We start from the raw sequence: 288,358 nt of genomic DNA, 5'->3' as shown, positions 1-288,358 counted from the left end.
TTGTGAGAAACAGATGAGCTACATGAGTTAACATTAAAATGGATTGAACTTTTTTTTTTTTTTTTCCAGAATTTAACAAATGTAAGAGATGATCATAAATGGGTTCGATGTTGGTTGTTTAATTTCCATCTTCATAAAATCAAAACACCCGTGGATAGATTTACTAAGCACTAGTTTAGTTCATTTTTGCTCTGTGTACATAGCACAGTGTATAAAATGCTATTGTGCTATAACAGTAAAGAAGCATAACTGGAAGATAATTTGTCCTTTAATATTTGTTTATCATCTCTGTTTTGCAGACTTTCTACCCCTGGTCTTCATTCACACTGATGTATAGACATTGTCCATCCTGTGAAACCCAACTCCTCAGTCCAAATTGATTTGTTAATGTTTTTCACTTAAAAGAGAACCCCATTAATGTTTAAGCTTTGACAGCTGATATCAACATCCGTGCCATGTGTAAATGGGGGGCTGAAGTGTGTGTGTGCGTGTGTGTGTGCGTGTGTGTGTGCGTGTGGCTGAGAGAGAGAGAGAGAGATAGACAGAGAGAGAGAGAGAGAGAGAGAGAGAGAGAGAAAGAGAGAAAGAGAGAAATTGGATTGAATGGCGTGACCTCGGGATGTCATTGCACTGTTGAGGTCTTGACTGGACATCAGGCGACCTCCATTACTGTTCCTGAATGTGTGTTAAACCTGAGGCCCTCGGGGACCGGCCCCCGGGAGCCTGTTTTACTGCAAGCCTGGCCTGAGCCCGTGTTTACATTCACATGTTCCTAATGCCATATGCTAAATGGGTTAGTGTTACAGTTCAGATTTCTCAACGCTGACCACTTAGAAGCAGCTAAAAGAGGAGCAATTGTTGAAAAGTTGGCAATTTAAAGTTAAGTGATATTGAGCTGTTTATGTGTTTTGCAGAAGACTTCACACCTGATAATTATTAAGACTCAATGAAAAATTCACTGTCATACTCGGTAATCAGTATCGACATAATGCAGTGGTTTTTTTTTTGCCCCCATAATGGGTAGTTTAATGAACGCTTCATTTATCTTTTAAACGCAATATTTTCATCCTCACCATATTCTACATACAACGCCATAATCAATTCTATGGTCATTTGGGGAAACTTCAGTGGAGTCAGTGATATGACAGATAGATAATTGCTAATTAACTATGACTGCCCTCATCACAGTAGTTATATGGCATTAATATGGGGTGATGTTAAACGGCAGGTCGGAATCCTTTCCGTGTCAACGAGAACACAGCGGCTCGGCATCCGTCAGCGAGGGTGAAAAGAACCGTGTGACTCTCCTCCGGCCGTCCTGCCGGATAGATCAATGGCGCTGAAATGGAGAATGCCTCTGGTTCACAGCAGTCACGCTAATGGTTCAGAACATCATCTTAAAGGCGGCTTCCCATAAGCACCGTCCCGTTCCTCGCGTTTTTCAAACGCAGTCATAACAAACAGAGAGAAGGGGAAACAGAGGTCAATACATCCAGTCCTGAAGGTGCCTGTGGTGTGCATTACATCATACTGTTCATTAGAGGCATGTTAGATAGCACAACACCAGACCAGACAGGCTGAGTTTACCCTCACATGATACTTAGCTCTTCCTGCATACAAAGCAGCTTTTTACAGACAAAAAAAAAAAAAAATGAATCAAAGGGTCAACCCAAGCGCCCAAGTGTTGTTACTGTATCTTTGGAACATCTGTGCTTCCACCTCTTACGATAAAAGCCCATAAAAACCGGTATCACCGTGTCATAAATGATCGATGGAGTGAAAACATATTTGATCTCACCCAAAAACAAGTGTTTTCTGGTTGGATGTGGGATGTTGTGGTTGCCTTAGGGTTTCAGTATGGAGTGGAACACACACGTATCATAAGTCAGATGCAGTAGGCGCAGTATTTGTTATTAGAAGGTGGATGAGGGAGAATTTAACCATCTGAGCTCAGATAAGCTTTAGTGGGGGCCTCTCTTGGGAGCAGGAGGGTGACTGGACCCAGGGGTCATGTTTTGGGGGGGATGATGCCTAGCCCACCCACAGGCTCGGGTCACGACGCACCACACAGGGTGAGCCCTGAGGTACCTCTGTACGAAATACAAAAGGTACGAAGCCCAGTATTTTATTTAATCAATTCGCTAGTATCATCCGAAACAATTACAATTTCACATCTCCTATTTCTACAGGCATCAGTTAAACATACAAAACAGTCACTGATGATCAGAAAGTGTTTTTGATAATGTAGTGAGTGAGCTTTTTTTACAGCTTCATGAGAATAATTATAGCAGCGGTGCGCAGTGAATGGATTTCTCAGTCAAATCACTCAGATAAATAACGTAATCATCCATGACAGTTTTCTCTAAACTACCAGGGGGTTGCTTAGTTAGCCTAATTATTGCTCTTCCTTGATTATTCTCTCATAGCGTGTCGGCGGCTTTTTTTCTTTTGTCCTGGCAATGTTCGGCATCGGCGCCCTATTGATCAGAATTAGTCAGTTAATAAGCTTGAGGCTAATTCATCAGCAGGCTAGGGACTGGAACTGCACAGCCGGCCTTAATCAAGCCATCAAAGCTCTCAGTGCATGAAGAAAGTAATTAAAAGGAAGACGGCCGCGTGTTAGATAGTAACAGGACTCTGGTCCTCGCCAGGACAGAGATAGAGAACTTTCATTCTCCTCTCATTCTGACCGTGCGTATAAATCAACGCAGGCAACCCAGAGAAACAAACAGACCCTCAGAACTGAGTAAACATCCATAATAAATGTCTCCAAACTCCCTGATAGACAACCTCGAACAGTCCTCTGACAGAGTAAGGTACCTCAAAAATAAAACCCTATACAAAGTCAGGATGAAAACTAGAGGATAAAGAAATGTGCCCTTACTCTGGGGGAAAATACACTAAATATAATATGAACATAATGAAGTTCTAACCTTCAAATTTTGATGATCTAAACACAGTTATCTGTATCGTGATGCTTTGTAAATGGATTGTGTGATATTCAAAATGCAATTAATCATGTATGTTTTTTTTTTTGCCGGGACATTTGACTGAATGGGTTAATATTTTGTAGAGAATGACAGTGAAATATAATCACACAGGTGATCCAGACACTGCTCCCTGGGTGATCCGTCCGACTGTGGTTAAGAAATGACATAGATTCAGTTAATGACAGACACAGGCAGGGAAATCACCAATAATGACCACCATCATCATCCTCAATATTTCAGCTGAGCAACAAAGGAGCTACTGAAAGCTGTGTGAACAGAAGGATGACCTCATTTGGAGCGACTGGCTGATAGTTCGCACTGGTTGGATTTACTGCCCATCCCAAGAGTAATGGCCTCTTCCTCCAAACACAATAACTTCAACCTTTACTAGCGTAAAGAAAAGCGAAGAAATATAACAATGTTAGACCTGATTTAAAAAAACAAACATGCAGTAATAATTTAAAGGTTTTGTTATTTTAATTTAATTATCAGACATCAGTTTGAAGTTTGAAACAGGAGAATTAAAACAGGCACTCTGTCAGCACCCTTGAGGTACATTTTAGGTTCCTTAATATACAATCCCAGTTGCTCTCTAAAATGTAGCCATTTTCCAGTAAACACATCCCCAATTCTCCACTGGTAGTCTCTGACTGTCCCATTGTAACAACAGTGTGTTTCTGTCCAATCATAAACGATAAATGTGTTAATGAGCTCCCTAGGTGAGGTGCTCTCCGCTGAGTGATATGGTAAACCCTGATTAGGTCTGAAGCCTTGAGACCTCGTGTGTGTTTTGTGTGATGGTCAGGTAAGCAGTCCTTTTGCTCAGGTCTTATACCCCAGTGACCTATTAGGTGACGTGCTGTCCATTAGAGTGCCTGTTCAGAAAGTCATTCTCACAAACAGGCCTTAATGAAGCCTGCTTTAGTCACTCCACTCATAATCGTGACTGTTTTTGGCATTGAACTCTTTCTCCAAAGTGTAACGCAAACACCCAAATGGGATGCTAGGTCCAGGCTAGTTAGCGTGGATGTAAACCCTTAGTCCAGTGTTGTGGCGAGCGCTGACAGAGAGCATTATCATCAACAGCAGTCGTGTGGTGTGGAAGAGCCAGACAACAGTTAACCCCCTCTCTCCTCTGAGCCATCTCATTCACAACATACCCCTCATGTTAACAGCACACGTCTGCTTAGCGATTAGTCAGATCTCCAGAGGCACTCTCTATATGTCACTGTACATAGCTACCAAGTCACATCACACATTTCATATGCAAGTATATGTCTATTTTTTTGGGCATGAGTCATGTGTTACGCTAACGCCTTAGCAGTTCAGTTCTCTCAGAGTTCAGTCCCGTGCCACCCTGAGCATGGAGATGATCAGTTATTGATTGGCTCAATGTTTAAATCTAAACTGTACCTCCCACTAATCATGGGACTGACCCAATGGATTTCAATCCTCCCTCCCTGTGGGAGTACACCAAGGTCCTGTAGTAATACCAGCTTTGTCACTCAGAATGAGGAAAGGGATCAAAAGGAGAATACGGAAATAAGACTGAGAGAATGCATGTATAATTTAACCAATAATTACAACATGGGTGGGGGGGGGGGGGGGGTAGCATTAACTTTCTTTTTTTAAAAAAATATTCTTTATAAAACATAAAATACTTTGGACGAATTACTGAAAAAGAGACTTTTTTTTTTCAAGGTAAAGTTGGAATGACCGTAGAGAAAATGTAAACTGCATGGAAACAAGAGTCTTTGCGCTCGGAGAATCCTGGATACACTTACAACTGTGCCTAATCCAAAGCCACTCCATTACGGCACTCATAGATCTGTTGGTTTATCTGATAGCTGGATTACCTGATCAATATCTTATAACTACAGGACATTTATTTAAACACAGTAGTCATTAATCATGAGTCGGTGTATAAACAGAGAGGGAGATGGAAACTTGTTGATGTGTTTTCTTGCGGCTGAGGAACAAAGATCAGGGCAGCTAATCATTGTGCCATTGGGCAGGCCAGAAAAGTAGGTTTTATTCCTGTGTGGGCTTTTACAGCTCCAATCTCTGACCTCTACTAATCAATAATCTCCTTCGCAGTGCTTACCCTGTCTTCTGCTCGGCACATCTCTCTTTCTCTTTCCCTCCCTTCTTACTGTTTCTCTCTCTCTCTCTCTCTCTCTCTCTCTCTCTCTCTCTCTCTCCCTGCTTGTCTGTCTGTCTGTATAGTTCTCAGTCCTTCTCTCTCAAACACATGGATGGGTTTATCAAATGATAGGGAAAGGAGATACTACACTTTAACGAATTCAGTTAATTGAACTCAACAAATGCAGAAGCAGTGATAGCATAGAAAGCACTGTCATCTATTGTCATAGAAGAACAGATACCATCAGTGTGTAGCTGTGATAACCGCTCTGTCTAAGCCACTGAGGTACTCCTGTTTCTTTGGTTTCTTTTTATTTCTTTACTCTGGCATTATTTGGTTTTTGGTTTAATGTGTGCTGTCATGACCTTCTCACTCCTTCAGGATTGAAAACCTTGAAGTATGCAATATCTGTACAGTTTATGAAAAGAAATAAGTGATATCACTTGATAATAAAATTAGCGATTTATAGTCAGCTTTTTAAAGGACAGGCAGCTCTGTCTTGTCATCTTTTCATACTTGCCTTTATTTGTGTTTCTTTCAGCTCATCTGTCAAATGACAATACTGTTAATTTGAACACTGAGGCCAATTGTAGTTGTTTTTTTTGTTTTTTTTATGCATTTGCCCAACAACTGTCTCTCCGCATTGATTCTCAGACGATCATTGACAGAAAGGTCCCAGGGCTTAGTGAGGAATTCAACTGAATGACAGTTTAACTTTTTTATGTCCACTTGTTAATCACCACTCTAAGTAATGGCATTTGTCCCCTTACATCATCGGCAAAGTGTGCTTCCCATTTACACACGAATTACAATAGTCACTCGTTACAATACCGGCAAATAAAAGTGGATGTATTGGGCGAGGCACATGTCGGACTGACCAGAGAACTGAGTTTAAAGTGCCACATGAAAGTTTACCATTGTACTGCCATTTTCTGTGCTTCTCTAGGACTGGCTGCCAGCCTGCTAATTGTGTCCTTTTCAGCCTTTTGTTGGGCACACTTCTGGGAGAAGCGCTGAAAGACAGGGCCTAAACATTGGGTGGGGGGGCAGTACTTAGGAGGTGGTGACGTGGCCCTTAAACGAGGGTCGAGCACGTGTGCTTCACAATGCAGCCTGTAGATTAAGGGTCAAACAAAGGCAGGGTCCACTGTAATTACACTGCAAACACCTCAGCTGCCGCTGAATAGCAGACCTAACACTGCTCCATTGGCAGCTGTGCTTCAAGATCTCACTCACTATAAGCACAAGACCCAAGGAGGAGGTGCAGGCACACGCCGCACAGAGCTGCCCCCTCCATATGTCTTCCCTCCCCCTGCACAAACACGCGCACACACACATACACACACACACATACACTCACACACACACACATACACACACACATACACACACACATACACATACACACACACACACACACTCACACACACACTCACACGCACACACACACACACACACACACATACACACACTCACACACACACATACACACACACACATACACATACACACACACACACACATACACACACACATACATACACACACACACACATACATACACACACACACACATACACACACGCACACGCACACACACACACACACATACACATACACACACATACACACACACACACACACACACACACATACACACACTCACACACACACATACACACACGCACACGCACGCACACACACACACACACACACACACACACACACACGCACACACACACGCACATACACACACTCACACACACACATACACATACACACACTCACACACACACACACACACACACACACACACAATGGCATATGTGTTTAGTTGCATTCTGGGATGATACTACAAATTTAAGCACTATTTTCTACAGCATGTCCAAGATATAGGATTTATTCAGTAAAGGGTGTGACTAATGATGTTGGGATATGTTTTGGTCCAGGCTAATTGTGCCATTAGGTGGGATCAGCTTAAGTAGTCATGAAAGAGGATGGAGGAGTTTCGAAACGGTCAGAGAAATGGGGTAAGGGGGTGAAATAGGATGGAGGAGTTTCGAAACGGTCAGAGAAATGGGGTAAGGGGTGAAATAGGATGGAGGTGTTTCGAATGGTCAGAGAAATGGGGTAAGGGGGTTAGGATGCATCGGAGCTGAACATTAAGTGGCTTCTCAAATGCATCCGGTCAGGCTAAAGCTGATGAATGCAAGGGGCCTAATTTACAGTAGGTCCGGGTAATTAGTGTGATGTGGCTGTGGAATAGGACCTTCTGCAGGACATTAGCACAGAACCACAACCTCCCCAATCCACACTCAACCAGCACAACACAAAAGGCACATCTCACGCTCATCCATACAAACAGACCTGATAGGGTTCTGCAGCTAACAGATGTTATACTATACTATAACTCCACAGTATGGCTATTCACGTTGTGTGATTGGCTCTTTATATTTTCTACAGCAAACCCCTCTCTCATTTCTTTAAACTGTACAAAAGCATAATTGAAAAAAAGTTATTTTAAAACGTATTTTAATATACATTTATAAGAAATGGACATATTTCTCACATGCTTGGATCATCTAAATTATGGATCAAATACTCTGAGAAAGACAAACAAGGGTAGGTAAGTGTAGGCATCAGGTTTTTAAAATAGACTAGTCTGGATCCAGTCAGTTCCAATGTTATCTCTTTTTGTCTGTAAATCTTTAAATGATTTTACTATTTCTTCAGATTGGATTTTGACAGATTTACTATGTTTATGTACAAGCAGTAATACTACCATAGACAATTACAAAGTTAGAGACACACATTTTAAATACATGTCTGAATATTCATGGCCTCTTTGTGGGTGTGCTGTTGATGTTTCTGTTAGTTCACTTAGTTTATTTCTTTGTAATTCTTCTCTCAAACCAATACTTCACCAGAGAAAGACAAAAGAAGTCTCTCATTCATTAACATTAGTTTTAACAATGCATTAGACTATCACCCCGGACCACTCTATCTCCGACACTGTCCAAAGCCCCTCTCCTCAGGATGCGAACCAAAAACCTCGCTTTCTCAAACAGTTCTGATCACTGTTGCCCGAGGGCCCCATTAGAATAACTAGGCAATCTTAACTTGGTAGTTTAAGCTCCTCAAGAGCAGAAAGCCATTCATGTGTGGGTAATTGCCTTCAATGAATATGAAATGTTTGGCAGGCCCTTGTAAAGAACCATGGATGTTCTTTCAGTCAAAGAAAGCCTAGAGGTATTGTCCCATTTCCATCTATTTAGAGTATTGGGAAGAGCTTGAGATGGTTTGATGTTTACAGTAAACTTTGGGCCAAAGATGCTGAGTGCTATTGAAATGCTCTTCCTCTCCTTACCAAAACACATTTTCCCTCCCGACAGCCATCGGTAACCAACTTATAATTAAACAAACAAACAAATCAAGGCTTGTCAATCATAGCTGCAAAAATGACTGCACCAGCATATTGTAATTTTTTTTTTCCTCCTTTAATGTAAAGTTCCCGGTGATTACTGTGAGTAACCGTAAGTTGGAGAATGTTGTGGTTTAAGTCATGAGAAGAAATAACTGAAACCTCTAGAAAAGTCTCGGCAAGCTTGACTTTGCCAGTGAAAATGTCTTTGTTACACAGAGCTGTATGTTATTTGAGTGAGAAAAGAGAGAGCCATCATGCGGGCTCATATCTGTGAATGTAGCAGTGATTGATTATACAGGGCCATTCAGTGCTGTATTGTCATTGAGAGGGACTCGGGGGGGGGGGGGGGGGGGGGGGGGTGCATCTCTCTTGCATCATATGGCATGACCATCAGGCTCTTTGTCATGGTCCTCTGTCCTTTTGCATAAGCAAGGGGACAATCTCCAAGAAATACTTTGCTAAGTTAGAAGTCAGCAGGGTTTTGGGGTTTTTTTTGTTTGTTTGTTTTTTTCTTCTTTACAAGGGATGTTATGTTAGCCATATCAGAACTTTTTAAAACTAAACACTGTTATTCCTGCGTAGATATCTCAGGGGAAATGACGAGGTTGTTTATTTTTTAAATTTCTCTGATTTTTTTTTTTTTGTCACACTGTGTCTCTCATAGCTGGCATCCCTGAGCAGAAATGTTTACTGACAAATGACATTACAGACCGAAAACTAATTAAAGTGGGTGCCTCTCCTTAAAGCAGCACCCAGGACAGCACTAGAAACATTCGTTCAATCAGCAAATAGGACTAAAGCTTGCAAATGACGGCAATGCCATTTGCTGATGAGACACTGAATTTTTCTCAAAAAAAAAATAAAAACTTCATCCATCATGGAAGGAAGAATTCACTTCCACCAGGCAGTTTCTAGAGAATGAGAGACAATGTAGTTATATTTAAAATGGACGGTTATAGTACAATGTCTGAGCACCTCATACAGTGAAGGCAAAATTGTTTGTTCATGTTCAGGTTCAGGGGAGGCACATATGATTTCCTCTTAAGGTTAAAAAAGCAGACGCTTAACGTTAAAGGCCAGACGATGTTTCATTAGCTATTCCTGTAATGTCCATAACACGTGGAGGGTTAACAGGAAAAGCGTCTGCCCTGAGGAGTATAGTGGCTGCTCAAGGCCACGCCGAGCCACACACACAGACTGAGGGTCGCACGCGCATTCGCTAACACACTCGTGCACTCACCTCACTCACTCTCTCATTCATCTATCTACTCGGCTCTGTGTGACACAAGCTCATCAGCACTATCAGTGTACACAGCATATCTCACAGTGAAGGAGACATGGATTCATCGTGTCGGAACTTTCCATTCCACTCCTTCAAACCTGGACCACTGAATCTCCTCTCAATCACGTGATGAAATGTTTACGCCGAAAAGAAAGAAAGAAAGAAAGAAAGAAAGAAAGAAAGAACTATCATGCTAGAATTATCAAGCTATTATCATGCTTCAGTCGACGACGGAATACTATAGTAGTATTAATTTAGCTGCAACAGAACACATCGCCCATCTTGACTATAATAAGAGGGGCGGCATAAAGAGCGTGTCTCCTGCTTCGGCTTCTTGTACAAAATTCTGCGAGCTACATACAATGCTTGAACTTTTAAGTTGACATGATGTGAACTGTAATTTTGGATGTTTGTTAATAATAACTTGTATAAGGCGTTGTTGGTCATAGAGTTTGTTACGATGGTTGAGACCCTGAACCCTGCGATGATGTATGACGTGTTGAGAAACTGAGTTAAAACAACTCGGGTGTGTGACTAATCCTTCAGGAATGATTAATTATAAGTTATAAGTGACTTTATACATTTGATGACTGTGTGTGTAAACAGTTGGGAAATAGTATTTCGGCTCAACATCTGCGACCTTGTGCTTAAAAAAAGTAAACTCAACAGAGTTTTCGCTTTTCACGTGAATATGTTGTTGGAATTCCAAGGTAAGAGTAATAATGGGAGCTGTGTGATATTGAATACTGCAGTGACATCTTCTGGTAGAAAATAGTACTGCTATGAGTATGTCAAAAACGCGTGAAACCACACTTACAAATTACAAAACTGCAAATTGTTTGAGACATATTTTATATATAATTGCACCCTGATGTCAATATGGAACACGAGACTGATTCTGCAAAGAGAATAAAACGAGAGTAGAGGCTCTTAGTGGCATCACAACATTTGTAATTCATTCAAATTATGGGTTTTTCATATGTTGGTTTGCGCAGTTTGTTTGAATTACCTGAGGGCTTCAACACTGTTTCCATCTTTCATCTTTCCATCAGTATCACTCTCTCTCTCTCTGACAGACAGTATGGTACATTAATGTAACGACATACTGAACCTGAATAAACAGAACCTCACACAGGATTCCAGCTGATACTGGGCTCAAAGTTACCCAGTGAGGTTCTTTTAGCCGGTTCCCAGGACTTTTCCGTCCCTCACTCTTCTAAGATGTTCCGTGTTCTCCCTGCTGTTCCATTCTTCCTCAGCCACTTTTCTGCCCGGGATACCGGGTATTCTGGAGAGAAAGAACGCGCTTCTGTTGTGTCCTCTCTTTTTGCTTGGTCGTCTTCTCCCTTTATCGTTCCTTCGGTGCTTAGCTCATCCTGGGGTTTCTTCAGGGTGATCTGCTTCTCTCCCTGTCAGGCTTATTCTGCCTCATTTGCCTGCTGCTCTGCAGCGGAGGCGTCTTCATGCGGCTAGGCCTGGTACAGAGTATCCACACTTGTAAGGCACAGATGGATGTATAGACATTGCAAATATATATATGGATATTCATCCAAGGTGCTTAACTCAGTTGAAGTCATTTTAAAGGATAACAGTCAGTGTAAATACACAGAAAATACAATGTAAATACAGAGGACACAAATTTATGCAGCTACCACTGGCATTTCGGAAATGAGTACCATTACATGTGCTTTCATAACAAAGACGCTAACAGTCTTAGATGTTCATGAAAATGATAAAACATGAATCATTTTTTAACATTCTAATGTAGTAATATGACAATTCATTGCCAGTGTGTCCCTGAGAGACCTACTTGACCTCAAGGTTATTCCAGCACCGTGTGACCTCTGATATAGACAACAATAATGACTGTGAGTCGTTCTGGATAAGAGCTTCGGCTAAATAAACAAACCGTAATTGGATTTTCGTTTCTCCATTCATTCTCCTCATCTAGAATACTTGTTCCCAGGCATAGCCATGCCAGCATCCCTATCCCTCTGCATGGCTGTAGGCTGTAAACCTGGGCAGATTGCCAATAGCCACATCGGGAAGAAAAGTACAACGAAATATTTGTGGATCCTGAGCTAGAAAACAACAATCATTGTGCATAGTCATAAAGAATTTTGTCCTGCAGCAACAAAAATTTGTCCTTATGATGTAATAACCTTTAGCTTTTGAATACAAGTTAGATTTATAAGACTTTGTTTGACAAGTTATTTTTGAAGAATGTGTCTAAGCCCCTCTCTACTGTGAATGTTCTATCCAGCTGTATTCTCTGTTCATTAAATTTGGCCTTTGGGTTTGTCCGATTATTCTTGTCATATCTCTGCTGCATTCTCTACGGGGGAATGCAACATTTTGCATCTTGTTCTTGTAGTGGTCAGTATTATAAAATTAAAGATGAATTGTACATATTTCCTCAGTTTTATTCAAGCATTCCCTCTATGACTCCTTTTCTTATAATGAAATCCCTAGCTAGCAGTGCTCGGAAAACTAAGACCAAGCTGAGTTCTCTCCCACAGGGTGAGGGAGACTGGTATCAAATGGGTCAGTCCCATTATTAGTGGGAGGTACAGTTTAATTTGGGCCTCTGAGCCAATCAATAGATGAGCATCTCCATGCTCAGAATGGCACAGATGGAATTGTTTCAATTGCTTCTTGGGGCTACAAATTTAACCGGGACAGAAAGTGTATCTGGGGTACCTGAGTAGACATGTGTAAACAGGGGGCCCTGTGATGTTTTGCAAGAGATGGGCAGCTAAGAAGACAGGGGACCTGTAGGTTAACTTTTAACTCTTCCACACAATGCAATTGCTGTGAACTTTAAGGCTTTCTGCCTGCGTTTGTGAAAGGAATGGACTAAGGACATCCATCCACGCTAACTAGCCTGGACCTAGCATCTCATTTGGGAGTTTGCGTTACACTTTGGAGAAAGAGTTCAATGCCAAAAACAGTCACGATTATGAGTGGAGTGACTAAAGCAGGCTTCATTAAGGCCTGTTTGTGAGAATGACTTTCTGAACAGGCACTCTAATGGACAGCACGTCACCTAATAGGTCACTGGGGTATAAGACCTGAGCAAAAGGACTGCTTACCTGACCATCGCACAAAACACACACGAGGTCTCAAGGCTTCAGACCTAATCAGGGTTTACCATATCACTCAGCAGAGAGCACCTCACCTAGGGAGCTCATTAACGCATTTACACACTGTAGATACAGTGGGACAACCAGAGACTATTACCAGTGGAGAATTGGGAATGTATTTACAGAAAAATGACCACATTTTAGAGAGCAACTGGGATTGTGTACTAAGGAACCTAAAATGTACCTCAACAGGTTCATCAGGAGGTTAATTCCCCTATCATTTATGTATTTATGTATAATATAACATTATGTATAGTATAACATATATAACATTTATGTGAATGGATATCCAGTTTTTCAACGACATATCAACTCTGGGATTTTCCTTATTTTCACCAGTGCTGAACCTCCTTATCACAATTCAAACAATTGTCCTCTAAATTAGTACTGCAAATATGTGTGCAATTTAAATGAGGCCCAAACTCATTACATCTCTTTGCTGTACTCTAGTAAAGCCTGGAGTTATTGTGTTGGGAAGAAGGCCATTACTCTTGGGATGGGCAGTAAATCCAACCAGTGCGAACTATCAGCCAGTCGCTCCAAATGAGGTCATCCTTCTGTTCACACAGCTTTCAGTAGCTCCTTTGTTGCTCAGCTGAAATATTGAGGATGATGACGGTGGTCATTATTGGTGATTTCCCTGCCTGTGTCTCTCATTAACTGAATCTATGTCAGACGGGGCACTGCCTTCATCGGCTGGATTTAAACATTAGTTGGTCATGGCAAAAGCTGTCTGAGGAACGCTGTAAGTGAGGAAGCACGAGCCAGTTTGATTCTTTTTTTTAATACACATCATCAATATAACAATATTGGCTAAAATGTTTGACTTTATGGCTGAAATGATAAAATGCTGTAAATGATTGTAAGTAATGTTTGTAAATCTATCCTGTAGTCTAATTAGTGTGACATTAGGGGGAGATCGTGGGGTGAGAAATGGACAATTCTTATTTGATACTTCAGTATTATTGGTATCTATCAGGAATGTTTCGCCATTTGAAGTTTTAGGATGCGTTTGTCTAGAGGAGTCGTCTGTCTCCCCCAGTCGCTTTCACGAATTTATGTACACGATGGCAAACATGCAGAGAGTGGAAAGTTCTCTATTTCTGTCCTGGTCAGGGCCAGATTCCTGTTGCTAACTAACACACAGCTCCCCTCCTTTAATTACCTTCTTCATGCACTGAGAGCTTTGACAGTTTGATAAAGACTGCCTATTCAGTTTTAATCCCTAGACTGCTAATGCAGTAGCCTCAATGTTATAAATCAGTGAGTTTCTTAGTGAAAACAACAACATCATCAACAACAAATAGCTTGTTTAGACAGTTTTAGCAAGTGTGTTAATAAGTCATAATGTTAAATAGAAATGACTAGAAATGAGATTGCTTAGTGGTGACATTATTATAACCATGGAGAAAAAGGAAATGAAAAGAGGGTCGTCGCACCACACATTGAAAGACTGTGCTGTAACATTGAGCGGGGAATTAATCCTTCAGAAGAGAGAATTTGATGAGTTTCTGGAAGGTTCTTGCTATAACAGAGCGATCAGATTAGAGGCAAAACAAAAGCAGAGTCCACTGTAGTTCCACTGAAAGCACATAGCAGTTTTTTCATAGTTCAGGCAGAAACTGTTTACTGTAAATATATGTTAGACACACATGACTTCCTCTCATAGTTAAAAAAGCAGACGCTTCATGCTAAGGGCCAGACGATGTTTCATTAGCGATTCCTGTAATGTCCATAACATGAGGATGGTTAACAGGAAAAGCGTCTGCCCTGAGGAGTACAGCGACTGCTCAAGGACATGGTGCGCCGTGCACAGACGGATGCTCCATCACTCACACACACACAAACACACACACATGCACACAAAGGCATGTGTGTTTAGGTCCATTCTGCACCTAAATTCTGATGCATTCTGATGCATCATATTTATCTTTAAAAGCCTTTGCTAATATGAGGATACTGGACATTGTAATCAAAGCACAGCATATACTTACAATAGGTTCTTCATCTTCCTGAGGAGTGTGTGTGGACTTGCATTCAAAGTCGACATCAAAATCAACTGGACTGAATGCCCAATTTTGCGTTATTCCAAGATGTAAATAAGTATCTACTTAGATGTAGTGACAGCTTTGCATATTTGCATTACTTCATAGACTCATTTTCCCTAATTGTGTGTATGCTTTTCTAAATCAAGCACACACCTTAAGTAACTTATATGCACACTTCAAGCATTAAGTTACTGGATGTCATCACTCAAGTTCTTTAGTTTACCTGAGTTTAGCCATTTCAAAGTGAACTCAACTCCAATTCATTGTTGCCTCTCCTTAATGTATAATCTACTGTCCTGTTTGAGACGTTCGTAAAAACATGTTTTAAAAACATGAAAAAACAGCAACTTCATACATTAATAGGAGAGCTTAAGTTTCCAGAGTTTTTACTCCATACTTTTTTCGACTGAAAGGAGACTCCTGTTAGCACAAAGCTCAGTTGCATTTAAGGACCCAGAAATAAAACGCAAAAGGGACCAATATTTTTGTCTTGGCAAACAAGAAGCCTTAATGTCACCAGAAGCAACTTGTCTGTTTTGTAACGGCTGGACAATCGGTGCAGAACTGCCCCACATAGGACAGAACATCCGTCTTGGTCACAGGAAATGACTGGTCAACGAGAGTAGCAGCGGCTAAGGTTCTCCACTGACATCACCGCCACCACACTGAGACCTGACGTCGTCCTGTGGTCGGCAAACGAGAAGCGCGTCTTGATAGCTGAGCGTTCCTGTATGCTGAACTAGTGGCAGAGCGCCAAGAGAAAGGCTGGGGAGCAACCACCCATCCAGTAGAAGTTGGCCGCCTCGGCTTTGTGAGGCTCTCGACAAAGTGCTTCCTGAGAGATGTTGGCCGCATGTCAGCAAAAGTAAAAAAAAAAAAAGCCCTTAAAAAAATCTCCCCGAAGAAGCTGAAAAGGGAAGTTTTTGGCTTCGGCTGCGAAAAAGAGACAGAGGCTGGGGGAACCGAGAGGCCACATAGTGGAAGCACCTGACTATCTAAATCCAGCTGATGTTCTGGGATTAAAAGGGTGAAACATAAGTGAAGGATGGCTCCCAAACTGAAGCCCCTGCAGCTGGTACTCAGGCACCGGTGGAGGTGCGACAGGCAGAAATGCATCGCAGGTTTCAACATCAACCTGTCACCAAACTGTATCCCCTAGTCTAAAGGAAAAAAAGGCACATTCATTTGTGTGTTTTTAAAGGTAAACTCCATTAGAAAGAGTAGTAAGACATGTGAGTTGCACCTCTTTTGTAAAAGTTAGTGGGTCACATATGGGTCACATATGGGTCAAATATGAAAATATAATAAGCTCTTTCTTGACAGAGATGGAACAATGTGAGGGGAGAATGAAGCAAACATAGTCTGTAAATCTAACAGGTATCCTGGGAGCCAAGCTATTGGTATTAAAATATGAGCTGTCAGGTTTAAACTGAGGCCAAACGACAGGTCAGTCCATTAACACTGCATTAAATCTGCTCAGAAATTCTTATAATACCTTTTACATGCTTGGATTTATGTCATGCACGATGACATTCCGTCCATACGTTCAGCCTGTATACGCGTTCACATTTCTGAAAATATAACGAACGTTTTATTTAGACATTTACGGTTGTACTGTGTTCGTTGTAACCTCCTTACAAATGATTGAGGGTTATGCTTCGTTCTCCATCTCTGTAGTTTCGTTAGATAAGTTTAGTAAGATACATTTAAGTTTTACATTTAGTGAGACTTATGGAGGACATGGCCGAAAACGTTTTTCCGTCACACTGAAACGACAAAATGATCATCTAAGTCGCAGAAATAAGAGTGGGGCTACGCGCTGTTTCAAGGTGAGGTTGCCTCCTTACTTAAATGTTCCTGCATACTAGAGCAATTTTGTCAAACTGGGACAAAACTGTGCTCCCTGGGACAAAGTCTGCCTATTGGCTCATTAATAGGCCTACTTCATCACGAACAAGATAAGGGAAGTCTCGATCAAAAATGATTAACACATTTTGCCCTGAAAAGCATTTTATACGAAAATTTAAGAGGGACATGAGTGTTAATTGTGTTGTACCGTTTTGCATTGTTACAGCCGGACAGTTCAAGAACTTGTCATTACACAAAACTTCGGGGCAGTATATTTCCAAGTTTATTACTGACAAATTTTACAGTGATTTTATTTTGTTTTATGAGTATGCGTTGTTTGGATTCTTAAGTTATAACAGAAACATCGAGAAGTAAGCATATACTATCAAACTAATAATTATTTTGGGCTAAATTTCATATACACAGGACTAGATTTACAAGCAAGAAAACTTTTTTGTTTTCCTTAAAGAAACTGAACATTACATAAAAACTATTCGGTCTTTCACTGATACAGAAACTTGTCTGCGCAAAGGGAAAAGAGAATCATCTCGAGGTCGCTTTTTTTCCCTTTCATTGCAACACACATTACAAAATACTTTCATTCGCCATCACCTTGAAAGAATGCATGCCGTCATGCTCGTGACGATACTAATTTTAATTTAAGGTAATGTGCGATAAACTAGACTGCGTTTTCTGGACGCATTTCATGCGTTCATCAGTCTGTTGCATTCTGTAGCCTGCATGTTCAATTTCAGATTGCCTACGCTGAGTCTATCACAGTACTGAGAATTCATTGTGATCTTATGAAACAATTAATTGTCATATTGTTATAACGAGATAATTACTCTGAGAGCTCCAGAAAATAATTACTTGTTAAACTGGGATTCGACAAAAGAATAACAATAGAGTAAACAAGTTTTGTATTCACGCGCTCTCTCGGCTTCCATATTACAGCATGTTCAGAGTTACACTCCGGGGCATACGGTAAATCATTATTGAGCAATACTCGCAACCGTAACAAAATAAAAATAAAATAAAATAGTTGCAGCTTGCTTCTGATTGATTAGTAAATGTATCAGTCAAATGTAGCTTTCGTGACACCAACCTAGAAAAGGCGTCCGTCGGGTCAGTGTAGGTGCGTAATTATAAATAAAAGGAAAATTAAACTGGATTAAATATATTCCTCTGATCTATGGACAGACGTGTAAAAAAATTTGACCAGCAGGGGATGCTATGCTCTCTCTCATGTTAGTACAAATTCATGTAATGGGGTGGCGTTAGCGACGTCACTACAGTGTTCAGTAATAGATTTTGTGTGGATAGTGATAAATCTGAATAGACATGCAGCTTTGAGATATTGTACTGTGTCTCTCTAAAATCTATGACTTAATAAAATATAGCTTGATATCTGTCGCAACTTTGTTAAAATGACCTAATATTAAGAATACTTTGTCTCTGAATCTACTGATTTTACACACTTTATTTAACAGTGGATTGATTGTGTGTTTTCTGTTATTTTTTCCACTCTATGCTGACTCCACTCTATATTAGACAGTTGTTTCTATACTGGACAGCTCTTTGAATTTGACATGCAGAGCAGAAGTGGAGAATGGAACAAATGATCTTTGATGATGGCACTGACTTAATGAACCAAATAATACAGCACAGAACTATATCTGGCTCTGTGGCCTTTTTGTGTGTATGGAAAGCGTACATTTTTAGTCAAATGAAACAGACTGGGACAGACTTGAACTTTGTTCTGCATTCTGCATCAATGGGCAACCTTTTCAAAGAATTTTTTTTTTGTGTGTGCTTCCCTGAATGTATTAACCTTTTTGGAAATGTTGCTCCCTCCACTAATTCCACAGATTTTCTCTCATTCTGTACCTGTCTTCATCTCTGTCTGGACTATTGTCACTGTTTTTTGCCAAGTACAACATGACAATTGGTAAAGACTGACTGCATTTATTATTTTTGCATCACACCATGACCTCACTTTACTGTTGACAGAATAGAAAGATCAGAGTCACTAATCTGTGTAAAGGGATAACATAGTATCAGACTGCTTTGTATATTGCATTATATCCTCTTATCAGCTTTTAATATTTATAAAATGATATACTTGCAGTGGTGTCTATTATGAGTCAGTGAACTCAAACTTGGCTTTGCTTTTTGAGTGGAGGCTGTTGTTGTTCCAGAGATATTCTAAGACAGATTATACTGGGATTTTTATGAGTTTAAAGTCTTTCCCAGAAATTTGGTCTCATTGTGAAGTCTGGACCACTACACCAAAGTCTAAGGCTGAAACTAACATTCACAGTCACAGTATACTGATTCACAGCTAAACACACACACGCACGCACGCACGCATGCACGCACGTACACACACACACACTCACAAGCTAATACACATCGTAGCTCATGATTTTTTTGATCATACCGAAATCTGAAATACCTTTAATTTCAAAGACCAGTCCCAAAATAAGTCTTTTTGTGGCCTCGGTCATCTAAAAAATGAAGACAAATGTTGTATTTTTCTCTTGGCATCTGTTATTGATTAGGTCCTTAAAGCTTAAACTGAGAGAAAAGATGACTGGGTCCCATTGATCCCTTTGAAAGCCTGCCTGGAGTAAATCCATCAGAAAAAAATGCCCTTTACTTTGTCTTTTTCTTACCAAACCTGTCAAGACAGAGCGCGCGCGTGAGAGAGTGATCAAAGAAAACCAAGACACACTTGCTTCCATGTCCTCAATATTAAATAGAGGGGCAAAATGAAAAGTGATTGGAGCAATAACTTGTTACACGAATCCATGTAGGGAGAAAAGCCCCCACAGGTTTCACATCAAATTGATGTTTGTTTAAATTCATGACACTGCAATACACAAAATTAGGAGTTGTGATTTTACAATTAGCCTACTTTGGTGTATATACTATTAAACAATGTTATTTTGAAATGATAGTGGCACAATGGACAATAATCAACAATTTTCACAACCCAAAACTCCAAGTGTTGTTAAGTTTGCAATGTATTCATTTTAATTCTCTAGATATATGTTTGTGCACTCATGATTAATCTTTTAACTCTGGAGAGCAAATACCAGACCTTTGACAATATGTGACAATCAGTCTTTTAGCTGTCGATCACAAACTGGGTCACCAGGGGTCTCAGCTGGTAGAGAAGTTGTAGTCAGAAGTGTCACAGACTTCATGACACAGGCAATCAAGGAGTTTGGTTACATTACAACTATGCAATATCTTTATGTTCGACTATTCAATTCATTGAGTGCTTCAGTCATACCCTAACAGAGAGATCTTCAGTTCCTTGGACTAAAATGATTCCATTGACGAGCAACTCCAGAGAACTACAAGTCCCACAAACCAGCAGGAATGGATGGTGTTCTTCTGCCCCCCTCCCTTCAAATCCGCAATCTCATTCAGTGAGTGTCCGCTTCGTGGACAACAACGGTCTACCTCTGTCTACCTTGTGTGAGTATATAACTGTTTTTTGCAATTATGTACACGCGTTGGCTTTTACTTTTGCAAAAATAGGCTCAATTTCCTCGCTCCCGTACACTGACTTCTTCTGTTATCGACTTGATTATGAATTAACATAGGGTCGCTGGTCAACCGACTTGACAATTCATTGTTGGTAGCTGTAGTTTTCTGATTTATGTACGTGATACAAAGTCGTGACTTGCTTTGTGTTGAGGTTTACAACCTCATGTTTTTGTCCAAAGACTAAAGCTTATTTAATGTGCCGTTTTTACCGCTGAGAATACATTCGAACAAATTTAACAATTTCTAGTATTAAATTATCGCCCATTTTCCGTTATTCTTTGTCTGTCTCGACATGCTTCACCAATAAAAAGAAAACACACGTAGAATGAAAGGACAATCATAATGCATCAAAGGAGCATGAAATTCTACTGTTCAATGAAATACGGGCATCATGATTTCTTTGTTCTTCTATTGTTGTTTCTTTGGTTTAGGTTTCTAATGCTGGCAATGCTGGTACGGAATCAGGCGGATTTGCTTCTAGAGGATTTCTCACACTGACCAGTAACAAAGAGCTGTCTGATTTATCACAACAAGATAACAGGAGCAGAAAGAGGAAAGATCACCAGAGATGAGGTTTCTGTACTTGTATGTTGTGAAAATCACAACACTTTTCGCTCGTGCCGTCCTCGTGAACAATTACGCTATTTTGAAATGAGTTTACATCTGTACGTCTAGAAGCTTAGGTAGCGACTTGAAATGCTATTTTTGAAGATGTCGATATTGTAGGTTAAATATAGTTCGGAAAAACATAAAGACGCATGTTAATACTGGACAGTTATCTGGGACAAAAGAACAACGGTCGTGTAGTCCGGATGAGAGCTTTGAAAGGTTGTTGAGGAAACAAACAACAATGCAGATAAATCAAGCTTGTGGCTATAGTGGCCCCCACTCATTTGTTTGCGTTCACAGGACTTTGCACTAACTTAAGTGTTCAGCCCCGGAGAAGGGCATACTCTTGTCGCACTAGTTACTGGGTCTGAATTGTCATAGCAGTTATCAAGCACCCTCAGCCGCGATGACTTCATCAGACAATGACGAGACTGGGAGTGACATATCAGAGTCTTTGGAAGTGCACAAATTCCAGACTCAGTATGGAGACTCAGAGAGTTATTACAAATCCAAAAGTTTACCCATTCTTAATGGAGGCTTTCCAGCAGGTGGTGAGACTTGGGATCCAAGGCTGGTCAGCACAGCGCAAACATCAATAAACGCTGACCGTTGCTCAGTGTTAAGTGAACTACAGCAGAAAACTGACTCCAGCCAGCTGGACTCTCCCACTAGGACTGACTTCTCTCCCTCTATGTCCAGCATGGTGGGTCTAAGCAACTCCATGAAAGCTGAGGCCAACAGGGCCACTGGTAAAAAAATAGGCTTTTCTCTTACAAGGTTCATTGGCCTTCCGGCCAGGAAATACGTTAGGGTGATTCTCTCAGATTCCAGGTGTTTTCTGTTCTGTATGTGTTACCTGACTTTCATCCAGTCACTGATGGTGTCAGGATACCTTAGCAGCGTGATCACCACCATAGAGAAAAGATATAGTCTGAGAAGCTCGGAGTCTGGACTTCTGGTGAGCTGCTTTGACATAGGCAGTCTGTTGGTGGTGGTCTTCATCAGTTATTTTGGAGGACGAGGTCAAAGGCCACGTTGGTTGGCAGTAGGTGGGGTGTTCATTGCTGTAGGGGCGGCACTGTTCTCCCTACCTCATTTCATCTCACCGCCCTACCAAATCCAGGAGGTGAACTCCTCCACAGGGAATGAGGGACTGTGCCTGAATGGGAATGGCAGCGGTAGGGATGCCTTAGATGTGTCCTCCTGCCCCAGGGACCAGGAGGGAAACGAGCACTCTATCTACGTCGCCCTCTTCATCTGCGCCCAGATCCTGGTGGGCATGGGATCCACGCCAATCTACACTCTCGGACCAACCTACCTGGACGACAACGTGAAGAAGGAAAATGCATCCCTCTACCTTGGTGAGAAATTTCAGAATTGACCTTTGCTCTTGCGTTGAAATTCTTGCTGTTTCAGTGAAATATTTCAACTTAACATGTATGCTCATAAGGGGAGAGTAAGTCCCTCCTATCGGGCAGTTTTCAGAGCTGCAGTCCACTGTAAATGAGTCTGGTGCTGGCTTTGTCATACAAACGAATGCAGCCTGTATTAGACTACCGAAGCTCATCCGAAGGTCATTATTAAAGGGAACCTGGCAGAGACATATGGGCACTCCCTCCATACACTCTGCCCCCTCTCTCCGTGTGCATGTGCCTTGGCTTAATCTCCACTGGATTCCATTCCCAAAATGCTGCGACTGGAGGCTTGGGAAATTTACAGTATGAGCAAGTAGAAGCCAACCCTTGGCTGAGCGGCACATGTTAAGTAAAGTCCGAGTGGAAAGATTGCAGTTGCTGTCTATTGTGAGTTCTTAGGAGTCATGCTCCTCTACTAAGTGTATAACAACCCACTGGAAAGATCTACTGTAGGAATGTAATGTCAGTATTTTTCACTTAGACTTTGTGACGGGGTATACTTATTTAATCTTCAAAAATGGATAGGATATAAAAGCATTTTTTTTTATATAACTGCAGTCATTCACAAAGCCTTTTTTGTGGCGTGTCTTCTTTTAAGGGATATTGCATTTCTTTACTTATTAAAGTAGGTTACAATACATGGTTATAATACATGTCGCGTTAAAGCAGTTTGCAAACTCAATTAGTTTAGGTTTTTGATTGATCAGACCACACATTGAATTTAGCAAAGCCTGAGTTTGGGAGATCAGTTTATGCACAGCCTGTTTGGTAAGTGGGACAGCCAGAGTCCCTCTGTCTGGAGCACCAGTGATCCGACAGTGTCTCAGCTGCACGCGGTCCCAGGCCTGGATTGTGCTAGGACGGTCCTGGGTAGTGCTGGGATGGTGTGGGATCAAGCTGTCGGGCATTCTGGGATTGGAGTGTGCTTCAGTGAGCACATTACTGCTTTGTCCTCGAAAACGCTCTCTCATTACACGGCACACACTCCAGTGCCTTCAAAACAAAGTATTGATCCCTGAGTACAACACCTGTACTCTATGCACGTAGAAAGGGAAAATTTTTAAAACAAAACAAACAAACAAAAAAAACCCAAACCAAAATAAGCATGTTCTTTTCCTTGTTTGTGTGGTATTCTCATCAGTGCTTATTTACAGAAGAGTGATCCCAGATAGCATCAGCACAAGGTCTCGTGCCTGAGAGCTTGTGGTACTATCTGAGATCACTGGATGAAAGAAACGTGCAGGAATGAAACGGGCCCTATGTTCAGCTTTATTTTTCACACGCACACGCACACACACACACACACACACACAAACACTCATACACACACACACGAACACACATGCACACACACACGCACACACACACACACACACTCATACACATGCACACGCACACTCATACACACACACACACACACGCACACACACACACATACGCACACACGTACACTCAGACGCACACTCATACACAGGCACATACGTACTATACTGCAGGCATGTGATTGCTTGTTTGGATATGGTAGATTCTGCAGTAACAACAAGCATCTGTCCCCCTTTTGCCCTTTGGCCATTCCCACAGAGCAGGGAACAGAGATCAGTCAAAAATACAGTAGACCTTCTGTTACTGGGCAAAGTGATTGACAACTTGCAAATCAAATCAAACAGTTATAGTGAAGATGGGTTGAACACCAAACGTATGAACATCCATTATCTATATACGTACAGTGTCTGAATTGGGGGGACTTTCTGGGTTATTTCCCCTGTTCTATTAATTTAAACCCCAGCTCAATTTGTAAATGGTCTTTGGGGAGGAGTTTGAGGGGTTGAATTGCTCTGTATGTTGATTGAGTAGCCTGAAGGTACGTTTGCTCTGTCCTCTTTAGTGTTTGCTCATTTAGTGCTGCATAGACATTCTTGAAACGTTGTCTGGGAGACTGGAGTGGCATGTGTGCAATTTCTCACCACGACACGTAGACACGCAAACTCATTGTTCCTCTCTTTCTCTCTATCACTCTCTCTCTCTCTCTCTCTCTCTCTCTCTCTTTCTTCTTCCCTCTCCAACTCTTCCAGTGAATATCATCCAATTCCCCCATAGTGTATCCACACCTATGTCTTAACAGAGCTTCAGTTTTGCTGGGTATGCACGAGCTCACTCATCCAGTGTAAACATTTGTCTGTTTTTGTCTCAGAAGGAGAATCCCGTCAAACAAATGCGCTGAAGTGAGCAGAGCAATTAGTTCTGGGACCTTTGTCCCAATGCTCTCCACCCTCTGCAGTAGAGAAATCAATAGGTCATATACAAGAAAATGACACAGTGCACACTTCACCATCGGTACCATATGGATTCTACGTGATCAAAAACCAACCTATCGGATAGCATGTCTATAATTGACCTTTCCATAGGTCCAGTTATACTTGTTCTTTAGGTCAATAGTTTGGATTTCTAGCTGAATACTTAGACAGGACTTTAGTCTTTTATAGGAACAACAGTGATTTGCTCTAAATCCAATCCATTAATGAAAGAACCCACTGTTGTTTTCTCTCACTGGTCTTCCGGCCACTCGTTTTTGTTTTTTTTTTTCATTGTTGTTCAGTAGTTATAGATTGGAGTCAGCTGAGGGGGTCAGTTTTAATTGAAGTGGACTGCCTAGCACAGTCTTAGCGCGAGCACAAATACAGAATGACGTATACGCTTTCCAATGCGTTTGCCGTGTACCTGCTTTGTTAGGACTGTCTCACAGTGTATTACCAATGTTCATGCATTATTTATTTGCTTAATAGTTGCTTTCTCCCCATGCCAAGGACAATCGATCATAATGCTGTACTCCCCGCTCGTGTATAAAACAGTTTTATTTGCGGAGCAATTGTAATTGAGGAATTCTTGGGGACGAGAGCAGAACAGACTGTTTTCTATGTTGCTCTGGGGAAAAGGAGGCAGGGACTGCCGTGACAACCCTACGCTTAGGGTGAGCTCTGCTATCCTCTGTTAAATTTAGAAAGGGAACAGCTGCTGTCTGTCCATGTGTGTGTTTTTCTCTCTCTCTCTCTCTCTCTCTCTCTCTCTCTGTGCGTATATGTGCGTGTGTTTCTGTTTGGTGTGGGCGGATTGAAGGTAAAAGCCCACCTCTCCTAAATGTGTCAGTCTGTACCATGGCAACTGCAGTTCTCTTGTGCTCTCTCTCTCACTCTCCCCCCCCCTCTCTCTCCCTTCTCTCTCTCTCTTTCCTTGCATCTCTTCTCTCATCTTTTGTGCTCCGGATTTATGGAAACCCTGTGTGGCACGCAAACACAGAAGGAGAGAGAGAGAGAGAAAGAGAGAGAGAGAGTGCGAGTGACTGAGATAGAGAGTGAGAGAGCACGAGAGAGAGAGAGACATCTGCTTGCCCCCTGTGGGATCTAATATTTCCCCACATTGCCCCATCTCTGGCCGATCACGTTTCCACAGCTAGCAGAACTCTTGCCATTCTTCAGCCATGCCCAGCTACGCATGAGCACCTCTCATCTACTGTAATAAATCTTTGCGTTTCCTCTGGCTTTTTATAACCCTCTGCAACCAAACTGGTCCACAGGCTACAGTTACAAGTACAGGTTACTCAGCAGTTGACTTTCACAGGGATTTGGTTTTGGGGCTCTCACCAAGTCACTGTGTTTGCCTGGTCGATAAGAACCACGAGAATATCACTATGAGCACAGCTTTGTACCTCAGACTACACAAACATCCAGAATCGCATTTATCTCTAAGCACAGAGTGAATATCAGAGGAGATGTAGCCACAGTATCATGCTCTTTGTTTGCAGTGTTGTATTCTTCAGCGGTGGAGACTTGAGAGAAGTAATCACACTGAATCCAGCTTCTACACCGACGCCTTCCCCGTTATTGTTGGAGATCATATGCCATAAAATGACACTTTAATGTTTCATTAATTCCATAGCTTTTGAAGCCTTTAAGAAGCAGGACCATATTAGTGTTGTCGACCGTTGCGAAAGGATTCTGTGAATGCAGCAGAATTTTTATTGTTAATTTAGCTTGCACATAATTTACACTTTTCTACTTCCATGAAATGTAAGTTGTTTAGAACTGTTTGTGACTTTCATGGCATAGTGGAGCGGCATAGATGGCATGTTTCTACCTGACTGCCTCATCAGGACCAAAATAGGTATCGACTGATGTCAGATAGTGTTTGAATTGAGACCAGAGCAAGCGCCATGGCGTTAATCCACATTAGCAATTGTCTGCAGGGATTATGAACAATGTATGTCAATTTGAACAAATCACAGAGGCTTACTCAGCAAATTAACCTCATTTTGAAGTTCTTTGGTTCACCGCTAAGCGATAGCTGACTGAACTGTGTATTTATTGATTCAGTGCCCATTTCGTTAGCAGTAGGAGATGTTTAATATAAAATGTTATTGAAAAAGCAGTTAAAAACATTGAAACATTTTACAGCCATAAAACAGATGTAATACACTTATGATGTCCTGTAAAACTGAATTACCAAAAACGATTTAAACGACTTGGTCCGTGTTTCATGCTGACATGTTGATTTATGTGAATCCTTACAGTCACTCGTCACTGCATGTTGACCTTTGTGATGTAATATATGGGGGAGTGAGAAGTGTAAGTGGATTTTTTTATTTTCCATTTTGTCTGTGCTTTTAATGCAGGATTTTGTTTGAGCAGTTCACAAAAGCTTTTCATTCTTACATTTTGAGTCTTGAGAGCTTCTACCGAATGGCTGTCTTTTGAAGGGCTGCTTTGTTGAAAAAAAATTCTTTTTAAGATTCTGTGATTTTTTTTCTCTTTTATGTTTTTTTTTTTTAAAAACATTCTACTGAACTGACGATAAGGTATTCAAAGTCACCGAGGCTTGTTATCAGTCCGCAAGAGCTTAATGGACTTTTTCTCTTTTCAAAAGGAAAAAAAAAAACATTTGAAAAATACAAATTTCTCACCCCTCCCCCTATTACAAAACTTTCAACTGCACAATCTCTACCTTTCACCTTACTCTGACCTTTTTTTGTACCTAATATGTTTTTGGACACTCAGATGTCTCCAATACGTCAACTTTAGTGTGAAAGCTGTCTATTGTTCTCCTTGACCCCAGGTCTCATCTGAGGGGGAGGGGGGTGGAAACTTATGGTTGTTTTAGAAACAGCGGGATTGACGACACCACATGGGGCAGGCCGAGGAAAGGTGGAAAGCTTAAACAACGAAAGTCGGCATTTTCAGAAAAGTGGAAGGACACTGTGTCCTCCCCGTAGCTGTTTGTAAACACCTTTCAGGTATTAATGATTAAATTTTGGCTTTGCTTCTGCCCAGGTTTATTTAATCACCCCTCAGGCTCTTTGAGATTTAGACCCGACTCCATCTTGTCACGTGATCCTCCATTAACTTTCACTCCCGTACTCAGCATTGACAGGATAGAAGATCCTCTGAAACACTGAACAAATTAAACTCAGGAAAATCTTTTGGACTCAGCACAGATGTATCAACGCCAAGTAGTCTATGTGATGACAAAGAGACTGCCTCTTTGGCTGCATGCAATGTAGTTTTTCTTGGCAAGCATGTAATTTTGTATAGGTTGTTTTACTGTGAATTCTCATCACGTAGTTATGTGTACTGAGTTAACTGTGACAGTGCGTGCGGAGAGCGACTGCCTTATTTGGTACTGAGGGATTTGCAGTTTCCATCAGTAACCATGTTTACAGCAATAGGTGTTTGGCCAAAAAAAAAAGTTAAGTTCCCTTTCTTATGAGTGGCCAAAGGTTCATCTTTCATCATGCTGTATATCTTAATTAGCTTAAGCTCTGGTTGCCTTCATGGGCAGAACCCCGGTGTGGGACTCTTCAGGTCTGGGTTTTGGTCAAAGCTGTCTCTGATTGTGGAAACAACAGCTGTTGGGAGAATCTGCCCAAGTACTTGAGTGCCTTGAGTGTTGGTTTAAAGTGGGATAGAGAAGGGTTTTGTTTTGGTTCGTGCATGTCTCCTGGCTCAGAGATTTTATTTATTTATTTTATTTATTTATTTTATTTTTTTTTTACTGTTACTGTTACTGTTTCCTCCAAAACTATGAAATGGTTCTGACTCTATGCAGAAGGCAAGGATGCCTTGCATCTTGAAGTGTTGTTTGAGAAATTTCAATTAACAATTGTTAACGAGTCTGGAATTTCAACACTGCTTTCCCCTGTGTTTTGAAAGGAACTGGCATTGAGCTACAGGACATGAAATTAAGCTTCAGGAAATGCACAAATCTGCTCTTCCTGTGGTTTGGCTGGACGTTAAAAACCGAAGTCTCTTTTCCCCAAGAGAAGCAAATTACAGTGCCCTGCCTGTTGCCATGGGAGATGGAAAGCTGCAGGTGTGACGCACTCATTGACAAAAAATCCCCAGTCTTACACAAAGTAGTGAGAACTCCTTTCTGCTTCCTCTGCAACCCCCCCCCCCCCCAAGTCCATCATATGTTTAGCCTTCTCTGTAGATAAATGCAGTAAGCAGGCACTAGGCTGCCCAGATGGCTCTTTCAGAAAGAATGAGCTTGTTCTGGCCTAGGATGTTCTGTCACTCACCCAAAATAATAGGTCAGAGCAAAGGCATTTCTTAAGCCCATGCAACCACAGCCCACTCAACACCTCATCTAGGAGGAGGAAGGCAGAGTCGCTTTTAATCATTCTCCACTGAGATATTTTCTCAGTTGCATAATAAATGGCGCCGTGACCAAACTAACCGTTTGTACAGTATCTGTATCCTGTGTCCAAATTTTCTTCCACTCGCTCACTGTAAATTTATTCACAGCACCAGACAGTCTGCTGCCTAATGGATGTACTGCTGAGCTGGTATTTATATATTAATGTGCGTAGCTGTAATAGTGTAAGTGTGTAAGTGTGAAAGGACACCAGATGCGTAGAGGATGTTTATAGTGACAGCAAGAGAATCAAGCTCTTCCAAGTCTATTAAAAATGTTGCACATGTATAGTTAACCAGCTGTAATTATTGCATAATAGGAACTAATTCACACTGTCATTGGTAATGTACTGTAACTCCAAACAGTAAAATTCACATTAAATGTCTAATTGCATTGACTACAAACGAAGACCATTTAAGAACATTAGGCCGAATGTGCTCTTAGTTAATTAAGGGTAGAAACGGAGAAAAGGAACATGCTGAACACGATGATAAAATGTGAAGGCGGTTACTTGTCACACCGTATGAATATGTTTAAAGAAATCGGTTTTATGGCTCAGCTCCAAGCTGTCCAAGTCATGTACAGTCTCACGGTGTTCTTGTTGGCAGCTAATGAGGGGGCTCAGTGTACCCAGTTCAGCTCCAATGGAATAAACAGACGAAGACTTGTGCTGAGGCTTGACCTTGCGCCGACGCTGGCAGACCCTCTCAGACATTGCAATTACTGAAGAGAGACTGATAAATAGTCTACATGTAGCTCAAGGCCACAGGTCTGGGATCAGTTTTGATGTTCTCTAAATGCTCGATGTGGCAAAGAGTGGGGATAGTGGTTTGAAGCAGCTAATCCTCGTATTGCCGTTATATGCACATTGAGATTTAAGAGTAAATCACTGAAATGCTGTTTGAAGCTGGATAACTACACCTTAATTAGTTCAACAGTTGAAATTCTGTTTAGGATCCACAGGTTTCTCCTGGATATTCATAAGTTCATCCCCTATTTAGGTACCTCTTGGTTGGGGCTTTTTTTTTTTCGCTCTTCATTCTCACCTCCTTTCACTGTTTACAGCTGTGCAGTCAGATGACTCAGGATGAGAGGGGCTGAATAAAGCTTACAAGATGAAGAGGATTACAGACTTAAGGAGAGAGTGAGTGTCTAGTTTGTATGGATGCTGACCTGGTGCTTTAGCCGTCGCGGAGAGGTACAAAGGGATTAGCACATTTTTCCTGAGGCTCCTGCTTTTTAATGGCATTCCTGCGCTAAGCCAGTTAACAAGCACAGCACGCCTTTGATCAGCTGGTCACATGGAGGCGGTGAGTGCGAGGACTGTCTGGGAGGGAGACACCCAGAGGGCTCTGCACAGGCAGAACAGAAGAACCCCTCTCGCCCACCGCAGATTCACCGCTTTTTCTGGCGCTTAATGCTGCGTATCCTGGAACCGAAACTTACCGGTTGCACCTTTAAGTGAAATTCTAGCCATTGAAATACTGTAACTGAAAGGGTGGTGAAGCTTTCGTTCTGAGATGCTTTGGTTTGACTGCTGACACTGTGGCACTGTCACTGACGCGCTGTGGAAAAATGCTGTAATTGAAACACTTTTTGCTGCAAGGCTGCAGTCGGAGCCTGCTGCTGCTGGCTACTTTAATCAGATTGTGTTAAAACTGAGGGGAGTGACACAAACTGTTCTGTCGTTCCCCGCATGCTCCTTTTCTTTATGTTCACACAATCTGTATGGAAACCATGCTGAGCTGTAATATAGTCTGTTTTTCAGTTGTTTTTGTTGTAGTCCATACCCATTGTCCATCTTTTCTGTAGGGCCAACAGTTAGGACAGCTGGAGAGAATCACTTCATTGTGAGGGTACTTTAAGGAGCTCTGTGGTGCTAACGTGACTTGCTGAGAACTAATTGATGTTCATTTTAAAAGGCTACCTGCCCAGCATCACCTGCCTGTTTGTTCAGTAAAGCCTGCCTAGCATACAATTCTGTCTGTAATTCAGCCTTTGTTCCTCTCATTGTGAGGGTCCAGTCAGCTGAAACACACAATAAGATGTTAAGGGCTCCCAGTGTATTCCTTGGGCTGATTGTAATGAGAGATAGTTGGAGAAAAGGAATAATTTCACGTGAAGAAGGTCAGTAGATGTGTGATCTGCTCAAAAAGAAAACTATCTTAAAGCTTACATAATGTTTTTTTTTTTTTCCTGGCTGAGTACAAGGTACAGAGAGGATTGTAGGCAAGTGCTCCACTCCCCCACATTTCCCTTACTTTAGTGGAACTCCTAGACACAAAGAGGCAGAGCAACTCTCCAAAACTGGAACCAGTCTCTGTCTGAGGATAGAGCAGGCATGATCTTTAGTTAGCGTGGGAGGTTACACGGATCCCGTCGAAATCCACTCAAGTGATGAACATTTGTTTCAGGTGAGATTGTCTCAGACCTATCCATGCAGAACCAGCGAAGTAGTTGAAGGTCCCAGATGTCCAGTATTGAATATTAGCAGTGGTGCCTCAGTGAAATACCGTCGTATATTGGATAGAGTCAGACTCCACTTCATTAAGGAGGGCTGGTGGAGGGATTTAGACACTCTGTGGTTTATACGTTAGCTTTCTAGAGGGACATTCACTTTCATTATCTTCCATGTAATTGTAATTGAATAGAGTTCAAGCTGTCACATCACATTTGACTCACTGCTTGATTTAACCTGGTCCTGTCTCGACTCCATGTGCCTTCACTTGATAACATCAGCACATTAATCTGCTCTTCTCTACATCTGTACCTACAGGTATTTTATGAGGTGAAAAATGATGCTGACAAAAAACAAAAACAAACTATTACTGTGTGTGGATGGTTATTGATCTTGGTTATTTTGCCAGTGGGGAAACTTTCAAAGAAAATAGAAGTGACATGAAGCACTTTATATAACATCTCCACATTTATTCCCATAGTTGAGTAATAGGTATGTATGAGTCCAGTCAACCTGTTTAGCCTCTTGGCAGCGCTGGTAGATTCTGATGCCACACACAATCTGAAATATAATACACTCTCCAGTTGGCAGAGCTATTCCTGTGCTCATCACATAATGTACCAAACACATACCTGAGTTTTAAGACTTAAATATGTAGTGGGGAGCGATGCTAGCAGCTAATGTTGTTTTTTTGTTGTTGTTGTTGTTGTTGACTGTAGCATGTGTATTTAGCCCTGAAGTGAATATGGGCATCAGTATTGGTTTGATAGATTTGCAGCAGATCTAGCTGTCAGCCCCCCCCCCCCCCCCTCCTCCCCCGTGCCACGTGCAAGCTTTAGAATCAGCAGAAGTGGTGGATGGAGTCAGCAGAACAGTTGTGGAACCCCTAAAGTGTGCCATCTTCTAGCAGACATAGGCAATGAATTACTCAGTGTGACTGAAAGCCGATGGCTGAATGCCCTGTTTGAAGCTTTTCTATATTCAACATCTGTTTCTGTATTCAGTTACTTAATATTTGATTATAATGATAGCTTTAAATTACTGTTAATATTGTTAGGTCATATGTTTTTCCACTCAAGGGCTGATATTTCATAAAAGTCCCTAAAATTCATTGAAATACTCACACTCTTTGTTATTCCACCATGGCCTCTATGTAAGCTCTATAAAAAGAATAATTTAATCCTTCCATTTCTCAGATTTTCTAAATATTTGATTTGCCTTCAGCGGCTTTGATGTTCCAGTGTAAGAGCTGCTGTTGTCATGAAATTTTGATTTTGTTGAATTGTTTTCAGTTCTTTACTGTGAGATTGACCTCATTCACCCCGCTGGCCGAAGATGACAGGATGAAGCTCTGTGCTGGTGTGGTGTCCTTATGTTTTTTAGTTTTGAATTCACAAGAAGAGGTTGAATTTTACTAAGCGACCAAGCACGTGTACTCTTCAGCTAATCAGAGACCTCAACGTTTGATATGAAAACCATTTGGACTCTCTGCACCATATTTCAGGAAACTTTGTCTGACCCTACTCAAACATAACTGATTCAGCATGAGCAGTAGAATTACATGTTTTATTAATGCTGAAATAATACTGAGGGAGGATGTCTGCATCACAGCTGAAATCACACTGAATTACAGTATTTTTAAACATCCCCTCAAATCTTTAAAAAAAAAAAACAGGAAAGATACAGCAGATCTGTTCTGTGTCAGCATTAGCACCAAGGTTATCACCAATAATTATCACCATTTATACTGCTTTTGATTCATGACTGTCCTCTTGTTCTTGATATATCTATGAACAAGCATAAATAATAAATAGACACATTTACATAATCTTGGAGGCATTGTCTTCAGCCTGATTCAAGGGTTAGCTAACAGGATCACATGCCACCTCACTTGAAGCATCCTTCAGTATGAAGGCATGAAAGTGACCGGGGGTGGATGGAGGCGATTCTTGTGTTGATAATCCACGATTTTGGCAGTTCTTTGTTGCGTGTGTGAAACTAAAACTGGCTGGCTTCAGTCCTAAAAACAGAAGATGACTATTGAAATTCAATGTCGCCATATGTAGGGAATGCTCATATTTTTTAATCGAAACAAAACCCTTTGTTTCGGGCAGTGACTCTGCGAAGCTTCCAGGCAGTCAGTAAGCTCACACTGGAGTTGCTTTCGTCTGGGTCTATGTCACACAGGATGAATCAAACGAGATGCGACAGTAATCAGGGAACCGGTCTCCTGAGTTCGCCCTGGCTCCTGTCACCGCGGTCCGTCATGCATCTCGAAGGAAAGATCACGTGGGTTTGGGTGTTCAGCTTCCAGGAGAAAGCACTGAGTTGTCGTTAGTTGTCGTCCAGAGCTTACATCACCAGGTGTTAACCTTCTGGTGTCAGGGATCAGACTGAATTTTGCCCAACATGGCTTTCAGTGGCTGTTCACCTGACAAGGCCTTTAATGCCCTAAGCTTCCATTTCCTCAATAATTTCCTGAGATTAGACGAACTGAAATGTATTTAACATAGTCCTCTTGCCAAAAATGAAACCTGCTGAAGATGAATGGTCCATGCTGGTTTGTGACAATGTTTAATAGTGTCGCTATAAAAAAGACAGCTTGTCAGAGCTGCCGAGAATTGTTTAAGAAATTTAAGGCATTTAATGAAAATGGGAGCAAACTAGCAGAAAGCAAAATTGATCACCCAGTGTGCTTAGAACAGGCAGTGTTATAGCTGTTCAGTAAAAATCAGCTCTACTGTCTTTGCATTGTTCTCCACTTGCTGTGCTCCTGTTCTCTAAAGAGCAAAGGATCAGCAGAAAGCATTGCCCTCACCATTGTGGCTACGGGTGATCAATCAGTGATAGGTTGTGGTAAATGGACAGTGTGGGTCAGTGCAGTTGGAGTGGTCTCGATCAAGTCAGAGAAAAGTCAGCTCACTCTGCCTGTAAGACATGCCCAGACCTCAGTAGTACTCCCACTGTCAGAAATGTATGTGTGTGTGTGTGTGTGTGTGTTTGTATACACAGGAGAGAACGAGGTAAGTGAATGTTAGTCATGCACTGTCGTCCCTGAACATCACAGTCCGGAACATCACTTTCCGTTTGGTCCTGCTCTGTTCTAGCACACTGCGTTTTTGACAGAGGAAAGTTTAGGCTTTTTTTTTTTCACCGTAGTCTCTGAGCAATTACATTCTAGGCCAGTGTTAATGAAAAAAGTTGTAAATTGAATCCTTTTGAGCTCTGGTGGCTCGCAGTGTGGGAGTTCTGAGTTTGCTGAGTAAAGCAGTGAGTGGACTCTCCCTCTCTCTGTGTCAGCTACTCTGCTCTCTTTGTTTGATGGATCACTGCTGATCTGTGGCCTGGGGGGCCCTGTATCCCCCTCTGCAACTCATTACCCTCAAAGTCACTCTTGCCCCGAGGGACCCATGGCCCGCTGAGGTGCCTATGACGCTGCGGCTTATGTGCACTGCGGCCCTTCATGTTACATACAGATTGTCTAGTCTGAGAAACTACATATTAGACCTGGCTACCTTATCCAGGGTCTCTGTTCAGGTGGGATTTTATAGCTTATATTTTAGGAGTACCTCAAGGGTCTGTTCTAGACATACTCCTATTTATCTTCACAATAGGCGGTGTCAGTTAGTGAGAAGATACCACAGACTAATACTTTTTCTCATGCATAGCCCTGTTTCCCAGGCACCTGTTTGCCCTTTGGGTGTTTGATCATTTAAAAAAAAAAAAAGGAAAAAGAAAAAAAGAAGTTCTCAAAGTCTTGGCATCCCAAATTCTTTTAGCAGACTGCCTTTTTTTTTCTTTAAATTGACTGATTTATTGGCTGGGTGGTCTCTAAGATTTTTTCACTTCAGTGTCATATCTATGAGAATTTCTTTATTACATTGGACCACATGCAAAAGCCCTGAAGCTGTACATAGATAATTAAATTAAGCATACAGTAGTGCTAATAGAATAAAAAACAAACAAACACACACACACAAAAACCACATATGTTTACTGATGTGTTCGGATTGTTGTGTTAGGTAGAGAGCTAGCTGTGTTAGGCTATGCTGATGGAGCTCTCTGGGAAAGATATAAGGTTAGAACTTGTAAGAAGACACTGCTTTGTCAGCAAGTTGCCATGACAATGCCGTCATTCCCCATTTCATTGTCTTTTCCCCCCCCGTCTCTCAGCAAGGTCACATGACGACGGGATTGATTTAGCCGTGGACGTTCGGCAGCTCTGACCACTTTACTGTAACGCGCCAGGCGCTTATGTCTCCCCTTCCGGTCTGTACGAAGGAAACCCCTTCATTTAGCAGACGGGCGGGGGGGGGGGGGGTTTGGTTGAGTCCTGCTGCGGATCTTTTCTCCCACTTTCTTCACTGCACGTTTTACTGAACCTAACTGTATGGTCTTTCTGCTACCGAATCCTTTGTGTTTTGTGCCCCCTTTTCTGCTGCGGTCTTTTGCAGGAGCAGTAGTGAAATGGATGAGTTTGTATTGTGAGGTAACAGCCAGGAACATCATTCTTTTCGGTTGCTGCGCCGTGTCAGAGCCTAGGGAAATATTACACAACTCTCCCCATATTTTATTGGCTACATGGGTGGACAGAGACGGGGGGGAAGAGAAAGATGTTCTGAAATAAATTCACCAGAGGGCACAGACTCTGGTGTTGGAGGACACTAAAGCATTTCATTTGATCACATGTTCTGTCTTAATGGTATTTCAAGGCTTCTATGAGTCATTAATTATTTCTAGCATTGTGGACTTTTCCCTGAAATGACCTCTCTATCTGTTCATGGCTTAACAGCATTAGAGAGAGAGAATAAAACCAAAACACTGGTTTATTTTCCTTGTAGAATTACAATCAATTCATTAATCTCCCATAATTATTTTTTGTCATCGGGGAGTCAGTTTATTAGACCTGAAAGACTGGCCTCCCAGTCTGTGCTCTGATAATGTGTCCTCAGAGGCCAGGCATGGTTAGAGTGTTTCATCGCTGGCTCTAAACCACATGATGGCGGACTATGGAAAATGAACAACCCCAAGCATAAATCGTCTGCTCGTGTTTTAGCTCCATCTGCTTGCCCTTGCATCAGTCAGACACTATGACAGGTTTTTGTCTGCATCCATCACACACACACAGAGTAAGAGACAGGGTTGTATGTGAAAAACACACCCACACATGCACATATACACACCCACTGTGTCCTGTGGAAGAATGACCTTGATTGATATTGAGGTGCAGTATAAAAGTCTACGGTTTAAGTGCGTTCTGGTCGATTGCAGTTCTGCAAATAGTCTCTTAGTCCCTTTTGTGCTGTTTGGTAGAGCATTTTCACCTGAATAGGTTCCTTGGGGATATTCTGATATTACATAAAACTGCATTTCCAGGGCTTCAGTAATGATTAACAGCCACCGCTGCAGTTTCTCTAGTCTAGTCCACGTTTTTATAAGGTCAGTCAAAGTGTGATTAAAAAAAAAAAAAAAAATTATTGCGACCCATGTCCTTCGCGTGCGACCATGTCCTCTCAGAAGACGCATTGTGTAAGTTAAAGGATAGAGACTCATTAGAGATTCTTGGTGTGTGCTGTTGGTGTGACGTCGGTGGTTGATCATGACGATAGAGAGATGCATAGCCAGCATATTCCTCACCCCACTGTTTCTCCTGTCCTTTCCCCCTGGAGGAAACAAGCTGGCCCTGGGCTTTTGCCAAGCAGTAGGGCACTTTGAAAGCTTTATAACCCCTTTCAACCTTCACTCAGGCATGACACTGTTTAAATGATGAATTGGGATGCGTGACATTGTGTTACACAATGTTAGTCCTAGGAAAAAATTGGGTGGGTAACATGTGAAGGGGGCTTCTCAAGATCTTTACCTCTCTGAAATGGTACATCATTTATTTGAAACCAGATTCGAAATCAATCGATGATGGAGATTGTGCTCATTGAAAGCTTTCTGTCATGTGGTACGCTTACTTGATTCGTAGCACAGTGTGGAAATGTTCTAGAACTGCGTGTGTTGTTGTGTTTGTCCATTCATCCTGCTAACTTAACGAGTGAATCGTCAGAATGGGGCATGGGCTCAACTTTCCAACAAGCCACTACAGAGAATCAAAGTGTCAGAATTGAATTGTGGTCAACTCAGCTTGACATTTCAATGAATTACAGGTTTTATAACACAGTAGTGAAAGGCACGAAGCCAGTTGTTTGGTGCTTTCTTAATGTTTTTTTTTTTTTCTGGTCAGCTCCTCAATTGATTAACTTGATTGATTAAGCAAAAGCATGATTTCTGAGGAAAGAAAAATCTTTTTTGGTTCTTGTACTTCTAGCCTGCAGTTCACTGTACTGAGAGCATGGTTTATAAAAAAAAAATGAATTTGAACAACAAAAATTAAACTGCGTATCTAGGTTTCTTTATCAAAGTTTAGTTCTCTGATTGGCAGTTTGTAGTATATTCATTTGTTCTGATTTTAAGGAACTGACCATTTTTTTAATCGTATTGTCTTTTCCGATTGTGTCAAGACCTAAAATGTCCACCGTGAGATCCTGTAAGTAACTTGTTTATCTCATTGCCGTGTCCACTTGCTCTTGTCTAAGTGGATTACCACTGTATCATTTGTGTAGTGACTGTGTTTCATAGGCCACGCATGTGCAAACATACTTACTTTTCTGTTCGACATAAGATAACCCTTAAAGTGTGCATTCGCTGCTTTTTGCCTTTGGGCCCAGTTAACCCCATTTAATGAAATCATCAGTATCTGTTTTTCTTACTAATTATTTCGGCAGACCAATATTTGATTACATTATAAAATAGTGTCAGTGCGTGGCATTTATAGTTTGACCAAGTGAAAATAGGTTCATATTTGGTCATAAAGACCTGTGGTAAAGACACCCGTGACAAGAAATCTGCACAACATCAGCCAGATTAAATACACAAGACGGCAGACCTCACACTGGCTAGAAATGTCTTTTTTTTATTCTCTGTGAATTTCAAAATGATTATTTTTTGGATGTCAGCATTGAAACATCTGGCACAAAGGTGCAGTAAATCTACGTGGTGCTGAGTGCATTTAAGGTCGTTATAAAAACTGAGTGATTTTGTAGAAAAATGCATGAGACGTCTCAGACACCGACGTATGCCCAGGTAAGTGATAAAATGAGCCCCATATGTCAAAAAGAATGAACTTCCTCTTTAATATTACACAATGCAGTCTAATTTATGATGGATCAGGCCTATTTCTAACCATGGTATGGCTGTGATATAGATGTCTGCCTGGGCTGATGAATTGATTTGACTGATGAGGCTGGTATGCTGGGTCTCAGTGGAGAAGGCTGGTAATGTGTGACTGGGCTTTGATGGTGGTGTATGGTGCTCATCCGACTGAAACAGAGCCAGTCTGCGCTGTTGTTCTTCCAAGCTGTTTGTTAGCTCTAGGCATAGTTCTGGATCCTGTGTGACTGGCCCCTCTGCTTTTTGGTGATAAGAGGATTTATAGCCAGCCTTTTGTGCTTTTAGGATTTACTCTCTCCATTCCCAGGATCCCATGGGATCTTTTAAGGGGGACGTGTTATTTAATTAGCTCGTAGATAAGACTGGATTGATATTTGCTTTGTCGAATCCGGATGAGACTCTTGTGCGTTTGTGTTGTTTTGGCCAACCCAACCCTAGAGTGACAGGGATTTCCTTCCTAAGTAGGCAATTTGTACAGAGAGCTCTTCTTACCAATTTTAACAGAGAAATATTCAAACTTTGCATTCTAGGAGCAGCGCATTTTTCAATGTGTTCATGGAATTTCGGCGGAGATTCCTCAGGGTTTTTTTTTTTGAAGTGTCGCCGCATGACGAGACTTTGAGAGATTTCAAAGAAACATGTGCAGTCTTGAAGCCTCTCTCACATGTAATATTGAAAGAAAAAAAAAATGTCAGAGGGAAAGGACGGAGGCAGAACAGGGTGTCTCCCGCGGAATGCTGGCAGGGGACTTCATTCTGTTTGCTGCTGCACTGAAGCACTGCCATTAGAGCCTCTGTGTGTATTACTCATCATCTTTTATGAGATGCTGTGTGTTTGTGTGTGTTTGTGTGTGGGTGTGTGCGCGTGTTCAGCCGTGTGGTCATTTGGACCGTGGGGGCCTCTGCCCAGTCCTCTTGAGGGAAAACTCTAAATTTTTAGTGGTTACATAAGTTTTTTTTTCTGAAAAAAATTATATAATGTCTGTCTGTTCGTAGTTAATTCCAAGCACCCCCTCTGTGTCTCCTGCGTGTGCAGAGTTTGAGCTGGCATGCTGTGGGAAACATTAAAATGAGGAAATTCTGGTGAGGACCGGGCACAAACGTTTCCTCTTCTTTTTTGGACTGCATACAAACATATGGGTTTCTTGTATGTTTCTTTTAGCTGCTAATAAAGTTCTGTACAAAAATTGTTACATCATGCCTTTTTTAGGGCTCCCTTTAGTTTAGCTGTGGTGGTCTAATCTGTTTTACATTACTCCGTGTGCTCTTATTTATCATTGATGAAGAGTACCCGTGACTAAAAGACTTATCTTTCCGCTGCCTATTCCCTATGTGTGTGTATGTGTGCGCGTGCGCGTGTGTGACAGAGAGAGTTATGTAATTTGGCTGGACGTAATTTGGGTCTTCCCCTAGACTGAGACAGATTAGAGATTAGGCCTGGTCACTGTGCACCTGCGCCACCCTTTTTTGGTCTTTTAATTCTGTTTTTTTTTTTTTTTTTTTTCCCCCCCCTAGGCTTGGGCTCAAAGCCTGCTTGGCTCTGTTTACTGTGTTATTCAGCTTGTGTTCAAGAATCTGGTAAATCGGCTAGTGCCTGGGCTAGTGCAGACTGCCGCAGGACCACCACTGTCTAAATATCTGTAAAAACTGTGTGGAGAGGCACATTTGTTGCGCATACAGATGAGTCCTCACATAGGGGTTTACACACACATACAGAGATATGCCTGATAAGGGCTGCATGTCCACCTGTCATTAGCAGAAATAGCCAAAAAGAGAACTCTGTGTTCTGGCTTTAATTGTTTGCATTTTCCAATACACCGCACAACACTAGGGGTTTTCCATCAGAAGAGAGCATTATGTTAAGTAAAGGGCATCTGTTATTAGTGTGTTTTTCCCCTTTTTCCACGAAACGGGCTCTGTGAGTTCCGCAGTGACATGTTGCGGCATTAATGTGTAGCCTTGTAAGCTCCCAGTTTTGCGCTCTCTCCCGTTACACCCCCAGCAAAGCCGAGTCAGTCCAGTAATGAGTCATTAAACACGGTTAATGGTGAAAGTGGAAAGAACACTCAGAGCGTTACCGGACTGGGAAAAGGTTTTTTATTTGTGTTTGCAGCGGACGCCTAAATAGTATACGATTATGTGTCTTTTTTAGCTATCATGTATGTGATGGGGGCTCTGGGACCTGCTGCTGGGTACCTGCTTGGAGGAGTTCTGATTGGATTCTATGTGGATCCCAAAACCATCGTCAACATTGACCAGAGCGATCCTCGCTTTGTAGGCAACTGGTAAGACTACTTTTTAAATCGCGTGAGTCATTTAATTAAATGTGTACATGTGTAGTTGTGGGAACATGTACATGTGCATGTGTGTGTGTGTGTGTGTGTGTGTGTGTGTGTGTGTGTCTGTGTGTCTCTGTGTATAGGTGTATGTTGTGTAGATCCTGACTGTGTTTCTCTCCGTAGGTGGAGTGGTTTCCTGCTCTGCGCTATCGCCATGCTGTTGGTCATTTTCCCCATGTTCACCTTCCCTAAGAAACTGCCGCCTCGCCACAAAAAGAAGAAGAAGAAGAAAAAGCTCAACGCTGACGACGGGTCCAGCGACGATGACGTTATGAAGGAGAAATCAAACAGCAAAAGCCAAACGGTTACCTCCTCCATGGGCTTTGGAAAGGATATTAAAGGTATTTCACCACAGTATAAAATCATCAATTAGTTCGCTTGCATTGCAGGCTCTAGGGTTACTAATACACATGAAATCAACCAAGATCTCGCTAGACACCTCCCAGTAAAGGCTCATTTACACCGACTGCTCTAAGGACAGAGTATTGCAGTATTTCTAAGTCTTCCCCGTACCAGGAAGGTCTTCGCTGAGAGGAGGTTCTCTCTTAAATAGCAGTTACATTATTTTAGTATGAAGCAAGTCAAGCTACTTTTGCATTAAATGAGTTCCCAGGAGGTTCTCTTTTCCAGCTACTCTCAACCATTTGAGTTCACTCAGCATCTCTGCTATGTGGCATCTGCTCTATCGCTCTGCAGCTACTGTCACACCGCTTTAATGAAATACGGAAGATTGATGATGAAATTTAAAAGGCTATCATTTGAGGTTACATAACCTGATTTTTTTTCGTTAATTAAAACTCTCAGATAAGAGCTTATAGACGAGACTGGAGATATCATTAGACGGAAACTTGAGCTTTTCTCTGTATATTAAGAGAAGAGAAACTTCTTTAAAGGTAATAGTTTTTTTTTTTCCCCTAAACTTTCATATAGATCTCAAGACTCATTCAGACTCTTTCAATGATTCCCCTGGGACTGAACCCTTATTAAGTCATAAACACTTTTAATAACTGCAGCTCAATGCGATATAATAACCCCCTTTTTTGAAAAGAAATGGATCCACAGACACATTCTGAGTACAGTTAATCTTTTGCAGGAATTTTAATATGAAAAAAAAATGAAATAAGATTTATGATTCATGGCAGTCATTGAAAGGGGAAGCAGGCTCCCCTCTTATGAGTTCATTTATTGAAAATGATGGGACAAAAGCTAGCATGCTAAGATCTATTTTATGGCCAATAAAGAGCCATCTGTCCAGCGTGTCAAGCAGATTATCATTTTGAATTCCCCCAGAAATGTAGTAATTAGCATTTCATTAATTATGATCCTATTTCAAATACTGAGCCGCGCGAGTAACAGGTGCTCCGCATAGAATTTCTAGACTAAAACAAGATTAGGTGAATTAGCCTAGAGAACCCAGGGACCCGGACTTCGGTGTTCTCAGGAAATGGATTTTGTAAGAGCCCATTTAGTATGCCCTGCATACTCCAGATTTGTACGCTTTGCCTGGCTTGCGTGTAGCTGCTGAAGCGCGGTTAGAGCGTAACAGCTACATGCTGTCCACAGTCCCCTGCCTTTCGAGAATTATGATGTCGAATCAGGCCCTTTGCTAATTAGTAGGTAAAGCGTTTAATCCTGACTCTTTGTTTCAGACCCTGTGGCTGTATTCTCCCCCACACCCCCACCCCTCCCCATACACACACACACACACACACACACACTGTGCTTTCTGTAGAGAGTTACACACTCAGGAACAAATTAAAGTCTGATTACAGGGGATTACTATGGAAACAATAGCTCTTCGCAAGCCTGCTAATTCTAATTCACGCTCATCTGAATGACTGAGTTTGAATGCCTCTGTGATGATAATGGTTGAAGAAGTAGAAACACTACCATTAAGTTTTGTACTTATGGACCCCCCCCCCCCCCCCCCCCCCCCCCCCAAAAAAAAGAAAGAAAAGCTGTTAACAATGATTGTCTTTTGTGGTTATCTTTAAATAGAGGGAGACATCCAGCAGTCTATGAGTTCACTTTTGTATCAATGTTGATTTTAAACAAAAAAATTTGTGCAATCAGTGCAAAACATCCACACTTGTTTCCAATGGACTGCATTATGAATTTCTGGGCTAAGATTAATTTGTGTATCTTATTCATCAACTCCGTGTGACCCTAATGAAGGGAGTCATTTATATGGCATGAATAATATGATAGACGGCCAAAGTCATTGAGCTGTCGCCGTGGTGACCACTGTCGTAGCTGATGTCCCGGGGTTATGCTCTGTGGAAGTGTTTGTCCTTGTTATGATGTTTTGAGGGCAGCATTGCTGAGGCTGGTGTTTTGTTTTTTTTTTTTGTTTTGTTTTGTTTTTGTCCTGTCGCTGGGCAGATCTTCCCAAGGCAGCCGTAAGGATCTTGAGTAACATGACCTTCCTGTTCGTGAGCCTTTCCTACACCGCAGAGAGCGCCATCGTCACCGCCTTCATCACTTTCATCCCCAAGTTCATCGAGTCGCAGTTCGGCATCCCGGCCTCCAACGCAAGCATCTACACTGGTGACTGCCTCTTAATTTCCTTATTCTTTCCCTCTCTATCCCTTTCTCCTCTCTCTCTCTCTCTCTCCCTCTATCTCAGTTTTCCTTTTCCATTACACGCTGTACATTTGTGATTCACACAATATTTGCCATGTCGCAAACAGAGAAAATATTGCCATTAAAAAGAAGATGTTAGCACTCCTATGTATTTACCGAGACAGAGCAACAGCACAGCAGATGGCTCCTACATAAAGTGATTATATTAATGCTAGTTTCTGAAATGTGGCCAATTCCAGTGAAATGGAGTGGCTTTGCTCCAGCAGTCCTAAAAGGCCTGTGTCTTTCATTCATGTTTCTACTTGTTCACTCATTTGGAAAGAACCAGCAGGAGGAGAAGAATTAAAGCTTTTTGACTTCTGCTCTAAAAGGATCAGGTTAGGGCTATTGCCCTCGTGTCCTTACTCATCAGCTTCTTTCTGATATATGGTCGCCGAGGAAAGAAAGAAAGAAAGAAAAATACAAAAGTTCTTTCTCTCTCTGTCCATGTTGCGCTCAGCGTGAGTTGTGTGGATTCCAGATTACCGCTAAGCCATACGTATGTCTCTCGGTCGAAGACACAGATGCATTCTCTCTCAGGCCTGTGGGATGTTAGCCAAGGCTCAGTTATGAGGTCATGAGATTCTTCTGTCACACAGGGTCAAGCAGAGTTTCTCGCATTCGGATCTAGCTTGAAATTCAATATTCAGCACGTGCACAGAAACGCAAAGAATTATGCTAAAATCCCTGATTCAGCTAGTATGGTATGCAGTCGCTTGCCTTGTGTGTCTTTGGATAATACTCAGTGTAGTATCGTCCTAAAGGCGATATTGAACACTCGCGACAGGAAAGGCAATGTCACATACCATGTGTCAGCCAGCAGGAGTGGGTCATTACAGAGGGTCATCAGCATGATGCTAGGATACTGTGAAGGAGGTAAATTGGTTGTATAGTTACTATGGCTACCGCGCACTATGCGGTGGCATACCTACCTTGCATGGCTGAAACAGATTTCAAAGATGTCACTCTAGCAGTAACTGAAAACATTCACTATTGTGTTATGATTATGTTGTCCAGTGTGTCCTATCAATATATGTACAAACAGTCACACAGGGCTGTGTTTGGCAGATGTTTATATAGAAGGACAGAGCAGTCCCTCCCGTGTACAATGACAGAGATAGCTGAAGAGTTCGAATGGGCACAATATACTTTTGTGTCACCTCACTTGAAAGTGGCTCAGCTGTGAGACACAATAGACCATAATAATAATAATAATAACAATAATAAAAAAAAACAGATGGTGCCCAATAAAAAGGCGGCACTTAGGAAGGACAATGTTGGCTGTCCCTTTTTACAGAGAGAGCCTCTTATGTATCAATCTGAAGCAGTTTAGAAGTCCTGAATCATGAATAGCTACAAATCTTTTCTCTTATTACTCAAGGACTTTGCCTTATTTTATTGGATGTATTCCGTTCGATGTGCACACGCAAAATAATGATAAAAAACCGTGCTTCTTTTCAAAACACATGTTATTATATGTATACTCTGTCTTAAGAATTACACTCATATCCAGAGTAAACTTTAAATCAAGTGTCTAGGGTGATACACAGATACATCTGCAGCAGAATTCCTCCCTCTAGTCCCCAGCAATCCCTCTGCCCTCAGTGTGGTTTACGTGGCTATGTTTTAGTGTTGGGGTGGGAATGACAGTGAGCTGTCACTGAGGTATAATCATTAGGCATTAGTCCAATGGGAGGGGCTCTGCTTTTCCAGCCCTCGGGAGCTACGCTGGCCACAGCTGTTTGCTGGCCCACGCTCCCAAGATCTCAGCAACGTAGCAGCGTACAGGCAGCTCCTTTTAACACTCCTACAACACGTTCTGAAATCAGAATGTGTCTCTTTACAGCTTATCCTCTATTAAAAACTCTTGTGTTTATCAGGAGAGCAACTCCCTGTGTGATGTATTCTCTCTCTTCTCATCTGTAAGATGTGTTTTCACACGTTCAGATCTAAATATAACTTGGAGAAGTGTGGAGATGATTTGTCACTAGTGTCTTCGTGTGTGTGTGTCTGTGTGTGTGTGTGTGTGCGTATGTGTGTGTGTGTGTGTTTCATCCTTGCCAGAGCTGTGGTTGTACAGTGCTATGTTGATTTAACACAGCCAAATGAAGCGCGCTTAAGCAGATGTGTCTCTGAGATAATCATAAGCTTCAGCTGCTGGATAGCCATCTCCCATAGAGCTATCCCTGAGTGCCGATGATGCAATTGGATTTTCTTTGCTCCAGGCCCCCCCCCCCCTGCCCCAGTATGTCTTAGAGTATGTATATATCCCTCTATCACTCCTTCCCTCCAGGAGCCTGACATTCACGTTAACTATAAACTCTGATAGATGGACATGCACGTTAACAGAATGAGCAGATTTGTATAATGTTCTACAAGCCTCCGGTTTGTGCCCTCACACGGCCTGGCGGCATGTTGTTTTCGATGAGGTTGGTCAGAGCCCGGCATGTGCTTGGCTCTTGGCTTTTTTCTAGTGGATTTGTACAGTGACCCCCCTACTGCCAGCAGACAGCTTTGACTTTCAGATCCCATCAGTAAGACTGGTCGTAGGGCTAGCACGTGTTCGGCACTGATGGAGGCGGCTATTGCTCATCGCTTTTAGAAGCTTTCTCCTCCCGACATCACGTTTCTCAAAGTGCTGACGTTCCTTTCCCCCTTTGCTTCGTTCCGGTTATTGGCAGACTAAGTCACTTGCCTTTAGGCTCCTGTCTCAGAATTCTGGCTTGCTATTTTGGCCCTATCTTTGGCATTGCACCAGAGGAGACCGGACCTCTTGAAGATAAGGGTGTCAAGCCTGTCTAGTCAAAACAGATTTTGTTTCCTGTGTTGTTCTCCTGAGTTACCATTTTTAACTCCACTTTCTTTCCTCTTAAATCTTTTCACTAAACTTTCAACTAAACAAATCGCTGAAAAATCTCCACGTGTCCTTTGGTAAGAATATGAACTGTGTGGAGAACGACCAGTAGTGATGTATTTTGGAAAACGTATCGTTTTATCGTGCGAGGGTTGTGTGGCACTTATTAATGGGTCGCTCTTCCGGTGTGTTCTGTTCAGGTGTGATCATCGTGCCGAGCGCAGGCGTAGGCATCGTCCTTGGTGGCTACATCATAAAAAAGCTGAAGCTGGGGGCTCGGGAGTCGGCTAAACTGGCCATGATCTGCAGTGGGGTTTCTCTTCTCTGCTTCTCCACCCTCTTCATCGTAGGCTGTGAGAGCATTAATCTGGGAGGCATCAACATTCCCTACACCACAGGGTAAGTTTGATAAAACCATACACATGTAGAAAGATATCTTCAGAGCACATTTTAAATCATTAAAATGAAAAGTGTCATTTGGTCAGTTGTATGGCTATGGTTATAGTGTGGTTATGTAATGGCACTGCATTAGACATACCATTTGGTTGTGAAACTGTTTATAATTCAGTTTAGCTAATGTACTGTAACGGTCTGCCTCCTCCTTTTAAATATTCTGTGAAATATTTATTGAGTTTCATCGAAGTGTCTGGTAGGTCGTAAGCATTCAATTGTTTAATTATACAAAGTACTTTACTCAAAACATTTCTCATTTGGTAATGGGTTTTTACTTTTCTGTCTGTGGTGCAGATTCATTGCACTGTCATGTTTGGCACAGTAGATTAGACTGCAGCACTCCATATCCAAGAATATGTCAGGAGTCTTAAAATACATTCAACTATTGTGCATGACTGTGTTGACTGATGACTCAGCGTGAGTGTGTGTGTGTGTGTGTGTGTGTGTGTATTTGTGTGTGATTCAGAGGGTGAGAGAGGGTTATTTTTGTTTGGCCCACACACACACTCTTTCTCGACTGTGTGAGTACCCAGGCAACAGCTCTGTCCACTTAACCTCTCAGAGACCCATTGTTCATCCGCTGGTCGACACATCACAAGGTTTCTATTGACTGACATTACACGTCTTCCCCGTAGCAAGGCCTCGTATAGGAGCGCGTGTGTGAGTGCGAGGTTAGGCGGCGAGGCGGGCCGTGTGTTTGCTTAGGACCTGACAGGAAGCTGTGAGGGCCATTCCTGATACAGAGTAGGCTTGTGGGACATGACTGTGGAATGTCAACAGTGACCCAGTGGTCTGGAAACCGTTTGAACATTCACGTCTTCACACGGCAGGTTACATCACACACTGAGCTTTGTCTGTTTCTCAAGGTGTCATTGTCTGTAGGGATTTCCGTATGCGACGCAACATTTCAGGGCATTAGCTGGGTGCTTGGTTAAAATTTGTATTTAATGATCACAGTCTGCTTGGATTCAGATCAAGCTAGAGCTCATTATGAAATCACTCGTGAACCGTGATGAAATATTACTTCAGTATGTTAAAATAAACAAGCATTTGTTAAAATTGGTTGATAATGCTGCAGCTTTCTTAAATAGCGTTGCGCTTTTTTATCTGAAGAACAATGGTACAGGAGATGGAAACTGGATGTTTTTGAAATATCCTTGTCATTATAGAGTCTTCTTATTGGTAAGGGCTGTAGGATACAGCAGAGTTTGTTCCAGTCTGTCCACACTTTTTGGATTTATGTACCGCTTGTGTATTGAATTTCTGGGTTTCTGGTGGCCTAACTGAAACTGGAACCATTTAGTTTTAGTGAAGTCCAAGAAATAAAGCAGATAGATGATTCCATAGGGTGATCAGGTTAAAGCAGGACCTTTTTTTTTTTTATGAGTGGAGGGATAATTGACTTTGTCCATTGTTAATACACATCAAAGAGAAGGCAGCGTCCGAACAGAAGATAGATTCCCATCTACCACGTTTCCGTTTCCCTCCCTTGCGGTTGGTTTGGCCACGCTGCCAAAAAATGACTGTGGATCAGACAAAGTCAACCATAGGCACAGCTGATTGCCCTGTGTTTGGAAGGACAAAGAGCTTTGTTTGAATTTAGCTGGTGTTCCCACAGGTTTGAACTTGCTGTTTATTCTCTCTCTCTCTCTCTCTCTCTCTCTCTCTCTCTACTCTCTATTATCTTTCTTTTGGCAGCCCTACACTCACTCTGACCCACAGAAACTTGACTGGCAGCTGTAATGTGAACTGTGGCTGTAAGATCCACGAGTATGCGCCAGTATGTGGTTCTGATGGCATCACCTATTTCAACCCCTGTCTGGCAGGCTGCAGCATGGTGGGCAACGACAGCACCGGGGTGAGGAGCCTGGCACTGGGTCCCTCTCTAGTGCCCTCATTTCTGTCTTCACTACACTCCTGTTCATGGACCCGTGTAGAGTGTAGCCTTTCTTTCATCTGGAACCTCCTCCCTTCCCCTAAGGCCTTATGAATGGGGTTGACTTCTTTTAGGCTGAGTACTAGATGATGGCAAAGACCTTAAATCCCATTGTCTCGTTTTCCTTATGCCGGAGTAATGTAAAGCTAGATCCATATGTTCGTGCGGCTTTGGAATTTCCGACTCCTCTGTTATTATAACACGGGATGTAAAAACAAAGAAAGCTATGGAAATGCTTTTGTTCTTTTCGCAGAAACTAGATAAGAACATTTTTTGTTGATTTTTCTAGTGAACAATATTACTGATTTTTTACCATTGTACATTCCCTGCAGTATATTGTAAATATAAATGATGTAGAACAAAGACATCTACATCTGTTTACACAAACACTGTTAGATATGATTCAGAATGGTTTTTTTAATATGTTGATAAATAGTTAATGATCCATTGTCACTAAATTTTGTATTTGCAATCAAAATGAACAAAAATGTCTATTGTGTCAGATTGTCTTTTTAACCCTTAGTGATTTGGCTGCACTGCCGGTCCGTTACTCTGCTGATGCTCATCCTGGCGTCTCTCTCTCTCCTCCTCTGTGCAGATTCGGAACTACACAGACTGCGCGTGTGTCCAGAGCAGACAGGTCATCACTCCTCCGACGGGGGGTCAGGGCAACCAGCTCCAGCTGGTTATTGTTAAGACCTACCTCAACGAAAACGGTTTCGCCGTGTCAGGAAAGTGTGACCGCACCTGCAACACCCTCATTCCCTTCCTCATCTTCCTCTTCATCGTGACGCTCATCACCGCCTGCGCACAGCCCTCTGCCATCATCGTTACTCTCAGGTAGGTTAACCTTCAGCCACTGGGTAACAAACATCTTAATCTTTCAGTTTTCGCTATAATTTCCCTCACTTTTATTCCAGAACCTCTGTCAACTCGCATGAAATCTATTTGCCAGTGAATGAACACTTGTCCAAAAACAACATGTTGCATTATGGTAATGGCAAGTGGTAGAATGGCTTAAACTGCTTTTTGTGAGAGACTTGACATTACAGCATGTTTTAACTTGTCCTATTATCTAGGTCGGTAGAGGAGCAGGAGAGACCCTTTGCCCTGGGAATGCAGTTCGTTCTCTTGAGAACACTTGGTAAGATCAACATCTCTTTTCGTGTCTCCATTTGCTCTTAGTGCGAGGGCAGACGTTTTTTTCCACCTCAGATGGAGAATGTGAGAAGAAGATAAAAGCAGGGTTAATAAACAGCATTCCCATTCCCTTTAGTGGGGCCTGGGGGTGAAAGCTGTATGCTCTAACATGTTTTTGACCTCATAACTCTAGTTTCACGGGGTCACATGATTGCCATAACTTCGCATGTAGATAATGAATCAGCAGAGTGTGATTATACATGTTTTGTCATGTGCTAGGCATCCGTGCTATGGGTTGGAATCGCAACAATTTGTAGCGTGTTCTTTGAGCCGAGCTTGTTTTAATGCTTAGAAATGCCGCCACTTTGTGGCACGCAAGGTGTATTACATGGAAATCTACTTCCTTCCGTTGTTATTTAGTTGATATACAGCGAGACAACAGAAAAGGGTGTAATTTCAAGAAATATTTCTTTTTTTAAAGAAACCCTTCTCAGTAAATCGATTTTGTAAATCTCTCAAAAACTCCATCTAATTAAGCAAATGAAATTTTAAATGGGAACTGTACATCTTTGTCGCTGCATTTCCGCTTTAACCTGTATCATGGTCCGTTGTGCTTACAGCCTACATTCCAACACCCATCTACTTTGGAGCCGTAATTGACACCACCTGCATGCTGTGGCAGCAAGACTGTGGCGTTCACGGCTCCTGCTGGGAGTACGACGTCACTTCCTTCCGCTTCGTCTACTTCGGCCTGGCGGCCAGTCTCAAGTTCGTGGGTTTCGTCTTCATTTTCCTCACTTGGTACTCCATCAAATATAAAGAGGACCGGCTGGAACGCTGGCAGCAACACATGCCTCCGCTAAGCACCGTCAGCGATCTCATCTGCCACGTGGGCGGTCAAAAGAGCCACGCCCGCACCCGCTCCTGCCCCGTCTTCACCCCTCGGCCCGAGCTCCCGGGGCCGCCGGCCCTCAGCCGCAGCCACAACAGCCAGAGTTGCCCCGGCAACACGCTCAAAGCAATAACACCGCCGGTCCGCTCTCTTCAGGAGGTCGATGCACACATCTGAGAGTTAGGTGTCTTCTCTCTGCCACGTGCCTTTCTAGTTACGCGTCCTCCTCCGCAGCCATCGGTCGGCATGGTTACGCTCCAGCTGACAACAAGGACAGATGTCTGTCTCCTCATCCTCTCACACACAGTCGGTCAGGGATTGGCCTCATCATATGTGCTGCAACAGTGTATTTAAGACATATGTGGTGCTAAGTGGATGGGGGCATTGTGCTCATCTGTATTAAGTCTTATAATTCAAAATGGCTTAATCTAAGCTACATCTCAAGCACAAAATGGAAACCCGTACTATGCAAGCTCAGGCACTGACCAGTGCCCCTCAGTTTAAAGATTTACATTCAAAAACTCTATTTTCATCAGTAACATCAAAAGAAGCAAATGGTCCTGATTCTGAATGTTGCAGACAGTGAAAAAAATCATGATTTTTGGTCAATACGCCATACATTTACCGCACACTTTCCATTTAAGTGTTGGGGATCTTACAACGTCACAGTTGGAGGAGGGTAACTCTGTCACACTGGAGCGGTTAATATTTTGGGACTGTAAAGGACAAGTCGTTGTCTGGACGGTTCTGACACCATCACCCATTCGAAACAGTGCCTCTAGCTGTCCAGGGAACAGTGGCCTCTTTTGGTCTCAACACAGCGGGACCGGCGGGCATCCAATCGGAGTATGGAGGGCAGGCTTTACTTGCATCACCACTGTCATTCCCCACAAATAGCATCAGGACTGCAGAAGCTCAGTAAATGACTCTTGTCTAATCTCTTTTTCTCAGGACACTGAGAAAAGAAAAGCTGTACAAAGTGATTGCTACAGTAGAAGCAGTTGAAATCCTGCAGGTTGTGATCAGCTGAGCATGCTCCCTATGTCCTCACCCCCCAGAGCACTGGGAGCACTGGGTTAGGAGAGCATAGTATATCCACCAAATCCACCAGTATAGGTCAGAGGTGGCACTGGTCTGAGCCCAATAACTAGAATGGGGCTAATATATTGTTTTCCCAGTCAACCTGTTATGTTCCAGTTAGCATCTGCTAGGTCTTATTACCTTAGCATGACAAGCTGTGTTAACACTAGCTTTTTTACTGCAGCAGAGCAGTATTTTGAAGTCTATGTAGGTAATACACTGAAATTAGACAGCCAACATTTGAAGTATTAGCAGGAGCATGAAAACCTATGCTGTGGCTTCTGTACCACCAGTAAACTTCTGTACCACCAGTAAACAAAGCAACTCACACTGAACAATTCTTTCCCCGCGTTTTAACTGCTAATCAGCAATGGGGCGAATGCTAACTTCTAAGTCATTTTGTTTGAAATCTTTAGTAATTATGTTCATATATATATATATATATATATATATATATATATATATAGGCCTTCGGAACAGATAAAAATTTAGTGAGCACAATATTGTGACAACAGTGAATCCATGACGGAATGAAGAAATTTACTATGTATCCTCCAGTACTGCATCATTCATGTAGTGGTTATGGAAAAATCTGACAAGCATAGGATTTCATTGTAGTGGATCGTGGATTAAAAGATTAGTTCAGCATGCATACAGTGTCGCCCAAAAAAACGCAATGCAAATTTTAAGCACGGGTGCTTCACAGACACGTTTAAAGAAAAAAAAACAAAAACAAAGAAAGAAATCAAAATAAAACAAAACAAAACAAAAAAAACTTTAGTACTCTAGAATCTGGAAGCTCAAGGGGCAGACACGCTTGGTTAAAAGATCAGGATAACATTGCTAAGTATAAAGTTACGTTAACTATGAAAAATTCAATCTTAAAATTGAATACACCATTTTCTGTTCACAAACACACCATGTTTTGTTACAGTTATGGTGTTATTACCTTAATCCATATGCATCAATATGTGACATAAAAGTGTTTGATTTTTAGAAACAGCAATAATACAATACAAATAGAAACTCACCATTGGATTATTAGTACTGGAAGTTTGACCAAGCGTTTGAATTAGAAATGGTCATTCTTTTTACGGTTTCTGTGACAGTTTGAGGGTGGAGCTCCTGTGAATGCCATAAACCTCTGATTCAGTGGGAGTCTTTCCCATTTGTATTTTCATTTAAAGGTGTTTGAAGTGATTCTTATTCAAAATTTAAAGAAAATACCATCTCTGCGACTGCAGGCATGCAACAGGGAAAGAAAAACGATGTTTGGCAAATGAGAAAGCCCATGCGTAACGGGTGGTACGGTGTTTTTTCTAAATCTTACTATCAATGTTTCTGAAACAAATACTTGATACATGTACCCATGTTTTCATACTGCTGCAATGTAAATATATGAGAAACAGTCAAAAGAAAAAAAATATATATATATATGCCCTAGAACTCACATCTAGCTAGTAATTTTCTTATGAACTAATCCCAAAAAAATTGTAAAAGAGGAAAACAAAAGATGAAAACAGTATAATTATATTTATTGTGCCTGAATGACCTACAGTGTTTCTGATTATAGGATGAAGTTGGATTTGATTTATGGAGGCTGTATATTGGCAATGGTAATCTACATTTGAATTGGTTGATAGAACGCCCCTCTGTCACCAGAAGGCTGTCATATATTTATCTGATTACATATCTGAGTGACTGGACATGACGTGGTGATGATTAGATATTTTGGGGTCGCTGTGCTTACGCTCGTTCTCTGGATGTTGTGACGAAGACTGGCCGGAAACTTCCGGACTTCGTGTCTCAGCATGGTGTTTTAGGGTAAGGCACAAGATGTCCTGAACTCTCTCACATTATTTTACTTTCATTGTTTTGTTTTGTTTTTTTTTTTTCTTCATTTTTATGAATATTTTATCAACATGTATTTATTTAAAACAAACAAACAAAAAATGTATTTGAGAGGTCAAGCTTCTGCTCCATGTTAACAAGGGTCAGAGGTCAATATTTGATATTTGTCAATAAAAATATTAAAATGAATGCGGTGTTTCTTTTTTCTTTCCTTTATTTAAACCCAGAATTTCAAAATGCCACCTATTTTTCCACAGTATCTCACCATTATGTGCTGCCCCCTAGAGGTTATGCCTATCATTGACACAGTGTTTTTTTTTTTTTTTTTTAATATTTTCAATACTGCCTGCTGTCTTTCAGTGCTGATTAAATTTTTATCCAAAAAGTATTTTAAGCCATCTTAAGCCATGTTGTTTTTGGGATGTAGCATTAATTGTTATTATAAATGCCTGGGTAAAATTATTTTATTTAAAGAGACCAGTGAGGGACAAAGCACCTCATCTGAGTGGTGCATTATTAGAATGTGACATGCCTCATATCTGTGATCATCTGTTAAGCATACTGGATGGTAAAATCACCTATTATTTTAAAGTTCAGGTATTGGATAATGGTGGGAGAGTTATTACAGTTCCAAGTTTTAAAACTTTAGAATGAAGTTTGAATCAACATCCAGATTAACACGGTGCTCTGATTTACTCATAGTCATGTCACCACAAGATATTAAGGACTTAGATCAATCTAATTTTCATATCCTTTTATAATACTGAAAGTCACTGGAAGGACGCTTTTTTGTGGGGATTTCTCCAGGGGTGTTCAAGTGATTCTTGGGGAATATTCAGAGCTCTGATTCTGCATTCTGTTAGTGGTTGTTGTAGGCTGGCACCAGTAGCAGTAGTAACAAGCTATCCAAATAGCGTCAATTGTAATGTCAGTTAAATGAGCAAAAATTGCTTAATCCTTATCTGAAATGATCATTTGAGAAATGTAAACACATTGAATGAAATGCCTCATCTTACAGCAGGTACCAAAGGTCCCCCCCCCCCATTTCCCCTCGGAGAGCAACTAAATTTCATTCTTATCTGGAGTGTCTCGTCAACAAAGATGTTTCTTTAGTGACATCTTGCCGTGAGGTATTTTTGTACAAGTCTGTGCTTATTTTGGTACTAGCTGACTTGCCTCTAGAGAAAATCTGGATAGACTCAGAATGAGTTAAAAATACCATTGTGTCTGAGTAAGTCCACGAGGTGACTAACTAGACAATACACACTCCTTACAGAGAGATGGAGGACACAGTGGAGAGCCTTCAGGGGCAGCCTGCTGGGAAGCCTAGCACTAAGAGGGGAGCACAGGGAAGACCATACGGGGAGCAGCAGATGAGGATCCTGGGTCTAAAAGTGACTGGAGACGAAGATGGACCAGGAGGTGAAACAATAAGAAGGACAGAAAGACTGAAAACAGTTTACAGAGGTGAAGTAGTTGTGTACCATGAACCACAGAAATTTGAGTTGCTTGTAAGATAGAGACTGGTGACAGCAAAACTGAGGAGTATAAGTAAAGTGGAAATTGTCTGCTAGAGACATTTTGGAGAAGGGAACTCTCTCCTTTCCAAGTCCTGATCACGATTTCATGGTGTATATTGCATGTATGAATGTATGTATGTATGTATGTATGCAGCAGGTGATTTGTTATTTTTTAACAAGGGGAACGGCCCAATGGTCACTGACACTACTCTATAGAGTATATAGGGGGATGGCAGATTAAAAAGTGGGTCATTTTGCTAACAAGGGGGGTGGCACCCCCCCACACATAACTCGCCTACTGCGTGTATGTATGTATGCATGTATGTATATACACTGTCTGGCCAAAAAAAAAAAAAATCGCATTTGGATTTGGAGCCTCTGGAAACAGTGTTATGATCTGGGGTTGCTTCAGTTGGTCAGATCTAGGCTCAGCCACGTTATGTGGAAATAACTGAAGTCAGCTGAGTACCTGAATGTACAGAATGACCAGGTTATCCCATCGATGGATTTTTCTTCCCTGATGGCACGGGCATACTCTAGGACGACAATGCCAAGATTCATCGGGCTGAAGTTGTGGTTCCGGGAGCATGAGGAATCATTTTCATACATGAATTGGCTACCACAGAGTCCTGACCTTAACCCCATTGGAAGTCTTTAGGATGTGCTGGAGAAGACTCTCCTGTCGTCAACAAGATTTCGGCCAAAAAAGAATGCAACTCTGGACGGAAATACACGTTGTGATGTTGCATAAGGCTGTCGAAACAATGCCACTGCGAATGCGCGCCGTAATCAAAGCTAAATACGGTCCAACGAAATATTAATGTGTGCGACTTTTTTTTTTTTTGGCCAGGCAGTGTATGTATGTAATGTCCTTTTATTGTTAATGGCTTATTTATTTATTTATTTATTTATTTTTAAAAATCATTTGGTTTATTTAGTAGTCGTCTTGATATCAAGCTAAAAAAAAGTTAGAGGAACAAGTTCTGGATTAGCCCAAGCAGGTGAGCATTTCATGAATTAGTTAAATTACATTAATGACCTCAACTAGTTATGGACATTGCTCGCTCTACTAATATTTTGCAGATGAGTTCCGAGAGTTGTTCACTTTGAATGAACAAATCTGAAAACTTATCTGTCTGACAATATTTGCAATTTTTTGTGACCGAAGCTCTGGGCAAATTTAATCCCATGAATGTTTAAAATTCAGTAAATGTCAAATTTTTCAGACATATTTGCTTATTTCTATAAACAACAATCATTTGCATGTGATAGTATGATTATGATAATAGTAAAATGCAGTGCTCATTTTCATTTTTTGTAAACAAAACCATTCGCCATAGACATCACAACAATTTTCCATGGTATCATGTAAAGAATCATAGAACTAACAAGCAAAGTAATGTGTTGAGTATTCAGCACTTCAATATTTGGAAAATTTCAATATTTGGAAAATTATTTTCTGCTGATCTGGAGGTTTACTCGAAGGTCAACTCTCTTTTGCAGAGGCAAACATTTGAAGGAATTGTTTTTATCCTGTAATCCTGTATTTAAAGTCATTACGACAGCACATTATTTCCCCACAAGATGGCGCTAGCATGCTACTGAATTTTAAATAACCAGTTCATCGCTAATGTCAAGATGTGTGTTGGTTGTATTAGCCGACAGCAATCTTTTAGAAATCTTTATTTATTAACAGCCTCTTGGCTTTCCAGAAGCCAGAATTGTTTCAACAGTTTCACTGAATAAAAAGAACAGTGTTTCTGATAATTTTGGGATGAGCATTTTGAATTTAAACAAGTTTTATCAAAGCAATTGATTCAGACATAATTTAGTCAGTAACTAAACAAAAATTTAAAAAAAGAAAAACACTGACAAATTGGAGTTGTCATCTGAAAAAGAGTTTTTTGATTTAGAAGCCCATCCAACATTCTTCATTAAAATGGGAGGTTTGTTTTGGTGTGTTGATACGTTTATGGTTCAATGTAAAACTGAATATGTATAATTCATTATGTAAGGAACTGTGAATAGTGTTAATCCCCTTTTCAAACGCATACGAAAAAAAATCCATGGTGTTTCAAAAGTGATGTGTTGAAAAACTGCACCGTGAGAAATAAAACCTGAAGCGAACAGAGTGCGTAAACTAAACAGCATACTATAACATTTCATATACAGAAGATGAATGCAAAAAAAACAACCAGAAATCTCTAAAATGCTTTAAGGGCTGGGAGTCATTACCTCTTGTTTTATGGAACTATAAAAACTCCGGGATCTGACTGACTGTAGGATTTGTAGAGCAGTTCAACATTGTAGATATATGTATATATGTGAATACGAGAGGCAACAATCTAAGAAACATTGAAAGTGCATTAAAAGGTTACACTGTTGGGATACGACCTGTTACTTTTTCATGAATGAGTGCATTGCAATAGTTTTTTCCATTTTCACCAGTTTTTCTTAAAAAATATATATATTAAAAACGTACTTTGATGGTACCATTCAATCTAAAACCCAACATTTAAGCTGCATTAAGGCGCTTTCTTTACTAAATATATTTTCTCTCTCCATTTTCCCCACTCTCTTTCTATACACACACACACACACACACTATATATATATATATATAATAATATAAAATGTGTGCGTGCGTATATATATATATATGTATATAATCATATCATCTTTATAAAACTTAACACTGTTTTCTAATAAATGGAAACACCTGTAAAAAAAATAAAATAAACATAATAACATTATGATTCATTGCAGGACTAACACAGCCACTGAGGGAAGTAGCCCGGCATTTGTAAGTGTGACGGGCTAGCAGTGTGGGACCACAGCTACACAGCTACTGTCAGACAGTTTTATTGAAGGAGACATTGTCCAAGCCACTGCCCTCTGAGTCCTGAGGGTCCTGGGACTTGTGATGTAGCGGCCAGAGGGTGACAGTCTCCGTCTTTTGGGGCGCTTCCGATGGAGGTATGGAACTGTCACGGACCTGTGTGTTAGGTCTGGCCGGCTGAGGTGACAGGGGGAGATAACCCTGGGCTTCAAATATGTCCTCATCATCCTCCTCCTGGTGCTCCAAAGTCTGACTAATGCCCAGCTCCGCCTGGAGGTTGATGGAGGCGCGGAGAAATAAGTCGTGGTGCGTTTCCAGCTCGGTGAGGCCATTGCCGCTGAAGGTCAACCCATCGTTATCCAGCCCTTTCTCCAGCTCCTGCATCCACGTATCCCCTCTGGACCGATCCCTCCTAAAGCTGGCCACGGTCGGAAGTCCCTCAGGAAGATCATTCAGCGACACGTTCGTCCCATGAAGCATGCTGGCGGTTGTGCTGTGTGAGCCAGGGATGATGGGGGTTATTGTGACCGCAGGGGGGGACCAGCTGCCCCCGACAGGAGCCCCCTCACCGCTCGAGTCCTCCAGGGCCCCGGCACCTGAGCCCGTCTCAGTCAGGGGGTCAAGCTTATCAGTTTGATTGAGTTTATTCAAAATGCTCAGCAGTGCAAACATACTATCTACATCCTTCTGAAAGTTCATCCAGTTGTCCAGGCTGGGACTGTAGTCGTGCCTGCGTTCATATAGACTTTCATTGACACTGTACAAGTCAGCCAGTCCTTGCCAGTTGACATCCTCTGTGAAATTCGGCAGCTTAACCTTTTCGTCCGTCCCATGCTGGCTGTGAACTGTGAGGGGGGGGGGGGGGGGGGGAGGGTAGAAAAGGGGTAGAAATTTAGTAAGCTTTGGGAGAAATGTCTTAAGTGGAACCTTTTTTTTTTTGGTTTTTATCTTGGAATGCATCTGAAAACATGCAGTCATGCCTGGCTTAGGGCAACCATTGAGTCAAGCCCATGGAATTAGTGCCCCACACACCATAGCAGGGCTTTGCTTTGCTATGCATGGAACCCGCCAAAAAGCCTCTACATTCAGAAGCAACAAGCAGTGCAAAAAGTGAACGAACATTAAAGCCACCTCTTAAATCATTGAAAGCCCCCCCCCCCGCCCCAAAAAAAGAAAAAAAAAATCACAAGTGGTGTACAATGCGCCTAACCATATTGAAAATTTCTCCTATGTAATGAAAAGGTCATTGAGACAAACAGAAGCACCCCCCCCCCCCAAAAAAAGACTTCATGTGTTGGAAGAGTTATAAATTCAGGTAACCTGGAATAAAGAAACTGGCACGGAGAAGGAATAAAAAAGCAAAGGACAGAGACAATGGAAGAAAATATGGATATCTGCAAAACAGATTATGTTAAGAAGACAGACACAGAGAGAGAGGGAGAGAGAGAGAGAGAGAGAGAGAGAGAGAAAGAGAAAGAGAGAGAGAGGGAGAGGGAGAGAGAGAGAGAGAGAGAAAATGAAAGCTAGCCTTCATGGAATGAGCATTCCCAGAGCAAGTTGGACAGTAGTGCTGCTGTTCTAGCAAACTCTGCCAGCCAACATAGGATTTAATCACTGTCCTGTAACGGTCACACACACACACACTCAAGCTCAGTGGAGAGCAGTGGAAGAGACACTATTGTGAAATGAGGATGGAAACGGATTTACACAGTCTTATCGACTCACAGGGACGAAAGGCTTGGTCTCCTCAACTTTGACCACTTTCGATGTTGCTGTTGCCTGGTAAGCACGTGCCAAAAACAGAGAAGGTCAAGAGAGGTACGGGAAAAGGTTGTCGAAAAAACAAACAAACAAACAAAAAAAAAACATCCCCAACACTAAGGATTATTTTAGTAAGATGCTTTATGAAAAGCTCGAGATGAATATGATGGTTTGTGACAGGCCTTGATGAGCTATATGGTGCGTTCATTTCTGGCATTCACTTAAATGAATTCCCTTCCTTGTCAGCTTTTCTATGTACCCAAAGATGGGAAAGGCCCGAGTGAAGCAGCATTGGGCACAATCCAAACTGCTCTACAGTTATTCAGACACGAGAGTGTGGAAACAAGGGAGGGAAGGCATTTAAGAGCGTTTGCGATAGGCTATAAATGTAGTCGATTTGATGCAGGTCTGTTTTGAGTTATGTCTATAAAATTGTTACAGACATAAGCTAAAGATGTAATAAGTGTGCTGTTGCATAACTCACGGATGAGACGCTATTTAATAATCGTTGATTCTACATTCAAAATCACTACATGGAAAGGGGTATTTTGTAAAGCTTTCTGTTTTTAATGAATTCAGAATGCATTAACTTGTATTTCTTTAGTAGCCCTATTCCCTGTTTTTAGTCAGTTGCCTCAGTCATTTCAGAAATGAATTCTATATAGAGTACCAGAGGACAAAAACGGAAAATAATCATAAATATTTGTGGAACGAACAAGGTTACAGTATCATGAAACTGCTTTGGGCAGCCAACAACTATGTAAACCCACGGAATGAAAAATTGTGTGTAAAAAAAAAAAAAACCAAAAATTTAAAAAACCCAGCAAATCAAAAAATACCGAAATGAATCAGACAAAGAGAGAGCAAAGACAAATGCCTATGAATGACCGGACAGAGCGTGACCACTGGACGTGAAGTAAAAATCGTAAACGGAGTGAATTTTATTTCCATAATAATCATCTGATGTCATACTCTTTCTTTTTTTGATGACATTTTTACTCTTTGAACATCAAAAAACTGACTTATAATTAACTGTTGAATAATTGTTAGCACAACCAAGCATGCAACCACACGTTTTAGCTCAATGCATCATGAAATATTAGTGGAAATGAGCTGGCCCATGCAGTTATTGGAAAGCCACTGAGGATAACATAAAAGGATGGATACCTGTGTGGATCATAGCTTCTTCCATCTTTACTCCCTGATTAGGAAAATAAGAGCAATGTTGAATGTTAATGCCTCAACCTTGATGGTATATGAAACATTCACAATGCAGATCTTCATGCAGAGTTTACAGTCCCTAAAGAGAAATGCAGTTAGATTAAAGAGGGGGGGGGGACAAGAAAGAAAACATAATGAAGGAGGTGGTTGGAGTGTAGGGCATGATCAGGGAGAAGAGAAAGGGTCATAAAGTGACTCTCCTACAGGAGGGGGAAAAAAAAGTCAAGACTTAAGTAAATAAATCAACTTCTCATATAAACATTGACATGAAGTAGGAATAACCAATGAAATTTGAAGAATTCTTGATGTGAACTCCGGCGTCACATCTGTAGATATGACTGTGTCACATATAGGAGTTGTTGATCATGACTTGGACAGGATCCGGCATTTTACTCCTGCTCGGGGGGTGTGGTTACTGTTGCAGGCATTGGATGTCGATTTGAAAGTTATTTTCAATCTGTGAGCTACTATCACGTTTGCCACATCGTGCTGTCATTGACAGCAGTTAAATCATTAATTTATTAACCAAATTTGGGTGTAATTCTTAATTCTGATATCTGGCAGTGCCTGCCCCGTAAACTTCACTGGAGAGAATTCGTTCACATTACACTGAATTAAATTCACATCTTGTAATTCAAATTAGTATAGGTTATCCTGTGGGGTGTGGCCAATCTGATTCAAGTGCATGAATTCAATGTGAGTCAGTGCCAAAATTTGGAACTTAACAACTCTGTTATAAACAGAGCTAATTTAATAATGTAGAATAACATTGCTTAAATCAGAAGTTTGGATCAGATTTAAATTAAACTAACGAGTGTAAATTTGAATTGAATTGGCCAAATCCAACAGGATGTGCAATTTGAAATCGAATTTGGATCAGCAGGAGAGGATTTCATTCAGTGCACATAAAAATCAAATTCCCCTCAATCAGTTTAACAGCTCACCCACCCCATAGATGCCCAGAAGGGAACTGAGTCCAACATTTTGAAATGATCCTAGTCCTGCTGAGGTAACTGATGTCATGATTGAGAATAATGTGAAAATGTGATGCCATTTAAATTTTCGAGAAAACGGTATAGTCCAGAGGTTCACTGGAGAACCAATGCAAAACAGACTTCACCAAAATGTCAGGCACCGCTCCCACAATGACCACATACTTTCATCTCCAAAAAAACACTATAAATGACTCATATGTATATTTAGCCGCTAAAGAACATCGAGGCTTTGCCTGTAAAAGATGTCATTTTCATGAAATTTGTGTCAATATTACGACCGCAGAAAAATATAACAGATCCTTGATGTGAGATCATTACTGTTTAAAAAAAAAAAAGAACAAAACAAACTTTAGTCTGTGTAGCTTCCACAGACTTTACAGAAACATTCATTCATTCAGTGGGAGGATAAAGAGTCGGAGATGAGAACATCCTTCACTTTGAACATAACATCAGACATTTATAAAAAAATCAGCATCCATTTGGCTTGCCTGCGATAAAAAAAAAATGGAAGAGAAACAGAAGCGAAGATTGAGATGATGAGTTTTTGGGGCAGGAGACAGGAGTCTGGACGAAGGGGGAACGTTCGCTGGTGCGGGTTTTGGGACGGGAATCACAGAAACGAGGGGAAACTGATATGTGGAGAGAATTAGGAGACAGGACTGAATGACAACCCTTTAAACCCCTCAGAAGAACTGTTTGGCATACATTACTGAATTCTTCAAATCCAGTCCCATGCACCATGCAACACCAAATAATACTGAAATGGTTCACTGTCAATAAAAAATGCAAGGCCACAAACTAATAAAACACTATTAGTGGGATTTTTCATTTTGCACTGCAATCATGTTCACCACAGACTTGTCCGGAATTGGACTGAATGTATGAAACTAAATAAGCAAATACATGAAAATCAGTGAGTCAGACCGAACGGACTGACTCAGTTGAGATGGGCCAGCATCTTCAGCGTAACCATTTCAGCATTGTGCAAAAGACAAGAGGAGGTAAAGCTGGTACCTGCATCCTGACTTTTGGGTCGAGGACTGCACTGTTTGTGTCCTTGGCAGCTCCGCATCTCCATCAGCTGCAGGTGGAGTTGATTCAGAACCTCCCTCTCCACGGAGAATACGGTGTTCGTCAACTACAACGACAACAACAACAACTTATTCAACATCTGTCACAATCTCGTAAAGATCCATCATTCATCATTTGAATAGAAATATCACTTGTGTGCAATTAAATGCTCCCAGAATTTGGCTACGGGTCTACACAAAGTAGATACAGTACGTAGAGAACAGTTTGTTATTTAAGACATGGAATGCTATTATTTGGTGTATCAGTCTCTTAGAGGTAACAGTCTACCTGATAAGGATCACTGTTCAGGTCAAAATACTCCAGAAACCCTGTGGCAAATTCACAGAAGAGGGTGTTGTGGGATTCGTTGATGGTCCGTAAACACCAGTACGTGTTGTTATTGGAGCTCGTGCATGCGCAGAACCCTCCCACTGTAGAGGAAGGTGATCATTGGTCAATTTATTGTTTCAGAACAAAAGCATAATATTCTTCACATAGGATATTCTTGTACAAAATTTTAGATATGGCGATCCAGATTAAAAAAAAAAGAAGATGTTTTTGTGCTTTGTTCAACTGAAACCATAGCTGGTCACTTCGACATGTAACTAGGACATCTGATTGTGTGGTGTTTTGTAAGGGAAAAAAGAGGCTGTATGGACGTACAGTTCCAGAAGGGGGCGCTCTGCCAGTGGTCGTTGTTGTGTGTGAAGCAGGTGAGGCCTGGCAAGCTACAGTCATCCCCTTTCCTCTGCCTCTTCCTTTCCTTTCTCTCCTTCTTTCTCCTCCGAATCTCATTAAAGAGCTGGGTCTTGTCATCCACTTCTTGCGCTGCATCCCTGCAAAACACAAAGAATCGATCAAACTGTAGCCTCAAAATGAGGCATGACATTGTTGTCATAGGGTTTGTTACCATGGGAATGATGTGAGGAGTGGGAGCCTCGTAACACTGACCGCATCGCCAAGTTCGAGGGCTGTTTTACTCTTTCTCTCTCTCTCACGCACACACACACACACACACACACACACACACACACACACGCAAACATGCATGTGCACACACAAACATTCCTTTAGCATCATTACCTAACCTACTAAGCTGTTTTCTATCTCATTAGAAACATTTACAGCCTTCAGAATAACATGTTTGTGTCTGCACATGCTGGGGTTTTTGCAGATACATGTGTTTGAGGGCTCAGCTAATTCGTCTTCATACTGATATATTGATTCCTCATGCTTTTTGGGGACACGACCGCCAGAGTCTTCCTTTGCTTAACATACCCGAGGATGTCACGAGTGATTTGATCCTGCTATGCCTGCTTACTTGTTTGACATTCTGGCTGCTGTGTACGACACAGACTTTTGACTTAGAATCTCTGGACAGTCTCTGTCTCCCAGAATCAGTGGCGTCAGGAAAAATTGCCAAAAACAATCCATCATTTTCTCCATTACAGCATCTTGGTTATGGTTACATACAGACAAAAACACACGGACACACACACACACAAAAAGAATCCAAACACCACCAAGGAACTGTTATCACCACTCAGAGCCAACAGCCATTCTATATCAAGGTCACCCTCCCATTGAGTACACACAAACACACACTGATCAACAACCAGACAACCATAAAACACAAGTGTTCCCAACACAACATTTATGTTATCAGCACAAAACGTGTTAGATCAACACTTTTACATCTCTGTTGGTAAATAAAACCCCCAAAAAACAGTACTTTTCATTGATACAGATGTGGACACCACTCATGGGGGGACACACACAGATGATACAGGGACACAAACACACACAGAGCAAAGAGACTCACTTAAAGGGGTGCAGATGGTCATTCCTGTTCTTCAATCTTTCAGGTTTGTTTCTCTGCCCTTTCTCTTTGCTATAGTAGCTGGTTTCAACAGAGAGAGAGCAGCTAAGTTCATGCCATTCTCCACAGATTCCCAATGGCTGCCACAAACTCAAGTGATCTTCAACAAGGTGTTATTGATTTCTGGGAGGTCATTTCAAATTCAGATTGTTAAAATGAAACATGATGGAAAAAAGTAATACTGCGCCCAGTCCTGTGTCAGATGTCACACGATATAAAATATATGGACGACCCTGTATCTATCATCCCTCTGCAGTCCTGAGACAATATTTGACAGAAATTTTATGAGGAGTCTAAGGAACGCTTGGGAACAAATCACTGTGTCTGAACCAAGAGCGAGTTGGTGTGTGTCTAAGACTATCTCTAGCCTAGCGGTTATCGAAAAATTGGCCTTGTGCGCATCAGAATATGGGTTTGTGATACATCGCCATGCTTTCGGCTGGATCTCCATTCTGAGAGCATTAATCACAATCACACCCTGAGATGCTCTCTGCAAGACCTCAACAAATAGCAGTCGGCCCAAAGAGGCCGTAGGGAGGAGAGACTGAAACCACTTCGGGCAAAACTCAACTAAAATGATGCAATTCTCCTGCAACTGTCAGAAAGGGACAATATCATTGTGCTCCTAAAATTGTTCCTGCAGTTGCTGAGTGACAGTTTTTCTAGATATGCGGTGAAAAGCCGTGTCATTAGCGCACTGAATGATTAAACATCTTAAAATGAATAAGCATTGAGTTCTTCAGGGGAAATAATGTGAGAAAAATATGAACAAAATGGAAGAAAGCAGGGTGTGTGAGACGAAGGAGTGAGTTGAGACAAACCTTTTCTTTCCACAGTCACAGTCATCTGGTCTTCTCCTCTTCAAGTGACCTCGTACCTCACGCAGTTTCTTCATCTTATCTTGTAGCAGTTCAATCTGTGACAACAGTTACACTTCACTGAAGAGCAACTTACACCAATATATAAACCAATACACCAGTGCATCTCTGTCCTAACCAAGTGTGAAACCAATTAAATGAGACAAGGATTTTTTTTTTCTGCCATCCTGTCCCAAAATCAAACACAGTAAAATACATGAGCAGAAGCTGAAGACATTGTTGGAAACTGAGGGGTTGAGTGACGGGCTCACCTCTTGGTCTACATAGCTCTTATGGTCCTTCCAGGCTTTGGAAGACTGGTAGATTTCTCTCTCACAGTGCACCGTGTCATTCATTAGTATATAACATCTGAGACAGAATAAGAACATAGTCAGCAAGGTAGCCAAGAGGATACAGGATATACATGTCTGTACAATGATGTGTCCAAAAAGTGTCATTTTTACAGAAGACACACAGGAGCTGTTTGTGTATGTGAGTGCTGTAGGCCAGTAGTCAGTGTTTACTTGTGTGTGACTTTGAGTGAGTTGGGGTATCCCACAGCGTTTGTGTCATCAGCCAGCATCTCTTCTGATCCATCGTCTGATTCCAGTCCAAAGTCCGAGTCAAAGGCTTCGTCTGGCTCATAATGCCGTTTGCTGATTGGCTGTGGTCGCAGAGATGACTCGTCGGCCTGCAGGTCCACATCATAGATCTGGCCCTCAAACTCCACTGACAGAGATCTGGCAGGCCGGGTGTGCACAAACCGAGGCCTGTAGCCTGAGGCAGGACGAGACAAAGAAAAATCAGCCCTTGAAAAGTCTATGCATACACACACACACACACACACACATTTACATGAACATTAAAGATAAAGCTTAGATAAGGCTCGCACATTCTTGAACTTGATAGGATATGGTCACCCTCCACTGTGCATGCAATGTATCACCACTAGGTGTCACCGTCATCTTAAAAAAAAAAAAAAAAAAAACACTAAAACTTACAAACGCAGCATCGTATTAATTGCCCTGAGCGCCGGATGATGAAATGCTTCGATTTCAGCGCATGTAGCATTAAGTATTCTTAAACAGCGCAACCCAAAATGATCTCAAAACACTTCATCATCAACACACCATCAATCACGTTACAGGGTGAAAACAGCACTAATACCATTTCCCATGAGAAGATGCCAGAAGCGTCAGAAGTCTTTAACAGCTTGCACCAACCCCCGCCGCACCTCCTAGAGATCACCCACCCACCCCTGCCCTGTCTGTGTGGTCACTCACGCTGGCTGTTGCCTTGAGTGAACTGCCTTTGGGCACGGCGCTCTGCCTTGGCACTTTTATAGGGTCTGTCCCCGCAATCGCACTCTTTCTCGCGGCTGTTATAACCGCGTGAGGCCAGGCTCCTGGTTCTCTTCCTTGGACCCTCCTTCAAAGAGCCCTTACATTTCTGTAAGCGCCATTTCCCTGTGATCTCCTCGATACAGTGCCATTTCTGTCAGGACAAAGAAGGAAAAGTTTTACTTCAGGTCACGCAACAACGTGACACACCGAACATGCGCCAAATGAAGAGACAGATTTGGGGAGGATGATGTGTGTTAAAAGTGTGCAAAAGGATCATACTTTTTTTTTTTCCCACAAGTGCAAAAAAGACTGTGTTTACTTATCAACTGTTAGAAATACAAAAAGTTCATTCTAGATTAAAACCTTGTTGTAGCATTACTGATATAGTACAACACAGTTGGACAGTTCAACACCATATTAAGTCACAAAGCACAAGCAGGTGCTAATTTGTTCCTAATTTGGTCCTAATTTTGTAAGTGAACATACTTTTAGGCGGGAAGATAGTGTTATCGACTACAGTTCAGATGTTTGCTCAGAACTGTGGGAGACTGTATCCAAACAATGGTGATGGCCATGATCAAATTTCCTGAGAAGCGCTCGCGTTCTGACAAGCAGCTTATATGTCTGAGGGTAATGTTATATCTGCAGGCAAACTCACAGACAGTGGCAACTGGCAGTCTGTTTGCACGACAAGGTACTGAAAATGAGCAAGCCAATGCTAAACTGTCTCGATAGCTAGAGACCTTCATACACTGTTTGCATTCGGACAGACAGATACACACACACATCCCAAAACACACCGTTCCACAGACACTTTCCTCTCTCATTCAGATATTGCCTGGTTTCAAAAGCCTCAAGTCAAACAGACATTAAACAAACGCACATACACACACACACACTGCAAACTCAACAGGGTCTTGCTAACTCACACTCTGACTAGCAGAGTCTCGAATGACATAGAAACATATGCATGCATGCACGCACGCGCACGCACACACACACATGCACTCACATGCACACACTGCAGCGCAGTTACTGAGGGACAGCAGCTGTCAAGTGAACTTTTATGTTGCCACTGTCTTTGCATGGCTTTCAGCTAAAGCACTCAGGCTGCATTCCTCTATGTCTATGAACACAGCACACACAGGGCTCTCAGGGGAACAGTCAAATAGAGAGAGAGAGAGAGGTAAGCTACACAAGCTGGAACTTGATCTGGAAGTGGCAGACCAAAACTGATACAGCTTTGAGAGTCTAGACCGTGACACCACCGGGTTTGCATTTGGGCTCAACCTGGAGGCTGCTGACATCATGTTTCAATTTTGAACCAGAAACCTGGATACTGAAATAATGATGGAACTAGAACAAAGCTTGGCTGCACAATACTGTGAGACAGTGGCTAATATAAGTTACCAGTCCACTTTTCTGTCGACCTAATTTGAAATTACGGACACATCTCCATCTAACTGCATAGGGAGGGTTATAATTTAAAGCAATATCTCACTACCGTGTGATGGCACCCAGAAATATTAGAAGATTAGAAGCTAGAGTTGATCAAATCCACCGTGATGGTTTTTTTTTTTTGTTTTTTTGTTTTTTGAAGTTGGTGTACTGTTCTAGAGCTTCAAGGAAGAATGGTTTGGAGTGGCAAAGCTAATGGTAGCAACAGATTTATGCTTTAGTGCATAAATATGTTTGTTACAACATAAGAGAACATGGGTCAAATGCCCATGAAAACATCATGAAAAGTCATGATATTTTTAATTTATATTTAAAAGCTTTTTTATCAGTCTGCATTTACAGTTTCACTTGGGAGCACAGACTCGTGTAGAGGCAAGAATGTACACACACACACACACACACACACACGCGTGAATGTGAGAGTGTGTGTGTGTGTGTGTGTGTGTTTGTGAGAGAGAGAGAGAGAAAGAGAGAGAGAGAATCAAATCAACTCCCTGGGCCAAATGTAACAAGAAAAACACTTACTAGCCCATGCAGACTATCTGGTTCATATTAGCAATGTCCTTGAAAGCTTGTCTGTATTTTAATGCTACCTGAAATTATAACAATTTGTATTGTTCAGCTCCATCTGATTCATTGCTATACCACATAGCGTTAGGGAAACAGGCATGGCATGCTGTTTAACAGGCCCAGATGAAAGGGAACCACAGTAGAATTAGTCCTTCTTGTTCCACATACCAATTTCCAATTACACCTCACTTGTTATAAATGGCAGTTTGAATTACAAAAAGGCTTATCATGGGACCAGTGCTATGCAGAGAACAGATGTGCCTAAGAGGGCATTTTGCTGGTATTTTATACTGCTACAATATGTTTCAAGTGTTGAAAATGGAACCATGTTCTTGGAAAGGAAAAACTTCCTTACTCTTAGGATTATGGTACAGGAAAATCAAAGGCCCTTACACTTATATAATGTACACTTATATAACAACCGGTAAATCCCATTCTTTCAGTGCGTGACATGGTATACATGTAATGATTAAGCATTTAACAGAAAAATCTAAATGAATGAAGGGGACCCTTGAAAAGGTTACGTTAGTAACGTTAAACAAAGCGGAGAAAGCTACAATTCATTTTTAATCCAGAGAGAGAGAGATACAATTTTGAACCCAGAGTGAGATAACCCTGTTAGGGGCCCTGCTCACATTTCACAATCTGAGATGTTGCAGGTGTTATGATAGTTTCGGTCGTACCTGTCCTGGTTGCTCACACGGTGTCTGAAACTCAGCCTGCTGACACACCTCCTTCACCTTCTTGTACTTGGGCAAGCTGTTTGTGTGCTGTGTGTTCAGGCTGCCTCCTGTGTCTTCTTTCTTGCGCAGGATTTTGCTGGAATGACAAGTAGGCCTCATAAGCTATACTGCAGGGCTGCGGCTCTTAGCTGGCGACTGCTCTGTGGCTTTGGGTGCCAGGAAAGCCTAGGCGACATGCCCAGGTCAGTCTCACTCAACCACTCCAGGCAAATCATTTGACCTGACTTACCCACAACTCCCCTTGGCTTAGTCAGAGCTGACTGCATTCTTAAGACACTCCAAAGTAACTACACACTACAAAATTCTGAAAACTATAACTTAAACATGTTATTCTAACTGTCAGATTGTCGTATTATTGTATTTGGATTACTTTCCACTTCGTTTTTCATGCCAGGTTAATTTCTCAGACATTATAGATGTTCTACACATCTATATATCTTGCATTAGATCCAATAGCCTAATTTTCTCTAAAAGGCTAGGCAGCAGCAGTGCTGCTTGCAGCTTAGTCACAGGAATGGCAGCCAGTTCTGGTGAAAAGCATACTTTATTGCAGAGCCATTCTCGGAAAATTTGTTTCACAATGTCTGAAATTGTGAAAAGAGGTCTGGGACTATCAACTGTGGGAGCAACTACAGAAGAACCACCCAATAAATGTGATTATTCACACTTCAATCCCAGTGCGCAGGGACGGATGGATGGATGGATGTTTCAAGCTCTAAGTGTTCGAGGAAGCGCTCTGCACTGTGTCATATTCTGAGAAACGTTTATAGAGATTGAGCAGGACTATGGCGAAAAATAAGAGCTGGACCTTACTATTTGGGATCAATTTGAGAATTAAACAGATGCTTTCCATTAGCGTGGCAATACCGTAGCACACGACCTATTGGCATTATATTGGTCATGTGATATTCAGCTAATGCACTCACACGCAATGCTTGGAACTTGTGTGAATGAGCAATACAACACTTAATAACAGTTGAGTTAGGCTACAGTAATCATCCCATGATTTTTAGAGTTATGTACAAAAAGCTGGGCTAGACTGGCGAAACACAGAGGACAAATTTCCCCTATAGGGATCAACCAAGTATATCTAAACATCATAGCTGGGATTTCTGATATCGGGACATGATTGGCACTGTATACATTGTTAACACTGGATACTGTTCTTAGTTAACATTCCATTCTAGATATCAGAAAGTGCTGTAATAGCAAGTTGCAATCGAATTGCTAACGTCAAAAATCATTTGAGAGAAGGCTACGCTGACTTGCCAAAGACTCGCCACACTGAGAAGGTTTGTTTATATTGTATAAATTCAGCTCCATTGTGCCAGGGTAACTTATCCAAAAGTTCAAGGACACAGAGAACCATGTCAAGTTAATGGCTAATATCTTTCAGACATGTGTGAAATGTATATGTTCCATGGATGACAAAGGTTCCTGTTTCCCTAATGTAAACTGTGCTTTTTACAGCTAACAGAAACAGACCAGTCAATCAAATTTACTTGCTCAAATTCTATTCAAGTAATAAACTTCTTCAAATGACTTGAATAAAAATGTGTTATACGTTAATCTTTTGGCAGACCTACACAAAACAGAATGGAAATTAAGAATGTAATTTTACCCTCTTTCTACGAGGAATGTGTCCCTCCAGACTTTGGGTTTTCGGTTTGGTTTGAATCTGAAAAACAAAATGCACATGGTTTTGTAAAATTGATATGGAATGTCACTTCATACCATCACCAGCTGTTTACATGCTCTGTATGCAATACATGACATAAATTGCAGTAGTCCCAGAGCTACAAATCGAGTCATAAAAGAACCTATGGATATGAACATAACAACTTGTCATTCACTGGAAAAGCTGTGCTTCACATCATAGATCCTGTTTAAATAAGCTCCAAGTGTTTAATGTTTCTTTAGCTGTATGAGAGGTTTTCAAACAGGATACGGCCCAACATTCAAGTTCAATTGTTGCTCCACACAAGCTGTACTCTAAGGAGAGGGATCTCACCTGTTGCCTGTCTTTTCCTGCTCCAGCAGCTTGAGGACTGATTTGCCATCCATGTCAGGTGGAGTGTCCAATCCAGCAATATCCAGGATGGTGGGAGCTAGATCAATGTTCAGGACAATCTGAGGGTTTCTGTCACAAACAAGTTACAAAGCACAGATCATCACATAACATCCACTGTTATAGAAAACCAAGCAAGTGTGAAATAATGTTATTTCTACACAGGGTTTTAACTGTTTTCTCTCACTCTGTTTAGCACAAGGACAAATATACTGTGAAGTCTTGTATGTAAGAAGTTAAACTTACACCGCCCCTGGTTCTACATTGGGCCCCCTCACAAAGAAGGGCACTCTGATGTCAAAATCATATGGCATGGACTTCCCCTTGACCAGGCCAAACTGCCCTATGTGGTATCCATGGTCTGCTGTGTAAATTATATAAGTGTTGTCCAGTTCTCCAGTGTCCACCAGTGTCTGATAGATCTGAAGACAAACACAGCCCTCATCTGTTATTCATAACGTTATGGTGCATCTGTACTTTCTGGCATTAGATCTCAGACTGAAATCAGAGGAAAAAGGTTTTATAGGCACTGACCTTCTCCACTGAGTCATCCACAGACATCAATGTCTGAAGTCTCTTCCTGTGCAGGAAGTTGGTGAACTCCATATGAATGGGCTTCATAGGGCCTGTGTACTGCATGATCCAATGTTTGTCCATATTGGGTGCATAGTTGTAACTGGGTGTTCTGCAGACAAAAGACACGCACAAAATGTTTCCCTTTGGATTTTGCAATTCAGGGACTATGTTCACCTGTCTGCCAGTTCACAACCTCAGGCTCCTGTTAGTTTTATCTTCTGTATAACATGTTTGGCAAGCATCAATAACAGAGCTGCACATCCTCTATTTGCCCAAGGAAATGTACTAATTCTCCCTGGTAGGTGCTTTTTCAGGGCTCTATGTTGATCTCTAATAACACCAAACTGAGACTCTCAAGGTTTCTTGGCATGAAGAAATCATTTGAGGGTTGGCACATGCTTATGAAAATAATAGCTCCACAGCCTTCAGGCCCAAAATAAAGTTTGTAACAACCCTTGGAATGAAAACTCATAACAAGTCATGCACATTTGAAGTGGGAAATGAAATCCTGAGTAAACAAGAGGCACTGAGTATGTTTATGGAATTGGGTTGAGTAGGCGGCCACCTGTTGACTGCCTGGCCCCTCTCTAGAGTTGGACTTTGCTGGAGAGCCACCCCTCCTGTGACTGCTGGGTCAGACCCTTGGACCTGGATCTTTAATGAAGCCTTATGACAGGAGAGCTACATTCTGACAGAGTGGATGGCTCCTGCCCTCAGCTCTTCATGCTGCTTTTGTCTGTCTGCTGAACTTTTCACCCAACCAGTGAGGCGGTCTAATACGCCAGACAAAAGAACCTGTCTCTTTGCTCTACTCTATTGAAGTAGGCTAGAGGCATGGCACTACCAAGAAATGTGGGGGTCAGAAAAAATAAATCACTCTGGATTTGGCAGACATCATACCTGAGACCTGTTGCGTTTAACCAAACAAAGAGACGCGGACAGAAGGGACTTCCCTTAGATCGGAACACAATAGCACGGATGAAATGTTTCACATTCTAAGCCACGATGAAAGTAGCAAGCTGAAAAATAGCAGATTATTTCATGGATAAAACTTTTCAAATTTGTAATTTAGATGCGTCAATGCTTCCAGAGGATTTTTTTTTCCTTTTCACAGCAGGCTAAGTGGAACATTTGGATTGTGGAGAATTCCAATGTCATTAATATCAAATGTCTCTTGCACTTGCCTTTCAGAGTTTAGACACCTATATGATTTATGGGGGCGCTGTTTAATTGCGGGGGGAGTATAAATGTATCTCAGTTTAGCTGTATCAGTTATCAAAGATTCTCTTGCGTGACAATTTTTTTTTTTTTTTTTTACATTCTAGTGCCAAGTAGATTGAAAGCTTTATTTAACTCCTGACTGATGAGTGCACGGGGATCAACTCTGTATTTCCCCCCTCATTGTGCAACTGACGAATGAAACATAATGGTGCCTAAATTTACACTTGGCACCAAATGTATCGGATACAAAAGTTTGCTTTTCATTATGGCCTTAGATATCAAGCGCTGGGGATGGAAGAGGGTGACAGCAGCATCTGAAACGTGGATGCATCCATCGCTTACTCCTGCTTTTCGCTTACCATCTGTCTCCCCGTTCCATTCGCAGAACTTGCCAGGCAACATTCTCAGCACCGCGACAACATGCCAGTCACTTTGAACCCTAAGGCCTCCCTGTGTGAACTATTCAGAGCCTCAGATTGCACTAAAAATATATTAATAACATCAACAAAGGCTGTTCTAGAATAAACAATGCATTCCACGCATCCCAAAACCTGCAGAGTGAAGGCCTTGATTGATATGAGGGAGGTCAGGATGTCCTGCGTGAAGAGGAGCTGAAATAATAGCGAGAGAGAGCGAGCGAGCAAGAGAGGGAGAGAGAGAGAGCATAGCAGTGTGAGTGGGTTCCTATCTGTCTTGGGGACTTTGGGTTCACTGTGATGCTAAGAATGAGGGGATGGCGGGCTCGTTGCCATGGCTCTTACTGTGGAATAGGATCTCAGCCATCAAACCCTGATGATAGTGCTGTGAACCCATCATGGGCTTGGCACTGGGACAAGGCTCCATAAAAATCTCATCCCCATCGTCTGGATGGTATGTGCCAAAATTATTCTTAGATGATAAATCATTTTGATTCAACGGTGGTATAGTCATTTGCAAGAGTAGCAATTCAATGCACTGTCATCATCTACGATGAACAGGCTATTTTTAATAGTGTCCCAACAATAGGTTGAGTTAGATTCCTTGAATTGCACAGTTATATTTTACTAGTCAATTATAAAGTCATAAAATTTGGAGAGGAATGATCTACATGGAATGTTTGACTTATGTTCTCTTGAAATTCGTGATTGGGATCACATAATTCTGTCATAAAAAAATGTTTTAAATTTAAAAAAAAAAAAAAAAAAAAACGTAGACTCAACAAAAATGCCCATTTTCTTTAGTCTGGACTTGATGTCTAAAGTTAAAGGACATGCTTGGTTCAGGGCAGTTCATTTCTGTCCTTGTAGCAGCATGTTCTGGAATGTTCCAGAGTGTGGTGGGGATCTTACATGTGCTGGGAGGCGTTGGGGAAGAGCTCGGAGTACTGGGGTGCAGAGTCCTCGGGTCCGTGCGGTGCTGCATGACTGATCACCATCATCACCGGTCGGTGTGGGAACATGCGCTTGGACATCCGGAAAAAGTTAATGCTGTCATTTGTGATCAAATCGGTGAAGTAGTCCTAGAACGAGAAACCGAAGCGAGACATTTAACCCAAATGGCAAAGTGACAGAAGCCATGGTCTGCATAAGCCAACATGGGCACGGAGCCAAAGTATTTGCAATCCCTCCCCAGCTTGAATGAATAAATCAACCCCAGCACAAACTATGAAATCACAAATGTCTTAGTAACAAAGAGGCAAGTCATACTCCCTTTACATTAAACCAGTGGCTAATGGATGCATGACACTGCGAGCGAGTTTGACATGCTCCGGCGCATTACTCCATATGACACAGGTGTTGACGCCAACGCTTCATGGAGAGAGAGAAGGTCACGGCCGTCCACTGGGTCAGTGTTATGACAACATTAAGGTCTCTCTTTACCCGGGACAAGGCTACGGCAGGAATGTACAGAGGGCCTCCCAAGGACGGGCTCATCGCATGGGACTTGAAGCCCCTCCGCAGTAGCACTGGGTCTTGCACTTTGAGGGTTATGGGAACAACACCTGGTCTCCATGCCCCCCCACTCTGTCTTGTCTAATACTAACATTGCCACAGGCTGATGTTGGGGGAAGTTGATTTAAGGCTATTGTTCAGAAGCCAGTGAATGGATAATGCCCTGAAGGACCTCTTTACCCAGCGAACGCTGTGTCGCTTAAATTCAGTGATGTCTCCTGTTTTCCACAGGCAAAAGAGAGAAGTATGAGCTTCAGACAGAAACAGATGAATAATTGTGTTTATGTATGTTAAAGGATTTGGTAAGTTGTTTGGAAGTTAAATCATGTTCCACGGGAAATACAGTGTATACATACAGTAAAGCTGTATGACTTCTGTGATAAATGATACTTGAAGTGGTTCATGACTTTTCATGGCTGACATACTACATCTGTCCTGAGTAATGTAATTATAGATGTGACTCTGACACTAAAACCATTCAGAAAGACTTGGGTTTGTGTGCTAACACCGGTCTGCACTGCCCCTCAGTGCCAAAACAAAATGAAACAATTTACTAAAAAAAATGCTGCCCTACATCACAAAAAAAAAAAAAAAAAAAAAAAAAAAAAAAAACCAAAAAGAGCATAGCTGAGAAATGGGCAAGATTTTCGGCTGTCTTACTGTGATCAAGACCAGTCCCTATTCAAAGTGGTAAGAACATTTGGTCAGTCTACAGAACAGAACTTTATATTATTGCAGTTACACATTTTCTGACCGCTGACGGAAGCCTAAATAAAATTCTGTCAGGCCTTCTGAAGAAGAACTTACCGAAGTGTTTTTTGGTGGTTATGGAATCCACTTAATGATGAAGCCACAAACCATCTAGTCTCCAGCACAAAAACATTCAACCTCAGTTATTTCTCAATTTGTGGGTAACGTAACACCTTCGTCTAATTCAACAAGCAAGTCATTCACATCTGAGTACCACTCCAAACATTTATTTACCCATCCCTCAGTCAACCCTGTAAAAATGCCAAGCCAACTTGTGCCCAAACCAAGAAACCTCTGCTTGAATTCCACAGACCATGAGAACTCCGCTACCTTGATGGACATTGGCAAACAACAGTGCTGGGAAAAGCGAATTCATTCTGACAGCTTTCAGGGGATGATAGAGTGATGCCATGCAAGGTAAGACTTTTCAAACTCTGATTTATCACTGTTCTCACAACTTCAGTCTAACACTGGGGTGGCAAAATTGTTTTGGGTTTTTTTTTTTCTCTTCATCTACTACCAATCTGTAGTACAGAACATTACATCCACAAATCAAAATCAACAAGACAAAAACAGAGTAGCAATTCCCAAAAGAAACTTCACCCTGAGGGCATCTCTGTTTTATTGTCTCTCTAGTGGTGTGGTAAACCATATTGACTATAAAAGTTGGTGTTACAGAGATGTGGAGACGCCACTACACATCAACACTTCCCCTTTAATTTACCTCAGATTCCTAGCATTTTAGATCACCCCAGTACTATAAGTGATAGTAAACCTAAAATTAGTTGGGAAAAGACCTTACAATTGGACATGAGCCCTAAACAAAGGAGTGACAGGATCAGTATATCCTCCTCTGGCGGAGTGATAGGGGCCGTGAACCCAGACCGACAGACACATACCTTGGCATAGTCAGCACCGTGCTTCTCCTTGATGCCGTTCCGACAGACGGTGTAATTATAGAAGCGGGAATTTTTGATCAGTCCCACCCATTCTCGCCACCCAGGCGGAATGTAGCTGCCGTTGTATTCGTTGAGGTACTTCCCGAAGAAAGCTGTGAAAACATGATTGTGCTCTGTGATACCAAACAGACAGACCAAAATGACCATCCATGCAAGAAAGTGTTTGACTTCCCCGTTCGTCTGCCCACAAAACAACTAGTGGAAGTTTTTGTTCTCTTCTTTCAACAAGACCAAAAAAAAACTGAGCTGAGAGCTGATGTATGAGTTTCATTGAAAAGGATGACAGCACATGTTCCTCTATTTTCTTAATGGGTAAAGCTCTTAGGATGTGGCCCCTTTTGAAAATACCTGTGAATGTCTGTTTACATATTGGTGTGTGTGTCTCCTTTTGGACTAAGCCAAGCTAAAACATCTTCCAAAGGAACTGGGCAAACTGCCAGTCTACACCAGAAAGCTAATTGTAGACTAACATATCAGCTAGAAACCGCAGGCGGCAGCAAAGCCCGCAGGCCTCCATTCAGAGGTTGAGCAAGTAGTCAGTCACACAGACAAAACTGATCAGCTAGGACAGCAACTGCTCTGGCACCGATTGAAAAGTGTCCTTTAAATGTAGGTTTAACTTTTAATACTGTGTCTCTGAGAGGGATCCTACTGGGTGCTGCGTTGACTGATAGAGATGAAAAGTACCTCTGAATTGACCATTTTCACAGAACACATGGATATGACGATATGTAAAACTTGGTCTTATGTCCTCAAATCTAGGTGCTGATTGTAATTTCAGAGTAAGACATCCGTATGTGCGTTTATAGTGGATACAGGATGTCATATTCCATTCGAAATTATAATAAAACAATTTGAAATTCACGCAGTACATTGGTTTTTTTTTTTCCCTCTTTTTTGGGAGCGTTTATGATGTCTTTACACTTTTTGTAGCTCTCACACATTTGTACATTGATTTTTAACTGGCTTAATGCTGGGATAGCCCTGAGTGTAAAACCTGATATGGATCTAAATGGTCTCACCTGTCCTGTATCCAGTGTTGTTGAGATAGACAGCAAAGGAGCGGGGTTCATGTTGGGCTTGCCAAGATGGTGACGAACAGTTCTCATTGTTGGTGTAGGTGTTGTGGTTGTGAACATACTTCCCCGTTAGCATTGAGGAACGTGATGGACAGCACATTGGTGTAGTAACAAAGGCATTGGTGAAAGTGGTACCACCATCCTCCATGATCTTACGAGTTTTGTTCATCACTTGTAAAGAACCTATCAGAGAGCAAAGAGTTCGTCGCGTGACACCACTGCAAAACCAACCCCTCCAAAAACTCAAACCCTCATACGTGTATATCCAGATATTATCCAAGCAACAAATCACTGATTATAACTGTTATATTCATTTGCTTGGAAAACGCTCTCTACGTGCTCTGTAGCACTGCGGTGACTAGCTGTGGTTACATGTCTAAGGTCTTCAACCTCTCTGAAATTTGAGTGAAGCCATTTCCAGTTGTGGGAGATTAGAATGAAAACGACTGCCAGGCTTTTAATGTGACGGACAGAGACTGAAGCCTGCTGATTCTTATGTTCTCACAGGGGGAATTTAGTCCAGTGACGACAGTAAGGCTCACCACACGCGTCTACCATAGATCTGATGGCACAGACCAGCAAAATGCCTGAGGTGTTGAATAAAGAGGGGTAATGGTAAGCTTGCTGATACACTTAAAGTACTGGCTTCCACATAGTAAAAAACGAAGGGTTTTTTTTTTTCTTTGAAATCCTGCATTAATAACGAATTATTTGAATACAAATGATTCACAGGAAAAGCCAGACAAATAAGCTGAGAAGGGATATCAACACATTTGACTTGACCTTTTACTTTTATTAGCCATCAGCAACAACGTCTGCAGAGTGTATATTCTCCCAAACTTGATTTCCCTCTTGGGTATCCAATTTACCAGTTTAATTTAATCTGAAAGTCTATAAAACCCAGCCTTTTCATTTGTTGTTGTTCACTTCAGTGTATAAAATACCCGGCAGTTATTGGAGCCCCCTTAATGTTCTAATGTTGGCTTAAGTCTTACTCGGATAAATTACTTTGATAAATGCAATAAATTCACTATGTAGAATGCTATTAATTAGTATATGCATAACATAACTAAATTAACAGCACTATATATGGACACACAGTCTGCAAACAAAAGCCACACCACCTCCCTTATACCTCTGAGTATTATCGTGGAGATGAGCACATTAAATGACACATTGACCTGCATGTTCAGACACTGTGAGCAAACTTTCGTGTTATGCATAGCACTTAAAATAGCAATCCAGTCACAGTTAAAAAGTCTACAACATAAGCTCACATATACATCATAGTTCACTGCTTCTCTCTATCAACTAGGCATTCACAAAAGTATGTTCAAAGTATAATTTAAAAGTCAAACTTTTCAGAACTTGTATTTGAGTTTTTACGTTTTTAAGTTTATTTTCAGGGACTCCCAATTTTTGAGGTTTGTAGGGGGTACAAAGGGATAGTTAAGGGATTGTGGACCCCTCAGGACCCCCCATGTTTTGAACCATGGTTTAACTGTTACCTCATGCTGTTGCTGGAAGTTGCTTTGGATAAAATGAACGAGTAGATGGAATATGAATATTTCATTGACATTTTTCCGTTTGAGTGAGTCAGCAGTGCAGGTTGCTTATTCAGTCTTAATCACTGGTTTTAAAATATATTATTTTTATTTACACCACGAACTGTACGTTTTTGTGTTGTAAGACTAACATCTGCCATGCTTACCAAGTTCCACATCCTGGTCATCAGTCATGATAAGAATGATGTTGGGCCGTATGTTCCGACGGTCTCGTTGGACCCGGCCACGGAGACCCTGACTTCGTGTGGTGAAACCAGAGCAACCTGGCACCATGGAAACGATCAGAGCCACCACCCAGGCCAGGCTGAGCAGCTTCATGATGGAAGAGAGGCGAAGTGTGTAGCTGTAGTCTGCAGACCGGACCAGTCACAAGCGAGCCTAGGGAATAAAGGCGACGGACAAGTGAGAATGCTATACTAATATAGGACACGAAGAGAGATGATATCTGAAAGGGACAAATGCCTATGAGAAATGGAAGAGACTTTTAGAGTCACTTCCTCTCTACTTTGAGAGACAAGAAAATAAATGGCAATTCCATATCCTAAAAAATAAACGGTTAAACACACTTGCACCTGACAAATCGTTTACATCTGTTTTTAAACTTTCTCTTGTGTCATCTGCAAATCAAGGAATGAACCACTGAGGAAGATGTATGTCACCACAATCCCACCACTCCAAACTCATAATAACAAAATGTCCTGTAAAATTAATTAGCGTTAAACCCAGCTCTGGGACGCAACATACGTTTTCTTCCTACCATATACCAAATATGGACAGCATAGAGTAAACCAAAAAAACCAAACAACTGCCAAAACCGTCTATAATTCCATGAGAACTAATCCGGGATTTGGTCATAAAAAAAAAAGAGACATAAAAAATCTCACCTGCACAGCTCCTATTAGTGTCATACTTCTTATGTCCTTCTCTCTCACCAACACACACACTTTCTCATACACACATGCACACACACACACACACACACCCCACTTTACTGACAGAGAGCCTTGAGTTCAGTATTCTCTCTTCCAGGGTGTGCTGACAGTCTACCACTCACTCTCCCATCTGTCCCAACAGATGATAGATTATAACTCACTGCATGTCATTGGTTACATGGTCTTACAGCACCTCCCCCTTTGTCTACTATGAACCAATTGCAGCCTTTGGCCATCTTGTCAGTCAGAATGCCCAAGGCTGGTGACCCCTGGCGGACAGCCGGCAGGGAGTAAGGAACCAGAATAAGGGGAGGGGGGTTCCGCTACATTAACCCCCGTGCTGCAGACGCCAATCACAGATTGACACTGACATTCTACTGCAGCACTCAGGCTATCAAAGATAGCTCCTACACTGTGCAATGTACCTCTAAATAGCATGAATTAAACTCTCATTCTGTCAAATACGTTTCAAGAAAATTACCATGTGATACACACACACACACACACACTTTAATCTCATTTTGTGTTCTTTGCCTTGGAATTGTAATAAATCTTTTGAGGCATTTAAGAAATGCCAAATCTATTTGGTTAAGTTTTAAAAAGGACAAAGAACTGTTACAAGCTGTAAACTTTTTTAGTCCTCCTCCACAAGAACGATCTTTAGAGGTATTAGGTAAGGGGTAAAAAGTTAGGTTATTATTGAAATAGATTACCCAACCTTATGGAGGACCATATTGAAAATGGCATCATGCTAGTCATTGTTCTGAATCAATGGTCTGTGTCACAATTTGGTCTGGTTTGCACCTGAGCCCTCCCTGATGACATTCAACTTCCAACCTTTTACTCTCTATTCCAACATGCATGACCAATCACAGCCTTGGTAATGGAGACCTTCAAAAGAGCTATTACAAGACCAGCACCACAATGGACAGGCATCGGTTCCAGTGTTCATTACCAGCGCTTTAAGAGTGACTGGCCAGTCTGCTAAATCATGCTCTTGAGTTGATAGTTTAAAATAGATCCATCTCCTGGCGTATTCCGTTTAACCTTCCAAGTCTTTCATTTCTGATAAAGAAGAGCATGTTTATTCTGTTAGGATTACATATGACGTGCTTTTTAACCCTGATGATGAGCAGATTCTCAATCGGAGCTTTAAGTGCTTTTTTGGACAGAATGATTTTCAGACAGGCAGTGTCAGGGCCAGCAAGCCTAGCCATCCCGACAGTACTGTACAAACACTGGCGCTGTTTGGACAAACCCCTGGTGCAGGGGTGGTAGGGTTCCAGACATCCTTATGCCGGAATCCTCTCCCTCCCCAACACACACACACACACGCACGCACGCACACACGCACGCACACACGCAGTGGAACTGCCAGTCCCAGCACACTCCTAAAGTATACTCACTCATTCACTCACACACACACACACACACACACACACACACACACACACTCTTGCGCGTAGACATTTTAGGACTAATTCCATTGAGAAATCATCTTTCCAGCATTGTAACGCTGGATTAATACTAAAAATACTAAAAAATAATACTAATACTAAAAAAAGCATAAGAAAAAGAAATTCTCTTCAGTGGCAGAAACATAAAGAGAAAATTAAACAACTTCTAATAATCACACATCAAGATGCTAAAAGGTTCACTTATGTCTTTGCTTTCTCTCACCAAGATCATCATGCTTTACTGGTTCACCTAAAAAGACGACAGCTCATTCAAAAACACTGTTGCCAAGGTGATCACACAATCCACCACCCCTGTTCTAGGTTCTTTAATTTGGTATCTGTTTGTTTCATAATTTACTTTAAAATTGTTCTATGTGTCTGTAAAGCTCCAAGTGGTCTAGGACCTACACACATCCAAAGTGTGTAGTAGTGTATGTTCCACAACATGGTTTAGGGTCATCTAGTGCAGGCTTACTGAATATGCCGAGAGCAAAACAGAAGAATGGCTTAGCAGCCTTTAGTTTTTGGACCTAGGATCTGGAACATTCTTCCATTGTATACTTTGCCAAACACCCCCTGATACTACCTCAGAAAGGACAAAAGGCTTCTCATGAATTATCTATTTGTTTCCACCCCCCCCCCCCCCCCATCAACCAGGTCCTTTATTTTCATCTTCTTTGCAAGTATTCTGAATTTTTATCATTTCATTTCATTAATGAGATTTGTTTTATTCTTTTATGACGGTTATAAGTTGTTTTCTTCTCAATTTATACTTTTGTTGGCTAGTACTTCTATTATATCTGTAAAGCACTTCAAGCAGATGACTTATGTATGACAGACACTGTATAAATGAACTTATTATAATTATTATACAGGCAATCTTTGTAAATAGTATAAATCAGTTGAATTAAGATGCTGCTACTATACAGTGTAGCAAGATCATGTCTTCTTCAAGCTAAAATGTTGTAACTGCTGCCTATGAACATGACACTCATCTTTTCAACAGTGCACTTTTTACAATCTGGTCAACTTAAAATAGCACTTCTATTTTCTGCTCTGGATGGAGGTCTGGAAAGAGGTGATGAATTACACTTTCATTCTAATTTCCCTCATTACTGTAAAAAAAAAAAAAAAGTATCATAATCAGCAACAGAGGCAAACTGCAGCTTTACCAAAACACTGTTCCACATGACCTCTGTTACCCTGTTGCTTAAGAAAACCACTCACAAACCTTTACCACTCAACATTTGAAGGCCTGGTTGCCCTTGCGTTCCATGGTTTCCAGGAGTGATGGCAAACAAAGCAGAGGAAGGTCCTCCACAATTTCACACTGGTTAAGCAGAGACCTGGTATGTGGGTGATTAGAATGTGATGTTTGTGTATGAGGCTGCCGTTTGGAGGACTGACAACATCCCCATGCGCCCAAGAGACTGTTATTCAGCCTACTGTAGTGGAGGAGAATACAGCTCAGTTAACTGGAGAAGCACCTGATTCAAACTGCATGTTTTAAATGCGCAAGCACTCCCTTTCATTCCAAAATAAGCCAGCGCTGGAAAAAAAAAAAAAAAAAGTGTTCCACTGAGACATTCAGCAAAAGTGGCTCGGGTTTTAGCCCCCGGGTGAGATCCTCAAGAGCAGACACACTCCAAAGCCTGTAATGAATATGCCAGTCAGGAATCCCGTGGACCATGTCGTCGTGACGGATGGATAGAAAAGCAGGGGTGGACGGCTGGTGCATAACCCACACACATACACACCAGCTGGCCATGGGTTGAGGAGCAGACACTCCTACACTGGAAAGTCAGTGGTGCACTTTTTGGCAGAGTCAAAACAGAGCATCGAGGCTCCATTTGTGTCTGATCGGTAAACGGTTTGGTTGCGAACCTTGACGGCAAACCTTTACGAGGTAAACCTAGATTTTTTTTATTTTTTTTTTCCCCCAAGTGGAATGCAATTACAGAAGAAGTGGGTCTTGCACGGGCATTTTAAGTCAGACATTTTAGATCATTTGAAGTTTGTACCTGTTTTTGTTCTCATTCCTTCTCATCAGCAACACACATCTGTTTTGAGCCATGCCTTCCGTGGATTCTGGACATTAATGAAGGGTACAAAGAGGCTTTCTTCCAGACCATAGCAGAGCCTCGAACAGAATGCATCGTCTCTCTCCTTCCTTATTGTTTTTAAGGATTAGTGCAAATGACCCTGTAAATTAGCCTCTACTGTATTAATCAGGGCTAAGCTGGGGGAATAATGTTAGGGACGGAGGGAGAAGAAAGGTCTTGGAGGTTCAAAGGAGAAAAACAAAAAGGCCACTATGGCAGCTTTCAGCCCAACACACAGCTGCCAAAAGAGTCCGAGCGTTCAAAAAAAAAAAAAAAAAAAAAATGGGGCAATTTTCAGATTAATGGACTACAGGACAAGGGTCCTTTACTGCGCTCCCCGAAATCTTTGCCCTCCCCCTCCGGGTCGCCCCCACCAAAAAAAAAAAAAAAGTGAGCGCGGGACGTAGAGGCATCTAGAAGTGGCCGAACCACACAGCTGTGTTTTGTACTGCGTAGTCTTGTCAGAGACAATACGAGAGAGAGGTTCTTGGCAAGAAGTGGGCTGCCACTGCTACTTGTGGTACAGGCCTCAAACCACATATTTTCATGCACCCTGAACCCCTGTTGACCCGAGCGGTAATGTGGCTTAGATGCTGAGTAGTTAACCTCAAAACCCTCAGCCTCCTGGGCTTCAACAAACTCCTCAAACTCTGCTTTATTAGGGCTACTGGGGACACAAGCACAACAGGTAACACAGGTTGAAAACTTGTCTTCAGAGGAAGATGACTGGAAAAGGTATGTAAAAAGTCCTGATCCAGAACATTCTTTCTGATCCCAAGGGACTGCTTAAAATGTAAATTATGTCTGGCTGAATCCTTTCTGCTCTCTCCTTCTTCCAATAAGAGACTGCTGCCAAAAGCAAAATTTGGAGACAATGGCTGTATTAAGGTTATACATAATCATCACAAAAAAAACGGTAGTCCTTCATTTAGTCATGGCAAAGTTAAAGTTTTGTACCTTTTCGTCCATGGCCAGCAACAACAGGATGCAAAATGATGATGGTTGCAATTTTGCTGGGTTTTTGCTTAAAGCAAACATGCTGGTCATTAGAGGCTTTCCTCATTCATTCATTTAAAGCAAATCATTGTGTTCATTAGATGCCTTGCACATTCATCTCCACTGCAAATGAGGGCTCTTGTCATACAAAAGAGAACAGCTATAATTAAACTAGATGACACAATCCAAAAGTAAATCAGCCATTCATAAAAGCCTGAGTCTCCACAATGAAAATTTCAAAGTAGCCTAAATCCTCTTTGCCTTGCTTTTAGTCATTTTTCTCTCTCTCTCTCTCCCTCTCCCTTTCTCTCTTACTCGCTCTCTCTAATACGAGGTCTATTAAAGTATTACGACATTGATTCTGCACACATTACAGGGCATAGCATTTCATTGTGATTTTTTAAGAGGGGGAAAAGGTAAGGTTGAAACTCAGATGTACTGATTTGAACTTCAAATTGGCAACATTCGAATATAGGATCTCAGCCATGGTTAATGAGGTTTGTGTGAATGAACGTTGTGGGAGACAGACACTGCGTGCGTGCAGGATGCGAGATCTTTCAATTTCTGCAGATTCTGTTAGCATAGTGTTGCATGTTGATTACTCCCATAAGGGACAGGAATGATTGCAGAGCCGCAGAAGTTGAGAATGTTTGAGGTTTGGGTTTCGCAAACATTTTTCTAATGCGCCACGAATTTGGCCTCACTGCTCTACGCTGCCCCGCTCACACTGAAGAACGACTGTGTGAAATCCAACAGAGTCCTGCAGGCCCTCAGCCAGAGAACAACACAGGCCACACGGAGCCCCAGTCAACGAGCACTCTGTCCATCGCCACGGATACACACACCGACACACACACCGACACACACACACACACACACAGAATTAGCGTGCTGAATGATCCCGCTGTAAGGTTATACTGATACGAAACTGTGGTCAATCAAAAGACAAATAAATGAATATTAAATAACTGAACTGAGGGCACAGGAGGTGATGGAAACATTTCCAGGAGAATCAATGGACAGTGAAGAAACCCTGGCTGTGATCCTCACAGCTCTCAGACCAGTTCAATCAATTGGTCTTAATAGAACGCGATATAGAGCTATAACGTCTAGAAGGGGTGCGTGCGTGCGCGCATGTGTGTGTGTGTGTGTGTGTTTGTGCTTGTTCTTTGCGCAAAGCTGTTGTCGTTGTCTTGTTGACAGGGCACAGCGCTGATTACGTGGTGAGAAGAGGAATGTGCAGCTTCACTGAAGTGGTTTTACTTTGTTCTTACTCCTGCAGCCCATTCGACTTAATCACTGTGGAAAGAATGTCGTAGAGATGAAGGGGGCGAAGCGTGCTCTCATCGAGTAAGGATAGCTTTCACTAATGACACATTACACACACATCATCACATCACAATGAGGAATGTCTCCAGCTCCAGCCAATTATTACTGTCAGCGTTGCATTGCAGTGCGCGAGCAAAATTAAAAAGCGTTTCTTTCCATCGCTGTTTGTGTGCTTAATAATGAAAGACTAGTATCGTTATTAGCATCGGCTGGTAACAGCAGCGGTCTAAGCTCATTTATGCAGGAGGATGACGGATCTTGGATGGTTTCTGAATCTGGTGAAAATGTACTATTGAATAAAGTTACAGAGTGCCTGAGATGTAACTAGGGTTGCATGTTGGGAAGTTTCAGTTGACCAGGAAATGTTTTACACTGTTTGTCTCTCTGGGGTCCGGATTGTTTGTGCGGTTCTGAACAGCAGATGTATGTGGTACTTTTTAGAAGTGGTTCCAGCAGTTGACTATGTCTCAGAACAGCCTAAAAAACTTTCAAAATGTAATTTAAATGAAGTGAGGGGATCATCATCACTCATTTGCCATGATACATAAAACCACTTGAGGATCAATTGGCTGTGGGTAGACATGCCAACAAGCACATTAATCCATCTGTTTCATCCAACAAGAACATGAAGATCTTTTGCAGTAATGATTTTTCAGATGAACAACGTTAGCATATGACGGGACAGGACAGGACGGGACCAAGTAACCAAACTCCAGTGTTGACAAAAACGTCTCATTAGTTTTACTGGAAAGATTTAAGGAATATGGGAACAACTATTCCGGTCTGACTTCTGAAGCCTATTTAAAACTTTCACGTGAAGACACTGATAGCCCCAAAAACCATTAGTATTTGACTCTTAAACTAATTCGTCCGAGAGGCTTTGATAACAGCGTGAGATTTGATTAGATCCAGCTATTTTAATACATTAATTGAATATATGTAAAGGAATGAGAGTAACTTTGTGAAAACGGTACAAACTACTACTGAGTTAATCTGCAAACGCTGAAAAGAAAAGAGAACCTGGTCACGGCCTCTTCATTAATTATGAATGCATGTAGATATATGATTAAATTAATCCGACCCCTACAGACTACAAAGTCATGTTAGCAGTAGTGCCAGGTGGTCTAACGGAATTAATACGGATTCTAAGGAATGCTAAGAGGGAAATGATTAAAACATACAAGAAGCTGCCCTGTGTCCAAGGCATACTCGTGTGTGTGTGTGTGTGTGTGTGTGTGTGTGTGTGCGTGCGCGTCCACTTCCATTGAGTCTGTGCGTCCATGTGTGTTTGCGTATGCACATGTGTGCACGCAGAAGCAAATCAGGGCCAAAGTTCAGGCGGAGAAACAGGAATGCTGTGCGAAACCCTCAAGTGACTTTCCCATCAGACGACTAACGTGAGCAGCGCTGACTCCGGTGGCACTTTCTCAACGAACCAGGGGCAGCCACGTAAAGCCACACCTTCCCAGAAATTCCCCATGGCTAGAACAGCACTGCGCAGCACTTCAGCTGTAAATCTCAGCCAAAAAAAAAATCAAGGCTATTTTAAACCGCTTTTTCCTCTTTGTCTGTGTTACCAATCAGTTTTCTGAGCACTGTATGGGAAAGTGAGTAACCTTGGATCGGTTTATGATTTTCCATAATCCATCATTAACAGTGATGGAGTAGCCCAGTTCTCCTCAGAAGTCATATTGGCTTTGAATAATGATGGCAAACACAAGGTTTATGGTGTGAAGATGAGGAGGCATGCAAAGTTCGCAGTCCCAACCTGTTCTCTGCAGCCACTCAGGAAGTAATATATCTGAGAGTGCCTGCAGCATCTCTGTGAGTGTGGGAGAGTCCAGCTTGCAGGCTTAAACACACAGCGCCCAGAATTCAGGGCTAAGCAAATTCCATTCATCTCCTCCTGAACTTGGCTTTGGAAGAGATTAGCATGGTCTCGTAAGTCCCCAACTTACCAGCCACCTGCAAGGCTGCAAAGCCGTACCGCTGAAGTATACAACTTCCTCAACGTTCTTAGAAGGTACATGCTACGGTTAAAACCAAAAGGGCAAAATCTCTAATTGTAAGATTATATAAAAACGAACCCAAATAGAATTTAATGAGGTTATTGGGCGATCTGGTCTGAGGCTTTTACTTTATCTCAGAAGCAGTAGCCTAAGCAGGACATTTTTGTGGGTCTTGGTCAGCTGGGAGGTCTTGTTGTTGCATTTTTAAGAGATTTAAAAGATTTCCAGGAGCCTGGTCCTTTTATAGAAAACTAGTTTAATGAGGGAAGAACAAAACCAGATTCAAAAAGAAGAAAGACAACAAAACTAAAGTAGTGTAGAGCCTTTCAAAGATGTTGGCTTTGATCAACTTCACATATGACAAACAACAGACGAGCAGACACAATAAAATACTTTGAGTGGGTGAAAAAAAAAGGAATATTAACGACAGCGGTGATGACTGTTTCCTTTTTACTGTGATAAATAATTGTCATATCGTTGTCTTGTTGCAAAAAAAAAAAAATCTATTTTTTTTTTTTAAAGATCAGAACTGCTTACCATATGACTTTAGTTGTCTAAAATCCGTCATACAATAAAATTGTGATGTTAATAAACAACTATTTTGAGAGCATTTGGTGATAATAACATTTACAGATTTTTTCAAATCTTTCTGTCCCCGTTATCAATTCAAGACTTCTGTATGGAAGCCTCACCACATTTCATTTGCCAAATCAAGACCCCTTCATAAATCTTTGGGTTTTTAATCTTCCTCAAAACCACAAGTCAAACATGTCCAAATATACATTATTACCACAAAAAGAGAAAATATTCAAATTGCTTCAATGGGTTTCCACTGAGGTAATTGCTCTAAATAAAAAAAAAAAAAAGGAGGAAAAAAAAAATCCTCTTTTCCATGAAATCAGCAACCAGCTCCCGCATGAAGACCTGGGTAAGCCAAGCTAATTTTTGTCTGAGTTTTGTATAATAGCTACTTGAGTAATTCTTATATTTCACTCACTATGTGCTGTCCTGAGGTGTGGCAGCACTACAGACCCAGAGACATAAATCCTGGTTCTGTGTTCACCCATTCTGTTATTTTTTTTTGTTTTCTGTTTTTTTGTTTAAATTTTTTTAAAGTAGAAATAAGTTGCGTTGTCAGGCTTAGGTGGACCTAATATGGAGTTATCTGCAGCTTTGGAGTTTCGTTCTCTTTGAACACAGGTTATTCATTGGCACAAGCAAGTGAATGGCTCTGCTAAAGCAGTTTACGGATTTAATGAACCATACGCATTCAGAAATGATTAATGAGCCCTCCTCAAGGGGCTGTTGTCTAACAGATTTGTTTCTAAGGTGGTGAATCGTTCTGACATGGTGCAGCAGTTTTTAGGTATTGTAAGTATATCCTATTTTTTATGTGTGTGTGTGTGTGTGTGTGTGTGTGTGTAGCACCTTTCCATTGTTATTACAGATGGAAACTGTCATTAAAATTTTGCCAGTTTGTAGGCACCTCACCAATAACTTGACAATTGGGCTCAGGACAACAAATTAAGAAACCGCACAAATCGGGGGAGAGGACAGTGGTTGCCAACAACTATAGCAACTAGAGAACTACTCACATACATCCAGAGAAAACAGTGAAACTGAGGTAACAAAATACACATGCCGTAACATAGAACAACTCAGCTGAATCTTACCCTGACTAAACAAGTAAGCCGCTCTCACAGGCGATCGAAGATATGATGCTTTTTGCTCCAACTCCAGTCGTGCAGCAAGAAAGGACCTCAGAATCTGTGCTAATATTAAACTATGAAATACATTTCTGATGACAACTTGGTTCATTAATCTACTAAGGACATGGTATAAGATAAATGTTTTTAAAAACAATGGTAAAATATGGGTGACATTTAACTGAAATATATTGCGATAAGTTGCCAGCAGATCGCAGGAGCTTGGTGAAAACTGAAACGGTGTGAATGCTGGAGAGGTTCTGAAGGGAATTTTAGAACAGAATTTTAGTCAGAGGACTAGGAGGGAAATGACTCTGTCAGCAGCCCCTGGCCAGGGTATTTCTGCCATGGCGTGAAATGCTACACTCCCAGAATGTGGAGCATGTGCAGACAGATTCCCAGGAAACTGTAGGAAGACACAGACCATGAGAAAAGCCACTCATGACCCCATCTGTCATAAACAAAGTCTTCAATCATAGCAACATAATGCTTATTTGATGCCACTCAAAGACACAGGCATTTTTACCCTTCAATGCAATCTCAGCCCGTAACTATGTGAAGACACACAAGCACGCATACATACACACACACACACACACACACACAGTCACACATTCTTTATCATTTCAGCAGATACTCTTGGCTACAGTCTCTTGTAATTCAATTAACTGGAGCTGCTCTGGCATCTTTTCCAATACCTGTATTTAAAATTTACACCTCCTGCATGAACTGTATATGAAGCCATGCAGTGGAAAAAAAAAAAAAAAAACCCAAAAAAAAACAACAACTCATGGACAGACATGGCACAAGATCCAACATATACAGACAGGGGTCAGAGCAAATGCACACAATTTGCACAAGTTTTAAACAACACTGCCCTAAAATCTAGTGCAGTCAATCAACAAATGATGTAGACTCAAGTTTTTTAAAAAGATGCACGTTTGCTTCATGAAAAACCTAGAAAGAAAATGCCAGATATTTCATTGTAAAACGTGTCAGCGTTTTTACAGTCTCCAAAGAACATTGTACATTTTAGTCTGTATCAAGAAAAACAGTAGCTTAGTTTTCCAGTGCTTGGCACTAAAAATATTTACCTTTTCTATGTTTATTCCCATTTTTAAAAACGCAGTTATAAATGTAAATGACGTAAAAGTCATAGCCGAACAATAACGCACTGAAAGCTTTATGGGAATTTCACTCCGGTGAAAACCACAGGAGAGGTAAACCGAGCGAGACCGCGGTACCTCCAGGAGCGTACCCGACCGCGCGAGCACGGTCACTCTGGCCCAACCGGGTCATTGTGGAACCCGCTCGATCTGTTCTTCAGCAACGGCAGAGGGAAAGAAAAAAAGAAAAAAAGAAAAAAAAAAAAGGGGGGGGGGGGGGGGGGGGGGGGGCAAATATCTGAAAGTGAGGCATGCTGTCTTTAATTAGGCGAGCCGTCGCTGGAGCTGTGGGCCCAGTCATCCTCTCCAAACTGTTCCCCATTATCTCTATTCTGGAGCGGCGGTGGATGAAAGCGCAGCCCCCCCCCCCCACCCCCGGCTGCACCACCTTTTGAGCGGCGCTCGCTCCGATGCATTCTGACGGCTGCTTAATTGTACGTGATACAGGCAGGCCCTTTTCTCTTTCAGATCTAACACAGACTACTTCTCTCCGGGGAGCAGATTACCCAACAACAGGGTTGACATGGAAAGGGACAGTGTGGTCCAGGAAAAGTAGGTTGGGGTAAGTATGGTTATGAGTGTCTGTGTGTGTGCGAATGAGTGTGTGTGTGTGTGTGTGTGTGTGTGTGTGTGAGAGAGAGTGAGAGAGAGAGAGTGTTTGTGTGTGAGAGAGACAGAGACCAGGGAGCATTGCACTACGGTCCCTCTGACCTCTACTGAGTGAGTACAACAGGACTGAAACCTCCGTGAAGTCCAGCAGGGTTCTGCCTTTCACTCACTCTCCTGAGAGGCCCTCTTCACCCTGTCCTCTCTTCCATTTCCCCCCCCTCTCTCTCTCCCTCACTCTCTCTCTCTCTTCCCATCTAACCTAACTCCACCTCTCCCCTTTGCCTACCCCTGCTCTGTGTAACCAGCGACCTTAAAAAACAGTCTGTCACACTAAAAGGGTTCCACACAGCTGCACTACCAACTTCAGCTGTGTGTGTGTGTGAAGTTCACCATAGCTTAAGTGACAGTTTTCTCTAAGGCTGACCACTACTGCTTCTGGCTGATTTCTCGAACTCTTAATACAGTCCCTAGATTTTCCCTCAGTACCACAGAGGGAGCTTTCTCTCATTCCTTAGGGGAGGTAAGTGTGATGTTTGCCTATGATGTCCTCAGATGCACTGGAGAGAGTGTGCGCAAACACTTGGTGGTGCTATTGTAAGCTCCCTTCAACCAGGGAATCAGTCAATGGGTGCATGTAGTAGCGCTTTTTCATGAGATTGTGTAGTTAACCTCTCACATAAAACAGTGCTCTGGTTCTCCGTTGGCGCGGTTTGATGTCAGTGAGACTTCAGCGCATCTGTGAAAACACAAAGCCAAGACCTACCACACGGGAACTAAAGCACCCACAATGAGGACAAGCAAATTGAGCTCACACTTAAATACTGTCCACTCCCAATAACAACCATGATATCACGCATCCTGCTCTTTAAATTACACATCCTCACTTCCCGAGGGAGCACTGTTATTAAGCACAGAGATAAACAGCCACTTAAATGTGTGGCTCAATTTCCTGTTTTAAAAATCACCCTGCCTGTCCCTGGAAGTCTCTCCAAACAGCTAACGCCGTGAGCGCCAACGGAAAATATCTTCAGAACAATAACCTCACAACACCTTAAACAGTCACATGTGAGAGTATAAGGAGAGAGCCCAGTGCCGGTGCTAAAAGCCAAGCGTGTGCCTCTGTTTCTCAGAGGTGAATGAAAATGACCGGACAGACTGCTATATGTCTGGCAAAGTGGCAAAAGTCATTTGTTTGACATAACGGCAACAAATGTATGGCACTGGTTAGAGGAAGGGAGGCATGTGATAAACAGCCAATCATTCTCGGTCAGAGAACGGCACAGGGGGGAAAAAACGGGCAGTGCTATGTCATCAGCCGACACCGCTGCTTTTGATTTAAGTCCATAAATGAACACGGATGGCAGGAGTAAAATACCTTACACATGTCCACGGCTGCTGGGAAAGAGAAAATCCATACAGGATATTAAATCATTCTGTGTGAATACCCTTTGACAGCTACACACCATTGTGTGCGCTTGCGCGCGCACACACACACACACACACACACATAGAATATAGAAAAATGAACAAAACGTTTCAGTGTTTCAGTAAAACTACATTTAATATAGACATTCAGTAAGCTCCTTTTACACACACACACACACACACACACACACACACACGCACGCACACGCGCACACACACACACACGCATGCACACGCGTGCACCATCCTACTCTCTTCCTTTCGTGGGAATAATACTTGGTGTAGATGATTATAAATTCAGTTCAGGATCTCTTTCTCATAGTGCATCCAGTCTCAAGTTTCTTGTGACGACTAAACAGCTACTGGGATAATATTTGTGTTGGCGGTGCCGGCTCGGGAATCCTAAATTATTTGTAGCAGCTGTAGCTTTTGTTTATATACAGTCATGCAAAAAGTGCTCAGCCTATTCTTTTTGGCATATCAGACACGTCTACACATGGAAATAACAAAAACATTCACATTCATTTAATGCTAATTGAGCCTGGTGCAACTATTTGAGAAGGCTTTGAACGAGACTGTAGCCAGATTGCATTTAGAGGAAGGAAAAAAAAAAAAAAAAAACCATTAAAGGAGAATTGCGTTGTTGTTTGGTAGTGCTTACACAACCAAAACAAAAATATTACAAAAATGTGGAGACAAATTTGAGTAGTTCAAGAAATATTACAATTAATAAGAAATGTGTAAGTAAAACCATGACTCTCTGATATGAATTTCATCACAAACAAGTTTGGAGAAACAAGATTTGCTGAGAATGAACATTCACTAACTTTTTTTTTTTTTACTAACTTTCTCTTTTTTTCCAAAATAATGACCATTCATAGAATGGCTGTCAAATTGAACCAATACAAAGATACAAATAAATGCACCTATCTTTTTCTTTTTTAAAAACTTTAAACATTACTGCATGCACCTAATTAAATGTTCTTATTACGTTTTATTTATAGTACAAATGCACATGAGCATCAGTGTGCATTTTAGCAGATGCGCCTGATTAGTACGTGTAAATATAATCCACAGTGTTCTGGCTTTATGGAGCCTCAAAACCATACTAGTCTCATTATCCCTATTCCCACACAATCTCCCTCACTAAAAACACTAAACATACACACATAGCCTAAAGCATTGTAAAAATAATATACATCATACACTCCCACTGAAGTGGCAAGTCTCCCCTTTTCACCAGACTGCAGTTAAATAGCTGAAGCAGAGCATGAAACGCCTGAAGTTTCTTTAGCGCGTCGTTACAGTTTTGACAGTTTATCCGGAAGACGCTCTTCAACAGTACATTCATTTAGGGAGCCACTGGCTCAGCCAAATGTACAGACAGACTCATTTCGGGTGATTTATGCTTGCATTAACTTCACTGATTTGCAAATACATTAGCTCTTAAGTTCACACTTTGGACTGCAAATGCAAGAAATTTCCCCTAAATGAATCAACACCGAGTTAAACAAAAAAATAAATAGAACTGAATGAATTACACTTCTGAGGTAGTGAGTTAAAGTCATTTAAAAAAAAAGTCATGAGTGAACGTGAACGAGTGAGGCTGATTTCGTTGAAAACTATTTTGAAAAAAAAAAAAAAAAGGAAAGGGAAAAAAAAAAACAGAAACAAGGGGACCACTGCTGAAAGTGCAAAACAGCGTGTTGTATCAGTTTACACAACTGTGCCGGCATGGTTTTTTACTGAGGTCGTTATTTCATTCAGGTCTGTGACAGATTAGAAAACAGTGAATTAATCAACCATATAACAGAGGGGGAGAAAGCCTAACAGTTATAGAACGTGTTAGTTTCTCATCGAAGAATTTGATAATGAGAGAGAATCATCCAAGTGAAAAATTTCATGAGCCTACGGAATTGCCGGTGTAATCTGAACTCATGTACCGCACAGCTACAAACTCCCATTGATAAAACTGGAGCTGACAGCATACTTAGACTTGATAGAGATAGCTAAAGCTTGTCTAGAAAGCCAAATGCACTTCAGGGAAAGAAAAAAAAAAAAAGAAAGAAAGCGTGTGAGGGAGGAAAAAAGAGAGAAAAAAAGAAAAGTACCTGAAAGGCTGGAGTACAGATGTCTTCTGCTTGAAGGAGAGGTTCTCTCACTCTCTCTGTCTGTCTCCTCGCTCTTCTGCTCATAAAGCTTGAGTATTTGAGGGGACCACACAGCTCCTGGAAGACAACCTTCCTTCTCTAATCCTTTCTTCAATGTGATGACACTCACTAACCCCAACCATCTGTTGAAACACGTCCTCCAGCACTCAGCACGGTGGTGTGTCAAGACAAACTACCCAGTCCAATCAGAGGGGCGCTGGGTGGCTCTTCTCGGGCAGTAGGCAGGGACAAGGACACAAGGAAATACTACGAGATGTTTGAAAACTCTAGGCACAGCAACCTGAGATTCAGAGAGAGAGAGAGAGAGAGAGAGAGAGAGAGAGAGAGAGAGAGAGAGAGTGAGAGAGCAATGGGAGGGTGGATGGGGGGTAGAAGGGGAGGGGGGTGAGTGTGTGTGTGTGTGTGTGTGTGTGTGCGCGCGCGTGTGGGTGCATGCGTGTGTGTGTGTGTGTGAGAGAAAGAGAGAGAGAGTGTGTTAGAGGAGAGAATGTGTGTGTGTGAGAGCAGAACAGAGGGAGTGAGTGAGTGAGTGAGTGAGTGAGTGAGTGTGAGAGAGAGAGAGAGAGAGAGAGAGAGAGAGAGAGAGAGAGAGAGAGAGAGAGAGAGAGAGAAGGAGAGAGAGAGACAGAGAAGGAGAGAGAGAGAGAGAGAGGGGGAGAGAGAGAGAGAGAGAGAGAGAGAGAGGGAGGGGATTGTACCTCCTGACCAGCTATGTTACCTCTCGACTCGAATGCATCCCACAGAAACCTAAAGTCCTTCTCTTTATTGTGCGCACACACACACACAAACGCACACAAATAGTTTGTTCAGTGTCTCTAAACCCTGACCCTGTGAAGCCCTGCTCTTTAGCGGAGTGAGTGGTCAGTGGAATTAAAGTAATAAAGTGCAGTATGATCTGTGAAGCAGACTGCAGTTTGCACTAAACTGTTAGATGTGCACTGCTCACACCTCCCTGTGATAAATCCCCACACTGTCTCTGCTGCATTCCTGTCCTTCACAATCTATCGCCTAAAGTAAGAAAAAGGGGGGAAAAAAAAGAAAGACAGAGAGTGAGATTGAGAGATTGAGAGAGAGAGAGAGAGAGAGAGAGTGAGTGTGAGTGAGTGAGATAACATTCCAAGTTTTCTAGTCTAGTTTTAAGGCACTCTGATTCAATACAAAGATAATTTGATTTTGTGCAACATAACCATTGTCATTATTCACGGCACTTGTTTTAAAATGGATATGACGTCAGAAAGCTTTGTGGCACGAAGCGCTTACAATATTTTTCATTTTTAAAAAAATGAAAAGCAAAATAAACAACTGTTTCAATAAAAGGGAACATCAACATTACGCAAATCAATTAGTCCTTTGATTATTTGACAAAACACAGAGCTAAAAAAAATGGGTTGGGATGGAGACCTAACATGCTTTTGAAGTTTGTTTATGCAGCTACAATGCTTTCAAACACAAACTCAAAGTTGAATACGCATTTTTCTCTCTGTACCCACATAAATGGAAGTTCATCAGTGGTGGGGTAATGAAAACAAAGAGGGCTAAGTGGTCTATTTGCAAGCTCTGAGCAGCTTTCACACCTGTTTTCTTCAGCACAGGTTTCACTCTGGGTGGCAATCAATCCACTCAGAACCAGATCTTCTCAACTGGTCAAAAAACCAAGCAAACAAGACTGTTGTCAGCTTCTCAGAGGTTTACTCAAGCAAAATACTGTCCTTGTTCTACACTCTTTCATCTGTTAATGATAATAGGTGAATGTGTGTCATCTTTTCTCGCTGCGTTAATGCTCTCAGTGGGGAAAAGTCACTTTGACTTGATGAAGCGCTAAGTGGGAACACTGATAAAGACCGCCAGATGGCAAAACATGTCTTAACAAATGAGACAATCAGAGTGAGGAGTTTAAACACGAATGCTGTTGGTTAACCGGAGTTTGTTTGTTCAAAAACAGAAAAAAGAGAGAAAGATTTTATCTACTTGGTTGCCTATGAGACGAGAACTTCTGTTGGAGTCCAGATGCCTTTACCCCTGCACTCTCCTTCCAATATGCCACCGAGGATCAGTTTTCCAACACGGACATTCAGCGGAAGCAAAAGCAGCTGAAAAGAGATACTTCCACCTTTTCACCTGGGCTCACGGTGATTTTCACCGCCGTTTAATGTCCAGGATATTGAATTAAATGAAACAAAGGCCATTTTCATCTGGGATACGTGAAACTTGGGAATGGTTCATGCGAGGTCTGGAAAAAGGGGAAGGGGACAGGGGCTTCAGGGGAAGAGCTCAAATTAGATTGACTGAATTCACAAAGGGCACCCCCCCCCCCCCCACCTCCACCTCCAAACACGCACACATATACCCCCACCCAGCTGCACTTCCACACAGGCTGTACCTCAGACCCCCAATCTAAGTCCCAGCCCCCCACTCTCATGGCTAAAGCAGTTCCAAGAGCCTCTTTTTGGCAAACCAAGGAACTAACACTGCACTGGCTCTCTGGCATCATCAATTCCTTGCATTGTACGCAGGCTTGTTGATGGTTCCAAAATGTTTTGAAAATCAAAGTCACCCTTTCCTCGTAAATAAAAAAAAATTGATTTTAAGTCCGAGTAAAACTGAATCTTTGCCCGTTAACTGATTATTTTGTTCACTCTAGATATGCATTTCCACATTGACTTTGGTGTTATTTCTATGTAACACTCCTTTGAAGTTGTTTCTGTTTTCTTATGTGTTAAGTATATGGTGAGGGAAGGCAGGAGAGAGATAGAAGAGAGTGAGCACTAGAGTAAGAGGGACCGGGGGGGGGGGGGGGGGGGGGCATTTGAAGTAGAGGGAGGACACACCGGACTCATCCCATGCCGAACAAAGCTAAAGACTCTGCAGGGGGTTACTGATGCTATGGTGTGCATACTGAGAGTTCTTACACACACACACACACACGCGCGCGCGCGCGCACACACACACACACACACACACACACACACAGAGAGAGAGAGAGAGAGAGGACAATCCTTGCAAGAGTTAACCCCTACAAAGGCCTGCTCTCTTCAAAACGCAGGTGCGGAGAGGAGCTTGTGTGTAAAGTGTCCAGAGGGTGGGGTGAGTGTGTATTTTAGTTGAGGAGTAGGGGGTGACTTGGTTCATTTGTCTCATTAATTACGCTCCAATAAGATCGAGAGGCTGTCACTAGGCATGCGCTTGGCACCGGAGCTTAACAAAGTTAAGTGACATTCACCGAGTTTGTCCTATGCGCCGTCCTCACCGCCATAAACGTGTGACGCTGCTGCCTTCTCAAATGCTGACTGGATCAAAGCATCAGCTGTCACACGCTCTGCCCACATCAAGGTACTAACACACAGAGGATAATGCCTTTATTAACCCCCGAACCTCAGTATGGCAACAACCATCTAAAAATGCAACAGTCAGACTTGTGTGCGAGCGCCAAAGACAGCAACACGCACTAATGCCTAGTTGACCCCCCCCTGGACGTTCCCAGGAGCTGTGCCCTTGAGGTTGGCACAGTGGCTTTTAAAGTTCATGCCAGCTAGGCACAGCTGAATCTGAGGGATAGAGGGGGGAGGGGGGGGTGTGTGTGGAAAGGTCTTAGTGTATATTATCCCCACACCCCTGAGCGTGTGACAGCTGGACGTACTGTGCTTTCTGGGGGACAGCACCTTCTCACATTATATGCTGTGTGCTGATTTTCACTCTCACACACACACACGCACGCACACGCGCAAAACAAGTATGAACACACACGTAAGTAACAGCATCGTAATCACAGTTATTAGTCCCTTCTACTAAATATAGATGATGAATTTACCTTCAGATAATTACGAAAAAGTCAAGACTATTATAGTGTGAAAAGCTGTGATGATGTCAGTCACAATGTGCTGTGGCAGCGACAGCTTTGTTAAGTCACTTTCCAGCTATGAAGAGTACGCTAGCAAATATTAGAGCGAATGTTATGACATGTATTAAATTTTAACAAATGGAAACATTTAAAAGCGCTCTGCATAGTGATAAATGCAGGGCATTCAAGAACAAATGTCTTTGTCCGTCTCAGTCATGTGAAAAGGGGGTTGTTTGAGTTTTAACATCAAAGGCTTGAGTGTTATCACAACCATTAATTCAATTATCTATGACAAGGGAAACGCTGTGCTATTCACTGTCTGTAATCTACCAGCAACTGTTGGGAGGGGATGTAATTATCTGGGGTCAATGAGAAGTAATTTCATGATATAATTAAACCAAAACAGGTCTGTTTATCAGCTATCAAAATGACGGCAAACCGCATTTTCAATCTTACAGAACAATGGAGGAAGTTACACTTCACTGAAAGCAATGACTTCCAAAAGTGGAAGCGTTATTGTGTGAAAGTAACGTGAGAAATGATCTCTACGCGGCGTCAGTTAAAATGCTAGAAGTCAAGTCCCATTTTCCCCAAATGTAACATTTTTATTCCTTTACCAAATGTTACATGTTTTACATTGCTAGTAACTGCATAATTGTTAGCATGTGTTGAAAACGATATAGTTTGGAAGACAGTTTTCTGTTAAATTTTTTGGGGGATGAAAGTGCTCATAAATGCCACCAGACGCCAAAATAAAAACAATTCTGGGTTTAAGCTGAAACAACTGTCAAAAGCGCGTGTATTTGTTCAGTCATCTTCGCTATCTGCCAAAAGCAATCAATAGGGGAACGTAGGCTACATTTTGATCAACACATCAAACAATGTATTCTTTTCTGTGGCCCCCATTGCCCATAGATGTTGAAACAGAATACAGAAGTCATTTCCTCTCCATCTGCCACTGCAGCAGTCTCTACTGCTTTATCAAGACTGTCATCTCCATTCCTATATGGGCCTTCCATTTAACTCAGTCAGAAAACCCGGAGAGCTGAAACAAATTCTCCACGGACTACTCTGGAAATGTACTACAGACAGCGGATAGATCAAATTCGTCCATGCGATACCTTCATTATTACGTCTTTAATCGTTCTTTGTTGTGCTTAGATTTATTTTTTTCACCCCAAAGTAAATTTACTGGGGTCTAATGATCTAAAGACAATATGCTTAAAGAAGTGTTTCTGACGTTACTTTTACGCATGGATTATGCAATGATATTGAGCAAGTATTTTGTTGTAGAGTCTGAGGGAACAGGAGGAAGAAGAAATAGGTGAAAACAGGATGGGTGAGTGTAGGACAGGGCTGTAGACTGTGCTATGGAGGAGAGTGAGGTAAGGTTTGCCTGCAGACAGACTCTGATTGAGCCTGATAACTTGCTCTGGTCTCAGGTGCGGAGATCAAAGGCATTCCCCAGTCGGGTGGTGACAGTGACGTAGCTGCAAGGGGCCCTGACGGACCGGCAAGACCGTCCTGGGACCTGTTTGTTCATCCAGTCTCAGAAGAGTGCGGGAATCCCGACACCCCTCTCCAAACACCATCGCTGTTGCCAATGTACATCTGAAGACCCCACAACAGTCGGCGTGACAGAACCTTGCATGACAGCATGCAAAAATTATTAGCTAGTGGAAGCCCCACACGCTAGAATAAAGCGATGCTAATTCTGCGCTCGCAGCAAATGGAGAGCAGCTGTGACCGAGAGAGAGAGAGAGAGAATGCTCATGTGCAGAAGGGCTGTCAGAGAGGACTGTTACTGCTCTGTGTGTAAAAATACAGCATTGTCCAGGCAGTCTACGGTGGGCAGAGAGAGAGCAAATTCCTCTGGTGTAGGAGAACTCCTACTGTATCTTTAGGCTCAAGAAATGAAGTGTGACTAATGTATGAACTGGGTCAAATACTTAACAATTCTAATGATTTAATGTGAAGACAGATATATTTAGTAATGCTCAACAATGTTTGATCAAAATCCTGAATATTACAAAACAAGTACTGTTGAAGATTCTATTTGATTTTTCTCTTATAAAATAATAAGAATTTCTTTTTTTGCCGTTATTAATTTCATTTTTTTTTGTGTGTGTCGCCATACATTGATCATGAAGCAGCAGAAATAAACTACAATAATCACAAATGCTATTTTGGTCACATACAAAATAAATAAAAATGTAACATTACACACTACAAATAAACATGGACCACTCAGTGAGCTAGTTCCAAATGAGATTGGAGCAAAGTTCACCCACAGAAGGAGACCCCAAGTCTAATGGAAAGCGACAAGTTCAAAGTCACAACTCATTCTTTGGCTCAGCTCAGTTAAAACGCAGACCCTGAGAGAGAAAACTGAAAGTTTAAAAAAATACTCAAGATGATTCATACCTTTGGGAAGACGGAGAAAAGAAAAAAAAAAGAAAAAGTTAAGATGCACACTTCCGCTGCCAGCCTTATGGCCCTGTGTGTGCTGTCATACATTTGAAAGTTGTCAAGCTAACATGGCGTTAATGGATTCGGAGTTGGTGGGCCGCATTTCCCCCCCCGTCATTGTAACGACTTTCCTCCTCTTCCATCAACCCTCGCCTTACCGCTGACCTTTGACCTCTAGTTGTACAGCGACACAATTGTGACCCACACTGAACAAATGTAGTAAAGAAAAAAAAAAGAGAGAGAGAGAAAGAAAAAAAAAACCTACAGACAGTATATCTTCTCCTGCCATTATCTCTGTCTCTGAGAGAGCAATGCATCACGTAGCACATCTTGTCAAAATAAGGGCATTGGCAAGAGACTCATCTGGGGCTGTCATTATGTGAATCAGCGCTTGTTTCGGGGGAAGCAAAAGATACTGTGAGCCCAGAGAGATGGGTCACTTGAACTTTCAGTAGCTGGTGTAGTGTTACTGCACTCCGGTATCCTGAAGAACGCACTGTCCCGCACAATGGCGGCGGTCAGGCTTAACGTGGTGGTCTGTGTATGCTACAGCTTTTAAATGGAGGATACTGACAACAGGGCAAGTACTCTCCTGTCCTGTCTCCTCAAACCTTTTGTGTTTGGATCCTTTCACTGGGGTCTGTAGAGGGAAGGAGACGCCACCTCCTACTCCTGCGCACACACACACACACACACACACACACACACACACACTGATGAGGATCTACAGCAATGCAAGTCGTATTTTCTGCCCACAGTAAGAGAGGAAGATGTTTCTGGAACCCCCAAACTCCCTGCAGTGGAGGATGAACAAACTGTAGGAAGCAGTAAGCTCTATTTCTGCCAAATCCACAAGTGACCTAAATTTGGGATGTTTTAAATGTCAAGGTTAAAGCAAAATAAATGATTCATATTTGTGTTGTCTTAGTAGCATGTTTCTTTTATAAAATGCCTGACAATGAATAAAGCAGAAAAAAAAAAAATTGCTGAAGCAATCAATCCATGAAACTAGACAGTTAGACATGACTAGAGCTTGCTAGCCCTCCAACTCCAACAAACTGTTTGAGCTGCATATACATCTTAACAAGACGCAGAGAAGAAAGACGATCTTCCTTTTGTAAACTTTAGTGCCTCTTTGGTTGCTTGGCGATCCAAGTTTGTTTATGCCACAAGAGTGACCTCTTCATTTTCAAACATCTTGACCTAAAATCAGATAAAATTTCACGATCACAGAGAACTCACAGTATTAACTCTTCAGGGGCTCAAGAGGCCTCGGGTTCTCCTCCTCGACGACTAATACTCAGTATCCGGAAGTCTGTTTTAATCCTCTCAGTCTGAGAGGTGAAAAGTGGGAACAAGAGAGAAACTCAAAATCTGTGTCTAAGGAGGCCCTATCTATGCTCTGACATCCTCAAGGCCTGGTTGAATATAATCCCTGAAAGCATGCCACCAGTGGCCCATTCAGAGGGAAAATTTGGATTTCTGTGGGTTAGATAGTCCACTTGATAGTCCCCCCTCGGCACCTGTGATGTGTGGAAGGATACAATAAGAGGAGGAAGTGAAGAGGTAGGTTAACTTGAACGTATCGTTCAGCGGTGATAAGGTGCATCACAGGCCTGCCAAGGACATGTTAACCCTGATAATAACTTCAGCTGTACCATTTATTGTTCGAGGTACACACAGGTATCTGATCTAAGTGGAAAACACATAATCGCTGAATAATAACCATCAGTAAGATTTTCAGATTAATTTTTGAATTAATATTAATATAATTACTGTGATTCACCAGAACATCCAAATGAGAAAGAACAGATCTTCTTGAAATGAGGAACAATTACTGTCGCTCACAGTGCACAAATCCAAGGCAAGCTGCTAAATTAAGTTCAAAGTTGTATTCAAGCGTAGGACATAGGAGAAAAAGTTTCACTGGCTGTGGCTTTTTAAAGAGGTAATTTTGGGTTTCCAGGCAGAGGAAGCAGCACGAGTTTTCTGATTTGTGATTCGCACGCGGGTGGGAAGCGCTTTTAATCTGGCTGCTTGCTTCTGCTCTCAGTCTGAGGAAATAATTACCATGCAAGCGCACCACTAAACAACAACTGCACAAGCACTTGGGCTTTATCGCCCCTCAGGTTATTTTTAACGTTTATGACTGTACCCTTCTGGTGAACACGGGGAGCCAATTGTATGAAAATAGCTGTGGAGAGCCAAACAGCCCACCCCAACCTCCCTCCAGCCCCTCTCAGAGCTCTAACACCTGGCTGTTTATGAAGCGAGCAGTTGAAAGGGGACATTATGGTTGAGCCTCAATGGGCTACATATACTCTCCAGCCACTCACGGAGAGACTGGCCTGAATGGTCACAGCTGCCATCCTGAGAACGGCCTTTTTTAAGGGCTCTTATCACACGAAGCCTGGGTCTGTGTGTGTGTGTGTGTGTTTGGCATGTTGGAAAGACTAAAGGTTGATAGCGTACAGGTCAAGACTCCAATATCGACAAACATATCTGCTTTCACCAAAGCATGGAGAGAACTTCAAGAACTGCTCCAGAGCACCGAGATCCGCAACCCCCCCCCCCCCCAACCCAAATAAAAAACCTCCTCTCCTAGATCATCAGTACTGGCACACGGAGAAACACAAAGAGATTTCATATAATGACAACCAAATCCCTTCTGGCTAGAAGCAGCAAACACATCAGTCCAGTTTATTTTCATATCCCAAATCCATAGCGCAAGGAGAGCAAATATGAAGAGAGTTTATTATGGAATAAGAGCTTTTGTGTTACTGGTGATCATGATGACTCAATGCTGTGGGGAGTCTTGTTTAAGATTTTCCATGACCATGTTTATTAAGGAATGCAAATGGTGCCGCATTGGCCAGTGCTGGTCATCTTTGTGGAGACTGTTAGAGATCGCACAACATAACCATCCAACAGGTGCAAATTCCAATAATACCTCTGTGTTTGGGACTATTGAGCCTTTATCAAACATTGTCCAGCAGCACTTGGCGAATGATAGCCTTGTCCTGATTCGAGACAGGTATAACCTCTTTCTGTCTCAGAAATGCTTGTAGAAGATACTGGAATGCCCAGTTTTTTTTTTTTTGCTTTTGTTTTTTGTTTTTCTATTTTGCTTCATCATCATTCACAATTTCATGTCATCCATTCAATTCTATGCTCAAACAGTAAAATGAAGCCAAGCAATTCCCTGGCTGCCTTTGTGTGTTTGTGTGAACAGTAAACCAAGAGCATCCTGTAAAAGTATTGGAGCTGCACTACTCTCGCCTCTGTGCTAATTGGGGCTCCATATAAACAAAGGGTAGTAAACAATGACAGAAGAGGATATGAACACCCCTGATAACCATAGAAATCCAGTGTGGTAGGGGTCGGGGGTGGGGCCAAGGAATTCAACCCCCTCCTGCCCTCCCTCCCTCCCTCCCTCCCTCCCTCCCCACACACACACAGAAACACACACACACACACACACTGTCAGAGTGGTATTCCCTGTTGCTACATCATAAATATCCACAACTGTGAGTTTGAGTGTTTCACATTGATCAGGTAAGCTTCATCAAGATGCCAATTGTCACACATGCATGTGATCTTTTTATACTGTTACGAGCGAAATGTCCCAATCAATTAAACAAGTTATGGCGATACATTCTCCGCCTTCCATGCCAAGCAATACAGTAGTATCAGATATGCTTCAAAAAAATGGAAGCAAGGGAATGCCCCGCCACCTCCAAACAAACAAAAATTCTAAAATATTATGATATTTTATACCTTCGTAGTTGAGTTTATTCACAGGCCTCTCTATTGAGTTCTATAAATAATGAACACGGGTAATGGAACAATTCTCTCACGCCACCACCTGACACACAAAGCTGTTTCATAAACAAGAGGGCTGCTCCGTCAAACTGATGAGCCATCTGAGGAAAACCTCGACTGATCCCTTGTGAGGGAAAAAGCCCCCGGGGCATGCTCACCCGCACACTAGTGGTGTGAGAGCCCACTGGAACAGAACCACTAATAATCCAATTAGAGCACATCATTTCCTCTGGCATACACTCTTTGAGCAAATGGCAGAATACAACTGGCAGGGTTAAAAAGAAAGAAAAGAAAGGAAAGGATAGTGAAGGAGGAGAAGGAAAAGCCCTCTATGTACTTTTCGGCTAGGGGTATTGAATAAAACGCAAACATCACTTTACAGAGAAGCATTAGATCTTAGCAAACATTATCGGGCCCCTTCGTTCCACTTTGTAACCCTCGTGGATGGCAGGGAGCTAAAGGAGCTTCTTTTGTGGCATTACCCTGTCATACAGCCAAACTTCTCTCTCAGGCTATGCCTGCATACTGATGAAGAGAAGATTGTCCTTGCTCTGTCCACTGCACTGTACCAAAAAATTCTGGCTCTTCTTAACAGACAGAGACTGAAGCCCGTTTTCACTGCGCTAATGAGCAGGAGCTGTTCCAGGAATGACTCGGGCCGAAAAGAGAATTTGAAAACTTGTGCAGGTTACCTTTCCCAGAGAATCAGTGTAGATTATAGAAGAACGCATTATCTGCGTTTAAGCTGCCCACCTTTTCACAAGACATGTTGATCCCTGACTCCTGACTTTTTTGTGCAGTACAGAGATAGACAGATTATCAGCTTTCACTTCCTCTCTCTCACCCACCACTACATCTTTTCTCTCTCATCAGTCAGCAGGAATACTTTCTTTCAGGCTGATATCCTTCAGGTGATGGTGGAGGCAGATTCTGCGTGTTGAGACACAGAGCGGAGAGACATCTCTCTGATGCCTAGCATATCATGTCACTCTTCTACGCGTATGGATGAAAAAAAAAAAACACTTTCAGTCCATGTGTCGTAACGTTTAAGGACAACAGTGAACACGGAGGAAAAACAAACTCAGGAATTCAGAACATAGCCTAGAAATGAGTCAATCTTCCATCCTGATGTATGGAGTCTCTGAATGGCTGAAGAAGAGTGCACTGCTGAAATGGAGAAAAGGCATCATCTTTTTTGTTATAAAGTCCTGCAGCAACCTGATGGACTTTTCATAGGTCGTTCTCTTTCCTATAAGAAAACAAAGCTTTTTAGCTAATGCTTTATTTTACAGTCTGCTAATTACCAGGTATTAACTAGGAAATGAGATGGTACTACAACACAGGAAAGTGCCAAAAAAAAAAAAACCAAAACTGGATAGGAAGTACTAAATAATTTCCTGGTAAGCACATAGAAACCTACAAGGAAACTAGATGGCAACAAAATGTAGTTATTTGGAAAGTAACCATTAGAAATGTATAGTAAGTACTCAGTTATTATCTAGGAACTACATGGAAACCGACTGGGAAACTAGATGGTTAGGGTTGACTTGGGTTAGAGTTAGGGTTAGGGTTGTTGCCATGTAGTTTCCTAGTAGGTTTCTATGAACTTACCAAGAAATTTAGTACTTCCTATCCTAATAACTGTATTTTATTCCCATCTCATTTCCTAGTTAATACCTGGTAATTAGTGGACTGTAAAATAGAGCCTTACCGCTTTTTCTCCTCTCTTTTGAGCACAGGTTTCTGTTTCTGTTGTAGGCTTCTGTGCCATTCTGTCAAGCCGAGTAAAAGTGAAGCCATAGAAAGGCCCGACTGTTACTTTTTAGACAAGCCCATTAACTGCCTTTAACTGACTGATACATCATCTGAAATGGCTGCTTTAGCACCTGATGTACCACTGTAAGATAATGCTGGCATTTTTAGCCCTACAAGGCATTCCTGGCACGCTGTCTTTCTAAGCTCCATGCTTTTGTCCAGTACATCTAAAGAACTGGTCAAAAGGGGATGGAGAGTAGTGAGTTAACGCTATCACCTTTTTATTTGGTTCACAATTCAAACTGGCAATACACAATATACAGCACTTTCCAAAGGTACTTCTAAATCACACTATCCAAACTACTGTGAAACCTCAATCAGTTTATCTTGTTGCAAACAGTTTACTTAAGCACCAGGTGATCTAGATAAACTGTTTGAGACTAATACTCATGGGACACAACAACCTACGTCTGAATTCTCTTTGTGAGCTCGCTAACTACAACCAGAAAGATATTGTCTCAGTTTACAAGAAAAATAATGCTCATCGTTTTGGAGATACAGACCTGAAACCATATGCCAAATGGGAGTTTAAAAGCTGCAGGTTGAAAAACAATACTGTGGTTACTCCTCGTTGTTACCATTTGGCAGTTGGATAAATAAAGCTATAAGAGGACTTCAAGGAGGAGTTTTAAGAGACCAGGAGCATCTCTTGTGCTTTGAAAGAATAAATTTAGCTTGTACCACGATCCATAATCCTCAGTGTGCTGTTGCAGAGAATGGGCCTGACGAACAGAAACTTCTTTTTTCTAAAAACACACTGAATGTAAAAGCCATCTTGCCTCAGCAAAGTGCACTGGAAGACATGGCAAAGTCTGGGATGAGAAGTGGGCTCTTTGGAATTTCTGGTGTATATAAAAGCCCAATATGCACTATTTTCTTTGAATGTTTTTCAGTGCCAGTGTAATCCCTTTCTATCGTGCCATGCTCAGTGGAAACAGCTGGTGTAAAGCCTGTCCAGTTAAATCGATCCAAATCCATTGGATCATTAGTGCTCATGGAAACGGGAATAACTTCACATTGGAAGTATATGCACTGGCCAGTTATTTCTGACCAAAGGACGTGGAATCAGAAAAGAAGATCTGAAGAAATGGTCTTTAAAAGTAGATCTACGACCACCCAGTTTTTTTTTTTTTTTTTTACTGGGTTCTCCAATAGAGCCAGTGCTCTGAGAGTGTATTCCTTCAGAGAGCTCAATATGTTCACATCAGAAGCATTAAAAGTGAGGCCAGCTGGTCCCATGTCTCCACTTCAGCCAAATCCTTATGGCACCAACAGCAGGGCAAGTTCAACATCGGTCTCCCATTTCTTCCATTAAAGTTCTACGGCACAGTCTCCTGAAGAAACTGATACCGTATTAGCATCTTTCCTAAGGCAGACTTCAAAAAACAATAAGCTCATCTGGACTACCATGTGCCAGACCAAAGACCAACTGGCACAGACTGCTATTTATAAAAGCTAATTGTGGTTAATCCACAGGCATGGGGCAATTTTGACAAAATGAAGATTTACTCACCTTGAGTACATGCAGGTGTCTTATGCCAGGTTGAGGAACGCTTGAGCGGGGGCACACTTTGAGCTCCCTTTGATAGACTGGGCCACACAAATATCGGAAAAATAGAAATCACTTGCAGGCCTTTTGTCTGAATTGGAGGAAATGACTGCACACGTCAAACACATAACAATAACTTCATGCCAAGCTGATGTAGTCAACTGTTTTTGGATCATTTAATATGGGGACATCTGGAAAACCACAGAATTATCAGTAATAGGGATAGAAATAGAAATGTACTGTTTGTGCTTTTGCCACAGTGCAAATCTGGGACAAGGTGTTTTACATGTGTCTCCACGCAGTTGCCTTGAGTAGATTTTTTTTTTTTTCCTTTTTTCCCCTTCAAATGTCCACTAAAGAATCATGTTACTCTTCATGACACACTGACCTCATTGACATCACACATAGCCTGATCTGTGGGGAGTGCCAATGACCTTTAACCTTGCTTTAAGGAGGCAGAGAGGCCCAGAGATTAGCAAAGTACATTCAATCTCACCCTGCAGAGCCCACAGCTGAAGTTCCCACTTCAGTCTAAATTGAGTCTGACTGAACCCTTGAAGCTGTATCTTCTCAGCTCAGCTCTGGTTAAGAACCTGCAAAATTTTGACCAGGAGAGACCATGAAAGGTTTGTTTAGAAATTATTCATGGTCCATATTTTAGGTGATAAGGAAACCATTCACTCATTTCCTTTTTTAGAGCACAGAGGGACCATAAGAGGTCACAATGTTTGGTTTGTGCAGCGACAGGGGTTTGAAATAAGCTTAACCCTACTTCACAGAGAACAGATGGACTCAAAATACAGGAACTGGAGCATCCCCCATACGCTACTGTCATCCCCGCATAGACCGCCATTCAATACTGCTATTGTGAGAGGAACGAAAGCCAACTTTTGAACTCAGAAACTCGACCATACAGACCGATACTAATGCACAGGGATCGCCTCTCATTCAGAAAACCAAAAGGAGCTAGTTCCTCCTTTTGCACAACAATCTGTGGAGTTGACTCTTCAACCTAAATGGCTTTCTTTGTTTTTTTTATATTTGCTCTCTCTTGCTTGACGCCACAAGAGATATTAAAATGTATGAGCTTTTCTACACCCAGTTCAAACAGGGCTAAGCCAGGATCCTAACAGACCATAATTACACACATGGTGGAGGGTAGACTGTTGGAGAGTGAATCTCATTGTCTGTCACTGGGAAAGCAAAATAACACGCACTGGTCCATGGGCAGCGTTTTACTCTGCTTACCCAACTTGGACCTAACGTTAACAAGAATTAATAGTACTTTAGTGGCTCATAGAAACAGGACTGCAAATCTGTTTTGGCTGAGAAGCTCTCTCTTTTTTTAAGTTGATCAAGAACAACAAAACTTGTGAGGGAAGGCTTACAATAAAAAACACATTTTTTGCTTCTGTTCTCCAGGAATCATTCATGGTGAATGTTGAGTAAAGCCAGGGGCAAATGTCTAGGGAGAATCTCCACACTGCAAATGCCAAGACAAATGAAGGACAAAAAGGCTTTTCAACAAACCAAGAACTGACCCCCCCCCCCTCCCCCTCCCCATCCCACACACACATACGCACACACAGACACATACATGTCCACTCTTACCCCCCAAGCTTTTATTTTGGTAGACAGCAGTAGCTCTGAACCACCATGACAGCAGTTAAAAACATCTGCAAACGTGTTTAACCTCAGAAAAGGACTGGATATGCAGAACCACAGGGACTTTAATAAGACACTTGAATTAACAGTACAACACTTAAGTGCTATTCTTGTTGAAAGCCTCAAAGAAAAACATCTTTACAAGTTCTATATTTTTATTCTGGACATTAATATGAAGTAACTGTTAAGACAAACATTGACTTACTTAGGTGAGGTCAGTAAGTTTGCAATCATGAGCAGACAAAATAAATTATCTCCGAACGTGATATACAACTCCAGAAAATTCTTGGACTTCATCGGTACTGTGCTATGGTCCACAAAGAAATCAACACATACCGATCATAATTTGCAAGTTTGTTCTGGCCACTCTTTGTCTCTGGGAGGGTTATCAGATCTGGGGCTGATGGAGTCCCAACTTTGTGAGAAAATAACTCCAGGGATACAAGTTACAAGGCAGGTGTCTTGTTCTTTAACAGGGGGAGAAAGAAAAAAAAACTTGGACAATATTTTATGAACTGTTAAGAGTAGATCTGTCTAACATAACCACCATTTAATGCACTAGTTTTTTTTTTTTTTTTATGTTAAGCCAGAGCACAAATCACTTCCAACTCCTCTCAGTTGGTATACAGATGTGCTGTTGCTTGACACAAACAAACACTTTAACAAACAGTATCATAAACACTAACATCAAATAAGCAGTTTAAAACATAGCATACTCACAACTGAACCATGCTTACACCCAGGGTGAAATGCTGAGAAGTGGTCAATATATATCAGGCAATGTATGAGGAATGCCCAGAGGCATACGATGGTCTCAAGTAAAGCTAGTCTGGTCTGGGGCTGATTCTCACATCAATCTTTCACTGGGTTCTCAGTCTAGGAGGGCAGAGGTCTTACAGCACTGGAGGCTCAAGTTAGGAGAGCTCGCGTCTCCTTGGGGTTCTCCCAATAAATCAAATTGTCCTCAAGACTATCCACCAGCCTTGCCGATCATACATTACTATAGTACAGCAGTTTGCACGGCATTGACCCATTACCATATACCATCTTTTCAACATTGTAGCTCTCATTGAGATGCCCTGCTCTCATTACATTGTCTTTGTGTCATTTCTATTTATTCTACCTCCACATTCAATAAATAGTGAGTAAAACAACTATTTTAACGGACATTAAAACCTTGTGTGTTCACACTTTTAGGGAGGGGTCCAACTCATGATTTAAGATAAGCAAACAGCGCTAAGAAATAAGACAAGGTTGACTTGTGATAGCTGAGGGCAAGGAGTAACCTTCTATGGACTAAAGGGCTAACATTTCCCTGGAATGTTTGCTCTGAGCTTCTACAGGGAGTTCCTAAATAGGCGCTAACACTCAAAGAGCTCCAACAGGATAAGATAAGCCATGCGTTTAACACAGTTCGTCTCAGCCTCTACAGGATATAAGAACTGATGTATTGGCGTTGAGAAAATAACGAGTTGGAAATGTTTACACGTGTCAAACAAGAAACCGGCCACTCCCTTTTCAGCGTTCACCTTCACTTCCGAGACAGCGAGGTCCATTTTTTTTTTTTTTTTTTGGCAAGACGTGTTGGGTGTCATTTTGATGATGCATGATGTCTGGGCGATAGACACCACCTTTCTCAACTGTTCACGCGGGATTTCCCCTCCCCAAGCACTCTGTTGTGTTTGCTGTTAACAGATAGCACAGCTCTCTCTCCTACACCCTAAGTAAGGCCCTGTTCACACAATGGCACTGTCATCAGCTGTCTTACTGCAGTGTGGAATGATATGGAGGTACAAAGACATTCACCCTTCTCTGGGTACAAATTTTTTCATTCCTTAAAGTGGCGAGATAGCAATCTGTACTGATTCATTAAAAAAACATCAGAGTTTGTTCTCAGATTCAAAAAACTAAGGAATTTAGTGAAAACAAAACTAAGAATTAATTTAAAATGATATAGACAGTGCATTTTAGTTTCCAGTCGATCTAGCCCGCACGCAGAGCACAGGATGCCTTTATAAAACGCAGCACATAAAAATGAACATTGTTAGGCATTAAACACAATTCCTCCAAAATACAGCACCCAGCAATGACACAGTATGACTTTAAATGACCCAATTTGTGCCAATGGGTTTTTGATTGTCAGGCAATTCCTCTTGCTCATCAACAATGAGGTTGGCCATAGCATTCCCATAGGGAGACCAAATGTGCTATTGATTGTTTGTTTGTATCCCTGTGCTTCTTACAAGCTTGGCCAAACCCAGGGCCCTGTTTACAATGAGAACCAGATCTCAGGAGGTATTCATTGTGGTGTAATGGTTTTCAGCAATTTGCTGTAAACCAGCATATGTTTTGAACTTTGAGGTATTGGAAAATAAAACTGTTATGGAAAACCTCTTCATACCTTAATGGAGAAATGAGGAAGATGTAGGAGGACGAGTCAGGGAATGACACCAAAAAGAAGAGCATCGTTGCCTACAGAGGGATCATGGCTCGCTTAGCTAAATTGACCGTATCTCATCCTTCAGTGAGCTCTGTTTTCGAAGGAACAAATGAAAGCACTCTGTATTTTCGGCTTTGGGAACCTCAAAGGCCTTCCCAGACATGGAATCTACACTGTAGGACTGAAGAATATTCTTTTTTAACCGTTTATTAACCCAACTAATGAAAACCATGAGTACCACATTCTGTAGCTGGCCAAATCACTAATTAACTTACTTTTTCCTACTAGAATCTAAACCTTCTGTATTAGTACTTACGTTATACTGAAACGAATACAGATACTTTATACCAGGGTTAAAACGTGAACATCTTCCAGAGCAGCTGCTGTCACCAGCAGAATGAAAAAAAAAAAATGCTCACTTTGTTTTATACTTTGTGTGGAAAACAAAACTTTTCCATCCATACTTGCACATTACATGGTGCATGATAAATTTTTGATGTGAAGATGGTTTACGTAAAGAAACTGTGTGTCACAAAAGGTAGTAGGAAATGCTCCATGAAGTCATAAAGGACCCGCCAAAATGTCGCAATTTCATGATGAAATTACAATTACCCAGGGCATCAAAGGGGCTCTCTTTTGATTTTAGAGCAAATGCTCTGATCTGTCAGCTAGAAAAATAACTTCAAAGGCTCATTTTCTGTAGCGAGACTGGTCCTATATTGTCATCGCTTTTATTTTTGGACCCAGGGTAAAAAGACTCTTTCATACCTGTGTGAAAATTGGCTCCATTAAATCTACTGAAAAGTTGGGGGAAAATATGGGAAAAATATGAAGGGAGGGAAGAATATGCTCACAAGCATCAATGTCTCCGCTATTCTATTCGCAATGCTATGAAAATCATATCTTAGGTAATAAAATACTTCTTTCTACAAATCAAAGTTATACAATATAAAAAGGAAAAAAAAAAATGACACAACTAATAAAAAAAAATTGAACAGTGTATAAGAAAACACTTAATTACAGTTTATTTCAGGTTGAAATTTTATTTTTAAAACTACTGAGGAAGCATAAAGAATGTTTTCATATGTTCATCATATGAAAGCACTTAGAGTGTGAAAATAGAGGCAAAACAGCAATTATCCCCAATGTCCACTTGGGCAATTCATCATGTAATATGTATGTCAATTCCAGATATTGTCATTTCTACACATTTTCTAGCTGAACAAAATCAGTCCACTAAGGAAGAAAAATATTTGCAGAGAAATTATGGTAAACACTGTGAAGCCTAAAATGCCCATTATGTCAGCCAAGTGTTCCAGGGCTGTTAAAAATATGCGCGACATGACATTTTCAAAAACACATAGAAAGAGAGGATCAGAAGGAGGAGAATAGGAGGCCATAGTTCAACATTTCAGCTGTAGAAAATAGAAGATCAAAGGGTACAAGAGAGATTCGGAACCCCCTTATTTCAGGTCGAGCTAATTTCAAAAGCCTTAAAGCTGGAATGTCCAATTGTGGGTCAGAAATGCATTCACACCCTTTGGTAGGACTGCAAAAGGCTTCCAGCTGAAACCAGTTACAATAACACATTCCGGCAGGACCAAGCTGAACTGATACAGGAGCTTGGAAATTACTGGAATCCTCGCACATGCAGGCTTGAGAAGCTAGGAGGAGAATGACACTTCCTCTGCAGCAAATTCGCTGGCTTATTAAATCTGCCATGAAATGTGCTTACGGGGGCAGGAGAGTGGAATCCAAAACCTTATAGTGGCTTCTTATCTGGGGAACGATCAGAATGCACGGTTATTCTGTAACTTCTTCCTTTGGCAGTATGACTTAAGGTGTGGTCAGGGTTTGCTCTGAAGAGTCACATCACACCCCAACTATACTGTATGAAATTTAATGCAATCTAAAATCTGTTACAACACAGCGAGCAGCTCTTGTCAATGAAATTTGAGAGAGAGAAATGACATAATATTAAAATAATTGTACAGCTGTTGCTGAAGTTTTCGTGTGTTAAATATTGTTATCGAACACTGAATTCAGCTTGTTTTCACCGCATTCAATCCAGAAAAGAGTAACAGTAAAATCATTTATTCGACACAAATCCAAAAAAATGCCTTTTTTTTTTTTTTTTTAACCACTCATTGGCAGACTCAGATTACCTGGCTGTGTCAGCTTTGACCTAAAACAGCCTTGCAGATGAAAGAACCATCTGGGGCCATGAATCTCAGAGGCCTGTAAGCTTCAGACAGAGCAGTTATTTTCTCGACTTTACATACCATCATATTGATGGCTGTGTGCAGAACCTTGATTTGAATGATGACAAAATGACACTTATGCATGGGATTCATTTGAAGCTTCATCATAGTTGAAAAATAACCATATTGTGATGTCCATGTTTTATCATAGCATTAAGTTGGACAGCTGATGTTTCTTTTTCAATTTATTATTCTGACAAAATGAATTGGCCAAAATCGACTCATGGTCTAACTGGTATTAACTGGTCATGTGAAATTGTTCTGATAGAGGCTACAAATGTTTGAACTTTACATCACACATGTAGCTGGAACTAAAATACATATCAGAATTTTTTTTTTTGTGATGAAGTTTGTCAGTGTGTTTTTTCATAAATAAACCTTTAAGCCTTTAATTCCAGCAATATCACACATGTAATCTGGTTTGCTCTCCAGTTATGTAGTGCAGTTTTAAAAGTACCAGGAGATGATCACTTGTCCAAGAGTTGAAAGTAGAGCACATACAGTTAAAACTTTCTCTTCTGAAATGCTTGTCATTTCCCTTGGTAATGATGGTGTGTGGTGTGGCAGAGGCCACACAGACACACACAATCACAATTATATATATATATATATATATATATATATATATATATATATATATATATATATATATATATATTCATATATAATGTTCTTTTCCTTATTTGTCCCAAATTTGGATTCCAGTGGGATATTTATTGTGTATGCATAAATACTTCAAAATATTCTCCCATAATCACCCATATAATGATACTGCGTTGGTTCAGAAAAAGTATTGTTTCCCCCCCTCCTGAATAGTTTCATTGACAGAATCAAATGAGCAGCATATTGAATCCGTCAACAAAACTATTTAGGGTTGAAATTAAAAGAAATAAACAACAAGATAAATTTATAGAATTGTAAGAATCATGTTCCATCTCATATAAACATCAATTACAAAAAGGGACTTAATAAAAAGTGTTACTATCAATGACAGACAAAAATTACAATTGATAACTCTTAAGCCAGATGTAAACTGCGGCAAGCCTTTTTGTGCCATGCCTCATTCTGGTCCCTTTGATCACCAAGACTGATCACATTTGCTTGAAGCTCTGCCAAGACCTTGCACAATTCAGTTGATATGAACTAAAGAGAAAGTTTGACTCCTTCTCTTTATACATTATAACATGTTTGGATATATACTGGAACATGCAACAGATCTCTGTTTATTGGTATATTAATGTCAAGCTACCACTGTACATCTCAATTTTGATTTGATTTTAATTTGATTTTTTTTTCTTCTATTTTAAATCCTCTTTTCAAAAGGCAAAGTTACCATTCACATGGCTGTGCCTTTTTGTCTTAATCTTGCATGGATCTCACTCCCAAAAGAACCTCAGAGGGTTTTGTTGTGGTAATCTTAAATCAGTAGATTCAGTCTTCAGCTTTGGCCCTGAAGGACAATGGTAAGGTCCAATTTTCATATCCGAGATCAACAGCTGAATCTCATGGGAGTAGACAAAACCACTCACAGTTACATATGGGACGCGCCAAAGAAGCATTTTTGAACAGTATTTCATAATACAGTAACAATATATTAATAGTATTCAGTTATGAGACTGAAACTACAAGATGTCATGACGTGTGCACTAAAAAGCCTATACAAATCTGAGTCCTATGAAAATGTGATATGCAGCAGACTCAATGGAGACACATAGTCCAGTCACAATTTAACCACACTGAAGGTTCTCTCTGAGTTATGTTCAAGCATACTTTTCTATAAGCGATAGCAGACACGCTGTCACTTATATGAAGCTGAAATTTTCAGACGGTAGAATTATGCTTGCCTTAGATGTCTCTCTGGAGAATATCAAACCTCTTTTGCTTTACTTTCTACTGTCATGTATCAAAGCAGAGGGTCACTGTTAGAAAAACTGGCCCACCCATCACGGACCCCCATAAGGCTAACAAATGGTTATAGTGGATTGGGATTTATACCCAAGTTTCCCTTGAGGCAGTCAAGAACCATTGGATTCATATTACATAAAGTCATTCATACAAAATAACGATGGTATGGAGATGATCTTGTCTCCCAGAGTGGAGTCATGCTTTCTAAACCAGAGACACAAAGCAAGCATAGCATACCAAAAGTCATTTATGGCCCCCTCAGATCATTAATCAAGCACTCTCACCACAGAGATATACTGAGATATCATCAGAACCACATAATGAACAAAAGAAAGAACCACATTGTTTTACATATGACGTCATGTGATAGTAATTATCTTCAGTGCGTAATGCAGCGAGAACAAATTTACAGTATAATGGGAAAAGTGCGGCTAAAATTAAAGATTCCAGATTTCAGGGGCAGTTATAACTTCAGACACTAGCGCACAGACAAAATGCAGTCAGCGGTTCCTTTGGTGCAGATCAGTCTTTTTTTACTCCTCTTTGAAACCCTCAGAATAAAAGGAAATTAAATTAAATTCAAGGTACTATCAAAAGGCAGCCTCATTTTCTAGTATCAGTGTAATTACAATTCAAAAGACTATAATTCTTTGATTTATATAACCATCCACGTGGAGTGGTTCTAAACCGTAGGCTAATCTCTCAAAAAGCTACACTTCTGTTTTGTTTTTTTTAAATTGTGGAAAGGAGGCGATCCTTACAGTGCTGTACCTTAAATCTGTTTACTTATTTATTATATTTTACTTATTTAAATGTGGAGCCATTATACATCACAGATATGGTCTTTTAATTAGGCTTGTCGGCTCTGTGGCCAAACTACACATTTAAGATAGTGGAGAAGGTATAGCCCATTTAACTATTGATTTAAATAGTAATAGGTTTTTCTCTTATTTATACTTTCTTATTTATGCAGAAAACTACTCAGATAATTCTATGGCTATGGCAGAGTATTTAAAATGGTTTTGGACTCCAGAGACTGCCCTAGGCTGGAAACTTGCTCTGGTGCAAAGTGGGACCAACACTGGTGGCTCAAAACACAAACCACATCATTTGAGCCTTACCAACGAGGCCTCAAGCAAGAGCTGTCAGTACTGCCAAACCCTCCCGTACTAATCACAGTCTCATTGCCCTGAGCACAGCTTTTTTGATTATGAACCTATTTGTTGTAATAAACACATAACTAATGAAAGTAGGGTTGTGAATCAACTATAAATGTGATTGATTTGCAAGTAAAAATATAAATCAAGGAATTCAGAAACTAAGATATGTCTATTTAAACGCCAGAGACTACCCTTTGAATAAACACAATGCATGTAGTTACCAAAAAAAACAAACCCCAAACAAATTGCATCCTTGTAATATTCATATCATAGGTCTTCATTCATTTTTAGTGAAAATGACTTGGACACCAGGCACATCCCACCAGACTGGTATATATTACGCCACAAGCTGAAGGCTGCTGTGCATTACCACCAAGTTTATTAGCCAGTCAATTTCTCCATTCTGTCTTTGCAAGTGCATCCTCCAGAACAAATAATACTCACTCTCCCAGAAACCACCAAATGAGACCTTATGTGCAGGGCCCTTGCACAAGACGGTCTTCTCATGCCAAACCCGGACAATCACATCACACAAACACACACATGGTGACCTCTACTGAACTCAACTCTGATAAACCTTTGAGTCCTGAAAAAGCAATCAGTTCTTAATATCAATATCTTTTCAATACCCCCATAGACAGATAGACGGACAGATGCAATTCTTCAATTCCATTTTGGTGTGGAAATTTGTAGAAAATCTAACATTCTTTTTATAAAAGCGAATTGCTATGGATTATTTCTCTATTCTGTGTAGAGACACATCCTGATAGTAGCTCTGATGATTTTTGTTGAATTCTATTTCATCACAGTGAACAAGGTGGTGGAAATGACTGTTGTGGAAATGACATTGTCATATTTCTTTTAAAATCTCATGATATGTTAGCCTGCTAATGTCAGTTTTAGAGTTAGCATTAAATATGCACAAGATGCACAATATTAAATGAAACTGGTTCAGTTGTTTTTACATTCATATGAAATATGAGCTGTTTGGAAATGACACCCAATAAACATACTCTAAACTCATTTACCTTGATTTGTCCCTTTTTACTACCCCTTATGGTGGTCACTCTTTTCTTCAGCCATGTGTTCCCCTGTTGAGTGGCTGTTGCTATGGTTACCAAGTATACAAACCCTAAAACAATGATTCGAAGATTCTATTTTGTACAGTGTGGTGGAAATGACAGTGTACCCAAGGGACAGGGGTTCTTTTTATGAAAAATACAAGAAAATGTGAATAAATATTACAATATATGATACATTTCATTAAAATAGGCATGTCTATTGAAATCAACATTAAATCCAAAATGAAGCAAGGTTGAAAGTTTAGACCGGGGACAAAGGCAACATAGCAAAAACCATACATAAAAGGCCTCTTATTATATAATAAAATTAATGACTGAGCTAATATTTAGTTCCTCTGTGTGAAGTGTGACAAAAATAAAAATTTTTTTTGTTTGTTTTTCTTATTTCTTCCAGGGACACAAAAATGACCATAGTTGAAGAATCACACATACAGCTACCCACATACACAGAGAGAAAGCCAGGCACACACACACACACACACACACACACACACACAGAGACAGACAGAAAGACACACACGCCTTACACACACCTTACAGGTGTGCACCATACATATATACACACAGTTCAAATTCTACGTTTTCATATTTTTTCAGCTATTGATATTATTCCGTTTTTATAGCCTGAAAAATACCTTACCTAGGAAGCCATGTTTGGACGTTAATATCTTGAGTATTGTTCCTAGCCTCACCAAACTTTGTAGGCTGGAAGACAAACATGTTTTCTGTTTGCCAAAGCCATTGAAAGCCTGTACTGAGTGCCATTTTATTTTTATAAAGCCCTGGATTCGGAAAAAAGTGCAAAATTCCTAAATGAGAGTGACATTGAGGGTACTACAAACCGACATTTTTGCACAAATATTATCTCAATCTGAGGTCTCTACCAACAACGGACATGAAGATATTATGAATAAAACAAGCATTGGTAGCATATTTTGGTCATGTGGGACATACAATTTATACCACTCCATTGAATAAAGCATCTATCAGAGTTAAGTCCATTTCTATAATGAGGCCCTGATAGCTTGCATTAGTGACCTATAGTAAAATGAGCCTACAGAAAACATGAATTTCTTTACTCCAATCAGTATTTCAGAGGCTGGGACACACATACGTAGAGATAATAAGGGAAGACTTCTTCATTATGGACTTTTTTTCCCCCCTAGAGGTAAAACAATGCCTTTAACTATGTGTATTTATCTATAAAGGGAATATCAAAGGACATTGGCACTTCGTACACTAAATGACCATACATTAAGCTATTTCAGCATACATTTTCATGTTCCTACTAGCTACCCTTAATACCACTTTGGTCCTATGACAGTGACCAAAAAATGCTACCATGCCTTGTTTTATTCTTAATAACTTCATGTCCATTAGTGGTAGAGACCTCAGATATTGGCACAAAATTAATACAATATGGTATTTGAAGAAGAAATAATGATTGATACCATTTGGGTGCAAAAAATGGGTTTATAATACTCTCAATATCACCCTCATTTAGGAATTTTGCACTTTTTTCCCCAAATCTAGGACATAGAAAATCAATAGGCATGCAGTACAAACTTTTAATGGTTCAGTCATACGGAGAACTGTTTCTCTTCCATCCTACAAAGTTTGGTGAGGCTAGGAATAATACTTTTCAAGATATTAATGCCCAAACATGACCTCCCAGATAAGGCGTTTTTGTGAGTGTAAAAATGAAAAAATATCAAGGGCCGGAAAAATATAAAAATATTGGAATTGAACAGAAATATTTTACAGGCCTTAGTTTTGGGTCCCAAAACATTATATAGACAAACTTTGAACAAAATCTGAGACGGTGCTGCAACCACTTTCCTGGATTCTGTCTGATTTGACACGGAATGACCCATACACACACACACACGGAGTGAGTGAAGAATTATTTAACTTTAACTCAAGACTGAACAATGGGCTAGATCCCAGAGCAGTGATTCTAACGCCCTGGACACACTGATTAAAACAGTGAATTGACATGGTGTTTCAGCGTAAGATTTGTCTGGTAGTGAACGCATTATTCAGTTTCAAGATGAGGGAATGACAAATGCGTGATCTGTATGCCTGGCAGACCGTATCAAGACAGATGTTTATCACAAGTTACATAATAAATATACTGTTTTGAAGATATTTAACATCTGTTGGGCTACCAGGTGCAGTTTTAACAAAAGTACAAACATACTACCCAGCCAATTTTGTGCAGCTGTTATACTGTCTCTTGACTATTACAACATTGTTAGGTAAACAATTAGCTGTTCTAGATGATGACATGATAGGTGAACATTTTTTCCCTAGTCATTGGTAAAAGTAATGACATCACAAAGGCTATTGCATGAAAGTCTCAGCTGCTTTAATGAGATGTTTTGCAAGTATTTATAGAGCTGTATAATATAGTCCTGGTTTAAACGTGATTATATTCTCTAAAATGTCCATTTCCAGACATGTACCAGTTATCTTCAATGGTGCACCACCTCTACTTTGTAAACTGCATGCATGCAGTAGAGGAAACGCAATACAACGGTTTCTGTGATGCAATAATGCTATGAGACTTCACACCTTTATTGGAAAAGAAGCGACTTCCCACAAAAGCCTATGTAATGCTGTAAGCGGTGTAATCAGGCCTCAATGCAATGACTTTCAAAGTACTCTATCAAAGGCATGAAGGCCGCCTGCTGCCAAACCTCAGCCACAATGCGATACGAACATAAAATTAATTCAAGTGGTATGCATCTCCACAGCCATGATCTTCATTAGGAGAGTTTGTGTATGTTCAGGCATGTGCTTTGCGTTTCTCTTTGCATCTCTGGTGGAATGCCACTTCTTCACCGCAGCATTGGGTCAGCATTGTTATATAACACTTATCAAAAACAAATATCCCTACTTTTCTACAAGTCCCATCATTTTTATATCAGGCATGTCTGAATGAAAGAGACTGCTCGAAAATGCAGCTTGTCTCCAGCTGAGAACGGTTTTGTGGAGTTTTATTACAACTAAGCGATTAATTTGGGCCTTTCACCCACTTGCTAGGCTGTTAAGGGCTAATCTTTCACGACTGCTCATGAGTTATTGATCTTCGCTGCGTATTGCAAATGAGTAACAAATTTATACTGTATACTTTGGCAGCCATCATCTAAAATAATTATTTATACGTTCATTTGTAAAAACAAACAACTGAATTTGATTTCTAGACATATTTCTCACATCCTTAAACGTCTTTTAACAAAAAAAACTCCATTTGTAGAACAATATGAGAAATAGGCCATTGAAATGTGGTGGAGAGTACGTGTTGCCCAATAAAGAGCAGATCTCAGGGGCTGCGCTGACCAGTGTTTGTGTGAATAGACTTTTACTGCTTTATATGAGGCTCCACGCTGTTGCAGTGTTCTTTTCACTTTGTGCTGCCTCCCAGTCATATCCAGACACTTTTACTGAGGCTTTCTGGCTAAGCCTTTAAACTCAGGAGACCATGCTGTTAATTCCATATGGAGAGAAGGTACAGAACATATGGCCTCCACGCGGATGTCCCAGGTAGAACAGCAAGAAGTTAGGTAGGGTCATTTTCTGCGTAGGATAGTGTCAAATTAGTTGGAATGATGATTCATATTTAAGTTTTAAGTCTCATACAAGTTCCTTTGCTCTCCCTCTCTAAAAAAAAAAAAAAAAAGAAAAGAAGAACTTATTTTCCAAAATCGTCTGCCAGCTCCACGTGCGTGTATAGACGATTCTGGAATTGTCTGATTTAATTGAAAGTTGCCATAATTAAACAAAACATCAAGTATTGCATTAAAATCTAAGTGGCATTCACATCAGTGTGGTTTACAAAGGAAAGTTTACATGTTGGAGAGCACTGTAAATATAAATCCATATATAAAACTTCTCTCCAACATCATGCATAACCGTCACCAGTGAAAACTGGGAAAACAGACATATCGCAGTACTTACTGATTCCAAACAACAGACAGGGAGGGTGACGGTTTAAATGCAGTAATGCAGCCCACCTGTTCTTGTGGTTATGAAAGAGGGCCCGTAAGAGGAGAACAAAGCAATGAACCGGTGTGTTCTTTAAAAGTCTGGGGCAAAGTCAAAACACTACTGGCCATCTGAAAAGTTCATTCACTCTCCCAACCTCCAACCTCACACCCTCCTCCCCACCTGCCGCACAAGTACAGTTTACATTGATTATGGCAATACCTACACTGTTTAATAAGCGCTTGTTAGAACATCTGGATTCTGTGGCAAAATATATCAGAGCTTGTGTACACACTGTAGAGATGACCATTGATGAGGCTAACATGATTGTCCTGCATGAAGGTTTGATATGGTTGAGACCGAACTGGTTTAAATCCCAGACGACGTGGCTTTTTCCTGGTCTCTTTGATGTGCCAGGGAGACACATCAAACATCAGGAAGTTGTTCATATGGTCTAATCTTCCCCCTCCCCCCTCCAACTTCTACACATATTACTTATATTATGTAATAATATGCTGCGTGTTCAAGGTCAACAGGGCAGTATTGTCTTAAATCCAGATGGATGTCCGTGACAGCATCCATGAACAGAAAGCTGTGTCTAACCTCTCCTGACCCATAGGGAAGTGAGGCTTATAGGATGGGAAAGATATAGAACATTATCACAAAAGATGTGTCAATGCTTGATCATTATGAGAAATCAAAATGTGTTGTTACTAACAAAAAAAAATCCTATAATTTAGGTATAATGTATGTATATAAAAAATGTATACTACCTTATCTTAAACATCAAACTGATTTGATTTCAAAACAGAGCAATAACCTGATAAAATGGAGAGGAAATGTAAGCAGATAGGTGACCTCTCTTTGATGGTTTACATATGTGGCTACAAAAGTAAAACAAAACGCATAAGTCGGGGTAATAGGCTTTGACTTCTCACAAAACTGTCCTCAGCTGAATTCCATTCCCCCTGTCAGAGAAGAACAAACCAAAGCCGAAGCATCTCATTTCAAATGTAACAAACAATACAGTGCTTTGGGTCTTGCCCAAATGAGTGCCTTGGCAAAGGGGAGTATATGGGTAAAGGCATGGATTAGCACAGAGAGGAAAACGCTTGTGCAGCTGGCTGTATAGACACACACACACACGCACACACACACACACTTCTGATGTCAACAGCTAACCCTTAATTTCCACCGTGGACCCTTCATTACCGTGAAAATTAGCTGTACTTTGATTCAAAGTAGTCCACTAAGTAACATGATAGCAGCTCAATTAGTATGACACAAGCTAATATTGAAATAGCATGGCAATCATTAGTGTATTGACCATGGATGTGGAAAAAGAAATAAATGACCCCAAATGTGATTTAAAAAAAAAAAAAAAAAAAAAAAAAAAAAAAAACCACCACACACACATATTCTGATGACTCATAAAAGGCCCAAGTTTTGCCAAAACACATTACCTATTGCATTTCACATGGAAATTGCCACTTTACGAGGTTGATGGATGGAGAATGCTATGGACCACTTGTTGAACATTTAGAACCAGGTGTTGAAATAAGAGGCTATAACTTCCACACATACTGACATGACATTTCACAACCTAATGACCTGGAGGCAGACTAGGGAGACACAGCAAAATGTGTAACAATCAAGTATTATTTTGCATTTAAAAAACGGTCCCACATAAATACTTATTAAATTACTACTCCCATGCATATGGCTACACCATATACTGTAGCCCTTTCAGTACATTTAAGGCATTTATATGTATTGCTTTTCAGTGAAAGAGGTGATGCTGAAAGACATGAAATGATATCAGCACACAAGTCACATTATATGGACTACAACACTCAAACGTCACATAGTTTAAAAGTCTTACAGCCTGTTGAAATTTACACCTGTGTATACAACATTTTATTTTGGTAGACCTTGTTAAATCTGAGAGCAGCTCCACATTTTTCACAAATCATAAATTTAGTCAGACGTGTGCGTCTCTGATGGTACTTGCATGACCAGGTACCTTCATGGACAAAACTCAGGATCAGCACTTTTCAACATCTCCGTATCCCACACCGGCGCGCACACACACACACACACACACACACACACACACACACACACTGACACATACACACACCCCGATGCACACACACCCAAACACACACACACACACACACACACACACACAAATACCCTGACACACACACCACACACCCCGACTCACAGACACACACACACAGGTATTTTGTCTGTGAAAATAAACACGGCGGTACAGCTCGTCTCTTGCCCATGACCTCACTGGAGCTGCTGTTTGCTGAGCAAAGGCCCAGCTGGCTGTGTTCAGGTGTGTATGTGGCCTCGTCACTCTCCAGATGTCTACTGCTGTCACAAGGGCTCTATTAATCCAAGACCGGCCTGTCAGCCACCACTCTCCATCTCTCCCCACCATCCCAAAACCAAAACCAGCAGAAAGCCCCCACTCCTCCAGGGCTGCTGATACGAGCACTTACGCTGCAACTGGAGATTTTGTTTGGGAAACGAGTCATAAATTAAAGGGAGCTCCCAACCAAAGTGGAGCGAACAGACAGAGAGGGGTTTGTGATTGCCAGAGAGGTGAACGTGAACACTGGACCAGCAAAGCCCCACAGACAGAGTCACTGCCTATGGCCACGAAAATGTCTTCCGTGGAAAAGGAGAAACTTAAAAAGCCTGTACGCAGTGTCTGACCTAGCTTTTTTTTTTTTTTTTAATTTTATTGACTCCCAAAATGAACAGATTTATATTGAGTGTCAGCGAAAGTATAAACATTGGAAGCGATATAATAAACCGAAATGGATGTGGTAGGAGAGAGTTCATGCAACATTTAACCTTACAAAGCTATTTTGTTCATCAGCAGAGATTTGATCTGTGCCAAGACATTGCTCTTAAAGATAAAACAGAGCTGTTATGAGTCATTTACAAAGCAAACATCCTTGGACCCTTTGTATACACTGCTACATAATAGGAGAGTGTTCAGGTAAAGCATATAATGCTTCCCCGAGTAAAGAACCATGAAACAATTGATAAACGAGTTATAGTGAGTATGTAGATATGAGCTCTTCTCCATCTAATCATGAGTGGACACACACTTATACGATACAAGCCTTATGTACAGCACGTTGTAGCGCATGAACACAAGTAAATTAAGATCTATTGCTTTTTTTTTTTTTTTAAAGTTACCAGTGCAGCAGAGTTGTGGAATCATAAAGGGCAATACAAACACAAATAAGGGTATGAATCTGGCACTTACCCACAATTCTGTAGATAAACACAGATATTCATTGAAGAAAAAGCAAATAAAGCCCTTATCTGAGGCTTTACCCCCAGCATAAAGTATTCCCTGTGGGATACTCACCAATGATAGAATCAGGTTCTAGTGAGCAGTGGGATTGCATCAAAGCATGGCTACATCTGCAAGATTCCTCTGTCTACTTATGTCTCTGAACATGAGGGTTTATTTTGAAAAGGTACATGGGTGTGTGCTAAAAAGCATCCTGTGCTTAATGAATACCATATCCAGCTTCACTATAACATTTTACTGACCCAAATTGGATGTTTTTAAGTTGTCTTCAGCTGATATGGTGGGAATAATTTACATAGCTGGCAAAGCCATAATCCCTAAATAATCCTAATGGTTTTAGACTTTAAAAGGTTTGGCTTGTTACTGTGACAGAAACTATGCTGAATGTTTGCAATTATTAAAATCTTGCAAGATATATTAGTTCACAGAAGGAAAACATCATCAGATAACTAAGGCATGGAATTATAGACCACTGGAGGAATGGTGAGGAGGAACAACTTGACACCAATTAATTCATTATGCAAGAGTTTCAACGCACAAAACTTTTATGAGTAAAATAAGACACTGAAAAAAAGCTGGAGCAGAAGAACGCAAACTCAGTCCGTGCCTCTCGACTTATCCTCTCTCCACAGCCATTACCGTTCAACCTTACACGGTGATCAGATCATTCTCCACAACCATTACCGATCAACCTTACACAGTGACCAGATCATCCTCCACAACCATTACCGATCAACCTTACACTATGATCCAATAATTCTCCACAACCGTTACCGATCAACCTTACACAGTGACCAGATCAACCTCACACGGTGATCCGATAATTTTCCACAACCACTACCGATCAACCTTACACTATGATCCAATAATTCTCCACAACCGTTACCGATCAACCTTACACAGTGACCAGATCAACCTCACACGGTGATCCGATAATTTTCCACAACCATTACCGATCAGCCTTACACGGTGATCAGATCATCCTCAATTACTAATGTTTGCTGATATCAAATATAAGACTTTCAAAGCAGTGACTTCCCGTTAGAGTTGCAAGTATTATTTGAAACCATCTGAGCAAACTCAGATGTCATTGGTGAGAATGGATGGCCTCTCTGCCCTTCCTAGTTAGGTCATTCTTTCACACTTTGATGCCATGCTCTGATGGGTATTGAAATAAACTGAGTCCCCAGGACTTTCTCCAGGTCTGCTCCTTCCAGCTCTTTCCCAGAACACCAAGCTTTGATGACTCCCAGCAGTCCAGAGCCTGGCTGCGCATCGTTAGCAACCCCTATTATTTATCATTTATTATGGTGCTGCCATTTAGCTCAGAGCATTACACACTGGTGCGCTGCACACAACAGATCGACTCAGTCTGCACACACCTAGACTCACTGGACACCGGGGAGGGAGCTTTCCACTCCCTCAGACAGGCATATTAATCAAACTCTGAGGAGAGGGAATGTGAGATGTAAACATGAAAAGGCTGTTGGTAATATGAACTACAAGGATGAAGTGCATCATACATTCCCCAAGTCATTCCGAGATCTGGCTTGACCTAACTCCAGTGAATGTGAGGAGCAAATCTCAACAATTTCCCGACAGTCCGCCCACATACATCCCGTTTACCACTTTTTGGCGTTTAATCTTTTAAGAGATCCCCCCCCCCTCTCCTCCTCCCCACACCCCCAAACTGTAAACTATTCCTGCTCACACCTGTCACAACAGCTCCCATAAGGCAGCACTGATTGAAACACCAGACTTTGGGCTGACTGCTAACAGGCTAATAAACATGATTCTCTTACTGTGCTTAATTAAATGGAGACGTTTAAAAGAAAGGAAACAACCCGCAAGAACGGCCTCCAATAAACAGTGCATTCACCTGATCTTATCAGTGGACTACCATCATGTATAACGAGTACGTCCAGCACAGGAGGGGCAAAGAGAAGTCTGGGAGTAGACGTGGAGACTGGGTGAATGCCCCCCTCGGTTTTCCCACTCCCCGTCTGGATGGAATAGCATTAGAGACATTAGAGAGGTAATAAACTACGTACTCTTGTTAAATACAAAGAGAACTGACAAAGCTCCAAGTGCCTTTTGATTTTCCCTGAATTAAAGTTGTAAAATTACAGAGTGTGGCATCCAAGAGTTTAACCACCTTCATCTATCCATGATAATAAAGTTTTAAAAGGGTAAGAAATCTCCCCCCCATTAACAGGATTCAAACAAAATGAACATTCACTCTGCCTACATCCTGCTGTTAGATAAATTGAATAAATTTGCATTGGGCCACTTTTCCACATTTTATAAAGACATAATAATGATAGATAAGTGTCTAAAAATTTGGGGATAAAAAAAAAAATCACTACCTTATATGGACAAATAAGTCTTTTATCACATGCTGAGCTGACCCAAATCAGTGATGTTGCGTGAGGAAAGAAAAAGTCAGTCTCTAAAACATTACCTTTCTATTACATCTTAAATTAGTGAAAAGACATTTCAGTTAAAACATGAATTGCAATTTTATTGACCTTCCCAAAGGACCCATATTATGTCGCACCAGTTTATTTCCAGAAGTTCCCAAAGGACACATTCTGACCATTTGCACACAGAAACATAGAGTTTTATGAGCACTTAAAAATAGTTTATTAAAAGACCAAACAACTTATTTAAGTGAGGGTGTGTACACGAGTTGGATAAACTGTTAAATCAGCTTGATGGGGTGTCACAATCCTTAGTTTGTCAACTCAGTGTTAGGGTCCAGGTATATTCTCAAGTCAGAGAAAAATTTCAGCTATTAATTTCAGGAACATTTTGCAATGAAGAAAAGAGTAAAATTAGAAGAGTTCAAAATTAAATCTTCAGGATTTTTCATTGTAGAATCTGTACAAGTCCACAGCTCCATGTTGAGCTGGTTTGGTATTGGTCCGCGACATGGGTTAATCAGTTATTTAAAAATGTTACATTAATGTACATGGACAGTGCTTTCTACGGTACACGACATGTCCCGTCATTTCCCGTTTTCTGTGTTTAGTGGATATCATTGAGTGAGAACGGGGGCACTTCAAACGGGCCTCCTGCAGAAGGGGTACATATTGTGATAATTGAAGTGATTGCCCTCACACAGGAGGTGGGGCTGGGAGCAGCTGTCCCTCACCTTCATCTGACCTTGCCAGGCCTGGTCAGGCCTGCTCCTCTTTCATGTGCATGAGCACTGCTGGTCACCTCATCAGCATTTTACAGTAACATGCCAAAGGTGAAGGGACAAGGGATGGAGATCAAGAATGTGGGTGTTTAGAAGGAAGTGAATTGACAGGAAGGCTACTTGTGTAATTAATCACGCAGATTATATTTTTGCCAAGTAGGTTGAGGTAGAGTGATTCAGCACCTTTGATGGAGAAAATGCGTCTAAAGTTACTTCAGTAACACATTCAGACTATTAGTAGGTTATTAGTAGAAAATCTTTTTAAAATGTCACCTCAGTTGTCAGTTATCTCATTAAAAAGTGTAATGACAGTAGTATTTGTCACAGGAATTTGACAAGGAGGTGGCAGAGGGGAAGAAATGTGAAAACAATAGAAGAACTGATTGTGTGAACTCTCTCCATGTCCTCTGTTCACACTTCAGAACAGGAAACAATAAGTCTTACATCCCTGGAAACAATACGAACCGACGTCTGTAACTGGCAGGTAAGAGCAAATAACATAGAACAAAATGCCAGTTAATCTTTTATGGCAAGGAGAGATCATTAAACCCCTATTGTTTCTTAGTACAGGCGTCACACCCGCCCCCCAGCCGATTGTCAGTTTAGTTAGCCCTGTTCTGGAATGCTCCGCCTCTCCTGGCGGCATTACCCTCACCTGTATCTCATTGACTCATGATCCAGTCTGCAATATGTAGGATTTTCTGTCCAACATTATTTTGATTGGCACTGAATATTATGCTGCACGTTACTGAGCCTGTATTCCTGATATCCTGTATATACCAGAGATGTTGCCATTTTGACCTGGTTTATTGCTTTTCTGAATTCTGTCTTGTGATTTGGATTTTGGGAACTGTGTTGGATGTCCTGTTTAAGCCGACTCTTCCCTGCTGTATGTACTTCATCGTTGGATTCTGACTTGTTTGATGAAAAGTAAATCAAGGATCCCCACAAAGGAATTATAAGCCCACTTATTATACTTGAACTGTGTGGAAAATGAATATTTGTTGTAACAAATAAATGAATTATTATGAACAATAAAACAACAATAACATGCTATGCAGGTCACAAGGAATCCAATAAAATGTATGACCAAAGCTCCTTCATCAAAACTATGTTCATATTAATACATGTCATGATATATATATATAGAAATAAAATGCCAGACTGAGATTTTTTGTCCTACAGAGGGCAACTTCCTTGGGGTTAAGCCCTCACAGTCTCAGTTAATGTCTAGTTTCAATTTCCATGTGTGTTTAGATTTCAAGAATGTCAAAACATATTTCAAGTGTAAAAACTGATCAAGCAACCTGGTTTGCATACAAATACATAGAACCTCCAAGCAATCTGGCACTGCAATTTCAGGACCAAAGGTTGTCACAAAGAGTCCATGTTTTGCCAAAGATCCAGCTGAAAGACTAATTATATCCCTTGGATCACTGGTCTGCCACATTTGGACCTTTTCATTAACAATATTTTTACAGGTGAGGTTTGACCTTGTGAAATAATAAAGTAAAATAATGCATGTCACCGGACTTTCCGAAATAAAAGCATGAATCTTTAACTTTTTTAAACGACTGGCGACTTGCCATGTCACACATCCACTCATGACATCACAATGTGGAAGCGTTCTTCTTGTTTCTTTTTAAAGCCTAAGTGAGGAAAAAAACAAAAAAAAAAAACAAAACGTATTAACGTAAAAGTCTTTCCTCCATGACACACCATTTCCTAATATCACGTCGTCATTCACCAAAAGAGATAACCACAGTCTAAACAATCATGATCTCTGCAGATGGCTCAGGATTGAGGAGGTGAAAGAACTTCACTTCGCTGGACGGGGTGCTGCCTTGTAGGGAGATATTTCAGCTCTTACTTCCTTCATTGTTCACTTGAATTTCCTTTGCCCCCGGACTTTTAAAAATAACACTGTTCCAGCTGATCCACCTACACCCTGTGAGCTTCCTCTCTAAGGGGAGCTTTTCAGATAAATCGGACATATTTCAACTTCACCGAGCAGAGATATCAAATGGCCCGGCACCTCATCTACATACCACAGGCCGCCTGCGGATCAACAGTCAGCTGAGTTCGTCACACACCTCTCTACATCCCCTACTCACACACACACACACACACACACACACTTGCCGTTGTACACTGTGCTTACTATGTCATATCCCCTCATTTGTAAAGCTAGATAAACAAACGTGTCCCTGCCTAATGCTGCCAAAACTCCCACACTGCCAAAACTCCAAAACACCTGCTAGGCCATCAAAGAGCATGAGAGCAGGCCGTTACTTAAACCCAGCCATTGAGAGACTCATCTCTATCTCCCTCTCTCTCCCTCTCTCATTCTTGTGTCACCCTCCCCTCACTCACTCGCTCTTGCTCTCGTTCTCACTTGCTCTCTCTCACTGGCCAACAAACGTGTTCATCCATCTGGTGTCCATCTGGTTGAGGAGATCATTCCCCTGGGAGTAACTGTCTTACTGTTAACTTTCACTGACTATACTAGCTGCATATATGCAGATGCAGTTAGGCAATGAGAAAGCATCAGGTGAATGCCATTAGTTCCAAAAAGCCAAATGTGTCCCATGCATACTGAAAAAAAAACACAGAAGGATGGACTTTGCTCTGTTTCCTGACAAAACCTAACTTTTGTAGTAATTGTTATGCTCACACTTTCAATCGGTTTTTGGTGTACACACATTAAAAGAATGAACATCTTTTTTAATCAGTTGTATCCATTTATATTCCACGAGGCTTTTGTACTGAGATTAGAGCAGAATGCCTAGAGTTTAGTGAGGGACTGTCAGAGTGAATAAGCGTAAGTTGGATTAACCTGTCAGTTGGATGTTTCTTCGGTCCTCCCTTCTCACCAATGGGCCTGCTGGTCTGGACATGGCCTGGTCACATGAAACACGACCCGTCTCGGGCCAGCCTTCTCCCTCTGTTTGCTTAACCCCATGTTAATGCAGCCTCTCGCTGCAGGTTGAAAAACCCCGCTCAATGTGCTCTTTTACTCAGCGCAGCCATGCGTCCCTCTGTCAGCGATGATTTAAAAGTACAGAAGGTAATTGTGAAAGAATTCTCTTTCATGTCTGCAATCAAAGATGTTCATTATAGATGTAGTTGACTACACAGCATGCTCTGTAGGATTTATTGTCCATGTCTTGTCTTATTGATTCAATCTGGTCCCTTTCATGGTATTCCTTCAAGTGAAGTTTACACCCTGTCTGAATATATATGACACAGGCACTCCTTCAAAAGTTTTTCGAAGCCATATCAGTGATCAGTCCATGTTTCATCTGCTCTATTTGTTCACATGTTTAGATAGATACACAGATATACAAACAGAGAGAGATAGACAGATACACGAGTAGATAGAGAATCTCCTTGAATCTCTCTATAAATATGCTCTCTAAGCTGCCAGTACTCTGTGCAGCCATTCCCATGAGCTTTCTGGAGGTGCTGACCTCCTAAATTTGTGCCTGACGGGGTCATGTTTGCGTCATGGCTCTTCAGAACAGTAGATGTAGGAGATGTTTAACAAATGTCTCAAAAAAATCGGTCACTCTGCGTTACACTTATTGGTACACCACGCTCTATTAGAGTTTGTTAAAAAAGCTCTCTGCCACTGGGTCCTTCCTCGTTTTACTTTTCCTGGATAAACATCAACTCACAGTGGCCTGTAGATTTCCCTTGCTTTTCTGGATGCACTTCACTTCCTGACTACAATATGGCACTGGTTGTTAATCTCTTGTGGTCCTTTAGTGAAACACCAAGGTATTCAACATCAACAGAAAAATGCCCGACTGTTTTTACTTGCACTTTGATGTTTTATAGCTCTCCAGCTCCAGAGAGACTCACAGAGAGAGCACTGTAGCCTCACTGCTTCCATCACACATCTGTCTGGCTGACTCCCTTTACTTAACCACACTGCCATGCACTCTAACACGACTGGAGGTTTTCGAACAAATAACTTCAGTGATACAGTTACCATAAATAAGGATCTCAGATCAAAAACTGTGTGGAAAATTGAATCCACCACTAAGTATGCTTTTGATATGTTTTTCATCATTCAGATTATGAAGACATCAAATGGAAAACTGAGCACTGATTTCTGAGAAACTCTTGGCTCTGAATGGAAATTTTTAAAACAAACTCATTTTTAAATTTTTAAAACGGCAGCAAACTGGAAATTTGCTATTTATCAGATAGATTTCTGAATATTCATGTTACCCTCCAAGTGGCAGGATAACATGGGTTTGTTAGGGACCCTTGCTAGTTTACGTATATAAATAAATATAAATACAATGTAGTTCATGTTTCCAGCTAGTTAAATGAATTTTTAATCTAGCAATGTAGACTCCAGTTCAGTAGAGGCATTTAATTATGGACCGACTGGTGAACAGTTACACACATTTCCTAGCATACCAAGCGCTATATTTTGACACCTGCGAGATAATGTACATAAAATGCTGCCCTTTCAATTGTGGTTAGCATACAAAAACCACATTTACTACCTACAGAGCATACTGGGACATTCACGGGACGCAACTGACCTCTTTAGCATCAAAAACCATCAATTGCTTCATTCGGGGACGTTTTCTAAAGTTGACCTCCCAAATAAGACTCTGTCTATTCATTTGAGAGGGGACTGCGGTGTCTCCTCAAACATGGACAGAATGAAGCAGAGAATAAGTCAGACACATTTGACCTCATTCACTCTAAAAGATGAGACAAGTGAGCAATCCACATCCAGAACCTAGCAACGTTACAAGGGACATTGAATCCATTAGTCGCTCAGAGTATTAACATTTTGGTTATTGCGTTTGAACACATTACGTTGGTCATTCCTGTGAATTGCATCAGATTACGCTTCTTTTTAATCTAGGAGATGTCACTGGAGAAAGGACACTGGTAAAAAAAAAAAGAAAGGTAAAGAGTTCAAAGCCTTAAATGGCAGTTTTTCCAAAGCGATTGAAAGCAGTATTTTTTTTTCCTTTTCTCTCTGTTACGTTTTACAAAGCTATGCCGCACCGCAAGCGCTGGGAAAGTTCCGTTTCCAATGGAGCAGTCTGCTCAGATGGACTGGGCAAATATTGCCTTTGTGTGGCCATCTCCTGGCTTCTGTTATGCCCTGACAGGGAGGGCATTGTGGGAATGCTTGTCCCCTCAGAAACAGCGGCGTCTCTCTCTGCAGCTGTCTAGTGTTTACCCTGCTTCTCTGGGTTTAGGTATCAATTAGACAAGCAGTAGAGAGAGTGCAATCAGCAGTACTCTCTGCTCAAATGAAAGCTTTCGCTTGCCAAATGTGAGAATTATAGAATACTGTTTACTCTCCTAAGGGGAAATGGTTCTCAGATGCACATCTGTCTCTCACAAACAGCGAAAAAAGGCAATGACGGGTTGACAGAATGACTTTCAGGAAATAGTTCAGTTAACTGCAATTCATATCAAATTATGATTCATATGTTTTGTTGATTAAGACCATTACTACCAGTATGAGCATTTCTCGCTGAAAGACATTCCGTAAATGGAAGCATCCGCTGTGAATTGAAACCACTCGCCCTGAGACAATATCATAGAAAAAGAAAAAAAAAAAATTAAAAAGTGATTCAATGTAGTCTCAGTAAAAAGCACAAACTGCAAAGACAAACAGCATCAGAAAGCTTAGAGCATATGTTGACATTAATCAAATACACACACTGGTCTCAAAACTAAACTCTTGACCCTGTGGTTCTACGTCATCGTGGCCATGGAGTGAGATGCTCAGGAAGAACTGTAACTTTTTTTAAAGTCATCTTCTATTTGCTTGCAGGAGAAACTGAAAACATCTAGTGACTCACGATGAACACAATATAGTAAGAACAGTGTTTGCAAACTTTATGGTCATGTTGCTTACATGTACTTCACAGCCTAACACAACAACTACTGCAGATTCATACAATGGTCTGTATTAGCGTAAACTTTATTAAACTAACTACTGGAGACTGATGACATAATGGTGAATTAAAGTAGGTACTGTGTAGCAGCCCTAATTAGCTGCCCACAGCAAACATTGTGGCAAATCCTGGATTATTATCTGACATTTAGTACAAAAAAAAAAAAAAAAACAGACCAAAAATTAGAGGATCAGCAAAACTGATTGTGCAAGCACTGTATATTGGAAAAAAAAAAACACTTGTAGATTAAAACAAAACTTGTAGATTAAAACCCAAGGGTCACAGAATTCATGCTGAAATCATCAGTTACAAACATCTTGAGATGATGCAAAAGAATTACTGGCGCCACACATACACTTACAATTAATCACTTTTCCAGTAAAAGAGACTTTTGGGCACAGAATACTCTGTCTGAGAAAATGCCAAAGTGTCTCAAACACATCAAAACTGTGCAGGAAATAAAAAAAAAGTTTGTCAGCCTTACCGTCTGTGCCCTCTTGTGGAAGAGTGGCATAACTGAGATGTTCACTGTTCTATCAAATAACTCTACCATCCTGCAGTATCCTGATGAGTCTGCAAGCTGTTCAAGTTACACACACGCGCGCACACACACACACACACACACACACACACACACACACACACACACACACTTGTACAAATGCATACATGTTGCAGACACACACACAGGGGGGAGGGGAGAGAGAGGGAGAGGTGTGTGTAGGGGGTGGGGAGAGAGTCTGGTATACCTCTCAACTGAACAAAAATGTATTTTAAAAAGTACCAACCAAGCTTTCAAATATTTTGATGGAATGTGCGTACGTCCATAAACTGGGAGCCAAATTCTAACTTAATGCAAGGAGAAGCTGAACTCTTATCTTAATTAAAAGTGAGGCAAAAGATGATCAACGATCTAGTCAAGACATCAGATGGAAAAGAAGATGATAAGTCATGTTGATCCAAGAGGAGAGTTAAAAAATTGTTGTTCCATTAAAACTGTGTAAGAGATGAGCTCCGTGGCTCGGAGAGTGTGGTAATGGGAACCATTTGTTGTAAAAAAGTAGAGCCAACGTACAGAAGTCATAAGTTTTGAGTTTTTCATTAAAAGTTTATGATTCACATTCAGTATTTAAATAACTGGAGAATATGCTTTTTATATTGTGCTTTGAAGATTAGTATGAGGTCTTTCAGTGAAAGAAGCAAGCGGGCTCTATAAGTTATTGAAGGTTCCATCACTGGCGTTCCAACAACTGTTCTGTTAGAGAATAAAAGGAGAAAAGGTTTGGCTTCACTCAGTTTTTTTTGCTGTTGCCGTTGTTGTTGTGTATCGAAGATCCTATACATGAGGCTTTCTGTGCAAAGATGTTGGATTGACTGAAGATAATGTAAGGCCTGATACCTGTATTTCACAGGTAATAAAAGTCAGTCAGGTAAAGAGATAAATCATGGCGATAACAGGATTATCCCCGCAAACAAGGCAGCAACACCGTCGTTCAGTGCCAGACAGATGCGTTTCACAGCCTTATGAATTACTGTACAGTCTTGTTCTTGCTTGCATGGTTTCTGAGATCATAGAGACTTGTTTGTGTCTATACCACTACATAGCACTGATAGCTATGTAAATGACACAGCCTCTCCCCTCTCAAAATCCCAAATCACTGCAGAGTTTGTGCTGTTCGAGCTATTACCACTTGGCCTTTAGCTACCTGGCCTCATTTCATATAACCAATCATGTTTTTTGACCTTTCACAGTCCAACACTTTGCAAAAATGGTCATTTGATCCAAGGACTTGTTTGCCAAGTCAAATCTCCAAAGTAGTTTCTAATGCACCCAAACTTTGACCTGCGCACTGTCTCTTCAAAATGTTATGGGAATACAATGGCTCTCTAGGCTAAAATGAGCTGTTGAAATATCCGAGGAAGCCGAGTGGTGAATAAATATTACATTTACACAAATGCGCACATGAATAAATCAAAATGGAAGGTTAAGCACCCCTCTGGGTGGCTCCGGAGAGAGAGAGAGAGAAAGAGAGAGAAAGAGAGAGAGAGAGAGGTTAGTTAGGACAGCTGGTTTAGACATTCAGTTAGACTTCATTCAGAAGGAAATAAAATACAAGGCCGGAAAGCAATTGCACAGACAACACACAACCATTTTATGGCTCATTTTGACAATTTGTTTGAGTTCTGAGAGAGTAATGGAGGCAAACACACATTACACACAATCTCCATGTCTCATCATAGTTATGTAAAGTGACTACTTACATGAGAAACATAACTTTGAAAACACTGGTTTTGATTTTCAATTTCTGATATATCCATTATGTTGGGGAGTGGTTTTAGATTCAGCTAATTCTTACTGAAGCCGGAAGAATTCAACCTCCATTTCATTTCACAAGAAATTGAGATCAGACTTTTGGCACCGCCGTTTCAGTGAAGAAACACTGCTCCGCCCCAAAGAAGGGAGAATGTAAGCACTTCCCCTGTTAAATCATACAGCAATTAATACAACCGTTCATGTTTCCTCTCGCAACGCATTCTGCATCCCTTTAACACAATCAGTGGACCATAGAGCTTGAGACTGCACCCCACTTCTCCACCCAAATTCCCAAGTTCCCCCCAATCCCTGCAGGTGCCGAACAGCTGAGAGCATTTTAATGCTCCTTTATAGAAACATATGTCAGCTACACCTTTGTTGTGTATCCTGGTTTTCTGGTTTCCATGTTCAGTATCGTTTGTGGCCAGTAAACACATGGGTTCAAAGAACGAGCCCATGTTGCCTCCTATCCCTTGAGGATAACAAGAAAAACTCTCCAGAATCACGCCCTGTCTTAGGTCTCCGTGTCATTCTCTGGAACCCAACATTAATAGCTTTTCGAGACTAAGACCAGAGAGCAGTAAAATCATACTCAACACAGCCAAAGTCAGATTCCATTCTTGATACTTAACAACAACGATACAGTTGACATGAGTGTCACAGAAAACATTCATTCTGGCCAGGAACAGAATGATCATCAATGAGAGCTTGCAAAGAATAGAGAGATTGACCTGTTTCACTGTTGGAGTGTTAGGAAGGGTGGTTCTTTCCACTTGGCAAACGCAACCCTCTTGATTCATTTGCAGAATCACGCTATGAAAAAAGACCTCCATGCAAAAAGGAATGGCATCTTTTTCTAATACAGACTACATATTTGACAGATTAACAGTCACTTGGAAGAGAGGACCGATTCATTCAGTTCATATTTTCTGCTCTTAAACATGCCCTCCTCATGAGTGATCTAACATTAGCCAATCTATTGGAACTGAACAAGGGCTACAGAAAGATGGATGCTGATAGGCCTTTGGTGATTCCAATTAACAAAATGTCAAGGGGTATTTATGAATCTTCATATTTCTCTCTGATCTTGTTTGCTGAGTCATGGCATATCAGTGCAAGGAATCGACATGCTTGTTCTGTTTGCCATCTGGTAATGACGCTCTGAGAAGAACCCAGCATGAACTGACATTAGAAAGAACTCTGCCAGAGAAAACAATTCAGTTCTCTCAAACATCAACACTCTCCGCAACCACCATTTTGCGTGCAGACTGATTAAGTATATACTAAAGTATACATGTTAATTCATGATAAATACAACAGTAAGCCATTTAGTGATGAAGACTAACAGTGATAATGATTGAAACTGAGAAGACAAATAAATACGCTGAAATAGAAAAGGCAGAGCCAGACCGAGATTGGCTGCCACGTCCATTCCTGTCCCATTTTGGCAAATGGGAATAAGGACAAAAACACACATGAATGCATATATACACACGCAAAAATCCCAACATTCTGTAGTGCGCATACTTCTCCATAACAGCCTTACACAAACCCATTTGTAAAAGGTCCTAAGTTCGTTGTTGTACCTTCATATGTAAAGAATATTTTATGGGAAAAAGATCTGGCACGATGATTTAGTTGGTTCTGTCAAGAGTTGAAGAGAAACTTTGAAGGCCAAATGAAACTAAACATACTCTGTACAGCACTGGTATGAAGCTCTACTGCCAGCAGGGCTTTTAATGTGTGTGTGTGTGTGGGAGAGAATATGAACCCTCATCTCTTCTTCACATTTTACAATAGGTATAAATATCATCACTCTGAAGTTATTGCCATGATATTTCGTTTTAAGCCTTTCCAGATGAGATTTTTACAAATCACATGAAATAAAAGACCTTTTCCATGAGACATTGTGTGGCAGAGAGAACCTTAGATCTTTCGCCTTAAAACAATAACAAGAGAATAATCAGAGAAAGGCCAGCTTCAGGAAGCTTGCTTGGTGAGTCATTTGACCAAGGTTTGTACTGCACCCGTTAAGTAAGCCCGCCAGCCTCCAACATACACAACTTTTGTGCAAGACCTTTCCACTCACTGTCTGCAACCCTGACCACAGATCAGTCAGCCACCAAACACTATAAACCTGACTGTCTCTCACCAAGCAGTGGGTTCACACAAGCATACTTACCATACACAATACACACACCAACACACACACAGAGCTCCAGCAGGAGAAGATTCACTGGTCTCACACAGCCCTGTGAGGAAAATGACCGACCGCTGATGCTGGTGTACTTGTTTTGACCTTTACTCACTTGTAAGAGTTTGGCAGAACATCATTTTTCCCACTGAATCAATGGGGCTGGTTTTGTGTAAGTAGATGAAGGGTTATGCACTAATCAAAACAGACAAGGTTTTTTGTGTGTTCATCTGTTGAACTGGATCCTAAGCAGATTTTTTTTTCATACCTTACAGGAAGAAACTATTTCATAATTAAATAAAACATAGCAAGACAGTCATATTTACATATGGTAATCTCTTACCTCTATGTTTTGTATCCAAAGAGCAGTTTATTAAACTTTGAGCTTAAACTTGAAGCTTTGCTGTCAAACTTTAAAAAAAAAAAATGATTCCTGAATTTCTCAGTCCAACACTGAACAATACCAGACTTCAGTCTTTGTCAAAGTTTCCGACAAACAACAGTGACTAAGAATTTCTGGTAAACTGGGCTTCAGAGAAACCACGTTGAGTAAGTTTGTGGAAGCAACACGCAAAGTATACTTAACAAGGTCACCAACTGTTTGAATATTAAATTTCCATGACACACCTTAAATAAAATCAAAAGGGAGTTCATCCTAAACCAGCAGTCTAGCCAACGGGTACAAAAGTGAACAGATATTATTCCCATTTAACAAACTATATCGTACATTATAAATTAAACACTGAGAAAACAATAACGGTTTCACGGGTTTTGATGATATGAAATTCTTTTGTAACCCACGTGCATAAAGAAGCACATTTCAAGATTCTGATGAGACAGTCATAAAATCCAACTATAAATAACAGTCTGAGTTCAGAAATAACATCAAAATACACCCAAAGGAAATTTCAACTTTTAGCCACCTAAAATAGGCTGTTACCATTTCTCCTGACTGGCAATGACCTACCTTGTTTTCGTGAATTTCCTGGAGTTGAGCAACTTCTGTGAATGATAGGGGTGTTCAGTCTGAGAGACTGCAACCTGGCAGGAAGTTTTGGACTGGCAAAGCAGGAAGGTTTGGATTAAGCACAAACAAAAGGCAAACATTGAAGACAGGTGGAGCTAATGCATCTCATTAGACACAATGTCCTAATTGATTTTTTTTTAAAGTTCCACCAATATATTCAAGAGGTTAAATTGAGCCAGTAATAGCTTGTGATTTGCAGGTGTACCATTCACTTGATTGAAACTCATCTACTGCAGGTGTGTCAGTAAAAAGCAGCCATCTTTAAAGACCTAGCAGCCAGCCTAAAAAAAAAAAAAGAACTTCTACATTTAAAGGCTGAAAATAAAACTTTTGATTACCAAAAAAACTACAGAGGCAGTAGATGTGACACATGATTCTCTTCCTGCATGTCAGAGACAGGGCTGACCTAGGAAATATTGCCGATTATTAACATATGTGGTGTATAACCGTGACTCCCTACCTGCTCCAGAGCCTCTCTGGTTTGCCCCCAAGACAATATCATCAGAGGACTTCCTGCCACAGAATGCTACAATGACGCTCTCTTTGTTCTGAACAAAGTGGAAAATAGCAATTTCGGTGCTTTTATTCTGGTTAAGATTTAATTGAAATTCCAGAATGTCTGCATTTAGGATCTATAGGGGTTATTCTCACACAAGAAAAGGACAAACTTGAATAAAAACACACAGAGAATAAGAGAATAACAACACACTGGGGAAGCATTTAATTACCATGAAGGAAAGGAACTGAACATTTGCAGCACAGAACCTCTCCAAAAGCAACTTGATTGTGTTTTCAATAAAAACAAGAAAAGCATCCATGCATACATCCTCCTCTGTCTGTGTCAGAAAGTAATGAATTTGGTATGGGGGCGTCTTCATGTTGCAGGATTCAGCGCTGATCAATCAAACCTTTAAAGAGCACCGGGGTAGCTCCAGTAACTCAGTGTTTTACGTCTCTGAAGAGAGAGAGAAATTCTAAAGGAAACGGTGCAATTTCCTAACGAACCATGTTACCACGTGCTCTCTCTCTCTCTCTTTTACAAATCTTCTTGTCCTGGCTTTAAGAAAAGAAAAAAAGAAAAAAACGCTCTATGGATTCACACACTCCATGGGAGCAGAATGGGAGCTGCTTGTCATCTATATTCCTTCAAAGCATAGTTGCCCCCACCATAGATTTATTTGTGCTTAACGTCAAGATTAATATGGCTTGATCTCACCGTAAATAAAGAGGACAGGTCGGTCAGCTGACCACTGGTGGTGGTCTAAACCTCAGAGACACAGTGAGAGAGCGAGAGTGAGAGAGAGAGAGAGAGAGAGAGAGAGGCTAACTACTACTCTTGGGTGGGCCTCTAACTTTGAAAGAGTACCCTTTGTAGAGACTAAGTGGTAAACAGTACCGGAAAGTCTTAAGAGACGATGTCCATTACTATAATATATACCATTTTAAAAGGTTAGTGAATAAAAGTCATCTGTCATATAACCTAATGCTTGTCCTTTTTTTCATATCAATTTTGCTTATAAACTCTTTCCAGCAGATGCAGATAGATATCAAAATACTTGGCAGAAAATTACTCCATTAAGATATACAGTAAGCTGAGCTGTTGTTCAAATAACTAAGCATAAAGTAAATGCTCCAAACAAAAAGAAAAAAAAAAAGACATGGCAATGACAGCTTGAATGAATTAAATCAATGCTGATTAAGATGTCAAAATAAATCTATATATTTGTGAACAGAACGAATGCACACATTAACTACAAAGTACACTCTTCAGACATGTCAACTTGATCGGACTTCATCCTACCGAACTTGGAATGATCCAACAGATTCTGGTTTTATTACTTCCCTGAAAACCAAGAACACATGATTTCACTGAAAGTGCTGATGCAATTTGTTGATTAGCCATAAGGATTGAATGTACAGAGTTGAAGGCATGTCAAATTGCTTTCCAATATCTGAAAACAAGAATTTTTTTTATGTGGAAAACCAAGCTAGGAAATGGTGTAATTTACTGCCGAATGCGGGAATCGGGATGACGCAAATAACAGCTTGAGTTGTACTTGATTTGTACCAACCAAAAAAAAAAAAGTGTTCCCCGATATTTATCAAGGACTTCATCCCTTGAAATTCCTTGCATGAGCCATGCTTCCTCTAAACCACATCCCTTCCTCATCAAACCAGTCTAAACACGATGGGGGAAATATCTTAGCAAGATGGCATACATACCACATTTCATTAATTTTTTTTTTTCTTTTTTTTTTTTTTTTTCTTTTTTTTACAATGGCGTCTGATGAATGTTCAGTCACTGCCCTTAACAGAAATGATCGTTAGTAGACGCAGCCAGAGGGTGAACCCTCCTAAAGCCACATCCTGTTTGAAGATTGGGAGTTAACTTTGAAAACTGTGTTAAGATTTGGCCAGGGCAAACTAGAAACGATTTCAGATTGGTGTGCAGACCATGCCAGTTTGGGGTCTAGCCTCTGCCAATGGGTCTGAGTCCAATTAAAAAAAAAAAAAACAATCTAGCGCCTATGTCTCATTTGTCATTTTGTCAGCCATTATATTATCTCCACACACCCTAGTGACACCCACACACACATAATAAGAATGGCAATGGCAAAACTGATGAGACCACTTCAGAGCAAACTATTCTCAAACCCTCTTAGACGCTGTTGGATCATTCCAAAGTACATATTTCATTTATCTGGGTGAGGTCTAAACCAGATCAATAGCACCCATAATGATTTATACAATAAGCAAAGAGGTTAAGTAAACTCATGTAATGAAGACTGTTTGAAACTGAGAGTCAGTGAGTGATGACCGTTCGCTTTTTCCCAACACTCACTACGAAATTGCTCATGAACTGCAAGGCAAGGGCTGGTGGATTTCAGTGTCAGATTTTGTAACAGCAATGTCCTATTGATGAGGGAAATCATGAAAATGAATCTATTCTAAGGAGAAGAGGTATTCCAGAGTACACAACAGCTGTCATGCAAATCTGATTGTTTTAAAATATGTCATCATTGAGTAACATCTCAATTGCGTTTGAGTGTGGGTGGAACTCAGAAGTGATTAGGGTTATGTTTGATGAGACTCGAGTGTTTTCCATTGAGATTCATGCCCAGAAATCAAACAGTTGGAAATTGCAAGTGTCTGCTCACGTTTCACAGAGTCACTGAGTGCAGCATGTTTATCTCATTTGCAGACAGTGCTGGAGAGATAGCGCAGACACTGAACTGCTGTTGGCCTACATATAATGGTGACCCAACTTAAGCAGAGGATCTGGCAACCCGAAGCCTTCCTGTAAAGAGGAGGTTTCCATTCTTCAATTCTTACCCTGTTTATGAAAAGGAGCTGGCAACACTGACATTGTTTCAGAGGTGACCAGACAGTCAACCAAAACCAAGAGGAGGGGAGAGGAATCTGAGGAAAGCCTATCCAAGCATTTCTCTAATTTCTTGGACTTCACACCAGTACACATATGGTTATCTGTTTAAACTGGATCAGAATTTTAGAGGTGGTTTTTTTTTCAGTTGAAAAAGAAAGATATTTAAATGCAGACATTCACATTTAATTTTGTAAATCAAAATTTAATTGACTTCATACAGTAAAGTGTCACAGGCTATATTTTTTCTCAGTAAAAAAAGTAAAAGGATAAAGTGTTCATAGTCAAATAGCAGATTTAAACAATATTTCACCTGACTGGTGAAGGAAAAAGATGCAAAAAAATGACGATGTCAAAGGAATAGTGATAGGCAGGTTTTTGTGTAAACAACAACAAAAAGATACATTTATATAGAAAAATGAGATTCATGCATATCATTCGTGGCACCAATTATATCCTCCTAATTTATTGTTTCTTTTATCAAAAATACTTATAAAAGTTGTTTTTGTTTGTTTGTTTGTTTTTTTACCAGTAGTTTGGCACTCCAAAATGAATAGAATGAATATGCATTTGCCTATACATATAGCTTAGTAAGGCCATGAAGCAACAACAAATCATTTTATTATTCTATAACAACCCAAAAAGCATGCTATAAAACAAATATATCAAATGCATATACATCTTTTTTTGAAATACATATTACATTCTTCAGTTCAAAGTGTTCATACAATGTCACACTATTTTGACATATTATGCCTGTAAGAAATATTAGCCTCAGTGGAAAAAGGGCACAATCTTTTTTTTCTTTCATACTAACTATAAAAAATATGTCTCTCCCTTGCTTATGCGTAATGTTCAAAATGCCCCATTTGTTTGCATAATTATTTGATTGGATCAACGTCCATGGTCCCCATCATTATAGGCCTGTTCAAAGCAGAGACAAATACATGAGTTGCCTGGAAACAGAGTTCAGACACATTCAACCACTAATAAGAATAACTAAACCACAGCAATTATCATAAAACACACACAGTAATATTTGAATATGTCAAAGATATACATGGAGTGGAAAATGAGGTGTGTGTGTGTGTGTGTGTATCTGTGGTGTATATCTGTCTACACAGAGATGGATGACATCAGAGGTTTCAGCACCCAGGCTTTGGTTGGTTGCTGTGGTTCTGCCATGATTCTCAGATAGTCAAGGCTGCTAGCTACTCTAGACCTGCCCTCTAATGCTATGAAATACAGGCTGGCTCCCCAATGCCACAATAAGGAGAACCGCAGACGGCCCAGCCACACACTTCCCACATTACTTTGACTCTATAGCGCCGCATGTAACAGTGGCACCAGCCTGAGTCAGTGGAAACGGGCACCAGAGGTCTTCTTTCCATAGCATCTAGTGGTGCCAAAGCACCAGCTTAGACTTAGACTTGATCCCAGGGCCCTGCGGGCATTCTACGTTAACTGCTGGTTATAATCGCTAGATCTATAAACGAAGAAACCAACTCTTTCGTTTGGTTATGTTGGAAGAAGCACACTGTGGTTTCGTGGCGGAATAAAGTCACTGACAAGGCAGTGACACCCAGGAATATAAAGCCATTTTCTAGAAGGGGATGTCTAAAATTCTTATGGGCACATTCTACTCTACCGGCACAGTATGGTGACCTCAGAGGGCCTGAAGAGGACTTTTTACCTGAGAACACTGATCTTTTATTGGCATCCCGAACTCCACTCGGATTACCTATGGATACCAAAAGACCAAAAAGAGAAATCATGAAAGATACCACAGCTGATAAAATATGGCATCTTTATCTGAAGGGTAAAAAATCAATCGTGGTACACTTAGGATCACGTTTGTAAAGCATCTGGATCTAGCTAGCGGTGAAATACAGAATTAACTACAGATTTCCATAACCTGTGCTTCTGACTAGCTCATTAAAGGTCTGCACACATTTAAAATACAGTACTTGCTGAGAGAAATGTTTTGTGGTTACAGTATTCCATTTTTGTGGGCGTTAATCAAGAATTAAGCATTTTTAACGAGCGTATACTTGAGTGCTCAGCAGGTGTAGACCAAACCTCATTAAGAAATACGGTCATTTGGTCAAAGGCAGGAGCAGACAAAAGTAGAGAGGGCTTCTTTCATCTTTTCTGGGGTTAGTGGTTACGCCATTGTGGAAGTCTCTAGAATAACAGGAAACTGTTACAGAACTTTCTTTTTTTGTTTTTTTTTTTTGCCATAGACTTGGCACCAACTCAGAATCAAGCGCTGGCATGAAAGAAACGGGTTGAGTTCGAAACTGCAGCCAGTGAGCTGAACCCCCTGCTGAGTGAATCAACAAGCATCATGGCAGCCAATCAGTCTCCTCTCACGCCAAACAGCACTCTGTCACATCTTGTGGTTGGCAAGTCCATTCAAACGTATCACCAGTGCAGCTGCTCCAATAGCACAACACGGGCTAAACCCCCTTGAGAACATTAGCAAAACACACTCGCTCATTTTGTGAGATATGTTTCTGGCAAAATGTGAATCCCTTGGAGCTACCTTTCACGTACACTTATATTTCACTTGATTGCAAGGCTTGCGTTGCACTGGCAATGTTTTGTTTGACCTGAATTCTAACTCCATGACTTCTATACAAATTGGTCTAAATATTCCCCCAAGTGTTGCAGTTTCAGCTCATAAAGTGGATCAAATAATCTGTTTGCTGAGGGAATTATTCAAAATTAATTTGAAAGCATTTGCATTTATCAGAGACCAGCTGGGAATATGAGGCAAATCTGTTGCTCTGATACATTCTGGGCATAAGCCATATAATGTCATGAGCATTCTTTTCAGCACTTCTCTAAACATACTTTCTACAGATCACAAACAATAAACAATGTACTCATAAATGAGGAGCAAAAAAAAAAGAGATGTCTGTCTATACAAGTATAAAATATATCAAGCATATGGAATTTTTCCACTCTGATTCAAATTGTAAACTCTCTTGAGGTTCTTTTTTGGCAACAGGCTGAGGACCAAAATATTCATTACATTAACAGACAAATGGTTCCTGAAGGATCCTCGACTCTGGTCAGCCCACGTTCACACTAAGAGAAATGTAACTAAGAGTATTTACGAGTGATAATGGTCTGTAAACTGCGTAGATTGCAATTCCCGGTCTCCAAACACGCTTAAATCTTTCAAATGAACGATGTCAATGAAATTTTAGACATCTCTACGAGACAATATCAACATCATGGAAGTATCTGGAATATTTCAACATTCAAGCCACACAAGGTGAGAGACAGAAACACCAGAGTGGGCCATAAAAGCACTGGCATTCTCATATGTGATCTTAGAATGCTCAGAGGAGGTCATATATTTCAACTCCTCTTAAAACAAATCTATTATTTTAGACAGATGAGTGTTAAAGGTCACAATTAATGAGTCACATTTGAGTTGAAAATGTTCCACAGCATTAACTGTAATGTGAATATGATCTTCAACATTCGAAGGCTTTTAAGCCAGATGATCGTACTCCAAGGATTTGGCAAATATCTATAACGATTTATTCTGCACTAAAACCAGGTTTGCGAGAACTTTGGAAAGAGTAAGAGAAAAAGGTTAATCAACCTAAGGAGTGTTCGAGTCAAGTGAGGTAGGTAAGGTCAGAGAAAGGCTACAGGGAGGAGGGTTTATTACAAAAAAAAAAAAAATGCATAAACAGTTCAGTGGAGTGTTACTGTTATGGTAGATAGGTAAATGAACATCCATTTGGACTCAGTGGGGACAGAGAAATGGATGGCACTCACATTTGTCTTGTTCTGGTGGCTCCAGACAGTCACTCTCTGTGTCACTGGGGATGAGCCATGGCTGTCTGACAGCCTGCAGCTGTTGGTAAAACTCATCCTATAAACACAGAACACAAGCAAAAAAGGAAAAACATCCATGAATCTATAATACATACATTCACTTCAAGGAGGGAAACTACAGCCATTCCTGTCATAAATAATAGTTAAATAATAGTTTTATGACTCATTATAAAAAATTTGGATTTGAAAGTTGGGACAGGTGGAAAATTTATCTACTGGGAAAACACCGCACGCAACTAATGCAGTTCTTTACTGTCAGCATGCAAGACCGGGACTGGGGAAGGTTTTTCTTTACAACAAATATAATTTCAAGATGTTTTGAATAAAAAAAAAAACAGGTCTATTCAATTGCTCCGTTTTTGAAAAAGTCTAATGGTATTACAAGGAAATGTGCACTGGCCCGTGGAGGAGGGCAGTTTGTCAAAAAGGCACATTGTACAGCAATACCGGGCGGACTCGAAACCAAAGACATCGAGTGCTGGCATACGTGCATGTCAGACTCATTACTCCCACAGATGTTTATATTTTCTTTTGAATGAAGTACACCTCAGATTGAAATCCTTTGGGCTGAGTTCTAATAAATAAATTGCCCCATGTTCCTTTCTAAACACTTTTATGTGTTCTTATTTTTCAACGTTAAAAGGTGATGGAAGTTCTGAGCCTACCAAGGAAAAGGAAGAAGCCATGTATCATAGGTACATTTCAGGGCTAAATTACCCGCAGAAAAGGGGGAAAAAACAAGAAAAAAAATCATCTGATACCCCACCCCACCCCCCTGCACATCCCCTTTTAAAAAGAGACCAACGACTATTTCTACCCTATTCTCATTCACTGGGCACCATTTAAACAACAGTAACACCAGGTGGATTCAATCAACTGCTCTTCAGAGTTCTGACATTTCCTATAATCGCATGTAGGTGTAACTGAAGACACTACTAAAAAAAAAAAAGAAAAAAAAAAAAAAAACCTCAGGATAATGTTTTGACTAGCAATTAATAATGCTTTCAAAAAGAGTTTCACATTTAACAACGTTGCTGTGCAGTAGACCATGAAATAGAACTATGGGGAGGAGAGAAAAAAAAAAAAAAACACTTATAAGTCTGCAACACCCTTTTTTTTTTCCCCAACGCAGAGAGCAGACATCCAACTGGTCTGACCGACCTCGCCCATCGCCCTGTGGAAAGGGCTTCTCATGTTTCTAGTGCTATCTGCCTCCAGACAGAAGGAGGGTTTTTACATACTCTCCAAAAGAATAACAGTGGGCAAGGGTGATTTTTCAAATCAGTGACCTGAGGTTTATGATGTGGAGAGTTTGGGTTTTGCATCGGCCTCCCCACAGTCCACCCGAACGTGCTCTGCATCAGAGGAGCAGAGGAACTTTTCACGTTATTCTCCACACATATAGACAGACTCTAAATGTAAGAAGGAATAAATTCTATCGTTTATAATGTCTCAAGTGGTAAAGCACTGCATGAACATTGTCTTATGTCTTATGATACAGCAGTCTTTAGTTTTACTCATACTACAGTTCCTTAACCAGTGTTCCTTAAAGAATGTTTAAATAGTAGACGAATCTCCTCTGTAACAGGAGAATCTGTCATGTAAGTTGAGACAATATGGTCCTGTTTACACTTGGTTTTAAAATGCGTCTTGGGCTATCGGATCACAAGTGAACAGCCGAGACACATTGCCGTTTTCACCTGTGTCTATCATGCGTCTCCAAGGTGTCCAGCTGACCACTTATGTTCGGATTTCGTTACTGCTACGTCACTTTCGCCAGAGGGTTATTAAGTTAGTCTCTGTTGGGGACACGTTAGCATTTACACTACAAAGGATATTTGGTCAGATGTGTCCCAGACCAAAGTGGTTTGAGTGATCGGATCACAACGCGTCTTGGTGGTCGTTCACACTTGTATTTAGCGCTGTCCACTTGTGATCCAATCGATGAAGACGCATTTTAAAACCAAATGTAAACAGGGCCTTGGAGACTCATGACAGATCTACTAGAGTTCTAACAGCCTAGATTCTAAAGGATCACAGTTTGATATGTTGGTTATAGCATGAGCGTGTGTGTGTGTGTTTGTGTTTTCCAGTTTGTGTATATTACTTCTGACAGAGTGGCGCGGAGGCTGTAGGCCTTGCCAAAGCTGTCTGTGGTACTGAGACCGGGTGGAGTCAGGAGGGGTCTGGCCATCTGTCCCGTCGGCGTCACTGGTCTGCTCCTGGACCGCCCAAACACCCTCTCTGTGCTCCCGTAACTACCAGGGGTGAGCGAACGCGGTAAGAGGCTATTGGGAGTCCGAGCACCGCTGGGAGTCTGGGCACGACTGCTGGGGTTGCTGGGAGACTGAGTCCGTCCCATGACCAGGGAGGTGGGCTTGGTACTGAGGGTGGGCAGGGCGCTGGTCTTGGAGGCCAGGCTGCTGGGGGACTGGGGTCTGGAAGTTTGTCCGGGGACAGGCAGTGTGGTGTGCAGGGAGGGTGTCTGGAGCAAGCTGCTATGGAGGCTGTTAGGACTCCTGATCATCTTCCCTTGTTCCGCCAACTTGGCCAGGTCTTTTTCCACCTCTACAAAAAAAAAAAAAGGACAAAACAGGAATACAACTTTTAACACCCCCCCCCCCCCAAAAAAAAAAAGACAGAGGTTCACGTAACACGGCAGAGGTATTGATAACAGCTGGGATATATTAGGTGTTTATCACGTAAAGCACAGGAAAAGAGAGAACCTTGTGTTTTGACATAAGAGACGTTTGCGTAAATGCGTTCGAATTCTTTCTCACGACGTTCCCTCTTCACTTCAGTGGGCTGAACTGCAGCCAAATGTGCTTAAGAGTTTTCATTAGAAAAACAGGTAATTTTCCCAGCGTTTGACGTTTTTTTTTTTATAGCAACAAACAAAATTATTTACCAGTTGTGTAAACTGTGTGAGATGGAGTTTCCTTTCACAAAAGTTCAAAACTCATTTAAGGTGGTCAGATGTTCCACTCAAATACAGACACATATTTGTTTGGTTTACTACCAGAAATTCAAATATTTTTGTTGGTGAAAACACTCAAATGACAGTTTTCAGGCAAAGCAGGAGAGCCGATGTTTTTCCATTGTCACAAAATAAGCTGAGTGTTGTCATGCAAGACCCTCATTTTCAAAAATGACTCATCAGATTTACTCTGGGAACCATGTACTCACGATGTTTAATATACAGTGTGAATGACACGACATGCATTTGCAAAACTTTGATCTTGTCCTTTAGGAGAAAATAAAATTATCTGAAAAACAAACAACAGCCTATTTTTCTAAACAGAATATGTGAAACATATGTTTATCTTGCACTTCAGCAGTTTGACACATGCTGATGGAAACTGCTACCTTACTGCAACAAATCCAGCTTTAGGAAATGGTCCACTTTGTTCGTAATTATTCCAGACGGTTTTGTATACCAGTCTTCCGGCATCTAATGTATTTAATTCCTTGAATTGTGTAATTAGATTGCCTTGGTCTGTACTTAATCAAAAGTAATAACAAGACTCCTCCGCTCACCCTGAAAATCAGGCACATATATTTTTGTCCACGTTGTTTTTGGTTTTTTTCTTGTGCTGCACATGTGTGACGGTGGAGTTCCTGTTATATAAAACTCCTTAAAGAGTATAGATTGAATCACAGACCAAATGAGAAACCAGAGAATAGAATATTCTTTGAGAACAAACAGAGAACTGAAGATAAATAGAAGTTAGAGGCAAACAACAGTCACACGGGCACTAACGAGAATGGTTTGTTGAGACTGATTCGTTAACTTATACATCATTACACAGCTGTGAAAAACATTTTTATATAAATATATATATAAATGTCCAAAGTCTTATCCAGGATGTGATATTTGAATGTGTGGACGAAGAAAATGCTAAAGTAATAGCAGGCTTGGGAAAAACTTTATGAATGTTACCAATAATCTGTCTCACTTGGTTCTGGTTATCTAATGCTGTCTTAAACAACATGATTCATAACAACTTATTTTGTTTTCTTAGAAGTTAGAAGATTGTTGAAAGTAAAAAATAAAAAGAGCCTCCAACATCTGGGGATAACGTGTGCTGTTTAAGTGCTGTTTAAACTTTCTCAGGAGATGTTTAGGTGTGAAATTGACTACACTATCGGCAGCCAGTGCTGCAGAGGAGGGGCAGCAATACATTACAGTTAACATGTTCCCACACATGTTACATTTGATAAAAAAGAACAAAAATAATAAAGCCCATAAAAAAATAACAAATGTAGAGGATATCAAGAAAATACACGCTTAAGATTTTATAAATTGTCACGTAACCGCCGGAACAAGTCAGTTCTATTGTGTGCTGATTATGTCCAAGATGTAGGAAAATCTCCTGAAATGTACCGTTTTCTATAGCTGGGTACTGAAATACTACATTAGCTATTGCAATACCACAGGCTGTTGAGAAAATAATGGAAACATCAAATAATGTGTCAATATCTTGTCATTTGTCAACTTTGTGGGGGATTGTGGGGAATTTATGACCTTGTACTGCTGTTCATGAAAACCACTCTTCAAATTCATTCACAGTCTGTATTAGAGCATTATCACCTTGGAATACTGGAGCATCTTCAGGATTCACTTTTTAGCACTACTGATTACACTTGGCCTTGTATTCCTTGGCCATATATTCCTTGGCCATCATTCTACATCTGAGAGCAATCACTAGGCCCAGTGAATCCTATGAGATAACTGCCCACAACAGAATAATTCCATCATGTTTAACATTTACTAACAGGTAATGTGGGTGGAAAGTATCACTCTGTTCTCCCCAAACATAAATCCATCTGGCTGTAGAAAAAGGCTGAAAGAGGGTCGAGATTTCGCCTTCATAACAAACAGTTTTTGTACAGTGACCATGGTAACAAACACTTACTTGTTGAGACTGGGTTGCAGAATTGTACACAGCAAATTCACCAGTGTTAAATTAACTCTAAGAGTGTTTATGCTGTCTCACACTGAAGCAGACTGGGACAATATAAACATTCTCGGAGTTAATTCAACGCAGGCAGATTTGCTGTGTACATTCAATTCTGTGGTCATTTTTGAGGTTATTGTTTTGCGGTTTGCAGCAGCTATCCTGTTAAGTGTCCATCTGTCCCCACCACTCAGATTTTGCCACAACTATTTCTGTTACAGTCTTTCTTTCTTTGACATACGACTCAATTTTTTTTGACGGTGTTCTGTTTGGTGCTTTAATTAACTTAATAGCCTTAGTGACAAATGCAGCTAAGGCCATTTGGCATTCTTTCCAACTGTTTTAGAATCTGTTTAGAAATTCATTTATTAGCCTGTTGATTCTCAGACCTGCTTTGAAGTTGATGAATACTGGTAATTAGTACTCAGCCTAATACACTCATTGGTGTGGCTGCCTCTGAAATGCTGATTTAGATACTGAAAAATTCAGGTAATTTTGCATGTGGTATTTCCACTATCGTCAGTATCCCAAATCAGAAAACTCTAATGAGGGAGGCCATGGTGTTTCTTATCATTTACAGCTTTATCAGACAATTCACATTAAACATAAATAGTACAGTTGTGTTCCTAATGTACCTAATAGTTTCCAGAAACAAATGTTACGATAAGTCAGTTAGATATTTTTTAAAAAGGTTGTTAGATTCAGTGCATTGGGCTTATACTCTAATTGGTGGCATCTGGTTAAGGCAGACACAACCAAATCCACGCAGGCTCAATCTGATGACAGAATAAAACAAACTTGGTCTAAATTGTTAGTGATTAGTTTAAAACAGTAAAATTACCGACTCTACAGAAGCAAGAGAGAAGAAGAAAAAGGAGAGAGCGAGCGAGCAAGCGAGTGAGAGAGAGAGAGAGAGAGAGCAAGAAAATGAAAGACGCAGATCTATTTTATAACAAACAGTCTTTGATCAGAAGGCAAATCTACTTACCAAAAGCTTACAGTAAAGCACGCAATACAACCATTTAGAGCACATGTCGTCTTTATTAATTCCGGCCTTTGTCTCTCAAAGTAATGAAACCATTAACAACTCACGCTCTTTCCTGATTTAGAGCTGCATTTTGCAAGCTGAGGCTGTTGTTCTTTCGTACTGACGGTACTTAAGCGTTCTGTTCATCAATAACTCCTACTAAAAACAATGCAGCACCTGCGCACACAGACATAACAGGACCTGGGGATATCTAAGAATAACGATGGCACGTAAACCATTCCTCTCTGTTATGCCATACTCAAAAATGTCTTTTTAAGAAGGTCATTTAGAAGCAAGTATAAAATAATGTAGATTCGCCGCACGTTGTTTTTGCCTCATAAAGAAAAGTCTGAAGATGTCGTTGACCACATAATTAGGGTAAAAGATGAGATAAAAGTGAGGACTCTGGCTTTCAACGTGGAAAACATTAGCAGCTAATAAAAGCATGAAAGGGGTAAATTAGGTTGTTCAATGGCCTAATTCTTTGCCTCATGGGGAACTCTCTGTTTGAATATAACTTAGTGTAAAAACGACTTAAAATCAATGCCATCTGAAGGCCGGAGGGTCTTTTCAAAAGTGTAAAGTGTATATTGTAAGAAATGGCTTTCTTCTACCCCAAAATGTTTTAATAGCTCGCCAGATTAAACACACGCACACACACACACACACACACACACACACACACAAGCACACGCACACCAACAGTAACACACACGCAAACACACAGTTCAGTGAAAGTGAGGAGACAAGTTAAGTGGAGAAAAAAAAAAACCACACACAAGCTGCATCCATGCTGACTCAGAGCACACTCCCCAAACGAGACAAGGGTGCGTCACATAAGTCTGGAACTGTATGTGGTATACAAAAGCAAACCAAAATTTAACTAAGGACATACGTAAACAAACAACTGCGTGACACATGTCTGAGTTCGGGGCTCCGCATGGCGACGCTGCCTTTGGTCTAACCCCCGGCTTTCATGTCGTTAATAAATGAATTATTTCTCGTGCTTACAAGCATCTTACAGCCACCCCGAACGGCACAGTCTCACTGTGCAACCTAAGATCAAACCACGATGAAACACGCCAGGAGTTCTTGATCCTCACGCAAAAATCTGTCACCTCACAGCTCGAGTCACACGTTTTAATGACTCTGCGGTGGTGGCATTATTAAATTAATCAAAGATGGCCAGGGGGATTTTTATTTGCCCCAAAATGCTATAATTGGTGGACTGGCTTTTAATTAGCCAATCAAACGCCTCCATTCCAAATGCATTTGTTGGCAGACAAAAGGGCGGCTGGAACTTTCTCTCAGATGTGTGGCCTTGCATAGAGTTCTGGTGGGGATGTAAAAGTAGCTTGTTTGATGTGTGTGTGTGTGTGTGTGTGCGTGTGTGTGTGTGTGTGTTTGTGAGAGAGAGAGAGAGAGAGAAAGAGAGAGAGAAAGAGAGAGAGAGAGAGCTATATGGGATGTTTAGTGTAGAGTGCCTACCAGCTAGATGTTTGCCCATGTTTTCCAGCTCTTTAGAGAAGAGTAGATCCTCTAACTGTAAGCCACGTCTCCGGGTCTGGGGGCTCCCTCCTCTCACAGGCTTCAGATCCGAAGCCCAGACAGGGTGACGCTGGTCCACGTGAAAAAAAAAAGGAAAAAAAAAAAAAAAGTACAAAAAATAACATAAGAAGAAAAAGAGAAACTTCAGTTCAATTATTGCTGAATACCACAGCCATATCTTTTCAGTTATTGTCTAATGCCACGGCATATCTGTTATAATGAGGACCAATTATTATTTTTATGAGCATTAGAAAAACACTGAAAACCACAGTGAGCTGAGATGAAAGTTGGTATGGCGATGGGGAATGAACATTTGTTTGTAAGCACTGTACTAGACTGTCAGTAGTGGTTGAGGAGATATTTAAAATAACAATCAATAAATTCAGTGGAACCAGAAGCACTATGTGGCTAGCACTACGTCTGACAGCGCCAATACCTCTACGGCTCTTAACGAACAATAAATCTACCAGAATTGCTATACCTTCATCGCTTTAAGTTCAAGGGTATCAACAGAAACATTTACAACAACAAAATAAGCTAGACTGGATCGAGATCAAGACAACCAAACCACACTGGTTTTAACTCACTTGTGGGGAATTACAAACACAACCCGACTTGCCCACTAAGTTTCGTGCACTATTCTTGGCAAGTCTGCTCATTACAACGACATTGGCTAGTAAGGGCACAGATGCCGAACACAATAATAGCAGAACACCTAATCCTTTTTTATACCCATCCGCATACGAACTAGAGGTCAATTGATCTGTTAAATCATAGCGCTTTGATTTAAGAGAGTACTGTACAGGTGCAAAAGGATTATTGGCATCTCAGTTTACTTTACACTTACCCATGTATGACTTACTACACAATCTGTGTCAAATGTTACATCATCTGATATGTTTGGCCCGGAGAGACAAGTGTAGCATCATTCGCCAAAACACTGCTTATCCAAGGTCAGGCCACAGGCACAACCGCATTGACTAATAATCACTAGCACTGGATGGGTTCAGGCTACGACCTCTGTTCTGTGAGTTGCTCACGACAGAGTAAGCTATTTATCCAAGTACACTTCAATGGAAATAGAATAAGACAAAAAAACAGCTATGCCTGTTGCCTGTAGGCAATGTGGCAAAATGTGATGTGAGAGACCCAGAGTTCACAGTCCAGCCTCTGACTTACAAGAGCCTCTTTGTGGTGGTGTGACCGCAAGCAATCTGTAATTACAATCCTCTCAACCAGCCCAGTGGGAGAAACATTACAAGAGATGTTTTTTGGTGGAATGCCCATTCGCCATGACATCATCCAGCGTGTCTACGCTGCTGTGGCTTCTCTTTCTCAGGCACGGTAAACAGCAATCATATACACACACAAGCTCTTATCAGAGACACGGAGAACATCTGCAGACCTTCACTGACGATAATGAAGAACACATCTGCAAAAGGCCATCCAAGAGATACATTCCACTGCCTGACCACAAAGCATGCACAGGCCGCTTTATCTAATGCAGAGCTCCAAACCAGATACAACGCTCTTTCTTATACACAGTATCAATCGCTGATATCCATCACTGAGCATTTTATTTGATGGCAGCTTATATAGCTTCTCCTCAATCTGTAGAAGACAATGTACAGATCCTTCTGGTAAAATGCTTCATAGACACATGATGGAGAGTAGAGTGTGTGCTTGAGAGAAAGAATACCATGATGCATTCTGTTCTTTTATTAATATTCTGGAGAGCCATCTGAGGTACTTAAACAAGCATGCGACAATTCCTGTTTCCTGGGCCAGATTGTAGTTAGCTATTTTAACAGGTCAGAGTGGGGAGAAGAATGCTATTGATGCAGAGCAATTCAGAACACTGTCATCAGGGATGAACCCCAGTGCAGAAAACACTGCCAGGATTCTTTACAGCAGAAGATCTTACAGACGTTGTGTTTAAGTAAACACAACGGAACCTTGTCTGTTTCAATAGTGTTATTGTATTGCGCATTAAACAAATGTTTTAAGATTACACTAATGTTAAACAAGTGTTTTAATACATAACAACAGATGAAATTAGGATAGCACTGTAACTATTAATCACTGAGAAACATGTGAGAGCTTATAAAAGTCATTTTAAAAATATATTGATTCCGCTCTGTTATTTGTTAAGGGTTTGTTTAATGTTTTCCTCGTCAGATTTAAGGCAGTATTACCAACTGTCAAGGCCCCTGAGCATCCTTTCCAGATACATACTAAGTGAGGCAATGCTTGGAAAAAAAAAAAAATAATTCAGTGAGTTCAATGTTCTTTCTTTCAGCATGACTGTGGTCTCAAGCAAGTAACTGTCTTTACTGATCATGAGCCATGACCACGCAGCGTAAAACCAAATGAGTCAAACTTGTTCGAGACAAACGAGAGAAAGTTCATATGCATTTTCTCCTGTTGGTGCTCAATGGGAATGGATTGGAGGAACGTTGTTTACCAGCCATATAAAAAGCTGTTTTAAATTTGTAATGAAGAAGAAAAAAAAAAAAAATAAGAAACTGAAATCAACTAAAGGGATCCACCCATGCTGTAGAGTTCTACCACCACCACCACCACCACAGTATCAATGAGGTCTAAGGAAAACCTTTGGAGATGCTTCCGTCCAATGCTGAAACATGGATTCAATTTTTTGTTTTTGCTGGAAATCAATTTCATGTCAATGGTAAACTAGAATATTATATTTGAGGATCTGTACAGGCTTGTGTGGTCAACAGCAGAGGTCACCACTGACAAAGCTTAAACCCAGTGCTGCATTTACGATGACCATCGGTTCATTTGTCTCAAGTCTACTCAGTAAAAAAGGGTGCGCTTAAGAGCAGAGGTAAACAAACCATTTAAAGCAGTTGATCAAATCAAGGCAAATCCCTCCGTCCCACACTTAACAAACCGCTAAAATTGTTGAAATTCCACCCGAATACATTGGAAACAGGTTCAAAAACCACGAGGATCAGTCAAAGCTTTGGCTTCATTCATACTCTTAGATCATTCCCATAGTCAATACTGAGGGATGCCAATCCCCTCTCCTTTTCCGCCCAAGGCCATGTTTTGTTGTGTTTATGGAAACCATTTCTTTGCTCCACCTGCTAATACATCTAGCTTGCGCTGATTGCTGCTTCAGGGGCTTTCTTAACAGGCCCAAATCCAGGACCACTGTGATGTCCAGGCCACATACATCCAAACAAGGGTGAGAGAGTCCTCACAGCCCACAGCTGCACATGGAAGCAAACACTACTGACCACACTGACACAGTCCAGCAGACTGGGGTTGTTTAAAACTGGTTTAAAGAATCCTCTTAAACCAGTAGAAAGGGGAGGCAAAGGGAAGGCTTGAAAAGTAGCTTAAAGTGAATTTTTTTTTCGGAACGAGTAACTGATATATTGCTGTTTTGTATTGAAGGCAGCTATGACATACTTGTTTATGCCCCGTGCTTCGGAAAAACTTCTCGTTTCTGAATACATACACTGTCATGACTTCTACACCATACAGTCATTGATTCCTTCATTGACCTGTCCACATCTTCCTCTAACAGAATGAATTCATTGAGTCTCAGATGGGGAAAAACCCTGCAACTCACCCTTTGTGATTCTCTATAGTAAAAGTTCCTTAGTGAGCAATAGATGGAAACAAAGTCTAATACATTTGTTAATTAAATCCTTTTGAGTTGGCCCTGCATATGCTCTTGGGTACCGGGACAAGCTGCCAAAAGCAAACAGGATACCGACAATAATACAATTACTATCTGATTCACCTCTGTCCTCCTAAACCAGCATAGAATGGTTCTGAGGAATGACACACTGTCTGCACTTGGATTATACACAACGGCTACACAATACTGGCACTGTAAGCTCGACCAAAAACCACAGATAAGAAACAAAAAACATAATCCTCATAAAGTACTGGAACGAAAAGCAAGTGATCTCGACGTGAAGTCAGAGGAGGCTCTCCGAAATGGTTTTACTCAAGGTCAGAAAAACAAATCTTAAAAATCGACACTATTTCTAGTTTAGAATGCCTCCACATTCTGGACTAAAGATGTTGATGTGTTTCTGCGTCTTTTGGCCCTCAAAATCAATGCCACATTCACATTCATGTTGACCTCATTAGCCAGCGATGTATCTATTTCTAGTCAGGGTGATGGAAAAAAGTACAAAGAGACTTTAAATATAAAAGTGAGAGGAAGGATCGCTCGAAATGCATTCATAAGTAATTAATTACAAACGAGCACATTTCTTTTCTCAAACCAAATTGCATCTATATTTAGGGGAAGCTGACTGAGCCACAACTGAACAATTCATTTCTTGGAGGGGGGTGGGGGGGGGGGGGGGGGGGGGGGGGTCCACTGAAGGTGAAAAATTCCCTTTTTGTTTTGCCTGAATTTTCATAACGGCACAGAGCCTTTAGTAAACACACAAGGCCATTTGCAGTGATTTTTGATTTACACGCGTGTGAAATCTGCCTCGCATGCCAAAACGCGTGAGCGGGTGATGTGGTTGAATATGAGCACACATGTTTGTGTTGTCATGGATTTTACAGACTCAGCCACGGGAGGGGTGTTTTAGGGTTCACAAAATAAGAAACCTTTTAAATATTTTCTTTACCATTAACTCATACAAAGGCATAACTTTTTTATTAAAAGAGCGTTTTTCAAAGAACGACGTCTCAATATGCCAGGCTTTGAAATATGTCAACAGGAACAAAGCATATAGAAACATAAAAAGTATGGATGAATTAAGTTCATATAAGGGCATATGATTCATCGTGTTTTTTTTGTTTTTTGGGTTTTTTTTTGTTTTTGTTTTTGTTTCTTTTGTCTACCGTGTCTCAAGGCCATTAGTTTCCTACAAGATCTGACATGTCTGTAGCGTGGTCTCTGGATATTACTGTAGATGAAATCTGAAGTCTACCTATCAGCCTACACGGTCCAAAAGCACAATGCACTCTCTAACCCACTACATAACAGTTTTCACGAAACCTAGCCCTAAAAGTGAAATATCTCTAAAGTAAAAATGACAGATTTCGTATCTGGGGTGGTTTAAACTATTCATAGCAAAGGTCCATTTAAATAAAGGCATCTGGAAAATACTAACTGCCCCTTATTCTCATCTTCCAGCTTCCATAAATAAACCAGGCAATAAAATGTACACTGTATTACAGTGTAGTAATTACTCTATCATAATAAAAATGATATACTTTCCTCTCAGAAACTTTATTGTGGTAACACCCAGGCACAGACTCAAGAGGTTTAATTAAAATGGATAATTTTAATGCCCATAAGGAAAAAAAGAAGAGAAATTCCACTGGAAATTACCAAAAGACTTGCATAGGGAAAATATCTGGCTTTATGAGGTCATTATCACCTAGTGTAACTGGCACAGACTGACGGCTGTCCGACTAATGATAACCATTAACAGCTCCAAACTTTAACACACCCATTTCACTACTGAATGAAGAGTTGTCTGTATCTCTAACCTCAGCGTCATGAATTATCCGTCTAGGAATAGTGACATATATCGCCAAAAGGACAGGCCAAAATGGCTAACAGATAGGCTAACCCTAAGGGATGGTTTCTTACATCTGGTTAGAAGAGTGAGGACAATAAGCGTGTTAGCTTTATGACTGAAACACTGCATAAATGTAGACGTCAAATATGAAAGCTGGTTTCAAACATACGCAGTCGCCCGACTTACACTTCAAGTATGAGTCTACATGGTGGTAGTTCGCAGAGTAGCTACCATTAGGACGGCCATCGTTAAACACAGCTCACTGAAAGCCACAAACCCATGGGCAGACAGCAGAGATACAGCAGCTATGACTTCAACTATTGTTGTCCCAAGAAGTGACTCAGCTCATAAAAGCATTACGTGTTGTTTTCCATACCTTTCAAAAGCGTTAGAAGGGAGCCCCTGAAGGACCAGTTAAACTAATGGTCTATTAGGAAGACAAATTACATTTGCCTTTCAAATAGTGCCCAAAATAAGCATTTAAAATACAAAACAACCACATTAGACTTTAAGAACTACAGTAGGTGATCTGAGCACTTCACACTTGCATTTCCATATGGAACACATTAGCCTCTTGCTCTTTACTTGCCTGACTCTGTTAAACCTGCAGATGCTAAGCTTTTTTCTTTCGCACACTTATTTTCTTTCCTTCTTTCTTTCTTTCTTTCTTTCTTTCTTTCTTTCTTTCTTTCTTTCTTTCTGTTTTTTCAAGTGACGTGAGGGTTCAAATTGCATATCATGATTGAAACATGTGTGTGTGTGTGTGTGTGTGTGTGTGTGTGTGTGCGTGTGTGTATGTGTGAGACACATAAGGAAATCTGTAGCTGAGGAGGAAGACTTTATAAGGTGTTAGAGATGGTGAGATGGCATTGTTTACGCTGTTTAATAGGGTTTCTCAGAGGAGCGTAGAAGAGAACATGTCCTCTCTGAAAAGACAAGTCGAAGCCCTGTACTCTTTCAGCATGTCTGGAGCCTAATTCCATCTGGTTCACACATCAGTGAACAGTGCGGTTCAAGATCTTCTCTATAAATAAGAAGCCCGTGAAAAAAAAAAAAAAAAAAAAAAAAACTTTCCAAAATTCACTTTGAATAATTACATTCAGCCTTCAGCATCATTACAAATTGGGTAATAACTGATGTTGGGACAAGTGTAAATATTTAGCTGGTCTGAGTAAAATTACCTCATTACCAAGAGCTGTATGCAATCAAACCCAATTCCAACTGCTTCTGATATTAATAAACTGTCCAGCTCTGCCTTTTATCCCAGTGAGAAACTAATACCTTCAAACCGGTACTTGTTCCAAAATGTCCCACATATATTGAGAAGATAATCACCTCTGCTCTGAAATAGTGATGTTTTTGAGGCAATAAAGCCCAGGTGTCCCCGCTGACCTTCCCAAGAACCTCATTAAGATTAGAACAAATGTAAAACTATATGCCCATAATCAAAAATACGATATGCATACCAAGCACCACCACTCTCTTCTGTTGTTACTTAACTTGTGAAATGACATGGCTGTGTTCGTTTATGCTGCTCTGTTTGATGGATTCTTCATTACATATACTGCTTTCACATGATTGAATCTCTTGCATTGTTTAACAATGTAAAGTACTCCATTACCTGACAAGCAAAGTGAAAAAATAGCCGAGTCACAGTAAGGCCACTCCTCGTGCGAGAGTGATACAAGTGGTTTTAACTGTCTCCGTGACAACAAGCACAAAGGAGATGATGGAGCAGACATTAATGAATCAGGGAAGGTGATATGTAAAATAGTTTTCTGGGTGAATATCACTTACCGGCCCGGTCATCAGAGAGGCACTCTCGCATTCCAGCTCCCCTCCTGTCAGAATCTCCACCCCGGGCAATGGACCTGCTCCAGATCGAGACACACAGACACACACACACACACACACACACACACACACACACACACAGAGCCTGTTTCTGTACCCACCCAAACAAAGCCCACACAACAATCCCTCTCCCTCAGTGAACCCCAAAGTCAAATGACAATAACAGGAGATCTCTAAAAACAGACAGCGAAGGGTCGAGTGTCTCTTCACAAAAAAAAAAAAAAAAATGACTGACTGGCACATAGAAGGAAAAAAAAAAACAAATTGCCAAATGTCCCAACCTTTCAAAAGACTCTCATAATGTGTTATTGTATTGGTTTCACTGTGTTGAAATGTGATGTGGCTGAGAAGGGCTGCCTTCCACAATAGGCAAGCTCAGATACTGTCGTGGAGTCACGGACCACCAAAGCCTACTTACCAGGTATTTCAGGCACAGGTTGCTCGGGGACATTTGAGGTTTGTTCTTCCTCAGTACCTGCATCTGTTAGGCTGTCCCCTTGAAGCCTGTAAAAAAAAAAGAACACACATAATGAAGAAGATATAGCACCCAACAAAAGCTATGTTTTACACAAATAGATTCCATTTCACCCCAGAGTTCTGATATGTTCGCAAAAGAATAATAATAATAATATCAAGTTCGCAATCCAGAGAGAACCTTGACTGGGGAAAAATACACCGTGTCATGGGATGGTATCTCCTGGAATCTCAATTTTCCACCCAATATCTCCTCTGGCTGAAAGTGTAGAGACAGTATGTCGCTATTCATAAAAGATGATGAGACAAAGTCAGGACAGTCCATTTGTTCTTATCGCCGTCGTGGCGGGAATGAGGATATGGGCTTTGGGGAATGTAGAGATGGTAACATAGGGGAGACGGTTCATGATGTGACAACAATCAAACAAATCCCTACGCTACTCCTCCGTCAGTTTTCAACCCACATAATCCACACGTTGTTATCTCTCTTGAGACCGTTATGAATGAAAGTACAAGTGCGTATCACATTGTTCTTCTTTTTACGTCACAGAGTAAAAGACTTCTGCAAGGGTCAAATCGACTGTCATTGACAGTGCAATTCAAGTTAGTAAGGTGAACTTTACTTTTTTGAGGAAAATGTTTTCAATGCTTTCGAGACTACTTGCAGTCGTAAAGAGGATCCTTAAACTCTACACTACTTCATTACATGAATGTTGAACTTTTATCATAAGTATTGTTTTGGCTAAAATCCTTCAACAAACAGTTATTTCCTCTTCACTGAGCTCAACCATTTGTTGTGTGGATTTCATTTTAATAACCTGCACTAAGCATGACAAATTTATATGAGTATTGACATGCGTTGAAATAGGGAACAACTACTACATCACTTCCCCCTCAACAATACCTCAGTCTTAAACTATTCACTTAGACCAATTCTGTGTTAGCTCAATAAATCACCATCCAAACTTTAAGCTAATAATAGCCTTTTGTAATTTCACATTTCTCACTCCTACTGCAGCATGCCTTTTCCTGAGTGTAATGAGAGAGCTCATTAAAAAAAAAAAAAGACAAAAAAAATGAAAAACAAATTCTGAGCTTTTATGGCACAGCCAAATAACTTTAACAGCCATTTCATTCAGGGCTTTCCATTCGGCTACGTTTACCTCCGTGACAAGTTTAAACCTGTGCCCATTCTTTGAAAGACTTTAATATGCGCTGCATGCAGAAGCCACTGAAAAAGGCCAGAGCAGGCCTGCTTTGAATAAACGAGCCTTCCATTTCCTTACAGCATCTCACAGTCAAGAGTCATTTACGTTACGAACCCGGCTACCCAAACGAGTTCAGTTTTTCAACGTGTGGGTCTCGGGATTACTGTGGAGAGGGATCAGATCTGGGATGTGTCGGAGGTTGTGGCTACGCTCCTGTTCTAGCTGTGCTCGAGGAGTCAACTTGAATCTGTACAGGCCAGAGCAAGGCTGCGCTAACCACAGCGCGGTCCAGAGAGAGGAATGCGGCGGCCAAGGAGCAGTTCTCCACTTCACACTTGAAAGATGTATGGGCTCAGAGAGGAAATGAGCCATTTCCTGTCTGCTAAAACCAGCGAAGAGGCAAAAAAAAAAAAACCCCAAAAAAACACAGAGTGAATGGGCAGCGCCCGTACGACTGGACATCAACCTGAGTCTTCGATCAAACACGTAGAACTCGAATTTCTTTCCACAGCACATGTTAAAACTGTGGAGTATTATAAGAATGTGGTAAGGAAAATGTACCTTCATCTCTTTACTGGACATTATGTAAGGACACTCCTTTTTATAAAAATAATAAGACTTCTATAGCAAATTTCATCCTCTGCATTTAACCCATCGTACGGTGAACACGCACTGGGAGCAGTGCACACACACCAGGAGCAGTGGGCAGCCACAGTGCCCAGGGAGCGGTTGGGGGTCAAGTGTCTTACTCAAGGGCACTTAAGCCGAGGATGCTTCCTACCGGTCCAGGGAACTGAACCGGCGACCTTTCGTTACAAGCCTGCTTCTCTAACCTTTAGGCCATGGGCTGCCTAAAGACTGGCTTTTCTGACTTTGAGATTAAAGGATCAAATGTATGTAAACCATGAGACAGTTATTTTTCTTCAGGGTTTCCACAATGAGGTAAAATTGGCCAACCTCTAAAGAAATGTCATCGTAGTTATGACAGCAGCAGCTTTAACCATTTAACCATTGGCAATCAAAACTCCATAGCAAAACATTAACCAATGACGCCTTGCCTCTCGAGCAAGGAATTAAGATGCACCTCATGTTTTAGATTTTCTTTCTACTGTAGGCCATTACTTTTGATCATTTGTAAGCACTTCACAATTTGAAAACACTCTAATGAACTTTGTATTGTATGGAAACCTATTAACTAAACTGAACTGTGAAAAAGTTTAGTGACTATGGCTGGTAATGTGTGACTCTGGTTGTGCTAAAATTTGGGTGATTATTGAGTGTTGGGGAACAAAGCCCATCTATCCACAGCCAGACAAAGGAGTCCTGCACTCTTGAATACAGGAGAATGCGTGGAATGCAGCTTTTGACCACCCAGTATCCACATATCCACAGAGAGACACAGCCAGCTCCGTAACATACCCTCTCTGCACTGTACTTCAGTCAAACCAAAGTGACCAGCGCCTTACGGCAAGAAAGGTATCGACCCTGGGGTGAAGGTTAAGGTTCAGGTCCGAGTTAGGTTTACTGCCGTTCTTTGCTCAGAGGAACTTATATAACTTAAAGTGCCAACGTGCTCCGAGAGCAGGTCTTAGCCACACAGAAGGAGGGGTTATAAGAACGTAGGCAGAACGGGCCATAAACAGGGTTTCAGCATCAGTTGTAGAGAAGACCACCGGTCCACTGAGAATCCCTTTGAGCGGGCCAGGTTGCGCTTACCTTGTAAGGCCACTCGGCAGACGCTACCACCCAGGACGGACTTTGTTTTATGAGCCTTGGCTCTCTGTGATAGATGAATGGGGCTTGTCTCCAAACCCTCTTTCACTTACAGTATGGTATGGAACAAATGAAACATTTCTGAGTTCAGGGGCTTTTCACCAGTATGTTGACGTCTGTTCATTGAGCACTTTGTTCAGGGTCCCATGATCCCGCTCTCCTCTGGTTACATTATAGCGTACGCCAACCATTTTCTGCTGTTCCACTTAACCATTCTTATTGTATTTAATTTTATGCGTCATTGTCTATGAAAATACAGTACAGTCAATATGACGTATGCCTTTGAAGTTTGTTGACTGTCTTCAAGTGGAGGTTTTGGGTTGAACTACACAAAAAGTCTCCAAAGTAAAAGCCAAGCACATTTTAGCCAGTAATAGAGAGGACTGAGTGGTCATGTTGGAGCATTTTTTAGGAATTTGGCTGGGATGTTATAAAAAAACAGATGTCTGACATATCATTGAGCAGAATGCAAAACAAGCATCAAAACCTTGTTCCAGATACCACTTCAACATTGGCCTTATTCAGTTTTTCCTGATGAGATTCTGACACAAACTACTGATCTTAAACAGAGCAGTGATAAACATTCTAGTGGAAAGACGAGATTGCATTGAGTATCCTGTTGGTAGGCAGAGCGTGTCTTCTGTGTGTTTTATAAAACTGATAAAAAAAAGCTTGAATGAATAACAAAAACAATAAAGGTCTAACCCCATACAGAGTAGGATACAGGGAGGAGTGTGCCTGACATTTGATGAATCAGATACTGTTTATCAGACTTTGGCATCGGACGCAAGCAGCGAACGGCTCCATCTCAGCCAAAAGGCCACGTGTAGCTAAACAGGAAATGTGTCGGAGAAAAAAACAAAGTGATAATGGAGGCTATCAGCCCTGGACTATCAGCTTAGGTTGGTCTTGTGAAAACAAGCAAATTTGGAATGTACTTAAGATATGTATTCTGTCTAAACAGATACAGTCTGGAGATAACTTTACAGCTTTGGAGACAAGACAAATGCACCCAATTACCTCAGCCTGCAGTCATTTGCCTTTTGTTCACACTTTCTTTCGTCTGTTGGAAAGCAAAGTATTGTTTACGCTCATATGGTTGAAAAAGAGTTTTAATCGTAATGTACCGCAATGTTGTTCTTGACTCACCCGTTGTACGTCAGATATTCTAGAGACACTCTTAGCAGGACTGTAATGAGTGTGCAGTGTTCAGGATCAGCGCTTTTGTTGTGTACACGGTGTGTGCACGTCTGTGTATAAGTCTGTGTGCTGACTCACTAAATGGAAGTCTGTTTGAGTGTACACATACACAAAAAGTGAGCGCAGACACCTGGGGTGGTCAGAGGTGAGGGGGGGTGGGTGTTGCGGGGGTAGGGTGGGACGGCAGTCCTCCAGTAAATATTTACCTTGCACACCTTGAGCAGATGTTGAGGGTGACTTTGGCCTGGGGCTCTGGGCAGTAGGAGCTGCGGCCTTGACTGAACTTGCTGCCGGACGACGCCAGGCCGGTGACCCCTTCCATCCGCAGATCATCCAGGTCCTCTGGTGACAGAAGAAAAGGGTGGGGGTGGGGGGGGGGAGGTGGTGTTGAGAGGGAGAAAAATGAAGAAGCAAAGGGAGAAAAACAAAAACAAAGGAAGCAAAACCACGTTGAAAATGTTGCTCTATAAAGGTCTATTTCACGTAAGCAGTTTGAAGCGGACTAATATGAGTTGACCCGAGAATAAAAAAATGTGTCTGTGCGTGTGGAAAGAAACAGAGAAAAAGGGGGAGAGAGAGAGAGAGAGAGAGAGAGAGAGAAAGTGCACGACAACACAATTTGTGTACTCCTGAGCTCACAATGACAAACGATAGAGCTACATGTGCTCTCAGCATGGCAGCGTCATCTCCTGGCCTCAGCGCCAACAGGTGCAGAAAGCTCAGCTCAGTCTGGCAGTCTTTACACCGTCTAGATCAGAGAGGACTCGCCGTGCTCTGCTTCGCCCGTACAGCTGTTCCTCTCCGCTACAAAACAGCAGAGTCATTCCGCACGCAATGTGGCTTTTTGGCTTCGACGAAAAAAAAAAAAAACCATTTTCCGAGGTTCATTGAGATTATTCGATCAGGTATTCCTAAATTGAATTTTCAGCTACGAGACGCGGAGAGCGATGTTCTCTGTGTCCCCTTGACCCAACGAGACAAATGTGCATGCAATAAAAGCAAACCCACACACAGATCATGTTTTCCCCTCCGGTACCGAAGTCAACAGTTTTCCAGCATTATCGGAATAAGCCAGATACAGGCTTGCAATCAAAACACACCACAGTTCTGCTCTAAACACTTGTTTTACTAGAGCGCTGTTTTAATGAGCGTTGCTGTTTTTAAGACATAGTTGTTTTTGTCAATTATAAATTAACCGTCGACTTGTCACGCACCTCTCGTTTTGGAATGTCTGACCTTTTCCCAAAAGTCGTGATCCAACACGATTTTTTTTTTTTTTCCCATTACAGAACATATGAAAACGCAAATCTACGATCGTAACTCTCACCACTGCTTGTAGCTCTGTTTGTCACATGAAACCAACTCAGATACTTCGCATGTTGATTTTATGTTCCTGCCTCGCTGCATGAGAGGAAAAAAAAAAAAAAAAAGAAAGAAAGACTTGCACCTTGAAAGAGGAGAAGGCGTGACTAATCGCTCGGATTAGAGAAAGAGAGACATTTATCCACTGAGAAACTTTTTCCTCCATCACTCAGCATTGGCCGTTATTCCCCTCGTTTTGTCTCTCAATTTGCACTGATCATCTGTAAAGAGGCCCATAGGAAAAAACCTTATCAGCTACTATTTACAGATTTGCTGAGGGCCATTCCAGCAGATACACCCGTGCTCGTTTAATTACAGTGGTGTCTGAAACTCTCTACGGCCCAGTCTACTCTGCCTGACATGTTTGATTGTTCTAACTCCCAATTCCCCTACTATAACTATGATTATGCACCTGTGTGTGTGAGTGTGTGTGTGTGTGTGTGTGTGTGTGTGTGTGTGTGTGTGTGTGTCCGTGGCCTGTTACAGGAGGAAGCCAATCCCTCTGACTGTAAGCTATAACTATGAGTGACCTCGTTGGTGAAAATACCAGTGAGAGGGGTTGTGATATTAAATGTCTCATTTAAACTGGCAGTTCTGATTCTGATGGGCTGGGAGAATTAAGAGGGTGGGAGGTCGGGGTGGGGGGGTGGGGGGTAGCTCAGATCTACAGTACAGGGGTTTTACTGCGCTCCTCCGTGGGAAAGTCTGCTCCTCTTATTCCCCCTTCCCTCCCTCTTTCTCAGGGCTCAAAGCTAAGTGGCCCAGCTGTAGCTGCGGTGGTGGTGGTGATGGTGGTGGTGGTGGGGGGGGGGGGGGGCGGTGGGAGGTTGGTCACTCACCACCTAACAGGAGGACAAATTAAAAATAGGATTTGCTACTGTTAGAGGTTAATAGAGTGTATCTCAGAACTTCATGATAACTCATCTAGAGGCCTCAAAGGCAGGCTTCAAGAGGTACTTCAATTTGTCTTTGCCAGTGTTTGCTTTGTGTTTAACAGTTAAGATGAACAAAATAAAACTGTGTAATTGTTTGTGGTGATGGGCATTATGTTTTCCAGAGAAAAGGTATGGAGGTAAACAAAAAAAAATCAAGTTTGCGGTGGGTTATATGTCAAAACAGAGATGAAACAGTCATAAAAGCAAGTAAAGCATGACTCCAATGACGTGCTGCGGTCAGCCTCTCCACCCTCGAAAAAAAAAAAAAATCTCAACGGATTAAGCTGTTTTACTTTTGATGGGAAACGCTATGACACAACGTTGGCCGACGTTATCAGCACGAGCGCTCCCAAAAAAAAAAAAAGCAATTCCGCCGGGGGTCAGAGGGAGAGAGAGAGAGAGAGAGAGAGAGAGAGAGAGAGAGAGAGAGAGAGAGAGAAGAAACTGAATGAACCCATAAAAACTCATCCTAATTAATTGGGCTTCTATTGGATAGCTTTCCGTGTGTGTTTTCCCACAGAGCCTTGGCTAATTTGGCTTTTATGTGGGCTTAAAGCTGCTTGTTTCACAAATGTGCCAATGGCTGAGCCAGAGGTCGACTTTAAGACTCTACACGGTCCTTCATCTCTTTGACAGCAGTCTGAACTCTTGCCATGTTCAAGTCAAAAGCTCCACAGTGGGCTTTCTTTTTTGCTTAGAAAAGCCGGGAGTCCGGGGGAAACAAAGGTGTCTGTAGATTCTTTCAGTGCTACAACAACTTTACCTTAGAATGCTGCCAGGCTAGCAAATCCATTAAAATCGCTAAAAGAAACATATTACGTTGAAATGTAGATTACAGCTGTATTTCCATTGAAACTGCCACGAACAGTAGATTTAGTTCTTCTTGCTGGATTTTTTTATATCTTAGATTATAATTTTTACACAATAAAAAATATGGCATGGCGGTTTTTCTACAGTCCCTGTATCAGATCCATTTAAAGAGATTTTTAAGCATAAATTTTAAAGCTATCGTCCCTGAAATGCAAAATCTACCTAGACAAACAAACAGTAGATTAACACTTGCATTTGATAGGCATCTCTTTTTAAACTCGTGAATACCAGACGCTACACACCTTTGTGAACGCACATTGGACGGAGGACAGAGACAGCTTATTGTTGCTTTCCTGCACGACTCATTGCAAAAGGATTACTTGTTTGGTCACACTTAAGCGACTACCTCTGTATCCCACCATGTTACAATACAACACCCAAAGAATTCCACAGCATCTCAGCAGGACCGAGCTCAGCCGATACCCTTCATGCCGCATCTGACAAAAGCTGACTTTCCGATAATCAAACAATAAAAGTTACCCTTGGCTCCAATCTAGACAAAACAAGAACTGGAAACGCTCTCCAACGCGTAGTGTGCGTATCCGCCCTTCCATGTTCTGCGGTCATGCATGCCTGCGCAGTCACTGGATGCATTTGCTTTGATAAACAAAAAAGTCGGAGGGTCTCGGAGCGAGGTGGAAAAGTATTTGAGTGATGCTTTTGCTAACAAAGGGCTGGAATGATGATGAGGAATTCCATCCTGTAATCACTTACACAAACCAAAATCACAAAGCAAGTGTTTGCGCTCCGTCTCCCCAACTTTCCATGTCATTTAGTGTATTTCAGACAGATAGACCAATCTCCCGTGTCTGCCTTACAAAGACATCGCGGACGACAGAAAAGAGAGCAGCAACTGGTGAGGTATAAGAACTGTACCGTGAAAAAAAACATAGTTTATCCATGATGAAGCCTTCAAAGTATTCATCAAGGCCAAGGAATGAGCGTCACCTATCAATACACGGACACAATGACGCCCTGGAAAGTTTATTTTTAAAAAATAAAAAAAGGAAAAAAGAAAAAAAGAAAAACGATATGATACCACATCTGCAGAGCGCCAGTTGAAAGCATGTGTTACATCTCTTCACAAAGCGGAGGGCTTTTGATTAACAGCACTTTGTAAATGACAGATTTTACCTCCTTACTGGGGGAGAAAGTCTGTCGACACACAGACCCCACAGTTTCTCTAGACTCAGACTGTTGGCATTTGTGTTTCATTAAGAGCAAAATGCTAAGCTCCAGCATAGGGGGGTGGGGGTGGGGGTAGGGTGGGGGGGTAGCCTTCACAGAAAGACCACTTTGATGTGATGAGGATGGGGGGGGGGGGGGGGGGTGTAGTTGTTTGGCTTCGTAGTAAAAACAATACTCGCCGTTTAATTTCACAACTCGGCCTCAGTTTTCATCTGCGTTTCAATTCCTTTCAAAAAAACTGTGCTTGTCAGTTTCAAAACCTCACGTCTGTTACGTATGACTATAAAAGTAGGATCAAAATCAGATGTTGCTTTGCTTTAAGTCAAAGATGGAATCAGCAAGTTCAATATAAAGCAATGTAAACAGGCAAGTTAAGCAATAGGACTGTAAAGCCTAGATCATTAAAAAAAAAAATATGAGTTGCAGATTCAAAATGTTCATATGTGAGAACTCACTTGACCTTCTCTGAAGCCATTTTCATTTATTATAATATCATTATGATCCAGTATTTTTGTTCCTGAACATATCTCGAAAACAATCTATAGTTACTTTGACTGTTATAAAAACTATTGCTAAATGTACTGTTTTAAAAGGTGAAATCTTGTTGCTTACAAAGAAACGAACTTGTGAAACAAGGAATTTACCATCAGAGATAAAACACTGCCCTCTGCTGGACATTAATACAAAAACATGGACTCCTCATTAAGGTCAACCAGTACTGTTTAGGAGAAAATGAAAAAGTAACAGGAAAAAAGGCAATAAAAATTTTAGAAGAAGGTCTAAAAATAAGATTATAGGGTTCCCCGAAGTCACTGAAATAAAGTTATGCTGCACTGGGATGTTGCTGAGAATTAAAACAATTCCATTGTGATAGTTTACAGGTTCGCTTGATTTATTCTCTCCGAGATCGTAAACTAACAAACCAGCCCGCAGATTACACAGTAATTACCTCATCAAGCCAATAAGTCATTCAGCAAACCCCGTATTTATTTGTCATCTACATCTTCATCAACCAGGAGAGGCGAGGCATGCCGGCTCCAATGGAAATATTTGTATGCTGACACTGTCCTATTTACAGTATTATCAATACGTATAGCTCAGCATAACTGACGGAGACTTTTGTTTATGTGGAATAAACAAATGCTCTCATACCAACCATGACGCATTCCCTCTCTCGTTCCGTTCCCATACAAGCTACGCTATAGGCTTGAGACGTCTCTTTCCCAATTATGGGATCTTCAGTGAAAGACCATGTCATCCTCATCCGGACCAAAAAAAAAAAAAGCAAAAAAGCCTTTATTAATAACAGTTCTGCTATGGATCTCAATGAGGGTCTGTGTGGTCCCATTCCACATTAGATAACCAACAGGGAGAGGCCATCTCTGTCAACTTTCTTTAGTATAATACAGGGTTCGTAGGTTCATAAATCTTTCTTTTTTTCTCTACCTGTTGACTGAATCACTCAAACAGGATATTATTGGTGTACTTAAACTCAGTGTGATTTGCAGTCGTAGTCTATTAATGTAATCCCCCCCCCCCCTATGATTAAATGATTCATCTCCAAATGCTTTAAAGGATATATAATGGAACAGCTCAATTTTACAAGGCACATTTTTCTCCCATAAGTGAATCATATGGCCCACACAGATGCCACTGTCCCTGCCAAGCTGAGTTTATATGATAGATTTAAGACCTTTATAATTTACACCATCACCCTTCGTGCTATCGTCGTTATCCTCCTTTGAAAAAAAAACAATGCTTCTCCTATTGCGTCACATTGTGAAAAGGCTACTGTTTGTTTAGCACGTTGCCGAGGTAACTGTTGTGTCCCGGCCTCCTGAACGGAGTGGCTTGGCGTCGGGGAGAGCAGAGTTACGTGGCTGCCAATGTTGGCAGTCCTCACACGGGGGGGAACAAAAGAACTGGGCTCAACTCTGGACCAAAGCAGTTGGACCACATTCATCTTGTGCCAGAAGCTTTCAAATCACTCAGGGCAGCCGTGCCATTCAGCAAACAAGCAATTCCAACAACCTGAAACCAACCCCAGCTGAACGTCAGACTGAAACAATCTTGGTTTTGCGCGATGCCCCCGAAAATCTCCTCTTTCTCTCGCTCTGCATTTTCATTTGGAGAACACGTCGTTAATTAAGAGGCTCACCCAGCGGATCTCGAGTCACGCCATAACGATGACGGACGACACGCAGCGCCAAAAGAGCTCAACCACGCCACCACGTCGGCTGCCCCGTCAGAAAAAAAAAAATTACATTAAGATTCATTTCTACTGACGACATAAAACGCTTGACTTAAAACAGGCTAAAATCAAGTCATTAACAGCTAAGGGTTTGCAGTGCCCACAAGAGAGAGTGTGACAGAGGTTCTTGTCCACATTCCCTGATCTCAGCCAATATGAATCTGGAAACCACATTGTTCCCTGACCCAGTCTTGCCCTTTTACAAGGCGGGCGGCATCCAGCCGAGCACGCGGGGGGGGGGCTTCTTTTCTGCCCCCCCAGTGAGAAGTAATTGCTCCCGTATGAGAGTGTCATTCTGAGAACAGAGTCATGCAATGACTCAGGGCTCAGATTATCACTTCTCTTCTACCACACACACACACACACACAGGTACTGCTCAGCAATCCTAAAACACACACACACACACACACACACACACAGAGAGAGAGAGACAGACAGAGACAGAGAGTGAAAACTAAAGTTAGGACAGTCTTTCAAACACATGATACTTCAGACGCTTATGAAATATTATCAGAATATGCAGCTGGGAGGTCACGTCTCATTTAGCTCAGACATGCAGGAGACAAGACACCGCAGCTCCTTTGGTCACGATGCTCAAATTCAAAACCACAATTACAAAGACCAAGACAGATAACCTCTCTGTGTGAGAGTACAGCAGGAAGCTATGACTAACCGTAACCTTAAAGTGGGTCCTTCTGTCACAAACCACAGAGATGTTTCACAAAGATAACTATACCAACACATAGGGATTAATCACACATACAAACGAGAACGTGTACGAATTCAAACGGGATGTGTGCAGAGAAAACGGTCGCTCTAACAGAGTCACTGTGTTGGCTGAATCTTGGATATTTCTCTATCATGGGAAAGTGTTCCTGTCTTGGGAAAATAGTTTCCCTGTATGTTGTTTTACTAACCAGCCAAAAGACAACAAAGAGCTGCCAAAACCAAGCTTTTTCTTCATAAGCTGGACTTAACTTGTAACTTCATTTAAACCCACTTCTAGAGTGCGGTTTATTTGGTATAGACTGTATATATACTGAGTTCTACATATACATATTTTTCCAACACAGAATAAGTGGGTGACCATATTTTCCATATTTCTCCTTTCTATAGGCATGCCTCACAGTGTTTGTAATCACTATGTATAATGAACAGAGGTAGCAACATTTTTATAAATGATCTTAAATTCGTTTTTATCTGACGTTCAATATTGGTATTTCAAAAAAAGCATCACAGATATGTGTGAAAGCAGGATAAATATGTGGGGAACATTCGCTACAGTTCACTCTCAGTAAAAATGTGTTCAAATCCAAGGGACACATATGAGTGAGAACCACCTAGTGGTACAAGGTTAATATTGCAGGCATGGATCACTGAAAAAGGATCGCTCAGCTGGAAAGAAACAAGAACAGAGATGTGGAATCTCTGCAGAACAGAATGCTCCCATGTTAAGTGCACCGCAACAAATAAACAACATACCACAGATTGGTTTAACAAACAAACTCGGAACTCGGAAACAGAAAATTTACAAAGTAATCAAAATACACAAACACACATACACACACACACACACACACGCACACGCACACGCACACACACATTGAAGTGTGCTTTTCTCTAGCTCCCAGGAACTCTGTGCCAACAGAAAGAGAAATATTGTTTTGTGTATGTCATATGTTTCCTGGCATGTGTTTCCAGAGGAGAAAAGACAATTACAGCAGTGCAGTTCCCACCAGAGCCCCAGCCAATATGTTCAGAGAGAGTGAGCCAAGCAACAGAACAACTCACCTCCACGCATGACAAATGAAGGAGAAATGATTGGTTGAAAACAGAGAGTGAGTAGATTCCTCATTAGTGTAATTACACTAATTTGAGTCCAGTTCATCTCTCAGCAGAGCATTCAGCATTGGAAGGACAGAGTTTACATATGATTACAGGACATTTTTTTTCATATCAGTCTGAGAGAGAGAGAGAAAGAGAGAGAGAGAGAGAGAGAGAGAGAGAGAGAGAGAGAGAGAGAGAAAGAAAGAAAGAAAGAAAGAAAGAAAAAGACAAGGAGAGAGATGGTTCCCTGAATGATCAGCCAATATGTCTGGCTGCCTCAGCACTGTGTAAACCATGTGTCAACCTTATCTCTCCTCACACTGCTCAGTCTCACATCTGGTCGTATAAATTCAAACATGTGTGAGAACTGTGTCAAGATATTTTTTGTAAGTTGATTTTATAAAAATGTATGTTTATAGCGTACAAAAAATACTTCAGAACCCTTGTACTTGTAGCTGACTTCTCTTTAAATTGAACTAGTTATGTTAGACACCAACAGACTAAATACTTCCAGTTTAAAAAAAGAAAGAAAGAAAGAAAGAAAGAAAGAAAAGATAAGAGCAGAGAAAAACAAAGAAGAGCAAAAGGGAAAAAAGAGAAGGAATCAGGGTTCGTCATGAGTTTGTCCAGGTAAATATGCTTGCATAAATGGAGAGCAGGAAAACCAAGAGACTGTGGAGTATATTTTCTAATGGAGAGTCCGTAAGCAGTATACAGAGGAGGCCACAGATAATATAAGAATGAACAAATACAAAACACAGACAGGATCAGTCTAGCGGGCTGGACAACATATAATCTGTGGATCTACTGCACGTGAAATAAACATAAACAGACCACTCTGAGTAGAGCTTAACTTTTGGTTGCCCAGGAGACACAAATTCACAACAATTACTAGGAATAAAGTGATATTTCCAGCAAGACATAGTTTAATTCACTGTTTGGTCAAACAATTCTGCTGATGTTGTCTTAGCAACTCAGCACTATACCTTCTCAGACTGTGCGAAGGGTTTATCGTTCCTGTTTTTCGCTATAAAAGTGAAAGCAGTGATGCAATACTTACAGCTAGAAGCCTGCCAAAAGTGTATTTAGAGTGAACTTCATAGCAATCCTATTCCAAAACAGTGCCCACTGCTGTTCTACTCCTCTCCACCAGAGGTCAGGGTAGCCACATCCAATGTTCTAAAGAAACAGCTTTCCATTATGGCAATTGCCTTAAGCACATTCAGTGGTCCAATTAAGGTGGTGGAAATTTGATAGAAATGAATACCTCAACAGCTCTCGCATTTGGACGACCACGTACCCGAATTTAAAAAGCATATCCTTGATTCGCAACACACGTACATTTGACATTTGTCTAATAAATTGAACGCAGTTAAATCAGGAGGGATACATGGGTACATCTGGATCTTTGAGTCCACTGAGGTGATTTGGGTTTAGTTCCTTTGGATTCCCCTCCTAGGGGAGCGTGTACAAATATGCGCCCACTGAGATATCTACCGTGGGTCGGGGGGGGGGACAGGGGCTGGACAACAGTAATGAGATCCAGTGGCGGGGAGTCTCTCATGGGTCACATTTTTCACACGTCCCCTGCTGTGTCTGTCCATCCGTCTTGCTGCTCGGTGTAGTGCACCACTGACAAGAGAGAGAGCTCAATACGTGTGATGAGCTCCTGTCACGGCCCATCTGCCAGAACTCCATCAGACAACACTACAGAGAGCCGCTCACATCACAAGACGCGCACAGCGCACGCTGGAAGAGTTATCGCTGCGTCCTGAGCCAAAGCACACACACGCGCACGCGCACGCACACGCACACACACACACACACACACACACACACACACACAAGAACAAAACATGATCACTGACTACCATTCCACAGCACGAAACAAAGCCTTAGACAGACGGCTAAAAAAAAAAAAAAGAGAGAGCAGCATCTCCATTTAAACACTGGAATTCCATCACACGCGGCATACGCTGTTTAGGGCCAGGCCGGCTGTGTTATGACACGCTATGGCATAATCAATAAGCTGTGCGTAGTGAAGGCGTCTCAGAGGAACTCTACAGCTGTGCCAGCAGGGATGGTGTTGGGCTTTTTAAGGACTAAGCACATAGATTTTCTGTCATGAGCAGAGGACGATGCAGCCACGACAGAGGGACACGGCGGAGGCCTCAGCAACTCAGACACTCATTTTCAAAAATTTTAGTTGAAAATTGTACAGCATGCCCTTCAAATACACACTATGAGCTGGGTGAAAACGAAGTAAACACAGTGTATTGTTAAACACAGTAGAACGGAGGCTTCTGTCAAATACGTCTGCATAGCACAGTGGGTTCCTGAATGCTGGAGATATCTGTTAGTATTCCAGGAATTTCTGCAGAATCAGAGGACTGTCATGTCTCTTACCTTTAATGTGACTGTAGTATAACAAACAATCTAGAAGGTCTTAGTACAGCAAATCGTTTTTTTGAGGAGTTTTGACCCACAAAAATGGTTTTGTTTGTTTTGTTGTTTTAGTTTTGTTTTAGTCATTTCAACTCTAAGGTTGTTTCTTGCATGTTCTCCAGTGCCCAGCTCTGCATGACCTTCCAGATGCCGCTTCCACCATGCTAGGCTAATCCTATTATCTTCCACCCTCCTGCCGCAGGAAAACCTTTTCCCTACTGCAGCTTTATTGAGCATACTTCAGATAACAAACAAAACAGGGTCTACAGAGAAAATTCAGTTAAGCCAGAGACAACAGCTCTCTTAGTCCAAAGTGAGGAAGAGAGGCCAACTGTCTCTCTGTCTCTCTCTCTCACTTTGACAAGCATACAAGATTGAAAACAAGTTCTGAGTCAAAGTTATTTCACATAAAACCCTGACACAAACTCAGACTGGTTTGACTGGAAGAAATCCACACACAGAGACAGAGACCAGATGGGTTGACTGCTCTGAGCAGTCTAACAATGCAGTGATTTCCCAGTACGGCCCATGGTTGTACAGGATGTAATAACTATCTTTATAACACAGTATACTCTGTAAACTCCAAAAAGATGACCATTCAAATGCTCAATAAGGTTAACGATCGGTAGGCGATTTGTAGGGGGATGAGGGGGGATGCCAAATGACCAAAATGCCTCCTCCTTGTTAAGCTGCCATCCCCCCTACATACTCTATAGGGTAGTGTCAGTGACTACTGGGCCATCCCCCTTGTTGGCCATTGGGCCACCTCCCCTGTAAAAAAATAACCAATCACCTATTGCTAACGACGGTGTTATAAAACCTGTATTCATCCAATCGTATGGACAGGTATTTAAAAGCATGCGTGCAGAAACTCAAACTGACATGCTTCGAAGTCACAAACTGTCCCAAACATCACGTGCTGATGAACTGAATCACCCGTTTTAAATACCACGCCTGCGTAACTGAGTCTGAGTCTTGTGGTTTGTGTGGGAGGCAAGAACACGGGTCCGCGTCTCACGCTCACAGAGAGACTCAAAGCTAGCGCCAGTCAGATACTTTCCTAATCAGTCCCATTGCCTGTGTGATCCAGACACACGGCGTAGGCACACTCTCATGTGTCTAATATTCATCTCACAGCAGAACAGAACATACAGTCAAAGGCATCTTTAGAACATATGACTAGCTAAATGTTACGAATAATATTTGTCTATGTTCAAGAATCAAAATCAAATGGTTTTGCTTTACTAGTTTTTCAGCCGAAGCTTCGCCGTAAGACGAAAACCAAACACATATGTTTGTTGCACAGATGCTGTTTGTTATTGTTCGCTTTGCTGTTTTTGTTTTTGTTTTTGTTTGTTTCAATTTTACCATGGTGTCAGAACGCAGTTGTGCATTCTATGAGATCTAGCATAAGTAGTGTGCAGTGCAGAAAGCACACTCCGGGCTCCAGCTGCATATACACAGTGCAGTCATACACGTGTTAAGGTTCACGGTGTCTGATCTATAGTCCCTCTAAACACACATGCCCTTCAGCAATCAAAAATCCAGTCACACACATAAGCATACACTATGCGCTTTTAAGGATGCATATGTATGATCTCTGTTAAGTGCGTTGGCTGATAACGCTGCACTAGGTTCTTTGGTCATATATTTTTGTGTAAGAGAGTAAATACATGGTTTTAAAATGTTTATGTTTGTCTTAGATGGAAATTTTGTTTCAATCCTAAATGTTTATCAAACCATAGTGTGTATACACGTACGCGTGTGTGTATCTGCAAAGGTCTAAAGTATGTTTAAGTCAACTTTGATTACCCAGCAGGTTTATCAAACCATAGTGTGTGTATACACGTACATGTGTGTGTATCTGTAAAGGTCTAAAGTATGTTTAAGTCAACTCTGATTACCCAGCAGTTCCATGGCATCATCCTCATCCTCCATTTCGTCTTCTGTGACAGAGGGGGCGGAGCTTGGCATGGAGTCAAAGGAGTCTTGAGACAACATGGCCGCTAGCAGCTTCTTATGATGCTGTTGCTGCTGCTTTTGCCCTTTGCTCTTTGCCTCCATCTTCAGGCTGAGGGAGAAAAGACATGTCAGAGATCAGACAGGTAGTACCATATGACATACATAGGTCTGAAACCACTTTAATATCTAGGCCTGTAGGAGAATTTGGTATTACTGTGATACCTGCTTCTAGAATCAGGTTCACACGTCATGTCAATGAATTTATAAAAGTTAGAGATCTGGACAACAGAACGTTATCCTAGATAAGCAGTTAAGCAAGTCATCCTTGTCCCGATACCTGAGAGCATAATGTGTCAATGACCACAGATTGGACTCATTTTTGTCCCCTCTGCAGCTGAAGAAGAAGCTTCCTGCTCTTACTCTCTCTGCTGGAGCGTATTACAGTACGTTCTTTTTCTCGAGATCTGCAGTGAGCCTCTCCGCCTCTCTCTTTAACAGCTCACGTCACGGCTCCAACTTGGCAATCAATTCACAATTGTTTGACAAATACGTGTGCTGACAAAACAGCTGGAGAAACACCTTCTCTCTTTCTCTCTCTCTCGCTCTCTCTCTCTCTCTCTCTCTGATTAGCAGGATGAGAAAACAGAACATGAGGCTAATTACCCCCCCCCCCCCCCAAAAAAAATGGAGTCCAGATATAGTCCACTGCAAGTGGTGGGCAGTTAGACAGGGAGAACTGAGATACGTGGTCTGTCTGACTTTGCTAGACTTCACAATTCTGGGGATCATTATCTCCCAGTTTGACACACACATCGCCTGAAACAGCTTACTTCACCGCAAATTTGAAACTTTGGCGCAAAGCATATTGCAAAATGCCAAGAAATAAGTGAACAAATTATTTTTTTTTTTTAAAAAAAGGCTGATGAATGGCGATGTCTATGTGTGAAAATCTGGATCTGTATAAGGGGCGCTCACACCTCCCTTTCTCAGGGTGTTATAATTGCCTTCTAGACTAACACCATATGGCATGGAACTTTCCAGATGAAGCACTGCCCAGTAAGACACCTAATTTAATTCCTAGAGATAAAGAAATGAATTATAGCACTGTGCACTTCTCCACCTATAAATTGGACAAATTATTTCAATATCCTGTCCATAAAGAGGCATTAAAATGGACTAGAGGGGTTTAATTTGATTGTTATCTTATTTGAACGAATAATATTCATGGATTTTGTAAAAGGTCCACATGAGGGCAGAATTCTCTTAATATCCTGGGTAGAGTATTACTATGGTAATGTGGCACAGTGATGATGGGGAAGTGGGATTGTTATTTTCCCTCCATTTTTGCCAGGGCAGCATCTCAGTCAATTTTCACCCACGCGCCACATTATTACCGCGTCAGCAGCCCTGACACACCTGTCCCTCCGCACATAAACGGCTATGAAAACACTCGCCGGCACGGGACTAACTTGACATGCTCTTCACAAGAAAATCAAAAACACACGCACACTTGCAGACACAAACACAAATACGGGAGGCCAGGAATAACAAGTGTTCGCAGCGTGTCAAAAAGGCTCAGAGAATTAAACGCACGTGTGATTAAAGTAACTTAGGGGAGTGAAAGTTTAGTAGACTTTGGTCAACTGACATTTGTTTGAAGACCATTTTTCAAACATTTCAGGTCATGGATTTATAAAAATCTATTTAACATTCCATGTCAGGGGTGGGGGTGCTTTCAGTACTATCCAAATTAGGTGCAGTTTTGACTAAATATGACGCACACAATTTAGAAGAGATCTGGACCACCAACATTCATTAATTAGCTCAGACAAACATCTTTAAACACACATCTTAATCAAGGAGACTGTAGTTAGAATTGTCAAAGCTTTACAACTAAGACCAGCAGGATCAACCCCACATCGAGGATTAGGAATTCACTAACAGTTCTGTCACCCTGATTGCTGTGTGTTTAAATTGATTTAGCATGTACCCAAATCCACAGGATGAAACCTTTTTTCACACAGAGAACAGAGTATTACCATTAAAATAAAAACAACTGGTGCAATTATTTCGACATTAACATTTAGTAGGAGGCAAACGGAGCAAACCACTCACAGTCTCAAATTAATCAACACCTACTGGGTAGTGAAAGGATTAGAGAGGATCACCAAGGTTTCCACAGCCCTGACTCCAGCTCTGAAGTTTGGCTTAATTAACGCATAGCTGGAATTTGTGGCCTGATTTATTACAGGAATGTTCTCGTTAAGAGACACAGCACAGCATTTGAGAAGCACCCTGTAAACAGAAGGCAGTGGAGTAGAACAAACCCAAATCATAATTTATATGCATGTTCATAAATGTGAACATTTAATACGGCTTGATGATGACATCTTAAAAAGTTCAAAGCGAGTTTAGACGAATAAACCCATTGAGTTTAATTCAATTAATAAACCTTTGGAACTATTCCTATTCGATCTAAAACCTCATGATAAATAATCCAGTTGAAACAAATCAAGGGCGAAATGTTGGGGAAATTGTTGTCAAATGATCAATCGATCAATTTGTAAGGCAACAAATTCAGATTTCATATCGCTCAGAAAACAACATCAGATAGCTACACTGCAGCATATTCAGAGGTTGTTGAATTGTACCCAGCAGTATGGGTTTTACACGAAAACAAAGAGCCTCGTTAGTGAGCGTAGTGAAGCTGCTTCTATGGCTTCAGTAGACCAGATCCTCAGGGACTAAGTCTGCTGAGAGTACTTTGCTACACAGTCAGTACAACACCAGGCTAATGAATGTTCCAGAGCGTGCTCTAACACGAACAAATAACCGAGAACGCACAGACAGGTGACACGGAGAACGCAGGAGAAGAGAAGAGATACCACAAACACAGGCACAGGAATAGTATAGAGTCAACAGCAACGAGGCTTCAATTAACAAATAAATCTGAGAGCAATCCGCTGGCAAAAGAGGAGGGCCCCCGTTCCCAGAACACAAAGGATTGAAATCATTCCTCATCGAAACTGTTCGTTCAAAGGAAGAAAATTCAGCTTATCTTTTCTTCAACACAAGCCACATTTGGGGGGAAACAAAAAAAAAAGAAAGAAAGAAAGAAAGAAAGAAAGAAAGAAAGAAAGAAAGAAAGAAAGAAAGAAAGAAAGAAAGAAAGAAAGAAAGAAAGAAAGAAAGAAAAAGTTGCATTTGCCCAATTGAAACAGGTTGTAATTTAATGTGATGAATGGTTGGAGGTAGCAGGACAGGTTCAGGGCTCTGGGGTCAACAGTGAGAGTAGAAGGTTGAGTACTCACAGATGGGAGTGATAAGTGATGCTCATTAATGCTGCCCTCTCTGCCCCTCCTAAGTGTTTTCCACAACTTTGCATACATAATGGATTTCGAACAGGAAATGCTCTCTTTGGGGTTTTTTTTCCTCCAAAGACAAACATATTGAAGATCTGTAATTCAAACTGTGGGCAATGCTTCAACAGTGAATATGCTCGCAGTGGATTGAGCACGTATCAGCCACTTAAAGTGTCAAAGCATTCGAAAGTACCACCCCTTAATAGCATTCCCCGCGACGTTTATTCAGAACCCCTGAATGACTTTGCCTGGAACCCTGTGGTGAAAGTGGGCAGAGTAAAAAAGCCTACAAGTATTCAAGTGAGAGAGTGTGTGGGAGTGTATAAGAAGGAAATGGGGGAAAGAGAGAGAGAGAGACGGAGAGAGAGTGTCCAAAAAGAGGAGGAGGGGTGTAAGCTGATATGTAGCCTATGTGGTGTGGGAATGGGAACGAGATCCCACACAGGGGCTTCATCATCCGCATAATCTGTCACAATAAGGCTTCCCAGCATACACCTCTGCCTCCGTCTAATTTCCCAGCAGCCCCGGCACTCTCTCAGGTATCCCCGGGCTGCTGTCAGCGCCGACGAACTCAAAGACTGACAGGTATGGAGAGCCCGAGTGTGTGGCCATTAAGGTCAGAGGAAAAAAAAAAAAAAAAGCGGTTCTATTCTTTATGAGAGAAGACACGGCCAATTCCTGCATGCAGCTGCCAGACTCTCCACTCTGCATGGAGATTAGAGAGCAGGTGTTGGCAGCCGAGACACGTCACAGAGTTTCACTGCATGAATAAGGCTAATAACAGGGTCCGTGTATCAAACCAATGGATTACATGCATTAGTAAACACTCTCCCATGATCTCTGTTGACATATCTAAATCTCTAAAGCAGGGCTTTTAAAATCCTGTTAGAGAGGGCCAAAGTCCTGCTGTTTTCTCTCTTTTTTTTCTGTCAACAAATCACTGTGCTTTCTTGGCTGAAGAGTGCAAACACGTTGGTAAAAAAGAAAAAAAAAACAGCCTCTAATTACAAAAAAATACAACTGACCTTTTAGGATTAGGTTTGGGGTTCATCGGGAACATTAAAGCAATGGAATCAACTAAAACATCCCCAATGACTTCAAGTACTGCAGTTTAGGGAGATGATTCATTTTTGTCCCTATGAACAAAATCTAACACAATCAAACAGGATACAAACTCAAAGCATTAGTATATTAGTATATTCTTGTCATGTAATGTGTGGTTTTTATTTTTTTATTTTTTTATTTTTTTTTCAAATCTTCTCAAAGTGCGATGATTACAGAGCTGACAGATCACAGCACGACGCTGACTCTTCTCCGCATTATAAAAGTTCGCTTGGTTGCCTGTAGGGATGTGTGTTTTGGGACGCCCGCTGTATGAACCCTCAGGCTATGTAATTCCACTGTAATCAAGAGATAGAATAACCTAATGGAATTAAGCCACCTCTGTCAGCAGAGCCCAGCGTATGATTTATGATTTAATATCTAATCTACCCTAATTAGCTGCATCCTCGGCAGACATCCCCTACCCTACACACAAACATTGGCCAATTAAGATCACCACGGTAACATCTGGAAGGGCTCAGAGTTGCCATGACTGTTTTTAATGCTATAGCTGTGAGCAGACATGTTAAACATAGAATAACCTTAAAGGGGCTTTGTGATTAAACAGCGTGGTAACCATCTGGCCGCAACACATATTCCAGGCTGATAGCAATGATACAGTAAAGTGGGGGATGTTACAGTCATGTTTTATGCATAAATTCATTTTTTAAAAAAAAGCTGCAGATTCCCAGATGACGTCATTAAAACACTGGAGAATCTTCTAAATGATAGTATGATGTTGGGCCGGAGTATCTGTACACAACAAAACACACACACACGCAAACACACACACACACACACACACACACACACACACACACACGCAAACACACACTCACGCAAACACACACAGACACACACACACACATGCGTGCACATACTCCTATAAACATACATGCAGAGCTAACCTTCCAGCTGGGCTGTTATCCTGACGACCCCATAACTCAGTCTTCGCTCTGGGAACAGGGGGCTGAAGCATCTCAGCGGCGAGAGGGTCTGAGTCGTCCTCATCACGCCCCACCCATTCCCCCACCACCCGTGGTCTCAGCACTGACGAGGTATACACCCTGGGATCCTGAGAGAAATGTAAAGCAAGAGAGGGAGAAAGAACTGGAAGGTTCTGATAAGGTAAAACTGTAAACTCAAGGGCACTTGAGGGGAAACAAACTGTCAAAATGTTGGAGCTATCTTGGAACTATCGTCCATACCATTATATTACAAATAGTAACACTGCTGTATCACAAACACTATTGTATAAATGGCCAAATTACCATAAGTCTGTACTGAATACACTAAAGTACCACTGAAACATAAAACACTGCCATCTGAAAGACACATATGTAACATCTGGTTCAGCCTTTATTGGATTTTTCAATATTTGTGAGTGTTCCATCAAAAATTTGGGGGGATATATATTTCCTTTAAAAGCTAACAGACGAGAGTTCAGTGGCATTTCAGTAGCAGTAATGGAGATCGCCTTTAATGCTCACTCACGAAGCCACACAAGGGGCTCTGGGAATAGGTTAGGCAGTCAGCCAAACTGGCACACGCATATTACAGAGGAAAGCTATCTGCTGCATTGAAACGAACACAGGCACGCTGCACCTGACAAAATGCCTCTCTTCGTGTCTCTCTCTCTATTGTTTTCCCTACAGTACGACTGAAGCTTTTTTTGTGATATATAAAACGAATGGCATTTTTTAATGGATCTAGTTGAAAATAAAGAATGTAAAGAATGATGATTGACAAAATAAAATTACATAACTGCTTCGTCAGCAGACGACTGTAACGTACCAAGCTGAGTGTTCGCGATATGTTCTTAAAAAAGTCATTACCTGGTCAAGGTCATCAGAAATAGCGATGCCTGTTAAAAGAGAACGGTTATTAATCTAAGGTCATCCACTTTTAAAAAAAATAATGACAGATTGTTAGATGAAATAATCCATTCAAATGAAAACTCAACTGAAATCAATAAGCGGTAATTAATTATACGTGGCAGTTGAAACAATACTAACTTTAGTTTCTTTCTACAAAAGACTGTCAATGCCAACTTAATAGTTTAAAGTGTAGGCAACCATACAGCGTACGCTTGACAGTTCAGATTAATGACCACACAGTGAGAAGGTGTGTATATGTGGTTGAAAACACTCACTGCGAGACAAGTTTTCCAAGGCCTTGCCCAGCTTCTTGCTCTCCTGAAGGATGTGGTTGAGTTCATCAAAGTCTCGGCTCTCTGGTCTGGACCTCCAGTCCCAGTGGGGGTGCTCTATAGAACGTGGCACTGGAATAGACCAGAGGGCAATAACACTTTGACTCAAAATATTCCTCACAACACTTTCTTGCAACACTACTCAGCAACAAACAGTGCTAAACAATGAGTCAATATACTCACACCATCGAGAAATGAGAAAGAAAATGAGATCCTCTCAACCTATAGACCTGCACCACAAATACCAGCCTTAACTTAAGGCCTTACTATCTGCTACTTCTCCTTCTTCCAGTGAGCATGCTAAAGGTTTCAAGGCAAGTCCTTAACTCTCTCCTTTTTAGCATCTGTCGTGAACTTGCTAGGATTCATGATTCACTGTAATTAACATCTCAAAATGGGTCGAACTAAAAGTGACCTAGTTTCTGACATCAGTCAAGGACCCTCCTTTTCTCCCTGTGGGAGAAATGTTCCAACAATTGTGTTTCAATGTCTACATGTTCCGTCAGAAATAAAAACATATCTGAGTCGTGTCCTCTGTTAATCACAAACTGTAAGGATTTATTACAAACACAGAAGGCTTTGGACATGCCTTCGGTTAAGACATGCTGTGCGTAGCAAAACACAATATTGTAAATTCTGTCATTTGTATCAACATTAAGAAGTTTGGGGGTTTTTTTTCCCAGTGCAGCACAAACTTTAAAATATTGTCACGGTATATATTTTACCCAACAGCTTTCCAAACAATACCATGAATATATCAGGAACATTGCCTTTAACACAATTCCCCTGCCTGTACAATGATTTCCAAATGTCAGGCGTCAAGAGAGGAGCAAGAGTAGGCAAGCAATAAGAGGCTGTTTTAAGTGTGCCGTCTTACAGTTTTCCCCCCCAGTGCTGTTTTGGCATTCTGACAGAAGTAAATGTAGGGAAATATCTCAGCAGCGTTTCTCTCTGCACCGGGAGCAAGGGTCAGCTGAGAAGCTCCATTCTTAATCCGTACGGATGTCTTATAACGCTACGGGCAGACTGAAAGTCAGCCTTCACGCCTCAGGACGGTCTAGGATAAATCGAGTGTGTCCGAATGAGAGAGTAGCATTTATCTCCTCTTCACCTTCTGGGCAAGCAAACAAGAGGTTCGGAGCAGTTGTTCGTACGCTCGGTTCAATGTAGAGAGGATTGATTAAGCTTTTTTTAGCTTTTTTTTTTTGTGCTGTGTGTTCGCCTTCCATTCATGAGATAGGACAAGAGGACTCATGTTACAAAAAATTCTAGACACACAGCTTATTTCATCAGAAAAGACTCGCAAATATTCTTCTGTTTCAAAAAGGATTTTCACTGTCTTCCCCTTTGCTTGTAGAGACTAACAAATTTGAACTGATGCACATAGCTGAGAATGGAGAGCAAAGGAGTGGCTCACATAAAAAAAAAAGGAAAAACACTGTGTACAGACATAGAACAAGAGGGAAAGAGAGAGAGAGAGAGAGAGAGAGAGAGAGACAGAGAGAGAGAGAGAAAGAGAGATGAGTGCCCATTGACATAAAAAAATGGTACATTCAGTTCTCTGGAAAAAAACAGACACGTCTTCCATAGTACAAACCAAACGAACATTGAAAAGAGTAAAAGAATACAGCACAGAGTGTGATGGAAAGCATAGGTTTAAATAAAACACACACAGAGTCAGTTTCTATCAAATTTACATGCTGACACGTCCTCTCCAACAGGGCGATAGTAGTCTAAGAGCCAGAAATAGAAATCTTTGGCTATGACAGAGCACGTTAATAAAATATTTAAGTCTTTTCTCCGGGTTAGCTACGACACATCGTTTCACAGCAGTGGGCCTATATCATGGATATATCATTCAGTCGCTCACAGATGTGCTGGGACTGCAGCCATCTTAACGACGCCGCTTTCCCGATGACAGGAGTACTCACGTGATTTTGACTCGGGTGACGGTGGGGATATGTTTGACACAGCAAGATCGCTCTTGGATTTCTTGGGCTTTTTGGGATGAATTTGCCATGGTTTCTCGTAGCTCCTGAAATCCCGACGATTGCTTCTACTTTCTGAGAGATACAGAGAGAGAGAGAGAGAAGGAGAGAGATAGAGAGAGAGAGAAAAATCAAGCAGAGCTTTTTTTTTCTTTTCTTTGGCTCATGAAGAGAGCTCATTTTCACACAGCAGCCAAAAAAGAAATAGGTTTGTGAAGGAGAGAGAGGGGGGGGGAGAGGGGGGGGGGGGGAGAGAGAGAGAGAGGGAGAGAGAGAGGAGGAGAAAGAGAGACTGAGAAAAAATAGAGGTGGACTCACCGGAAATGCTGGTATCAGCCCACAGTGCTGCAGAACCTGAGAGAGTTCTCTGTAACTTGCCTGAACTATCCTGTTTGGTCTGCAGGTGACTGATCAGAAATGGAATGGGATGATCTGGGGTCTCTGTTATCAGCTTGGTCATCATTTCCTAACGGAGTAAAACAAAACAGCTGTCAGAACAATGGCGGAGAGAGAGAGACAGAGCGAGAGAGAGAGAGAGAGAGGGAGATGGAGAGGGAGAGTAAGAATGAAATCACAACCCATACAACATTTCCTTATCACACATTTGCCGCAAAACTATGTCGTAAAACATCTAGACATAGTGTGCATACATACTGAAAAATCCTACATTAATAAAATACAACGCAAGTCAGACAAAGATATGCCTAGATTTGTCATTTTTTCGGTTAAACGTCATAAAATCTTCCAAACCTCTGAGCTCTGTGAGCACGCGCGTGGATGTGAAGAACGGATTGCGTACGAAGGCAGTGGAACTGAACTCTGACTGACTCTTCAGGAGGGATTAACTAAAGCTCAAAAGAAACGTTTCATGCACTGGAGCAGTAGACTGCCAGCCCTGCACAGTCTCTGCCAGCCGGGCTTTACCTGAATCAGCGGCACAGCTTTGGCTAGCTCTTCTACAGGCAGGAGGGAAAAAAAAAAAACGAATTAAGTAATTGGTCAGAGACTTATGCATGCATAGCCATTGAGCGTTATCAGAGTTCAAGCATGTGGCCCCAGCGATCAGTCTCGGACCGACATATTTAGACAGGGTACTTAGAGAGAGGACTGTCCGTAGTGTGCTCTTATGAGGGTGAGCTTCCTTTAAAATCCAGTTCCCACAGCCAGACACTCCTCATATGGCTTTTTTAAAAGGATGACCTGGAAGACACAAAGCGTGACGTAAACTAGCGTGTAAGTGCGTGTTAGACTGATATTACTACAATCTACCGTACGCTTCTCGTAAATAAATCACTAGTTGTCTCTTTCTAGTGATTCATGTAAAAACAAACGCTTGTTGTCATGACGAGTTTATCTCCATCAACTTCAAAAGAAGGAAGAGCCTACCCCCCAAAATCTGCATTTCTGTGATATATGCAACAACACGATGAATTACTAAAGATACAAAGATGTAAATGCTGCAGTTACCGCCTGAGTACTCTGATGGGTAATTAAACTAACTCAGCAACAGGGGACACATACAACGAGCTGTAATTTGTGGGTTTTGAAAGAAGTAAAGCGAACAAAACTGCTCTAGGTCTTCCTCTTCTTAATCGCTTTTGTGGTAAAAAGAAAAGAAAAAAAAACACTTAGATCATGCAATTCTGAGACTTTAGCAATTGTTCTTCAGTCTGTATCTATTCAGCATGACACGCTTTACATGGACGTAAATTCAGAATAATTCCGATGTTATAAACGTCATTTGCGAACGTATGTATTTTCATCAATGCAGATTGCGAGACAGATCACGGAGACTTAAAGGCATCTGTCAGCACTCAATCATCTTCTCCATGACATAAAGAGGGATAAATTTCATGGCTGCAAACGGTTTGCTCTGTAATCAGATTTCTGTTTGAAGGGAACTGAGCTAGAACGTACACACAAATTTAGGTCAGTGTCTCCGCACAAGAATAGACTTAACATAATTTCCATGGATTCCCTAGCATCAGCAGAACAGGGAAATACAAGGCTTCTATTATACAGCAGCGTTGGTAGCAGGTACTGTAATTCACTTGCTTTAATAGATGAGCTGACAGCCAGCCAAGTACACATTCAACTCTCAAGGACAAAAACCCCATAAACTGCAGTTTCTTTGAACTCCCTGCAGGCTACAGTCTGTGGGATACACCATTTACCAATCCATTTTTTCCATACCCCACTACCCTATATATCATGCTTTTTAGACTGGAGCACACATGACTGGTTACAATACGTCAGGGAGTAACACAGAGATGAGCAGTGACTTAAATGTTGTAAAAGCATTTAGAATAACGTTATGCATTTACTGAGAGGTATATTTTGAGCATATCTAAATATGGCCAGTTGTCAATAACTAGAAGTAAACTTGTGATTTACTAACTTTTGAGTTACCACAATCTATGTTGTTCAACATGCCTGTAAACGCACTATTTTTATATGTCTATGAAACATGCGGTATTTCCTTTTATCCTGGAGCCTGTACTCAAGTCTTAAGAGCTGTTTGTAGCACAAGTAATTTCTGACCTGCTGGAGGCCAGAACACAAAGTGTCTATTTGAGCTATCCGAGAGTGAATGAGAGTAGACAGTGTCTGATTCATCCAGACAGCACAGTCCCCAAAAACCAAAAGAAAAAAAAAAAAAAAACGCAAACCTGAAGCCGAGCTGACTCACTACAAAACATGACAAATAGAATATGGGCTCTTGCATTTGTCCTTTCCATTTTGTTGCTCTTCAGCCACAGTGCAAGACATAACGTCTTATCCAACAAAGCACAACTTCAGCAAGAGTGTCAGGGTTTCAAAAAAAAAAAAAAAAAAGTTACTGGATCCTTATATTACGTTACAGACAACTCTAAATAACACAACATAATACGGGCGATTTTGAAATGATAAATGTCTAAGTATACGGGGACGCGTACTCACGTTAGATAACTGACATTCACCAGCTTGCCGTCCCCCTTCTCACCTCTTGAGTTTATCATTCATGGCATATTTCATAGCAGAGGGAACAGACTGGAAAAGAGAGGACAGAACTGGATGCAGTCCAGTCCTTCAGTAAGCGTTTGAAGGAGAGGAAGAGAGATCTTACAAGGCTTGGTCACAATCGCGACCTGGACACACGTACACGGCAGAGCTCACGGGCACGCGGTGAACGCTGGTCTCTCCCGACCCTTACATTTGACCCCTCGGGTTAATAATTCCATGCGAGCTGACTGTCAGGGGAGTTCTGCTGTCAGGTATCCTCATCGCACACTGCATTTATAACACAGCCAAGCGGTCCAGCTTCGGGTCTCTACCGAGAGTAGGTCACTGATAAGCTAATTAGCGAACAGCCCTCCGAGACCACGCTGTAAATAAAGAGAGAGACGAGGCCGACCGCGTCGCACTCTGTCCGGCGCTTCATCGTCAATCTCTCACGCGTAATGCCCCCCCCGGCTACATTAAGGATTCAATCACAGTAATTAGCGCAGCCACCATATGCGTGCTTAAGCTGTTTCGCGATTATCTTTCCCATTTAACTCATTAAACAGTTAAACAAAGAGTTGGTTAAGATTGGGAGATAAAGCGAGAGCAGGGAAAACTAAAACGCTGAACGTTGGCACTCGCAGTAGAACTGATGGTGTTTCATTGTGTCTCGCTGTTGGACATCAATGATTTCAGCATGACTCACATCGTGTAGACTCTCCTGAACGTTCTGATTGAGTTAATACAGAGTTCCACTGAGAACAGTAGAGGACAAATTACGGCGAACCAGGGCGGCCTTTCCTTAGATTTTCAATCTCACGTTGTTGTCGGCTTCAATTACAAGAGGGAAATGCAATGATTCTCCAACAAATTGATTTTATTGACATGTGGGTGCGCTTGTGTAGCATCCAATTTGTCATTTGTCGGGCTCACAGGAGCAGCATAATGACAGCTTCAATCAAAGCACTATGACGCCGCTTCCCATAGCCCAGCATTGTAAGCTATCATTGCCAAACAACACGGCCATAAGAAAAACACGTTCAACAAATGGAGACCTTTTATAAATTTGGGTTGGGATTTGTAAATGTCATCTTTAATTGGCACGGTTTTCTCAAAGTAAATATCAGTTTTAAACACACATCAATCTACCGGCGTGAATAGGCAACATCTCAAAAATCAGTGTACCCCATCCTCTCGCCACAGCCGTGAAATGCAGATCAACAACACTATCAATCTTATTCCATAGTTAATGTACAAAAAGAACTGTCTATATTCCACACATATTTACAGCACTAATACATTGAGTCGACTGTAAAACTCCAGTTTGCAAAATGTAAAGAGTTAAGCACCAGTTAGTCCCAACTCCTACAGGGGGACATGAGAGGTTACATTACACAGCTCTCTGCCCTCGGTCTTCACCAGACCGCTCCAGGACAGGCTCCTCCCCCGTCACCATTACCCCGCCTCCTATTAACCAGAACAGAGCCCTGCATCAGCACATACACATACAAACACAATTCACACACACACACACACACACACACACACGCACACACAGGTGATGGACCAACTTGCACGTCTGCGAAGCAAATTCTGTGCCAGCAATTTTACTACCCAAACAATACCATCCTATCGGTTCATATAAATTATCTGCTTAAGAGGCAGATCAATAAAGGTCAGCGGACGCTGTTCGAAAAATGGACTGGACTCTGACCCATTAATGCAAACGTGGACCCTTGGAGATGCTGAGCCATATAAATTAAACACTGAACCTAGTGAACCCTGCGAGTGGAGATAGTGAATTCTAACAGAGAATATGGGGGTTAGCAATGACCAGCAGTGAACGAAAGCATCGGTGCTCAGTTGATGAGTCTCTCACTGACTCTACATAGGACTAGGTCTCTCAGAATGCTATAAAATCTGTTCCTGTCTGCGAAAATGTTTAGTAATAACAAACACTGAGGAGACACACATGGTGCATGAAAAAATATTGTGCAAGCCATGTTCGGGTCGGAGAAAACAAAGATCATTATTATCATACGTTCAGTCACATACCCCGGGGCTCGATTCTTTCATCCAATAATATACATATTTACTCAGCAAGGGGTAAGGAAACAGCAGACCTCCTGGGGACTAGTCAGAAAATATGCTGTACAAGTCTCTCCATACTAAATGCGTATAATTTGCTTTGTTAAAATTACACTCTCAGCGTGTACTTTAGCAATTAACTCAAGGCAGGAAACAAGTTTATTATGAGAACGCCTCAGCGAACATGCTAAAAATGCAAAAGAATGAATTCAATACAAAGGTACAGTAATTTGAAATAACAACAGTTTTGTACCCAACAACCAAAACACTTCCACCTATGTTACAAATTACTGATTTTATATGAATCAGAGTGTTGAACAGCACATTAATTAAAGCACTGAGGAATATGATTAGGCCTTGCGTGTGTACGGTAAATATACAATTTATGCTACTGTAGATTGTTAAGAACGATTTAAAACGTAAAAGGGAATGAAACATCTCTCATTTCCCATTTGATGTCAAAGATTTAAAAGAAAGTAAAACCTTTTTTAGACGTTTTAGACGTGTAGTGAAAGGAATCTTCTAAAAACAGCTCTTGGAATGTTACTGTAAAAGTAGTGGGCTCCAGTAGAAGTTTTATGTGACTCAATAAAGCAAAGCTGCCATCTGTCACAAACTGCATGCAGCAAATCATACCCAGCTACAAACCACACGAATGAAAAACTACAAAATGTAGTCAAGGCAGATAGAAGAACAAGCAAAAGAGGCTATGTATCCCACATATTGTAAATAATATGAGCACATTCCTGTATATGTTTCCAATTTTTTTTTTTCTTTAAATCATCTCAGTCAAGTTCCACCATTCAGTGAAATCCGGTTTGTCCTCATATCAATCAAGACCACGTTTCCTCTTCAGTGGTTAGTTTTGCTTAGTTCTTGATTGATTTGTATCGTTTAATCAAGCCGCCCAAACCCAGGCAGCGTGATGCATTGAAGTTGTTCTCCGAGTTGCTTCAGAAGAATAACTGCACACGTCACCGTAGACGATCACTCATCTGTTTCACTTCATACGATCTTGCCTCTCAGCGGGCAAAACTTTGCCAGCTGCTTATGATTACCCCTGTTGAAGTAAGAGCCATTCTATTCTGAGTACAATGTGATTTAAAACCCCTCTAAGAGAGACCTTTTCAGGGCCCCAACAACAATGCTAATGATTGCATCGGTTGATTGAGCCGAACTCCATCAGCGGAGACAAAATTGTTTTTTTATTCCGAGAAAGCTTTTGAAAAGACAGTTCTGCTCTTAAGTTGAATTTAGTCTGTATTGCAGTCCGGCCACGTTTTGGTTCAAATGAATTTAATATGTCCCATCCAGTATTTGCTTTAAAGGTTACATTGTTTATTGGCACTTACAGTGGGAACAATAGACCTGGAATGGTTCTCTGAGGAGAGCAGTTTTGAATAGCAAAAGATAGATTATGTAAAGTATTGCTCTATGTTTTATTTTGAAGAATGAGATTTAAATGAGGAGAAATAAGATATATGAAATGATATCTCTACATCAAGATTTCCCAAATTTGGTTTGGAGGGTTGAAGTCATGCTGATTTTCATATCAGCCAACCACTGTTGTTTCTGATTGGCTACAGAGTGCACGTATGTCTTTCCCAGGTAAATGTCACCGTCTAACTCTGAACTCAAAGCAAAGCAGTTGGACTTCAATCATACACAAACCCAGGAACTTAGGGAGCCCGGGCAAACGCAAACTGTTTTCTATCCTTGTCCTATTTTACGAAAACAGCTTCACACAGTTCATCAGCAGTCACAAAGAACGTCTTATAAACATATCAGTGTTTTAGAAGTTTGGATGAGGGGAAAAAGTTTGTAATGTTGTGGTAGAATGTTTATGTGAAATGACAGTACAACATCAAAGTAACTAATTTAACAAGACAATAAAAGATACCTGACTGCTTAATCACATTAGCCTTGCACTTATGTGTCTACAGTCCCTTTGCATTGCACTGAGTGTCAGTCTTAACGATGACTTAATGACGCAAAGAGTAAAATCCTTATGACCTAATTTGGAGTTCTTTGATTTGAGAGATGGGAGGCTCAATAAAGGATAAAGTAAAGAGAGCCAGATCAAATCCTCAGTTTGAGTCTTTTCCATAATTACTGCATTTGAGCTGTGCTGATATATATATTTCTTTTAATTTCCCCATTTGAATAAAGAATTTGGCCAAGCCTACTCAAACAGTAATCAACAAAAGACAGAAGTACACTACTGTGGCTTAGAATGTCATAAAACCATGTTGATGTACTCATTAACTTTATACACATGGTACAAAAGGTGCCATTGTCCTCTAAGAACAGAGAGTGCCCTCCAGTGACATCCTATCTGCATTTTGATCAAATCCTACCAAACATAGCCCTGGGACTAAAACAAATAAACTCCATTGTGTTCTGCATCCATAATGGACAGTCAGTAGAGCCATTGCAGGTGAGTGGGGCTTGAAAATCAGTACTCAGGTCTATGCTCAAGTTAACTTAAACTACAATATCCACTCTGCATGTGAAATATACCCTTATTGTATGAGACGTCTCAAATCTTAACAGTTACCTAAATCTAAGATTAGAACAGCTTCATTCATCTCAACTGTTTCCCTTCATATGATTGCAACTGCTGTTCAGGCTTTGTGAAGATATCTTGGAGAAGATGATACTTTAGTAGACAAATAAGGAGAGTGAAAGATGTCTAATTCCCCCCAGCACATGCATATTAGATGTAAAGTGACCTCGACTGCATGTTCACTTGGAGACCAAGCTTTCCCAGGAGCTGAGATACAAGATTAAAGTCATTTAGTATGCTCTTAGTGAGCAACATCTGTGTTGATGTGACAATGCATCCAAAGCGACTGAGGTTTCAAAGTACAATGGAAACAAATGTCCCTTTACACACACTAAGAAACAGATAACAGGAGAGGTTATGATCTGCAAACATAGTCTGTCTGCTACTACAGTCACGGTAGAAAGCCATAGCATAAGTGTTAGGTAGATTTGACCAGTCTTGGTCAACAGGAACTCTTAAGCCAACAAGACAAACTATATTTTAGCTCACATGCAGTAACTTCTGTGTTATGTACCACATAAACACAAAAACCTTTGTTTGACTTTTTAGGACACGTAGCAAAAGCAAAATAAACCAGAAATAAACCATTTAATAAAATTGGTTATACTTTGTCAAATTTGTCGAAGTCCCCAAACCTTAGACAGTCATCACTTCCCATTTTTGTTCAATGTACTCTTAAAGCAATCTCCTGCGTTCATCATTCTCAAACCTCAGTAATTTAAAAACATGCCGTTGCTTTTCCTATCAGCCAGGTTCATGACTTATGAGACGCTCCTCTTAATTTAAGAGCCGACAACGATAATGGGAGATTAGATTTTTCGTTACTGGTCCCTTTGACAGCGATGCTGTCCTGTGATCGAGCTTCAGCGTCGTGCTGCTGTCCATGGTACTAGGTCACCATTGCGCTGCTTTTAGCTTTAACGCTCTTTAATATTCAGCCCATGCGCGTCGACTCTGCTACAGAAGACCTGATACCTCAGCAGTTTCTTTCGTATAGAGCCCGGTTTTACTACAAACGGTTTATCGACTTGAAACACTGCACAGAATGACACTGATCTGAGAGTTAATTGCTGTGGTACAATCTGAATGTATTAATCAAGATGATCCAGCTATACGGCCCCGATGTCTGATAAAATTATGATTGCATTGTTTGATTAAACTATTGTCAAAGGAAAGGGATTTGGAAAAATTGAAAAGCTTTCTGACATGACAGATGCTGTAAATACTCAGTGTGTGGCTTAAAAAGGAAAAGCAGACGTGGGTCTCATGAAGTATTAGTATATTAATATTAATATATGATTAGTGTATTGTTATTATTATTATTATTATTATTATTATTGTCAGTACTACTGTTGGTATAAGTACGCATTTTTCGAAACGTGTCTGCGTTAATAACCTGTAGCCTAATATTAACAACCAAGGGTTTGTGGCAATGCTGATTTAACATGTACTTTGGAAACTTATTAACTTGGTTTCACGGTCCAACAGGAGAACAGTTCGATGTAAGATGGTGTCACGTAATGATCAGCAAGCAACTGCACGTTACCTCACTTTACCTCAGCTGCCAAGCTCATTCATATCGGCCAAGTACAGTGAGTTATTGATTGATGCGCACAGGTTTGAGTGTCATCCGGATAAACAATACTGCTCGAACGTCATTCGTGTGCATGAACCTACAGTAGGCTACTTGAGTGACTGTGTTTTGAAATAAACCGTAACTGTGTTTGTTATTGCCTACCCTGGATAATAATTGTAAAATGAGGTGTATTGTGTATTTTAAAAAGAATATCCTATATTTGTATAAATATTATCAGTCCAGAGTTACATCTGTTACAAAGAGTAGATTTTCTTTCGAACGCAGCAATTTTCAAGGACTGTAGGAAACCTTTAATGATCAGTTTCCAGACTGTTTTTGCGTTCTGAGTCAGATGAGCTGTGTTGGGATGCTTGACTGCATATTTTCGGTATAAGACATGAGGAAAACGCTGAGCATTCTCAACACTTTTTAAATGATAGAAGCGTAAATTCGGGCACCTACCTCAAACAATGGTCCGATTTTATTCTTCTCAAGGTATGACTGGATTCTCGATTGCTGTTGAGACGCCATGGAGAAAATGTATTTCTTATCATAAAGGTTACGGAGGCAAATTAACGTTAAACATCAGTATGCATCCTCGAACAAGGCAGTCAGTAATCTCGAGATCACAAAGCAACTTTACAGTCAGGCAAATGTTAAAGCGTCATAGACGGGTTGTCATGAACGGTAACTTCGGTGGCAAGAGGAACACATTGTTGAAAGTGACAAACACAGTGTGACTCCCTCGTCTTGGTTACTATCAGACGGGACCATCTTCCCCTCGCTTTGGTGGAGTGGTTCCTAACGACGCCTTCTCTATAAAGCCAATGGAAAAGATGATTTCTTAAACGCTAGTGGAAAACGTCTGCTTATTGGCTGCTCACTTGTATCTACAGATAACGGAGACCCGCCTTCATTGTTTACTCCTGCTGTGGTCAAGAGCGTGCATGAAGATATCGTTCTATGCGCAGTCTCACTTGCATTTGCCTTCTTGCGATACTTGTTGGATCGATACCATCGCATATGAACTCTTTCAGAGCAAGTGATAATTAGCCATTTAGGCATATTTTTGTGACATCGTATTGTGTTGTTACAGAAGTGTATGATCTTAACCACCTTTATTTGTTTAACTCAGACAAATTTCTTTTTTCTTCCCAATACTCAGTTTTGATTTCATGTGTGTCTGGTGGACTGACAGATATTTTGGACTTCCACAAATCATATTAGGCTTCTGCACATGCTTGGTCTCTGAGCTCACCAGAAGCCATACACAAAATGTCTTTAAGATAAAATTAAGCAAAATGCATAGTTGAAGGTGACACCACCTGCCGGTAGGTCAGTGATGACTCTGCACTTGCAAAGGCTCCTCTGAAGAAAACTGCAAAGTATATTTCTCTCTTTCTATCTGTCTCTCTGGTACATTACGTAAGCAGAACAGCACAGAAAAAAGGAACACGAGCAGGCAGTTTCTGGGATCTCATGATCCCACCTGGGTTACGTGCAAACATAAGGCCATTGTAAGAGTCAAACGCAATCTTCACAGCCTTGAAATTAATGATAATAAGGAACTTCATGTTCAGATTCAAAACAGAATACATATTACTACTAAACATTTCCTTTACATCAGTTTAATTGGAATTAATTGCTACAGTATAGAAACGTAAATGGTACAGGAAAGCATGGGGAGCAATTCCAACAATTATTCGAAGTTTGAACTTTATATTAAGTATGGTATTCAGGGTCAACTTGCATAATAAAATAAATTACAGTTCCTTACAGTTCAAACATCAGTTTACCTGTTTGTTTGCTTATTTGTTTTGTTTGTTTTTACAAAAATGTTTTTTTTTTTTTTTACATTTCCTTTCTTTAATAATGTCTTTTTGTTACACTCAGATTATAAATTGCTGTAGGACAGACACAGGTTACACAATACAAAAAAAAAAGTCTTGACGTTGTCTCCATGTATAGCATATATATAGTGACATTCATGGGGGTAATTAAGAAACCATCATTTATTAAAACAAGTTTGTCTCTTCTGTTTGCATAGTAATTACATATTTACTTTATGTTATTGTTATATTTACTTAAAACTAAATGTTGAGTATCTCCTGAGTACTAGATGTTTAAAACATGAATCTGAGAAATGACATATATGAATTGAACGTGAACGTGAATGTGAAATCAAATGATAAACCATGACATAAGCCCTTGTAAAGGAGAAATTTCCAGTATGTTATCTTCACTGATGCATTGAGGTGGCAATATTAAGACTTCAACATTTTTTTTTTAGCTTAATACACTGTTGAGTTATTCCATTTCTTAACAAAATTAAAAATCTGAGCCGATAATGCAACGCCCAAAAAAACTACACATCTGACTAACTCTCATACACACACAGTAAGAGGATATAGAAAACATGTTATTAGAATACACAGAAAGATTTGCTTTTTGAGGAAAGGAGAATAAACAATAAACATTTATAAATTCAGCTAACATGAGACACAAGTCATTTCTGACTCACTGTTATTTTTCACCTTTTTTCACACGCATCTCCTTTAAGAGAATGAACGCCACAAACATCTTTTTTTTTATGGGGACATTCAGCCATTTCATGTTTGTACAATATCTACTAGCATCTCAGAAACCTCATATGCAGCATACAGGCTTGACTGACAGCGTTCCGTTTAATGCAGCTGTTTTTGACAGCAGTCAAAGGGATATGACATCCTTTTTGTTTTGATCATCTGTCTGAAATGAGACATCGCGGAGGAGGACATGAAAACATGTTTGGCTTTAAAATAAAACAGCACCTGACTTGAAAAGTCACTATTTACATCAGAAAACCCTCAGAGAGCATCACTGCAGGCATGGTTGAACAGTCTACGTTTGTCAGGAGAAAGAGTTTCGGACCACTACCCCAACCGGTGTGTGTGTGTGTGTGTGTGTGTAGGAGGGGTAGGTGAGAAGGAGCGTGTGGGGTGGGGTGGGGTGGGAAAGGGTGGGGGGCACAAGGCAAGAGCAGGTGTGTGTGGGTGGGTGTGTGTATGACTGGACATGTGGTTGGTTGGATGCAGACGCTTCAGTTCCACCCAGGCTACAAAAGTTCAGGGGTCACCATCCGGTGGTGGAGGTTGGCACAGCTTATACAATCTGCCCGATGAGAAGAAGAACAAACAGACACACACAGACACACACACACACACACACACACACACACACACACACACACACTCATTAGAACTTCTACAGCATTGCTGTGGTGTGTAGCTGTTCAACTCTATAGCCCTTTACCCATAAAGGCACATTGACAATGATTCACAGCAGAGAAACATGCACCACCACACCTCCATTGACTGTATATGTTACATTTTATGGACTATGTCAATGCAGTCTTATCTGGATTCCAGACTCCAGGGAAATGCATTGATCGGTAATTCAGAGCTTCTGTGGCAGCATCATTTATCCCAATTGCAGTGTGAAAACACTTAAGAGTGCAGCGACTTCTAATGCGGGTCAGTGGACCTGCTCTAACGATGCCCCATTTTCTCGTATTTGTGAATTTTACTAAAAGGTTCCAAAAAGGGTTGACTGTGTCCCAAACCCCTCTATTTCACACTCAACAAATCGTGACAGGTCTTATCTTGTATTGTCTGCTAAGGGTGGGAGACAGTTTAATCCCTGCTGTGGTTACATGTGTCTATGCGTAGGAACAGCTCGCGATCTCTCCTCCCTGTTAATCTACTGCAGCAGGTAGAGTGTGACAGTCCCTATCTCTCAAACATATACACACACACACACACACACACACACAGACTACATGCTCACTGCAAATGACTGTTTGTCCCTATTCCTGACTGCATAATTCTCTCTAAAAATTTAGTTTTTCATTTTTTTTAAATGGTGAAATTATGTCATCGAGAATACTGAACCTTTTTAGAGTATCATTAAAATGTAGTCAGGAACACTAAAACTTTATAATCCTTTTCAAATCTGTATATTCAATACATATTTTACTATGGTCTGGAGAAAGCCATGATTCAGGAATGCAGAGGTCTGGATGGTGTCATATCTCTTTATATGAGTGTGTGTGTGTGTGCGTGTGTGTGTGTGTGTTTGTGTGTATATATGGTGGGTATGAGGGGTTGTGGTTGAGGTTAATGGCATGAGGCCTCACTATGGTTACCTTGGCACTGAAGACGGGGTGCGGTCTCTCACTCCCAAGTTCTTGGCAGAATTTTGGACTCTTGCTCCCTAAATAAAGAAGCCATAATTATGAATTACACACAGGCCTGTCAGAATAGCTCTGGATAAAATTCTGCTACAAATGAACACAGACGTTCTCCTAAGTCCACAGGGGCACAGGGGAGGGATGAAAGGCTAGAACACAAATAACCATGAAGCTAACGTTAAGTCTGAGTGAAGACAGCCAAAAACACACAAAAAAAAACAGTGATAGGGATTACAGTGATTCTCCACTGAAGGGAAAAGTGCCACCATCACACAAAACGAGAAGGGTGTCAACAAGAAGTTAAGCTTGGATTATCGACTCTGTATTGTAGTAGTGACAAATGGGGATGAAATCTCATTGTATTTTTATTTAACACGCCAGCTGCCAAGTGAAATCAGTATTAGGGAGCTTTTTTAATTACTCCTCCGATTAGGTCATCGGTAGCTGAAGTACTTCAGCTATCCAGACCTCAACATATGGGTTGTACCTGACTGTTGTTAGATCATACATTTGGATTTAAAATAGAAAACTGTGTCAAAATCATCCACCGTCACCAAGACTGGAGAACTTCAGGCCACCATGTAGTTCACATGATTTAAATGAAGCCAACGCATTTCTGTCAATGCACCTAAACGTATGAGTTAGGAGCTTCATACTTCCCATCCTATGTCTCCTCTTGCACTGGCCTTGTCAGGTTTGTTAGATAGACTTGTTTGTGGGTAAAAACTAAGACATAAAACACGCTCTGTCATCATGGTGCTTCCCCTTTCTATAGCATGTGACATGAGTTATGACAGTACTCCATGTTACCCCTTACTGAATGAATCATTCCAGCCGAGCTTGTTTAATAGGCAGCATTTTTGCACACAGTGAGATACAATCAAGCCAAAATGACAACTAGCCACCTGTGCCACAGGAGAGGGGAATGAAAGTGTAAATCTTCAATGTTTCCTGAACATTAACAGCGTCTATAAATATCACATCCTGTTTGCCTCCGCGTCTAAGGTTGACTTAATAAAGTAAGCTTCACAGGTGGACCTATTCTCACTGGGTTTGTTTAGTGGTGGCAAGAAAAAAAAAGTGCTGCAGTTGCACTACTGTAGGTGTTTGGTGTGAAATTGTGAGAATGAATGCAGGGCTAGCATGGCAACGGGGGGTGGGGGGTGGGGGGTGGGGGGGGGCAATTTCAGCCACCTCTCATGCACAGATGCAGCAGGAGAAAAAGAGACAGGGCCAGGTTTCTACTCTTGATCACTTAACTGAGGAGGACCAGTACATGACTGACCAGCTCCTAAGTGCAATGCAGCCTGTCCCTTATCACATTCTGGGATAACATCAGCAATTATGGCATGAGAATCAGAGCCATTCATCCAAATCATTCCAAATCTAACCAGACAGCAAGAAAGATGTGCTTTGATGCCTTTCCAGAACTTTAAAGGACAAGGGCGTGGTTACTGGCACTCTCTGTACAGAGTCTAGAAAACACCACAGGAGATACCGGAGGAGCAGACGTTAAATACATTTCCAGCTAAGACTGATAATCTACCTTGAAATTGGTGATAAATTGCATGAGTTAGAGGAACATTCCAGACACACCGTGCAGTAGATCTGTCCGTGTTTAAATGACAATTTTTTTTTTTAAAGATACTTCTTAAGTTAATTTAACTGGAAGAGCAGAAACCAGCGGATCTATACATAGTTTTATCAGTGGTGTTTACAAATGAACACTAGCGAATGACAGTACATGCATTCATCCATCACCGTCCTTTTTACTGACTGCATGTCTCTACTAAGTTATGATAGATGAACGCTTCTAGATCATAGTGCAAGGTAGAGAGCATTTGGTGAATTAATGAATATCCAGCCGGGGGAGCTGTGGCAACAACCATTCATATTCATATTCATAAAATATTGTCTGAGTCAGAACACAAGGAGCCTTGGAGACATCCCTCCTGGCAGTATGGAACACAGAATAGCTAATTTGAGCATCATCCATTAGCCAAATTTAGCATGCACTGCAGCTAAACTGAAATTCATCACAAGTTTACTACTAACCTAATAGTCAAATCGGCTATGAGGCTTATCAGCATCGAGGGATTGTTAAACATCAAAATCAGCAATAAGCACAGTGTATACACACACACACACACACACACGCCCATTCCATATCCACGGAGAATTTTCCATAGTGATGATTCCCCTCATATCCACGCTTGCCTGCTTTTATATCAATGTTGTACCACCTTTCAAGGGCAAACAGCGTACCATGCAACCACTCTCTTGGCTCCTGGCCATGTCGCCACGCATTTTAACCCTCAACACTCAAGCCATGGCGGTCTTGGCCTTCCCTTACACAAGCCTACTGGTTCTTAATGATGTGTGGAAACGGAAGTGGGGGGGGGGAGTACATGTCATAGGAGTGTTTCTATGAAGGACACTTTAAACCAGTTGGAAAATATGTGCTGTGAGACTGCCATGCTCACTCTTTCCTCCAGCTCTAAGTTGAGAGATTGTATTCATAAAATTCTCTCCATTTTGTAAGCTCCTTCCTCTGCCCCGGTGCTCTGTTCGGAGGAAACTGCATAACCAGAGCAGGAGAGAGAGCAGGAAAGGTTTTCATTAACACTCACAAAGGGGGGAGAAATAAGAAACCATTTTAACTTTTTTTCATTTCTTCCAAACTGATTACACACATTTTTGACTGTGTCAGTTCAGCATCAAATAAACAGCACTTGGTGTTATTTTTGCAAAGGTAAATCACATTAAACTAATTAGGTCAGTAAAAATAGATGGAGGATTGGTTCAGAATGGTGATTGGTTGAGGTTATGTCAATGATACACACAAAATGGTGTGCACATCTAAATATTGAATTAATTGTGAATGAGGGTTATATATCTATGCTTTGTTACAGTCTCCCTGGAAATTAATCGTGATCGCAAACTTTTCAATAATGAACAGTGTTTACTCGATGTGTCCTTCTCAGGTCAGGAGACCTCTATGTCTAAATCTATTTAACAAGAAAAATTAAATTTGGATATGGATATGGAAAACATATTTGCCACAAGATACAGAAATTCACTTTCATGTCCTTGTATTTTGAATTTGTCGGAGTGGTAAGGAGAGAGGATCACAGAGATAGTGTAAAGAGCAGTGTAAAATGGAATATATGTAATATATGTAATATGCAAATGAACACAGTGTCACTCTGTTAGCGCGCTAGAGTTTTATTACGCTAGAATGTTCCGGCATAAGTCCATTACAGTACCTGTTTCCTCATGACGTCAGTGGCCTGCATGATACAGCGTGGTGGCAGCCCGTGATTTCTGGCCAACAAAATGGCTTGCTCCAGGGTCACACTCAGGGTACAGCTGGAGGACAGAAGAGGACAGAGAGGTTATCAGTCAGCACACACAAACGCACGCACACACACACACACACACACACCCAAGCAGTCCTCACGCTGTCTCTCAGCACACTTGACCTGACCCTTTTCACTCAACCTCTCGCGCTAAACTCAAACGGTAAATGCAGTTAATGAGGGGAGAAAATAAAGGATGTCGGTCATTCTGCAGAAACACCGTTAATATTTATTTCCACCAACGATCCGGTTAGAAGTCTCTGAGACTTCTGAGAAAAAAAAAAAAAAAAGACGTCAGAAGGCCAGCTCATTTGTCAAATTGATTCTGAGGAAAAAGCCAATGATTCATCCGTCTCTGTCGGTGACCTGCCAACACAGGGATGCGTCTGACCAGGCCAACCAAGCGTGACACACTCCTTCAAATTTACCGAGCATATGTCTAACATTCCCATTCCATTAACATTTAACAGACAGCCAAAGGACACGGCGCCTATACAGGGGTGTAGATGGGCCCATCTGGAAGAGAGTGTCGTTTTTTTAAGTGGATGATCCTCCAGGGGCAGACAGTAAACAACTCCTTCTAACCCTTTGAGGAGATCCGCAGCCCGTCCTCCGGGGACAGACAGGAGGGGGAAGCCAAGCGTGTCTGAATAGTAGGATAAGGGCTTGGTGAAGTGAGAGAGACTACGTGTCAATCAGGCCGCCGCGCGCTCTTCCCTCTTCCCGCTCACTTAACAACTTAACAACCCAGTTCTCAAGTCTGAGCAGATCCTCAAGACACTCTCTCTCACTTAAAACAGCTCAATACGGACAAATTGCCCGCGGCTTTGATCGCTTACTCAGCAGTCAGCGACAAGACGGTGCTTCACTAATTTGTGATACGTAAAAGTAATGAGATGAATGGTTAAAAAAAATGGACTTAATTATACAGTTCAAGGCTGTTATAAAACCAGCTGTGTTTGACACCAACCAATCCGTGCTACCGTCCCGGACTTTGCCGATCGCACTGCGACCCAACGGCATCGATGGAAAGTCATAAAGTCGACTTTTCCATTTCATTCCCAGAGACATAAAGGTGTCCAGATTCCCTCCATACCGCCTCACACAGGATGGACTCCCCACAGACGACGGTCACGAGCCTCTTCATGACCCCCACCAGAAACATCAGTCACTCTATCGGTGCCAAAACCCACCCGCCCTGGTCGAGAGCAGAAACGAAAAAAATGTTCCCATATTTCTGCTGTTATGGGTGCGAAGATTGTAGGGTTATAAAAGACTGAAATTTATGATATTTTTTCATCATGTAGAAAAAAAACAAATACACTTTTGATGGTTTCAGTTTTGTATCTGGTAGAAAGAACTGGTGTAGTCCTTTTAGTGTCAACATCAGCAAAGCATCCTTCAGTGCAACTCATTTAGCATAATATCTGGGATATTCCAAAAAACCAAAAAAAAAAAAAAAACCAAAAGAAAAAGTCAATGAAATGTCATCCTTCAGGAACAAACTCTTGGCATTCGCACAATGAACACAGTAAATCAATTTCTCATTCTGATTTATTATGTATGAAGGCAACAAAACCCGAGAAAAAAAAAAACCCTCTCATCAGACCGTGCCCGCATTATACTTCAGACATTCTGACACCTCGCTGACACTTTCTCACGTCGATACAGTCCAATTCAACAAACTGGGGGTCATTCCACTTCAAGGACACACTCTGTCACAACATAGCACAAGATACCGCCCCTGTCCCCAAAATTCTGCTGATACGTGCACTTGATCTATGTCATTCTGTTACACTCCCACCACACACACACACACACACACCAGCGTGTAAATCACGTGGAACTGAAAAGTCTCCGTCAAGGGCAGTGTGTAACCCCTCTAGGATAACACCACGCTATCGATCTTGGAGCCATTTACAGGTAATTGAACTACTGTTCCTCTCGACGTTGCTAGCCAGCGTTCGTCTAACATTATTTGAGCGTGTTACAATACATATATCCCTCAGAGGCTGACACTTTTTTGATTATTATCCTTGTTCTCTGCTTAATTGATATCCACTGTTTTTTGAAGCACCACACATTTACAACAGTGATCAGAGCCGCTGTGCAATTAGAGCAGAGAGAGAGAGAGAGAGAGAGAGCAGCCCAGGCAGGAGGTAATCTGTGCGGTGAGAAAATTAAGACAGAATTAATCCATAGCAATGATGCCTTAGGCAAGTATCATTTAAATGTATTTAGCCCTTTTCTATAATGTATGTGTTTTTTTAAAACGCAGCTGTCACACTGAGACACGTTTCCGGACCGTTCCGTTCAGCCGGCAGAGGGGAAAAAGCGTGTCTTAAAGAAAGACACCACGTGTTCTAAAGCCTACCGGGAGAGAGTGTGTGCATGCTACATGTGCCTAAGTGTCACGCTTTCTCCCCCTTTTGTGAGTGAGACTACTAAGAGATTGATTTATACAGGGCAGATTAAAACATTCAATTTGCTGACTCTATTACGCTGCTGTGAGGCTGGACAGAGAGAGGGAATGAAAGGGACAGCAGATGGAATGAATGTGTCCACTCAGGGTGCCCATATTAGCTGGTTGGACTAATTTTGGACGACTGCTTTGAAGGAGGTTTCACCATGGTTTAACATTACCTTTCTAAGAGGTATTCTACGCATGATGTTGCAGAGAGTGGGACCTGATGCTTAGCTAATAAAAGCGAGTTTTAGCGAATGGTAAGTTTCTTCACAGTATGGACGGCATCAGCAAATCTGTGTTCACCTTCAGCTAACACTGGCCCATTTCAAAGATCTTAGCCCGAGAACACAATTATGTGTTTTTAAAAGCTGAACTATATCATCAAAACATGATCAAAATGATATAAAAAAACATCGTCATCGTCCGCAAAGTATAACAGAAATTCGCAATGTCAGTCATAGCAAACTTCACAACATTTTTGCAGCTCATTCCAAAGTGTGGCAGATTGTCTAATTAGCAGAATGTATATTCTCTTTCTGTCAGTGTAATGGTATTTGTAAGGTTTCACAAAATGAGGAGTCATAGAGGGAAAAAAAAGTGAAGCATTGCATTGTGAATTGCTGATCCTCCGAAACTCACGCTTTCACTCTTATTAAACTTCACCCATCAGGCCAAGTAATCCAATCAATAGAGCAAACTCAAGCTGTTTCACTGATCAAGCATTTCTCCTATTACTCATTCACTGGCTCTGAAACCCGCATGGCTTCCATTCATCCGACACGGCTCCATACATTAACCTACTCAATCTCTAACTCTTTTTACCTCAAACATTTAACGACACATTCAAATGGAATGACTCAAATTATATGGCTTTGTGAATGCAGAATTTGCCGAATCAATCTTGCCAGATAAGGTAAAAATAGGTCTGATTTAGAGAGGGAAATCACTCTATATGTAAAGCCATACTTGATATTGCATCGTGTGGGATGTGCACTTCCAGAAAAACCACGGAGTAGAAAATCAAGCCAAATGAAGTATTTATCTCCAAATGAAAAGTGCTAAGGAAGTAAACAAAGCCCCAGATAGCTGCTGACATGACAGCTGGGAACACCAGGGCTGTCGCCTGGTCACCGGTGGGCTGTAATTGTGAAAGCATATGGCTACCTCAATACGGCAGAGAGAATACCATTTAATTTTTTTGCTTGTGTGTGCGTGTGGGCATGTGTGTGTGTGTGCGTGTGTGTGTGCGTGTGTGCGTGTGTGCGCATGTGATTGGTGTGCATGCATTTTTCAGAAGGGGAAAAAGGAAAATGAGATGTATACACAGGCTATGAATACTGTTGAAACAAATGGGTAAGGTATCTGAGCTCTGAGCTGAATGATGAATTGTGCTGTGGGATACATGTGAAAAATCTCTCCCCAAATGAGATGCTGTAAGTGGGGAGAGAAATGAAGCTGTCTAGGTCCTCAGAAAAAGGACCCGCTCTTACTGAAAGGCCATTTACCCATTACTAAAAATATTGAATGATGACTAATACATGAAAATGTATATTAATAGAAGGCCACATTAATAAGTCTCACTGAAAAGATCTGAGAGTTAATGAAAATTCATATAACTGATGAAAGCATTGAAGATTAGACAGGAAAAGAAAGAAAATACAGCCAGAAATTCATAGAGAAATAGGGGGGCGTAGGGTGTAATAAAAGGTAATACATTTCTTTCCGAACTGAAGAGAAAAGTTCAATGAAACAGAATGTTCAATTCTGTGACAGGTCAGAAGAAAAAGAAAGAAAGCGAAAGGAAAACAGTGAAAGAGAAAGACAGCGGGAGAAAGAGAGAAAGAAAAGACAAGTCTGTTATAGAAAGGCCACAGAAGAAACAACAAACAACATTAAAGCTGAGAAGACCAAAAAAAAAAAAAAAAAAAGGAAAGACCTGAGAGGAAAGGTGTTAAAGTGATGAGCATGACAGTAGAGGGGAATATTCCAGAGGGAGAGAGAGAGAGAACAGAGAACCACTTCATTTAGCCAGTCTGTTGTTGACTCATGAGCAAGAGAGTTCGTTTCTGTTCAGACTAAGAGGTATAGTTGAATATTGTAAGTGACTACGGTATGTGTGTGTGTTTGTCCGTGTGTGTGTGTGTGTGTGTCTGTCCGTGTGTGTATGTGCGCTTGTGTGTGTGCTTGTGTGTGTGTGTGTGTGTGTGTGTTTGAGTGCATAAGCGAGAGCAGACTGACCGGTGAACTCCGCTGTTACATATAACAATATGACAGGCTCCTAGGCGGTTGCTGAGCTCTGAGGCCACGGTGAGCAGTCCCACACCTGAAGCACCACACGCAGTGAACTGACACGCTGCTGTTCGCCTTGACGAGATAAAGCTCTCCATCAGCCTGTACAACTCCTCTACTGCATTCAGAGGACGCATCAGCTAACAGAGAGAGAGAGAGAGAGAGAGAAGGAAAGGGAATATTAAAAAACACCATTCCAATACTTCAATCCAAACTTCTCCAGACTGGAAAAAACGAGTTAAGTTTAAAACCAATTTCAAGGATAATACATGCTGATTTTCTAACAGCTAAACATACTTGGATCCCAGAGCCTGAAAAACACTGAGTGACTGCTCTAGCCCATCTACTCTGTCCAGCAAAAACATTCATTACCGATGGACTCACTTAAAGAGAGGAAATCCCTGATTCCACAGGAGATAGGAGAGAAGTGTCTGGCACATACCTTGTCTATAAAAGCAGCTTTAGGGGCAGAGCTCGGGGTCAGGTTGGATTTATCCAGATAGAAAGCCCTGTGGAGGATCAGAACAGTTATGTGAGAATAAGTTCTGTTCAACACATGAATGGACTCATGCACACACACGAACACACACACACACCCACACAAAAACACACACGCGCGCGCACACACACCGCCCACACGCACGCACGCACACACTCTTCCACAGAGAAAGGAGATAAAACCATCAATGTGAGAATATGAAGCTTGAGTGACTGCCCAGTGAGAGTCCTGGTCCTGGTCCTGGTCCTGTCCTAAAATGAAAGTTGACATATCTACTCTGGGAATCACTCCAAGTATAATCTACCAATGAATCAAACAGTCTGCAATACCACACACTGACACAGGGGGCAGGATGATCTCTCTGACTGATACACTAGTGTTAAATGGACTGAAAATAATTTGAAGGGCAGAGCGTCCAAGCTTAAGAGTAATAAGGGAGCCTACGCTCCCTTCCTATAGACTTGTGTGTGTCTCATAGCTTGTTGTTTAATGGTATACAACAATAGTGAACAGACAGCAAAAAGTCTAACAGTCATTCACAACAATGGAGAACTTGCCAAATATCATTTATGTCACCGACATTACACTACTGCAGAATTCCAGACAGATCGATGATAATTCAATATGTGCACAGTAGTGTTACAAGCGAGTGGTGTAGAAACACAGTCGTCAACTGAGAGTGGGTTATGTTCTGGAGTTTCTGACTGAGTGAATCTCCTTTTGTCCCGCTCATTATTCATGTGGTCTATTTGTGGAAATGTTCTCCAAACACAAAAAAGATGTTCCATCATCCGAGTGTGTTAAATGTGAAACATCTTATAGATTCAAATGCTACATATCACGTCAGTTTTTAATGAGAATGAAGACCAAGACATACCCACAAACCGACCGACTATTGTCTGCAAGCTACTCATTTAATATTAATGAGACACGTCTGATTCAATCACAAACAATGAGACACTGAACTATGATGCATTCAGAATTTATACTAAAAGATAATGCTCATGCACACACACGCACACGCACACACATTCACACACACATACACACACGCACAACTCTAAGTACAAACTGTGAGACGTCAAGTGATCAAAATACCCCGTGGTGTCCTCACAATGGAGTACTTTGACTTTAATGGAGTGCAGTCTTTTCATTTTGAATTATGCAAATTCACAGTTCAGAAACTGGGCACAAGTGAACAATTGAACTATTACATTCAGAATGTTTTTTTTTTCCCAAATCATCTAAATAATAAATAAATAAATAAATGTAATACCCCAGGCCATGCACTCAGGTTTCGGCCCCAGAAAAATGAACCACAGGCAGGCAATCACTTGCAGGCAATTTACAGGCAACCATTTGTACACCTATTCCACCCTGTCAAATAGCTCTCCAGTGTTTCGTCAGTTATTTTCTCCAACCGAGCATTCTTCTGTCGACCTCCCAGTGTAGTGCCAAATTACAGCGAACGGGTTCAAGTAAAAGGGGTTAGCAAAGTTTAACAAGGTTAACGAGGTTCAAGACTAGGTTACTGCTCAGAGGAAGTGACATATAAGAGGAGAACTGTACATTGCTTAGGTATGGACTTAATCATTTAAATTCCTGCTATAAATGGTTTGCAAGCTTATAAAGAGGCATGGGGTCCATAGCTAAAGGTACTGAATAATTTAAAAAGTAGGTGGGTTGTTTTGAGCATTTTCTTTTAATATTTCATTGTCTTGCAAGGGGCCGGTCTCCATAAGACAAGGCAGTGTGTGTGCAGTGAAAGCTCTCTCTCACCATAACCCATCAGATAAATCTAGCGGCAAAAGAACAGTGCACTCTGTAACGTACGGGGTAAGGTACATCGTCTATAAAGTTTTACTGTTTCGAGCTCCAGTCCGAAAGGAGACCGAGTCACATTCAGTATAAATGTTCTGAGCTGCGTTTTTCTACAGGTGGACGCCCTGCAGTCTCTGGATTGGATGTCCTTTTTGCACTGAGCACTTTTCAGAGCACAGGCTCATTCTGGTCTGATTAACATGTAGACATCAGGTCAGCCAGGCTAAAAATACTGAGAGTGGCTAGCACAGGAAGGCCTTCACAACCACAAGAGGATATGTCATCTGACTCATCTTTGAATATTTGATTTGGTCTGAAGTTAAAATTTATAACCTACAGGCCTAGAAATTCTGGCGTTTTATGACTTTTAAGCTGAAAGTGCCATAGCTACCATTGTTCATGGTGAAGATGTTTAAAACATGATATTCTCCCTTGGTGAGTGCAGTGTAGGAGTGCAATCTTCATATTCAAACACGCACACACACACACAAGTCGATACACCAAAGTCTAACAAGGTTCACACGCCACTGAATCAAGTGCTCAGGCATCTCCAGGCAGCCTGGTAGCACCAGACGGACCCAGTTCTACTGCACCGCGCTCCCATTGTCCATCTGTCAGCCCAGCCCTGTCCACCCTTAGCAGCAGCTGCCAATGGTGATACCTCCACTAGACTGCAGAACAAAACATCACCACCCTTTCAACTCTTTCAATGAGCTGTTTTTTTACTCTTTAACTCCCTCATTACAGTGCAGGTTTGGGATTAGTTTCCCACCAAAGCAGCCCCCCGCCCCAACCACCCCCCCCCCCCCCCCCCCGGTCTCTTTTCTTCTAACCTTCCATTTAACACATTTCCTGAGCTGCAGCTGCAGGCCTTGAAGGGATCAAGTGTAAAATGGGTTTGTGAGGTGGGGGTGTTGACCAAGAAAGAGCAGAGCCCTCTCCGGTCCAGTCAGCAGCTGAAAAAAAAAAAAAATCGGCACAGGTATCTGAAACAAGGTGCCTGGGAGTCCTGTGAGGAGTACCGGGGTTCCAGCGCTTAGGCATGACCAGTCATGTCAATCCCATTTAATCAGCTCCAACAAAAAGAGGCATTAGAGAATGCTCTTTGGCATGCATTTGTATATCGCCGCTTCCTGCCCGGTGGATCTGGGAGCCCTGACTCCCGCAGGACCTGTTACCGAACAGCAGTGGTTCCCTTAAAGCAAACTCCGTAATAACTAATGGGCTACGTTTTCCCTTCATCAACTTTTATAAGAAGCTCTAATGGAAAGACTGGCCGGCGGCCAAGGATGCACTGTATTCGCTATCCCTCATTTTAGCCAGCTAAGGAGATTTACTTCACTCAGCTTCAACTCTTTCTAATAAAAGACATTTGTGACCCCACGGAAGGAGGAATCATTAGCCGTCAGCGCAGTCTCCGATTTACATCCGTGAAACTAAACATGTGACGAAGACACCGACCTATCAGTGCAAGCAAACAGAAGCAATAAACAGGAATAAAAGGAAAGAGGATATTTGTCTATACTGATTAGAGGAGTAGATGTGCACACCGAACTTATGGTTTCCATAAGCAAATGATGTTTTATGTTATCTACCTCGTTTGCTAAATACTGGCAAACGCTGGAGATTTACAAGCAGCTGTCAGTAAGACCATCACAGCGAGTCAGAAGCAAGTAAATCACTAAAACTTACAACAGTAAAATTACTAAAAAAGAAAAGAAAAAAAAAATCAAAAATACAGAATCCAGGCAGTTGCTAATGAGGCCAGGGTGGATACCCTGTGAACCCGCATGTGGATGCTTCACAAAGTGGCTCTGATTTCCATACCACTCATAGATCATTTCCTCATCCAACGCAACTTTGTGTACACTACATTCACAGGATTTATGTGCGGTGACATGAATGATGACTGTGTCAAAACAGGAAAATTGTTCAGACTTCCACTTGGAAAATGCTAGTATCTCGGATTGCCAGGGTGGGGCTGCTTCAACGACTGTATCCCTTTCACTTTGTATGACCCCAAGACAAGAGGAACTGTACGCTCTTAGTTCCGAAGTAAATTAACTAAAAGTCATCCCAATTATCCATTTTCCCTCTTAAAAAAAAGTGTGAACATGCATTTAGAGGTAACACAAACACTTTTTATTTGGCATAAATGCAGTGAACGGGAAGCACGTTTCCTGTCCTTGAGGCCAACAGAAGTGTAAGGTTACTATGGGTCTTCCAGCCGTTTGACACGTGTCAAATAAATCATCCACGTTAAGCAACTGAAACAATTACGTTATTTGCGGTTTAGAGACCATTAAAGACAGGAGATGGAAGTTGTGTTTTAACCTATGAACCTCACAATTTGCCAAAAGTTTCTTTCTTTAGAATGTTGTAAAAATGGCGTATTGGAAACTAAGGGGGGGGGGGGGGCAGTGATGTTCGCTCAAGGCGGGTTCAGTTTCACACTCGTAAGGGCACAGAAAGATCCCACCTCAATTCTCATATTATATTTCATGAAGTCTTGTGGTGAAATGTTGATTATTTATGTGATATTGCATTTTGAGTGACACTTCTGGCTATTTTTTTTTTCTTTCTGACATTCTAAAAGCTCAGCACTGTGTCGTGGCCACTGTCCAGTTCCAGCTCTACATTTTATGCCCTAAAGTGAACTAATAAATCGGCACCTGGCTTCCTGTTCTTACTGTCGCTATGGTCCAACTCATGACCTCAGAGCTTCTCTCAGAAACATTGTGGAAATTCACGAACAAGCAGGGTGGCACGAGGCAAGCACACAGAAACGACCGAGACCGCTTTTGGCGACTGGCAAACAGCTTCCCTGCGGGACCAACCAACCCACAATTCCGCGTTCAGCCCACATTGAGCCACTTCCAGCTGTTACTAGAGTGTTCACACCAATGATTAGCCAAGCTCAACTTGAGTTTGCAATTACCAAGTGCTGCATACACCCACTGTCATAAATCAAGCCTGTCTCGCACCGCTTACAGACTCAAACAGCAGGTCAGGCCAACGCCGGAGAGAGCAATCGATCTGAATCAAACGCGCCCCCAGATGAGCGCGGGAACGGTTAGCCATCCGGAAGTGCTGAAAACAAATAAGCCATGTTCTGTTAGGAGACACAGTCAGTGAACAAGAGACACAGGTATGTAGACCTGCACAGCTCAGAATAGTGGGTCTATTCATTTTCTTCTCATATACAATTCAGGTGTTCTGTGGTAGATAAAAATAGAATCTCCAATACCTTTGATTGCAGCTGACAAATGAATTTATCTCTAATTATACAGGAAGTGGAGTGAGCTTCAAAAGAGGTTTGTATGCATTTTCGCACTCATCCAGACAACCTTCGACACCACATGTACACTCGCACAGCTTTACTCTTTTCCATACACAGCGGCATTGCTTGGCAACTAATCACGCATTTTGATGTTTTTGCTGATGCAGGGAAATGGGAGATGAACTCTGCTTCGATTTGGAAAAAAAAAATAATAAAAAAATACAATGATACAAATACAGATGAATCATTGATTTACACATGCCAAATATTACTTAACTGTTGTGATTTCTATCACAACTGACATATAAATACTACAGCGTTTGCTTGACTGTCTGCACGCCAGATGGCAGTTAACCTTATATTGTCTCAGTGGTTTGGATAAAGAGGCCACGAGGTGTGACCACGGCCCCGTCTCTCATACTGGTTCTCTGTTCTCTGAGAGCTCTCAACAAGATATGCTTGATTATTTCTACATTTCAGGTTTCGGTATACACTTCAACACAGTTACTGAATAGATGCTATTCACAAGTGTGCTTTGAATTACAGGCAGTTTGCGTGGAGAAAATTATCTCATATGAGACTTGACAGGTGTTTGTGATTAAGCATTGAGTTTATCATTCTTGGACAATCTGTGTTACTTAATCAGTTGTGATGGCTTTACTTAAAACAGATCTGACTTTTGTATGTGTCAGTGAGTGAGACAATACGCAGCTGGAGTAGCTCAAATCAAACCTTCTACTAATCTCTTCCACAGTTCTGTCCCAAATGCATCTTAACATTGACTTCAAAGATTTCTTCAGACCCAAGACAGAGAGATGAGTCCACCCATGTAATCTAAGTAGCCCACAGGTTTTAAAAGCAACTCTTCTGCCAGTGGATGAGAAGAATCCTGTGAAAACAACGGAACATCTACAGTATCTAAGCCTTATTTTTCTCCAATCCGGGACAATGATAACACTACACTTTGCGAAACTGTGATTCTATAATTACAATGAAACGGATGCAAATTAGCTCCAGAGTGTTCAATTCAGAAACCATTCAGACTGTTCTGTTTGAACTCGAACAAAGATTTAAGTGTTCTGTTTGAGATTTGTTGAGCATTCTTTGAGAGGGACTCAGAGAAGAGAATAGAGAAAAAAAAAAAAAATACTGTATAGCAGAGTTTTCACAGCGAGGGCCGTAAGGCAGCAATTTACACCTTGAGTGACAAGGTTCAGACGGCACGCAGCATCCAGCCTCACTTCAGCACATCAGGGAATAACTCTGGATCCCACACAGGGCGCTATCTATCTGTCATCTGTAGGCCACGGCTCAAACACCAGCCAAACCCACAAGAGCCACTGAGCCGTGGATAACAAGGTGCTGAGGAAGTGATGTGACGCTAAGGACACGACCGCCGTGAATAGCAGGACTCCAGTCAGGCCGAGAACCAATCGTCTTACAAACAGGCGCCGAGAAATGCCCGAAGAAGCGAGCGAGCGCCTTTCACTTTCAGGAGTCAAGGGTTCGATCTTTAGAGAAGTGGCCTATACAGGTCAGACGGTTTTCCGTCTTTAAACTGGACTTGCCTTGATGGGGCCGGACCTGATGAGTCAGGCGTTTTTCTGTTTGGTTTTTGTGGGTCCTGAGGCAGTGCCCACCCTCCCTCTCTTGCCACAGCATGGGCCCTTCAGCACACATCTGCTGTTTATTGCACCAGGAGGCTCCACTGTCAATTCAATTAAGCCTGTTCCGCTCACGTCATTCCCAAGGAGCCAGAATCCTGCGCCCATGTGACTTTGCGGAATCTCTACACAATCAATGCCTCTCCACATTCTGTATCGTACAGATCAAACCACAAACTGCACTGCAGTGAAACAACACTAGCAGGCTTCTATATCAACTGTTTTCAAAACAGATCCTAAGAGATCAACCGTTTCTTCTCTTTTCATGTCAGCCAAAATCCCGTTTAGTTCTGTTCGTACGTTTCTCTAGACAATAGCACTTTGATTTTTTTTTATTATGAATAATTATGAATAATTATGTATAGCTCAAATCAGTCATTGCTGAGCTGGACAAAATGTCAACATGATCATGAATCCTCAGGACCGTATTTGAAAACCAGTGCACAGCGATTTAACACGCGTGACTGTTATGGGATATAAATTGTACGGTTGCCAGGACGAGACAAGGGAATTTGAGCCCCGCTCAGAGAGCTGCCTCTCTGTTACGTCTTAATTGGACTGATGCCATTTTAAAGGTTCAGTGCATCACCTCTTTTTCTCTGGCCGTTCTCGCTTAACTTGTGGTCGATACAAATAAATCAGGTCCGTGTCATACAGCGATACATTTTCTCATCAAATAAAAGCTACTGTACACCTCAGAGGGGCAGGGCGTAGGGATGAAGTTATTAAAGGGATCCTTGGTGACTTTTTAAAAATGTCAGCATAGAGCACTGCAGAGAACAAGTGACTCAGCAACACTTAGTCTATGCCAGAAAAACAAAAACAATAGCGCACATTCTGAAGTGATGTGTCACAGTTATATATAAAACTCACTCCGTTTACCAGTATCATATCAAACACGGGGACTCAATTAGGATTTTCCACTGAACGAGGCAAAGCAGTTATAGTTGATATCAACATATAGCAGACTCTGTCTTACATAAATCATTTCTCCATGGCGAATATCCTATTTATAACCCTCTGAACTTGGCTAGATTCAGCATACTGTAACTAATTAAGGCAAAGATCCGTCCCAGATGCTCAACTTGAGTGAGATCCACAGATAAGAAAGCTAAATTCACAAGCACTGTGCTTGAGTGAATATCCAGAGAATATAAAGAATTCCATCTAATTTAAGATATATATATATATATATATATATTGCCAAATATTACTAATGATGTTCTGGGTTGAAAGAGAAAGGATATATTTCTCTGAAACTACTCAGTTTTCCCAAACGTCATACAATATTGCTGAGAGTGTAGTTACACAGGGAAATAATTTAGCTTTTCAGTAATGCCCCAGTACTCTGCTGTGGATGTGAAAATGCTTCATTCTATATGTCAGACGGGGCATTGACATGAGATATTTCAAACATATGTCATTTTGAGAAGTACAATCTGTTTTTGCAGATCTTTTCAATGAGCTCAAAATACGTCGTTGTCAGATCCTACAGATCCATTCATATCAATTCCATCATCAAAGCACTTATCTAGAGACTCAGCTAAAAGCAATTACAACCAGAAAGACAGCCTTTGATGCTTTGACATGGTTTCCCGTCTAAAAAAATGGTATTTTCTGCTTTTATTATAAATACCATTGATATTCACACAGGATATTGCCAAGATGACAATGGTTGCCTCAGAGGAAAAAACACTCAGTAAAGACACAGTAAGAGCTCTTGAGATGTATACCACCAGCTCTCCAGACTTTCTCTAAATTTATGAGAAAACCTGAAAATCCAGTGGCACACATGAAAAAGCCAGTCAGTGTTTTGGACTCCAGTGGGTTGTAACCCAATGAAACGGGGAACAGGCATGTGCTAGCCGTCTGATTGGACCCTCTGCTGTTTCCAGGAGAATGTACCTACAGAATAAGCTAGCCACAGAACTATGTTCTCCAATTCTCCTTAAAAGCAATGCCAGTGCTCTAGATTATGTAAGCTGTGTTGTGAAAACGATGAACCTTAAGGTTAAGGCAAACTTAAAATTTCAGAGCTGGGCTGGAGAAGATTTTTTTTTTTTAGACATTTGGATGTGATCTTTCATAAAAAAGGTGAAGCAGGCTTACCTCAGTCTCTTGTAGTACTGCTTGACCTTCTCCAGGGAAGCAGCGTTGATCTGTGCCTGGTATTCCTCCACTGAGACATTGTCTCTGTAATAATAACCCTCCATGCTCTCCAAAGCTACAACAACAACAACCACGAAAAAAAAAAACAGATTTCATTTTTTCAGACAGTGCTGCATCGGTCAAAACAAACTTTTATTTACACGCACCGGCAATGAGTCACGTTTATACAAAAAGGCTTTGCTTAATTTAACAACATGTCAAGAAAGGGCAAGGAGCATTGCTAGTCACGACCATTCCACTTTTGTGGTTTACACGGCATTCACTCTCTTCGACACAAAAGACATCTCTAACAAAGAGAAACGACGCCGCCAAAGGCCAGGCACTACACAGTCGGGTTTCTGTGCAGGGTTTAGGAAAATCTAACTCCATCTCGTTCATCAGTTCATTACTAGTTCAACACAACTTGTCATTAGTGTCAGTAAAATGACATGTAAGAACAGCGTAGCACTTCACATTCTGACACAACGAAAAACCCCAGCGAAGAGACAATGCCTGTCCCTCAGCCTCGGCAAATCACGTCTGTGTCTATAGATATGGCCGTCACTGTCATAACTGTCAGCGCTGCTGGAGCGGTGTTGAATTTGTCAACATGGATAATGAATGAGGAAGTTCAGCCTAAGAGGCGTTCACACAATCACACCCCGCAGCTTTCACATCACACTCAATAATTCAGTAGTTCAGTGGCCAAGCGTTTAACCTGACACAGTGCAACACTGAGGTGGTGGGGGCGGGGTCATGGTGTGCTTGTGATGTATTCTTTCATTTCGTCCATATGTTATGAAAAGCACAAATATATATTTTGCACTGTAAAATGCCTTAAATATTTCTGCAACTCGAAATGAGTATTTTTTTTTTTCAGGGGGGATGTTCTTTTTCTATATTCAGATTAAAACTCTCTCAATACTCTAAGTGTTATTCCAAATACAGCTCTGCCCAAGGTCAGAAAAATCAAACGGTCAAAAATCGACAGTGATGTTGCGTGTGCGTTGCAGGGCTTACCCTGTGTGAAGAGGACCGGGTAGATCTTAAAGCCGCTCCCGTGTCTAAGTCTCTGGGGAAGGTGCTGGAAGTAGAAGCCCTCCAGGTAAAAGCACACTTTCAGGGCTTGTCTTGTACCCTCCACCTGGTACGAGATGGGCATATCTGCAGACAGGTAAATAAAATGAGTGCCCGTCTACAGCTGAGGATCAACTTAACTAAAACTGACAATGTGGAGGAAGAAGCAGTTTGTCTGCATTCTAAGCTCTTTTCTGTTTTGCAACTAAAAAAAAAAAAAAAAAACTTTCCGTTTTTGTGGTTTTTACTTTTTCGTTTGCGGCTTTTACTTTTTTGCATGTACATGGCTTCTAGAGCGGTGAGCAAAGATTCTGTTTCTCTGTTGATTCACTGCTGTAGTTGTTTATCCTTGTCTATCTGAGTGTATTTTTAAAACAAAACTTACTTGCAACCACAGGTTCACCGTCAAATTGTCTGAAGTAAAAGGTGACCTTCTCCAGGTCTATCAATGCCACCTGGGTATCCTCTAACATAGCTTGCTCATCCGTCTGAAAAGACAAAGGAACAAAAGCCCTGCATCAATGCATTGTATGAGAGCATGTGTGTGTGTGTGTGTGTGTGTGTAAGCATGTACATTCTGAGACAGAACATGTTCCCAAGGTTCCTTTCCAGGCAACATCTCCCATCCACATCCTCACACACAAACAACGACCGGCATCTTCTCGAAAACAGAGAAGAGAGAGATTTGTTTGCACAGCCACCTCGTCATACTCCTCCCCCCTCGCGCGCTCTCTCTCTCTCTCTTTCCGTTTTCTCGGTCTGACGCTTTCATAAACAAACAGAGCGTGGAGAAGGTTTTGGGCTCACAGCTTTTTTTTTTTTTCCACAAATTAGAGATGCGCCAAATGTGAAAAACGTTTTTCCCTGACAAATCTAAGAGTGACACCCCCGGCTGACGTGTGGGCAGGCTTTATAAAAGCCAGCTTAATGAGGCATTTCCCACAAACCTTTCATGTGCTGCCCTACACAGCTGCCAAGAGATTTAATGTAGTAAAATTACCTTGGGGTTGGGCATGTGGTGTAACTTATGCTCCCTGTGCGGAGTGAGTAAGGTGGAGGAGGACAAAGAGGAGGAGGAGGAGGAGGAGGAAAGTGAGGAGAAGTGATAAGGCAAAAGTGTAGTGTTGAGAATGTGCACATTATCCTGGGCCCACAGAGAGAGGGAAAGAGAGAGAGAGAGAGAGAGAGAGAGAGAGAGAGAGAGAGAGAGAGAGAGAGAGAGAGAGATGGGGGGGGTGGGAGGGGGGTAAAAATCCCTGCCCTCTGTAACTCATGCTGAGTCTCTCATTTTGACACATCCAGTCTCCGTGACATTGCCCTTTTTAAAACCTTTATAATTCCATCCAGAAATAATAAGGAAATTACTAAAAGACAATTATTGCTTCTCCAAATCCTCAAAGTAATCCTTTTGGCTAGAAATGGGTTTTTTTTTCTTCTTTATGTGGAAGAAGTTACTTTTGAGTACAAACAAAACTTTTATGTGAAGGACAAACGCTAAACACACAAACAATGCTATCAGATAATCCAACACCAAGACAGTGAGACCCTTTCTAAGGGCAGCCAAAGACATCATCACTTTACACAACAAAAGCTAATCCCTTGTGATCCTTCAATTCAGCTTGGGTAAAGAAAACCTGTGCAAATTGTAAGTATCATGGCAACATACACATTGGTCATCGATTCAATAAGGCAACAGACTAAATCTCTCAAAGCACACAGAGTAATCTAACTGCATGAAAGCTTTCCAGGGGTGATACACGCCAATGGAAAACGCTGGAATGTCTAACGCTAATAACAAAACAGAGAACGTTACAATAAATTTCAGGCCCCAGCTAGTGTAATTGCTTGGCATTGTGGTCAGTGTCATCATGACCACGGATTACGGTGAAAGAGGGGGCATTCTCCTCATTAGACGGGGTAGAACAAGGCTCTTTCAGAGGGGCACAATGGCATGATTGTTGGGAAAGCATTTTCACATTAGGAGCGTCGGGATCCTTCCCCACCATCCAAATCACTTAATCCCCTAACCTTGCAACACCTGAACCCTTGGCTTTTTGGAAACAATCAACACCGAGCAGAAAGAAACCAATACACTGATGAGCACAACCAAGAAAACGTTAACTATATGTTCCCATTAATTAACTGGTCATCGATCTCGCTTGAAATGAAGCTAATGAAAAGCGGCCAACGTCCAAGAAAAATGGTCAGTTGAGCCTGAGCTATGGAGATTCCAGCCCAGCTGAGGAGACAGAGTGACATAGTTTATATGGTATTGCTTCCAGACTTCCAGAAGCAGCTGCGGTGTCCATAATGAACATTATTCTTACTTGTGGCTCTGGAAGACACTCACCAGGTTGGGGGAGAGCAGGGACTGGAAATGAAGGAGCAGCCCAGCAGAGGAGATCTGCTCCAGCCAACGACGGCTAGCTTCCTGGGCCTCGCCCTCAGTGCTGTGAGCCTGGTTCAGAACAGCCAGTAACTGCTCTGAAAACGAGCAAACGGCAGCTACCAGACTCTGACAAAACACCATGTCCCTCCGCAACTGGATCTCTGAGTCTGAGAGAAAGAGAAAGAGAAAGAGAAAGAGAAGGATGTAGAGAAAAGTAGAGGAAAAGCAAAAGAAAAGTAAGGCTTTTTATAACAATAGCAAAGAAAAGGCAAAAAGACACTGTGAAACTTTTGATTATCCTTTTACCACTTCTTAGGGCTGAACTAAAACTTTTAAATAGCTTTTTGGGAATCTGTCTTGCATCTTAAATGTTAAATACTTTCTGATAAAAAAAAAAGACAAAAAAAAAAAAGAGGTGCACTGACCCAGAAATAATAATCGACTGCCATAATAGCACAAAAAATGGACCCGAAAAAAACACTGTAAAACCTGCGTATTTAAAATGAGTTCATGCACCCCATTGGAATTTCTAATGGGCATCCAATTTTTCTTTTTTTTTTTTCAGCCAAACATTATTTGCATTTTCACTCCATAACCTTGAGAAACAGTGAGTTTCTATTACATTATGTTTTTCATAAGGGGATTACAGAAGCCTTAGAGGGCTCGAGTCATATGGATAATTTCTCTAGAAGGATTCTGGGATTGCTTTGCAGGTATCATTACTGCTAAGCAGTAAAATTCTCAATCACTGCCTGTAATTTATTCGGACTATCTTCAGCAGAGCTCCCACTGTTTAATGAGACTATGAAGATTCTGAAGGGTAAATGTGAGTAACTGTGCACTGAAGTGACTGAAATTTTGCATGTCATGTATTTATATCAACGCTTAGCCTTCACAGTGTCATGAACAAACCTCAGAATTATATTCAGGATACAGTGGGGATGAATGTAGCCAAGATAACAAAGTTGGACTAACCTGTGTACTGAAGTAAGACCAGTAGTAACCGTGTCTTCACCTCTGAAACATCGAAAAAGCAAACAGAATGATTCAAATGACAAAGAGACTCCCTCAGTACTCATAGTAATATGCACCCTTCCTACAAAAAAATGTGTTGCAGTGACAAAATAAATATAACCCCAAATGTTTCATTTTGACAAATATATCTTCAAACAATCTTGAATATAAACTGTTTGAAAGACTGTTTAAAATGTTCGAATGTAAATGGCAATGTTTATTTCCAAAGATCTGTTGGAATACGATTATAAACTACAAAGCAGAATTTCTCAGTTGGCTGGATAAAATAAAGATCAACTCAAAACTGTCTCTTCTCCCACTTGACAGTTTTGAGTTTTTGATAAATGCTACCCAGCTAGAAAAGAAGCAGCATTCTATAGTTAACAGCAATACAACAACTCCACAGTATAAGGCAGACACAGTATAAGAGCGTTAGCAAAGGTATTAAGTCAGAATAAAAGGGTTAAGCTACGTTCGAATACTCCTCTGTTTGTTACTGTACCACTCTGACTTCTCTGTTCCTTTCCCAAAAGTGTCATGCAAATGTGCTTGAAAAGTCAAGCACATTCAGACACATGGACACTCTAAAAGCCTAACAGAATGGGGGTGGGGACCTAAAGTGCACGAGAGTGCTTTTCAGACTGCTGCTAACGGCTAACCTGGGGAACTTTAAGTGCAGTAAGCGCTTGCTTCCGTAATTCCGATTTAGTGCTCTGAATTTGACTAACTCCCTGTGAGCGCAGTGACTGGCTAATGCTACGCCCTGCCTGGATTTGGTTGTGTTGGCTCTGGTGTGGCTTTTTTGGAGGTATGACCTTCTACAAACTTGGCAATAGTCTGCGTGAGGGCCTGGACGCTGCTGGGTAAGTTCCACGGGTCCTGCTTGATGTGGAGACGCAGCTTCTTGGTGCAGTTGACCTTGGGCTCCATTTCCTGGTGGAACTCTGTCCAAAAACATCACAAACGCTTGACTATGACAGCACAAAAAGGAGCTATTGCATGAACCCCTGCCAAAAAATACCACAGACGGCACGGAACACGCACACACACATGAACACACACACACACACACACACACACTAACTCTTTCATTTAAAGCACGATGAGGATTAAGGTACCATATGCTAAAGTTACGGCGCCATGATGTGCCACTAGATGGCATGACTCTGTGTGTTGTTGAGTCTTGTCCTTGTGCACAGGTGACAGATGGCACAGACAATGAGAGTGTTCAACAGTTGGCCTGGCCATGGTGATAAAGAGGTGCTATGTGGGAATGAGGGGGAAGAAGTTATGACACACACACAAATGGGTGCGCACGCACACACTTACACACACAAACACACACACCCTCTCCATCTCCCGTTTAAGAGAGCAGTGACGGGTTTTCTTAATGTAATCTCATTAATTCTTTTCATGTTCAGGTTATGTAAGCATTTCCTTAACGTGGCTTTGTCAAGCGCCTCTTTATCTCTTCTTGTCGATATCTGTTTCTCAAAGCCATAAAGCAAACCTTGATTTTCTGCATGGCTGAAGCCCTCGGATCAAACGCGGGACCCGCATCATTTAGACATTAATATTGATTGCTCTCCCTCTTCCATTTCAAGTTGTTTGAACTTAAAAAAAAAAAAAAACGTGTCATGCCCCTTTGTTTCTAGCAGTGGAGTATAATTCAGACCAACAGCTTGTCATCTGATGTATCTTGAATAGAATAAGATGTGTGCTGATCTATGCTTGATTTACAGGGGGCCCCCCTGGGGTCTCTGTGTTCTCTCTTGCAAGTTGCTTAACATCTTCCTGATCAAATGGTGAAATTTCTCATCTATTCTATAAACTCTGATCAAACTCTCCCTTCCTCTACCCACCCCTCTCTTCCCTCCACAACCATCCACGAAACTCAGTGGGGTGAGGGGGACACCGCACAGATGAGAGGAGCGCTGATATTCACACAAGAATAACGCTGAACGTTTGAGGGATTAAGATACAGAAACACAAGGGACCGCATGCTAATCTCTTCAGTTCTTCATAACGCTATTAGTTATTTCTTTAGAACGGCGGTGAGACCCCAAAGAGAACAAATAAGCTGAGATTTTGGAACACAGAGACCACACACAGGTGGTGCTAAGTCTTACTGAGTCACCGTTTCAGTTCACCGTCTTATCAAAATGTAGAGGAGTTTAATGTTTTAAAATAGCCTGAGAACAATGCATCTGTAGATATCAACATTAAAAATGACCTTCAGTCAGTCCTTCTGTATAACTGGAAAAACATTGTAATCTCTATCATGTGCTGAGTCAAACACTCCACAGTCATTTCTACTATGCAGTCCAGGTTAGAGTCAACTGTGAGAGAGGAAATGTTTGTTCTAGCTTATTTCCTATAAGATACCAATATCAGACTTCGAGCTATAAACGCCCAGAAAGTCCATTATATCTTTCTGAACAAAGAGAAAGATCTGGATCAAATGCTGGACCCACTGATGATTCGTACCTGAGGAATAGACTTAAAGTTGATAGAAATCAAATGCATTGACTGCTAGTCCTCTCTCTTTTTTTTTTTTATCATTTTTACTTTGAGACTGAAGTCTGTCTAGACTCACCCACACAAGGTCACTTATATCCCCTTAGTTTCACCTGCACAGCATGTGAGTCAACATTCAGCTGACAGCCTCTGAAGACAGATTATCTTAACATAAGCGGTGTCTTTCACAGTGACCTAGGTAAGTTACAACAGAGCGTAATAGCCACACACTTTCCACTCTTATACTGATCAGTGAAGTAGTAATTGTGGCAAATTCATAAATGGAGCAGTAGTCAGGGCACACATACGCTATCGTTCCACAAATACAATAATTGAAGTTGAGACATTAAATTTGAACTGAGAACAAAGAGCACACAGCTGGAGGAACACCCTACCACCCCCACCCCTGCCCCCATCCCCACCCCTACCCCAACCCCTACCCCTTTTTCCTCTCTCTGTCCCTCCTTCAGACAGACACAGTAAGGGGTGGCAGTGTTTTTTGTCACACTGTTTCCTCTCCAGAGCTCCTCTGGAGGTGGGTTGCTGAGTCTGGACACTGTCCAATGTTATCTTACTGCTCTGCAGTAGGCAGACCTCCATCACAAACTTAACTCTCAAACACACTTCACAGGAAAGAGAATGAGAAATCCCAAAGCGGCAGTGCCAGAGAGTCGAGTGTGTCGAGTGGTTAATGAGAAGAGGCAGGAGAAAAATCATTTTTCCTCAGATATTGAATTGAAAATTCCCCCCTGAGATATTTTTTTAATCATAGAAATATGTATGAAACAAAAATAAAAATCTGTAGCTTCAACATTCAGAGTCATACAACCACAACGGGCCAAACAATGAGATGTTTTGATTTAATAAGACGTTTTAGCTTTTAGATTCATATTCATTTATACCGACAGGATATTTTTCCTCACTTGTGAAACAAAACTTAATGACTATGTTCTCAGGTCAAAACATTTTTTGTAAACTTTTGTACTTTTGCAGGGGGGCGTATTTGAGCCATGATTTCGGTGATACTCTTAAAAAAAGGGACATCCCTGTTTACCTTGTAGCCCTCGCCCAGGTGTGAAGCACTTTGTCTGTTCAAAGGCACGAGCCACAACCGCTCCCTTCAACAGACTGGTAATGGAGTCCACCTACAGGAGCACACAGAGAGAGAGAGAGCAATCAAACAGAGACAATGGAGTATAAATGTACATCAGAACAATATACGGAAGCAGACTTGTAAAGAAAAAAAAAATAGAAAACTGTCCGAGATAATTTCACCATATAAAAACACGGCCAAAGTATGCTAAATGCATATCGCCCCCCCTCCACCCCCACCGCTGTTTCTGCTGAGGATGTGATCCAGACCAGGTTCATAGCTGTGTGGGTCTATAGTCTAAAGTCAGAGCAAGTTGCTGAGATGGGGTTTTCTCTCAGCTATCCAGCCCCACATAACTCTGAATGCAACCCCTACATTTCTGCTGTCTGTCTGCAAAGCAGCCAGAACTGAGACGAGCATGGATACAATAATATAAATACCAGGAAACGTCCCAAAAAAGTGCATAGGCTGCAAACTGTGCATTCTCCAGTTTACGACAGAGACATCCTCGTAAAAGAGTTTGGAGATAGCACTTTTGGCACTGTTCCTAAAGACTCAGGGGAGACAAGACAAGGCAAAGGGGGGGGGCCGGGTGACAAGCTTTTCACTGCTCTTTCCCAGGGTGTCTGAGAGGTCAAAGGTGAAGTTGAGGCATCCAAATTGTTTGCTGTTTTAAAGACAAGGCATGTGTCACATTAATTCGGTCCCAGTCACAGGTCAGTGAACGGACATTCATTAATCAATCTGAATCTTACAAAAAAAAACAAAAAAAACATTTAAAGATGAAAAAAAAACCCTCAGCTTGGCTAAGTGTTCTTTCTTTTCGCTATTTTTTTTTATCAGTTCCACTTCTAGAGTATGACCACTTAACCTTGATCAGAACATTTACCCACAGTACAGTTCACCTTTGTGCCATTACAACTTAATGTCACAATTAAGACATCCAGCGTGTATACATGTCAAAACAGAAGGACACTTCTTAGTGTATTAATGTGCAGGTTTATGTGTTTGACATAGTACTACACACACACACACACACACACACACCTGGCTGAACAGATGCTCCAGAAAGCCATGAAGCTTCTTCTGCTTGTCGTGAGAGATCCACACGCTGGCAGGCATCTCGTCGCCTGTAAGGGAGCGGCAATAATCGCAGCATTCATTAGCGGAAGGAGCCAGACAGACACTGGCTTCATTAAGCTAATGATACACAACAGGCCGTGACAAAAGAGCAGTGACACCAGCCAGTGTACGCAGAACAGGTCCGCTTCTCAACCCAGTTTGAACTGGACTGGATACACTCAGACACTTTCCTGTTGCACCGCTTAGCAATTAGCGTGAAATGGCTATCAATTTGGCATCAAACACGTTTTGGCAGGACTATAATTCAAACTGTCCAGTAGAGAGGGGAGGGAGAAAAAAAAGCAGAGACAGCTTGACTTACAGCTGTGCCAAGCAGAAACTCAAAGCCATGTGAACGTCAGGGCTAAGCACTTGCCAATTTCAATTTAACTCTGTCGCTAGGGCTTGACTCCATATTTTCAAAATATATAGGGCAGAACAAAAATCATTTTCCCGTCATGCTGAGTGTATATTTATGTGTGTGTGTGTGTGTGTGTGTGTGTGTGTGTGTGTGTGTGTGTGTGTTACCTGAGTCCATTTCATCGCTGTGGACATACGAGCTGCAGTGACTGCTACAGATGCTGGTGAAGGACGCTATGGAGTTTCTGTTACTGTTACAGTCACTGAAACAAATCAGTACAATAAACAACAAATGTTATTTACAAGACAAGACAAAGGCCAGCACATCTTTTCAAGCAAAACAGGAAAGTGTTCAATCAGCAGTACCACATGGGGAAATTCAGAGGAAAGCCTGACTGGACAATGACAGGGTCGTAAGCCAGTTGTCATGGCGTCTCACCTGTAGGAGTCTCTGTTGCTGATGGTGTCATGTCCTGAATCCTCTTGTTCATCCCCAGTCACATTGAAACAAACTTTTTTGCCATTACGGTCAGTTCTGTCACTCTCACTCTCTGCAGAGATATAGCTTTCAGATGGTTTCACATCAGAGGCCGTGGGATGAGTGATGGATGACAGCAAGCTGAGAGGAAGAGAAACAGACAGACAGACAGACAGATAAAGAGAAGGACAGGAGAGAGACAGAGAGAGACACAAGAGGCAGAGAGAGTTGCAAGTTAGTCTCGCAGGTACGCAGATAATGTACCACTTTCAAAAAAAAGATTAAAAAACTAAAAAAAAAAAAGAAAAAGAAAAACACAAGCCAGTCGCGAAGACAAACAAAAACAGTCATAAAAGACGCGTCTCAGCAGACTTCACCGCAAACATCAAATCACAGAAAGAGGGCCAGGAACATGCCCTGTCGTTTCAAATCCTAACATCCTCTCTGACTAGTACTGTAAAGTTTATATTCCATGAAAAACTGGCTCGAGACAAGTAGGCCGTAGGACGCTAATGTCATCAAGATGTGTGGTTTGAGAGAGCGCTAGCGGACGAGCAGAGCCAAACAAAATGAGAACCTGTTTGTGTTTGCCTTCCGCACAACAGCTTCAGGAGGTTAAAAGTCTTCAAAATATTAAAAACTTCAAACATGCCAGAGCAGCTGAGTCAACACTCAAGACTTAACAAAAATCAGTTGCTCTAGCTCAACGCTGCAGCCCAGCTATACAATAAATGAGGGAGTTGTTTTGGGGGGTTTTTTTTTGGTTTTTTTTTTAGACAGGCCAGCAAGAGAAGTATTTTTATAGTTACAGCAAACACAAGGGGACGTTTAAGCCATATTTCCCAGACAGGAACACACAAACATGTCATGTCTTGTTTGAATTGCTAATACTAATTTCATCCTCCTTTCGTGTACATTTTTCCATTGTGTAATGTACCGGGTAACAGCAAAAAATAAATTAATTAATTAATTTTAAAAACCCCAAAAATGCAACTGTGAAATCCGCCGTGGAAGTAAACAGCGAGCAGTATCCCTGCGCTCACACTAAGACGGCAAATTAAGCCGCCCTTTTTTATCATTTCAAATAGACTGCCAATAGCCACATCCTTCCAATGGGTCTTTGCTCTGACAGCCTGGAAGGGCCCCAGCAGTGCCCTCATTACCTAACTAGCTAGGCTCAGAACAATGCTCCTCCTAGACCATGCGGCATTCCATCTCCATGGAGAGAAGCAGTCCTCGATCCCATTGGTCGAGCCTTAATAAGGAAACGTGCACAGTTTGGGGCCTGGAAGGCACCGAGTATCAAAGCATGCTGGGGGAGAATAACAATGATGTGGCTCTGAAGGACAGTGATGGCCCTTCAGTTCCCTAAGCTTCTGTTTAAAAAAGGAGAGCCCTGTCCTGAGTTAACTTCTCTCCGCCTCTCTTTGCTTCTCCTCTCTTCTCCTCTCGGCTACGCTGGTCCAAACTAAACAACGCACAGCTGAGATGGCCCTTTCCATTCATTTTAGGATTGAACCCTGTAAAATGCAACGGATTAAAAACACAGCACTAATACGCTTTTGTGAAACGCTATTCGATTACATCATTATATTAAGCATTATTAGATTACGAAGAGTATTAAAAATAAATCTGAGCCACGATCATAAAGTAACCTAGCAAAACCGTTCAGTAGATAAGGTTGAATGAGGGGAGAACTTGATGTAGATATGACAACGGGGCTAGAAATATAAATTATGGATAGAGGAAAGCAGAGATGCCACCAGAGGTGCAGCGGTGGAGTACAGACGTTCGCTGTAAATTATAAGTCGATGGATATGAAAAGTCTGAGGAGGAGAGAGATCGGCGTGCGTAAAGAGATCCAGATTTAAACCATATGTCACCACGTACATCGCACAGACGGGATCTCTGTCCCCCACGTCCGAGACAAAAGTTCAAAAGTCTCTGCCCTACAAAAAAAAAAAAAATGCAGTCCTCTAGGAATTCTAAGAGCTTCTTACATAACCAACATTTAGTTCACGTCACTCAGGACTTTTTTTTTTTGTTTTTTTTGGGATACACAGTCTATTTTCTTAAGTAGAGGGGGACTGCGGATAGAGTGAGTGGATGAGGCACTACCCGAGACATGAGAGAGCTTCTTCTCCCAACAGTGACAGTCCACATCCATCAGTGCCGCATTTTCAGCCGAACAAGAGGCACAGTCAGAGCTAACCAATGGCCAATGGCCACTCACAAACAGATGTGGGGGGATAAAAAAAAAGAGAAAAAAAGTCACGGTGCATGTATGTGTGAAAGAGAGAAAGAGAAAGAGAGAGAGAGAGAGACAGACAGAGAGACAGAGAGAAAGGGTGGGGGTGGGGGGTGGGGGGGGTGGAAGGGAAGAGGAAGAGAAAGAGTACCGACAGGGCTTGTAAATCAGCTCCTTTTTTAACAAAAAAAAAAAAAAATCACTCCTCTCTGCCTTTCGAGGACCTCATTTGGCTCTTTCTCTACTGCTCTAACAACAGGAGCACTTGCTGAAGGGGGGATCAATACACTTTTTAATCCACTGCAGAGAAAGAGGATGAGAGGTCAGTGCAAATTAGCCACACCATCCCTGGCTTCAGCATTATGGCACCATTATCAGGTTCCCTGTCTGAAAACAGCGTGGTTGACTGGAGCCGGTCATTACCGTACTCTCGTCCATTGCTGTGAGGAAGGTCATTAGCCCCTTCAAAAGAACAGGGATGTCCCAGCAAACCAAAGCACCATATGACAAGCAGCAAGTAATTGGCATTGACAAGCACATGACACAGAGCAGAGAGCACTGCCCAATCCTCTCTCTCCGCTTGAAAGCAAATTCTAATGACCATCATGTCCCGTGTACGTTTGACAGCATGTGATGTCTAACTCTAAAATGCAAATGTTCGGTTTCTATGCCGCACAATACATTTTCTCTTCTAAAAATAACAAGACAGAAAAAAACAAAAAGAATACATGTAAGAGAACAAAGAGAAATAGTGGAGAGGCTTTGTAGCATAACAATATGTATATCTTCTATCTAGCAGATTGTGAAGTAAATTATTCTGTAAAATGACATTTACAGTGAACACCTTGACAAAAGCCTTTTCTTTTTTAATTTTTTATTTTTTTTTATTGCTTTTCCTGTTTGAAACCTCTGGGTCGACCTCAGAGTGTGCCATTTCCTGCAAGGCGTTAATGCGCTCCCAAAACAATGAAACCATCAACAGTACTGAAAAGAGCGTGATCAGCCAGGAAGCTCCATCTTTTTCAACACATACACACACAGTCACAGGTGTTAAAGCAATAACTGCAGAAAATAAAGCTGTAATGTAAACGCCAGATGGAACACTACATCATAAGCAGCCAAAAGAGAATTCTGTGCAATTTAACCCCGACACTATCCGACTACAATATTTCCAAAACTTGGGTTATACCGTAAAATCGGACTGAATCTCCAAGATACGCTGATAACGTGCCATTACCACTGGATAATCCTAAAGAAGCTCACATTATGAGGTGCATATATTTTTTTTATAATCCTGTTTGAGTGCTGTGGTAAGCATCATTAAGAATGCAAAATGCACCACTGACCAATTACTAAACTGGTCTAAAACACAGGTGTAAGATAAATTAGGAGATTAATGGTGTCCTGTGAAAGCGAATGGCCGGCAAGCATAATTAAAATACCATGAGCTAAATCCTCTGCTGGACATAGACAACTAGCTTTTTCCAACAAATGCTTGTCATAATGTGTCCACTGAGAGTAAAGGCAATAACGCGAGTAATCAGAGAGATATCTCCAAACAACCAAACTAGCAGCATGTTGCAGATTTATGATATTCTAATGACCGTGGGGCTTGGTTGGCAGCCAATCTGAGACTTTTATCATTTGTTTTGACAGATGTGGGCATTGTTCATTGGAGAACAGGTGGGACATCTTTTATCAAAGAGACAAATGAGATAAGCCATTCCCTAAGACTCAAGATGGCGTTTTTTGGTCAATTTGTTCCGTAATAATCTGTCCCCAGAGATTTTGATCGCATAGCACTACTGTGATAAAATATGGGTTGGTAAGGAAAGAGGTTGCATTTTTTTATTACTCAAAATGCCACACTCACTCATGAATCTGGGCAGCGTAGCACTCCATCTCCTTGACGACAGTGGTGAGTTTGGTGAGAAGCTTTTGGTAGGCGTCTAGAGTGACCAAATCATCTTCACGGAGAAGGAATCGCAGCCCGTGGCCCTCTGTCCTCCCCAGGCTGTGGCCCGATGGAGCTGCCATGCTAGTGATGGTGTGCTGGACGTACACCATGGGGTTGGGTTTGCCTTACAAACACAAGCGGGACAGCAGCTTGCTCAAAGTAGGTCATTGAGAATGCATGGATGGACCCAGGCTATTGATTCTGCTTCAGGATTACGACTGATGGAAAAGTGTCTTCTGCAAACAACTGTCTAGCCATGCGAGTGTGCATGTACTACAATACATATATAATACTGTACTGATTATACATTTTCAAGGCATTTCATCATTGTAATTCTATCATGTGATGGAATCCCAGCATACCTTGATCACTATTGCGGCCCCCTTTCTCCAGGGTTGAGTTTTTCCTGTTATCAAGCTGTACTCCAAAGGCACTGCCCAGTGAGGTGATGGTCTTTGGGTAAGAGACTTCCATCACATTGATGTGGCAGTTAGTAGGGCAGAAGTCACTGCTGTGCAGGGGGGACACTTTGGTCTTGGCCTGCTTGAATGTAGGCCAGGCTCTGTTCTTCAGCACCCGTGAGAACTAAAGGACAGAGAATCAGTCGGCAACAGTATTTTAGTGAGTTAATTTCTACATGCATCCGCATATTGTATTTTACTATGTATCTTTACTTTTTCTACCGTGACAGCTCAAGTGAACAGCGCTAATGTTACAGGTGGTGAGACGTCATCTGTCTCTAGGACTATTGGCTTTTTCAGAACAGAGGCCAAATGTGGACACACCACAAATCGGTCAACTAGGCTCCAGCTGGCAAATTTCTGTCTACTTCATTTATATTCAGCGATAGCCTTAATATAGATTTCAATGACACGTCTCATCAAGCACTTTACATAGGCTACCACATATGTGCTCGACAAACATCTCCAGTTTACACGAGGAACACTTACATGTCAAACCAATTCAGAATGTAAATATGTTCATCTATCAGCAAGGTCATTCCTAACTGCCCTCCATTTTCAAAGCAAATAATTACATTGGACTTCATTTATCATCTCAAAGTGGTCCATTATGACATGTTTAATATATAAAGCTGCCACCTTATACAACAGAATTTCATCTGCATTGATTCCTCTCTCTCTCTCTCTCTCTCCATATATATATATATATATATATATATATATATATTGGACTCATTAAATGGGTGGTGGGTGTTTATTTCACAGGGGACTGTTGATCAGAACAGTAAACACCACCATGAAAAACATTTGGAGCCCTCAAAATGTCTGTCACACTTCAACTAATTTTTTTTTTTGTAAGTGCAAAAATCTGATCCATTTTCCATATGCCATTGACGGTAACAGAAATAAATTAGCAGGGAAACAGCACCAGGCCACAGGACTCAACTGGTCTCTCTCTCTTCCGGCAGACAGATACCATCTCTTGGTCTGCACTCTGTTGATGCATTCAGTCCAGTTTGAACGGATATGAACCACACATATCCTTGCTCTCACACACCATGTCATTACTGTCCTACTGTTTCTGTATGTGGCCGTAGGCTTTCACATCTGAGCCGGTCAATGAGATACAGCTGGTTTAAATGTTCAGCCTCCCTAAAGACACGCCTTCCCAGATTCTTGGCCAGCCTTGACACATGAAGGATCCTGACTGTCCAGGGCCGGGCTTTGGTCAGCCTTCTCTGAGGGCTCTTGCAGGAATGCCACAGGAGGGAAATTATGCAACGGGACTGGATGTTCAAAGCTATTTATAACCAGGAAAGCAACAAGTAATTAATCCAACCCGACTCGGATGTTGAGCTAGATCATACAGACCAAAAAAAAAGAGTCAAATTCTACCCAAATATTTCCCCTTTTTTCTTCTGCCGAGTCCCACCAGCTGCAGGAAATAAAGACTTGCATTTTGCACAATCCTGTTTCCGTCAGCACAGATGTAATCGTGTAGTTCATTAATCAATATTTTCCACTCTCTCAGAGCACAGCCAAGTTTACCGAGGTGAAACAGGGCAAGTACAGTAACCACTGCATACATGACAGCAGAATAACAGAATGGACAGTTGTAAGCTCTCAACAGAAGTAAACATGGCACAATGCCTTAGTATGCATAGGGGGGGAGTGGTCCACACCTTTCTGTAGTTGGTGATTCGGCGGTTGATGTGTTCTACTCTCTCTCCGCACATGGCGGAGAACCTGGCCTGCAAGTCCTCAGGAATGAGTTCCGTGCTGGAGCTCAGTCTACTGCACGTCTGGACCAGCTGCTCATCATTCTTGGCCAGAGCTTCCAAGATCTGACAGAGCACAAAGAGAACAAACATTTCATTTATGTTCACAGCAAATCAATCAAGATTTCCCAGCCAGTAAAGGACAGTGAAGCTGACATGTAGAAATATGTTGTGTACAATCAAAGGTGGCTCTTCAAAACATTGGAGCTACTTGAGAAACTTGCACAACATTTGTCAATATCTGATGTCTTTCAAATAGTGCATTACACAAGAACATTTTTAGCTCCCTAGGCTACGTGAGGCTGTTCAGTCCAATTTTTGACTTCTATCAACAAAAACTGTCTTGTCCTAAATCTCGGTTTATAGTACACCAGTGTCACTTTTTTGTAGGATGTAGGTTTAGAGCGAGAGGACCATACAACGGACCACACTGGAATCTGTCTAGATGTGTTACAGCAGGTAATATAAGAAAATACAGTGAATGGAAATGGCTCCACAAAAAAACAGGACAAAAAAGTGGGTGTTGTGTAGGGAGAGATATGGAATACCAGAGGCAGATATCTGACAAGCTGTCCACAGGAGAGAAGAAAGGAAATTTATGTGCAGGGCGAGACCAGAGCTACAGAAAATAATAATCCACCCAACAGCTTTAGCAATATTAAAATTTATCTGAGGACAGTTCTCAGAGGAAATGTAGGACTTCCCAGGCAGATGTTTGCAATAAGGCAGAAATTGCTCTCAGTTTTAGGAACTCAACACAAAAGACTTTGTATAAATCCAGAAAAATCGTAATACGTTGGGGCCTCTTCTTGCGTGCATTTCTGAGGAATCATCTCATTCTGACATTTTTCAATGTTTCACAACATGGCTCTGGGCTTCAGTTACGCTAAATCAATCTTTAATTAGTATAAATGACCACTTTCCGTGGGGAAAATCCATAAAACTCAAAAAATATACAAATTGCCATGGTAAACAACTTGGTCAAGTTGTAAATATTATACACAAGCCTGGTTAATGTATATAATATAGAACAGACGAAAACATCAACCATATAAGATGAAAGAGATGAGAAGAGTTTTAGTCACAGGGAATAGCAGTGGTAGGTCAATAATAACATGAGGACGCTATATTGGCACAACAGGCCAACTGTTTTTTTCATCAATAGAGAGCTTCCAGAGAATGAATATAATGTTGTAAAAATGTACAGTCCCACTTAAGCTGTTTTGTGATTAACATGCAAATCCTTCAATCTAAGCATCATACAACTTACCTTCTTAAACGGTTATTACCGCAGATACAAAAAAAAAAAAATGTGCAAAAAAAACCCCATCCAAATGAAAAGCCAGAAGTGTTTAACATCAGAACAATTCGAATGTGTGTCCTTTGGTCGTGGTGTACCTAGGAGCTCGATGATTTGCAGTTTGTTTATTCCGTTATTACACCGCGTCCCACAAAGACCACAGACACAGCTATGTAGGGGGCTGTAAAAGCTCCCGCCATCCATCTTTCTCTCTATTTTTCATACACTAAATCTACTGTACGGCTGTCTGACATACAGCTACACTACTAATCAAATAGGATTGGCCCACAGCGCATCCTAGATAGCCTCTCTCCGCTCTGCCATTCTTGACATGTAAATGTATTTGTTTCTCCAGTAATTTTGTATTGATATTCCAGACACAACTGCTCCCTTTTTTTTTAGTAGTGTTCAGTATTAGGTTTGTCTTCTAATCGCTTATTCGGGTGGCTTGGTATGTAGCTCGGGGGCTATTTTTCATCTCCACGCTAAACTTGTTACTTTGAGATAGACGGATGTTGCTCCGCAAGAGGTGTTTGCTCTCTCCCCTGCGCCGCTCAAGTCGAATTTATTAGCCAGGGTGTTGGGGAGGTTGGAAGCAGGAGATGGAATAAAAATATTCATGAGATGACGTACGTCTATTGCCCCTCTCACCTTGGCTGTGAGGCTGAAAAAACCTTTGGGTTCCACCATCTTCTCCAGAACATGACATTTGATCCCCGCGGTGCTGTCGTACTCATAAACCACCCCGTACTCCAGATGAACGTTATCCACTGTCAGGCTCACGTGGTCTTTCTTCCCATCGATTATAGCAATAGTGTTAAACTTATCCATGACCTCTGCAAGACACACAGGGAGAGAAATGGAGAGAGAGAGAGAGAGAGAGAGAGAGAGAGAGAGAGAGATCAATTTTCACAGTTTGTCAGCTAAAAGGTGCTTTCAAAGCAATGTAAAGTGATGAAGTGAGACGCACTGTGCCATATGGACACAGATCTGAGGCAAGAGTTCAGCTCCGCAGCAGACATGTTGGGTCTATTTGTGAGTGGTGAGTGATTAACCAGTCCAAGTGAACCCAGTTTACCGACCCCATACTAATGCGATGACTTAATAAGGCAGTAAATCCCATTACGCAGTCAGTTACGACGGGGGGAATAACTCTCTATTTTATATTTTGTTCGAGGTCCATAAAGCAGAAGGGTGAATTAATTCTGGATGAGGCAAATGATGTGAAATATCTCTCAGTCCCACAGACTCAAGATGAAGCTATCGCTGTAAAACCAGCAACATGTGTGTGTGTGTGTGTGTGTGTAGATGTGGATGCATGTGTGCATGTAGTGAAAGTACCTTCCACTTTACACTCAAAAACATCCCCGTTCTCCTCTGTCACAGGTTTATGGTTGGCCTTCTGGTGATCCTCCTGTGCACTCTCACTATTGTTGTACACCCATTTTATGGAGTCTTGCTAAAATGAGAAGCAATCAGAAATTCATTTAGTGTCGGTGTTCTTTCTGACCAAAACTCACCTAAAAATCATCATGAGTTTAAAAAAAAAAAGAACACATATATATGGTTTTTGAGTTTATTTAGGGATTGTGCAAAATGTTCTACAATACAATTCTGATGCATGGTGACATCATGGATTTTCAGAAGCAATTGCAACCTTTCAAAAAAAACGCATGTGAAAACAGCACATGATTAGACCACGTACATATCCTGTGCCAACCCCATTCTCTCCTACACACACGCGCGCGCGCACACACACACACACACACACGCACGCACTTTCATACACACAGGCAAGGAGGGGGGGTGTACAACATTGCCCTCCGGATCATACGGTTGCCTATGCTTCCCAGTGTAGCCCACAGAGTTCCATCACCACGGCGACAGGCAAAGCCCCCTGTGGGCAGCGGTGGGCCACAAACCCCCCTCAGCAGCAGGGTGTGCCTCCTCTAACAGGCCTGATGTAAACCAGAGCCCAGACAGTCAACCACACTATACTCCATTCCAAGCCAGGCCCTGGCAGCAACCAAGAGCTCCATCAGCTATACAGTCTCCTCATTACCCCATAAACCTGGTCAGCCTTACCCCTCTCTGCCTCCTGCAGTTCTCTCCTCCTCTGTGGGAGAGAGAAAGGGGTCGATGCTAGAGGAGCCAAAACCATTATTATTCCTGGGTAATGACCCAGGCTGGATTACTAACGGTCCACCCATTCTGTTTATGGTCTTCTGGAGAGTTCTTTAAGCTGTGAGGTCAAACATAGTACACCAAAAAAGACAGGAAAGACAGGCCAAACCTCTACCTGAATGCCCGCAGTGTGAACAGACTGTTTGCTCTCGCCCAACACAAACAAAACCTGACTCAGCTAATCAAGCTTCTGAGAAGTTGGAATGGTTTGTGTTTGATTATGGTTTAAGCAAGATCTTAAGCAGCTCTCTCTGAAACGAGTTCCTCAGCTCTGCTATATGGAGAAGCATGATGGTTTGGGATAGATTCCTGATCTATGCCATGACACGTAATAGATGTGCAACCCCCCCCCCCCACACACACACACACACACTCACCTGCGTGGGCCTGCGGTATTTCCTACAGGCTGTGACATGGGCTATGACGCTGGCATGGCTCTCTTTGCTCACATTGATGCCATTGACTTTAATGATGCACTGGCCCGGATGCAGCCCCGCAGTCGCAGCCACTGTGCCTGCGCAGACGGAAGGCAAACAAGATGATGTCGCGCAAATACACCAAATACTAGACCATGACAGATTTTCAGAGGACTGTGTGCTTGGGGAGAAAAAGAGAGAGAAGAAAAGGAGAGAGAGAGAGAGAGTGAGAGAGAAAGAGAGAGAGAAGGATAAAAACAAGTGTGTTTGGTCTCTGGTCACTATCAATTCAGCATTTGAAAAACAAACAGCATCTCCATTAGAGCGTTTACAAGCTTGGCCACAAACAGGGATGGTCACGATCTCTAAAATACATCAAGCTCAAATCAGGACACCAGTGCATCTCACCGGTTTCATTCCGGGTCAAATGCCAGCTAGTGTCACAAATCGCATATAAACAGCAGGTCCCTGAGAGCAGCATCCAGAATAAACATGGTCTCTTGATATCAGCTTTAAGCACTGTATTAGGGTGGATAACATAAACTCAAACGACCGAAGGTCACGGCAGCTCCGAGAGGAGGGAAAAAAAAAGGTATACAAACGAAGAGATGTGCGCCGCTGTTTCAGAGCTCTTCACCTCCCACGGGTGACGCGGGAGGAACCCGGAGAACGCCTCACGGGTTTTCGAGCTATCAGGAGGAAGTGGCTGACAGACTAAATATTCCCGGTTTGTTTTCATAATCTCAAACACGCAGAGCAGTTGATTTTATTTTTTTTTTTTTTCAAAAAATTTTGCCTGTTAAAAGTTCAGCGTTCGTCTGAGCACGTCTCTCGGTCTGAAACTCTTCCCTCTGCACTTTTCCAGCAAACTATCATTCTCCTGTATTACTATAGAAATGTAAACACTTATTTAAGCAACAATTTGAGGAAACTTTCAGTCCACAGAAAGGCACATAAACATCCTTCCCTGGTGATTCAATGTACCTAAATATTTTATACCATTTATTATCTGTTCAAACGGATTGCTTATTTGTTAAAAACTAGTAAGATATATTCTGACTTCTAGCATAAAAGAGTTGAACTAATTGAATAAAAGAGCAACAAGACATCTAAGACCCTACTGTGTTTTTTTTTTTTTTTTAAAAAGACCCTTATGTGGAGCCATTACGATGTGCCCCCCTCCTGTGAGCGGTTGGGGGGCAAAGGATGAGTCGGCTTATCTCTAGCCCCAGCATGGGGCCAGGGCTCTATTGCCTTCACTATGTCTCCTTCTGACCCTCACAGCTAGGAACACAGTACTCACACCAGTGTATCTAATTTGACACAGCCAACACACAATGAACTGAACAGAATACCGCATTGACGGACTGCTGGGAGCACGCCTACCCTGAGCACCCTCCGTGCTGCGTCTCTGACCTGTCCTGTTCCGAGTGTATGGGGCCACACCTTATCTTCTTTCAGCGCTCTCTCGGAGAGAAAAGAAAAGTGATTCTCCGGAGAGCTAATACTGCCCGGCTTGTTTTTCTTATTCTCCACTCATCTCTTGCCAGGGTTGATGGGATTGCTCCTCACAAGTCAGAGAAAGCCGGAGCCAGGATTGTGTGTGTGTGTGTGTGTGTGTGTGTGTGCGCGCGCCTGCACATTATGATGCATTTCCCAGCCTGGCTATAAGCCAGTCTTATACCTACAGATCCAGCTGCAGGCCAGCTGTGCAGCTCTCACGCACAGGCGTAAAGGGCAAAGGAAGCAGCTTCCTGGCGGCCCAGCCGGCCCAGCACTCCGGTTCCCTTACCTCTGCCAACGGCATGCACCACAGATGGCCCAAAACCCCGGATCTGAAAACCAAGCCCGTCCGCTGAGTCTGGAATTTTCACAGTCCTGCGGACAAGGGCAGCAGACAGTGTCACAGAGAGTGAGTCACCAGTATCAGAGTTCCCCTTCCGAGCACTAGTCTGACTGGTGTCCACTGGTTTTCATCTCAACTTCTTTTAAATTACACAGGAAGTGCATGTAAAAGTTTATTAACTTAAAACTGTTTAGTTGTCTATTTCTGTTGTATCACACTGTATTTTGACTTTCAAGAATTGTAGGAGAAGTCTACCGTGCATATGTTTTTGGGTGAAACTGAAAAAAACAAAGAAAGAGGTATAAATGAATGATTAGTAATTTTGGATACACATTTCATATAGGTTTAGGTACTCACTCTCTGGGTTTGGTGCTGACTAGCACCCTGAGTGGACCTTTGTTATATGAACACTGTTTTAAGAAGTTCTCCACTTCCTGAAATGGTCGCAGGAAGACCAGCTCCCCATTGATGGCAAAGACCTTCTTTCCAACTTCCAGCCCAGCCATCTGTAGGTCAACACAGTCTCATTCAGTTTCAAAGGTATCAAGGTTCTGAAATCACATTCAAATGCGTATCGTCCATAATACCCATTTACAAACATCATTTGGAAAGAATTACACATTTAGAAATAGGGCTGTTTTTAAACTGGAACGATTCTAATTAACGCAGCCCACCAGTGCAAAGCATGAAAAGCTATTTTTGGTTTGCTTTCTGCTCTCTGTCCTGTGGTCTTCATTCAGTCTGTTTATAAATGAGCTAAACATATGTATGGTATTCAGCTGTGCAAAATATCATTGACCAAAGACAATAAAAGACAGGCTCTCGACCTCTCGACCTGCCATTAGACGCAGGTACTGTTGACCTGCAGCGCTGATGCACTCTCTCTCCCCCCCCACCCCCCCTCTCCTTATCCATCTATCTCTCTGTCTCTCTCTATCTGTCTCTGTCTCAGTCTCAGAGTTTTATGAGGTGGGTCTTTATCTCTATGCATGAACAGCGGGTATCTATTGGTGTTTTTCGCTTGCACCACATTAGAAAGACACACAGAGAAATGGTTCACATGCACACGCACACGCACACACACGCACACACGCGCACACACACACATACAGTACACATATAGCGCAGCCTGGAGAGAATTATCCTCCCCAAGCAGAGCTCATCCAATTTCCCCTGTCGCCAATAGTGCATTTTGATCTGACTGATCAAAGATGCAAAATACAACCTCAAGAATGTGGCGCAGTATTTCAAGTGTTCTATTTCTGTTAGGCCACAACAGCTCCCTCCGAACGTCGATTACCACAAAGCAAGTTCAAACCGAGTGTAATAACCATACCCCGAGGTTGTTTTTTGGTCTGATTGATAAAACCACCCTAATTGGATAGGTCTGAGCACCAAAAAAAAAAAAGCTACATCTTAAACCATTCAGCTTTTTTCATCATTTCGAGCCCATTTCACACTACAGAACCACAGCTGCTCTTACTGTTCGGAGAATCAGTATTCTATATATTCACAGACTCTCAGGGGGAAGAGCGATGGAGAGGTACAGGGCGTCGGGCTGTTCAGAGAGGGCGACCCTTGGTCCATAAGGAAATAGGACGTCTGTTTTAGCCTGTGTAAACCGAAAGTGGTGCCGGGTCTTTACCTCAGCATGGGAGCCTTTCTCCACTGACTTGATGATAGGAACTCGGTTGCGATCTTCTAAGGTAAAGCCGTAGTCGCCGTCGCTAGGTCTTATCTGCGGCACAATTCATCAGCGCATGACATCAAACAATATAAACCAGGAGAAATGGAGAAAATTCAATGTATGTAACGCTACATTCATGCTAGCAAGAGAAACGTTGAGACATCCAGTTGTTTGCGGCCATGAGGCATGCTTTTTTGGCTCTCTAGACGTTCACTCAGCTTGTGTGAACTTGATTTGTGTTAAGTCACTCGACCCAATTGACTACAAACATGAGTTTAATGAAAGACCGGTTTAGAAGCAGTCATTCATAATTACTGAAGAAGGACTCACACTGGAGTTGGCACACGGTCAAGACTCCAATACATGCGGCAGTTGAATAATGTTACGTGATTGGATGGATACCATATGAGTGTAGCTGGCATGCTCACTGTGAGTGCTATCAGTTGCAGGCAAATTAGAGTCTTTCTCTCACCAGCAATGTCTTAGCAATGACATTTTCGGCTATTTTCAGATCGTGTTTCATGGGCTTGTGCTTGGTGTTGGATCCTTCCATCTCCTCATCAGCAAAAAAGCGGAACAAAAGAGGCTCATCTTTGAACTCACTCTTCTCCAGAACTGAAATAAAAAGGTTTACCACAATTAATCCTTCTCCAATTCGCTAAACCACAAAAAAAAACAAAAACAAACGCTTACTGTACAAAAAGGGAATTGGATTATGGATTTACATACATACTCTACTTACTTTCCCTTACTGGCATAATTTAATCCTTACACATTGTGTTCAAAAAGCTCGTCCAGGGCTTAAAAAACGACTTGAAATATGTCGTCATTAAGAGTCAGAAGATTAAAAGCAAGGATGTGCATATTCAGTTTTGAAATAACAAATGAAAGGCTCAAATGTGTCTCTGGGGCAAAAACGAAACAGCAGAGGACTCAGGGAGGTAGTGGGTGCGGAGTGCTCCGCTGGCGTGGGAGAGTTGCCATTTTTCATGGAAAGAGGGTCCCAAAAAGGGCCCCCGGGCAGTTGCCACAGCAACACGAGGCCTAAATTCAGACATTCAACTTTGAAGTACAAAATACCCCCAGCAAGAAAAAAAAGAAAAAAAAAGGCTACAAAGTTTTTCTTTAATATTTCCCTCATTATAACTGGCGAGATCAGATATAAGAGCAATAGATTTAATGGCCACGTAAACAAGTGAAATAAGTTATCCGCACAGAGAACTGCAGTTGCATTTGGGGGCAGAAATGAAAATAAGGTCGTTATAGTCATTATGTTCCATACATTTGTCAGTAATTTGCCGCACTTGAAAGTGTAATTGTGGGCAGTTGGGCGCAGTTACATCATGTCTGTAATAAGAGATGATATGTGAGTCACGCATGTATGATGTGGACCTTGGCAATGGCCTGATCCTCTCTTAAAAAAAAAAAGAGGCTTGAATCCCTGTAAACAATCAGTTGCTATGACAACTGACCATCCGTTATTGGACTCGCAAACATTCCAACGTGCGCCAAACTCCAAATGAAGCCATGCAGAGAATCTGCTTAAACCCATAATCATAAACACACTAATGGGGAAAGATTGTAATACATGTTTCCCTCTCTCTCTCTCTCTCTCTCTCTCTCTCTCTCTCTCTCTCTGGTTTCCAGTGCTATTCAACGTGAGAGAATGAGAGCATGTCAAAATATTAAAGAAAAAAAAAAAATTTCAAACAAAGGAAACACAACGAATTCTCCTTGCGTGGAGCGTGTATGTTCTGTTCCTTTTGTAGAAGAAGAAACACAGAGCTGTCAGTCGTACCGTGGTGCATGAATCCATTGTCACATAGCTCCACCCCCAAGATCACAGCTTCCTCTCTCGTTCGACAGTCACCCTTGAAAAGAGAAAGACAGCAAAGAGGAGCTCTCATTGTCTGCTGGCACCGTGGTCAAAATGTCAAACTCATATCCACCCTTTCCTCTCTATACCACCCCTGATTGAATGAAACCACATGTAATTCAAACACAAACAGGACCGAGGGCTAACCATCACACAATGACAGCTCTGTAGAGTCACCTCCAAAGTCTGGCATTGATTCCTTTGTAAAAAAAAAAAACCCATTCATCATTTCTTTCTGGAGATCCGCAAACCTAAGAAGCACCTCTCAATTTGCCCAGCTCAAACCCTCAAGTCAAGGGCAATAAAAGTCCGCCATCTCATTAATACAACCGTTTTGTTTTTGCTGGTGCTTTCTCTTTTTTTTTCTGCGAAGGAGAGAGCAAGATCTTGTGGTCAGACCACGGTTTATTGTTTCAGTCTGTTTCCTTCTCCGCATATTTGAAGTGACCAGCCTATTTAGAAAACAGCCACTTCCACTCTTCCATTCTTTCATCTTTCACCATTTGCTACAGAGTCAAATATGTTTCCAATATGCATAGAAATGAGTCCATATTAAAGAAACGTGCGGAGACATAGTTTCAAATATCTTACCTGCGCTATGAGCCAGTCAATCAATTTGTTGGCCATCACCACAGATTTGTACGTTCTTAGATGGTAGTCTTTATCCCTGAATTGACACGGAGGAAACAAAAATAAATCAACGGCCTGTGAAACACTCGACTCCACCTTGAACTTGAGGGGATATTAGGCTTTAAGCTAACCTTTAACCTTTGGATGTTAAACTATACCCTGTGGACAAGGTTCTTGTGAGGCCTGTTCTTGGGTTTCATGTCACAACAACCATTTCCTACCAATTCATCAATCTGTAAACAGACTTTTTCCCTTTAAATCGATGAAGCGGAGCCACACTGTCTATTTACTGGCAAAGAGCCCTGGGTTGTTTTTTTTTTCAGTTAAATCTTCAAATTACACACCACTGGTGCTGCTGGTTTACTAATTAAATAATAAAACAGAGTTTGTGGAGATACCAGCTCAGAGTGTATCTGACACTACCGGGGAGGGATAGTAAAAACCTCCCTCCAGCTGATATTAAAAGGCATTTCCAATGTTCTGTTACATTGTTGTGTAGCTACACGAGGGCCAGGCACTTTGTGGCTTGTGCCAGAGCCGGAGAATTCACTATGAAATGGAGCGGTGATTTTCCCATGAAGCCAGGGTCTCCTGAGGGACACTCAAGCCCGGCCAGAATGCTCTGGAAAGTCCAGGCTCCGTCACCACCCACACCCTCACGACCGCTCAAGCTCAAACCGAAACCAAGCCAAAGGCCAATCTTAGTTATCCGCAAGTTCTATATAAAAGTGGTTTCAATTTTACATAACCAAACACTTGGGGGAAAAAAAAAAAATACCAAACTCTTGATGGCAAAAAAAAAAAAAACAAGAACAACTCATACGGAGGAATCTAACTAAAATATTCCGTGAACATCCATCTCCACTGACATAAACTGACGTGTTTAGAGTTTGGTTACATAACAGGTTTACTTTATTCATTTTGGGTTTTTCTGAGGGGGGGGGGGGGGGGGGGTGGGGGGTGCTCTGGGTGCTCTGGACAGTTTCAGTCGGGACGCTGCTTCGGGAGCCGTGTGCCAGGCTCTTACCATCATGGTGGAGGGGGGCAGCTCTTTTTCTCCAGCAGCACCTCCACTGACTGCGGAGACTGCACCCAGACTGTCAGCATGACAAATGAGGGCTAAACAGCAGCACGGCGAGCAGCCATATGCCTGGCAGAAGTGAACTGCAATCTAAAGAAGAAGTAGCTGCAGAGGTCACCCCCAAAACCGACAGCTCCCTTTTAGCCCCTCCAGATAACAATCGCCCGAGAGATTTAACAGGCGTCCATACCGCACGGCGCTTTTTAAGCACGCCGTAGAAGTTTGAACGGTTCTTTTTTTTCTTTATTTCTCCTGTCTCACTGAGCTAAGATGTAATATAGTTATTACACAATGTTCTTTTTTTTTTCAGAATTTTTTTCCCATGGACTTCAAACTAAAGCGTGGTGGGCTGTATAGAGGATAAATTTACGGCTTTCTTGTGGGGAACGCGGGGGTGTGGGGTCCCCTTCAGAGCTCCCCCCAGAACCAGGAAATTCCACCCAATTAGACCGGAGCTGGACACAACAATTAGAGGCATCGCTTTCTGCAATGCAGGGTTGCTTTTGTAAGTACCAACGGCTCTCTGTGAGAACAGCGAGCTACTTAAGCACGCACACACACACACACACGCACACACACACACACGCACGCACGCACACACTCACTCCCACAGGGGCACAGTAAGGCTTTACCATGTCAACCTCTAAGAGGCTCTTAGCCTGAAACATTCACCAATGAGAAGAGACAGATGTATCTGGAATGGGGCTTTATAACCGATATTTTATACAAAGAGCATACACGCATTGTCATTTGTCCTTTACATAAACTTAACTACATGAGTTTTGAATTACAGAAATGTCCCGGGCAATTTACACTGTACGGCACACACAAAGGGAGGGTTAAAGTGACTTTGTGGTGTAATCCATCAGCAGCGTGTCGCACAGCGCCTTAAACACCGTCAGGAGACAAAGTGGTAAAACCGTGTAAAACAGCTCTGTCTAATCATTCCACAGAAAGCACACATCACACTAACTCCATTAACAGCACATTGAGATTGAGACATTTAACGTGCTTGAGTTTAGAGAGCTGCCAAAGTTTCTGATTGCAGCTGTTTTACATTTGTGTCTTGGACAGGTCTGTGGCTCCATTCTGATGCTGTCCGATAAAACCGAACTACGTCCATGCTCTCTGTCTTTTTTTTTTTTTTTTTTTTTTTGGAGCACAAAAAAAAAAGTGCTAAATGGCGCACTTTAAAAACCGTGCGCGCTGCATTGCCAGGTGACTGGAAAACTCTACTGGATCCGCATTCACGCTCCATCTGTCCGCAAAACACACCAAAATCTGTGTCCATTCAGAGTCAACCTCTCAATCTCTGCAAACACAGGAAGGGCCTTTTTTTGTTCTTCTGATGAATGGACGCAGCACCGAAACTCAGGGTTAAAAAAAACGCAACATGGTGAGGGCTACAGGAAGGTCCTGCCAGAGATCTGTTTGAGGCCCAGACTTCTGCTGTACTTCTATGCTTACCCTCTGCCCAGCCAGAGACGCGGTGTGATCATATTCTCCTTAAAAACCTTGGCTTCGTAAACAATGACTCCTCAGTCTGTGTGCCCTGATCTCACTCGTTGGGTTATGGAGAAGGCAACTATTTATAGAGAAGTAGTTAGGAGGCCAGAACTGCAGGATTCCAGAAACACCTGGCAAGCTCGATGTGCAAAGAGAGACGTGTTTAATGAGCTGGAACTGAGAACAGGCCCTTACCTGATCACCGGTGTGAATAAACTATGGAGCCGACAGAACAGCCGGACACCCTGGAAAGGAGAGAGGGGAAAGTCGTTAATATACACGCTCGAAGGTTGCTTCGGGAGAGGCTAGGGAAAAAAAAAGTGAAAGTTCCCAAAGAGAGGCATGAAGGCTACAGCGGGTTACCTTGGAGATAACGTCGTGCATGTCGCTCCGAGGGTGGTACGTGCCGTCATCGTAGCGGAACCTATACAGCACTGGCTCGGGTTTGAACTGGTGTTTATCTGTAACTGAAGAGAGAAGACGAGAGTTCTACCGAAACACTAACGTGACAAAGATTTCACACTAAGCTAGTGTTGATATGAGAGAGCGCATTTTACGTTTGTGATGGCATATAAATGTGTATTGAGCCATGCTGTTCCACGGTTTTCTGTTTTAAGATTCATGTCATAGACTTTAATTCAAAACCATTACAGGTAACTCAACAGCTGCAGCACTGCAGCAGGGAGCTATAAAAAAAAACAGTTATCCAAAAGCAATGGGCCCAAATTCGTATATTTTCACACGCAAGTTACATTAACATGCTTCTAGAAAGCAATCTTTAAGTTTTTTACACTGTAAATGCTCTCTCCTAAGTGAAAACTCACTGAAGCTAAGAGCTATTCTGTACAAATCGTACAGGGAGCTCTAAACCTCAAATTCATTGTTCTCCATTAAAAGGAGGTAACACAGGGAAACGTGATTTAGTACAAGGTTTGGCTGTGAGCCTGTCAGTCTCTTTAGAGGGAAAATACATACGATGGGAACACATTAAGCAGAGAGTGACCCCCAGCTCCCAAACAAATGACAAAATAATCGAAGGCCGCCGAGCAACCATTTCACCGAAATTAAACAAACACTGGGGTGTGAAGAGATGAATATTTATAATACATTAAATAAACAGCACATTTCCTGAGTCTTATAAAGAGACATCTGCTCTCAGCCTGTCCGAATATACTCAATATGGGGGTGGAGGTTCGGGGGTGGGGGTTAGAGAGCGGGGGGGGGGGGGGGGGGGGGGGTCCTGATGAAGATGATGTCATTGTTCTGGAAGTTTTAAGAGCGCCATTTCTCATTTCCTTTTTGCAATCCAGAAGCTTCCACATGAGGTGTAACAGAGAAAATGAAGACACAAAGATACAACTGCATCAATCGGGCATAATGAAACCAACAGGTGAGATGAGGTATAAAAAAAAAAAAAAAAAAAAAAAAGAGCTGGTGAAAGATGGGGATGAAAGTTTGAGAGGTTAGACTAACCATGATGGATGATGCCGTTCTCAAGCAAGGCTTGTCCAAGATGAACTCCTTCTTCTGGATTATCAGTCTCCCCGATCTCCATCAGCCATGACACAAACTCACTGAGGAGAGACAAGAGGAGAGCATTCAGGTGACACATAGTCACTAAGAGTCCTGCCCAGAGCATCAAAACACACACACACACACACACATACACTCTCACAAACCTACTAAAAACAGAGATCAGGCAGACCGATTGGAGAGCAGAGGATAAAAGATTCCAGACAACACAAAGTCACTCCTGAGAAAGCACTAGAGAGAGCACTAAGAAAAATACTCAGTTAAGGAAGAGAGACACGCCATTTGGACAACACCGCTGCGCTGTTCAGCCCACACCATCCATGTACATTTTATACTAATATACATGGACCATTAACAGTTTTGTTGAATAAATCAAAATATTTACTTCATATTTAGCTTTTTTTTTTGGTTATTTAGTTTTTAAAAGCATTTAGCTTTTGTTGTTGTTGTTTTTCAAATGGTGCTTTAGTTTGTTTCAGGCAAATCTGCAGCCCAATGAATTTGTAAACCCAATGTTGTTTTAAAACTCCCTCAGTGCAATGCTCTGATAAATTGCTGCTGGTCATTCACAACATGGGAGGGAGACAAACAGTGCATTAAAATAACAAGCAGGGTGCAATTTCTTCCTAAAACCAAAACACAGTAAATGATATAATTCTCTATTTCAAGAAAGGAAACCAGTGGAGAGGAAGCGATATCTGATTCCAACCTTTGCAACCCTTCCCTGTAACCTTTATTCCACAAAACCAAAACAAACATGCCCAGTTCCACCAGTGTAATTCTGTGGTTCTTCCCAGAGTTTATGGAACCCAGGGGCAATACAGGAAGAGAGAGAGAGAGAGAGAGAGAGAGAGAGAGAGAGAGAGAGAGAGACAGACAGAGAGAGAAAGAGAGAGAGAGAGAGAGCAATCTTAGATTCATCCAGCCAAACTAAACCAATGCCTCAGCTTTACCCTAGTCCCATTTCACATTCTATAACCCAAAGTAAGACTGCAGAGAACAAAAGAGAGAGAGAGAGAGAGAGAGAGAGAGAGAGACACACACACACACATATACACACACACACACACACACACACACACACACACACAGACAGATGTGAGAAGTAGTGGGGGAATTTGACAACCTTTGCACTCCAGTCAGGGATAGAAAAACACAGTGAATGTTTAGAATACAAAGCTCTCGTAGCCTTTTGACAAACAGAGGTCATTTACACCATGAACTGCAGTGAGTAACAGCTTCAAGCTGTTGCTCTACATTCTAAGCATGCTGTCAGTGCATGACATATCTATTTGTGTTCATGTCAGGATAGGGTGTTATTATTCTTCATGTAAGTATCCCTTGTGTCATGATTACACAGTTATATTTCTCCATTACCTTTGCACTTTGTTTCAAATCATCAAACAGGCATCAAAGGTGGACAATACATGTTCACTATTTGGTAAATGTATGTTATCTTTAGAATATTACACAAACTGTATTCTATCCCACAACAAAATTAGCCCCACTGGGAGGTATTCAAGAGTGGTAGGTAAGTATTCAGTTGTGTCATTTTACTGTCATTTTGCATAGTGACAGTACTAAACACTTGGATATATATATATATATATATATATAATCTATATAAAAAGGATTTAAATGGACACAAAAAGCCTCTCGCAAGTTTATTTCAGTGTCTCCCCTTCCCTTAAAGTTAAATAATTCCATATAACGGATTCAAAGTAATTCCTTTTTCTGAGTACTGAAGTTAGAAAGTTCAAGAATCAAAAATAACCTACCACATCAAAAGACGCAGCAAGCGAAAAGGACAAGATGAAAGCTAAGAGTTGCACAATGAGGGCAATGAAAGAGCCGGAGCCAGAGGCTGTGTGGTTTTAATCAGAGGAACATCACACTGGATTGGATTTCTCCAAAAATATAGAGGGACATTACAAGCTGAGGAGAACAATTAAAAAAAAAAAAAGAATAGGGATTTCGTAGACAAGCACTTTATCTTAACCTGCTTCATGACTGTACAGATAGAACGTTCTTCGTAGACTCTGGGTTACGTTTTAAACAAGTTTTCTTGACATATGGTCCCACGCCATATGTCCGTTTGGCGGCAGGCGTGTGCCCACTCAGGAACATTATACGTCGTCTGTGATCTCTTTTGCTGACAGATCCATTTATTTACCAGACCAGGCTGCTCTTGTATTGTCTGGAGAAACCAAGTGTTCAGAACCCTAAACCCATTTACAATGTAAGCCAGCCACAAGTAAGAGGAGTTTGGGTTTGAGGGTGTTTTCTTCTGACTTTTGAAAACACCAATTACAACAAAATGACAAAATGAGCATTAAGAGTGTACTTTTCATTTGTGGCCATTGATGCCAGTCAAACACAGAGACTAGACTTGGTTATGAGGGATTATGGTGGCATATGGTTGATGTCTGGGCACATTTAGCGTGTCTCTCTCACTGATATCTTAGGGAATGTATTTCACATTTTGGCAAAGATGTCTGAACTGAGTCATTGACTTATGAACTGGGATAATACAATTTCAGACAGAGAACACTGCTCTACACTTCAAACAGCCATAAAGCCACAGCACAGAAATTCAACACTTGGAGTTCTCACCTTATAACTTTTAGTACTGGCTATTGTGCTGTAACGCAGAAAGCAGATGTGTCTGACTAAACCTTCTAAAAGGACGTTTGAGATCTTTTTGGGATTTGTGAACTACCCTCAGGAGCACCATACACAATGCAAAAGACTTTCAACAGGTCTTTGGACAGAAGTTTAAATAAAATCAACTATATGTCATAAACTTCTCTGTTTTAATAGCTAACAAAAAAGATTCAGAGTAAGAAAAAAAAATCTGACCAAATAACATTTCTCGTTACTTGCAGATGTGACTTATCATAATCCATCTTGAAGTTATTGTGTAAAGCTTAACAACAAGAGGATTTCTTTTTCATGGTATAAAAGCACTAAACACGGATCTGAAAGTGAAGTGTGGATGTTTTCTGTGTGGGTTTTTTTTTTTTGTTTAGTTTTGGGTTTTTTTAAATAATAATCATAAGGCAAGTTGGCCAATATCCTTAAGAGCTGCAGGTGTTAATAAAATGGGTAAACACATTAAAACATTTGATAGTGGCATAATGTCCTCCTAGCATACCCACTGAGAGAGTAATGACCTTAACACAGTACCAACCTCAAGGCAGTCTCACAGGAGGACCTTAAAATAAAGTCAGCATTCTGTAGGAGACCGGACACAGACTCTGCATCATCTTTTCACTATCCTCCTGATTTATAACACTGTTCAATGAGACCTGAACCCCATGATATTTAACCAATAATCCTTATACGAGATTCATGAGCCACCTGGCCTGGATTTGATTTGCCTGTGACTAAAATGGAAGCGATACATAATCCTAATGTACCCCTGGAAGAAAAAAAAACAAAAGGAGGTTTTTTTTTTCTCCTCTTAAAGAAAACTCCAAACCGATTTAAAAGCGTGAAAGAGGAGGGATGATGAAAACGCTCGCGACTTGAAATGTGTGCTATTAATAATTTGCCTATGCAGAGGTGTCCCGTCTCGATCCGCCCCGCTGGATTCTGTTCTGTTCACTAAAATACGAGAGCGAGGTCAAAGGCACGGAGACACGCCGAAAACCCTGACTGATTCTATTGGTCGAGACCGATCAGCATTTACGCACCAACACAGTGGTTCAACGAAAATGTGACACTTTCTCGTTGTTCAAACCTTGTTTTTCTGTACATCTGTCTCTCTCTCTGTCTGTCTCTCTCTCTGTCTCGGTCTCTCTCTGTCTGTCTCATTCTCTGTCTGTCTCATTCTCTGTCTGTCTCTCTCTCTCTCTTGCACTCTCTCTCACTCTGTCTGTCTCTGTCTCTCTGTCTTTCTCTCTTTCTCTCCCTCTCTCTCTCTCTCACACACTCTGTCTCACTCTGTCTGTCTGTCTCTCTCTGTCCATATCTCTCTCTTTCTTTCTTCCCCTCTCTTCCTCTGTGCCTTGCTTGTTCACAGACACACTCACACACTAATTACTGTAGAGAAAGAAACACACACACCTACCACTTACGAAACATCACAGACATAATACTTCATCTTTGCTCAGAAACCAGACAGCGGCAGCAGACACACACACTTCAGAAAGAAGAGAAGAGGTGAGAGCAAGAGAGCCAGGGGTTGCCCCTGGCAACGTACCTTCCGAGGAAGCACTTAGGAAAGGTGGTGAGTTTGCGTTTCCGGTCTTTTATTAGATGGCCCTGTTTGCTCATGAGTTTGTAGAGCTTTTCCCCCTTCTCAGACACCATCACCCAGGTGTCCTGCTCCATACCCAGCCTCAGTGCTGCCGAGAGAGGAGAAAAAAGCTGGACTGAGGAGGGCATCCACATATATCCCAACACATCCTCGTTTCACAGAGAAATCATGCACAGTTCACAGCACTGGCCCGAAGCTCTTGGCTCACTCTCAGCACAATAAGGGCAGGAAATTAACAACACATGAGCCATGACACATATATGCAGATATGCATATATGTACGTGTACGTTTCACCCGGCTAGACTAATACACAGACAGTTCAGCGGAGAGATAAGCAACATACAACATAACACAGCTAATACATGTACAGACATGTACACATTAATGTAAGGAACATATGTAATATAAGTAATAAATGTAACATCATGTTCATATTACCATGTACCACGACCAAGTATCTAAGGAACAGTGGCTAATCACATTAGAACATGTTCAAACCATTAAGCAGTCGATACGTGTCGTCCCCACCCCCCCCCCCCCCCCCCCCCCCCCCCCCCCCCCCCCCCCCCCCCCCCCCCCCCCCCCCCCCCCCGAGGGACTTTAGATATCACATCCAGATCAGAACAAAGATTAAGCGCTTGAAGAACTAATAGCCTCACGCCCATTAAATAATTACTCCTTAACCATCTCACCTCTGGACTAATTGTTTGAGACATGGCTAATTAAATGGGGCGGTTGTTATTTCTGCATCAGTAGCCAAATGTAGTTCATACTCACTTTTCCTCCTCTCTCGTTCCTTCAAAATGGCCTCCAGCCATTCCTGCTTCTCCTCCGGAGTCTTGGCCATGCACACAAACCACTTGTTCTTCGCAGTGTTGTGGATTTTCCAGCCGTTGTTCACAATGTTCCCGCTGCTGTGATAGTCGGCTGTGAGGTGCAAAATATCGAGAACATTTTGGTGTCTGTCAGTTTTTATACCCAGGCCACTTCCTTGAGGATGAACCAAGACTTTTTTTTTTTCTTGTTGTTGTTTGTTTGTTTGTTTAGTTGACCAATTCGTGTCCATGTGGCATCCCCAGTGAATCCTCCCATAATGCATCTACGTCCCTTCATTTGGATACCAAGCTATCAATTAAAGTCCGTCAGACAACACAGTGGATGTCCCCGGTCATAAATAAAATAAGCCCGAGACCAGACAAGGGTGCTAAAGTTCAGCCCAAATGAAACATTACCGCAAAAAACAGTCAGCAAACAAAACATTGGTCAAACGAGATGGATCACAGGCAAGGCGCCTCATTGATTACTCTAATTACAAGGCGACGGTGAACTGACATGACACTGGAATGGCCTTGAGTAAAAATAAATGTTGGAGACAGAAGTGTACTGATTATATCTGCATCTTCAAACTTTGTGGAAAAGGAAGGAAAAACATAAAACAACACAAAACAAAGCCTTCTGGCTTCATTTGAGCTTAAGACCATGAACAAAAATATGTGTTGTGGTTTCACAATAACTTGAAGTCTTTTTTTGGGAGCAAGTTTCATTGAGGGAGGGAATGTTTATAAAATCTTCATCTATTGAATTACAACTTTCATACAAGTTCTGCCCTTCACTACAATTAGGGATTCTCTTGTCTGGAAGAACATAAGTAATTAACTGACACAACATTAAGAAAAGGGTCTAGTCAGTCATTTGGTTAAGGATGGTAAAGATGAATGGATCAGTTAGAAATTAAATGATAATTTGTCGTAAATTCAAATGGATCTCAGACCATCAGAAACTATAGTGATATCTTCTATTCTCTTTAAAGATAGTTACATTGATTTCTCACACATTGGAACTAGATATTTAATAGCACCAGTCTGGAGAGAAAATTGTATTGATGTCCGTGGCCCCTGCAGTCAGACTTTTCTATAGATCCAGTCTTACTGCAGAGTGGCCAGAACCTCTCATATAACTATGAAGCTGTTTCTTTAATAAGAGTTTGAAAAAGAGGGATACTCCGTATCTATCACAAAGCAAACATAAAATGGGTTTCAACACTTGACCATCCTCTTTCTTTTCTGGAAATAATCCGTACCTCTTGATTTCACCAACTATCTTACTAAGATACTTCAACTGTCTTATCTAATCAGTTAAATGTAAAATAATGACAGAAATAAAACTGTCTGACGTGGCTTCGAAAACAAATTTATGACAAGGAATGGGAAATCTCCATCTACCCAGTCCTTTCACTGTGTGCAGTTTAAAACAAAATAATAATGTCCTTCCATATTTTAGATTGATATCTTGGGGGTAGGTAGAGAAGAGAGGAGGAGGGGGGAGGGGGGGAGGAGGGGGGAGGGGGGGGTTTAAATGGCAGAACACCCATAAGCGACCACAGTGCAGGCAGCTTTGTTTATACTGCACCCACTGAAACACATCCATCTCTTTAAAAGCCTAATATTAAGTCTAGCGGGGAGCAAATGATTGCCTCCACAAATATAACTGAAAATCAGAGCTTCTCCTGGGCCATGATATGCTATTTGCAGAGTTCAAAAAAAAGTCTCTGAGTACCACGACCTTGTCATTCAGCTTAAAAAAACTGGCATTTTTCTAACCTTTAGCTGCTAAAGCGGTTGGTTGCCCTCCCCACCCTGCTGGTGATTGAGCAGTCGCGGTAAAATAATAAAGGGTGCCAATTCTCCACTGTGGTTTCCAATTTTTTTTAGCAGTTACAGGCCCTCGAAAGAAGACTCACCTCCAATTAGAGGACATTGACTGGAGTGGACCGGTTTGAGTGAAATGAAGGAAACAGAACTTCACATTACTCAAACATATGTAATATTGTATGATTCAATCCATGCTATTAGAATTATGCAGGTTCATGCAGTTTGGTCAGATAATTCTGCAATACAAACGTTGTCCCGCTTTATCTGGCTTCAACTTTCAAACAGACGCACTAACCTGTTCCATCATCCACGTTCTCCACTTCCATGACCTCGGTGTTAATGCGTCCACGGAACAGGTATCGCGGGCCCTCGGTGGTAGCCTTGCTGTTTTTTAAACGTCTGTGAATTGGACAGACCCAAAACCAAGTTCAATAAGATCCTTGCTTACAGTCAACTGCGCTGATTCATCTGGATTCAAACATAAAAGAACAGGCCTCACCTGTTCTTCTTCTTGCAATACACCAGAAGATTATCAAAAAGGAAGAAGATTCGTTCCTGTATGTTTCCAGCCGATATCTTTAGCAGGACTCCCTGCATCAGCATCTCCGTGCACGTGTCTGTGATGTTTGAGCCCTGCACATGGAGGACAGACAAGGCACATATGGCAGGAGTACAAACATGAGAGTGAAGTCATTATGCTTTGTAATGCCAATAGTCATCCACTACCAAGGTGGGGAAATCATATCACATTATCCTAATGAAAACTAATGAAACACCAGCCCGCGTCATTTTTCCCATGAATTCTGAGTTGAGCTTACGTGCCATCAAAGGGGGAGTCTAGAGATTTGGGGATTAGCTTGGTCTCTGCTCTCACTCTCTCTCTCTCTCAGGGGGTTTGTTCTGATAGAGTAGGATTCCATGTGTGAGATTGCTGTGGGGTTTGGATGAAATGCTTGTTCTCCCACCCCCCCCCCCACCCCCCCCCATGATAATGACACTGTGTCCCGTCCTAGCACTCCTGCTCTGCTCTGCTCTGCCGAGAAGATGGTGACAATATCACCACAATCTATAGACAACTCTACTGCTGCAATCTGTCTGTTCCTCTACCACTTTCTCTGCCTTCAGTGAGAATTTATATGTCTCAGTTGATCGTCTGTCACAGCTAAAAATAACTCCCAAGTTCACACAGGCAGAAAATGTGCTGAACATTTCCTTCTGCTAAAAACGTGGTAAACCATGTCTTTTTCTTCCCTTCACCCTCTCTCTCTCTCTCTCTCTCTCTCTCTCTCTCTCTTGCCCTCTCTCTCTCAGCCACTCTCTCAGATACTTCTTTTCCACTCTTTCTCCTCCTCGTTCATTTTCTCTCTATTCTTTAAGCTCAACGTATCCTCCCTGTCTTCCATGCATGGCCAGAGGTGAGGTTAATATTGCTGTGAGAGCAGGCGATTAATACTGTGGGCAAGCTCTGACCAGAGAGCAGCAATGCATTGTTTATTCAGACTACACACCAGTTCCTTGTTTCCTGAGCAGGGAAACTGTCCAACCATGGCCACTGACACCTCTCTCTCCAATACACACACACACACACACACACACACTGAAACTCTACACCCTCCTTTGACAATCCTCTCTCTCTCTCTCTCTCTCTCATTCTCTATCTGTCTCTCTCCCTCTCTCTCAAACACACACACACACACACACACACACACACTGAAAACTCTACACCCTCCTTTGACAATCCTCTTTCCCTCTCTCTCTCTCTCCCTCTCTCTCTCTCTCATTCTCTATCTGTCTCTCTCCCTCTCTCTCAAACACACACACACACACACACACACACACACACACACACACACTCACACACACACACACACACATAAACAGACAGCTGTTCCACTGAGAGGATGTTAAGAGAGAGAAGTCTGAAGTCTAAACACTCAGATACTTCATGCGTTTCAGCATCTGTTTTATCTCCATTTTATCTGGTCTTTCAAGTGTCAGAGGAGTGCCAGATAAAACAGCAGAAAAGTACGCCTCATCTACAAGGGCAACAGAGGTGCGGCAGTGGCTCACTGTATTACAGCTTCGTGCCAAGAAACAGAGGGATGCTGGTTTGAATCCCAGGTTGGGATGGTGCCTTAGGTCTGCTGCTTTTCATTTGTCTGCCCATTGTTTTGGAAGTTGTGCCCTTGGGCAAGGCCGCAGAAGAGTGGCAAAATGTTGTCCTTCAAAAAAAAAAAAAAATAACCAAGCTGGATTCTTTTTGATACAAAATGATCAAAAAGAACCGAATTTTGATTCTTGATATAGAATCAGAGCCAAATTGAAATTACAGGAAGGAGCAAAAAGTGGAATTTTATTAGGAGAGGTGCTGTCTGCAATTATCAAACAGCATAAAATTATGGACTATTGTATAAAATAGATGTAATTTAATCATTTTTTGTACTCCCTTTGTACTCACTTTTTGTCATTCTCATTTAACGTAACTGAAAAATGAATTATTGTACATTTTTTCAGCTTGCACTTAAAAGCTGCTTCCTAAAAACTTTTCAAAGTGCTCAAAATTTGAACGGCATTTTATCTCAATTTTCACTAAAACATTCAAAACAGATAAGCTGCGTTGAAAGTGTTCACTCTTCATAAAAGGCAGCATGCAGCTGGATTTCAACTCAACTACCTCAACCTGCTTGCAATCCCAGTTGAACTCTATTCTACTACTTCAACGCTGTTGAAACTCCATCTGACAATTATGAACGCACTAGCAAGGCACTGCTGCATGACACAACGAACACCACAAAAATGAATTGACTCTTCCACATATGACCTGTACATACCCCAGATCACAGATGCTTTCCTACAACATTCAAAAGTATAACGAGAACCCGAAAATCATTTACCTGAAAACCGTGCCGCATTCTAAACTAACAAGGCCGCGTGCGTTTTGGCCATACAAATGGACCAGATGACTGACTGACTGACTGACTGACTGACTGACTGACTGACTGAGGGAAGTGTGACCGCAAACCTTCAGCCAATCTGCATGTGGTAAGTGGACGCAGAGTGCTGGTGGGGGCCCACAGCTGTGCAGTCAGTCAAAACTAATAAGCAATCAGCTGAGGTTGGACAGAGCAATGGAAAAACTGACAGTAAATGCCCCTGCTTACCACCCCCCCCCCCTCCCAAAACCCCATCCCTCTCTCTCTCTCTCTCTCTCTCTCTCTCTCTCTCTCTCCCCTCCACATCTGTCTCCACCCACTCCCTCCATTAACCAAACAGTCTCTGTCTATGTCTCTAGTCCTCTCTTTAGTCATCACCCTCAAAAAGAAAGTAAACTTGGTGTGTGGAGGCTGCCAATATCTCTCAAATATAGACTGAACTAACATTCATGATTAATAAAAGCATAGAAACAAAGAGAGTAACTCTTAACTCGCTCCACCCAACTCTGAGAAGACTTCTGCAGCTTCATTCTAGAGATGTGTGTGTGTGTGTGTGTGTGTGTATGATGGGGCTATTTTTCCTTCTCTGAAGTAACATTTAGGCTACATGCCATTAATAAACCACCAAAAGCTGAAACAGATGCACTCTAAGGTCACTATGTGCTTCGTAAAAGCTGTTTTGGGAGACTGAAGGCACTCGGAATAGCCTCCGCACCCAAGTGAAAAACACGGAAAACCACCCGTAGTGTTCATTTCATGCCACAAAGAGACTCAAAGTGACAGAGCTAAAGTCACTGTGTTTCTAAATTGTCACCTGCTAAATGAAAATGACAACATGATGTAGTTTAGACACCGTGTGTGTGTGTGTGTGTGTGTGTGTGTGTGTGTGTGTGTGTGTGTGTGTGTGTGTGGGAGACAAAACCCATCTTTGAAACATTTGTATGTTGACAAAATTAAGTCAACACCATTTTGAAACCCATGTGTCTTTTATATATATGTGACATTCAAGTATATTCTCCTCGTAAAAACTCTGACCAACTGTTTTTCATTCAGTGGTATGTTTTTACAATGGTTGATGTGGACAAAAAAACCTGGACGGGATCATTGCTACTTGCATACTTTACACTGAAGACAACATGGCCTTTGTTTTCAACAACTTATTTAAAACAACACATGGACAAATGCATGTGTTGCAAATCAGATGGAGAAATTCATCTCCATTTTCTCCCATATTTACACATAGTTGTGGTAATCCAGCCCAAAACCCTTCTGCCTACTTTCTCCGCAATGGTCATGATGCATTTTAGAACTGCGCTCATGCATCTTCATTTGTGTGCCTTTGAAACATACCAATTCATATAAAACAAAACACCACAAAATCAATTCAAATGTGAACAATCATCAGTCATACTAGTCTAATACACATGCAGCGAGAATAGTAACAGTAGTAGGGATGTGTGTGTGTGTGTGTGTGTGTGTGTGTGTGTGGGTGGGTGTGTGCGCATGCACGTGAACATGTGCGTCTGCCTGTGCGTGTGTGTATGAGTATGAGTGTGTGTGTGTGTGTGTGTGTGTGTGTGTGTGTGTGTGCGCGTGCACACTCATTTCATTTCAGACTGGAGAGAACAGGAATGTGAACAGTGACAGATGCGCGTAACACAGAGACCACAGCAGTAAAGCCTGTCTAGTGTCACAGACTGTCAGTGACTCACACTTACAGCAGTCAAGCACTGCTGGGTCAAGTCCTCCGCACACAAATGTCACATAGCTGTCAAAACGCTCTCACACACTGTTAGCCTTTTCAACTTAGACTCAAGTCACACACATACGAGTTTACGCTATTTAGATCTGAAACGCAGTTGTAGGCTTTCTATATTGCAGTTAGTCACTATTATAGCATACTCACATGGACCACTGGCCATCGTTTTTTTAATCAACTTGTAAATATACCAACTGTGGATACATAAGTGTATTTGAGCACCCTGCACCGACAGAACTTGAAACTTCTGTAATGAACTACAACTCAGCAAAAATAAAATGACCAGAAAACGTAGGACCTCTGTCTAGTGGTATTCTGTAGAACAGACACAGTAAAATGTGTTACCAGAGGCCTGCCGTCCATTCTCCTCTCGAGGCTCTGTTTTTCGAGATAGCGCCTCTCCCCTGTACCCCGTTCACTCCTCGCTGCACCACTCCCACCCACACCGCACCGCCGTCTGACCAGTCAAAGCTACAACCGCCCGGTACTTTACCCACACAATCGCTGCTATTATTCCCCTCCATCACCATCTCCCCACCCAGCAGACCCTTATTAAGGCAGGAAGTCAGCCGAGAAAGAAACATGACCGCCGAAAACATTTCTGAGCCGCCATGACCTGTACCTGCTGGTAATTTAGCAACTTACAGCGCGAGGTGATTTTTTATTTATTTATTTTTTTATCTTTTTACGAGATGTTCACTCGAGCAGAGATGTTTGGGCATTCTAAGAGTGACTGAGTTTATTGCTGGTGTATATTTCACGGAAAATTTACATAGACTCTACACACTGTTCCCAGATAAGGATTTTTTTTTCATTTGTGCAACTGAAAATTCAATTCACAGTGGCAATGATACATTTTTCTTAAATGCAGATAGCTGGCTCAATCATGACAAGATGTATTGAGGCAATATATTCATACATTAGAAATACTTGATGGCTGACATTTCTCAAGAAATAGATCATTTCACCACTAGATCCAGAATTTAAGAATAGGATCCAGATTGATTGCTTTATTAAATACAGCCCCAGGGACATATCTCAACGAGGTGAGAAAGAGTCACGCCACTAAAAGAAAAATAAACTACCTAGGTTCAACTCATTTACCACCTACAAGCTGATACAGTAGTTGAATCATCTCTGTGTACTGAACAAACTCAACAGGCAGTCTACAGCTAATGACTGAAAGTACCTCCCAGCCCTCGATGTGAGACTGCCACTCCTCCAACACCTCCAGTTTCTCCATTTGCCTTTTGGCCTCGTTAATGCTGGAGCACACGGCCTTCATCACTTGCAGGGACTCCTGAACCTGGGAGTAGTCATTGTGCTTCTTTGGAGTTCTTTTTAACAGCTCCTGACCACAAAAACAAAGATAACAAACATTAAATGAATACTTTCCACATTGTACAGCCATGCATTCTTCATCAACGTTAATCAAATGATCTAAATGAACCCTGTGAAAGTAACAGCATTCATGATTATCTGCCCAGTTCATGATCAGTCAAAGCCTGATGGTAAGAAAATGTGTAAAAATTTACTCCAGGGCTTGAATGAAAGGATAGAATGTATGTTATCGTGGTCTGTTTATGCGTGTGTGTGTGTGTGTGTTTGCGTGCGTTTGCATGTGTGCGTGTGTGTGTGTGTGCATGCATGTGTGTGTGTGAGTGGTTTTTACACATGTTTAATTACCCTGCTACTGCTGACAAGGTCTACTGGAAAAGATGGTAATCTTTAAACCCAGTCTAAACACACAACATCGGCATGTCAATTTAACTTTGGCTTTCAGATTTACATTTCGAAGATATTTGAGCAACCGCAGATCTCTATCACTGTTGTTTAGTGAGAACACGTTGGCAGCTCCAGCTGAGAGAGCTCAAACACAAAGCTTTGAGGGAAAGAAACAGTGTGCACTTGCTTTTGTTTTGCAAGAATTTGCATTTAAGCTGTGAAATTACTGAGTTTAAGACAGTTGTATGATATCAGAAGTTCTCCACCTGCTTTAGAAGATTCTAGCTCTTTAAATCTCAAGAGACACTGATATAACTTTTCGTGCTCTCTCTATCTAAACAAATTCAAATATAAATCAAATATGAAACTCTGAAATAAAGAAGTGTTTGCAGTGAGCTGCTATGAGTCATAATATTGGACACACTGGATGTTAAAGAGTCAGGCTCCATTCAGGTTACATTAAAGGGAGCCCTCCTGTAGACAGGGCTGAGGGGCAAAGTAACTAGAGGCACTTTTTCCATTAAGGGTTCAAATGGATTAGGCTAATAGCCAAAGGCCACAAGGTCACGGGGTCATGGAGGGAGTAATACCAGGCAGGAAAGCTGCATTGAAAAACACTTACTCTCAAGAGCAGGGGGTACTTGCAGATCCTTTGGATGGGGGCAACCAGATAGCCTTCTAGTGGAACCTCCGTGTTTTTCCGTCCTCCCAGCAACATGCAGTTCTAAACAAGGAGAAGGTTCAAGAACAGAACAGAGTGGCAGTACATCAGTAAGCTGATGAAAGTCCATCCATTGAATTATACGTGCATTGTTAGTTTCTCAACCACATGCGTAACTCGAGCCCTTGCGGCTTGATGCAATCACATGGTACCTCCAAGGTCAAGGCCATAAAATGGCCATTAAATCAAATTCAATTAAGACCATACCACTACTGCAGCGTCAGTTCAAAGACACACAAGAGCATTAAATCATCAGCGAACTAACAGCTATGCCATATAGCTTTTCAGCATTGTCTTTTGTTACTAGCAACATTTCATTATAATCTTTGGACCTCCAGCTCCTTCAGAACATATACATGCATTCAAACAAACAGCACGTTTGCAGTACCATACAAAGAATGCATGGTTCAAGCGGTTCAAGCATGTATACACTAGACATTAGAATCATGTCGCAGATTAAGATCTGCATGTAAACGAAACGTGAATTCATGTCTTAGAACCACTCGGCCTAAACAAGTGGCCAGCGTGACGAAGGCGTGTATAGAGGGATGAACAGAGTAGGACAGAACCTGCTGGTATCTCACTATAAAAGAACATGGAACAGAAGGACCTCCCTGTTGGCACAAAGCAGAGGAAATGAATTCATGTTCCATTCACTGAGGAGTTTCCATATGTGCACAGACAACTAGCATATATAAAGCACACCCTCTGGTCTCCTCTTGGTTTTACCTGCCTGGGACATGACAAAGCTCACTGACGGGCCAGGAAAGGGAAAATCTGCCTTTTTAACAGGCCGTGTGGAAAGGAGGTATGGTAGATATAGCAGAGTTCTACAGGCAAATCTGAGAGGATTTTCTGACTGCATGGGATTTTGATGGTCCATATAGATACAGGGCGTCCTGTGTCAGTGCTCTGATACTGAGATGTCTCCTACCAGCAAACAGGTGCGGACGGAGCGGATCTTGTTGAGCTCCAGAAGAAGTCTCTGAGCCTTCTCGTGGTTCCCACAGTATTCGTCATATATCTGAAACCTGTGCCTCTGAGGACACACACACACACACACACACACACACACACACACACACACAAAAGATCAGAATTCCATGAGCTCCTTTGAAGCCTTCTGCAATATGACAAACCACTTTACCCATGACTTCACAAACTCCTAAAACCCTTTTGTGTCTGAGGCTGAGACCGTGGCAGAGACAAAAAGCCTCCGGCTAACAGGCTGCTACTACAAAAGCAGATTCCCATAGACAGAACCACAACACAGACATCAACTGTCCCCAGAGGAGCTCCGGCCCCAGCAAAGGGTTCAGTGCCACAAACGCTATTCTTTGATGCTAAAACAACAGGGATAAGATTAGTCTTGGTTGTTTTTTCCTCGAATCAAAATTTAGGTTTTTTAAATTATTCCAATAAGTTAGTCGACCAATAAATCACAGAAGACAAGAAAATTAACCAGTTCTCCCTTAGAGAGACAGGGTGGGGGTGAGGTGGGGGAGGGGGGGGGTACAGTGGGTGAATCCTGGAGAGTTGCCTAATGCGATTCAGTTATTCGTGGATATTTGAGCTGCTGGGAGTCATGCACGCTAAATTAAGTTTTAAATTATAGTGGACATTTACAATCTAGTAACGCCATCTCATCACAGGCTCGCCACCACACCATAAGCACACATTTACCTTTGAATGCAAGCTACTATTACTGGCTCAGGCCGACTGCAATTGAGGGAGGTCTAAAACAGAGTTAACGCTGGTTTTCAACCTCACTGAAAAGTCATTACATATTTGCATTTTTTATAATAATTTTTAGCAAGCTTTTTTTTTTTTCTTTTTTTTTTTTTGAGTAATTTCTGTTGTTGCTGAGAAGACACAATTTAGAGTTTATTTAAGTACATACAGAGAGAAAGTGGTTGTTGAAAAGTTTTGGAAAACACTGGTGTTTAGCGAGTTGAGGGGTATTTTATGTATTCCACAGAAAATTCCGGACCACACATCTTTAAACTCACTTTAAATAGTCTCTTATTCTTACTCATATCAGGTGATGTTTTTGTAACTCAGCTGCCGTATTTGAGGATTCCAAAATACTTTCTTTCAACACTGAATGCTAGTATATTAGATTAAGCACAGCAAAATAATAGAAATAAAATAGTGTTTGGCAAAAGCCTGAAACATTTGATTTAGGAGGCACAAGTTAGGGGAAGCTAATGATAATAAGCAGTTCGTCTTTGACCTGAATTCGGAGACGTAAAAATAAACTCACACACGTGAGTCTCTTCACAGTAACTGACTTGAGGGGAAGGGGGGGGAGTGTGAGTGTGTGTGTGTGTGTGGGGGGGGGGGGGGGGGGGGGGGGGGGGGTTGTTGAAGGGGTAAAGGGAGATTCTCTGAGACTCACAAAGTGCAGGAAGCAGCGGCCCACTTCATGATGCGCGTGGGGTTCTGGCTGGAGCAGCTCCTCCACCATGGCCAGGAAGTCCCGGTGCACACACAGGATCTCCTCCAGGTTGGAAAACAGCACCTGGGGAGGAGGACACAGTATGGAAACAGCATGTTGCTGACTGAGAGCCATTGTCTAGAGCTGGTTGGGGAACACCATATATTCAGCAGGAGAGCACTGAGGATGTTATAGAACTGGAGACATTGCGTGAGAGGAAGAAAAATATTTAGGTCTATAAAGACGTATAGAGAGAGGTTTTAGTGGTGAGTAATTATAAAATGGGACAAGGTTTTATGTAGGGATTCATATGGAAAGTTGACATTATTAGCCTTAATGTGGGCTCGGGGTTTTCGCTAAGCTTTCACGGTATTTGCGTGGCAGTGTTAGCGAATAAAATAAAGTGCTGACACAAGCCGGGGGCGGGGGCGGGGGGGGGGGGGGGGGGGCTTAATGTTTGTGGGAGATACACCCTCTCCCCACAGGCTCTGAGAGGTGGATGTGCAGACGGTACAGCTGCTAACTGTTGCTGATACTAAATAACCATGACCTGAGTCTGACCTAAACCGTTTGACTCTCCGTAACGACGTGTCCTCAAACACGGATGTGAAAGCACGCACCGAAAACACGAGACAAACAACACCCAGTCAATGTTCGTTTATACTTCAGCGTAAATGAGCTCCGCTACAGTCGCCCGCACTCCCACTTGCTTCTCTGTGGATGCATTCTTTCACAGTCACGCTGCTCCCCCCTCCACCCGGAATCAGTTATAAATAGAATATGTTTACAGCTGCTTCCTGTATCAGAATCCTTTTTTTTTTTTTTTCTGCTTTCATTCAAAACTTCGCTATTTTGGGTTGAAAGAGTCCCATCAAACGAGAAAAGCAAGCTTTATTTGGTCTTGACTGTAATTTCCAGCCTTTTATTGGATTACGTTGCGAAAGCGTGGTTTATGTGTTGTGTCACACTTAAAAAAAAAACCTCATTCTTCCACATTTCAGATGTTGGTTGTTGGAGAGAAACAGAAAATCAGTATTGTAACATACCTTCACAGTCTCCTCTGTAATATTCTTATCATTTCTAGTGGCAGCATACTGATTTAAGCGGTGCAGAAATACCTGTCAGGAAAGAAGAAGAGAGAAGAGAAAATATTTAGCATTTTTAACATATCCCAAAAACAACTGATCTCCAAGCAATTTGTTCCACTAAAAGGAGATGAATGTCCCATTGTCAAAAACTGACTGGGGAATCAGACTTCTGCGATTGAAACGCTTTAATACCGGAGCAAAATTGAAAACTGTTACAGAAGATATCTGATACCCCAATGCAAGTGACATTTAATCTTTCTACCTGATACAGAGCAACATAGAATACATAAGAGATGTAATTCTTGACTTTCCCAGGAGGGTGGATGTGATTCAGCAGCTGGGTGGGGCAGGGCACATGCCTACAGGAGTCTGATAGCACTTTTATGAGAGAGGCACACAGATTTGGCCTTAAGCATCGCACGCAACCTACCCTAACACATTTAATGGGACAACCTTTTTGTTTGGGCGTCCTGTCGTTTTTCGATGAGACTGGACGTTTAATTTACAGTACGTCTGAATCAAAGTCTAGATACACGAGAGCTGCGGCTTGTTGAGTCACTGTGCCCTCTGTACTGGTGAGACTTTCTGGTGACAACTTTCACAAGATGATGAAAAGTGAAAAAAAAAAAGGAAGACAGCGATGGTTAAGAGGTACACATCAGTTACATCTGACCAAAGTTGGACTGAGGATGTGAATGAACACAAATAGTAAGACAATGAGGAGTAACAGTCCTTTCTTTGAGATATGAGACTGCGTCCTCAAGATATTTCGCATCAAGAAAGCCATAGATAAATAAGAAATCTTACAAAAACAAACATAAATCATATCTGAGAGTTAAATCTTTTGTTTTGGAGAGAGGAATGCTGACAGGAAGGCACATTGCATCAGAGAAGATTTATCTATTCGTGTCTTATCTAAGCCTTACACTCCCCCATGCCACCAAACATCAGCTTCCCATTTATTACCAAACAGTTTATGCTGACTGAACGTCTCTTTTTTTTTTTCTCTCTCTTCTTTTTTATTCCAAGTGCCTCGAAAGCAAAATAATATTTTCTTGTTTTTACATCTAGCTGACAGCACCAAAAAAAAAAAAAAAAGATCACAGAATGTGGTGAGTTGTACATAACAGATGTCCACAAATAACATGATGAGGACAGAAAAGTTAGACCACGCTTTGTTTGTTTATCCAGGACGCGGATTACGATATGACATTCCCAAACATCAGCAGTCTACGAGCAAAATTACATGGAGAGTTTCATAAGGGCTGAGGTCTTGACTTTATGACGGTCTTCACAATGACTGGCTAGCTTTAATCAAGTGTTGTTAATTTAGCACATACACTAGCTATACAGTTAAACATTTACAACCTGCGGTATCTAACAGAGTTGGGCGGTGCTGAAGAGATGGCCCGGGGCAAACCACTAGCTTGTTTTCCTCACACTCTGTCTACGCAGATTCTCCGTCACAACAGACAGTTTTAAGAACAGCTGAGTAGAAGTTCTAGAGAGTCACCGATCAGAGAATTAATGAGCTAAGCGACCCTTTGGGGAGCTAAATACGTTACAGGCGCCTCAACAGTCTGCTTGAAGAAAACACAACTGATCCTAGATCCCTCCTCTTCCACGGCTTACTCTGTGCCCTCAGGACCAAGTTCCTTATCCTGCGGGTGTACCACCCAGTGCAAAGTTAATAAACACGATCCCGGGCAACTAAACCTCAAGGTGAAGTCAATCAAGTTGACTCTTTCCAAATGCGTTAGCCAAAGTTAAACGGCCTTCAAAATGTATTGCCTGGAGCCGTCCAAGGACCTGTGAATTTTGTCTGTGGCTTAGAGCGCACGTAAGAAGCACAGGCAGCGAAAGATGTATCACCGATTCAGTTTCAACAGACCACTTTAATGATACCAAAGAAAACAAGGCATTTCCTGCTTGCATATCACACTTGGGGGGGGGGGCAATGATACTGGCAATGTAAACATCTCAGCTCAGCTGCAGGCAAGTGGGGAGTGATATCAACAGCTGAAGCAAAGGCACAGGACTAGAGCTCAGGCTAAATTAGTTTAGAGAGCCCTTCTACTGGCTTGCTAATTACACAGGCACAAAATTATATTGATTACAAGGGCAAGGTCTAGTCGCTTGCATATTTCATCAAATGAAATTAAATTGTTTAAGAACACACTTCAAAGCCTGAAAACAAATGGGGAGAAAAGCGATGCGATAATGAAATAGCTGAAAGTCAGAATCTGATTGCAACTACTTGACTAAATAATAAGGCTCTTTGTAGCAGAGACTCGGCAGTGATTACCATTCTGTAGCTGCGCTGTATCACACTAAGCAGAGGTTGATTAGCAAGTCTAATTCCAATGCACGAAGAGGATCTGCTGACAGCCCTATACATTGGCCTGACAGTGGTGTGGACCTTAATACTCGAAACGTAGCTTCCGTGTACAAATGCATACGATTCCTTTTCCTCTGCGCTTCGCATCCAAATGCACATATGACAAGTAAAGAGATTGTGATCTCGACATGCATCCTCCAAGCATCTCATCAATGTTTAATCTCAGGTTCACGTTAATCAAGAATGTTGTTAGCTGCAACCTATGCTGAGAAGAATTTGTCCAAACGTCAGCTATACGAGATCCAGATCTACAAGTCTATGCTAACCAAATGACTGACGAAACACAATAAATATGACGTGAGGGACAACATAATTAATGTCTGGGTATAGTAAACAATGTTTACGTGCACAATATCCTGTTTAAGTTGCGTTAATTAAAAAGCAGTGTGGCATTAGATTAACCAGCTGTGTTTGCCAAAAACTCTCTCACACGATGAGCCATCAGGTTTGCTAGGTACTGAACTGTAATCAAGTCTGTGGGTTAAGCCACAGTATGGGTACTGTGGTGGAAGCATGCAGCAGCTTCCTGCCTGTCTGCGGAGCTCCGTGAAGGAACCATGAACATCTGAACATTTATAAAAAACAGATGGCTCCAAGATGGCTCCGTGTTCATCGCTGGTTGACCAGTTCACTGCTGCTTTTCAGGATTGGATGTGTGTTTTTCACCAAACTGCGGTGTCTGGGTGCAAGCATGAATCAGCCTTATCACCATTGCTCAATGGGACATGGCTCCAGTCACAGTCTTGGAATGTAAGGCCACAGCGGAAGACTGACAAAGGTTTTCAACGAAGTGCTGAAAACCGTTGATTACAACATGGATGCTGATGGACTTCAACAGCATTTTAGGTTCTTATAGATTTTCTGACCCCGTTAATTGCCATAAAGTCTAGAAGAGCATCTGTTTTTCTCCATTTATTTCAAAAACCTAAACCAGGGCTACATTAAAAAGATTCCTAATGGAAAGGTAGAGGTGAAATAATATGTCTGAAGGAAAAACAACTTGTGCTTTACAAGTAGACTTTAGGAAAACCAAACACCATTTCATTGGTATCCGGGACTGGCAGACAGTGCAAACTCTCTGGCACGCTCATACACACACACGCACACACACACACATACATACACACACACATACAAACACACACAAACACAATGGTCAGTGTTCTCTGTCCTTTCTAAAACCAGATGGAGGTTTCCAGCAATAAATCCAATCTTTATTAGACAAAGTCAAAATGACATTACATCAAAAGAGCAGCATTCAAACCTGAGATGGTTCCTCCACTAATATCTTCACCATCAGTGGAAAAATGGCAAAAATCAATGGAAAACACTTCTTTCATCCTCTAGAACAACTTGAGTTCTCATTATCTCCCCGTAGAGACACAGGGTTTAAACATCTCACACCTTCTGTAATTTCCTCTTATTATTATCTGTGAAGGATTATTTGGAAAGCACTGCAGATGGACATATGGCAACCCAGTGGTTTCAATGATAGCTTAACCCAATGTTCTGTCAAAACCTGCCAAATTAGCAGTCTCTGCATCAGTAAGCAATTCTATTTTATCACTGTTGTACACAGATCAAATCTCCAAACTGTTGGTGATTGTCATTTGGTATGTGAAATCCATCACTGCCGTTTCTCATTAGAGGTCTTACGGTGCTTGTTTTTCCCCATTAACTATAGTTTTTATTCTTCCATTCCCTTCTACGCGTGCTTTTCTTGTTATGGCTCATCTGATTAATAGCATTTCCATCTCTTTATTTTGACCAGTGTTTAAAATCTTGTATGGCTTTCATTATATCGCCCATCATCATATTATTATGGCATTCATATGCCTCTACTACTGACCAGATGGATGAAATTAATCAAATTAAACACAGTGACCAAACTGTTTATCTTTCTGTGTGTGTGTGTGTGTGTGTGTGTGTGTGTGTGTGCGTACGCACTTGTTTGTGCATGTGCACTTCTGCTTATATGTGTGGGCGTGCATGTGTGTGTGTTTGTGTGTGTGTGTGTGTGTGTGTGTGTGCATACGCACTTGTTTGTGCATGTGCACTTCTGGTTATATGTGTGGGCGCGCATGTGTGTGTGTGTGTGTGTGTGTGTGTGTGTCCAGGCTGAAGGAGAGTTGTAGTCATAGTCTAGCCCAGTGTCAGTGTTTCCATGTCTTCACAGTGTTTACTGTGAGACCCAGCCTGCTTCCTGTGTGACAGGCCATGGCTTTGTGTCCTGGTCTATTATGCAATACTAGACAACAGCATCTCTCTTATACACACTCATAAAGGCATAATGGGCGGAAGACTAGCTGTTCCGTAAATCTTTATCTCTGTCTTTCTGGGAAAACAAAAGTGACACTCAAGAAAGGCTGCACATAAACATTTAGCCGTTGCTTCCTACAACATACACGGCACCTCTGTGTAGTCATTTCAAAATCTGAGGGTATTATTCAACCAAAAATCACTTATTTTGCTAAGAGAAAAAAAACACTTCAACTCATGTAATTAATTATTACAAGACCGTTTGGCGAAAGACCACAAAATGAAATGCAATGTTCCGTACGTCCATTTGAAAATGCCAGTCACATGTGACCCTCAGCATACTACTCTATGGCTACTGTGATGAACCAGCTCTTCAGTAATAGCTCTTTTGTCCAAAGACAATTCACTGTTTCCCTTTGTTGTTCTAATTGGGCCAGTCACAGTCTCTGAGCCTGATCCAACATCTATCAGGGAAGTTTAAAGGTATGTCGGGTTAGACAGTAAAGAGAACGATGCTGACAGTTTAAATTAACCTGTGGTACTTTAGGAGTGCTAAAAGAACTTCAAATTATTTTAATTATCTGAATAGAAATATTCGGACTCTTTACCTAACACAAAGTCAGACAAAAGGTTTTGAAGTCCAGGCCATTGGCACAAACAACAGACCCAGTTTAGCCCATTACCTGCTACACTGCCCAGCAAAATAAACCAGTGGACTGTGAAAACAGGCCAGACAACATGACCACTAACCCCAACTATTCTGTTTATCTAGAACACATCACTTTGCATAGGATCTCTCTCTCTCTCTCTCTCTCTCTCTCTCTCTCTCTCTCTCTGTCTGTCTGTCTTTTTCTGTGTGTATGTGTGTTGTGTGTGTGTGTGTGTGTGTGTGTGTGCATTTCTGTCTGTGTTTGTGTCTTAAGGGACCAGACATACTTAAGAATTCAGGAAGGAGCTTCAAAATACAGCTATTTTACAAAACAAAGAGTGTCTGACAGTTCCAGACACAACAGGACGAAGGCAAAAGGAGTTTTAACTGTAGTGAGGGGCAGCCAGGTGACAGTTCACAGTGGGTTAGCCTGTTTCCTCAGGCACACTCACAGCCATAGTCCTTATATTCCCTATAGTGCCATTGAAGACCACGCAATCAGATAATTAATGTACTGCAAGGCAGTGTGTGTGTGAGTGTGAGCGTGTGTGTGTGTGTGTGTGTGTGTGTGTGTGTGTGTGTGTGTGTGTGTGTGTGTGTGTGTGTGTGTGCGCATGCGTGCGTGCAGGTGTGCCGGTGTGTGAGTGTGTGTGTGTTTGTGTGTGTGTGTGTGTGTTGTGTGTTGAGTGTGTGTGTGTGTGTCTGTGTGTGTGTGTGTGTGTGTGTGTCTGTGTGTGTGTGTGTATGTGTGTGTCTGTGTGTGTGTGCTATTACACATCTCTGCTGTTTCGTCTCTGTTGTATTTCAAAGGCACGAAATCAGAGTTCATCAAACATCCATTTCAGGGTGGATGAGAAAATGGTACCCCTGCAATTCCTCCTCTGGAGGAAAAACTCAATTTACCAGATCTATTTCAGCTCTGGATGGACTTCAGCATGGACACAGAGAGACAGAGTAAAGCTTTAAACACCGGAGACAAGCAAAAAGACCATGCAGTCAGAGACTGTGGATCAGAGGAGGCCTTTGGGAGGGGGATCCATATAAATAAATGAACCACCCCCATCCTTCTCTGAGACTAATAAGACCACTTGATCCAATCTCAGCACCCACACTGCACTGCTGCAGGATGCCTTCTCTTCGTGGGGTCGTCCACAGGAAATAAAGGATGTGAGTTCAGCTCAGCATGTTAAAATGCTGTCTTGGGACAGGCTAAAACCCTCCACTGAAGGATTGGCCATCTCTACATTGGGTGTGTTCTGTATTTTATTAATAACAAAGGAAAATCTTTTTTTTTTTAATCTTCTTTTCTTCTACAAAAGCCTTTCTGTCTCTGAGCAGTTAATCACTTTCATTAAATGTATGGCTCTACTAGCCAACACAGGGGGAAACTTTCACTACAGGACGCCAAGAGAATACAAATTCACCGCGGTGCCCCAGAGAAAATATTCGTGCCATCAGTAAGAACAAAGAGATGTCAAGAAAGTTCTACGGTAATAGTACGCCACATTACTTTCATCTCTCATCAGATGAACGTGTGAATGACTGATCAGGTCCCGGGCTTTGGTAGGGCAGTTTCCATTGCATTGCAGTTCATTATTGTCCTTTCAATGACCTGTGTCTTAAGAACTTTTTCAGCTGTTTGAACTGGAAATCTGCAACGTTGTGCAGAGTAGAAAAAAAGGTAACATGGGTGTTTGTCCACAGCCATTTTATTCTTCATCGTCCGAGTGCCCTTTAGAGATCATCCTCAGTGGTCTGCGCGCATGCATATTAACTGCATTTACCAAAACTTAAAAGTAAATTTTCCCCCCAGCGCACTTTGCATTTTATACTTTGTATGCTATTTGTATATATGCTTTTGTATATGACTGTAATATGTCATCGCGTAGTGGTTTCAGCTGTGAAGCTTGTTTTCACGCGGAAACCGTATCCATTCTCACGGTCAGCTGAATCATGACTTGCTAGCATTATGACTAAGCTGAATGTTCTGTGCCACATCTTAGTCATTTCGGCCAGCGGGACTGTCAGACGTATTGTTCGGATCAGAAATTTGCCTGTCAGGCTCTTCACTGAGTATGAATACAGTCAAACCCCTTTGGAATGGCAGCTCTTTAGTGTACCAAATTCTTTAGCATAAAATCTCTCAGTACCAAAATTGGACACTGTCAATGGAGTAAGAAAAAAAAAGAAAAGAAAAAAAAACAAAAAAAACAACTACTTTGTCTTTTCTCTGGTAGTCCCCAAAGACTGGCTGAATGTCAATGAAAGGCTGCCCAGAAATACCCCCCTCTGAGGGCTCTGGGATCAATGCCATCTTTGTGTGAATGAATGAACTGCAGTTCTCACTAACCCCTTCAGTATGCCAGTCTCTACGCTGGAGGCTGTGCCTGGTAAACACAGCTCAAACCGCGCACCGGCACCGGACAATGGCACCCAGCAAGCCTGTCCGCAGGGAAAACACCAGGCTCAATCACACTGTCATCACCACCTCGCGAGACAGCGCATTAAAATCGCACCAGGCACTGTCTTCCATTATCACCTGAACCCTTCGCGGAAACAAGACACGAACATTTCCAGAAACATAAAGCCCTAAAAAAAAACATAGTCTATCTGTCTAAGACTAATCCTGAGGGTGCGAAACAGTCACAAAGGCATAATGGATCCAACGTAAGTAGCTGTAGATCATACAAATGACTTCTCTTCACTATCATAGAGGCAACAAGTGGAGATAAAAGGCTAAAGGCAAAAATTTTGAGTAAAGCTGCATTTTCCTGGTATTTTGTCCCCCAAATAAGCTCCAGCCTTGGGTATTTTGCAGGCATTGGGGAAAGAGCCTGAGAGAACTCAAAAGACTAACAGTGCGGTAAAAGGCATCTGCTTGGAGAAAAACACAAGAGAGCTTGTCTGCCTCTCCAAGCCCCCAGCACATCGAAGCCAAGTCCCCCTAACTCAGGAATTCAGGGGGAAACAGACAGTTCCCATGTCTGCCTGTGGGTGTGGTGGCCATTTGGAAGCATTTGAACTCTTGTACACTCCATATAGAAATCTAAGAGAACCAGACAACGACATCTCTCAGAACGGTCTAGCTGTCGAAAATTAAGCGAATCAACTTGAGGTAACACATCCCATTTTTCAAAACATCATAATGTGAGCTGTAAGTATTGGTTTTTATTTTCTAAGCAGGAAATGAACAAAATTTAAAAAAAAAAAAAAAGAAGGTCTGAAGATTCCCCCTCAGGTGGTTTGTGTAAAGTGGTGGAGCAGCTGGATGTGGAATCTCTTAAACCAGTGGAGGGAAGTGTGGGGGGCATGGGGGGGGGCATGCCAGCCGAAACACTAGGCTCTTGTGTGAATGCCCATTTCTCATAGCATGTCAGCCTCGCAAGTGTCTACCAATGCCCCAAGCCTTGGGCACTTGTCACACATACCCCCATGTGACAGAGCAGCTGGCAATAAAAGAATCAAAGGCGCCCTCTTCTCCAGAAAGACCTTATGCCAACAGGTCTTCAGATATCAGGACGAACAACAGCAATGATTCTTACCGGATACGTCTTAAAATACCTTTACTACATGCGTATTACACGGTTATACTAGTGAATAGTCACTTTTGAATGGACGGCGTCCTCTGGATGGACTCTGATTCGGGGACGGTCTCACACATGTCTTCGACAGATGCTTCGGTTTAGCGTATTCTGGTTTGCCGGGGCTGCCTGAGTGTCTGTGCTGCCAAAGCTGTGGACTGGAGCGACTGCACAGGAAACAGAGAGCACAATGTACAGCATGGGAGGGCCAGGAAGGAAGGAAATCCTGCTCACACTGAAAACAAAAGTCAGAGGAACTCATCGGCTGGAGCTCGCTCAAAGCCCTCACAGCTAAGTACATTCACAAACCTGACACAGAAGACCCGCTCAAAAAAAAACCACACACAGCGTGCTTTACCGAGGCGGGGGACGGACGAGAAGGCCGAGGCAGAGGACGAGCTCCCCCGACTTTCCGCCCCGAATTCCGAATCGATGGCTTGAAAAAAAAAAAAAAAAAAAACGCTCGCCGTCACGGGGTGATATCCGCGCCGTCGAATTAAGCGTCGTGAAGAGAAAGCCAACGCTGATTCTTTATAGTGTTTCTGCTGCCTCCTAAAACAGTACTGTCAAAACAAAGTGTCTCACCTGACTGTGACTAATGAAAGATGATTTATGAAGTGTCATTTATTTGTACTGCAGTTAAACTGCCAATCAGTCACCCTCCGGGAGCTTAACAAGGACTGAAACAAATCTCATTTTGTTCATGAAGGATCCCCAAGTGCTACAAAATGGCACATGAAGGATATTAACTTAGTCAACAGCTCCAAACTTTTTCACTGTCGGGTAATTTAATTGCACCTGGATGATGAGAATTCCTCCCAGTGCTCAGAGGGATCCATCATTAACACGGTAATCATTCATCTGCTCTCATGACATCAGCTTTTACTGGGAGACACTTTCCACAACAGGTCACCCACAGCAAGGCAGTGCTATGATCTTGTGAACTATCTCAGCAGCTGCATGAAATAAGAATGTGTGTGAGAGAGACCCATTCTGGGATCTCAAAAAAAAAGAAGGGAGAGATGATTTATTTTTTCAAAGCGGGAAAGAAATAGTTTGCATATCCTCATGGTATGTTGTGCGTCTGGAGTGCGGGCTGCTTCATCCGAACCTGAGGGAGATAGTTAAGCCTAGTGATGAGAGAGGGTTTGTGATAAGACAGAATCAAGGCACAGCTGATTAACATTTCTGTCTGCAGTGCATGAGAACTCCTCAGGCCTCCAAGTGGAAAAAAAAAGAAGAGAGACAAACTGATTAGCAAGATTGGAATCTTAATGATCCTTCACATAGCATGGGGAAAAATACAACTTCTTGTAAACAAAGTTTGGAAATAATGGATGGAACATATGCAGGAGGCACAGCCTGTGGGACCGGGGGGGGGGGGGGGGGGGGGGGGGGCAGGGAAGTGAATGAGAGAGAGAGAGAGAGAGAGAGAGAGAGAGAGAAAGCAAGAGAGTGAATGAGAGAGAGAGAGAGGAGCGAGAGAGAGAGAGAGAAAGCAAGAGAGTGAATGAAAGAAAGAGAGAGAGAGAGAGAGAGAGACTCAGGGCAAGTTTTGATGAGGAGAGACACTAGGCAATGAAATGGACAGGAGAAAGAAAGAGTGACAAAGAGGAGGGAAAGAGAGTAAGCAATGGTAGCAATATATCTCCACACAAATTACGACAGCTTTCCACATCACATAGCCGACACGTTTCAGATATGAACCCCCCCCCCCCCACACACACACACAAACTCTTCCTAATCAACGTTCCCCTCTCATTTCAACAAACTACGGTCTTCCTCATTTTACAGGAGGACACGACAAAATGCCTCCAAGACTCTGAGTTCTCTCTTTTAGCCTGAATTCTTCCACTAAACACTGAGTGAAACTCTAGTCCTCTCTTCACACCCTTACCGCCTCTCCCCATTGGTCAGATAAACTAATAAACGTATATCCTGCCTGCTAGTGTCCCTGCATGCGTATGTGTGTGTTTTGTGCATGCCTCAGAGGAGGGATGGAGGAAGGGCCCATTGATCGAGCTCCTGTGCTTCCAGTGCACTGGGGCAGCAGCACGACAGTCAGCTGAAGATTAATGGGCAGGAAAAGGACAGAGATGAGGGGGCCATGGCCCTCAGGGAGAAGGGGTATCGGGGTATTGGGGTCAGAGCCTGGCTGTCCCGAGGATGTGAGTCCCTCACGACCTCAGCGCGCTTGTCATGTGTCACAAACAAAAACAGCATAACAGCATAGAGTGTATGTCAGTCCAGCCCTGCGAGTAAACAAACAGAGAGAGAGGGAGCCAAGACAAGTTGTAACATACTGTAGAAACACAATAGTGTGGTGAACCTAGATTCACAGTGCTGCGTCTCTATAGGTACTTAGGAACTTTATCTGACAGAATCTAAACTGCTGCAATGCAGACTGCTGTTATACTGCCGAATGTTAATTAAATTCTGTCATTCTGAATCATAAACAATGCCTAAGAACTTTTCTCTGAGGGGGAGTACGTCTCCTTCGAGACCTGAACACGCAAAGGGAGACTATGCACATGAAAGAACATCTGACCCAAAAGAGAAAAAAAAAAAAATCTGGTTGAAGTTTTATAGCATCACAATTCATTTTTTACTGGCTTCATTATCAAAGTTTCAAAACATTACTTTTGGGTGGTCAATTCATTGCCCCTCAGGCCATTGCAAAGGAAACTGTTGCAGAGGGACCACTTAATCCACAGCGGAGACCCACGGGAGCATACTACACTGAGTTGCGGTTCAGTTTTTCTCATACAACTAGGACATGAAAGAGCTCTTCTGGTTCCTTCCTGCCTGTTTCTCACATATATAAGCGTTCATCGTGACATGAACCGCTTAGTTAAACGCACCATTCTCAGTAATAAACCCCAGCATTAGGTTCAATGGATCTTCCATATAAGGATTGCAACAGCGCTGCAAGGGGACAAAGTTAGGAAGCGCTTTTTCCGTCCTTCGTGTCCATATCTATAAATGAACCATTTCGGCTCAGGGAAAGTCATTTTCTTGGTCTCCGGCTATCCAAGATAAACACAACTGGCTGAAGCCTCCTCACTATCAAGATCTACTCTCAGCCGTTACGTAAGTCGTTTCTGTGATCATTGGACATCTCAGAGAAGGTCCTCAAGGAGACTTCCTAAAACTGAAGAATAATACCACAATCAGCTGTTGGCCAAGCAAATAATGAGACAGAACGGTGGAAAATGCCATGTATGTGTTTTATAGGGACAAAACTGCGCTCATGTTTTCCACAAACAACTAAAACTACTGGCAAATTACGTTGGCAAAATCAAGCCACATTGCTCAGAAGTAACAAGTTTTCTCTTCGGGATTAAAGTTATGCCACTGGCTTGTCATTGTTCGCTCTATTTCCTAACCTCTCAGGAATTCCTCCACCAGGAAATATGGTTTACAAGAAAGGGCACTAAGCCCGGGCTCTTGCGTCACAGTACCACCCCCCCCCCCCCACACACACACACACACACACCCCCCAGCAATATCTCGAGGCCTGTCCCACCAGGGAGCCGTATTGTCTGGTAGAGTCACCCTCCACCCAGTATTCATACACACAAATGCCCTGTGTTCGCCATGGCACTGATCCTCTGACTACTTCAGGCTACGAAACATGACCCGGAGGCAAGCATTGTTGTCACCAATGAACTCCTGGTGTCTGGGTTCACTTCTCGGCAGGTCTCGCTCCCTCTGGGCCCTTAAACTCTCAGCCTTGTTCCGTTGAAGGAATTCGTGACTTCTGCAGCACATTAAAGCAGAATCCGAAGGCATGCAATGGTGATCAAAAAGAATGCAATCGTCTTTGGACCTCCAGTGGCATCAGCACAGACTTTGATCCTGTTTAGTCTCCAGGTGACATTTATCAAGCTCTCTAGGAGATAACAAGCGAGCAGGCCTCTCCTTGGCCTGTCTGTCACACATAGAATGGGAGTATACACAGATGTCCTCAACATCAAAAGAGACGCTTTTAAGCCTTCCAGAACATGTTGATATTCATGAAGCTGAGGACAGCAAGAAAGTATCTTGATGTGTCAGTAAGAGCTAGTGACACAAATGGGAATAATTTACCTTTGGAAGTTGGCCTATATACCAAGAGTGGATATTGGAAGAGTTTGCGCATAAACTGAATCCAAAAGGGAACCCGAGTGATCAATAAAATAAACAAGCCAGAAAGTTAAAAGGACTCATTGCAAACAATGAGAGTAAGCGTTGTTACATGATTCATCTTCTGAGCATTGCATTCTGTCTAACCAAATGACAAATAAATAAAGCCATGACATGACTGCAGTCTATTGGGACATCTTTTCCTAAAAATAACACATAGAGCAAACATCCTTAACAGACTGATGATCTATCTCTGAATTTTTTTTTTTTTTTTATTATTTATTTCTGAGAAGAAAACAAAGAGCTGTTATAAGTCATCAAACCGAAAAAGGTCATCCACACCTACGATGGAACATCTGTAACACAGGCTTCATAAGAAAAGTCCACGTACATATGGTCTGGGAAATAGCCTCCTTAATGACACACAACACAGTACCCCTGACCCTGCTTTCCAGCAATGTTCCCATAGTACTTGGAAAGCCCACTGCTGGGAAAATAATCATAAGTCTTTGCAAAATACACACAGGCCAGGCCAGGACCATACTGCCTGGTTGTTGATCATGAAACTGTCCGGCAAGTTCAATATGTAACACGAGAACCGCCCGCTTTTAAGACTGACAGCCAAACGCGTCCGTGATTAAAACAAATGTTTTCAGTGCACCTTCATCAATTTCAAAACCATTCTGCTTTTTGCCAAACACTGTGTAATTACACCGTAAATGCCATAAGCCACAATAAACAATTGATCTGCTTATCTGAGGTTACCTTACTAATCTATTGTCTAGCACGTATGGCTACAGCTTATGAGACCATTTCCCTTTCCTTCCTGCCTCTGTTTCTCTGTTTACTCTATAATACTTTTAAGCTGACAGAATTTCATTCTTCCAAAGAAGCCAAGTCCTGTATTCATGGGTGTACACAGCAAGCCAGCCCAAGTGGTTTTAATTCAGCATCCACCTGTGCTGTCCTTGGCGTTGTGCCGCTCACTGGCGAGCTGAGTTCTTGGCACACAATCTCACACAGGTATTTGTTTTGGTGGGCTGTTCTGAGAAGACAGAACCTTTATATACTACTCCAAAGTCACAAAATTAATTTAGTCTTAGTTTCAAGACAGGTGCTGTATATTTGTATCTTACACAATGCACACGCGCGGTAATTGAACTAACCTACGTAAAGTCTGCTGTCATGACACTGATAAAAGATTAAGAATTTAACTGTGATGGGATTCACAGTGAAAAATATCTGAACTTAAATTCGAAGCGTGACATCTTCAGCGCGCTTTGTACATATCACAGCAACCTGTTACCGGTACCCCAGAATAGTTATTTCAAATTCTATCCGTTATTCGGCCAAATCGTAGTAGACCATTACATTTAAAAATTTAATGGACTCCTAAGGATGGGTACTATTATTTTTTCAATAAATAAAAATGTTAAGCAGAGTTCCCAAATCACTGTCTTTTAAAGCGGTCAGGAAGCCAAATGTAAACTTTCTCTTCAAAAACTTGCGGCAGAGTACAGACTGGTTTAGGAATCATTAAACCGTAAACCTGTGGTTTTAATTCAAGACGTAGGAACCATAAAGATTGATAGGCAATGCACGATCTGGGCTGTGAGGTGCACCGCAAGACTTCTGTTACTTGCCTGTGGGTCCCACGCATATTAAGTAGTTAGTTCAGTTGTTTATGAAAGCCTATTCTCATTGCCACAAGTGGCAACAGATTGAATATTACATGAAACTACTTGTTCAATAACTGAACGCGTTACTTACCGAGAGAAACTCAAGGGTGCCAACATAATCCCGTTCAGTCTTCAAAAGTTCGTTTAAAACACAGACTCGCAAACGAAGTTGTTTCTCCAGGTCTTTCCCGCTTTCGGATCTATGTTCGGCTTTGCTTTCCTCAGTCATTTTGCTTTCAGTTAATTGAGTCTTCCTCAGAAGAGATTTAAAATGAAAACTTTACTTTAATTGAAAAAGAAGAAAGTTTCAGACATGGTCAAAGCACGGTTAAACGTACAATAAACCAGAGTACCTTCAATGGATGCGCGATTGAAGTATTGTAGACAATCGGAAAACGAAAAAAAAAAAAAGTATTGAAATTCAGTTCGGTGTCTGCACAGTGAGGTACTCCACACTGCTGAGAATACTGTGCAACAGTGGCTTCTGGACATCAATCAGAAACTTTGGTCCATGTGACTCTCGAGACCTTCATCCTAAATCCAACCTCCTTCCACCACAAAAAGGACAGGAAACAAATGCTTGGGAATTTGTGCCAGCACGGTCCCGTCTGACACTCTGGAGGGGAAATGTTGATGACATGGGGGTAATTAAAATGCACGACTTTCTCAGACTCACATAGCCCTGTTGGATTTCTCCTACACTCCATTACTTTTTTTTTTTTTGCACGATGTACTGAATTACACTTAGAGGCAGAAATGAAGAATTGAGCTAAATGGTTACATAATAAATTCATTTTACTTGTTTGATGCCCAGTGTATTAGTTTTTAGCATTCGGAAGACGCTTTGATTTATTTATGAGGCTGAATATTTTGTTCCAAATGCAGCCATTTGTAAGTGTGTGTATAAGTCATCAGTTCAAATAAACTAATTCCTTTTTTTCTCGTTTGAGCAAAATATCGTCTGAGGGCTGAGGGCTGTCGATAAATAATAGCCTGAATGAAAATAACAAAACGTGTGGCTGAATTCTACATATCCTGACTACAGTTCTTTGTTTCTTTTTTCAAATAGTATTCAAGAATAACTGTCATCCTGTCTGTTTGTAATGCGTAATGCGTATGCCTCAACTGTTGTGCAACTACATTTGAACTCAAATTATGTTGATAACAATCAGTTCAGCAGAACATATTCAGCTGACAAACCCTTTGGACAAAATAAGGCAGTCATAATATTAATCTTTGGTGGTGGTGGTGGTGGTGTGTGTGTGTGTGTGTGTGTGTGTGTGTGTAGGGGGGGGGGGGGGTGTACATTCAGCACTGATATGATTTGATATCACATATCCAGACATCAAACATTATACAAATCAGTGAGGGACTGCCAGATTTCTGCTGGCTACAGCAAAAATCAACAAACTATGCCCAGGTGTTTGTTAAGCTCCAGTGAAGCAGCTCTGCCTACTCTGTGTTATTCCTCCCTCCCCAGGGAGAGAACGCTAGTCCATACAGTCTCTCCATGTAGCGCAGAGGCCACTTTGTAGACCCACACAGAGAGATGAATATAGTGAAATAAGAGTAATCTTCAAACTTCTATCCTGTTCTGTTCAGATTATCACAGACATTGATTTAAATAATTTCACTCTGTTTATCTACCCCCTCCAGCATTCTTACGAACCACCAGACATAAACAATCATTATAGCATTCTGTATATGTATAGAGAATGAAAGTGCACATTGGGCCGAATAAGGTGAATGGTTGGTTATACTACATACACTACATGGGGAGAGTGCTAGTCATTAGTGTGGAGAAAATTCAGGATATTTAATTGAATTTGCCGTCAGATGATATTCTGCTGACTGCACTCTAGTGAGTCCAGTATTTGCGCTGCTTAATGTCTGCCAAATTAAAATAGCTCTGTAAATCGACAGACTCAAACATCCATTATTCTCTGGTCATTGAATTTCACTCACCACAGTTTTACTTCTGCATCTCCCCTGTGTCCATTAGACAACTGCTGCATTATGAGTGGTCACTGAGCAGTGACTATTGATCAGCTTACATTTCAGCGACACACTCATTCAACATATGTAGACACACAAACACACACACACACACAGAGAGAGAGTAGGGAGAGGGCACCAAAAATGCTTACACTTATATCTGTATACCTATCTCATTATCTCAATAATGAACAAATCTCTTTAATCTTTGGTTGGTTCTTAAACTGCTAATGTCTCTCAATAAAAGGTTTGGAAACCAGAGTCATGTCACTAATGCTGAAGTCCATTAAAACGGATGTCATATTTTGATTGTTGGCTCACTGTGGTTTCGTTATGACTGGACAGTTGAATCTGGGGTGTTAGGACCTTCCTGGGGAAATACAGAGAAATGTTTGCATGTATTTGAGTCGTCTCCAGCCCCAAACTAAATCCGCTTGCGCGAGTTCGTCAACCTTAAGAGACACTGCCCTCTAGTGTCTATTTAGGGCACTACAATATTGTGAAAATCTGTCTCGTCCACTCTAGATAATGGTTAGCGTGAGGAGAACAATACATACAAAGACGTAACACATATCATCAGATACTTATTCATATAACCATATACTTCAGCTGACTGTAGAGTATATCTCCTATTTATCAGCAAGCATTCACACTGTTGTTCCACATGTTCCTTTACCTTACATTGTCTATTTCTTTTCAAGATAGAATATACATTTTCAAGATACAAAATGTAGTTGTCAAACAGTTAGAGGACTCTCAAGATAGAAGGAGATCCTTAGTTGTAGCTGTATAGTGTGGAGCCTTTACCGGAACTGACCAATAAATGTTCTTAAAATCACTTTAATCAAATATTACACATTTAGTCACATGCTGGAAGCCTAAGGAGATGAAGTTCCACATATGTAATATTACATACGTAATCTCTATTAGAAAGATTACATACATAATCTATAATCTCTATTTTAGCACTACACATGATTCGAACAGTGTCTGCTCCTTTTCATGTGTATAAATGACAGCAAAGGAAAATGGACTGTGAACATGCCAGTGTACCAGGCCTATCTGATGCATTACCTGGCCATGAAACACATTCTGAAATGACAAGAATAAAACCCATGAATTCCACTCTGCCATCTTTCTCTCACATATATTTGGATGAGCCTTTTGAATTAACAGCTACTTTACATAATCACTAGTATCTCATTTATTCAACATAAATTTCTCCTGCTTGATGAATGTAGATAATAATAATAAATAACGAACCAGAGCAGTCCATTTCCTATCCGGAAAAATGGGTTGTGCTCCACCTCATGGCCACTAGGGGGAAGTATGGACCACTCAGAGTGTGCCACATTATTTATTTATTTGTTTGTTTATGTATTTTTATGTATTCATCTACATCTGCAAAGTACCTCCTTCAAGATTTTTGGCAAAATTTAGAAACGTTGTTGACTCATTACTTCCTATGTGGATACCTTTTTGTTGTGAATTGGCAAAGTGATGATGTAATTGGGGCAGCATGGTGGCGCAGTGGGCAACGCTGTCGCCTCACAGCAGGAATGGTCCTTGGTTTTGATTGTGGAGTTTTCTCCCTGTGTCCTTGTGGGTTTCCGCCAGGTTTCCTCCCACAGTCCAAAGACATGTACGTTAGGCGAATTAGAGATGCTAAAAAATTACCCCTGGGCGTGAATGTGTTTGTCTGTGTGTGGTGTCCTGTGATGGACTGGCAACCCATCCAGGGTGTTTCCCTGCCTTTCACCCAGTGAGCGATGGGATAGGCTCCAGCAACCTGTGACCCTTAGAAGGATAAGCTGCTTGGAAAATGAATGAATGATGAAACTGGCATTTATTTTTTCCACAGTTTTTTGAAGGTGATTACAGGCAACATGGTTAATGAACAGTGAATATGTTTATTACAAAACAAATCACATTGTGTCTCAGCTCTGGTGAAAGAGCTGG

At 41.6% G+C, this 288,358-nt stretch overlaps 4 protein-coding genes across 5 annotated transcripts; 1 reads left to right on the top strand and 3 right to left on the bottom strand.

The window, feature by feature from the left end:
* Window positions 1–21,451: 21,451 nt before the first annotated feature.
* Window positions 21,452–51,229, top strand: slco5a1 (solute carrier organic anion transporter family member 5A1). Its single transcript, XM_030769772.1, has 9 exons — window positions 21,452–22,406; window positions 40,969–41,101; window positions 41,279–41,496; window positions 43,538–43,702; window positions 46,832–47,030; window positions 48,783–48,942; window positions 49,619–49,860; window positions 50,100–50,164; window positions 50,781–51,229. The coding sequence occupies exons 1-9, from the start codon at window positions 21,452–21,454 to the stop codon at window positions 51,227–51,229; spliced, it is 2,586 nt and encodes an 861-aa protein (XP_030625632.1).
* A 7,125-nt stretch (window positions 51,230–58,354) lies between these two features.
* Window positions 58,355–88,685, bottom strand: sulf1 (sulfatase 1). The gene is made up of 20 exons (XM_030767548.1): window positions 88,603–88,685; window positions 85,405–85,547; window positions 80,536–80,739; window positions 78,768–79,007; window positions 77,686–77,837; window positions 75,434–75,603; window positions 72,843–72,993; window positions 72,555–72,730; window positions 72,252–72,380; window positions 71,862–71,918; window positions 70,181–70,316; window positions 67,410–67,620; window positions 66,651–66,903; window positions 66,399–66,495; window positions 66,091–66,185; window positions 65,213–65,290; window positions 64,054–64,226; window positions 63,679–63,821; window positions 63,334–63,457; window positions 58,355–59,187 (listed from the first exon to the last, which is right to left on the bottom strand). Exons 1-20 carry the CDS (start codon window positions 88,683–88,685, stop codon window positions 58,355–58,357), a joined length of 3,648 nt encoding a protein of 1,215 aa, XP_030623408.1.
* Window positions 88,686–103,860: 15,175 nt separating this feature from the next.
* Window positions 103,861–200,369, bottom strand: c3h8orf34 (chromosome 3 C8orf34 homolog). Its single transcript, XM_030767547.1, has 16 exons — window positions 200,292–200,369; window positions 190,936–191,083; window positions 190,561–190,692; window positions 188,573–188,701; window positions 188,256–188,284; window positions 187,329–187,495; window positions 181,900–182,066; window positions 169,323–169,458; window positions 164,880–164,965; window positions 164,405–164,478; window positions 157,020–157,149; window positions 151,654–152,114; window positions 149,487–149,583; window positions 147,382–147,429; window positions 109,749–109,825; window positions 103,861–103,932 (listed from the first exon to the last, which is right to left on the bottom strand). The coding sequence occupies exons 1-16, from the start codon at window positions 200,358–200,360 to the stop codon at window positions 103,861–103,863; spliced, it is 2,022 nt and encodes a 673-aa protein (XP_030623407.1). The 5' UTR covers window positions 200,361–200,369.
* Window positions 200,370–202,869: 2,500 nt separating this feature from the next.
* On the bottom strand, window positions 202,870–284,842 carry prex2 (phosphatidylinositol-3,4,5-trisphosphate-dependent Rac exchange factor 2). 2 transcript variants are annotated; one of them, XM_030767451.1, is made up of 41 exons: window positions 284,758–284,842; window positions 284,496–284,654; window positions 269,672–269,743; window positions 268,587–268,709; window positions 267,123–267,227; window positions 266,090–266,191; window positions 264,932–265,093; window positions 259,550–259,683; window positions 259,346–259,449; window positions 257,177–257,326; window positions 256,342–256,486; window positions 252,078–252,178; window positions 250,968–251,071; window positions 250,800–250,849; window positions 247,979–248,054; window positions 247,310–247,382; window positions 245,984–246,126; window positions 245,470–245,562; window positions 244,182–244,330; window positions 243,771–243,856; window positions 241,940–242,076; window positions 240,720–240,837; window positions 240,030–240,214; window positions 237,983–238,144; window positions 236,202–236,424; window positions 235,756–235,963; window positions 231,596–231,775; window positions 231,325–231,419; window positions 230,722–230,804; window positions 229,636–229,726; window positions 226,880–227,008; window positions 226,026–226,067; window positions 225,012–225,217; window positions 223,047–223,149; window positions 222,605–222,748; window positions 221,546–221,660; window positions 212,615–212,681; window positions 212,122–212,312; window positions 207,324–207,426; window positions 204,013–204,080; window positions 202,870–202,979 (listed from the first exon to the last, which is right to left on the bottom strand). In XM_030767451.1, the coding sequence occupies exons 2-41, from the start codon at window positions 284,631–284,633 to the stop codon at window positions 202,934–202,936; spliced, it is 4,806 nt and encodes a 1,601-aa protein (XP_030623311.1). In that variant the 5' UTR covers window positions 284,634–284,654; window positions 284,758–284,842; the 3' UTR covers window positions 202,870–202,933. The 2 variants fall into 2 exon arrangements, with proteins under 2 accessions (XP_030623311.1, XP_030623310.1); XM_030767450.1 differs by having other exon boundaries at window positions 284,496–284,800.
* Window positions 284,843–288,358: the final 3,516 nt, after the last annotated feature.

Source organism: Chanos chanos, chromosome 3, assembly GCF_902362185.1.
Source record: "Chanos chanos chromosome 3, fChaCha1.1, whole genome shotgun sequence".
Taxonomy (NCBI): Eukaryota; Metazoa; Chordata; class Actinopteri; order Gonorynchiformes; family Chanidae; genus Chanos; species Chanos chanos.
The sequence above is the reverse complement of the archived record's forward strand: the minus strand, read 5'-3'. Positions and strand labels throughout refer to the sequence as shown.

Bases quoted from the DNA above. Each gene is read 5' to 3' on its own strand.
- slco5a1 (XM_030769772.1), top strand. From the start codon at position 21,452: ATGACTTCATCAGACAATGACGAGACTGGGAGTGACATATCAGAGTCT. The intron at 41,102-41,278 runs GTAAGACTACTT...TTCTCTCCGTAG, and splicing joins CCTCGCTTTGTAGGCAACTG to GTGGAGTGGTTTCCTGCTCT. The intron at 41,497-43,537 runs GTATTTCACCAC...GTCGCTGGGCAG, and splicing joins CTTTGGAAAGGATATTAAAG to ATCTTCCCAAGGCAGCCGTA.
- sulf1 (XM_030767548.1), bottom strand. From the start codon at position 88,685: ATGGGGAATTTCTGGGAAGGTGTGGCTTTACGTGGCTGCCCCTGGTTC. The intron at 80,740-85,404 runs GTACCACAAGTA...TCCGGTCTGCAG, and splicing joins AAATATGTGGTTTGAGGCCT to ACTACAGCTACACACTTCGC. The intron at 66,904-67,409 runs GTGAGTGACCAC...GTCCTGCCTCAG, and splicing joins CACTCAAGGCAACAGCCAGC to GCTACAGGCCTCGGTTTGTG.
- c3h8orf34 (XM_030767547.1), bottom strand. From the start codon at position 200,360: ATGGCGTCTCAACAGCAATCGAGAATCCAGTCATACCTTGAGAAGAAT. The intron at 190,693-190,935 runs GTGAGTCCACCT...TGTATCTCTCAG, and splicing joins GGCTGATACCAGCATTTCCG to AAAGTAGAAGCAATCGTCGG. The intron at 164,479-164,879 runs GTAAGTAGGCTT...GATCTGGAGCAG, and splicing joins ACCTGTGCCTGAAATACCTG to GTCCATTGCCCGGGGTGGAG.
- prex2 (XM_030767451.1), bottom strand. From the start codon at position 284,633: ATGACTGAGGAAAGCAAAGCCGAACATAGATCCGAAAGCGGGAAAGAC. The intron at 244,331-245,469 runs GTAAAGACCCGG...GTTGACCTACAG, and splicing joins AGAAAGGCTCCCATGCTGAG to ATGGCTGGGCTGGAAGTTGG. The intron at 229,727-230,721 runs GTGTGTGTGTGT...GTGCTCCTGTAG, and splicing joins TGGAGCATCTGTTCAGCCAG to GTGGACTCCATTACCAGTCT.